Source organism: Spodoptera frugiperda, chromosome 30, assembly GCF_023101765.2.
Source record: "Spodoptera frugiperda isolate SF20-4 chromosome 30, AGI-APGP_CSIRO_Sfru_2.0, whole genome shotgun sequence".
Lineage (NCBI taxonomy): Eukaryota > Metazoa > Arthropoda > Insecta > Lepidoptera > Noctuidae > Spodoptera > Spodoptera frugiperda.
The window spans coordinates 12,982,914-13,247,080 of NC_064241.1; the positions used below are offsets into that span (position 1 = coordinate 12,982,914).

Sequence of the window (264,167 nt, forward strand, 5' to 3'; positions counted from 1 at the left end):
AATCATCGTAATATCAGGAAAACAGTATATGACAACTCATCACACTGCTCTTAATTAACAATTTAACAGCCTTACAGAGAATTTCCCTACGTTGATTTTTTTCTGCAAAATCTTGATATTTATGATATTAATGCCTCGTTGGTCGGTCGTCGGTCGGGTTCGATTCTCAGGTCAAAGTATTGTTGGGCTTTTTTCGGTTTTTCGAAAAATATCTCAGTAGTAGCACGAAGTCTGGAATTGTGCTATATGGCAACAGGCTCACCCACTATCACATGGAACTTAAAACACAAAAGTGGGTGTACATTGTATAGCGGCATTACATGCCGTAATTTGCACCTCTGCCTACCCCTTTTTTTTTTTTTTTTTTTTTCAGGGGGGAAAATCATCCAATGACTTCTCTCGCCAGGGCAAAGCGAGAGGGAGTGTCAGACTCTTACTGACTAAAAACCACCCCGTTCCTACTCCTGCTTGTCGAGCCGGAGCCCCGGTAAACCCGCTAGGTAGTCCGCAGCTCCGGATCTGCCTACCCCTTTGGGGTTAAAAGGCGTGACGTTTTTATTATACATTTTAACAAATTTTATTTATAGTAATACCCATTATACTTGTTGCTTGAACCTCTTCACACCATTATACGAGGAGGTACAAGCAACAAGTCCCTCTAAGGTCAGTAGGGGGTGGGTTCTGTCACATGTTGAACTGTTGGCTGGCGCACTGCCAGGTACAAGGTTCGTAGCCCCGCCTCCAGACACAGGGACTAGCAACAGGTGATTTGTGATATCTTCATAGATCAGATAGTAGACTTAATATAGTTGCTACTAGAGTTGTAGTATGATGTTTGATAGTAAGTGTGAGGTAATATTAGGGAATTCAGTTCAAAAGGCCGTATTTGTATCTATGTTTAACTAAATTACCTTTAGACATTAGGGTGTTCGAACAAATATTTTTAAGTCAATTATTACTATAAAGGCCTCTTTTTTCTCATCATAATATTAAATGAGAATGTTGACACGAATGGGCCGACGCGACCCGAGTGATACAACGGACCACGGCTTCACAGCAAGCCGACGTGTTTCGTTGTGAGAGTGAGGTTCCGGAATCCCAATAACCCCACTTCCTAATCTTCCAAATCCCCGATTCCCCAACAACCTTTAAATTCCTAACACCTTAAAGGCCGGCAACGCACTTGTAACGCCTCTGGTGTTTCGAGTGTCCATGGGCGGCGGTGATTGCTTACCATCAGGTGATCCGTCTGCTCGTTTACGGACTTATACCATAAAAAAGTGGAAACTTGTACTTAATTGGCCTTATTTTTTTATTGTCAAATAACTAAAAGATGTATTAGCTGTAAGTTTTCTTAAAATTAATAAAATAAAATATGAATTAACTAATTTATTATAATTGTTATTGTACATAGATGGAATAAGTCTACATTTTCACTGAAGTTATCAAGAAGCAACTTTCCTGAAAACACGTAACTATTACAGTAAAGTAATTTTTCATAACGACAAGGAAAACCCTGAAAAATATGAAAGATGCATTGTTTGCTGAAAGCGGAAGCTTGTGAAGGTTGTATTAATTAGAACCTTCTCTTTATTTATAGCATAATTATAATTATTACAGGTGTAAATACTTTTATTGGGTATCAAACATCTTGGAATATTGTAACAAGATGTATTTGATTCCATTACTTTCTATTATAATATATTGTCTCGTTAACCGTGGTCGTTAGTGGTCGTAAGTCCGCAAGGGTTTGATTCGGGTCGGAAAAAGCTATACTGGGCTTTTTTTCGGTTTTTCGAAAATATCTCAGTAGTTACTACAGAGTGCATTTTGTGCATTCAAATTATGTTCGAAAAAATCGTTTGAAAATTTTTTTTTCTCGACTTGAATCTTGCAGATACTTTATTTATCTTCCCAAAACTTCGACCTATTTATGCATCCCCAAACAAACTGACAATAATCACCAATAAATATAATTGATCAGAAAACAATAGAACGCTATCAGGAAAGCGCATCCAACAGCGGGGTTTACCGGCCGCAGTACAATCACTGTGTTTCAGCACTTCAGTGGTGTACAGTCCTCGGTTCAGTAATTCGTTCAGTACCGGACTGAACACGAGACAGGACGGTCGCACCGCCACAAATGCCGCCAACCTACCGCTCACGAGTCAAATTAAAAATAATACACTAAGAACTACCCATTCCCACCCAACAAATGGGATAAATTCAATCCGTGATTCTCATGTGGTGATTAAAAAACAATCTGTGGTGTCAATCGGTGATTAATTATTCGATAAAAACGATTTTTAATTTTTTGTGTGATATTAGTTTTTAGGAACTTTTTTTTTATTGTTAACGTTTTCTTTTAGTGTTTTTTTATTATTATTTTTGTTTTGTAATTAAGTGGACAATTTTTATTTGCTATGGAGGAGCACGGAGGTGAGTTTATATAATATTATTTTTTATAATTTTTCCTCGAGAACTAGACAACATTATTTTATTATCTTGACGTATTTTTCCCCAATCGTAATTTTTCCGATATTACCTAAACATATTTTATAACATTTTTAATTTGTCCGTCAAACAATATTTCCCTTCACATTGACCTACGTCTTGTAAAATGGCAGTTCGTCCATGACGTCATAGCTTAGTAAATTGATTAAGGAATCTAGGGGACACTCCCTTAACAAGCAATCTTTTAGTGTAATAGCTTTTGTCTTAATGGCCATAAAGGTCAATATTAAATGCACATCTATTTATATCCACATAAAACTTCCATTTAATCAACTGTTGTTGTGTAAAATATGTTTTATTAATAGAACAGTATGTTAGTTCACATTTAGGCAATATACTCCTAAATTACTGCACAATTAAAAATGAGAAATATTCTAGATTTTTCGCAATAAATTTTAACCTATTTTAGTATTCATAATTATGATACGCAGATGAAACTATGGCCTACCTAATTGTGAGATAAAAAGCAATCAAAATTACCTACTTAGGTACAATTAAATAATTTATTATCTTAGTTTAGTAAAGAGAATTGGATTTTGTCCCCTTTATATTTTCATTGTTGCTTGTTTGTTTATCGGGAGCTGTTTTTTTCCTGGTGGGGTGGGCAGAGTTCCAAGTATTATTAACCTTTGGCACGATACAGTTTGGAGACGATGGGTGCTTGTATTACGTGGCATTTGTTGTCAATAGATGATCATAATGTTTTGTAAAATATTTGTGCGTGTTGCTTGTTACCTAATGCGACAGTCAAGCTTGGGGTATTGGCTTCATTTTGGTGCATTTTTACCTGTATAGTTGTAATTGTGTAGACTTGAATTGTACAGTTTTAACTGAATCAAATGAAGAATAGATAAAACTGTACAGTTAAAAATACGCAGTTAAATCGTAAGATGTTTAGCGTGCATTAGCTTCAAAATATTAATAGTGAATATACAGAGTAGTGTAAAAAGTGTGATTTTCATGTATGAGGTTTTATTCTTAGTAATTGCCCAAAGTCTAGAATTGTAAGTGGTGTATTGCGATAGGCTCACCCCTATTACATGGGACACATAAAATAACGAGTGAAACGTGGGTTTTACATTGTATATAAGCACCCATCTGTTACAGGAGATGTAATTGAGACACATCATTACATAATGTCCTATGTATAATAATTGAAAATACGGATGGATGAATGTGATTAACATAACTGCTTACCTCATAAAAGAAAAACGGTCGATAACATGTATTTTCCTTATCAATATTAATTTATGAATTGATTTGCTTCGGGAAAATGAAAACATTTCAAAACTAATTGTAATGGCTAAACCTGTATTGTGTTCTTATTAGTATAAGGAGAACTCTCGTAATATTTGCTGGAGACTACGCTTGCGTTGTGTGGGTGGCCCAATTACCCCCCTTCCCAAACTCCGATTCCCCAACAACCCTTAAATTCGTAACCCCCAAAAGGCCGGCAACGCACTTGTAACGCCTCTGGTGTTTAAGCATTTGCCGTGTCCATGGGCTACGGCAAATGCTTAACATTGGGTGATCCGTCTGCTCGTTTACCGGCTTATACCATAAAAAAGACTAGTAAGAATTTCCTCATCATCTTCATTAGCATCAGCAGCTCATCACATCACAGTCCACTGTTGGCCTTTGTCCTACTCTACATGAGAGATTTCGTATATTTTCCAAGTTTTAAAGATGGGTAGGAGATACTAGTTTAATTTAAAAGGTTCTCTTTAACTTTAACTCTTTCTCCACTAAAGTAATAGGAATAATGACAGGGTATGAAACTGATATAGGTAAAATTGAAAGAAAAATATATATTTAATGAAGGAAAACCTTCACAAAGGCTAATAAATTAGCAATAAAAAACTATCCGAGACGAGAGAGAATAAACATTGATCATAACAGGGCAAATGAAAACATTTTTAAATGTAAAACCAGTATATGAATTGAAAATGTCCCAACGAATAGTACTCCCTTTGCGATTTTTTTTATGGAATAGGCGGCCAACGAGCTGTCTAGTCATCTGATAATAAGCGATCAGCGCTGCACATGGACACCCGCAACACTAGAGGAGTCACAGGTGCGTTGCCGGCCTTTTAAAAAGGAATACGTTCTTTTCTTGAAGGTCGTATCGGTTCGGAAATACCGCCGACGACAGCTCATTCCACAGTTTTGCTGTGCAAGGCAGAAAGTTTCGTGAGAAGCGCACAGTTGTGGCCTGCCAACCATCTATATGATGGGGATGGAAATACAAAATTAGTTTTAAAATAATTTATAAGTAAATAATATAACGCCAATAACATACTAAAAACTGTCCATCTTTAGCATAGCACATCTTTGGTGAAAAAACAGCCTAATAAGTAAATTGTTTTAGAAAACAAGACAGAGATTTAGGACAAAGATGTAGTTATTTTAATTAGAACTCAGAATCCATCCCAGACATACATACGGACATACAGAACCAAGTATCATATACAAGTATGGCGTACAAAGTGAATTAAACCGGACTGTTTGCGGAATCATCTTTTTCAAATTGTTTGGTGCAATCTGACAGGCAGTTTCCCATGGTGAAATTTATTTTCCAGTCCAGTGCTTAGGTGATCTGCTGCGTGAGCTGTTGTGCTCAAAAAATGATAAATTATTGGCAATTTCTATAAAAAACCTTTGATTTATTTTAACTAGGAATTGAACCGAACCTATTATACGCTTTCAAAAGCATTATCCACAAAGATGGTGATGATAATGGGTATCGGAAACAAAGGTATTTACGATACTATCTACTATATCTCTACTATACAATTCTAAGACGTAACTCTATAATTGATTAAACAAATAAATAAACGTATCTCGCTAAGGGTTCTGTGCCGCGTGCCAACACAAACAAACGGATTGAAGATCGGAACTACATTTATTACGATAGATACAAATATTTATACTCACACAGGATGTGAACTTGCGTACGTGAGATGTGCAATACCTTTTTTGGATCTATTAGGCATTGAGATTACTGCTGGTATTTTCCTGGTTAGTGTTAAAGTAAAGATACTATATAACATAACATCATACCTTGTATTCGTCGAGGGGATAGACAGAGTACACATATAATAGTACTAATAGTAGCCTTTGGCCACTGCTGACCAAAGGCTTTATCTCACACGGATAAGGTTTGAGCATTCATCGCCACGCTTGCTCAATGCGGGTTGGCGATTTCAAACTTATTATTAAAAAATATATGCTCAGGTTTTCTAACTTGTTGTTATATGTATAACTTGGAAAAAGTCACATTAGTACTTGCCGTTGGTAGGATTCGAACCCGCATCCTCATGCATGAGGAGCGGGCGTCTTAAACCTCCGGGCCACCACGACACTTACTTCAGACTTAGTGTCTCATGCGATAGGGAGTATTACCCCACTGAGATTTTCTTTAAATCACACCAATACTTTGTCTGACCAGGAAATCGAACCCGAGGTCTTATGGGCGCACTTAGTTTTTGACTACAGTGATATTTTTCACAAAACAATTATCACATATCATTCCATTGTCTCTGCCTACCCCCATGGGAGACAGACGTGGTTACGTATGTATATAATAATTATCATAACCTATTATTGTACACAAAATATCTGCCTCAAGTTCATCCCCATTAATTCTTAGAAACAGTAATGGAAATAGACTCATGTGTCGCCTTGTTAATAGGAAGTTTATATAAAAATAGCCGGGGCACTGTCATGGCCGCCGCTCTATGGGACCGCACAGCTAATTGATTGTTTTCACGCTGTTCCAAGTATCGAGGGTGATACTGGTGTCTAATTATATCCAGACGGCGTGGCTGTGGAGGAATTGGGAATATTCGTGTTTTATTGCAGTTTAGATGTTGTTTCATTTTTTTTTGAGGGTTGAAAATCATCCAATAACTTCTCTCGCCTTGGGCGAGGCGAGAGGGAGTGTAAGGCTCTTACTGACTAAAAACCACCCCGTTTCTACTCCTGTTCTTCGAGTCGGAGTCCCGATAACCCGCTAGGCAGTCCGCAGCTCCGGGTCGGCATCAGCCCTATTGGGCCCCATCTGTGGTGGTCTGATGGCTCTTTGAAGCACGCGCGGAACGCGACGCGCCGTACGCACGGGTCTGGTTCTGGTCGGGCGGCGAGCTACCCCTACTCGGCCTCCGCTCGACCTGAGTAATACCACGGCCTCACAGAAATCGACGTGAAACAACGCTTGCGTTGTGTGAGTGAGGTTACCGGAGGCCCAATTACCCCTCTCCCAAATCTTCCTAATTCCCGATTCCCTAATAACACTAACTTTTTGAGTACATAAGTACAAAACTGCAATCTAAAAATGAATGAGGAAGTATTTTTTAGTCATGGAATGTACCTACATAAATACAACTTTAAATATTTGGGTTACATCATAATAATGAGCATGCATAGTTCTATTATTGGCGGTGCTATTGATTACGAAGCTCTAATAAATAATAATTATTACTATTTTAGAATGTATTCGAAGCGCTTTGCTTCAAGCTTCCTTGTGCGAACTGCTAGGGAGTGGAATTCTTTGCTGGAGTTTGTGTATTCTAATGGGTATTTTCAAAACCCAAGTGAATAGGTTGCTTATGGACAGACGTGGTCTATCGTACACCGCATTAGGCATCACTTACCATCAGGCGAGATAGCGGCCACACGTCAACCCATTAATATGTAAAAGAAATTAGAGTTTTAACTTTAAAAGTGCCTTTGTGTAAGATTTAAAGGTTTTATTTCAAAGTGGTCTATTATAAAATGCTCCTCAACTCAATTTTACTCTAAATTTGCTTTAAAAAAGAGTAATTTACGCAGTTACAAAAAAAGGGCTAAGTCATTAAATAAAAGTGCAAATTTAGACTCAATACATTTCGTAATAATCTATTTTATCTGTGGTTTAAGTGCTAGGAAGTCATTATAGTAGATAAGATGAGAAGGGAACCATGGGATGACGTCAAATGTTTAGCCCAGTGCAATGACTTTTAATAACATCGATAACAGTTTATATTTTCGAAATATTGTATAACTGGTAAAGTTTTGCGCGAAATTATTACCAAATGTAGTAAAGAAAACGTAAAGAAAACAATTTAATTGAATTAGAACTTAAGTATGAAACGCGATTGTTTAATAATAGGGGATAGTCGGGAAATTATTTCGGTTAGTCGGGGAAGTTTGATACCTACCAACATGTACTTTCTAAGATTATTTAGACACCACTTATAAACGGTGTAGGAAAACCTCGTGAAGCTTATAATTTCTGATTAAAACTTTGAATGCTCAATACACCGGTAATCAATGCTCAAACCTTCTCAGTGTGAGAAGAGGCTTTTGATCAGCTGTAGCCACTTATACGCCTGGGTGTGTGTGTATTATTATTATAAAAGTTACACATTTTATTGATCAACAATACTACCGGCTTAGGACCGATATTCGATTCTACCGCCATCATATAGCACCTGTGTTACAAGTTATTTTTTACAAATAACTATCGTGAGACATACTAAATTAACTAAAAATCACTGTTTACTTACGTATATTAATGGATGTAAGATCAATTATATTACAATTACAAGTCATAAACAAAATTACCACCTCAAACCAGACTCAATGCAATTAATTCGCAAATCAAGTATCACACATAGTATGAGTACATTAACACATTGATAAGGGTTACCGAAACTGACCGAGACAGTACTCCAGTGACCCCATGACTCAATTAGCATAATACCTACTAGTAATGTCGTTAAACTGTCCGTGTATCTATCTGAAAGTGACCCAAACGTTGACTCGTGCAGATATTGGAGGCAACAAATAATTGGTGTTGATGTAACCTTATGTTAATTATTTGTAAATATTGAGTTGATTCACCTGGTAAGCATAATTATGCGGAGAGGTAAAGAGGATTGGTATTGAGGGCTAGGTTTTAGAGTCCGTTCAAATCTATTTTTTTAAACGTTGCCCCATTCTTGGATTCCAGCCTGTGTCGTGGGTACGTTTACAAACACGAGTTTACGTTTACACACACCTAGACCCGAAACAACAATTAGTGGATTACATAAAGAGTTGTTTCGTGCGGGAATTTAATCCTCTACGCGTTGCGCAGGAGCCGGTAACCCGGCCACCGCACCAACCGTAAAGACTATTGATAAGATGTCAATCAGAGTGGTCGCAAATGCAACTGCCGAGAAAAGGCCTGTCCACCGTCATACTTTTTATCCCCGAAGGGGTAGGCAGAGGTAAATATTACGGCACGTAAAGTTTAGTTAATGTCTCCATGTTTATATTTACATTTACCAAAGTAGTAGTTTCCACAACAATAGTAGTGGTGTAACCAGGGAAAGTAGTCACCATATCTTGATCCACGCGCCCGTTATCAGTTAATAACGCGCCCACTCAACGATCCGCGATAGCTGATCACTATGGCAGTGATATCGGAGTCTCTGAGCCTCTACTGCACGGTCCACTGCTCCTGTAGACAACAACTAGGATTGGGATTACTATGTTGTATATATTACTATCATAGTTATGTATGTGCGTCGACTGTGAAACGTTTGTTGCGTCAAAAAGAAATTAAACTTGGGTTTCTTCCACTTACTTAATTATAAGGAGAGCCATGCTTCGGCACGAATGGGCCGGCTCGACAGGAGTGATACCACGACCTCACAGAGAACCGATGTACATAAATGCTTGCGTTGTGTTTCGTTGTGTAAGTTACCGGGGGCCACTTCCCAATCTTCCCAAACCCCGATTCCTCAACAACCCTTAAATTCCTAACCCCAAAGGCCGGCAACGCTCTTTTACCGCCTCTGGTATTTCGGGTGTCCATGGGCGGCGGCGATTGTTTACCACCAGGTGATCCGTCCATAAAAAAAAACTTATCATCAGTCGCATATAGCCCTAAATTTGAGCTTTTTAAAATCAGATACCGTAGTTGATTTTGATATTTATAAAACTCATGTACAATCAAGCAAAATAACAAATGATTGTGCTAACTTCGATACATCGTAATTCGTTAGAAAACATAGGTAGGTACATTTTTTGCAGCAATTTCTATGAATGCGCAATGGAAAGATTTATTAATTAATGTAATTGCTATGTCTTTGATTTCTGTCATTGTTTGAAGATCTCGGAACTATTGTCATGTGATGGATGACGACATTAGTGTAGGACATGGTACAGGTTCACAGATAGGTACTAGGTACTAGGTCTGAGCTAGACTTGTTCGAGTGATTACGCATAGCAAACGGAATGAATGGTTTGTTGTAAATATTAATCAGACTTGTATAACTTATTGAGATTATTATATTTTCTATTAGCCAGCGACTTCGCCCGCGTTCCCGTGGGATAAAAAATGGCCTATGTGATATTCTAGATCATAATCTATTTCTTTTCCAAATTTCATCCCGATCCCTTCAGCCGTTTTGATGTGATTTAGTAACAAACATACATACAAACACACAAATTTACAAACCACAACTTTTTATACATATAGAGTCTTACGATTTCTTGCTCCTTAAATATTCTTATGATTACAAGAATTTTGGTATGCTTCTGACTTATTTGCTATGAACTCGGTGTTAGGTACCTAAGTATAGGCTTCTTAATTTCGACCAGAACTTTGTTTTGTTTAGAAGAACTCGATACAATCAATCGATCTCTAAATTACACAAGAGTCCAATAAGAATTCATTGCACTGCTCCCGTCTGCACATTGACCCGCTGGTATCATTGGGTCCACACAACGAGCCGACATCAATTCATTGAGACATCTAATCATTACCAGATATCGCCAACCATCATCTGTTTATCAATCAATCAAAGATAAAACCGATTCGCGCTCACTCGATCCGCTTCCAACCGCTTCTAACCGACGACAACCGGATCAAACTGGATTTTTCCAGTTTTAGCCAGTTTATGGTCCCATATAGATTACAATTACTCTTGATTGGTGTTGATATGTTTGTCTTTGGATTAATTTAAGATTAAACGGATGCCGCGAAGGACGAATATTTTGATGTCACTTCAAATGTTCCTTAATTAAACAGTTTGTTTTTAATTTATGAGTCGAGAGCTTTATAGGACGATGTGGTACTTGGAAGTGGTACTTTAGTATCTGGATTAAAGATAATATTGATAACATCGTGTGCGTCACTCCTGTAAGCCTTGAAGGTTGAATGCGTTTATTTTTGGATTAATGAAAATTAATGCATTTTGGTGCAGATCGCTTTTTGTTTTAAAATTAAATGATTACTGGAGCATTTATTGAAAATACTTAACCCAATCCCTAACAAAGATCCGGAGCTGCGGATTACCTAGCGGGTTTACCGGGGCTTCAGCTCGAATGGCAGAAGTAGGAACTGGGTGGTTTTTAGTCAGTAAGAGTCTGACACTTGCCTCGCCCAAGGCAGGAGAAGCCATTTAACAAAAACGTTACCCAGGAATAGTTTCAAGTCATTACTAAATATCTCTGGGTACGACAATTAGTATTGTGTTGTTTCCACAATCACAAACATTGAAACACTGCCACATTTCACTGCTAATACTGAAAATTCTGCAAGTAATCGTAAATCACGTTATGTAATTATTTCCTTTCCGTGAGTTTTATAGCGGTTTTATCTCGTGTGCTATCGAACAGCTGTTGTGTTACCAAGTAGGTATCGAATGTGTACTGTAGATGTGAATGGAAATGGGAAATAGAGAATGGAGTAAACAACACCTATTTAATAGGTCTTAAGATGATTGGGAGTAGTATAGGAAGAAAGATAAAAAGGATAATAGTACTATAGTTATGATAACCTACTTTATTAATAAAAGCTCTACAAGTTTCGAGTCACAGAAGGACTCTTAATCATAAGCAGTGTGCGCAGAAGCGGCGACGTTACGCAGCCTACATGTAGGCTGTATCTGTATGTATGTTTGTGCGCGATTATCTCGCGTTTGACTGAACCGATTTTAATGCGGTTTTCAGCATAGTATTTTTCAGACTTACTTTACTTACTAAGGTATAATATCCGACTTAAAACAAAATAGAGATTCGCACTGTGTAACAATTGCAGGCGGCTCTTTTTTTAAAGTCTATTATTTTGAATAGGTGACAGAAACCAACATAAGGGTTGACGATTTCACCAACCCATTATCTTAACAACTACGCAAAACTTTCACAGATATAACTTTTTTTCACGTAGAGTTCGTTGACCCGTGCTATGACGCAGGTAACCTAGACTGTCATTGATAGAGACCGCCGTTTAAAATAGCCCAGTACTGAGTGCTCTACGTCACGTACTAATGTACTAATTATATCCTAAAGGTTACTAGAGTTAGGGTTCTAGATCTTCTAGATTATTCTAGGTTTTAGTATGTAGTTGTGTGAAGATGTAGGTTAAATTTTCACTACTTCATTTACCTACTAACTGCGGACTGCCTAGCGGGTTAACGGGGATACGAAAAGCAAGAGTAGGAACGGGGTGGTTATTTTAGTTAGTAAGTGTAAACACTCTGATTATGGCCCCTTAAAAAAGGTTGAAGTTTCACAACTATGAGCTTTATTGGAAAACGGTTGTTTTTAAATTATGTATTAAGTGATTTTATATAGATTTGTTAAAGAGTTGTCTTAGGATTCGGACTTTAGTGACAACAACTCTTTGACAACACAGTAGAATAGAACATATTTTTTTAGGAATAGAATACTTTTATTCCTAGACAACCTACAACATTATAGCTCTTCTGTGATCAAGGAACATGGAGCTGTTCGCACAGAATTTAATACTTGTGTAACTCTTAGTGAAGATATGCTCTATGTGCTTATGTACTTCTATCTAATATATTATATACTGTCGGCAACTAACAAATTAATCGATCATCAACCTCCAACGTACTATTTTTGGGTTCCATATTTTTTTAGTAATTGGACCTAAAAAGCAATCCAATACAAATAGTTATTACCGCGATATCATCTATTAATCGCCTCGAGTGCTTTCTTCGTGGAGTCGTTGACATTTGACATCTAATTGACAGATAACAGGTGTCAAAATAATAACATTTCGAGTTTACTGTTAATTAATAAGTTAACAAGTAAACAAGTTAGTCATTGTTATAATTGTTGTAACAGTTTCACAATGTTAAACAATAATATTTACGAATTCTGTTGATAATTTTTACTTTAGCAGACATAATAATTAAGCGATTAGGTTCAGACGATATTACTATGTTTTAATTTTTTTATGAAATCTAGAATTACTAGGTTTGGAGTACTTAGGGTTACTGAAATGCTCCAGTGAGTTTCTGCTATGTAAAGCTCTAGTATTTGAAAGGGAGAAAGATTAGATTGATTTGGTATACTTTAAAAGTTTCTTTAATGTTAATTATGGTGGATTTCAGCTTACTTACGTAACTGTTTGATGAGGAACTCGACTAGTTTCAAGCCATGCAGGCATTTATTTAAGGTTATCCTCAACTGACTTTTAGTAAACCTAGATTTGTGTAGGTACAATAATTGATATTACCAGCTAAATTAGTAGATCATTAAAACTCATGAGGAAAAATATAATTTTAAATACACAATGGGAATATTGTAATATTATTATGTTATATTTTTATAATAAACAATATCTGGAAGTCCCAAGTCTCAAGGTTTGATTTTCAGTGTGGGATAACCCACACTATATATGTATAAACATATAGGTTTATAATAATTATTCTTTTAATTTTATTCTATTTTTTCTTTTTTTTTCTTTTTCTATTAATTTATTCTTTTGAATAAATAGAAAAGTATAACTAATGTTTAAATACCATTTGTCTAAAGGGGCTAGTTAGATAGTAACCAAATATAATCCGTAATATAAAAAACATTATTTTTATCAACTTTCCAATAAATATTTTGTTGGACTATGTAAAACTTCACCTATATTTTATTTTAATCGTTTACTCCCACTTTTAAAAGACATAATTCTTAGCTCCCAGTAATAGAGTAGTCTGTGTATTTATATATTACATTTCGGAGTTTATTGACCTTTCTCAAATTGTACGAAACCATACAGTTTACGTGAAAATCTGGGTTATATAGAGCAGGTGATAGGAAGGCCATGCGTAAATATAGATTCATTGTGGATGCATTTTATTTGGATGTAAATAATAAATAATTCAGGTTTATGTATTTGAAGTTTTGAAAATAAATAGTCACCTCTATTTAAGTGTTTTTAAAGTTGCATTTACGGGTTTGAAATTTCAAATGATTTTTGAAGAATACAAAGCTGATGTTGTTAGGTAGGAACAGCTAAATATAATAGTTATAAATGTAATAATTAACTAAAGCTATTTGATAGGTACTGTGTGATATGTATAGATTTTAACAATTACATTTAGTAAATAAAATAGTCGAAGCCTAAAACTTTCTGCATTACAAATTTGTATACAATTTACCAAACTAACAACCTGCCATTTTACAAGACAATGCATCATCGCACTAATATTATAAATGTGAAAATTTGTTTGTTTGTATATTTGTCCGTCAATCACGCTGAAACTACTTAAAGGATTTTGATGAAAATTGGGATACAGGGTATGAGCTGACTTGGATGGGCTAAGGCGCTGGCAGAAGTCATAGTCATTTTATGTATTTCAAGCACCATATAGTTTTATCTATCTGTTATTTTACGTGTAAACGTAATTTAATTGACTCGTTTTTCGTAAAAATTTGTTACTTTTACATCTCTTTCTATAGCATAGACAGTGAACTTGATAATAATGATTTCCCTTATCAGCGTGTAGTGTTGTTTGGTGGAGTGTTGGCAACACGGCTGATGTATTTATATCTTGTTGGCAGAGAGCAAGGAGCGGGTGCAGAGGGCGCCCTTCGAGACCGCGCTGCATCACGCCGGTGAGTGCACCTATGTACTATGTATATATAATGTAGTATGTTAGTATGTAATACGTGTTTAGGTACACGTACTTTAAAAGAAGAGGAAGATAGATTTTTTTTTTACAGGAATTTGGTCATTGTTTGGAACAGAATATATAAGTGTCGTGTTTTCGTGTGTGATTGTAACAACATTCACTATTCAAACTTAACTATAGACTACGTATTTTAAAATTGGACAAAGCACAGAAAAATACTTAATAGGACACAAATATCTATACTAATATTATAAAGCTGAAGAGTTTGTTAGTTTGATTGCACGTGCTAATCACAGGAATGGTTCGAATTGAACATGTATTATAAGAAAGCTCTTACATGAACACTGTTTCATTACTAAAAAAAAAAAGAATAGTAATGTATTATAAAAAAAAATTGACATAAATTTTATGATAACTTTCGTGAAATACTAAGTTAATTATTATTATGTTATGGGGTTATTCACATAACTGTTTAACAAGGAACTCGACTATTTACAAGCCATGCTAGAGGCTTATATCTATGAGCAGCATTCCGCGGCATACGACGCGGCGAATATCGTGCTGCTACTCAGAAATGATGTAAACACTATTCTCAAAAATCTTCAAATTATTTTAACTAGGAACTGCCAACTGTATCAATATCGAATTGAGCTGTATTTAATACATAACTATATTAAATAATACCGTCTTGTGTTTGTTTCCCTGCCGAGGCACCGCCAGTGTCGATTAGCTGGCTAGACGAGGGATTGACGCCATCGACGGTGTACATTAGCGGGTTTTCCCTGTTCACACCGCAGGGGAGCTAGCGTGAAGTTTCGTGCTGCAATTTCTGATTATTATTTTGAAAGTATAATGTACTGTACTTAAATGATAAAATAAATGATAAATGATAAATGATATTTATTTTGCAAATAGGTTATAAAATAACACTTTTACACGTCAATCTCTTAAATAACTAGATGAGGCCGGCATTTCCTATCTGACTACTCTGAGAAGAAATGCCGAAACAAACTCAGAGGTCATAGTCTCTTTTAAAGTCCAGACAAAATCAATTAAAGATTAAAGATGTCGGAGAACCGTGCAAGTTGATTCTGTAGTGGTCTTTTGAGGAAAGAACCACAGCAGTTTGAGCGGACCTGTTCAGATGGCAGCACGCATGTGTCAGTTTACAATCAGCTCAGCTGACGGCTGTTGCTGAATGATCCGACGAACAACACCAACCAAAAGAACATTTGGGTAGGCCACACAAATGCTCAAACTGTCAGAATATAATTTACTAAAAATAAAATGACTAGCAAAAGTCTCACACGGTCCTCAAACTAACAATTTTAAAAGGAAATATAAAAATATAAAAGGAAAAAAAATATATAAAACAATGTCAAATTATGTTAATGTCAAATTGTATAAAAAATGTAACTATATGTTACAAACATGTCAGCAAGACCTGTGTGGACATTATAGCAGTTCATTCCCAAGCCTGACTATCCTCCAAGTAGTCTTTTATTTTATAAAAAGCTTTACTACAAAGTTTTTCTTTAATAATATTTTTAAATTTACCTAGGTTTAAACTTTGAATATGGCTGGGAATTTTATTGTAAAAGCGTATACATTGACATCTAAACGAACCGCTTATTTTCTTAAGTCTAGTAGTAGGAACAACATATTTATTTTTATTTCTAGTGTTGATATTGTGTATATCACTGTACTTTTTAAATAATTTTATGTTTTTATGAGCATACACTATATTTTCATAGATATATTGAGAGGCAACAGTCATTATATTAATTTCTTTAAATAGTTCCCTGAGAGAATGCCTCGGACTAAGATTATAAATTACTAGATATATCGAAAATGTTTGATAACGTGAAGATACTAAACTGCAAGTAAGTGTTGAAGTCGGATCCGTACTCATTGGTTGCGTATCTAGAAAACTAGCTGAAAAGCTAGCTAGCAAAATAATTTGTTATGCGGATTATTGTATGTACCATTAGTATTGAGTAGTATAAAATAACATCACGCCTGGGACCACGAAGGGTTAAGCAGAGGAGTTTAGTATACCTATGTTTCGCCAGTTATGTTTAAGGCCCATGTAATAGAGGGCGAGCCTATTGCCATTTATTTTACTGGGCAAGAATCTACATTTCGTACCGCTACTGATAAATTTCTTTTCTAATAGCAAATAACACTTTGCCCGACTTGCCATTTACCGGGCACAAATCCAGACTCAGTGCCGCTACTGAGAAATTTCTTTTCTAATAGCAAATAACACTTTGCCCGACTTAATATTATACTTAGTAGTTTTGAGTACTAATGTACTATCCACGTTTATAAGTACATATGTAACGGAGGCGGCTAGACGCAACTGACATTGTCATATTTACAAACAATGTCTAATAAAAGAAACAATAATGCGCGTTCGTCTTTTGTTTACGTCTGCTCTATGTCTGCGCGCTGAGCTTAGCCATCGCTTCGATGGAAAACATATTTTGAGTTTATGTGATTGAGGTTTTTTTTTTGTTTGTTCGTTAATTGGTTTTGGATGTGATGCTGATGTTGTTGCAGTTGAAAAGATAAATAATATTTTGTAGTTTTGTTTTTCTAGGTATGTGCACTTTCCTTAACTAAAAACTCAATACATATAGTTGTTTTTGCAATTTTGTCATCTTCCAAAAGTTTTAATGGTAGTATTTGCCTTTATGGTCTAAAGAGCCTGATCTGCGGACTACGTAGCGGGTTATCGGGGCTCCGTTTCGAAAAGCAGGAGTACGAACGGGGTGGTTTTTAGTCATTAAGAAACTGACACTCCTTTTCGCGTTGCCTAAGACGGGAGATGTAATTGGATGATTTTCTTCCCTTAAAAAAAGGTTCGAAAGAGGAAGATATTTCTTACATAACTAAATCCTAATAATTATTTCAGACTACTCAAACCCCGTAAAATTAAATTCAGGTCTTGGCCTATTCAAAAGCGAGATGAACACTATAAAACAGTTTATCAAACTCATTTCCCGTCTAAAACACAATTTTCACATAATAATGAAATTCCCTGAAACTCTCTCATCATAAACTAGGCCAAATAGGTTGCAATAAATAAAAATGTCACTGTTTTCATAAAATATCATATATTTTCTTCAGTACTTTCCTCTAATATAAATTATTTTCAGTACACAATAATGCTTTCAGCGGTTTTCACAATTCTCGTTATATATCGGGAGCTTTAGAGTTCATTGACCCTGCGCCTACGCAACAATGTTGCACGAGACTCCTGCGCATACAAAGAGAACCTTGGGTAAAAGTGATTTGGCATTTTTACCTTACTGGGTAAAGTATTTTTATTGGTGGTTATTTTTAAACAAAGAATTTTCCCTTTTCGCAATTTGTTTTCTGAAACTGAAACTTTTTCAGTAGGTACTTAGGTCATCTACACTTTGTGTTTTTATAAAAAATGGTTAAACTTCAGTATGTACGTAATGTATATTTCGAGTGGTCGGAAAACCAAGACCCGTGCAAGGTTTCATTGTTGAGCAAAGTATTGGAATTTGAATTTATTTAATTCTCTAAAGTAGGTAAAATGATTGAAGTTACGTCCCTTATAATAGCAGTAGACATATTTAACATTTTATCATTACTAGCATAAATAGTGACAAAATTTAATAAGTGGACGCTTGCTTACATCCTTCAGGAAAGTGAAGCTATAATATCATATTAAAAACTTTCAACTGTCCGTCCGTACATTTCACGGAATCTGTTTGTCTGTCCGTGTCTAATTCCGTCGCTGCGTTCGCAATTAACCTTGTTTCGAGTGTCGGCAGTGTCACGGTTTGTGGGTGAGCAGACTTGCAGGTAAACAGTGTGTTAATGGGGATACTTGTATATGTGCGGTGTCGGTGTATGGGTAGTGGAGCTTTTAGGAGATTAGTTGGTAGGATGGGTTAGTTTTTGTTAAGGAATGGTTAGATTATGTTGTGTTGTTGTGTGTTGTGGGCATCGCTTACATATTTCTGTTTAAGTTCAAGTTTTGTAATGTAAGAATCGAACCCACAACTTTGTTGTCCAGTCACTGCACTAATCACGTGATTTAATAAAACAGTAGTCATCGGCGACATCGATCTAATTAATTAATTATGATAAGTTGGTAAATTGTGAATCCGTAGTTGTAATTTTATTGTATCTAACTTTTGTTATTTAACAAATTACCTAGTTTGTTGTTAGAATAGTTTGTAGACGTTATGTGTAATGTTTAGAGCTGTGTTTTTTTTTATAAAACATTGCCCTACACTAGGTTTTGTCCTGTGTCCTGGGTGCGTCTACAAACATATATTTTGTCATACGCATGACACCGTGACACGAAATGATAATTTGTGGATCACACAAAGAAATAAATCAAAACAAAGTTAAAAAACTTCAATTTTGTTGTTCTACATAATATACAAACAGTCTCGTTATTATTTTGAACAGTTATAATCAACAAACTATTTCATTTAGTCAATAATAAAATATAATTTCTGCTTAATGCTAACTTTTATTACTAATCACAGCTGCATAACATAGAAACAGTATAAACGCACACTATAATAAATTCCGGATCAACAGATCGTGTAGTTTTATAATGAATTATATTACACCGTGTTTCCAACATACTGGACACATATAAACATACATCTCGTTAGTTTTATACAACTGTGATTGTTATATAAGGTGTTCTAAAAATATCTGCCACGGTTTTAGTAATACTGTTGTGTTCGAAGATTACCATTGTGAAGAAATTTCGTACCCCGGATCAGTTAATTGAATTTGAGAACAGAAAAAAGTTAAATAAACATTGTTTTTACTCTCTATGAAGTGGTTCCAAATACGAGACACAGACAATGAAAGAGATGGCTGTATGGCTGTATGAAACACATACGTAGATTTATGTATAAAAAAATTACTATTGTAATCTTCAAACATAACTCTACCTCCAATTAAAGCCGTAGCAGATAATTTTAAAATACCGTATATACATATGTGTTATTTCAATAATTCCGTGAAGACCACATTTCAGAAGTGCTGAAATTTTGTTTTCCTGCTAATTGCTAATAATAGTAACTTTTCAAATAACAATAATGCTATGAATACTTTTCTTAGCTAAGAGATATTATGGTTTTTTATGGTATAAGCACTGAAATGAAATTTCTCGCCCAAAATCGTACACTAAAATTTGAAGATTAACAATTTATTCAAATTTTTATTCAATGCGTACCTAACAGCTGGTTTCCCAGTAATGCTTTTGCGGTTACTAAAACGTTATCTATGTTTATTAATCCACAAATGTTATTGTTTTCTGAAGAAATTTTATTTGATGTAAATTGTAACGCTTTTAAAGGTCACGTCTCACGGTACATTGGTTCTGTGTATATACAGAACCATTCAGCAATACAGCTACATTAGGACCTCGACCACAAGAGTCAAGCTCCCAACCACAAAACCAACTACATAGGCTTTAACAAACCTAGTAACGCCCGTTTAATACACCATAAATCAGTAAGTTATATAGCGTTTGAGAGTAAGCAGGTTTCTCCGATCACTGTCAAGACACACTGTTTATATTTCTTTGTTATTCTCATTGTAAATCTTTTTTTACCGTTCTGTTATTGCCGCCATGTTGCCTGATGTAATGTGACGTCATCGTTTAATTGTTGCGAGCGAGCACGTGACATTTTAATTGTATTTTGTTTTAGGTAATTATGTTTAAAATTAGATTTGTTTAATTCGATTGTTGTTTTTTGTGGTGATTTTCCTCAGTATTAGTAGCGTGGTATTGGTTGGTTTATTAGTTTTGTTCTAAAATAGAAATAATTGTTGTCTGAAGACGTTTGAGAGAATGGAAAAGTAGACATAGTGACCATCGTAATCGTAAGAAACATAATAATATAAGAACAGTAAAAATAAGACTATTTAATGGCTTGTTTTTTTTAGTGGGGGGGGGAGGGTTATCTTTGCCTTGCTTCTTCTGTCTTGAGCGAGGCGAGAGGGAGTGTCAGACTCTTACTGACTAAAAACTACCCCGATCCTACTCCTGGTCTTTGAGCCGGAGCCTCGGTAATCCTGCTATGTAGTCCGCAGTTCCCGATCTAACGGACTTGGTGCCATGATACCCGTATATTGCAATTTTTATAATTTTCCTTTTATAAACTCTCTTAGCCAACACGTAATTTATTTTAATTTCTTTTCTAGAACATAATGAATTACTTCTTGTTATTTACTTAGCCTACATATTTATACATACATAAATCAATACCGTCTGCGACATAACGACATATAAGTAAAAGCAATAACTCATACAATATTTTCAAACTACATTAACATGACACATAATTATTATTTAATCCAATATAACTTATTTCAACATACGTAAAACGAATACTATCAAAACGATCACGAAGTATCCGCTAGAGGGCGACACAATAACTTAAGTAACGATTGTAGCAGGCTATGGGGAATTTCCACGGTGTTTGGGAAACCCATGCGTGCCATGGTACCAAGCTATGTGATAGATATGTTAGGGAATTGGAAGGAATTCAAGGGTAGTAGAGGGGTACTTATTATCTGATTAGTGGAGGCAAATGATGTTTGATGAATGTTTTTTGGATGTTTTATGATAACGTAGATAAAAAAGTTTTTTTTTAAATGTTTTGTTACTACTGAAAAAACCTAGCAATATTTTGCCCGACCCGGGAATCGAACCCGAAACCTCATGCCCGGCAGTCGTACTTGCGTCTACTCGATATCGAGGCAATTGCTTAAAAAGCATTGACGAAAAAACGTAATTTCAAGTTTACTCTCAGAGTACCAACAAACACTTCATAACAAAATTAGTAAAAATCTGGGCATAACAACAGAAACTCACTAAATATCACAACTAGTAAACTCATAATTAACGAATATACTATTCGTCATGATAACACTTATAACTATCCACATAACTTAGATCAAGGGGATCCCTACCACAACAACACATCAATCAGGTACCATCCCCAAGGCTCCAACCTTCAATCATCCACCATCATTAGCTGGAGGTGGCCATAACAAGCGTCATTACATTAACCGTAAGCTTTTAGCTAACTAGGGGTGCGCCCGTGACGTCACCAAGGTTATGCCACAAGGCCAGCTATTAGTGGCTTTGATAAATATAGATGGACCATGGTTTCTTTATGGTGCTCGGTACATATTGGCTGGTGGAAGGTCTTGTTGATCTTGCTGTGGGACATTATGTGGTTAGTTCTATTTTTGTGGAGATACATTGGTAGATTGAAGTTTGGGATCGCTTAACTGGTTTAGAATTTTGGATGGGTTTAGACTAAGAAGAAGTAGTAGCTTAGAAAGAGGAGACTCTTTTCTCTTCTTTGTCAATTAGTAAATGTAAAAAAGTGGTTGTTTGTTTATTAAAGACTAGCTTTTGCCCGCGACTTCGTTCGCGTGGAATAGTGACTTCCGGCAAATTTTTGGTTTTAACCACATAGTTCCCGATCTCGCGGGATCTCTTCAAAAATGAGATGTGGAAGATATTCCAGGGAACTCTTCAAAAATCAACATAATGAGCTCTGCGTTTGAATTTAATAGATGTATACTCACTTAGGGCATTGAAAAAATAGTTTAAAAACGGACTTAAACTAACTTAAAACTAAAGAAAGCCACGAATTACGAATTTATAACAATTAAAAAAGAAACTATATTACAACCTATCCTCTATGCTATAATAACCAAGCTTAAACTAAATAATTTAAAAGAAACGACTTAAATCTAATTTAATTAAAAAAAAATTAGACTTACAATTTTATTAAAAAAACTAACTACAGTAACTACTAATAATCGATATCAAACTAAACCTACGTTAAATAGTTTAACCAAAAAACCAGGAAAACCCAACAAATAAACTTATTAATTGACAAATACAACGAAACCAATTTAGAATATACGAAACAGCAGGACCAATTTTTTTTTTTTTTTTTTTTTGAGGGGGAAAATCATCCAATGACTTCTCCCGCCTTGGGTGAGGCGGGAGGGAGTGTCAGACTCTTACTGACTAAAAACCACCCCGTTCCTTCTACTGCTTTGAGCCGGAGCCCCGGTAACCTTTTACGTTGTCCGCAGCTCCGGATCAGGCATCAGCCCAACTGGGCCCCATCTGTAGCAGCAGGACCACTACAGACAAATAATCATACGACTGATAATACACTTTTTCTACGATAGTACCGAAGCGCTCGGCCGATACCCAACCAAATGAATGTAACGAAACCATAGCGCGATCTATTTCGATCCCAACGCCATCTATCGAGGATAAAGACAACTTGGATTATTTATTTATACTCCGTTCGGGCATTTTCTTTGTACTAAAAGTTTAATTATATTGATATTATTTTTTTCATACCTTTTTACTATTTATTTACTTTTTTTCGATGAATTAAAACAATAACATGAACCGAAGTCGTGTAACGATCGACATAGAATTATCTATAATCCGTTAGAGCATTTTCTTTGTACTAAATGTTTTATTATATTGATATTATTTTTTTCATACCTTTTTACTATTTATTTACTTTTTTTCGATAAATTAAAACAATAACATGAACCGAAGTCGTGTAACGATCGACATAGAATTATTTATAAATAATTTATTTCTTATTTTTATTTTTTGATTTTTGAAATAAAAATATATCTATGTCCTTTCTAAGGTTCTAAACTATATCTGTACCAAATTTCAACCAAATCCGTCAAATAGTTGCGGAGATTAATGGTATAAGCATAGAATGTTCGACGTGATTCTTTAATTTGACATAACTTTTTTATTTATGAACCGATTGACATGAAACAAACACTAAATGTAAATTTAAGCATCCCACAATATATTCGTGAAAACCGCATCCAACTCGGATCAGCCGTTTCTGAGATTAGCGCGCACAGACGAACAGACAAACAGACAAACAGACAAACAGACAAACAGACAAACAGACAAAAAAAAAGTTAATTACATTTTTGGGTTCGACATCGACATAACAATAACCCCTGCTATTTTTTTTATTTTTATTTTCAATGTACAGACAGCACTTTTCTACGATTTTATTATATGTATAGATTATTTCAAATAGACACTTTTGGACGTCAAAGCAAAAATTACAATATAAAGAAAACAAAATGTCTGTCTGTCCGTCAGTCCTCTAGTAAAGCTATTAGCTCGTTTCAAAGTGGAGATTCCTATGGAGATGCACACTGCTTACCCCATTCGACAAATAGCAAGCGTATTTTAGCGTAAAATATCCATAAAAGGCAAACAAATACAAATTAATTCACATATCTCTGAAATATGCAAATCTCAAGGCTCCATACATTATCTGTGGTAGACTGAGTTCACAATCCAAGATGGCGGACCGTGAAACGTCAACGAAAATAAGTTTTGCCGCCAAAACAAATCCTGTCAACGCGATCAAAGCAGACGTTGGATTTAACATTTTCTTTTGAAGATGGTTTCAAATAGAATCGTCTGATATTTTTGGTGTTAAACTATGGCTTTGGTCAGATGTTTTTGAATAAACGTTTTGTTATGTGTTACATGTGGAGTTATGTATGAGTTGCGATTAATTTGGTTTTGTTTTCAATATGGCTGCTTGATGAAGATATGATAAGTAGAGTTGTACATTAATAGTAATAGTTACCATAAAATTATTGGAAAATAATCACAAAATGAAGGCGTATCTCTGTTTCAATGACAACATTTTTCCAGGGTCGTCTAAAAACGCTAGTTGAGAATATCAGTAAAATCACGTGATGTTCGTGAAAACTGCGAAACCTGAAAAGAAAAATATGGTAGAAAAGGAGGAGTAGGAAAATATCTGCCATTGAGACTTCTCGAGCTGAAATGATGATGATGAAAACTTATGTTTAAAAACACGTACTTTTACCTTCTCTTTTTGAAGTCGGTTAATATACTAAACCCAGCTGTATGTAACCAACTCTTTTCTGAAAACTGCATCAAAATCTTTTCTTTTTTATTTTAAAAGCGTTGCCCCACGTTAGGATTTTCTCCTAATCGTTTCAGCGAATCGTCAGATAATCGCGCTCAAACATACATACAGGCCAAACAGAGAGCCTCCTTCTTTTTAGGCAGGTAGAAGCAGATGAAAAGTCTCTTGAATTTTAATTATACATGCTCACATATTCGAATAATGATAATCAAGAGTGAGATCACCACACGTTGTTATGAATGAATGAGCAAAGTTTAACGTGTGGGTAGTAATGGAATAATTTCAAAAATTAGGATAATGCGTGACGTAATAGTATGCGAACTTACGTAAAAGTTGGCCTCATTTGTTCTATATAGGTTCATTAGTGCGTGCCGTCCCAGATTCTATTACTTTAATACATATGTTACTCTGCAATACAATCCATTATATGGGTTATTTCATGTTAACTGTCTTAATAGTCAGGGATTTTTGGTTTTAATTCCTTGCTTTGATATTTTCATAAACCAACATGACTTCGGTCGTTTTTAAGTTTCTTGTCAAGTCTTTGGAAGTGTGACTGAAGTCTGAAATTATGCTGAATTTATTCAAAAGGTTTGTTATTTATTACATTAAAATTATAACATAACTAACTGTCGAATCTAGGCGTTTCTTTAAAGGTCCGGATCATTAGATGTACATCTCCAGGTCAGCTCAAAAAGTCACAATTATAAATATTATATTTACACCCATAACAGCCTTCTACAAAAATAGCATCTATCAACTTGTTGAAGCCCATAAAGTGATAGATGTTATAATAGTTACTACAGCATTATGTTTAAGGGCAATTAGACGCTCCCTCCCTGTTTACTGCCGCCCCACTAAAGATAGAGTGTCGCGTGATAGAAAACATTCTAAATAATGATTCGTGGAAAGGTCAGTCCCCTATATTGACATTGAATTACTGTGATACATCGCTTCGGTAATCATAACTTAGATAGATATTTTTTTATAAGTGGTTTGCCTATTTTTTGCTTGATCGTTTCTTACTAGAAGGTTGAGTTCTGAATTTTTTATAGGTACGTAGTACTAAAGGGTACCTGTTGCTACCTGAAATGTTCAACAGATGTTTACTCATGATATCTACTGCCATGTAATACTTAAGTAGATATATAGATAGTGCAGGTGGTTTTTACTATTTCCGGAGTTTGGTACACTGTGACAGTACTACATAATTATAATGACGTAAAAAGCTTTCAAGCTTCCTCGTGTGTCTATGTTTCCTGATGGGTATAACCTGGGTGTCTTCAAGGCCCGAGTGAATAGATTGCTTATGGGCAGACGTGCTCCATCGTAGGCTGCATCATCACTTACCGCCAGGCCAGAAAGCGGCCAAACGTTGACACACCAAATATAAAAAAGATAAAAAAATAAAATAAAATATACCTACCTGATCTTCAAATTGTGTTTCCTGTAAAAATATCTACCTACTAAAATATTGGAACGCAACCTGGATATTTTTATGGAATACGAAGCAAACGAATTCTATTTAAAAGCATATACTGAAAATCACCATCGATCACCTATCAACGAAGTTATTTATAAAACATACACAAAAGCTCCCACTTAAACTTGCAATATTATAATATATAACACTGTTCAGCAATTAGTGGACACTGAACACGCTGATAACGCTGATAAGTTCAGTCTGACTGATAACTGATAGCACTATGATTGTAGACTGACTGAGATAGATCACGTACTACAGGAGCTTTACAATCGTTATTATAAGCTAAATATTAGGTTTCAGGTATTACTTGATGAACATTGCTTTTGTAGGTAGCCGGTTTCAGGGATAAGGATAACTTAACATATCATAATGTCATGTCGGTTTTTCTATAAAAGGCGTAGGTAGATACAGTACCCTTAGTATGAGTTTGCTTTACGTTGAACGGAATCGCTCTGCATGCACTCTGATTGACCGGTGCGAAAGAACCAACCAATCAGAATGCCGAACGCGCCCTTGTTTTGAACTCGTTAACCGTAAAAAAACTCGTACTAAGCCCTTAAATGAATTAATTCATACACATAAATGTGTACAAGGTGGGCTTAATGCCGTAGGCAATCTCTACCAGCCAAACCTTTGGGTGATGCAGAGACAAACCAGTAGTAGCTGCACAGAGCAACCGAATCAAAAAAATATAAATCCAGCAAAATACAATATACTTACAACTTACATAAACATATACCAACTTTTTTAACTTCACTTGACATTTTGAAGTAAAATCTTCGTAAATAGTGAATAATCACCTAAAAGCTACAATAATCAATTGAACAATAACTATACACTGATAGTAGACTAAAAACTAAAATATTCCCGTCCAAACGGAAAGTCCCCAGCGGGTCGGTCGATTTACCGAGCCCGCCTCGATTTACGACAAACGACGGTATACCACTCCATGTTATGTCTGAGGACGCCATTGCTTTACTCATTGTTGTTATGTCACTATTTTATTGAAGAGTTCCTCTTGATATTATAGGTAATGGGTACTGTGGAAGATATTTCAATGTGTGGATAGTTTATAAATAGTAATTTTAAATCGTATAGCAAATAGCTTCACTAGAGGACTGACCCACAGACATACGTTATTATTATTATTATATTTGCTTTGATAAATAATTTTGACTTTGACTTTGTATAAGTGACACTCCCACTGGCTTTGAACATGAGATATCCATTCTTCGTGGCTTGCCCAACTGGAGTGATACTATTGGCCTTACACCGATGTGATGTCACTCTTGTGTTACGCTTTACTATGTTAATACGAGTATGTTGCTAGTAATAGAATCCTTATCCCCTAAATGTCGGCAGCTCACTTGCAACTCTTTTGACATAACACAAACTGTTTTTGTGTGGTGCTGATAACGTACAATTACATTATCCACCTGCTCGTTTGTCTCTCATCCAGTAAAATTATCATAACCTGGGTTCATTCACCATTTCACCTTTATACCTACCCAATCTACGAATCAATTTGTATTATTTTCACAAGAAAAGCAATAAAATAGAAATATTTCAAAAGAAATCTATCTTCTTTTGTTTTGTAAATATTATGGTTCGTTACACCTGTATGCTATACGTGGAGTGCCCGGGCATGGGCACACCCGGGCAAACACTTTAACTACTTGTGTGGGCGACCTTGTGTTGAAAGCATTATTCTACTAGTTGTAAAAGTGATATGTGTTGAACAGGTAAAGTCAAATGTACATGATCTATCACTTTTTCTTTGTCTGATATTGGATTTGTAGTTTACCTATGCTTTATGATTTTGAGTTGCTATGGAGTTAATTCCTAAGCCCCAAAAGGCCAGCAAGGTGTCACGCCTTGGGTGTTTAGGATATTCTTGGGGGCGGCGATTGTTTACCATCAGGTGATTCGTCTGCTCGTTTACCAGCTTATACCATAAAAAATCTGGAATGAAATACTCTGAAAGGGTCTGGAAAAATGCGCATGTGAAAATCGTCTTGAAATTGCTTACGACTGTCAATTAAGTCTGGATATGTAATGACACACTAATGGATTTATGAAAATTCAATTGATCTTATAAGAAGGTAGATATCGCATAGTAGTCTCTCAAACGAAATGACACTGCTAAAAGCTGGATACGGATTAAACATTCCACCTGTTTAAAGAAAAAACAAATAATATGCAGAACAAAATTCCAAAACAAAGTATTTTAACAAACTATTATTAGACAAGAGCGAAAAAATTAAAAACGTTATTGTTTACAGAAATATAAAAATAGTGCGATGACGTAATGAAAACTGAAACTCGTTTTTCAATGGATAATGAGAAATATCATTTCGAAGTGATTTCCTTAACAATTCGCTTGTTTCCTTGAAACGACGTTGACTAATTAGAACGGACTGGTGATTGGCAATTTTAATATTTCTCTACACTGTAGACAGCGTCTGAATTTTTTATTTGAAGTTTGAACTAGAATATATTTTGTTTTAGATGTTTTAAATTTTTTGATGGAATAGTTTTTTTTTGGCACGATTGTTGAATATGAGATTTAGAATCTCTTAGATTGAGGAGCATTTCAAATGACGGTTTCGGCAAAATATTAGATTAAGCACAAGGCTGCCGGGTACTTAAAACTGTGCACTGTATGTTGCAATAGGTTTCCTTACGACCCGGAGCTGCGGTCTGCCTAGCGGGTTACCGGTGCTCCGGTTCGAAAAGCAAGAGTAGGAACGATGTGTTATTTTTTCAGAAAGGGTCAGACTAGTAGAATGCATTTATGTCAGCTTGGAGTTGTCATGCTCACTCAAAGGTCTCATTGGCGGTGGCACGGGCATTGGATCGCTCGATTCCCTGCAACATGGTTGAGTTGGGCGGTGCTGGTATACGTGTCATGTTCGTGAACGGGCGCTGTCAACTGGGACTGGTCAGCTCCGGACTGCATTAATTTTTATTGTCCTCTAGGTTATTTTCTTTTTCTGTCACTTTGACTGTATATTAGTTTTACATTGTTCTCACATAGTTGAAGTAATCAAAACAATGTAACCAAGAATTGTATTGTAAATCTGATTGAAAAAGAGTAACCTATGGAGTTTCTTGCTCGTTCTTCTCTATAGGAATCTACACTTTGGAACGAGCAAATAGCTTCACTAGAGGACTGACCGACAGACAGACGTTATTAATATTATTATATTTGCTTTGACGTTCAAAAGTGCCTTTCTGGTCTATTTGAAATAAATGATTTTGACTTTGACTTTGACTTTGACACTCCCTCTCATCTCGCCCAAGGCGGGAGAAGTCATTGGATGATTTTCCCTCCTCAATAAAAAGTATCTTCAATGGCTACTAACATGATGTGATGATATACCTATAATTATTTAAAGTTATTAAACAAACGTTACAATTGAAAAAAATATAAGAAAAAGGTTTTGTGCCAAGAGTACCAATTAAAACCAAACACATTTTTTTTGATATCTACACAAAGATATACTAACGTCTGTCCATTCGCCCGACGTCTAGGCACAACCTGAATCACTATGTAAAAATAAATGTATTTCTGTTATTTCGTATCCTACGTGTTAGTAGGAACGGAGCTGGTAAACAAATGTCAAATAACATCAGGCGCTGCAAACATAATATTTTGGCAGACGACTTTACAATAAAATTTATTACGAATTATATTAAATTCCATTCTGAGTATGAAAATATCTTGTTGTTTTATAAAGAAATTTTCCTTAAATCTGTAAAATGTTGCGAAGGTTTGATGAAGATTTATGCTTAACGATGTGTTTATACTATTAGTTATAGCTAATTTCATGGTCGGCGCTGATCGCTTACACTAAGGTGACCATATTTATTTCATTTTTCATAAAAAAATATACCATAAAGAAATCGTTTAGAATGAAATTGACTTTTAGAATTATTATACCTAAGAAAAGAAAATAGGGAAAAGCATTAAAAATTATGTCACATTCTGGAGAAAAAAAGCACAGAATGCAAGTGGAATTTAGACAGATTTTTAACGCTATTACAAAAAGATTAAAACCTACCAAAAAAGCTCGTTCAACACTAAATCACTGAAGTCTAATTAGCACATAAAACGTTGTCTACCCCTGACCTAGAAACCGGCATTGATGGAAAACAATAAGATTCCTTGCCAAATATACAGCAGTAAAACGTTAAACTATTTACTTTTTATATCTACAGCGTGTCATAAAATGCAAAGCAATGCGAACATACTTTTTTACGAAAATAATTGTACCGTGCGTCCGTCCCAAGTAGATGGGAGAAGGATAAATAAATAATGAGTTTAATTGGACTATTTTATATGTTTTTAAGTTTGTTCGTTTGAGTTTTAGATAAATATACATTGTATGTAATTTTATTTTGGACGTGATAACAGAATGTGGGGATACTGGATTGTGTGATTTGTTATTAGTTTGTTTGATTATGGGCACAATTCAACCGGCCTGTCTGGAAGTCATTGGGGGAGGTCTATGTTTAGGAGTGGACGTATTGTGGTTGATGATGATGATGTCAATACTAGTGAAACAAATCGATCACACTGTAAACTCAAGATATATTATAGTAATGTTTGTGTTCTATCGACCACAGACCTGAATGAAAACCTGGATTATTATATTAGGGTATCTTATCGCAAATGCGACTGAAAAGCAAAGAGTTTCCAATATGGTAGTTTCTAACTAGTCAAATTGAATACTTTTATCGAAATGACAAAAACGATACTTTTTTATGAATTTCGTAGGAAATCGCTATTTATGTCGCTACGTCATCAAATTTTTGTATTTTTTATTTGATAACTGGCGAAGATTTTGTTTACTTCGGGCATAAAAAGGCATGCCCATCTAGATTCTAGTCTCCCTACACACGTGTGAGACACACTTAAAATTAAAAACGACCTTTACAATAAAAACCTGTAAATATAAACAAGAGAACGCGGACAGCTGGTGACCAGACCCCCCCACCATTGTCATTTGTATACAATCGTAAAGTTTAGTTTACGAGCCTTGATTTTAATGAGCCATCAACTGCTCTCCACTGCTCCGCTATTTACTTCGCGAATTAATTGACTGGACTTTATTACTTCATATCATTAATATTTGGATTATTACAGATCAATATTTAATTATTTGTTCAAGGTTGTCTGTGTGGAAAGGTAGGTAGGTTTACTTGGAAGTGCGTAGTTGTGTATACGATTCTAGGTTTGGTTGATATTAATTTGAAGTTCGATAAATTACTATTCGTGTTATCGTTTACAGTTTAAACTTTTAAACTGTATTTTCTAACCCCTTTTTTTGGAGGAGGAAAGTTATCCAATGACTTCTCCCGCCTTAAGTGGGGCGAGAGGGAGTGTCAGACTCTTACTGACCAATAACCACCCCGTTGCTACTCTTGCTTCGAGTCGGAGCCCCGGTAACTCATTTAAGTTGTCCAAACACCCCGGGTAAAATATTTATTGAACTAAGTGTTCAATAGGCATTATGTATGTTATAATGAAACCATAACGCAGTATATAAATAACTCGTATTACATAGCTCGAATTATGCCACAAAATTAAAAACATCGTATCTAGGTATTGAGTCCAAAGAATAAAGACTTACTTACAAAAAATAGAATATATGACCTAACTATTCAAATTATTTATGATTGTGTGTACAAGATTAAAAGCCGACAGAAAAATCCAGACGCGACACTTATCTCTTGGAAATTATAAATGGGACTCATCTACTGGGTAATCAATTTCATTGCAAAAAAACAAATATATTGTATTAGAATTCCGTATACAAAGTAATAAACAGAAAATAAAAATATAATATAGAAATATACAGATATTAATACATTTTTCAACCTATTTTGAGATAGACATTACATAATAGACATCTATTTTGATTCGATTCAGGAATCGAACCGTAAACAGCACTTAGCAGTGACCAATTAAGTACAGTGTAAAGATAATTTAAAAGTTAACAACAAATAAGAAATACTTATGTATTTATTTTCAACGCCAAATAAAATAAAACTCTCTTTTTTAAAAGATCACCTAAGTTGAGTTCACACAAATGCGATATAATCGCTCACAAACATACATACAGGTCAAACTGAGAACCCCCTTTATTTGAAGTCTCTGAATAACAAAATTCTCAGTACACATAATGATACGGATCCATGTCTCCTAGATAAGAGTTAGCCATTTTTTTAATAAACCATTGAGTCTCATTCTCCATCATAACATTTGTCAAATTGCCAAGTTATTTTATCACACCCGAGACAACCCAGTCGTGGTCAATGTAACGCTCAGCTATTTTTGGACAACTCCCGGATTCAAGAAATATTGAGGTTTAGCTTGTAAATTAAAAAAAAATACGCAGAAGCTAGGTGACTGGTGAAACATAGTGGATTTGAAAAAATGCTAATTGGCTTTTGATATCAATTTTAATTCACGTCACATCAACAGCTTATAAGTGGTCACTTTTTTATGGAATAAGCCGGTTAAGGAGCAGACGGATCACCTGATGGTAAGCAATCGCCACCGCCCATGGACACTTGAAATACCAGAGGCGTTACAAGTGCGTTGCCGGCCTTTTGGGGGTTAGGAATTTAAAGGTTGTTGGGGAATCGGGGATTGAGAAGATTGAGAAGAGGAGTAATTGGGCTTCCGGTAACCTCACTCACACAACGATTTCACGTCGGTTTTCGATGAGGCCTTAATTGGTAATACTCCGACCGAGCCGGCCCATTCGTGCCGAAGCATGGCTTTCCCACACTTAACTCCTGACTAAAGGCCTCTTCTCGCACGGAGAAGGTTTGAGCATTAAAAGATTATCCATGCCATTTAAAGATTATCTTTTTAGTCATAAACTGGCTATTTATTTTTAAGATAATTTTGTAGCATTCTGTTACACAATAAGGAATTTGTATTGTATTGTGAAATTTTAAAATATTACATTTTGCTTTGAAATAAAGTAGTTTTTTGCTAACAATCTTGCATAGTTTATCTTTAAAATCTATAAGATATTTACTTTGTAGTTATTCTTTTGTTTATTTATTTGTCTTTAATTTTTATTTAAACTCCTGCTTTATTTAGTCATGCACGAGTACTTTAAATAGTTTTGGTTTAGTTTATATTTTTCACCAGTTTCAATGTGTCTTGTGTATTTTCATAATAACTGATGACTTAACTAATAAGACCCAGTTTTATATTGTTTAGTTTATAAGTAATTTTGAACATTTGGATTTTCTCCTGTATCGTGGGTGCGTTTAGAAAGGAAGTTATAACAGATATAGGTTTTTTCTTTTTATTTATTTATTTGTTCTTAATTTGTAAAAGTTCCTTCAGAGATGTCCAGTCCTCTCTGGACTGGGCGATTGGCACCCAATTAGAGCCAGCTGTTTTTCTTGTCTCATCTTCGCAGTTAGCTGCTGGTCTGCCACTTTTTCTACAATACACTAACTGCATACTAAAAAGTCACATTTCTAATTAATATACTAATAATAGGAACCAAAATACATTGATCATATGTTTCGTGTTGATGTTTATGTACTAAAATAGCGAGGAAGGGCAAAGTCCAAAGTGCCGAGTCCCTTGTGACATCGGGATGACGATAATAGTACGTGTGACGTCATTACAAGTATTTATTTACCACTTTATTCAACACGTCGGAATGACATTGTGGTTCGGGGACAATGTTCGGAATGCCCAGAGATCTTTGCCACGGTCGAAGGGACGTAAATATACGATTGCCAAGCACGTGGTACTGGGTTTAGTTGTGAGATTTAAAATAATAGTTTGTTGTTTTGCTTTCTAAATTTTCAATAAGAACACACACATGTTATATCAAGAGCCGATAGGTGGCCACTGCTGAATAAAGGCCTGTTCTCGCACGGAAGGTTTGAGCATTAATCACTACGCATAGCGCTTGCTCAATGCGGCTTTGGTTTGAAAAACAGATTGGTACTTGCTGTTGGTAGGTTTTGAACCCGCACTCTCATAAAGAAGAAGTAGGAACGGGGTGGTTTTTAGTGAGTAAGAGTCTGATACTCCCTCTCGCCTCACCCAAAGCGGGAGAAGTCATTGGATGATTTTCCCCCCTCAGTGAAAAAGGCATGTATTATAAATCGACCCATAAGGCAGCACTTCCATCCCCATCATATAGATGGTTGGCAGACCACAACTGTGCGCTTCTCACGAAACTTTCTGCCTCGCACAGCAAAACTGTGGAATGAGCTGTCGTCGGCGGTATTTCCGAACTAATACGACCTTCAAGAAAAGCATACTCCTTTTTAAAAGGCCGGCAACGCACCTGTAACTCCTCTGGTGTTGCGGGTGTCCATGGGCGGCGCTGATCGCTTACCATCAGGTGACTCGTTTGCCACCTATTCCATAAAAAAATACATAGAATAGCGCCCACATAATATGAGAGACTCCAGGAAAAGACAAATGACATTGTGGCTATTTTCTACTCGGTGACCTTGTTAGGAAATCCTATGGGTTACGCATTGTTGTGTGTTGGAAGTGAAAGTATATAACTGTATGTGTGTGTATGGTATGGGTAGTTTATATAGTGTAGACACGTTTAGTTCAAGGCTGTAATTGTTTTCAATGATAACGCACTTCAGCGCTGTGTTTCAGCGAGTGGTAATTACAGCGGTTTAGTTTTCTTTTCCTAGAAACAGTTAAATTATATCTTTATTATCTTTGAGCTATAATATAACGTCAAACCTTTAATACAAGTATACTAACTTTTCACCAGTTATTGATTTCAAGTATGAAATGAAAATGTTTCGAATTTTGCATTCGTCTATCATTTATGTCACACTTACTGCGCGCGTGCTTTTTTAAGCGGTTAAAGGCAGATTTCCACGTCAAAAAAATTAAGATACAATTTTTTTGTTAGTCTCTAAAATAGTCCACATACCATTTTTTAGGCAAATGGGGAATTAATAGACAAGACTAGACAGAATATCTACTTAATTCCTCTCAGCCAGTTAATACTAGGACAGTCAAACCCTGCCATAGAGTACCTTACAATAATCACTAATAAAGACTCCATATTAACAAAATTTTAAGCAATGTTAGAATATATTTCCATTCTCAGAATATTGTAAAATATTACTCCATAAAAGTGCGTAAGTCCTCCCAGCGCTGTGGTTACAACGTCGCTCGCCCTGCCGTCGCCTGCCCGATTAATTGGATTCGATTTCGTCAGGCACAAATCTAATTTGTGGCAATGCTTAGCCGGCTTACTTGGAGCTTAGCGAACCTGTTTATGTAAGAGATTTCCAGCAAATTACCACCTTCATTAGTACTTTGTAATCTGGATTTTAAAATGTTTGCTGAAGGTGCTATGTTAGCTAAATTATTATTGGGCCTATGTATCATGTATTAGAATTATGTAACTTTAGGACCGGGGGTCCAAGTGCACATCTCTTTTACAAATATATTGTAAAGAGGGTTGTTGACACATCAGGTGACCGAAAGTCTGACTACTACCTAGATCAAAGGTTGAGCAGTGCCATTCAACGTGGCAATGCTGCTAGTCTGTTGGGTACCATACCTCGTGACTCTGATAAGGATAATTTTTTTGACGCAAAGAAAATTGAATAGAAATAAAACCAAGGCGTGTGTATCCTGATAGTTTTTTCTGGTATTCAGGAGTGACGGAAAAGAGGCCAACGAACTAAAGTTATAAGGTTATAAGTTCTAATTTCTTATCTAGAGTTCCATATTTATTGATTAATTGATTATTGTTTAACAATAGCAGTGAAGGTAAATAAATTGTAAGAAGTATTATTTGCCCTACCCGTGGAAGAATTCTTAAGAAGTTATTCTTAATAAGTCCTCCATGGGTCAATCAACTTTATGACGTGAAGGGGAAGGGGAAAAACATAACTAGAAAGGCCATGTGTCATTTTTTACATATTAAACAAAATATTGAACATCATTTTCAGATTTGCTAGGAGGAGAGATTAATAAGGAGTTTCGGGTTCGATTAAATTCCGCTGATAACACAAACGGAGAAAAGTGGGTGTACATTGTACATATAACGGCATTACTGCCATGATGTGCACCTCTGCCTACCCGTACGGGGATCAAAGACGTGACGTTGCAACAACAACTAAATACAGTGTTTAAAAGTACCCAAAAATAAGAGAAAATAAAAAAAATATACATAATTGACCTACATCATATACAAATACCGTCACAACACCATAAAAGATAACATCTCTATGTATACACGTAAAGCACATTAGTCGTGAAGATATAACATTGTATCTATTGACACCCATTAGTTGAAGTGATCTCAATATCGATTCAATTCGCAGCTGATGTCTAGAATCGAGTAGAATCGATTTTAAAAGAGATCGTGACAGATATGTATGGGTGCTTTGTCCTTGATTGTTACTGTTGTGCGCTATAAATAAATCGCTGATTGAAGTGCAATCAGATAGGACTTGGGATGGCTTTATGTATAACGATTCATATAATGATATTTATATATGTTTTTGATTAATTAAAAATCACAAAATAGAATAGAATCAGGCGTTACTTTGCGGAAATCCGCAAGTATTTTTTACAATACATGTATAAGCGGAATTAAAATTAAAAAAAGAATGTATTGTTAGTGTAAAAATCACTAAAAACCTACTTCTACTAAGAGTAAGTTGCGTGCGTGACGTCACCTCGTCTGCGCACACTGCTCATGATGAATAGTCTCTCTGTGACTCGAAACTAGTAGAGCTATTCTCAATTAATGTATGTGAGTATTAATTTACATGAGTGAACCGTGATTTTTATTTAATTCAGTATGTCTCACGATAGTTATTATAAAAATATCTTTCTAGTCAGAAATTAGCACTTTAGCTCGTTAGTGCTTTTGAAGCTAGCTAAATTGATACTGATTAGAGACCGAAGCTTGATAGTGACTAAATAATTACCGCAAGATACAAATCATATTTTAGATGAAGTTAGGAACCAGAGAAAGTTCTTCATGGATTTTTTTAAATCTGTTTAAGAAACAATTCAAATTAAAATTGTTCCGAGATAGCGAAAGGCTTTCGAACATTTCGGATTTTTTTGTGAAAACCCTGCAGGTACATATGCTGGTGAAGTCCCAAAGCGTGTATTCCAGTGAAGAAGATGGCATACGAAATTCCATCATTACTCTTTAAATGGTCTTATTAAAACATTGTTCTTTTCAAAAGATCTAAACAAAATCTCCTTCTTCCCCAGGCTACGGGTGTTTCCAATGGCTGCTCCTCATGTCCTGCGGGGCCATATACGCGGTGTGCGCGCTCAGCACCACCACCCTCAGCTTCGTGCTGCCGGCTGCGGAGTACGACTTCCACCTGTCCTCCAGTGACAAGGGCAGACTTACTGCCACGCCGCTTATTGGTGAGTCGTTATGATGAGCTGGTGATTAATGAATCTTGACACAGCATGATGACTGTTTTTCATCAAAAAGATTACCAGAGGTTTTCACAGTTATGTAATGAGCCTCATGCTAACCTTTTTCGGGTTCAATTCGAAAACCACGTCAGTGAAAAAATCTCTACTGAAAGGGAATTGAAATCTTTACTTACTTTTGTTCCATAGATACCTAATATCTAATTATTTGCTTATAACTTTGAATAATACCAATTGATTCTATTACACTATATCTTCTTCACCAATCATCAGAATAATATCACGTGATGATTTCCTCGTGTGTGTCATTCTACCAGCAATTGCTGTTCATCTTCTTCAATCTTCATCAATTCTTCTTCCAGGTATGTGCGTCGGATCCTACTTCTGGGGCAACCTGGCAGACGCGAGGGGTCGCAAGAAGGCCATCATTGGAGCCCTGCTGCTGGACGCGCTGGCTGCCTTCCTGTCCAGCGTGGTGCAGTCATTCCCCGCCTTCCTAGCCTGCAGGTAACTAGATATTGGTTACTTGATTCTCATTATGTGGAGGATTTTCAGTTGTAGACAATTTGTTTGTAGTTTTTATTTTGTTTTTTTTTTAAATCACAGATTTTGTTATCAAAAGGGTGTGTAGTATATGTTTTTTTTTTAAATTGGTTTTTACCAATCTTATATAATGCCTAAAGGAGAGGCCTTTGTTCAGCAGTGGACGTCTCACGGCTGATGATGATGATATAATGCTTATTCTATTTCATTCCAAGCTTATTTATTATCACCGAATTTGTTATGTCTATCATCAGAACCAAATATTATGTTAAACTTTTTTAAAGTTAGGTTTTGCCAATTTATTTATGTGATAGAAGACTTTCAAGGCGCGATCTTCGAAGCTGCAATTTCTGTGTTTTCACTTTACACCTTGTTTGTACCAATCTTGACGTAACTATTCGTTGTAGACTTGTGACTCTTACAGGTTTTTCTCTGGCTTCGGCATCATCGGGGCCACGGGGCTCGTGTTCCCTTACTTCGGGGACTTCCTGTCCCTCAGGCACCGGGACGTCATGCTGTGCAGGCTGGAAGTGTTCTGGACATTCGGCACCATATTGCTGCCAGGTGAGATTTTTATTACATTTGCTTTGATACTTGAATTATTATGAAACTATTTTAATGATTTAGTTATTTCTTATTGAACCTTGGAATAAGTTCCAACTTTGGTTTTGTATTGAATTAATAAAATTAATGTTTTCAACTCAATTTTTTGGCCTATAGTTTTTAAAAGCAAAATTTTGGACTCATTTTCGTAATTATCAATGGGATACTTAGGTCCGAATTTATGGTTAAATATTGAAAAACAATAAAATTATTGAAGTCAAAATTATAGTATAACTTGGAATACAAAGTCCACCAAGTAACAGACCATTAATAGACAAAAATTGATGATATCGCATCACGATACGATCAGGAATTCGAATGTCAGCGCCACGCTTGAGGCCAACCGGAATGATGACTCTGGCACGGCAGCCATGCCAGCAGCTGCCAATTGCGATGGCGATCACCGACATACCAGCATAGTGCTTTAACATATAATTTTATCATAACAAATTGTAGATGATGTGTTAGAAACAAATTAGTATGAATGTAAGTTACAAATATAGACAGCCTGGTTGGCGCAGTGGTTGGGTAACCGGCTGTGTAACGTGTCGCGGGTTCGATTCTCGCGCCGGACAAAAAGTGATAATGATATTTTCTGAGTAATATGATTATTATTGGGAGTTAGGAATATCGGCGGTGTTTTAAACCCGCGCACCTGTGTTTGCGAACACACTTGTGCACTATAATATCTCCTGCGTAGTGGGCTACTTTATTTACACAGACTAGCCACCGTGATCGAAAGTCGCCCTAGCTGGTCTGTCGATAAGGTACTTCATAATTTACTAATTTATCATCGTCTCTCTCATTCCAGGTATCGCATTCCTCATCATCCCGGACTCCAGGTTCAACCTGACAGCTTTAGGAGCAGACTTCCAGTACACCTCATGGAGAGTGTTCGTGGCAGCTTGTGGTATCCCCAGTCTGCTGGTGGTACTGCTCCTCATCCCCTTCCCCGAGAGCCCCAGATACCTGCTGTACGCCAACCGAGCTGAACAGGCCCTGCAGGTGCTGCAGAGGATATTCGTTGTCAACACCAAGCTCAGTGAGAAGGATTTTCCTGTAAGTATAATATTTATATTTTGATTAAAATGTTATGGTGATGATATAATTAACCCGTGGTTTGCCAGGAGCGCGGATCCACGCGAAACACAATGAGACACTATTGTAGTCTTATATACCGGTATACAAAAGGTTAAGGCTTGACTAAAGTTGCTTATTCTTCTGAAAAAAGACAGACAACAAGACGTGGGTTAAGAACTAGAGTAGCGTAAGGGCAAAATGACAACTTCTCAGGAGAGCCGAAAAACAACTCAAATTTACCTACCGTCAACTTGTAGGTCTTTTATGGCAAAATCTATAGTATCTGTATATCTGGTTTTAACTTAAAATAAAGCTTTATTTATTGGCTACAGAATACTGTAAATTTATGGTAAAAAAACGGTTAAATTTAAAAAATATATATATATTTTTCTAAAATTGGTTGACATACGTCATAATAACGGACTGCATTACTTTAATTATTTAGTGCCATAGTAGCGTAACCCACCCTTACGTTTTTTTGGCACGGAGAAAAATTACAAACGCGTACAAAACAAGGACCCATAAGCAGTAACGGCTCCTTACGTTTATTTGGCACGAAACAAATTAGGCTACAAAATCATAATTCGGTGTCCTATCCGCTCGTAAGTCGAGTTACGATCGTTGTGCTCATAATTTTATTGACAAAATAATGTCAAGATTATTGTAAGTAGAAATACTTCCTTTTAGCAATAAACAAACTTTATTTCTTTTTATGCGTTATTATTGTACTAAGCAATCTACACACTACATCGTTCCAGTTTTTCGGCACATACAAATATGGGGATTGAAAAAGCGAATGGTGAAAAAAAAATTTTTTTGAGTTTTTGCCCTTACGCTACTCTAGTTCTTAACCCACGAAGACAGACAGACAAGTTGTAACTTTTTTTGTACAACATAATATTGTTAGTACTGAGGGCATTACAGGCGCCGTACTGAAAAAAAATTACACTATGGGTCAGTATATAAAATAAACCACAACCATAATTTGCCTTTCCAGGTAGAATCAATGATAAGTGCCTATGAAGGTGAAGAGGAGGAGGTGGTATCAGCAGACAATAATGGAAACGAGACCAAAGCTCCTCTAACGTGGGCACAGCGGTGGGACGCCTTCTGGGTGAGGAAGAAGATGTTGGTGACGCCGCCCTACATTGGTCTGCTCATCCTCTGCTGCTTCGTCGATTTTGGTCTTATGTTCAGGTAAAGAGAAAACATTTATTAGTGAAAAAGACATGATCTCTTTCAGTAATTCCTTTTCATTTGTCACACATAAACTTGTCATTGTGGACTATAACAATCATTGGATAGTTAGAGAATGTCTCACGTAAATAATAAGAGACTAAATATTAACTAACACATTATTTACAACTTAAAAATACCAAAAAAAAGGAATAAAAACTAATTTAAAACTAAAATAAAGGCGTTAGGCGTGGTTAGGCGTCGAAGTACTCGTCCGCATCGCTGTCATTGGGGAACGTTCCCAGAAGACTGGCCGCATTGCCACGTTGTATGGCAATGCTTATCTTCTGACCAAAGAAATAGCCAGCCATACAACGTTCCCCAATGACAATAATAAGATATTTATAATTTAAAAATCAATTGAAATAACACCACACAAAAAAAAATGTTAGTAAGAATTGGAAAGAAAACTATAAAGAAGTCAAAAGTGTGTGGCGGCAGTGTGAGGGCGAAATAGTAAAGCAGTTAAATACGTATCCATACTTTTTTCTATTCCAGTTACTACACACTGATGATGTGGTTCCCGGACCTGTTCGAGAGGTTCAGCCAGTTCTCGTCTCTGTACCCTGACGTATCTGCTGGCGTCTGCGAGGTCTCTCTAGCTCTTGCCAATGATACCGCCGAGTTGACTGTGAGTATCAGTTTCTTTCTTCATCTCTTCCTAATTCTTTTTTGTTTACACTAACAATACAGCAATATTTTTAGTTTTAATTCCGCTTATGCTAAAAATCTTACTGTATTGCTAGTGTAGAATGGATTTCCGCAAAGTAACGCCTGATTCTCTTCTCTTTTTTGTTTATCCTAATCATTGTGGTCTTCAAATAGATTTGTAATTGAATTTGAATTGAAATTTAGATTTAATGGTACATCGTTTGCGATCTTATGAAACCTATCTTGTGTTCTCATTTATGTCTTATTACTACAATGTGAAATTGTACTTTTTATGGACTCCTTCTGCCAATGTAATAACGAATAATAATAATTAGTAGTTCGTTTCAAAACGTTGATTTTTCTCCAGAAGAATATATTATTTCCATATTGAAATCATCTCTGAAATGCCTTTCTTCTTCCAGGGCAAGTTGCAGACATTAGATGACAAGGTGTACATACACACCCTGGTGGTAGCTTTAAGCTGTGTGCCCACTGCGCTGTGGGTGGGTCTCACTATTAATATCGTGGGCAAGAAGCTCATGTTGGGTAAGTGTCCTTAGCCCTATACAGTTTGATGAGCAATCATTTGTTCTGCAGTGTTTTACTCGCATTTTGCTATGGATTTATGATAGAAAAAAATTGTTTTGAAATTAATGATTTAATGAAATTACGCACAAGTCCTTATTCGTTAAACGATTCTTACTTTTGACTTTTGTCAAAATTTTAATCACACAATATGAATTATTGGAATAATCAAAGAAGCTTTTAGGTAAAATTATTTGTATTTGCGATTAAGATTTGTAACGAAAAACTTTTAACGAAATTACACCTTCAAAATAATCTTATCTTTCTTCTCCAGTAATGATGTTGATCAGCTCCGGGCTGGCAGCTCTGGGTCTGAACCTGGTGCGATCCTCACTGGAGAACCTGATCCTCTCGTGTGTGTTCGAAGCCATCGTCAGCTGCACAGAAGCTGTGCTGTTCTGTGTCATCTGCGAGATATTCCCTACTAAAGTTGCGTGAGTATACATTTCTGGTCTTAACTTTTCAAAACTGGTTAGTTTACTCGTTCTGAATATTTATTGGTAAAGTATATAAAAAATATTCATGTTTCAATGGTATTTGTCCAAAATGTTCCCGAGGATAAAGTATCTTTAGGCGTTATTGTTATACGCCGAGACTTTCGAAATGTAATTCAGGCCAAATTCTTTGACTTACATTTTAATTAATCCATATACAGGTTTAAAATAGAACTATCGGTCAGCCTGTCCACCCGTGAAGCTATTTGATGGATTTCTGTTGCCATCATGTACTAATATTCTTTTTCCCTCCTATCTTCAATTGTTTTCTCCTTCTCTTCCAGTGCCACAGCCATGGCGGTGACGGTGATGTGTGGTCGGATAGGTGCCATAGTGGGCAACGTGATCTTCGGTGCCCTAGTGGACGAGTACTGCATAGTGCCTATATACATGTTCGGAACGTTGCTTATAAGTGAGTATTAAAATTATAATAATGTTTTTTTGGTGTTAGTGGTCCTTTCATACGCAGGTGACATTTTTTTTCATTCATTTCACGTAATTTGTTAAAATACAGAGCGTGCACAGCACATACGTACTCCTATTAAATACAACATACCCTTTTCTCCGATTTACGCTATTATTCTTATTTTGGAAGGGCTTATATTGCTGTGCACTACTCATAATAATTTGATAATTCGTGTCACTTTTGAGAATTTCAAAAATAAATAATAGGTGAAGAATAACAAATTTTTTTTCGAATCTGATGATTCTATTATATTATGTCTGATTCTTAAAACAACCACCGAACCCGGAACAAGTAGTATTCTAAAAATATTAGATCTGTCCGGAAATCGAACACATCTCATATCACGATTGCCCAGTATCTGTGCCAACAGTGATGTACAATGTATTTTTGTAATTATAATTAATTATGAACGTCGAGTGGTCACTAAATGACTGACTGGGATCCATTCGGACAAAATATTAATAGCATTATCGAAATTCTTTGTACCGTAAAATATCTTTAGATTTAGATTCAACACAATTTGTGTAAAGTTTAAATAACGTTTTGTATTTAATTGCTTTGCAAAACTTCCGGATTTTGGGTTACCGTAAAACGGGGTGAATAGATGTTATCCCAACATTTATTCATCCCTCTTCTGTAGTTATTCACCCCTCTTCTGTATTTATTCGCCCCTATTCTGTATTTATTCACCCCTCGAATTCTATTCACCCCGTTTTACCGTTACCTAATTTTCTGTTTCAGATGCCCCAGCAATGGACATGTTGTAGCCTATATAACGAATATATATAATGATTGTCTGTCTGTATGTTACAGCGAGCGGGTTGCTGTGCATCATCCTACCAAAGAGCACGCGTCCGGAGCGGCCGACCACGTGAGGAGTAGTCATACTGTTATATTTTTATATCTATTAAATAATTATAATCACAAACTCTACTGCTTTTTATTTATACTACACCTTGGAAGTCTTCACAAAATATGAAATATTGATTTTGAAATGTCTAGGGATTTTGGACTATATACCAAATTACTTTTGGGTCAAACACAAAAGGAGAAAAAAATGTTCATACAACTTAAAAACCGTTATTTAAATATCATATCAACATTAAATCGCTTTAATAATTATTTCGTCTGGAAAACTTTTTCTGGTTCATAAAAAAAATCAGCTTAACCGAAATTTATTTCATTTTTCTCGCTTTTGAATCTGAAAAGATCCCCTTCTGTAGACTGTTCGGATGGCAGGTAGTTGAGTTCAAGTGATAATTAAAAATATATACAGATACTTTTGATACTTTTAATTCGTTTTATTACATCAGTCATATTATCAAATATTCATAACATAACGAATAAAAAAATATATAAAACTTAATTTTGAATTAAACGTCATAAAAACGATGTTCACAAATTTTGGGTCTACTTCTGTAGACAAATAAAATGAACCTAAATTTGCTAAAGATGAAGGCATCGTTTTTATTTTATCTCTTGTGTTGGTAGCATTGCATTCTATGTCATTTGCTCGGTTGTAATTTTACGTAAAGTGCGTGTGATAAGAGAAACTCTTTATATTATTCAAATACACAATTTTTCAGTCGAGATCAGTGTGTCTTTCCTGTGACTAGGATACCTGAGTAAGTAACCTTTGCAAATATATAAAAACATAGATAGTAAGTGCATATGTGGGCGCGGTTTGCAAATATTACATTGCTTAAATTCTAACCTCTAATGGAAGGCTGCCATCTTTGATTTATAAAAATGTGTCTCTCCTGTAGACATCTTTACTGTAGACGTAGTGTCTACAGGAGGGAGGTATGTCAACAGAAGTGAATAATCAAGAACTTTGACTACCTATATTCGAAAAAAAAACAATTGTGTTAATCACTTTTAGCTGATTTATAGATAAGAGGTTCATCTTAATTCATATTATACATGTATAATGTCTGGGGTCTGTCTGTGGGTTAATTGCTCAAAATCTGATGATGAATTTTTAAGATCATTTAATAAGGTTTTGAAAATATATATTTTTTGTGTTTGATATTATTTAAGATTTTAACACCGAAGTTAAATAATTTATTATATAAATGCTAATGTATTATTATTATTGCAACGTATCTAAGCAAAGAGTTTAACGTAGATTCCATTATTTGGCACTATAGCGAACGAGGTCACGGCAAAGGTGCACCTGATGGAGTGGGTGGTTGCATAAAAAGAACTTGTGATAACCACGTCGCAAGAGGCCATGATGTGGCAAGTTTGGACGAGATAATGTTATGCTTAGTAAACAATTGTAAGGGGATTGAAGTTTATCGAATCAATGAATCCCTAGTTCCTGAAACTCAACAAATTATTGACAGCAACACTACACGACCTTTTAAAGGAACGTTTGGTATTCATCAGCTAACATGGAGTGTCAAAAACCCAGGAATTATCCACGCGAGACGATTAAGTGGTTTGGGGTTCCCCCGCACCAAGTATGTCCACATTATGAAATGGGTCGAATCCAAATAAACCATATTAGGGATTCAATAATGCCTAGCACATCTAGAACGATAGGCACTCCTGATTCATCCTCGTACAATTTGTCACCTGATTGCCTCGAAAGATCGGGATCATCAGGCTCCTTATCTGAGCGTGATTTTGACTCCAGCCACACCTGACGCTTCGACTGAGCCAAATTCACCAGATCTTTCTATCGAAATATTTAGCCAGATGAATAAACCCCAGAAGAAAAGAATCTATTCAGACGACTCTGAAGCTTCTGAAGATTCACCACAGAGAAAACGGCCGACGAATTTCATGTGGGACGATTCTGATGAGGAAAACATTTTTTAATATTCTGTATACTTAATTATGTTTTCCTATTATCCCTTCTGTGGAAAACACAATCTCTTCTGTAGACATAAAAAAACAAAAAACGTGTTTTTTTCCTAAAATATCCAAGACTGATCTCTAGTGATATTATTGTAAGAATACTAATATGGAACTTTAAATAAATACAACATTTTGTAAAAAATAGTGAAGTTTTATTATAAATATTTTGTAATGTTCACTTTTTGTGTTTGACCCTTTTTCGTTTTTAAAACTATTAAAAGATCTGTACCTAAGTGGAGAATTTTAATGAAAAACTTGAACTTGACGGAACTTAAGTCTGAAGAATCTGAATCTGAACCTAAACTTAAATTTAAGCCTGAAATTGACGTTTATTTGTATGAGTGAAGTTACCAGAGGCCCAATTACTCCCGTCCCTAATCTTTCCTATTCCCGATTCCCCAACAACTCTTAAATATCTACCCCCAAAAGGCCACACTAGCAATAATACTTTTAACGCCTCTGGTGTTTCGGGTGTCTATGAGCGGCGGCGATTGCTTACCATCAGGTGATCTGTAGGCTCGTTCGCCGGCTTATACGATAAAAAAATAACCTTCAACCAGAACTTGACATAGAACATGAACCTTAACTTGAAAATGGGGTGTGTTTTTGGGTAAAAGGCTTATTATAAAAGGCGTGGTTATAATTTCAATTTCCAGTTTACACCGCTCTATACCAGTTTTATTCGTTATCAAAACTAGGCTATAAAAATGTGTCTTCATCAAAAAAATACGGTTTAAGCCTTATCACACAGTATTTAAGAATTAGATTGTAGTAAGTGCTTGTTAATCACTTTCTTTGGACATTTTAATTGTTTTGTATTAATTTATATTGCACGATATTATGAGATAAACGTGACGCGTCTGATTAGGGTTCTAGTCAGTATGTTTACTGGTGAAGTGAATTTTAAATAAAGGTATTTTATACGTAGGTACGATTTTTATTGAGGGGGAAAATTATCCAACGAGTTTTCTCGCCTAGGGTGAGATGAGGTCGAGGGTCAGACTCTTACTGACTAAAAACCACCCCGTTCCTACTCCTGCTCTTCGAACCGGAACCCCAGTAACCCACTAGGCAGTCTACAGCTCCGGATCAAGCATCAGCTTTAATGGGCCCCATCTGTGATGGTCTGATGGCTCTTTCAAAAGGAAGACCATCGTTTGTCAGAGACACATTATTTACTTTTCCTCATTATCTAAACAATAGATAAATATTATGATTAAATTATCACATTAATTAATTTCATATTTATTACTACGGAACCACAATCCACGTTAGAACATTTTCCTGCCTATTAAAAGTATCGGTTTTCATGAAAAAATGCACTGTAAGATAACATATAACCGTGATAAACCCTTGTTTGGTGCACCGCCCTTATCTGTACAGTATTAAACGATTAGAAAATAATATTTTAACAAGCCGACGTCGGCATTTTATTTGTATACTAGCTTTTGCCCGCGACTTCGTTCGCGTGGAATAGTGACTTCCGGCAAATTTTTGGTTATAACCACATAGTTCCCGATCTCGCGGGATCTCTTCAAAAATGAGATGTGGAAGATATTCCAGGGAACTCTTCAAAAATCAACATAATGAGCTCTGCGTTTGATTTTAATAGATGTATACTCACTTAGGGCATTGAAAAAATAGTTTAAAAACGGACTTAAACTAACTTAAAATTAAAGAAAGCTACGAATTACGAATTTATAACAATTAAAAAAGAAATTATATTAGAACCTATCCTTTATGCTATACCAAGCTTAAACTAAATAATTTAAAAGAAACGACTTAAATCTAATCTAATTAATTTATAAATTAGACTTACAATTTTATTAAAAAAAACTAACTACAGTAACTACTAATAATCGATATCAAACTAAACCTACGTTAAAAAGTTAAACCAGAAAACCAGGAAAACCCAACAAATAAACTTATTAATTGACAAATACAACGAAACCAATTTAGAATATACGAAACAGCAGGACCACTACAGACAAATAATCATACGACTGATAATACACATTTTCTACAATAGTACCGAAGCGCTCGGCCGATACCCAACCAAATAATTGTAACAAAACCATAGCGCAATCTATTTCGATCCCAACGCCATCTATCGAGGATAAAGACAACTTGGATTATTTATTTATACTCCGTTCGGGCATTTTCTTTGTACTAAAAGTTTAATTATATTGATATAATTTTTTTCATACCTTTTTACTATTTGTTAACTTTTTTTCGATGAATTAAAACAATAACATGAACCGAAGTCGTGTAACGATCGACATAGAATTATCTATACTCCGTTAGAGCGTTTTCTTTGTACTAAAAGTTGTATATTTTTCATTGCTTTTTACTATTTTGTAAAAACAAATTTCCAATGAATGCGCGATCAACGCCATCTATCTACGGAGTATAGGAACAGCCCGACATTGTTCAATTCCGTACTATAAGTACTATAAGTACGAAATTGAACAATAGATGGCGCTGTATGTATTATTTTTTATTTTATTTTTTTTATTTTATTTTTATTTTATTTTTATTTTATTTTTATTTTTATTTTATTTTTATTTTATTTTTATTTTATTTTTATTTTATTTTTATTTTATTTTTATTTTATTTTTATTTTATTTTTATTTTATTTTTATTTTATTTTATTTTTATTTTATTTTTATTTTATTTTTATTTTATTTTTATTTTATTTTTATTTTATTTTTATTTTATTTTTATTTTATTTTTATTTTATTTTTATTTTATTTTTATTTTATTTTTATTTTATTTTTATTTTATTTTTATTTTATTTTTATTTTATTTTTATTTTATTTTTATTTTATTTTTATTTTATTTTTATTTTATTTTTATTTTATTTTTATTTTATTTTTATTTTATTTTTATTTTATTTTTATTTTATTTTTATTTTTATTTTTATTTTATTTTTATTTTATTTTTATTTTATTTTTATTTATTTTTTATTTATTTTTTATTTTATATTTATTTAATTTTTATTTAATTTTTATTTTATTTTTATTTTATTTTATTTTTATTTTATTTTTATTTTATTTTTATTTTATTTTTATTTTATTTTTTGATTTTTGAAATAAAAATATATCTATGTCCTTTCTAAGGTTCTAAACTATACCTGTACCAAATTTCAACCAAATCCGTCAAATAGTTGCGGAGATTAATGGTATAAGCATAGAATGTTCGACGTGATTCTTTAATTTGACATAACTTTTTTATTTATGAACCGATTGACATGAAACAAACACTAAATGTAAATTTAAGCATCCCACAATATATTCGTGAAAACCGCATCCAACTCGGATCAGCCGTTTCTGAGATTAGCGCGCACAGACGAACAGACAAACAGACAAACAGACAAACAGACAAACAGACAAAAAAAAAGTTAATTACATTTTTGGGTTCGACATCGACATAACAATAACCCCTGCTATTTTTTTTATTTTTATTTTCAATGTACAGACAGCACTTTTCTACGATTTTATTATATGTATATAGATGACAGATTTATTTTGTAGTTCATGGGCAAAGGTTAAAGTCGCTTTTTCACTACTTAATTCTAATAATATTTATTTTATTTATTATTTAGAACCTAGTCCCTATTCCTATTAATAATATTCTGGTTGATAATAATGGCTAGTAATGGAATGTGCACCGTAAAAGTGACGAATGGCGTCAGGACTGAACATGAAGATAGGACTTATAATTATGAAGAAGCTATCAATTTAACAGGTAAATAAGACTAATCAAATACCTTTTTTAAGGAGGGAAAATCATCCAATGGCTTATCTCGCCTTGGGCGAGGTAAGAGGGAGTGTTAGACGCTTTTACTGACTAAAAACCACCTCGTTCCTAATCCTGCTCTTTGGAAATCCTGTTTTTCGAATCGAATGAATAATGAATGAATAAATTATTGTTATTTAAATTAATATGGTCTATGATCTTAATTTGAATTTAGCGAAACACCAAAATTTAAAAAATAGATAATATAAAAATCTAAAATACAGCCAGTATCCAGTAAACAAAACGAGGGCGGTTGGCGAGCGAATAAACCAATCAATCACAGCGCCAAACGCGCTCTCGCTTTCTTTAATTGAAAAAAATGGCCATTGCAGTGTAGGACAGGACTTTAATACACAACCTTAAACACCACAATAATTGGATAGGTAACGGGTGCTACAACTACGGTCTCCTAGCAGTGCTGAGCCTGGCCATCCTCAGCATGGCGGTGGACATCTTCGGCCTGTCAGTCATTGTCACCGGCAGTGCATGTGACTTCCAGCTGCAACAGTGGCAGCAAAGTGTCATACTTTCCATGCCTTTCGTTGGTAAGAATTGTCTTGAAATGAGTTTTGTTGAGAAAGATATTATGACAGAGATATTGATATTCTTATTGTGTCGTTGGTTATATGCGACACAGTATGCGACTGCTGAACAAAAGGGTTTTAACTTCGATCCTTGGGTCAGGATACATGAAATACCTAAATAATTACAAGAAAATAACAACTTATGAGCACTCGACCAACCATAAATTAGTTAAAAATTTTAAAAAGACACTAAGTAAAGTGGCAAAGATTGAAAATGAAATGTTATTTTGATGATTTAATTGATGGTTTGGACATGCAGAAAGGATTGATGAAAGCAGATTTACGAAAGAAATATACAAGGCGGATATGAATAGGGCCGGACCGACCACATTAGCGATATATTAAAAAAGGGCTAAATTAAAGTACCTTTAACCGACGAGCATGCATGAATAGACTGATGACTGTTGATGAAGCGAAAGAGGTATGTAAGAATCGTAGCATTGGCGTTCCAGAGTCTCTGTCTACCCCTATCGGAGACAGGCGTAAGGTTATGTTTGTATGTACCTAGCACTTACGAATCGTAATCTTGGGTTTATTTTGTTCCAACTTTCTAATGATGTAATCAATAAACATGATCTCAGGCTCTGTCCTTACCTCGATACCATGGGGCTACGTCTCCAGTGTGCACGGCAGACACAAGGCGCTACTGGTAGCTCTCTGGGGAAGCTTCCTGTTCTCCTGCATCAGCTCCTTCTCTGTCCACTGGATCATGCTGGCTGTATTCAAGGTCTTTAGTGCTGGCTTGTGAGTATTTTTCAAGTTTTTTGTTAAAAAGTTAACAGTCAACAGACAATCTTATTACTACGTTGAATGAAATACGTTTCTCTTGAAACTTTCTGCTTCGCACAGCAAAACTGTGGAATGAGTTGTCGTTGGTGGTATTTCCGAACCGATACGACCTTCAAACCTTCAAGAAAAGAGCGTATTCTTTTTTTAAGGCCGGCAACGCACCTGTGACACCTCTGGTGTTGCGGGTGTCCATGGGAGGCGCTGATCAGTTACCATCAGGTGATACGATAGCTCGTTTGTCTCTTGTCACATAAAAAAGATGACTGGGCCACAAATGCCACAATGGATTTGCCCTCAACAGTTTTCTGTCAGCAGAGTCTAAGTTCTATTAGACAGCAGTGTCTAAGGCCTATTCTGTAAATGTTTAAGTTTGCAACTGGAACTTCATAAAGAATTTATCTACAATATCTCTTCACACAGCTCCAGTGGTGTCCACTCCAGTGCATATGCGCTGCTGAACGAGTCATGTGGTAGCACCGTGAGAGGAGTCTACATGCTGATCATGACCAGTGCTATGATGCTGTTCGTGCTGTCCTATGTCGGTGAGCATTCCAAGGTATTTTAAACCTTAAGATGTAAGTTTTAAGAGTGTAGCTTAAGGGTGATTTTCCACCAGAGATGTGCTATGTTACATTGCTGTGGATGCATTTGGCTTCCACCAATCATATTCATAAGTACACATAGCTTAGTACTAATGAAAACGGACTCAGCTAGCCTAAGTTTTTTTTTATATGAAAAGATGCATGCTATGGATGTACAAGCTATCGCATACATAGCTTAGTATCAGTGCAAACGGCCACACAGTTTTACAGCTTATCTATGACATCTTCGTAGCATAGCTACATAGCACATGGAAAAGCACCCTAAGGCAGTCACATAAATATTTTTAAGTAACACAATCGCTAAACGCGGACTGATTGCCAAACCGAATCAAGCAGGCGCAGATCGTTTCGTGTACCAAATAAATAATTTAATTTCACTATGTCTATATAACAGAATAACAGATACTTTTTCCCTTCAGTGCCAGCCTACTTCATCCTTCAGCTCAACTTCTCATACGACCTGAATATCCTGGTCTTCACACCATGGAGGTTGCTGTCCCTCACGCTCGCAGTACCTCTCGGCATCAGCGCCTTCTTTCTACATTTCTACTACGAGAGTCCCAAGTTCCTGGTGAATGTGGGTCGTGAAGAACTGGCTCTGGAGTATCTTGCCAAGATCTGGACAAGGAATGGTCAGAAGGGGGATTATCCTGTAAGTTTTACAGATGAGTAGTATCTTTCTTGACTAGTTTCACTTTTTATTTATTAAGGCAAATGACTGTGGTAACATAATTAAAAAGTAAATCAGGGTCATTTAAATAATTGCTCTTATTTTTATGTCCTTAGCGAAAATGTCACGCACATATTAGAACAAGCAAATACAATCCTTTTTCCCTTTTTTGCTCGAAGGGATAGGTAGTGGTGAACTGTCTATAGCCATATACAGACCACAATTCCAAACTCCGTGGTACTACTGAGAAAATTTCGAATAACCAAAAAAAGCCCAGTAATACTTTGTTAATAAATAGCTAAACATGATATTGTACAAAATGTTAGTAAATTAGAAAGTAAAGAGAGTTTTCAATAAAGTGAATTAGTTTGGTAAATTAGTACATAATCGTATACATATCATTCTAGGTACAAAAAGTACGTCTCAACGAAGACAAGTGCTTCAAATACGAAGACGGACACATTTTGAGGTCCATGTGGCTACAGAGTGAGCCGCTGTTCAGGAGACCGCTGCTGTGGAGGACCTTGCAGCTCTTCTACTTGACAACTATCGTTTATAGCGTGTAAGTATATTGAACATACAATACTCTATCATTTGTGATGCGCTTTGCAATAACTCTGCATTGTTCTCACATATATGTGTAAGATACAGAGAATAAAGTCCCTAAGAAAAGATCCGACCAGACGAGGTGATCGTGTCTAGTGGGCTTTCAGCCCAACTGTTGTTCGTTGGGATTTTCTATCCATGTTTATTCGCATGTAAACTTCATATTTGCGATGTAGGATTTATGACATCATCAGTTGATTTGCGCGTCGATAGTCTAAGTGCGACTTTTGTCATGTTTGTGTTGCCACATATGGTGTTGATTACAGTAACAACAGCCTGGTAATTTGGATGCCGTACATCATCGGAGCCTTCACGGATGGCAGTAGCTCCTACAATGGAGACGGGTCCAGGAGTTTGTGCCACATTCTCAAATCTACAGCTTCTGAATATAACGATACCGTGAGTTTTCGAATGTTTAACATAATCTTTGGCTTTGACTTCGAGTCTTTGATCTTGAGACTTCAGCTTTGATTTCGAGACTGGCTTTGACTTCGGGATTTTGACTTTGAGGCTATGAGACTTTGACTTTGCCGAAATTCGTTGAGTGAAGAAATCGGAGTAGTATCTGGTGTTGCGTGGGTGGCGCTGATTGCTTACCATCAGGTCTGCTCGTTTGCCCCCTATTCCATAAAAAAGTATATTAGTAGCTTTTTAATACTTTATGACTATATAAGGCTAAACAATACTGACATTATCATTCATATTTCTGACAGTCTACATGCGACTCATCAATCAAGTTCCACACGCTGGTATCAGCCATCACCCACGGCCTACTCTTCGCCACCATCACCCTGATGATATCCAAGCTGGCCTCCAGAAAGAAGATGCTGATGATCCTGTTCCTCTTCATACCAGCTCTGTCAAGTCTTGGAGCGGTCTACAACCAGAATAACATGGGTAGCCTGGTGCTGTTCCTAGGGATGACCTTCACGAATCTCTGCATGGGTGTACTGTTTTGTTACTATGTGGAGGTATACCCCACTTTTAATAGGTGAGTTGGTAAGAATTAGGATAGATTATCGTCATAAGGTACTTAATATGGTTTAAGTAGAGTAGAGGTTTCTTGGGTCCTCTCATCATCATCACCAGATGGTGATGCGGCCAATCTTTCTTTAAAAGAAATCTTTTAAAGAAAGATTGCCACAGTTTTCGTGTTTGAGAAATCGCAATTTATGAGGATCAGGGCTATTATAGCAATAGTAGCGATTAAGTTTTGTGGGTTTTAAATTTTTGTAATTTTATGTATGCAAAGTTTTGCCATTGAGTTTAAGTTTTGGTACGCAATCACTTCAAAGCCGCTGAAGGAATCGAGATGAAATTTTTTAACATACATATGATCCTTTTTTTCTCCCGGGACTGCGAGCGAAGTCCCTGACAGAACCTAGTTTTAAGTAACTTAACGATGTATTTTTTGTCCAGTGGCATGGCAGCATGTTTAGGTGTGATGGTGGCTCGCATGAGCGGCCTGGCGGGAGTCTACTTCATAGGAACCTTCGTGATGACGCACTGCACCATGACTCTTTACACCTTCGCCGCTTATCTCATGAGTAAGTTATGAAGATGGATCATGTGGTCAACTTCTTCTAATATTTGGTTTTTAGTTTGTAGTTCCATTGCACTGGTAAAAACAGACTTAGCTAAGCTATGTTTTTTATATGGAAAGATGCGTGCTATAGATACATGGTATGGATTGTGTTATGGATGGCCTCTCTTCAATCAATACAACGCAGATTCCATATCAATCTGCGCATCTTCCTCGTACAGTTACATATAAAGGGTGTCCCAACAAGAACGCAAGATTTAAATTTTAAATAAAACGCAGATATTTTTAAAAAAATAGTGAAATCTTTATGATATCCTAAAGTAGAGAGGATGAGGTTATCTATGGAACAATACATCGGGCAGATAGCCGCCACACCTTTGCTGGCGCATACGCGATATTTTAGTGAAATTTTCTATGACCGTTTTGCATAAATGCTGCGGTATTTCATTAATACAGCGTCCAATTTCCTTCTTAATGCTTGAGTCGTCGTCGGCTTATTCGCATAAACCATCGACTTTAAGAAACCCCAAAGAAAAAAATCTAATGGAGATAAATCACATGATCTAGGCGGCCAATTCTGGTCTCCAAAACGTGAAATAACACGACCGGGACATGACTGATGCAGCAATTGAATTGTTTCTCTGGTTGTGTGACATGTGGCGCTATCTTGTTGAAACCACATGCCCTCTAAATTAATTTCTTCAATTCGAGGTACGAAAAGACTGGTTATCATTTTACGATACCGAACAGATTGACTGTTTGCGCTTGACCTGCCTCATTTTCAATCGTGTAGCGCTCCATTTTTACTAACCTCGTACCTTATACTAACAAACAACATGTGTTCAAATATCAAACAATGACCCTTCGAATGCCGCCAAATTTAAATCTTGCGTTCTTGTTGGGACACCCGTTATAACTAGTATCAGTGGAAACGGTCACATAATTTTACAGCTATCTTTAGATATTACATCTTCGTAGCGCAGTCACATAGCACATTTCTAATGGAAAAGCATCCTAAAGACCAAGGAATATAACGTGTTTCTTATTTACTTAATTTTTATTCTTGTTGACCATTGTTCTATGTTCACAGGTGGAGTGCTGGTAGCGACATTATTACCTCCAGATATTGTAAATAAACAAGTCTAATATAATGTTATGTTATAGGAGAATTATTGTTTGTATAAATGTATTACTAGACCTTTAGTTAATAAACATATTTATTTATCAAATGGAGGCATAATTAATTTCTTCATTAATATAACTGTAGCGGTTGTAACAAAATAAATGGGTGTTTTATAGTTTCAAAATGCATGTAAACAGCTATTTGAATGTTTATTAAAAGATAAAAAGGTAAATAGAAGAGTTCAAGAAATTTAGGACGTTGCCTTAAAAAGGCCAAAAACAAAAACCTAAGTGAAGACGACACGATAAGTTTAGTAGAGCCATGCTTCGGCACGAATGAGCCGCCTCGACCGGAGTGATACCACGGCCTTACAATACCAACCTCACTCACACAACGAAACACAACGCAAGCGTTGTTTCACGTCGGTTTCCTGTAAGGCCGTGGTATTACTCCAGTCGAGCCGGCCTATTCGTGCCGGCATAATCCAAAAATAATATGATTCACACAAATCGGGTTAGGTACCATCTCCTACGCAACAGTGTGTCCGGACATGTTAAGCAAAGACTGCAAGTGCAGCTACCACGTAATACGAGTATTTGTCAGCAATAAAATTATCTGCACAATTCATTTCACTATCAGCTAGTATTTACCCAACTACTAAAGCTAGGTAAAGTGTGCGATGCTAAAATAACTTTTATTGACATAGCGAGAGGGATTAGTTCGGGTAACACGCTCGCTACCATTGCATTGTATTTATTTATTTATGTACTCACGTGTTATGTATTGTTTAAGTAGTTGGTTGGAAGGAAAATCCAAAATATTACGCTTAGTCTAGGTCAGTCATAGGTTCTACTACATAATGGGTTGTGGAGGTAGAAAGAGGAAGATGGAGTAAGGAGATAGTGGTAGTTTGTTGAAGTTTAGTGATCTACGGTCAGTTAGTTTCGATGCTGAAGGGGATCTATGTTCGGAAATAAAATATAATTTGACTAACACGGCTGACAGAATTTTTATTTTATACTGTACAATTGATCATTATCTGTTATATTTTTTTCAGATCAGCAGACAGTCATAGGATAATATTCCTTGAATGATAATTGAATACATAAAAAATATTTTCTTTGAATATTGTATCGGTCGTTACAAAAGTATCGCTCTGGTCACCCGCGGCTTTTTTGTTATGTACATTACGTACGTTATGAAATATATCTTACGACATATAATTTAAAATTCAAATTTAAATGACAATAATTGCTGGGTTGGAGCAATACTCGTTAAGTGTATGTGCTCCCAAAAAATTGATAATGTTACAACTAGTTTCTTCAATTGTATAATTTTTAGTTCAATTCGATTGTTGTCATTAGTTTGTTAATTTTCCAGTTTTTTGCAATTTATTTGAGCCCGAAAGAGATACACTTAATCAATTATTTAACTAGGTTCCTTATTATCTTCGCCTAGCAGTTATCGACCTGTCTTACACTAGGTCATGTAAAAACACATTACCCAAGCATTTTAATGTAAATACTGCTATTAACTTAAGTCTCAAGTTTTATTATATGTATTATGGTAAATAAATTGTATATTTTCCATGAATCCGTGTCGACTTTGTTGCGGTTTTATCTTGTCCTAGTATATGTCATTTACTTTCGACAATTTAAGGGTTTAGTAGTTTGTTGCTGTTGCATGACAAAACAATGTTAGGAAAATTATATTTAGGCATTAATTATGATAGCAAACAAAGTGTGGGTGGTGGAGTGACGATATCCGCTGTCTGGCTAGCGGTGCTAGAGATGGAGCACCACCACAACCACATATACCAGCGTGAGACAAAGTTTGTATTGTGTTTCTTCGAGTGAGTGAGGTTACCGGAGGCCCAATTACGGCACCCCAATCTCCCCAATTCCTGAATACCCAACAATTCTCAAATTCCTGACTTCCAAAAGGCCGGCAACGCAATTGTAACACTGGTGTTTCGGGTGTCCGTTAGCGACGACGATTTGTTTCCGAGTCAGTACTTTACTTCAGTTTCAATTATGTCGTACAGTTACTATATATTTATTATACTAGGCCCAAATCCAAATAATATTCTATCGACTCAACCATTGCTTTAGCAACCAAACAAGGAGGTATTTAAACCTTGAAACTGTACAAGATTTCAGTTTCTTTTCCTTAATGAGGTCAGTAGAGAATATTTGTAAATCCTGCCTCATCTTCCCACCGGCACAATGTTGCTGACGACACCTGTTTAACTTCGATTACCATAACATGCATTGTGCTACGGCGAGACTTGTGATCAGGTTTACTGTTAGGTCATTCATCATCTTATAGGTACTAGGTACTAGGAACCTTCTATTTGAATCCTAGCTGCCTGGGAATATATAGGTAGGTTTAGGTACACCTGTGGCTTTCGATGTTTATTTCAGAGTTATTCTGTTTAAAGTTTTAATGAGGCTATAAGAGGAATCCGATAAAGCAATACTCGTGACTAAATTACGGTCTCTAGTTGAATGAGTGAATAGAAAAAAAGTATGTAGGTAAGAGATTTATTTTTTAGTATACTTATATAAGAGGATGATGTCAGTGACCATGCATTGAGTTTTCTGTTCACCCTCGTCTAGCTGTAATTTAAATAGAGTAGTCTTTTTGTAAGGGGAGAAATCATCCAAAGAGTTCTCCCGCCTTGAGTGCGGTGAAAGGGAGTGTCAGACTCTAACTGACTAAAAACTATCCCGTTTCTACTCTTGTTCTTCGAGCCAGAGCCCCGGTAACCCACTAAGTAGTCCGCAGCTTCAGGTCGAGCAACAGCCCTACTGGGCCCCATCTGTGGTGGTCTGATAACTCTTTGGGTCTGGTTCTGGTCGGGTGGCGAGCTACCTTTGCTCGCCGTCCGCAGACCCGCACTTATGGTGGCCGGAGATAGTCGCGTGAAACAAAATAGTCTACGGGGTAGTATACCTGTTTCCCCTCATCTTCCAACGTTAACAAGCGTATCTTAATCCATAGTAAATCTGCAGTAGCAGTTTAGTTAATTTTATGACTTGATGACTAATTAACACCAAAGATAAGGCAATCAAGAAAGATATTCCGTTAGCCAGTAAAAACAAAATTATACAATAAAATTGATAGAAGTTTATGTTACAATTACAATACATAAAGTAATGCCATAGGTACCTGCTACTGTTTACATAGGCTTTAGAACTAGACTGTTTACTTATATACATACGTATTTTATTATGTTATTGTTTGTATTATTTACATTCAGCCAACTAAGGTATAATAAATACAAACAAATGTGTATTGTATTTTTATTTGCGTAACAACGTACCTAAGTGTTTATATATTAAGAGAATTAGCTTCAGCCAGCCCATATACCTATAAGTATATACATAAGACACTTATTATCCCATTTCCGTGGGACAATAAGTGTCTTGTGTTATTCCATTTACATCAGAACTTAAGACAGGATATGATTTACTCAAGTCACCATTCCCTGTGTGATTGAAAAACATATTTTAAATCCACGTGGTATATGCATGTAACTATGACCACACTAGCAACAAAAGCAATATAACACAGCATTTTTAATTGACGTCAGTAAAATAAAGCTGAAAATCGTGCCAAGAACAGCAACTAATAATCTAACGCAATAAAACTGTCTCCAATGACTTTCAGAGAAAGAAAACTAATGCAAATAGACAAAAACATAAACAAACAACATAGCAAACATACATATATATATTACGTTAGTATACTTTCAAGTTCACTGCAGTGACTCATGAATTTCCGAGCGGTCATTGGCACACGACCTACCACAACGATGCACATTGTTGTACAATGTACAATTTGTATACTTTTCCTTTATTTCTGTAAGATAATCGTTTCTAGAACAGTAATGGTTGTTGTATAATTTCTTTCTCTCTCTCTCTCTTAGTATTTCTTTGACCGATAATCATAACATGTAGGTGTTTGATATAATTCTTATGTTGTTGTGTAAACGGTTCATGATCCAGAATAATAAGTTTATGTGGTTTCATGAAACTATAATAAGGTCGCCGATTTATACCCTAATCCCTTTTATCTAATTATTCTATACGATGCACTTTTTAGTTAATATTTTCTTAACAATGTCCCGTTCTATTTAATTGTAATTTTCAGTATTGAAATAAAAATAGATTTGAATTGATAGATGATAAAGATAGATTAAGTGTGGGAGAGCCATGCTTCGGCACGAATGGGCCGACTCGACCGGAGTACACCACGGCCTTACAGAAAACCGACGTGCTTGTGTTTTACAGTGTGAGTGATGTTACCGGAGGCTCAATTACTCCCCTGCCCAATCTTCCTAATCCCCAATTCCCCAACAACCCTTAAATTCCTAACCCCCAAAAGGCCGGCAACTCTCTTATAACGCCTTTGGCGTTTCAATTGTAATTTCAGTTTAATACCGATGAATTAACTGTTGTAAATAATAATAAGAACGAATCTCTTTCAATAAATAATAGTTCTTGAATACCCAAAATTTACTCACAAGTTCATCACGACACTTAACCCTTTGTGCTCTCATGAAACACTACGATGACTCAAGGCGCACCTTCCACACACATATACAAGACAAACAGCTTCATATAACTCGCCAAACAATGAAAATATGAGAAAACTTATATAAAACTAAGCTTTATAATAATTACGCCACAAATAATTATGCCCTAGCAAAGAATCGAACTAAATAAATATACATAATAGTGGCTCTCTACAGCAGTCTATGCCAGAGCGTGGTGCGCGGGAGACGTTTCCAAAAATGTGCTAAAAAAATAATAATTTTCAAACAAAAAAATATTATTTTTCCGTCCTAAATAATTATGTGGTGTATATTATAAACTGTTTTAGTTAAATGTTTTTTGCAACTAAATTTTATTAATATTTTTTTTAAATTGGTTCTGTGATTATTTCGTTTTTTTTTTAAATAGAGTCAGTGATATTCTAGAGGAGAAAATGTTTTGAATTTTTTTCGTGATAACAGGTAAATATTTTTGACATCATTCACTTGATTGAACTTTAAATTACTTATGTGTTTGACATAATTTACTTTATTGATGTGTTCATAATTATGTGGAACAGAATCATAATTTAATGTAGATTTCTAAAGTAAATAACTACAATGATAATATATAGGACTTCGGAAAGAGGTGAAATATTATGGGTACATATATTTCACCTTTCTCCCATAATATTATCATATTATGCGGAAAAAAATTATACACCGTCAATCTATCGTTCGCTTTTATACTAACATCATGAAATGTAGAGGATTTTAAACATCAGACTAAAATAATATACTTTCACAATAATCAGATAGATTATTGATATATCATTTTATGAAAAATTATTATGTATGATATATTATTTTATTCAACTAACTAAATTTTTAACATTATTAATTTATCAACGCGATTAATTAATTTTGTAATTAATGTGACCTGAGTTATTAAGAAATTATATAACTGTCTTTGTTTCAAAATTAACTAGTTAATGCGTTTATAATAGATTTGCGATAGATTTTTAATCTACATATTAGTGTCGTTTCACGTTTTATCCCCTGAAGGGGTCATCGTTGGTGTTATAAGTCCCATGTTATAGAGGGTGAGCCTATTGTCATGTACTGAAAACAATTCCAGACTCCGTTCTACACTACTGAGAAATTTTTCCCTTACCCGACAGTCAACTGTTAACTAGAGAGAGTTAAAATTCATATTCAATATTCAGAAATATCTATCTAACCTGATCCTACCTTTTCTACTGATAAAGATACTAAATGGGCATAGTTTTGCTATCTACAACCAGATATGCATGTCAATTATCAGGAATACAGGAATGCCATTTGAAAGCAAGGTCCGTTCACATCTGAGTCAGGATTCAATAATCAGATAGTCAAAAGCAACCCTTACCTTATCTATATTAGATAAATTAATTATTATGTTATCGGCTCACCCACGTAATTGTTTGACGAGGAACTCGACTAGGTGCAAGCCGATAACATAATAATTAATTTAGTGTGTCTCATGAAAGTTATAATAAACCTCTGTTAGTTATTTATTTTTAAAGAAAGATTATAGATAAATAGGAATCTTAAGTACATAGGCAATAACAATTGCTAATTATAACAAGCAACTATTCCAGAGAAATAGGAATCTATAATATTTACAGTATAACAGACATTATAATATACAATTGTTAATTTCACAAGCCACTATCGTATGACATGCTAAATTGGACTAATTAAAGGAGCCATATATTAAATATTCGCTTCTTCCAGCTTTCCCATGGGATATCAAGTAGCCAATCTATGTGTTAATCTAAATCATAATCTACTTCTTTTCTAAATTTCATCTCAGTTCGACATGAAGGAGTAACAAGCATACTTAAAAAAATCCATTTATAATATTAATAGGAATCATACATAAATGCTGATGGTGAAATGCTATTGTATGGGTAGGTAGATGAAATAAGATACAAAAAAAAAATACATTGTCTCGCGTAGGTCTACGTTCTTATCAAGGCTTAAATGCAGATACATATATGTATCTGAAAACGTTAGGGCATCAAGCCCTTTGGCACAAACAGTAAAATCTAAAAAATATATGTATATTTATTTAAAATTCTCTACATTTACATTTTTAAATACTATACATACAAAATAAATAAAATAATATTTAAAAATATAAAAATAGGAGCCGACCAGTAGCGGGAGCGTGGTCCAAGCCACCGGTGGTTAGGGCTCCAGAGACAGAAACCTCCTCACAATACGTGCCGTTTTGAGGAGTACTGCCTTCTGCATCAGGCCTTTGATCCATCCGCCCAACCCCAGCCTCCTAAGGTGGTTGTCGAGGCTGTTGGGTATTATTCCGTTGGCCGACCAAAAAATAAAATAAAAGAAATATAATAAAAAATATTATTATTATTGGTGCTGATAGGTAACCCACGCACTGATAGGTTAGAAGTCGTCCTCTTCATTTTTTTCATGTCTATAAATATGTGTAGTCCCTTAGTTACTCGTATCTTAGTAGTTAGTAAAAGGGGAGGATGAAATTTCTTCATTTATGTAAGTAGGTCTCCAGTTTATGGAAATGATTATATTATAATGAAGCTCTGGATATAATCGGCCTTGAATAATAATTTACGTATTAATATAGACTCAATGAATATTCATTAATTTAGGTAGTATTTATCTAACGTCTGTATATTATGTCGCCACCGTAAGTTCGGGTCTGCGGACGGCGTGCAAGGGTAGCTCGCCGCCCGACCAGAACCAGACCCGTGCGCGTAGCGTTCCGCGCGTGCTTCAGAGGGCCATCAGACCACCACAGATCGATTCCAGTAGGACTTATGGCTGATCCGAAGCTGCGGACTACCTAGCGGGTATACCAGCCCGAAAAGCAGGAGTGTATTTAGTCAATAAAAGTTTGACATCTAGTCCAGAGTCTTGCAATACACAGATAAAACCTGTAAAATATCGTTAGGAAAATATTTACATACTCTTCTTTTATTTGATTTTATATTTTAAAAATATATGTGTACTTAAATATAAACTCAATTATAATTGTTTCAGGGTACAAAAAAGTTTGAAAATGACTTCAAAATCTAACACAAAGCAGAGTGGACGCGGGGATGTAGTAAGCAATAGCGTTGTCAACATAACAAGCAATGAAGAAAAAGACAGGATATATACTTATGGTGAAGCCATCAACCTCGCGGGTGAGTAGCCAGCTGTATGGTTTCAATTGATTCTGTAGTAGGTATTTAGAAGCCTAGAGTCCTAAACTTTGCCTCGATGATTCAAAAATGATGGGGATTTAAAAAGGTTACATTATTGATAATCTATGAAGAGATTTGTCACAGACAGACAGCATATATAATGAACCCTACATTCATGAATATACAACATTCACATCGACTGCACGGTTGGTGCGGTGGCTGGGCAACTGGCTGCCGTGCATCGGGTAGCGGGTTCGATTCCCGCACGGAGCAACTCTTTGTGTGATCCACAAATTGTTGTTTCGGGTCTGGGTGTCATGTGCATGTGAACTTGTATGTTTGTAAACGCACCCACGACACAGGAGAAAATCCTAATGTGGGGCAACGTTTTTTTAAAAAATAAAAAAAAAATAAAAAATAAAATAAAACAAACTAAAGAGGTTTTATATCCGGGTAAAATAAAGTTTAACAGGGTTTTCAGAGACGTTCCTTTAATCACATAGTTTGGTGCGCAAACTGAATTAATATTGTATGTAGTACCTATATTGTGCGTGTTTCTAAAAACATTAAACCCATTTTCTATTAAACAGAAGAATAACTTTTCACATCGGAACTTGGAACCTTAATCTAACCTAACCCTGTATTTCTCCCTATTTAGGCAATGGGTCCTACAGCCTAGGTCTCCTAGCGACGCTGAGTGTGTGCACACTGGCGATGGGAGTGGACATGTTCGGCTTCTCCGTGGTGGTGAGCGGCTGCACCTGCGACTTCGGGCTGGACATCAGCCAGACCAGTGTGTTGCTCTCCATGCCTTTTGTTGGTGAGTGCTGTGATACTTCGAAACGAACCTACGGCTACCAATGTGACTTTTCAGCGCCGCATTAAGCAAGTGTGGTGATTAATGCTCAAAACTTTTATGTTATTTATATTGTGCAGTATTTTTTTCCGAATTTTTATAAAAGATAAATGTTTATATTACTTTTACTTTTGCTTTAATTTTCGATTTGCATCGTGCCCGGTGCAAAATAAATATTTTTTCTTTCTTTCTTTCAAACCTTCTTCGTGCGAGAACAGGCATTTGGTCAGCAATGCCCGCTTATAGGCTGTTAATGTGTGCAACTGATGATGTGTGAAACTGATTTATTTAGCTTCCCTTGTTTGTTTGGGTCTTTAGTCATTAGAATTTTACCCCCGTTCCTGATGACAGATGGATCTCTTGGTACACACTCTTATTTGATGGTCTTACAATATATTATAATCTTCTTGCTCGTTCTTCTCCATTGGAATCTACACTTTGGAAATAACAAATAGCTTCACTAGAGGACTGACCGACAGACAGACATTTTGTTTTCATTGTATCAAAAGTGCCTACCCGGTCTATTTGAAAAACTGCCTACCCTAAAAATAGACCATTTGAAATGAATAATTTTGGCATAATGGCTAATATTTTCCACAATCTATCTTCATTATGGATATCAAACAAAGGAACTTGGTTGGTAGAATGGAACTCATTAAAACCGTTTAACATAAAGGTATTTTTAACATATTAGGTACTTGTTTTGTTCTGAGATACTCGCTATACTCTAGGATATTCTTTAGTATTATGACTAACGATTATGGTAGTGGAAAAAAACAGTGTCCTGATTGATTATTATGATAATGATGTAAAAAATAACTGCCTCTTTGGACAATTGTTCGCGAATATGCCTGCCATCAAGCCAACATACGCCAACCTTGTCTAAACATAAATCAATTAACAGTGTAGCGTAGCAAATAATTGTTAAAACACATCTGCTGACGTCATTTATTGAAAACTTAACAAACCTGAAAAGAACTAACTATGTATAATAAGAATCGCTTGGTTTTTTTCCGTGACGGATTTACGCATTTTCTAAAACAGGTGTTGAAATGTGGTGTGTGGTTGAAATCAATACAATAAAAATACCTATTGTACGTGACATGAACATTAAATCTTCAAGAGAGTTCCTGGATGTTTCTACAATTTATACTTAATAAGAATGAAATTCAACACTAGCTGCAGCACATCCAGAATTTCAAAGAAAACTATTATTTTCAGGTCCCATAGTAATGGCGTATCCATGGGGCTATATCTCCGACACCCAGGGTCGGAGGAGGAGCCTCCTCATCGCCATGTGGGTCAGCTTCGTGGTGTCCACCATCGGAGCCTTCTCTCCCAACTGGGTGGTGATGGCTGTGCTGAAGTTCATTAGTACTAGTTTGTAAGTAATCAAAATTTATTTTTTTTATTCACTGTAAAACCTAATCATGTACCTGCTTAATATCATTAGTACAGTAATTAGTACTAATGTATAATCTAGAGCATACGATTGTTATGACTATAAAAACGAATGAAAATAATCTCAACGTACTTGGTCGTTGTGCTAATCTTGCTGCAATACTAACTCTAACGTAGGGTAATAATTTCAATATCCCATTTTCTTAGTCCACGAATCCCCAACCATTCTCCTAACCCCCAAAAGGCCGGCAACGCACTTGTAACACCTCTAGTGTTTCAGGTGTCCATAGGCGGCGCCGATTGCTTACCATCAGATTATCCGTTTACTGGTTTACCGGCTTAACCCATAAAAAAATATAAATTTCAGATCGTATTTAGAGAATAACCAGCTTCCACATTATTATTGAATCTCAAATATATCTAGATAGATCTTAGCTTGTAAACACAAGACTGTATGGAAGTAAGTAAACCGCTACCGTCAGATGAGTCAGTGTGTTATGTCTTCGTAAGACAATGCACACATCACAATACTCCATCTACTTTAGTAACTTATTTGAAGAGATCGACTTTCCTGGAATCACGGCTGATGTTTATCAATAGGCTCGTCTTCTCTATTTCTTGCTATATACTATAGCATCAGGAGATGTATATACTATACATCTTTATACATCTTCTGATGTTTTCCGATGTATTATTCAAGACAGTTTGTTTCTCCGAAATCTACTCGACCTCATTAAATTGGTGCTTTTCTGGTTGGAATCTGGAATAAATCCTGGTTCAAAGGAGTTGCAGCATTTGGGAAAGTGGTGTGATAAAAAATTTTACTAATCAGACATGAAGTTGGAAGACACTAGTTACCGTGGGGCTCCGGAGCAGGTCGATTAAGAGGACGTTACAGGTATTGAGGGTGGCCACCGGGTTGGTTTTAGTGAGGTATCCATCCATCCGCACACAGAACACAGGGAAATTACAATGATACTAAAGAGTTCAGGACTAACAGCTACACCATGTCGTTTGTAGATGCAGCTGTGCCCAATCAGCTTCATACACGTTGCTGGGAGAATCCTGCGCGGAGAGAGCGAGAGACGCGTACATGCTGATCATGACCAGTGTTCTGGACTTCAGTCTGGCTGCTTATGTTGGTAAGGACACTTGTTACTATCAAAGTCAAAGGCAAAGCATTTATTTTGATTAATTGACTGCACGATTGGCGCGGTGGCTGGTCAACTGGCTGCCGTGCAACGTGTAGCGGGTTCGATTCCCGCACGGAGCAACTCTTTGTGTGATCCACAAATTGTTGTTTCGGATCTGGGTGTCATGTGCATGTGAAATTGTATGTTTGTAAACGCACCCACGACATCCTAATGTGAGAGAAAATCCTAATGTGGGGCAACGTTTATTAAAAAAAAAAATCCTAAATTAGGCACTTATGAAACCTCAATTGAATTGTCCGTCAGTCTGTCTGTCAGTGAAGCTAGGTGATCGTTCCAAAGTGTAACTTCGAATGGAGAAGAACGAGCAAGAAACTCCATCGTTCTTCCACTCTTTCTTTCAAAGCTTAAAATTGGTTGTTTAACACAAGATCAATAGTTTCTCACGCATCAAGTGACATAATTAGTCCTAGCTAATTTTGCACGTTTTATTATTTATTCCAGTGGTAGCTTACTTCATCCTAAACCTAGACTTCTCCTACGACATGGGTTTGATCACGTTCACTCCCTGGCGTCTCCTGGCACTCGCTCTGGCACTCCCCCTAGGGCTGGGAGCCTTCGGGACTCTGTTCTTCTACGAGAGTCCCAAGTTCCTGGTCAATGTGCAGCGGGAGGACGAGGCAATAGAGAACTTGAGGAAAATGTGGGAGAGGAATAATGGGAGAGGAGATAAGTATCCGGTAAGTTGTCAAGATTATTCTTGTCATGTCAGATAGAGTTATTCTGTTCGATCTTGAATTAAATTCAGTAGCACTTAAATTATTGTGACCAAAATAGCTACAAACTTGATACTTTATAGAAAAAGGCTATTTTCAGTACTGAAAAATTAAACATGTGAATAGCAATAGAACTATTGCTTATCTGAGCTTATGATATTCTAGTAACTATAGAAATATTTAATTTCAACTTAATAATATTTTTGATCGAACCACACACATAATTGTGATGATTCTGATTTTTTAGGTAAAGAAAATAATCCTAAATGAAATAGGCAACGAGCGTCGCAAGGATGTGTCCCTGGTGCAGTCGCTGTGGGAGCAGATAGTGCCACTCTTCAAACCTCCGCTGCTCTGGAAGAGCATCATGCTGTACTTCTTCACTGCTGTCATATTTAGCACGTAAGTTCAATTCTGGTAACACTTCAAATTTATAATTGCAAATGTCTTGGTAGTGGCTACTGATGAGAAGAAAAGTCATCAGAAAGGTTTTAGTTTAGTAATAGTCTGATAGTCCCCTTCACATAGAGGTATTGATAAACCAAACGATAATTGCTCAATACAATTTTCGTTATTCATGACTGATTAATTAATTATATTATAATCTCCGGATTATCAGTATAGTGCGCGCAGAAGTAGTTGGCTGCTCACGTTTTGCTTCTAGAAGGACATTTGATTTTTATTTATTCTTTTCAATAATTAAACAATTATTGTTCACGATATCAAGAGATTGGTCATCATTGACACATATTATATGCGTTGCAAGCAGTAGGCAAACCGCCCCCTCACCACTATCGCCACGCGTAGTTCCGCGCACCATAAATACCTATACTTACTTTATTTCGTTAAATAGTCCCATAATAATTATCCTTCCTGTCTTCCAGTAACAACAGCTACTTCATCTGGTTCCCGTACCTGGCGGAGAAGTTCGCAGCCGGCCTGGACTCCATGGCGCACTCCGAGGAGACCGGCCTCTGCAACCTGATCGTCAGCAACAACAACCTCACTGATGCCGACGTAAGGAATATAGGGACGCTTTATCATCTTGGTAAATGATGGGGGAAAGAGATAGAAAGATATGTTGAGTTGTGATATGAAACATAGTACCAGATTTTGAACATTCATTGGTAATTTAGACAACTATATAAAAATCTCTGAACAAACATTTTGATGCACTTAATCTATTTTTGCTATATGAAACTAACCAACAGTGCCGGCGTTAGGGGGGGGCGACATGGGCCGATGGCCCAGGGCGACAAAGTCTGGGGCCCCCCAGCCAATAAAATGAAAAACCACTACTAACACTTGATATTGCTTCCCTCAAGTGGGCGCCACAATATTTTCGCCCGGGGTATCAGTGGCCCCTACGCCGGCACTGCTAACCAATACAATTTTTCTCTGTCTTTCTGTCTATTGGTTTTGGCTAATCTCAGAAATGGCTCGATCAATGTTGACGGTATTTTTTATTAGCAGGTAGCTGATAAATTAAGGAGTAACTTACTTTTATTTTAGAAAATTGGAATAAATAAAATTAAGTCATAAAATTCATAGTCTACGCTGACGTAGTATATAAAAAAAAAACCATAATTCACGGGAGCGAAGCCGAGGGCATCAGCTAGTCTGTAAATCATTCAATGTTAGATCAATGTCTTCTATTTTTGCAATGACATGCACGCTATGAACTGTACGCTATCAACTGAAATATAAATATATCATGGAAACGTGCTACTAAGCTAAATTAGAAGCTGTAGGTATTTTTGTAAAAATATAACTGCTTTTTGTCATAAACCAATCCAATTGGTGCTGGAAACAATTCCAGGAATTGTACTTTATTTTAACTAAGTAAAATTAAAAACTGCAAAATGGCAACATGTTTTATCATTGCGCCAATTGGAGATCGAATCGATCGATCGAGATAAAACAACACTTTCATTGTAATGACACCTACATAACCTCACGCCTATCTCCCATGGGGGTAGGCAGCAGTGTAATGACACCTCTTTCCTTCTAATTCACAGTTATACTAATTTCTAATTAATTTTCTCCACAGTTCGAATGTAAATCAACAATGGACATCAGCCTAGTGTGGGCCAGTCTAGCACAGGGCGTCACCTTCGTGGTGATCATGCTGGTCATCACGAAGCTAGCCTACAGGAAGAAAGCCCTGATGATCATCGTCATGACGTTCTCGGGGCTGTCAGCCGTCGCTGCTTCTCTTGTCAAGGATAACCTGACCAGTTTTGTCATGTTCTTCGGTCTGCTGACGAATGAGCTGTGCATTGGCATCATTTATACGTATTTTGTGGATATGTATCCCACTTCTTATAGGTTAGTCAAATTATTTTAAGCTTATTAAAATTTCTTCTGTAAATTACACTAGGTGTCTCTCTGTTCATTCCAATTGTCGAACGTAGCCACTATAATTCTGATCTTGATAATAATTTTACTATCACGACAAAAATATGTACCTATGCAGTTAAATTCAGTTGTTCATTTATTCTTTTTTTAACGTTGACACGCATGCAGTTTCTTCTGTATCGTGGGTGCGTTTACAAACACATAAGTTCACATACACATGAAGAAACAAGAATTGTGGATCACACAAAGAGTTGCTCTGTGTGGGAATCGAACCCGCTACGCGATTGCCGGTTGTCCTGCCAACGCGCCAATCGCGCAGTCCAATCAGTATTGTCCGTCGAAAGTGTCTTATTTCGTGATGATTTTATGAATTGTCATAAAACGTTTTTGATTAATGTTTTTGCAACATTAGCAATAAATCACAAAAGAAAAATCATCTACACAAATAAGAAACTCACAAAAATCACCTAAACACAAAACATTGCTCTAAACTTTTTACCTTGGTCAATTCTTTGTCCTACAACATTGCTCTATTATTTCCTACAGGGGCATGGCAGCGTGTATCGGAGTGATGGTGGCTCGGCTGAGTGCTCTCGGCGGGGTCAACGTCCTGGGAGCCTTCATCATGACCCACTGCACCACCATGTTCTACGCCTGTGGGGGTCTTATGTTAGGTGGGTACTTATAAAAACATAAGTAGATAGTTTTGGTTTATCTTCTGTTTTGTGTTTCATCAACAATCTGAGACAGTTTTAGGCTTTGCCATCATCTGTGAGCTTGACAGTAGAATTTAAATTTAACTTTATCAGACGATTTTTGTTGGTAATTAGGAGACCCTAGGAAAAATAGATATTGTAGATTGGACTGCCTTGTTGGTTGAGTGGTGGACAAAGTATTACTGGGCTTTTTTCAGTCCTTCGAAACTTAGTAGTAGCACGGAATCGTGCCTGGTATTTATGGCACCCATGACTTTGAACACAAATGGTAAAAAGTGGGTGTATATTGAACAGTGGCATTACGTGCCGTAATGTGTACCTCTGCCTACCCCTTCGGGGATAAAAGGCGTGACGACAAATGTATTTTTCTCTGCCGCCTCACATTACCTCGGAGTAACATGTTGTATAACATATCAACGTGTTTGTTTCTTTGTTACAGTTGCAGCCGCATTCTCCTGTCTATTACCGCCAGATATACGGAAAAAGTAGTTAAATATTTTATAGTTCTAACAGTATTCTTCTATTTTGTAAGTTTTTGTGTAAATAAAGATGATTCCAAAGATTTATTGCATTTTTATTCCCGACGACGATGAAAAAAAAATCCACGCTCCTTCCTATTTTCTAACAGGCAGTCCTATACTGCAAAAATGTTGCCAATTGTCCACATTTTATTGTGCCTAATTTTTAACCTATCGAACTTCACCTTTTTACTTAAAATATCATTGGATTGGACCGATTTGTTTTGTCACAGTGCACAATCACATTACGGTTACTCACGTAAATTAATGGAGAAAAGCTCTACTAGTTTCGAGTGACAGAGTGACTCTTCATCATGAGCAGTACGTGCAGCAACTGCGCAAGCTGCTCAATGTCCTTCTAATTTAAGAGTTTATCTCACATGTCCCAAATCAATATTATCTGTTATCTACATCTCTCACTCCATTCTAGTTTCGAGACAGAGAATATTATCTTAAAGTGTAGTAAACTAGTAAATTGATAACTAGACAGGTACTTATCTAAATGGACTGAAGATGTCGTCTCACTGTCGCATATCTATTGATCTAACTACTAACACCAATTTGTCTGCTTATCTCCAACAGTATTGTTTCTTTTTATCACGAATATATCACGTTTGAGATTTATTCTTAAAGTAGATCAAGAATTCACGTGAGAGAGCTATATTTCGACATGAATAGGTCGACTCTATCGGAGTGATACCACGGCCTCACAGAAAAGTAACGTCAAACAACGCTTGTGTTACATTTTGTCGTGTGAGTGAGGTTACCAGAGGCCCAATCCTCCTCCACTCTTACCTATCATTCTCCAAAAATATATCTAAATACATTTTTACCAATTTGCCAAAGGAAAACGGGTTTTATTGAATTAACAATAATACAATCAGGATCCCCGATACTCTTTGATCGATATCCACGGTGATACGAGCAAAGACATGGGGTAGAAGGTCGTTGATCTTATTTGTCAAACGCTACAATATGTATGTATTAATATGATTTTCCAAATACCTAGGTAGGTAAAGTACATTTATAAAACTTACATAATTATGTTTCTATTTGCACTTACACTATATTTCATCAATCTTCATTAAACACCGAGGGAAGTCGACACTATCGTTTACATTTCTTCTCCTCTAATTATTTCTCTTAATTTATTTCGTTGCGAGATCCAAGACAGTTATTCATGTCCCTGGGACGCGCCGGACTTCAATATTCCGGTGTTTTCATGGTGGTATCTACAGTAGACTTTGGTTTATAGGAGTTGCAGCTGTTTGTGAGGTTGTGGCGGGCTTGTCCCATAAAAAGAAGGATCAGGTCTATCAGATAGTGGTTTTAAGCAGGTTATTACGACACCCGCGCAAAAAGCAGGGTGTCATGTATGTAACTCTGTCATCCCCACATAGCTAAAAAGACACAAGCAGAACGTAATCTCTCATAAATAATAAAATAAAATGTAAATAAATAGAAACCATTGAAACAGTTTTTGTCAAGAGTGCGATATCGTAACGTTGAGATAAGCCGACCTTCTGCTCAGTTCGCGTTGATCAGTCGATCGTAAGACGCTGAATACGAAACACCTTACTTATACAAAATTAAAAACCTTTAAATAAGACTATTATCATAACTACAATAGTTGTAAAACTGTGTCAAAGTGATTAACTAGACGAACGACAGAAAAATGGTGCCTAATCATTTGAAGAAATAAACAATTGTTAAATTTCCATCCATAGTGTTCTAAGTTCTTGTTTAAGTATAAAATAAACAAATATGGTTACCAGATTATTGTTATAAAAATTATATACTAATTAAAATATTATAGTAAGTAAACAATAACAAACATAAGTTAAGGTAACATTTAAGACAAAGTTTGAAAACATGGCGAAAAATAGTTACGTGTTCAATAAGGACAAAGACGACAGTAACATAGAGATGAGTAGTTCAAAGATAAGTAAACTACAATACAGCTATGAGGAGGCCTTGGAAATTACTGGTAAGTAACTATTTAATCAGTAACTAACTATACTTAATTGATACTAAAGTGGTTAGTTGCAAAAACCTGTCATGAAGTCAACGACAAAGGTTGCAAATCAAAGGTTTGATAATACCTTTGCCTTTTTCGTGCGGATGGCAAATCGTTTATTTATTTTATAACTAGCAAACCCAGCGAACTCCGTTTCACCACCAATAATTTTTCCTGTTATTTTTTCTTGAAATTTTTCTGAATTTGACCCTTACGGAACCCGAGACCTTTCCAACGAATGCAAACCGTGGAAATCGGTTCGTGTGTTCTGGAGTTATAGCGTTAGGAAGAAAAATCCGACTTATATTTATATTGTAGAAGATTAACACGGTTCTATACCAATTATATTTACACACAAAAAAGACGAAATAAAGCAGAACAATACCAGAAGTAAAATAATAATCTTAATATGACTCTTCCCGCCTTAAGTGGGGAGTATCAGACTCTAAACCATCTTACTAAACTGTCCCCATCTCTTTCCTACTCCTGCCTTATGCTGGAGCCTCGGTATACACATAACTATCCTAGCCCGTAACCCCGGAAAACCACAGAATTTATAAAATAAGCCAATATGAATCTAATAAGGCAATGTATGCAGTTAAATATTAAAAGAGAAAAATCATTCATTAATTAAGGAAAAATCATAAGTACAGGAAAAATAAAATCTTGATAATTATCAAGCAGTGAAGTTCTCTCATAATTATTAAAGGTAAATAAATCGTGTAGCGTTGCAAACCTTAAAGAAAAGAACGTATTCCCTTGGAAAATGTCGACAACGCACCTGTGACTACTCTGGTGTTATGGTAGTTCATGGGCGGCGCTGGTCCTTTACCATCAGGTGATTGATCTGCTCGTTTGCCTCCTATTCCATAAAAAGAGCCACAAGAGTACATTTGTATCAGAAGTCCCCAGTGTTCACGTGAGTGTGAGTGAAAATTCAATATTAAAGTAAATTAGCACTTTCTATAGAAATTTTCAAAACAAAATCGAAAGTGCATACGTTTATTGAGAAGTGGATGCTTTCGTTTTGTCTAACCTTATTTCTTATTCAAATATTTTCTTTGTAAGCTAAAAAACTAAATAAATAAGAGAGACTGCTAGGTAATAAATAACCTAGTTGGTTGGCAATTACTGTTGATGACATTTCCTATTATGTCGTAACTGCATAATAGTAGTTAGGTATCTACCTACTACAGGTGAGTTGAATGGTTGAGGTACAAAAATGGACCGATTCATTCATCTATGAGGATTATAATCCATTTATTTATAAGTATTTATAGTCTTTCACATGGTTGCACATATTGCAAATTACATACAGTCCCGGAATGAGAATTTGATAATAAATTATAATTTGTACTTATAATTTAAGTGTGGAAGAGCCATGATTCGGCACGAATGGGCCGGCTCGACCGGAGTGATACCACGGCCTCATAGAAAACCGACGTGAAACAAAGCTTTCGTTGTGTATCGTTGTGTGAGTGATGTTACCGGAGAACCCAATTCCCCCTTCCCAATCTTCCCAATCACCGATTTCCCAACAAGCCCAAACCCCAAAAGGCCGGCAACGCACTTGTAACGCCTCTGGTGTCTTATTAGCATAACCTGCCACAAATATTATTACAAGAAATAGTGTAGGTACGCAAAAACGCATCACACATTTTTATTACATTTTCGTAACATTATTAAGCAGGATATATTTTACAATTTGACATTAATTATGTATAATTGTGCAGACTTCTGAATAATAATACATAATACATACAATACAACGCTGCACGTGTCTCGGAAAACGTGAGTTCAATACTCCAAACTGGTTTTCATTTTGAAATGCTGTTGGCCAAGTATTTTTGCGAAAAAACTTTGAGAATGTCATCTTACTAGGTCGAAAAGAATATTATTATTTTTGAATGAAAAACGTTTCTATAGTCTTTACCGCCTCCTATTTTTAAGTTTAGTAATATTCTTCCTTTAAACCTTTTCCTGAAAAATACTATGCTGAACACCGCATCAAAATCGCGCCACAAACATACACATACATGAAAATAATTGACAATCATTTAAAACTTTTGACATTAAGGTATATTTATGTAGTGTCAATATTTATTAAAAGCAAAAAAAATTATTTAATAATTAGATTCCAACTTCTATAGGTGTGCATCTAAAAGTAAGCATAAATTAACATAATAAAGGTTAACTTAATTACGTATTAAAAGTATGTATATAGGTACTGTTGGTTTCCTAGGTAATCTTGAGAGCAATAACCCCAATTAGTGATACTAATTAACTACGTTGATAAATAATAGGAACAATAGTTACATTATTATTTCATAACAATGAAAATGTTTTGTTAGTTTGAAATCTTATTTATATGTAGATTTTAAAACCTTGCACAAAATATTTGTTATACAGGTTGTAAACGAAACGCTCCCAAAAGCTGCAAACAGTGTCAGTAAAAACTAGAACTAAAGATTTTTTTTTAAATAAGGAATTCAATGTATATTTTATGTAATAATAGTTGTAATCAACTGCTTAAGGCTGATGTTGCATAAATAACACGAAAACAAAAACTATTAAAATTATAAAAAAAAATTGTAGCGTTTTTCGGGAGCGTTCCGTTTACACCTTGTATATTATTTATATTTCACAATTTAAATATTTAGTCAGCAGCAGCAATTATCTTCTTTTTGATATTAGAAAAAAATCATACATAGGTACATACATTCACACGGTATATAACCTCACGCCTGTTTCCCATGGGGGTAGGCAAAGACAATGGAACGCCAATAGCTACTTTACTACTTACTCTTTCGTGATTACAAAAATCGTGGAAATATTTGTCAGATTTATCAGCGTTATTTAAATAAATCATCTAACTCCTTAATGATTAAGAACATTAAGAAAACTTAACACAAGAAAACACATAGATGCATATACATATATATGTCAGTAGGTACACAGGAGTACAATGACCCCTAATGACTTTTGAAAAATGCAACCTTTAGTTTCAATAAAATGATATTTTGAATGAGTCTGTATATCTAAGTATATAGTATATGTATGTATGTAGGTATGTTATAGTGTTAGATACGCAGTGTATCCAGTTTTGTGACGAAAGGTATACAGGTTTGGACCTACTGCATAAGGAAACTTGGAATATAAAATCGAATTGCAAACAGGTTTCGTCAATGGTTACCTGATTATCGTGACATATTAAATAAATAAACATATACACTGTAACATCACATCTCTTATTCTTTTAAACATAAACAAATAAGTCTGACAATTTGTCGGTCATTTATCGATTCTTAATAAAATATCTACATAGTTCTATTTTGTTGGTGTTTGGAGTTCAACTTTTCCTTATTATATATTGGCACAAACCTACCTGCTTCTTTTTTTTGAAGGAGAATATCATCCAATGATTCCTCCCCCCTTGGGCGAGGCGAGAGGGAGTGTCAGTCTGTCACTAACTAAAAACCTCTTACCTCCTCTACTTCTGCTTTTCGAGTCGGAATCCTGGTAAACCCGCTAGTTGTCCGCAGCTCCGGATCAGTCATCGGCTTTACTGCCTTGTCTATGATGGTCTAATGGCTCTTTGAGGGTCCGTACCGTCCGTCCTACGCACAGGTGTGATTCTGGCCGAGCCGGCCGGGTTTGTGGACGGCGAGCAAGGGTAGCCCTTGCTCGCCGTCCACAAACCCGCAGCCTGCTACCACTAGATTGTGATTTGCTCTCAAAGAAAACTAAATTGAATAAATCTATTAATAGGTACTTTGCTCAATTTAGGGTCGACTCGGACCACCCATGCATTTGCCAATCTAAAATTCAGAAGAAACCAAAAGAAGTCAGGGTCTCCCCAAATGACTTCCAGATTTCAATGTTCAACACTGGACATTTAGTTAATACTGAAGTACAATTTATATACAATTGCTACCAACAATAACCAATATTTTCTTTACTCTTCAACACTCAAAATTTTGTTTACTTCTGTCAAGATATCACATGATTGGCTACCACTCAGGATAAGATTGCGGCTGACAGTAAATCTAGATTAAATTGAATCTAGCTCAAGAGATGTGTTTATGCAGCATCCACTTGTAACTTGTGACTGATACTCGTACTGAGATATACATAGATATATAGAGGTCAGACTATCATGTTTAGATAAGGGGAATTTGTATGAAACAATTGATAGTAATATTTTGTATTAGTTTTAAACTAATATTATTATGTATATAATCTGCTAGCAACTCCGGCGCGGTTTCATCCGCTCTGCTCAGCTCCTTGTGATCTTCTGGGTTTCGGGTCTGGTTGTCATGTGTATGTGAACTTGTAGTCGATGTCGTAGGTGTGTTTACTAAACACACCTACGACATAGGGAAAACTCCGAGTGTGGGGCAACGTACCTTAAATAAATGTCCTTTCACCTGCTCTTATGACACCCGCGGAAAGACTAAAGGTGGTTATCAATCAGTCATCGTACTGTTGACATCATACATAACATGGTTCATATCGTAATGCAATCAATACATAACTATGATGTGCTATTGGAATGTTCTTACAATTCTTTTATTTACCTTAATAATTGAACCGATGCGCCACGAGTAAGGAAAAAGGAATAACAAATAGATGTAATGAAAGAATGGCTTAAATCAAGGTCAAAACATAGTGCTTATAAATAGTATCAAGGATTATTTAAGGTTTATTAAGCATGACCTATCGGGTTGATTAGGAGCATCCTTTATTTACTATATATACTTATTACTAAAATATATTATTATATAGCTATACCACTTTGTACCTTATTTCTTGAATTCAACCTACAAACTAATTTTCAACGAAACTCCGTTTCGAACAAATTATTTACATTTACTAAAATTAATTTTAGTATACCTAAAGCGTAACTTAAACCCTCGTACCTATTAGGTGCACTTTGCTCATGTCATCATTATGTTGTTAAACATGTTAGAAACCAGCGAGGAATTTTTGTTATACAACATCGTCTATCTACTCTAAATCCACTTGCATCATTTGTTGCTAGAGGAAAAAGTATTTCTTATCACGTCTCAAGTATTTCTAAAGAACATTTGATGCTCGACACCAGGCATTTGCCCTACAGAGGGACGCTCACGGCTTTAAAAAACTAATTAAATGACGGCAACGTCTCGGTCCTCTTTATTTTCTCAAGTTGCGGATGACCATGTGTAGCACTGATCCAGTGATCCCTTGCGATAATGATAATTTCCACATATTACTATTAAAATATTGGTCAGTTTATTTGCACCCTATACTACAAGAAAATAATGTTAACCACATGAACTTTAACAATCAAACATCACCGTCCTTGTCCTTATCCCAAAATCCATTTGCACATATACTAACCGCCCAATCGTGCCATAATCCTTCATCAAAGCCACAAACTTAAACATCAACATTCATCTCAAATATTTAAACAATTGACTAACGTGCTACCGTAGAATTCACCAAAATTATCATGATTTTTAAACCATTTTCAACCTTATTCCACTGCAATAAAACTGAAAATCGATAGAATAGTTTTGGCTTATGAGCTGGCGTCTGTTCACGTGTCGCACGTGTCATAATATGTGTAATTAGACGGACAAATATGTAGATATAATTAGTCATACAGATTGTATGAAATAAGTGCGAAAATAGAAACCTATACAGTTTTGACAGCTTGTTACATGAGATGAAAGGATGATCATGGACCATTAGCAATTGTTTTTTTAACCAATGGTGTTTCGGTACTAGTTACGCCTTCCGAACTGCGGACTGCCTAGCGGGTTACTGGGGCTCCGGTTCGAAGAGTAGGAGTAGGAACGGGGTGGTTTTTAGTCAGTAAGAGTCTGACACTCCCTCTCGCCTCACCCAAGCCAGGAGAAGATATTAGATGATTTCCCTTCTTAAAAAGCTACTCTTAAACCTATGAAAAAAATAAATAATAAAAAAATATATTTATAAACATTCTCAAAAAACAAGACTCAAACCAATACATCTAATATTTGAATTTCCATAACAAAACTACTCATCAATGAGATGAGTAGTTTAGTTATATGCGAAGCTTCATAACGAAAATAAAATTAAGCTAAATGTACTAAATTATTCTTCATCTATACATATAATAAAATCGTAGAAAAGTGCTGTCTGTACATTGAAAATAAAAATAAAAAAAATAGCAGGGGTTATTGTTATGTCGATGTCGAACCCAAAAATGTAATTAACTTTTTTTTGTCTGTTTGTCTGTTTGTCTGTTTGTCTGTTTGTCTGTTTGTCTGTTTGTCTGTTCGTTTGTGCGCGCTAATCTCAGAAACGGCTGATCCGAGTTGGATGCGGTTTTCACGAATATATTGTGGGATGCTTAAATTTACATTTAGCGTTTGTTTCATGTCAATCCGTTCATAAATAAAAAAGTTATGTCAAATTAAAGAATCACGTCGAACATTCTATGCTTATACCATTAATCTCCGCAACTATTTGACGGATTTGGTTGAAATTTGGTACAGATATAGTTTAGAACCTTAGAAAGGACATAGATATATTTTTATTTCAAAAATCAAAAAATAAAAATAAGAAATAAGTTATTTATAAATAATTCTATGTCGATCGTTACACGACTTCGGTTCATGTTATTGTTTTAATTTATCGAAAAAAAGTAAATAAATAGTAAAAAGGTATGAAAAAAATAATATCAATATAATAAAACATTTAGTACAAAGAAAATGCTCTAACGGAGTATAGATAATTCTATGTCGATCGTTACACGACTTCGGTTCATGTTATTGTTTTAATTCATCGAAAAAAGTAAATAAATAGTAAAAAGTTATGAAAAAAATAATATCAATATAATTAAACTTTTAGTACAAAGAAAATGCCCGAACGGAGTATAAATAAATAATCCAAGTTGTCTTTATCCTCGATAGATGGCGTTGGGATCGAAATAGATCGCGCTATGGTTTCGTTACATTCATTTGGTTGGGTATCGGCCGAGCGCTTCGGTACTATCGTAGAAAAAGTGTATTATCAGTCGTATGATTATTTGTCTGTAGTGGTCCTGCTGTTTCGTATATTCTAAATTGGTGTCGTTGTATTTGTCAATTAATAAGTTTATTTGTTGGGTTTTCCTGGTTTTTTGGTTAAACTATTTAACGTAGGTTTAGTTTGATATCGATTATTAGTAGTTACTGTAGTTAGTTTTTTTAATAAAATTGTAAGTCATATTTTTTTTTAATTAGATTAGATTTAAGTCGTTTCTTTTAAATTATTTAGTTTAAGCTTGGTTATTATAGCATAGAGGATAGGTTGTAATATAGTTTCTTTTTTAATTGTTATAAATTCGTAATTCGTAGCTTTCTTTAGTTTTAAGTTAGTTTAAGTCCGTTTTTAAACTATTTTTTCAATGCCCTAAGTGAGTATACATCTATTAAATTCAAACGTAGAGCTCATTATGTTGATTTTTGAAGAGTTCCCTGGAATATCTTCCACATCTCATTTTTGAAGAGATCCCGCGAGATCGGGAACTATGTGGTTAAAACCAAAAATTTGCCGGAAGTCACTATTCCACGCGAACGAAGTCGCGGGCAAAAGCTAGTATTATAATATATTTGAAACTAGCAATTATGTCGGGGCATTACCTGCACTAGGTACTACCTAAGCGCATATATGTATATGTTATGCCAAATGCAAATCAAACCAGTTTAGGATAAAATATGAATAAAACATTGTATGCCACTCATACGTAGTATGAGAGGTCATACAACATATTACTCTAAAAACTGGAATATTTAAATTGAAACTAGTATTGCAATTAATTATTTTATACGTTGTTACGTATTTGTGGACCTTATATTGTGTTCCTGGAAGTGGTAGAGATATTGACATTTTTATTTATTACCAACAATTATTGTATGCTATTATATTATATTATGCTATTAAATATCAATAATAATATAGTAATAGGCACACTGACAACAGAACAATTTTCAGAGTACGCTTACTAACTACTCTTCCAAATATAAGAATCCCACCCAAAACATAAATGTGAAAGGCTGCCAAGTTCGATAATATTGGAATGCTTCGCCTATAAAAGAAGTGAGATCTAAATAAGTACCAAGTTCCATACACAGACCTCAGTTAAAAATGATATAACAAGTTGGCAAGTTTTCACACACTTTGTTATAAACCTACTAAACGCAATGAGTCAAGTATATAATTTTCTATTAAAACTTGCCAAGTTATATCATTTTTAACAGAAGTCTGTGTATGGAACTTGGTACTTATTTAGATCTCACTTCTTTTATAGGCGAAGCATTCCAATATTATCGAACTTGGCAGCCTTTCACATATATGTTTTGGGTGGGATTTCATTTATTTTTGTAAGGTTTATTTTCTTTTTTTCTTATTTTACTTTACTTTGACTAAATACAAACCTTCGTAACGAATTTTAGGTCGGTACGACCATTGGAAGATATAGATAATTTTTTTGTTTTACTTCTTTAGGGGAATGAATTTACACCTTCATTATTTTTAAAACCGACTCACACTTGGCCATTTTCAGATTTTTTCCTTTACCTTGACCTAAAGACCTACCTCCATGCCAAATTTCAAGTCAATACGACCATTGGAAGTGGTCTAGGTTTTTGATGAGTGAGTGAGTCAGTCAGTCAGTGAGTGTATAGTAAAAATAGCGATTTTCTGAAGTCGATATCTCAAGACCTACAATAGGCACATTTATGAAATTTTATATTTTAGATAAGTAAGTAGATCTCGACAGATACTAGAAATTTCATATGCGTAGATAAAATAGATTTTGAGTTATAGGTGGGTCGAACTTGGCCCGAAATGGTTCGTGTAATATAACCCACGGCCGGTGTGTCGGTTTTTTGCTCGAACTTGGCGGACACACTGCCGTGTGTCTAGATCAGGGCGCATCTCTTGAATACTTTGCAAAGTGTAGCTCTAGCTAATCTCAATAGTTATACAATGTCAAAACTATACAACCCCAATCGTAGCTGAATAGCATTCAGAGTACAGAATATAAAGCCAAACTGCCTACAAATTAGTTCATTCAATATCCACGCAATACGGATGCAATGGGTGCTAGTGTTGCAACTCAAGAGTACGAAATTTCACAATATCAATGTCAAACGATCGCAATTGCATGCAAGAGTAAGTAGCCTCCTGAATGCTTGTTGATGAACGAGCTTATCGTAACGCCTTTTATCCCTGAAGGGATATCCCGTAATGCCGCCATACAATGTACATCCACTTTTCACCATTCGTGTTATTAATCCCGTGCCAAGCACGGCCAACCGAGCCATGCCGAATGTGCCAAGGCTGCCATCTTGCCATAAACACTACAATTTACATTACAAACTATGTAAGAAGCTATTTCGTTTCTTTTTCAAATGTTATTGACTTAGGAACTATTGTCAATTAGCCTTGTGGACGATTTACTATTATTGCTTCCGTAATTGATTATTTTTTTTAGGTTTTTTTTTGCCTAACTAAGGCATATTAGGTAGGTACTAGTTTCTATCGGCTTCACTCGCGTTCCCATGGGATAGAAAGTCCTATCACCTGAGTTAGCTCATACCCTGTCTGTATACCAAATTTTATCACAATCCGTTCAGTAGTTTCAGCGTGATTGACGGACAAACATACAAATATCTTTCAAATGTATAATGTTCATAGTGTAATATCTATCTCCGATCATAATAATTATGTACAGAGAATACCAAATATGCCAATTCTAGCATTATGGTAATATTTTTCCTTAACACATTGTATTTTAAACGACTTCAAAAAATACACAATTAGGAGCAGGTTTTGGATAAAAAAAAAACTTAGGTATCACGCGTCCTCTACTGGTATGTAAATAAAGAAAATACCTATGACATTGTAGGGTGTACATAATAGGTTGTATAGTAATAATTATAAACTATGGATTGAACGATTGCACGGTTGACTGCAAGGCTGATGCTATGTTCACTTATGTATATTTCAATTTCAACTAAAGAACAATAAAATTCTTGGAATACGACCACAATTTTGTCAACATATTTTAACATAATCAACACTACTTAGTACAATCAATATTTTAATACATACATATGCGCTTATACATTTACTTACACTCAGATTTATCTAAATAAGAACGTAATTTTGCTCATTAATATGAGCTTCTAGCATGGCTTGAATCGTTGCGTTTCGGGTGCACCTCAAAGAGCCATCAGACCACCACAGATGGGGCCCAGTAGGGCTGATGCCCCACCCGGAGCCGCGGACTACCTAGCGGGTTTACCGAGGCTTCGGCTTGAAAAGCAGGAGTAGGAATGGGGTGGTTTTTAGTCAGTAAGAATCTGACACTCCCTCTCGCCTCCAAGTTTTTGGATGACGTTCCTCCCTTAAAAAACATGGCTTGAAACTAGTCGAATTCCTCTTCAAATATTTGCGTGAGTAAGCTGATAACATGAATAATTCATTTAGTATGTCTCACGATAGTTATAATACAAGAACGTTTAGGACATAAACTAATGAACTGACTCAAAAACAAAAACTAGAATCAAAATCAATCGCTCTGACTCTACTCTACTATTGTGTCAAAATAAACCATTGACCTGAGAAGGTCGCTTGCTAATTAAGTTATCTTGTAAACAAATAGTAATATTATTATTTTGGCATAAACAAGAACGGTTCGAATACAAAACAATGTCGTCATCTTGTCATACATCAAATCAATATTATATGTTCGTAAAAAAGAAATAAATTACAACTTGAATACCTTTGTGAGATGTTTATGTTGTGTTTTGTTTACGTATTTAGTATTACGTCGCAGAAAATACTCAAATCATGACATTATGAGACAAAAAACTCTATTTTTATTGTGCACAATTCCACTCTTTGTGATTATTTCTGACTAGCTTCTGCAAACAACTTCTCCTGCGTTTCCATGATACAATGAGTATCCTGTGTTTTTCTAGATTATAATCTAGCCCTGTTTAAAATTTCATCACAATCCCTTCAGCCGTTTTGACGTGATTGAATAACAAACATACACACAAAATTTCGCGTTTATAATATTAGTAAGATATTATTTTTTCCATTAAACCGAAAAGTTTCATAAATAAGTTATTATTCCTAAAACCATGATCTCTAATTTCTCTCACCTTTACAGGACATGGGAAGTACAACTACGGTCTGCTCTTCACCTGCTTCATGCTGATCATCGCCATGGGTATCGACATCTTCGGGCTGGGCATCATCGTGACAGCCTCCACCTGTGACCTCAACCTCACCCTCAGCCAGATTGGGATCCTGTCCTCCATGTCTTTTGCTGGTAAGTTTCAGACACCGATTAATATTGGCAACGTAAGAGCGTATTCCTTCTATAACACAGCTGTGACTCCTCTGGTGTTGCGGGTGTCCATGGGCGGGGCTGATTGCTTACCATCAGGGGACCCGTCTGCTCGTTTGCCCCCTATGCCATAAAAAAAAATACGTCCACTATTACCACAGACGACCGAATGCTATGCTGCTTCTACCCAGTAGATCTGAAAGTCATTTATGGAGGCTTATGTTCAGCAGAGAATGTCTTGTGGCTGATACGATGATTATGGTGAAAGTTTTTGTTTTTGAAATGGCACCTACAGATATTGCCTGTGTTATTTCGCCTACGTTAAAATAACAGCAAATTGTTACTGAGATCATTGAAAGATTAATTTTAAAGGAACCTTTAATTAACCGATGCATATGCTAAATCCTTTATCATTACTAGCAAACCCGACGAACTCGGTTTCGCCACCAATGTTATTTTTTTCTAAATTTTTTTGCTATAAACCTCACGTAGCCCGAGACCTTGCCAACCAATGCAAAGACGTGGAAATCGATTCTTGCGTTCTGGAGTTATAGCGTCAGGAAAGAAAACCCGACTTATTTTTATATAATAGACTAGCAAACTCGGCGAACTCCGTTTCGCCACCAATGATTTTCCCTGATTTCCTGCTTTTCTCTTAATTTTTTCCTGAATTTTCTTTTCTATAAACCTCACGGAGCCCGAGACCTTTCCAACGAATGCAAAACCGTGCAAATCGGTTCGTGCATTCTGGAGTTATAGCGTCAGGAAGGAAAACCCGACTTATTTTTATATAATAGATTATTATTCTATATTAATTTCCATATTTCAGTTTTTCTAGTACTATTTTACTTGCCTAAAGAGCATGTACTAATTGAGCGTTCTTCGTGATTCCAGGTATTATAGTGATGTCGTACCCCTGGGGCTACCTGTCGGACACGAGGGGCCGGAGACTGGTGCTGATGTGGGCCATGAGCGGCAGCTTCATCAGCTCGGCCATCAGCAGCCTGTCTCCATCCTGGCAGGTGCTCGCTGCTTTGCGGTTTATTAGTTCAGCACTGTGAGTATGATTTGTGGGTTTAGTGATGATAGCGCCTTGTTTTTTTGTCATAGCAACAATTCAACTTTTAGCTAGTTGTAGTAGTATGATCAAAGTTGTTTTTTTTAATTCTGTTTATTATTTCTCCATGGACTCTTGGTCTGTGCCCTTGTCATACATTTTTTTAGGCTAATCAATTTTATAGTACCTATGTTATGATAATATGGTTAGATTAGATGCATATTATTATCAGAAAACTTTTTTTTATATTTCTCCAATGATTCATTCACTATGGCAGACTTTCAATAATTAAATTAGTTATGTTCTAACACTGAAAAAGTGTTGACATAGATACATTCTGAAGTTATTGTGAGTTCTATTGTTAGATAAACTTATTCATAATTTTGGATGACTTCTTTGACACCAGGTCAAGTGCAGCAGAGTCGGCTACTTACGCCCTGATTGGAGAGTGCTGCGGCGTGAAGGTCCGAGCCAAGTACATGCTGCTCATCACCAGCGCACTGATGATCACACCTACTCTGTATTATAGTAAGTAATCGAATTGAAAGCAGATTAAACAAAATTATAATTAAAGGGAAAATTACTCGGTTTATAACGCTTCATCGGTCAAGTCAAATAATACAATTTAAATTTAAAATTATTGTATTTCGATAAATAAATCTAAAAGATGATCTGAGGATCAATAGATATATTTGCACACTATTTCCAACAATTTCTGAACGAACAAGAAGGTTGTTCGTTCAGAAATTGTTGATAATTGAAAAAACTGACTTAGCTTCAACTCCACTAAAATAACATTTTACCTCAAAGTAAAACTTAATACCCCATCCACTGTATTTAAGACTGAATAGTAGTAATTTTTACTAGTAGTATTATTACCGTATTTCATTTCCCTTTTAAAAAAATGACGTATTTTCCCTAAGAAAAATATCTCATTTTATAAACTCTTTCTTCCAGTAACCGCCTACCTCATAATGAAGCTGGACTTCACATACCACCTCCTCGGCATCGTGTACCGACCCTGGCGCCTCCTGACCCTCATCATGGCACTCCCGCTGGGCCTCAGCGCCCTCCTCCTGTGGTACTTCAGCGAGAGTCCCAAGTTCCTCGCCAATGTGGGGAGGAATGAGGATGCTGTGAAGGTGCTGAAGAGGATCTACGTGGCTAATGGACATGATGGGGATGCGTTTCCTGTGAGTTTATTTTTAAACTTGATCCTCATAATTTCACATACACATCACACTCAGGCCTAGTACTCAGAGGTCAGAAGTTGTATGGAGTAGTTCATTTAGGTTTGGTGCCTGATTGTATGGAATAGCAATTAGTCGCATATAAGCTACTTATGAAGTTAGAATGATTCCATACATATTTTTTCCTAATTATTATATTAGTGTTTACACGAGTTTCTGTATTCCGTGGTTCCATGATTAATGTGTAAAGTCACTTTTATTATTTGAAGAGGTAGACAGGGATACACATTAAAATGTAACATGCCCTTCTCACCACTAAGGTAGAAGTTATGTTTATGAGGTCCTTGTAACAAGTAGGTCAATAATAGCTTTGTGATACTTACAAAAAAGTTTTATTGCACTAGTTCTATTATTTATTTTCAGGTGAAACAAATCTACTTAGAAGACGGCAACAAAGAGGAAGTAGGAGTGTTCTCCCTCCACTCCCTCTGGACTCAGATAGCGCCTCTCTTCAAGCCACCACTGCTGTGGAAGACTGCCTTGTTGTACTACCTCACCTTCGTCACTTATATCGCGTAAGTCTATTTATTAATCTAGCAGTAAAAAAAAAGGTAATTTAAAAAACTAAAAAAGCCGACTGCGTTTCTTTATAATAAAAAAATTCAAAAAACCCTAAAACAAGAAAGTCATCGTAAAATTGAAGCAGTCGGGACCCATTCTGCAAAGCCAGCCGCATGTGTCCTCATTAAGTCTTCATATTTAGAATGGGACCCGATTTGTTTTTTTAGATTCATGGCCTGTTTTACCACCTTCATACACTACCCGATAAACTTACAGATAGTTTATTTATTCAAATTGCGTTTTATATTCTTTATCTGGTGCATAGTTAAAGAAAAAGAATAACCAATAAAAAAACAATATTCTTTATCTGGTAATTATTCTTTTAAAACAAATACAGTCAGTTAAGTTATATCGCCATATTATCTTTCTTCCTACAGTAACAACAGCTTCGCCATCATCCTGCCGACGATCTTCAACATCTTCTTCACATCGTACGCCACCAGCGCTGCTGATGCCTCCTTCTGTGACCTGTTCCATCTCAGCAACACCACCAGCACCGATGTGGAATTGGTCTGTTATGATTCCTTTGTTTGTCTTTTTTAATTTTTTTAAATACCGGTTTAAGGAACAGTGTGTTGAGTTCCCTATGAAAAGGAAGCTCCTCTGACCAGGCTAGTAAATCGTGCCTGGCGGGCTTTCTGCCCAACTGTTGATCATTAGGATTTTCTGTCCATGTTTATTCGCATGTACCTAAACATCACATGTCCAATGTAGGATTTATGACTCCATCTGTTGATTTTGTTCGTCGATTGTCTTAAAAAAGGTTTAAACGGAGAAGTAGGCCCTCTGAAAATGTTGGAGGAATCAAACAGTCAGTTGGTTAATCTAGATCTCTTACTTACATGCATTTATTGTAATATTCAGTGAGAGAGTGATACTTCCCCTATCAAGTAGCATCTCATATTCCCTTGTTCTCACAGTGACCTTCTTCCAGGAGCCGACCAGCTGCAAGAACAGCATCGAGGACAACACCATCTGGGCCGGCTGTGCCCACGGCATGTCCTTCTTCGTGCTCAATGCCCTCATCTCACAGTGTGCTGGGAAGAGAAAGGTAACACACGGCCTACGGTATTAAGCCCACCCACGTACACATTCATGTACATAAAAATAAATAAATAAATAACACACCAACACATAACAATCTTCCCAACACCGATTCCCAACGATCCTTAATTTACTAACCGCCAAAAGGCCGGTAACGCACTTGTAACGCCTCTGGTGTTTCGGGTGACTATCGGCGGCGGCGATTGCTTACCATCAGGTGATCCGTCTGCTCGTTTACCGGCTTATTACATAAAAAATTGGGTAGTAGAGTAGGAGTGGAATGTCGTGATGCCACGTATAAAAACCGATTAAATGGCATAAATCGAGACGTGACACGACTGTCGTCATCAATGTATCGTCGAACGTATTATTTTAATTTCGTGAGAAAAGATAACATACGTGTCTAACGTTTTACAATAATCTTCCAAATGGAGATTACAAAAAATAAGGATAGTATCCAAAGCAATTAATTAAAGACCCATATAATTCTAGTTGCCTCGTTGGTCTATTCCCGGGCCGGGCAAAGTATTACTAGGCTTTTTTCGATTTTTCTGGAGTTTGGAATTGTGTGGACACAGGTGAGCCTATTGCCATATACTGGAGTATATGGCAATAGACTCACCCCATACATACTATAACACAAATGGTAAAAAGTGGGTCTACATTGTATAGCGGCATTACGTATCGTAATGAGCACTGCTGCCTACCCCTTCGGGGATAAAAGGCGTGACGTTACTATATAATTCAACTGATTAATAAAATTCGTTTCGAACACGATTCCCTAATTTAAGTGTTATGATTGGAATTGTGTCAGGAGCAACTGGTTTTGGTACTCTCTATATTTTTTTACGCGGAACTAATAAAGCCGGAATGTGAGTGTCACTTATTAACCTTTTAAAAATTAAAGGTGTGTCACTAATCTATGTTACGGTCAAGGATTAATATCTTCTCAATGATAGATATATGAACGTATTTGATTAATTACCAATTCGTGACGAAGAAACATAACAGCCATGCTGATTGAATCACGACATTGGGTCTATGGAAAAAATATTTACGTAGAAAAACCCAACCGCCAAATTTTATTGCTACATCACGTCAAGAGCCATCAGACCACCACAGATGGAGCCCAGTAGGGCTGCTGCCGATCCGGAGCTGCGGACTGCCTTGCGGGTTACTGTGGTTTCCGCTCGAAGAGCAGAATTATGAACGGGGTGGTTTTTAGTTAGTAAGAGTCTGACACTCCCTCTTGCCTCGCTCAAAGCGCAAAAACACATAACGCCTTTTATACTATTTTAAAAGAGAATACAGTACATACTAAGGCTAGTATGAGTTTGCTTTACGTTTAAAGTGATCGAAATGAGAACACGTTTATTCGGCGCTTCGATTGGTTGGTTTACTGAAACTGGCCAATCAGAGTACCGAACGCGTTCTTAAAGCAAACTCATACTAAGGGTACAGAAGTCTACATTATTAGATGTAACATTGATAAGTACTTCGATACTGATTACAAAATAACAACGAAACCTAGCCCAAGGAATAATTTATTAAACTAGTTTACTATTCCAACCTTTAAACTTTACACCAACATTGTTATGATGTAATCGAACCCAAACTACGACCGGTTGGGCACTAGCTCTACTGACCCTATATTAGTAAGTCACCTTGAAACAAGTTTTGCAAATGCTTTGGACTTAAGTAATGGCCATCAAATTATTATGACTTCTATAAAAAAGTAGGCGTTATGCCACACTCCAAACTTGGAAAGGTCTAGGGTTCAAAGATTTTTAGGACGTGGTTAAAGTCAGCAACGTATTTCTAATTCTTCTGGAATATCAAGTTGCCTGGATGACATAACTGCTCGTTTGTCTGGGACAAAAATACATATTTTTATTTCATCGCTGAAAGGGTAGGCATAGGTGCACATTATGGCACGTACCTAATGCCATTATACAAAGTACACCCACTTTTCACAATATGTGTTAGAAGTCCCATGTAATAGGGGTTGAGCCTATATATCCATAGGTATACCTGGTACTACTCCTAAAACAATTTCAATAAACCCAGTAATACTCTGCTCGAGCCAGGAATTGAACCAGACACCCCTTACCACACTTGCAACCACTCGACTAACGTAGCAGTCAATAATATCATAAAAAAATAATTGAATAAGCAAAACTAGCATCATCGTACAAAATACTTAAACTTGGAATTTTAATAATTATTCTCAACATTTAAAAGATACATCTCCTATAAAATACGATAAAGGACAAACATATTGATGACACATGATGATACTCAATCAATTCTCCCAACAGCCGATGACCATCGTGATCCTGCTGATAGCAGCGGCAGCAGGCGTGGGCATCAACAACACGGGCGAGGCCATCTCGGGGCTGGTCCTCTTCTACATCTTCCTCACCACCGCCATGGTCTTCGGGATCATCTCCTCGTACTTCGTGGATTTGTACCCTACTTCGTACAGGTGAGATATTTTTTCTAAAAATGGTTGGTCTTTAAGCCACTAACCCGGTGGTAAGCGACGATTTGGCCTACCATGGAAAACGCCTATCTATAAGTCATCTATTCACTTGGGCCTTGAAGATAATCAGGTTATACTCTTCAAGAAACTTGTGTAGATTATAAAGAGCTGGGAGTTAGAAAGTCGGAAAGTATTATTGAGTATATTTGGTTTTCACAATACTACGCAGTTACCAGTTTTTTTTTTGCTTGTCGCATAGTTTGCCCTCTGCACAAAAGTATGGAAAACTGCGTCGACTATGCGATCGAATCTTGAGAATATAAAACTCTACAGTTAAAACTGAGAGATGTAAATTAAGGTGTGTAGGCTGTATGGACCTAAGATTTAACTGTCCACCAAGATAGTAACTGAACTAAGCTCTTGGTCTGCAACTGGCTTTAGGGTTTTTACCACTAACTTGATTGATTAGTCCCACTGCGTACACGATGGAGCGTCGCGATAGGTTGGTTCAAAGTCCAAACGAAAGAAATATCCCGATGCCAATCTTCTACGCCTACAAATTACCTGTCATAAAAATTAATGGAATAAAGCCTTTGCCAATTCGTAGTAGTATAATAGAATATTTTAAGAAACAATCACATACTAAATCATTTGAATCAACTGCCACCTTTTTTATTTCTATGACTTGAATCGTATTATTACGTTCTTAAAAAATAATAATTTATGTCTAAAAATCTGGTATACACAATAACTACAAAACAATGCGTTAATTAAAATTAAATATCATTTTCATATTTTTTACGACCCACATAAACTACGTCTAGCCACTGCCGCTGGGGTATTTCATAAAATCTGACACGTCAATGTCATTTGACGTGTCAGTGTAAAAACTCGCACGTCATACTGACACTTATTATTTTTTTGAACATAAATGGGTGCTATTAGTGTAATTAATAAAAAACTAATTGAGAACTTGATACAATTATAAATATAAGATAAAATCTTAAATCTATCCTCTTAAGTTTTAATCTGTATCTAATCTCTTGATTAGAAGTGTATGAGAGCCATGCTTCGGCACGAATGGACCGGCTCGACTGGAGTGATACCACGGCCTCGCAGAAAAGCCACGTGAAACAACGCTTGCCGGCAACGCACTTGTAACGCCTCTGGTGTTTCGGGTGTCCATGGGCGGCGGCGATTCTTTACCATCAAGTGTTGGTTGTTTCACGCCTTTTTATGTGAGGCCATGATTCCGGTCGAGCCGGCCCATTCGTGCCGAAACATGGTTTTCCCACACTTAAATTATAAAACGTAAACAAATTATAAAATTAAAATTGTAAACAAATAATTAATTTTTAATTAAATTAATTTTAATTTATTTTTTATTAATTAATTATTAGTAATTAATTACAATAGCTACACGTAAATATACAAAAAAATACTAACTAGTTTGGTAAACAAACACACAAGTATTATATACTTACCTGCTTCTTTTATTTTATTTATTTAACTAGAATCGTTAACCTTTAAACGATCGACCTTTACATCATTACATAACATAATATTATAATGCCTATTATGTAATGTTATCTACATTAGGTACTTTTTGTCCCTTGAACTTGTTTTAAAACATGACAGCTGAGAATTAATCAAAAATTCTTGAATTAATCGAAGAGACTCCGTGTTAAGCGACGATACGGAGTTACTCTAAATATATCAACAGCCTATAAGTGGCCACTGCTGACCAAAGGCCTCTTCTTGCACGAAGAAGGTTTGAGTATTAATCACCACACTTGCACAATGCGGGTTGGCTACTGTAAATAAGTACATATTAGTTATGAATCATTTAATTGCATTATAAAATACATTTAACTCTTTAGTAGGTTTTTATTTGTGTTAATTAATCTATTGGTTCGGTCATATTTGTTTCGTAAAACAAACCTTAGGCTATTTCAGCGCTGCGGACTACCTAGCGGGTTACCGGAGCTCCGGCTCGAAGAGCAGGAGTAGGAACGGAGTGGTTTTTAGTCAGTAAGAGTCTGACACTCTTTCACCTCACTCAAGGTTGGAGAAGTAATTCTGTAATCCCACTTTCATATTACTTAAATGACCAAAGAATTCAAGTTCATAAGTATCGCTTATTTCTGGCAATTAAAAACATCGCATGTTTAAACCAGGATTCGAATTCGTGTCCGCCTGTATCGGTTGAGTTCTTTGAACCCTATTTACGTCACGTACAATAAGAAAGAAATATTTTGCACGAAACAATGAAATTACTTAAAGACTTAAGTACAGTAATACCTGTTACATCGGAATGCGGAAAAATGCACTGTATTTATGTCCTTGTAAAGTTCACTTTCTTTTGCATTTGTCCGAAATACAGCTTTCTTAGTATGTAGGACTTCCCCGGATTAAAACCAATGTCATCTACTTTCATTTCTAAAATTAAGTCTCATTCTAGCTAGATTATTATTTTTAACAGTTGACTTGATTTAATTACTTAGTTATTTTTACACTAGGATTTCCTCCTATGTCGTGGGTACGTTTATAAACATATTTTTCACACACACATGTTATAATAATTGTTCCGTGCGGGAATCGACAGCGCGACACGTTGCACGGTAGCCAGTTGCCCAGCCACCAGTCGATAATATGAACTTGAGGGACCCATGGATTATATCAAATAGTATAACGTCAAAAACGAGATGTATGACCTATTCACTCGTGTTCCCTGATAAGACGAATTAAATGATAAAGATAATCATGTTAAAGTTGCATACTTCTATAATACAATACGGTCGATGACCCATCAAGTTTAATGACGCATACGATACGTGTAAGTTTTTCTCCCTGCCCTTCGAGTTTTAGCCCTTAGGGTTTAAAAGGGGAGATGACTATTTATTATTTTAATGTCACATTGACACGTATTTTCTTATGGAAACAAATACTTTCGAAGATATATCAATTTGAAATATCGCTTGACGTCCTTCTAGATACATTTTATACGTAGAAGTTGCTCCCACTCCTAAACTTTGATTCGTTTTATTTAAGTATCTAAACCAATCAGGTACCCGAAACTGCGATTGCTAACTGCGAAGAACATAGTATATTCTAATCCTAAACTAAACAACTCGACGTACGAGGAAATTCCAATAATTTTATCTATTAAAAAACAAAAGGTTATTAGAACCAGCTGTTCTAGGTACGATACAAAATATCTGTAATTTAGTATGACGTCATTAGCTAAGCGTGCCAGACTATAGTTAAGTTTTTGTCCAGCCAATTTGTACCACTTAATCAAAACATAGGTATATAAGATACTAGCCGATGCTCGCGGCTTTGCCTGCATGGATTTCATACTTTCTAACTAATATAAGTAGCCTAAGTTAGTCCTTAGTACATCAGCTGATCATGACATGATACTTAGTACTCATCATGACTCCTCTGATGTTGCGGGTGTCCACGGGCGAGACAGATCGCTTACCACCCGGTCACCCGTCTGCTCGTTTACCCTCTATCCCATAAAAAAGCTACTACTAGCCAATAAAAGTCCAGAATCGGTCCAGCCATTTCAGAGATTAGCCAGTACAAACAGACAAATATTAAAAAAATATATTATTTTAATATAACGAATACTATAGTATGCATGTAGTAAAAAGCGGTTATTTCAATGTTACAAACAGACATTCCAATATTATGTATCCTGAGTAGTCTAGTCTAGACTACCTAGATGATATATTAAACTAATAATTTTAATTGACTTTTTATTTAAGTATTGGAAGCAAAAAGGTGTAAGATTGAAGTGCTATTAGCACTCAAGAAGTTACTAGAACATTTTTAGGTTTTTGTTAATCCTAATTTTGAACCTTGTTCAAGTTCAACTGGTAATTATTATTAGTTTTGTTTGAACTGCCTTTATTATGTAATTGTATGAGATATAATTATATACATAATTATACATACTTATGTTGTCATTCTATAGGGTAAGCTACTAATGAAATATTATCACACGATTCACAAACAAATCTAAACTTAACACCTTGAACGCCGTGGCGGTCACCGGTGACCGACGTTAGCGGAGGATTTGCCTTCAACAGTTTTCTATTGGCAGTCAAAGACTAAATTAATAAAATTAGTGAAATAACCGCTTTTTACTGCATGCATATGAAAACACCACATCACATTTGTATGCATCACAAATCTCTGAAATAGCCGGATCGATATTAACGGGACTTTTATTGTCCGGTAGCTGATGTAATAAAGAATAACTTAGGTTATTTTTATTTTAGAAAAAAAAAATAAAGAACCTAAATTCTGTCACATGTAAAATCTACGCGGGCGAGGTCGCGAGCAACAGCTAGTAATACATATTTTATGTATAATTAATACAAATGATTCTTGTTTAGTAATGATCACATAAATCTTTGAATTTATCTTAATTTTTATATTCTTACTTCCGTATATTTTGGTATTTTGAACTTAAAAAAACAGCTTTTTTTAATGTCTTCAAAAGTTTTTTTTTTTTTGTTATATACTGATGATAGTTTTTTTTTGCTACGAGTATATGACATTAATAAAGAACACGGCTACTTAGTGAAATTAATTTTGAAAGTAAGGTCAATGTATTTCTAGAAATATTGATTGTTTTTGTAATAATGTGTATTAACATACGAATATGGTAGGTAGAGTCAATGTACATAACAATGTATTTATTTTAGTACATAATAATAAACTAACGCGATGGCTAAATAAAAAATACATCTATATATTATAATTTCCATGTTACAATGTTAATTTCCGTACCCCTCCAAAACGGCTTTACCGACTCGTACCAAATTTTGCGTATTCAGTAGGTCTGAGAATCGGCTATTATATATTTTCTAAACCCCTAAGTGATAAAGGTTGTTCACCCTTAAAACCATTTTTATTTTTTGACGAAATTTTTGTTTTTATGTTTTTATAATGTGTGTAAAAATACATTTATGCAAAACAACGTTTGCCGGTAGCTAGTCAATATTATATTTCTCCCGATCCAAAATTAAATTAAATTAGACTGGTATTTAATTGACATTCATTAGATAAGAATAAAATATTGAGCAATAATCAGATCAAGTCCAAAATTACTGCTATCACTTTCACACAACTGGTGAATTAATGACGTGAAAAAGAGACAAAACATCAAAATAATTTCAGACGGGTGATTGACCCTCTATGTTACGAAACAAGTTGATTGCCGTGACCTCTAGCGGAATTAATAATCAATGGCAAAACTGCATCAATAATGAAATGATTACCTAATAACTTTAACAAATGCATTCAATACAAGGCTATTAATAGCAATTCAGTCAACTTTCGTTCATTCAAACCTTTGATAATTCGAAGTTATCACGCGGTCCCAAAAAAATCTCTATATTATATTTCGAACTAAATCAATACAATTTTGTGGATTCGGTAAATCGAACGGAAGAATCATTGCTACGCAACCAAATGACTCAAAATCTCGATAATCCAATGTTATAGAGAGAAAGGGACAGAAAGATCTCAGAATTTGGAGAGGTCAGCTAAATTTTGAGGCAAGTTCTAATATTGAAATATTTGATAGTTCGAAATGTGTTAAGAGATTTGATGGATTTTCGAATTAACGAGATCTCATAAAAGTAGGTTAAAGTAGAAGTAATACCTAAATAAATATATTGTGGTATAATTATGTATGTATGTGAATGTCAAATGAATCAATTTTGATTTTGATAAAAAACTATTCTCGCTATTGAGGAAGGAAAATCAAATTTTGTTAGTTAATATGAAAAAGTCAAAAGGTGAAGGTGCTAGGTATGCAAGTTTTACCGTATGTCATTTGAAAGAAGGAAAAATAAATAATTACGTACAATGTTCAATAACAAATCATTTCAAAATATTCCTAATTGTAGACATAATTATCTCAATTGACGTTACTAAACTAGTTTTTGTTAAGCAACCCACCACATTATTTCGTGTGATGACGACGAACCAATGACAGTGCCAAACGCTCTCATTTCGAAGGAACTTGTACTAAGGCCCCGGATATTTACCAACTCTTTCGATGTCGCAAAAACTGACTAGAAGATTGCGCGCACATTTAACTGAGACGGGGCAACAGTGCTCTCTGATAAACCTGAACCTTCTCAATTGAAACAAACAATGTAACGAAGAATTGTATTGTGAACCTGCATCAAAAATAATAACCAAACCAATCAAGTTTCTTGCTCGTTCTATCTACCTATCTATATATCTATACTTTGGAACGAGTAAATAGCTTCACTAGAGGACTGACCGATAGACTGACACGTAAAAATTGTTTTGTTTGACGTTCAAAAGAGCCTTCCCAGTCTTTGACCTTGAACTGCAATCTCCAGCCCACCTGTTAAGTATGGAGATTGTGGCTAACCCCTAATATCTGTGTGAAAGTGTATGACAAGGACACGGACTAAGAGTCCGTGGAGAACCAATAATAATTAAAAAACACCCCTTGTATATACAAAACCTTATTTCTTCACTAGTACTGCGCTCTGATTGGTTAGGTCCTTCGCGCTGGCCAATCAGAGCGCCGTGCGCTCCATCGTTTCGTTTTCATTCAACGTAAAGCAAACTCTTACTAAGGGTACAGATATATTAACCGTAAAGTTGATTAAATAATTTGTTGTCGATTGTAATTAACCAATTTCTATTTCAGAGGCATGATAGCCTGCCTGGGCATGATGGTTGCCCGGCTGAGCGCGTTCACGGGCACGAACATACTGAGCGGCGCCATGACCGACCACTGCTCAGTGGCACTGTATTCCGGGGCTGGTATTGTACTGAGTAAGTATTCCTACATAGATTCTATTGTTGCATGACATTAGGTAATGTTTAATTACCTGTGGCAATTACATAGGTACAAAAATATTTTCTAGGGCCAGTTTTCTACATAATAAGCAACGTCACGCCTTTTATCCTCGAAGGGCAGAGGTGCATATTACGGCACGTAATGCCACTGTAAAATGTAGACCCAGCACCCAGGGGGTTAGCCTATTGCCATATATTGGACACAATTCCAGACTTCGTGCTACTAGTGAGAATTTTTCAAAAAGCCAAAAATATACTAGTAATACTTTACCCGTCACGGGAATCCAACCCGAGACCACTTGCCCGGCAGTCGCAATTGCGAACAGTCGACCAACGAGGCAGCGTCTTCTCGATAACATTTAAAATGATGTATTCGGTATTTCCTAACAACAGTACCTCTATCACAAAAAAATGCAACATGCAGACCTAAGCAAGACACAATATATGTACTTAGTATTTTTTATCATGTCTAAGGGTAGCGGCAGTCGAAACATCAAAAGTAAACTAAACTGAGCAAAATATTGCAAAGTTTAAAACAATTTGTTTAATTGTTTCAGGTGGTGCTGTAGCAGCCTTGTTCTTGCCTTCAGATCGTTCCATACGTTCATGATTGAACGCCTTACTTTCTTAATAAACATTAGAAATAAGTGCTTAGTAAATAAATGTTATGATTACCAATTAAAAATGTATTGATTTATTAACCACTGTCATCAAGATGTTTTTGTTCAGCAGTCTAACAGCTATCCCCTAGCAAAGCCAGCCGCCAAGTGTGTAGATTATGGTTATATAAGAGACCTTTGTTCAACAGTGGACATCTTCTGGCTAATGATGCTGATGGCTGTTTTGTACGTTAGTAGAATTTCGAAAATTTTAATTACTGCGTGAAATATTTGACTTCTTTAGAGGAACCACGTAATCTGACATTTAGCGTAAATAATCGACATATTGATAAAGTTCAATGCTCCTGCCTACGCCTTGTGTAGGGTCAGTACAAAAAGGAATCTCCATAAATATGACCGTTAATGACACTTTATGACTTTACGAACTCGCTCTTGACCCCGATTTCCCGAAACTGATTAATTTATGATGATGAAGGATTTCCAAAAATTCCACTGCGAAGTCCACAGCCTTACTTATGACGACTGTTTACGTATTTATGACTGTTTTTGATTTCGAGTCTAGCTTGAAAACATGACTCGCGGTTTAAAGATGTGAATTAATATACTTAGTGACCAATATACAAAGTGTACAATGGTGGTCACATACGCCTGATCACCAATAAGTTAATGTTTGCTAGCACGTGTTGCGATAGCTCCGCCCCAAGACCTTGAATTGATGAATGAAGTGAGGTGGATGGCGGTGCCGGCGCCAATGTAGAAATCGAAACAATATCAAACGCATCACTACCGGATTATGCGAGTTGCGACACTAAGCTGCGACGTTATTGCTTTTCTATTAAATAAAACATTTTTGCGACATAGCTTAATATTTTTGCTGGGTGCAAGCAATAACATTTTAAAATGATCAGGCGGAACTGCCTTCCATTGTACATCCCTCCTTTGAGTTAGAAAAGGCCTTTGTCTAGCATTGGCACAGTTCTTTATAGGCTGATGATTATGATGATAAAGGCATTGCTAAGGCTCAGCAAGCAAGCACAAGCATGTAAAGAGGGAGTTAGGGTTGGTTTGCCGGAGCTTGTAAATGTTTGTACAGGATCCGGTATATTGTAGGTTTTTGGATACAGATCAAAGAAAAGGGATCAATATTTGGATATACTGAAGCATTCACAAGCGTGTAAACGAATTCCAAAATGCCAAGCGAGATTTGTGGACGTTTGTGGTTTGTGGATGCTTGTCGAGTCTTGTCAACCATGGAAATGTACCTGTATAACCACAAAACTTTACTACTTTTGTTTTTTGCTAAAACGATACGACGCTCAGACGGCAGACCAGTTAACTAATCACAGGAATTCTCCCACAGGGAAAGCCCCGGTTACATGCGAATTTTGACCTAAACCGGTTATTGAATCCTGGAACTGTCGATCGAAATACCATTGTGGTCAGTTTATTACTGATTCATGGAAGCAAATCTTTATTAGTTAAGTTTAGAATATTAGTAGATATATACATTTATGTTACTTTAGCAACAAATTACTTGTACAGTTGGGGTAGTAGTGGTTGGGCAATTAGCTGTACACAACAACACACAACTCGAACAGGATTAAATTCGCATTTGTTAAAATTCCGAATTTCAGTGGTATATTTGTCTGTTTATAAAGGCAACCAGGACACTGGGTAACATTCCAGAAGCCCTTTTACAAAAAATAAATAAAAAATGACAGGAATGAGATCAAAAGTACCTAACATGATTTATTTTACTACAACTACTAACATTATAATAATGTGCACTTTCATCCTATAAGATGTTAACTTATGCTTAATTTATTTAAAGGTGTACAATAAAGGTTATTTATTTATAATAAAATAAGATAATAAACTTGAACCTGTCTCTCTTGCTCAAGTGACAACAAGTGCGACAGTCGAACACCGGGTCTTCACTTACACTCCCGGTCGCATGATACCTAATTATAGTTTTTGATATCGAATTATTACTGGTACAAGATATAAATCATGTCAATCACATTCAAGGGCACACTTCGATTCTCTTTCCTTTGTTTTTGTTGTATATTTCCACAATGTAACTGATAAAGTACGAGTTAAAATTAAATGTTCAATTGTTGTCTTACTTGAGATAGTAATGCAACACTAACCACAAAAATATTCAAAAACATAATCACTCAGGAATTATATAACATTTACGTGAGTAAGCCTATCATAATACATAATTAATTTAGTATGTCTCACAAAAGTTACAATAAAATCACTCAGAAATTCCCGTCCGCTTCTCAAACACGAGAATTCGGATTCGAAACCAACCATCGGCAAGTAGCATACACTTTCTAAGATTATTTAGACACCATTGACAAACGGTCAAGGTAGACATCGTGAGGAAACCTGGGTTAATTCCTAATTCTAAGTTTGAAATCGTCAATTCACATTCATCAAGTGTGGTGATTAAATCTCAAACGTTGTCTGTGCGAGAAGAGATCTTTCATCAGTAGCAGTCATGGCTATAGATGTGATGTGAAATAACCTCAAAAGTTTGTCCTTGGTTCTTCATCATCATATCAGCATACGTCCACTGCTGAACATAGGCCTCACCCAATGACTTCCAGATAGGTCGATTGGAAGCGACCTTGCATCCAGTTGCTTCCTGCGACCTTAATCAGGGTCTTTATCATTGAACAGTGCAAGAGGGACCGAGCTATGTAGGTTGTATAGCTCTGTCCCTCTTGCACTGCTCAATGATCGACCATTCTGACACAATTGTAATAGCAGACTAAGGCCCCAGGTCGTCTGTCCACCTTGCAGGAGTGCACCAACGCTGTGCTTGCCAGTACGCGGTCTCCACTCAAGAACCTTTCTGCCCCAGCACCCATCGGTTCTTCGCACTATGTGCCCTGCCCATTGCCACTTCAGCTTGGCTATGTAATTGGATGTCTACTTAAATTAATGATCCGCACATCAGATCATAGTTCAAAAGGTTCACGTTCAGGGAGACCCGGAAGAGCGCTCTCATGCACTCGAGTCTGTGTCAATTGTGAGTAATCAAAGCCGGCTCTTACGACATCTGCGAACTACAAATTGTGGTGGTAAAATTTTCTGTTGTTTATAAAGTTCTAGCTTCTGCCAGCGGCTTCGCCCGCGTTTCCGTGGGATAAAAAGTATCACACCAAGCAAGTCAGCTGAGCTGAAAGCATACCCTGTTTGTACCAAATTTTCATCATCAAAATCCGTTCAGAAGTTTAGCGTGATTGATGAACAAAGCAAAAAAACTTTCACATTTTAACTGCCGTACTCTTAACTTAACCCGACTGGGTTAAGTAACCAATAAAGGAGTAATGCTAGGGACTCCTAGCATTTGTTTTAGATACAATATCGTTACTAAAGAATAGTAGAAGTAATCATTATTAATGTCTCTGAATGCGGCAGATAATATTATAGTGTGATATGAACCTTTGATACCTGAAGTAATAAATTAACTGAGACCGGGCAGCAGCGCTCTCTGATAAACCTGAACCTTCACATTATTGAACCAACGAAACAATGTAACCAAGAATTGTTATCATTCATTCATAAAACTTAGTGTGATATCGTGAAGAGATTATCCTTTTGTTTTCTCGTATAATTATAGGTAATACAACAGATTATTACAAAATAGCAGTAAACTAACAATGTAGGTACCTATATAAACAGCGTGTAATAAATGTTCTCTTCCTCGAAGTAATCTTCATTCATCTGCACAGAACCAGAGCAAAATCATTAATTAGATCACTAACGTAATTTTAGTATGTAAGTTTTTTATGTTATACAGTTTTACTGAGCTTCTATTGTATGGTCATCAAAATTAAGAGTTATCCATAACCAAATGTCAGGCGGGCTACCAGTTTGTTTCACATTAAACGAGATCGAAACGTGTTCGGCGTTCTGATTGGTTGTTTTATTCGTGCCGGCCAATCAGAACGCCGAACGCGCTCTCATTTCGTTTTCATTCAACATAAAGAAAACTCGTACTAAGGGCATAGATTAATTAGACTTACGAAGGAAGATGGTAAAATGCCAATTGATAGATGCGACCGATGTAAACAAACGCGGCAAGTTAAATAAAATCGTTTAAAAATCACTCAACCTTCAACAATTTCTCTCAAATCATTTCTGCTTCCATCTCCGTTACCAGCATCCTGGTTCTTGTTAACCACAAGAAGATTTGTTAGTAAGGCATGGAACTTTTAAATTGAAAATAAAATACTTTTTAATGAAGGTATTTCCAAACTAATATGGGTTTAATCCCATGAGACATGAGATCAAAACAATAACAACAGGTATTTCCAAACACTGCGCTGAGTAAAATTCCGTTTTTACTGCTAGTTACTAAGAATTTCGGAATTGGAGAAGCTAATTATATGCAACCGCAGTTGAGTCAAATTTAAAAATATTTTTATAATAACTATTTTGAGTCATATCTACTAAATTAACTATAAATAACTATTTACTCATGTGAATACATATACTGAGAAAAGCTCCACTAGTTTTGATTCTGTGCGCGGATGGCAGCGCGACGTCTGTCGCCGCGCCGTGTCAGCATACGCTGCTCTCGAGTAAGAATCCCCCTGATGACACGAAACTAGTAGAGCTTTTCGCAGTATATTTACGTGAGTAAACCATTATTTTTTGTTCATATATCAATAATAATTTGTTAGTTAAACATTTCGTGTTTCATGATTGATGTTAATTTATAAATCTATATGTATATAAGTATAAATTACTTATACACATTACTTATACAGCGATCATTCGAATGTCATACAATCCTTTTCATAGGAGTCGAGTTCATCCCGCCATCTCCTGGGCCTGCCGCGACCTCTACATTAGATACTCTACGACAATTAGGAATCAAACAGGAACAACTAGTTTTAAAAAATCTATATATACAAAAATTTTTGAAAACTGGTAGTCGTCTACTTAATTTTTGTTTGTTATGCAATCCATTTGCATTTTGTTTCGAGTCTAGACGTTTTTTTTTTAATTTATAAACATTATTATTAATACAGGAAAACGTGACTCAAGGTTCTGATAATCAACTTACTAGAACCGAGACACACGTGAATACCAAATATTATTGTTTTTAAAAAAGTAAAATCGTTTGTACGTTTTATCGATTACGAGGTCACGAGCCCGACTACCACTAAGAATCGCACATGTGACCGGACAGCTACACTCTCTGTCAAACTGGATTCTTTATCAGTTAGAGTTATTAAAGCTCTCCAGTCTTTTGTTCTTTTTTATAACGGGTGAAACCTTCAAAAGACCGCACGGTTTAGACTGCACGGTTGGTGCGGTGGCTGGGCAACTGGCTGCCGCGCAACGGGTAGCGGGTTCGATTCCCGCACGGAGCAACTCTTTGTGTGATCCACAAATTGTTGTTTCGGGTCTGGATGTCATGTGTATGTGAACTTGAATGTTTGTAAACGCACCCACGACACAGTAGTAAATCCTAATGTGGGGCAACGTTATTTTTTAAAAAAAGAAAAAAAGGCGCCCACATCTCTGGAGAGAAATACTACGGAGTATGGGATTTTTACCTCACTAATACCAACCCGGTAGCCATCCTCCTAAGAATCCCACACTCCTTAATATTTCACCGGGTCCTCTAATAGGTCTCTCACGGAGCATCCACAGTGCAACGCCTGCTACAGCACATACCTAGGAAGACGCAAGTATACCTTTAGGTTTCCAATCCATGTGCAATGCATGGATATTGTGGTAAACCTCTCCTTCGTAGACGAGGGAGGAGGTTCACAGTCTAACAGTGGACCATCTCTGGCTGTGAGTGTTGTTGGAACACGGAACAAAATTTGGGGTTTTGAATTTATTCTCGATTCCCGCACGGAGCAACTCTTTGTGTGATCCACAAATTTTTGTCACGTGTATGTGAACTTGTATGTTTGTAAACGCACCAAAAAATTTAATATTATTAAGTTATCTTTTTTAATTGTATCCACAAAATATACAATAAAATATATAGTTTATCTGGACAGCAACATGATAACTACACTACAATACATAGTGCAAGTCACAACAATAGGTACACTAACTTAAATCTGTGTAAACCAGAATGTAAACAAACTTTTTATTGAATTTACAGACATTATAGACCACACAATGTACAAGATAATATGTAGGTTTTTTTAACGTCACGCCTTTAATCCCCGAAGGGGTAGGCAGAGGTGCACTTTATGGCACATAATGCCAATGTACACCCACATTTCACAAGTTTATGTTATAAGTCCCATGAAATAGTGATAAGCCTATTGCCATATACCGGCCACATTTCCAGACTCCGTGCTACGTATAATACGTAGGTATAAAAGTAACATCACGCTTGCTATTTTCGTGGAGGATAACAGAAGTATAGGTACACTGTAGGCAGCCTGTAGACGGTTCAGTTTTGTAATTTCTCTACTTATTGCAATAAGAAGACAGTTATAAAATATTAGTAACTAATATAAGTAACTTTAATAGTGTATAGTTCTTTTGGCATGTTTTTGTATCTTCTACTGCTATTCGTGAAAACCTATAATTGACTTTTTGTCAAATTATACCACATTATTTAATGGAATTGTACAGCTGTTGGTTTTCCATGTGTTTAAATAAATAAATAACTAAAATACTGGGGGAAAATCCGAAAATCCAAGTTAATATTGTGAAACTGACTAGATCTATGAATAGAACTAGATACTATCTTTATCTAACGGATATCTATTAAGTCCAACCTGAAGATCAAACCAGATATCTTGTAATCGGCATTTGTTAATACTATTCCTGAACTAACAATATAATGTATTATGTGTTTAAAGATAATATTAGGTTTTACTATTCTCTAAACCAAATGAACAGATAAAAACATATTTTACAGTAGAAGCCTCAGTTTTCAGAGAGCTATAAGTATAGGCTACTTTACATCCCAATTTAACTCCAGGAATAAAACATACTAGAGAGAAATGATCAAAATTCTACAAAATTAAAATCATATATTGCCTTTATTTTAGTTTTAAGTTAGTTTTTATTCCTTACTTTTTTGGTATTTTTAAGTTGTAAATAATGTGTTAGTTTAGATTAATAATTGTTACTGTTTTGTTATATTAAACGAAAATCATATAATATTATACGTTATTAAAAAGATAATATTTAATATGAATTTTTGATAAGCCATTTTAAATTATAAGTATATAACAACAACAATTAATTAATTACTCTCTATACATATTAAAACAAAAACCAACCTTTATCTTAACTTAAACAGAGACAGTTAACGAGTCATTTTATTAAACTTAACCAAGAGTTACGGGGTAAGCAGTGGTGTACGGTTCTAAACAAGTTTTTTTAAAGATATACCGGCTATTATATACGAATGTAACGAGTCGAATCGGATCAGTTCTTTCGTGGTCGTGTGCATGGTCAACGTTGCGATGAAGTGGATTATTTCTCAATAACTGTGTCTGTTTGTGTGTGCCAGTTGATTTATATGGACCGCGAGGTAGGTCCTTGCTATGCTAGCTGATTTGGTTTTTAAAATTTGTTTTTTTTTTTATATAAGTAGTGAATTTTTGTTTGTTGTTGATGTGTTTTTAATTTTGTGTTTGTTTACGAGTATGTTGTGTTGATAATATTATGCGTGTTATTTTTTTTTTTTAATTTGCATTTGAGTTTGTTAAATTTTATAACTTTGCGTATAATATCTGCACGCATACGAACGAGAGCGTCAAATTTTATCATTTTTCCTGTAGTTCTGAGTATATTTTTGTGAGTGAAATATTTAGTAAATTTTCAAAAATAATGCAGTACAACACCCTTGTACAGCTGGCGGTATTGTTTACTTAATGTAAGTAAATTATTAAACGTTAAAAATATCATGCTTATAGCGTTCATTTCAAAGTACCTAAACCGACAATCTTCGTACCGCATTTTTTTTAAACTAAACTTAAAATAAACTATCCCTGAACTTTTACAAATAATTCAAGATCAAAATTAACGAAATCGATCCAGCCATTTTCGAGTTTTAGCAATACTAACGAACAGCAATTGATTTTTATAAATAAATACATTAAGATAATCCTAATTAATAATACATATGAAAAAACTATAATATTCGTTTAAAATTTGAATGTTTAATGTGTATAAATTATTGATATTGTAGTAAGCAACGTGATATGTCTAGGACACATTGTTAGAACACGTTTCTATACTACCGTACGGGTTTAGACTGGATTAGATTATCTTCCGCAAGTTATTTATTTAACTATTAATTTAATTATCTAAATGTCAGTAACCAGATTAATAATCCCTCTTATCTATACTAATGTATAAAGCTGAAGAGTTTGTTTGTTTGTTTGAACGTGCTAATTTCTAGAAGTATACTGGTCCGATTTGAGTAATTTTTGTGTTGGATAGTGCATTTGAGAAAGGTTATAAGCTACGATCAATAGGAGCCGAGCAGAAGTAACCAATACTAATTTGATTTGATCATAGTAGCGATCATCTATTCGCATAGATATGTATAACTTATTCGAATAAGTCTAAATAGTACGTAGTAGTAGTAACTATAAATATTGACATGACATGGCATGGCATGACATTTAGTATATATTTCTCTTTAAAAAATAAACTTCCCAATAGTCCAGCAGTTTTGGAGCCTATTTAATACAAACAAGCAGACCATTAAATCTTTCCTCTATATGATAATACTTACATATTATCATTAAATAAGATCCCACCATCGACAGGTATTGTTAATAAAATACACAAATATAGTTAAAATTAGACAGTACCTACATCCGTTTGTATCGCCCTCCTACACAATATAATGATAGTTAGCAGTGTTGAACAAAAAACCAAATATTTAGTTCGCGAGATGCTAACTCATACTAATGTAATATCTACAGGTGCTGTGCTAAAATGTGTTTAAATTACGTGTTTTAAGGTGCGCACAAACTGATGTGTTTCTTTAACCCTTAGAACTTAAATAACTTAAATATAGGCTAAAAAGAGCTGCGGACTGCCTAACGGGTTACCGAGGCTCCGGCTCAAAAAGCAGAAGTAGGAACGGGGTGGGTTTTTAGTCAGTAAGAGTCTGATACTCTCTCTCGCCTCACCCAAGGTGGGGGAACCATCAAATGTTTTTCTCTCCTTCAAAAAACAGTGTGACACTTCCTTTCGCCTTGCACAAGGTGGGTGAAACATTGGATGATTTCTGCCCTATAAAAAAATTGCTACAAAAATCTCAAGAAAAAATCTATTGATCTAATAATCTAAACCTGCTTTTTTAAAGTCTGTTAAAAAGGTGATCTTGTTTTAATAAAAATCAAACTGGTATAAATTCGAAAAATGTTTGTATTGGACCGCTTGAGGTCATAAATGTTGAAAAGAACGAAATTAATATGATGTGTGTTTCTGTTATTGTATTATAATATTGTGAAACATACTAAATTAATTACATATTAGAATGTTTCATGACTAATTCACGTAGCTGTTTGGCAAAAAACTCGACTAATTTCAAGTCGCATCGGGGTACATAATAAATTATGAATTAATTGTATAGTAGTACAATGCTTATTTCTTTAAATGTGAATACACACATACTGCTAAATTAATTCACCTGCTTGGAGCCGGAGCCCCGGTAACCTGTTACGTTATCCGCAGCTCCGGATGACTTAAGCCCAAAGGCACAAAAGAGACTGCACAACTGGGAGAAGCCCAGTCGCCAAGCATCACGGAAATTTGACTTAAAACTAAGTGGGTATACACTATCTAATGGGTCTATTTTGTTTATGGAACACGTATCCGTGACCGACGTATCACTTGATGGTAAGCAATCGCCGCCGCCCATGGACACTAGAAACACCAGAGGCGTTACAAGTGCGTTGCCGGCCTTTTGGGGGTTAGGAATTTAAGGGTTGTTGGAGAATCGGGGATTGGGAAGATTGGGAAGGGGGGAATTTGGCCTCCGGTAACCTCACTCACACAACGAAACACAATGCAAGTTGTTTCACGTCGGCTTTCTGTGAGGCCGTGGTATCACTCCGGCTCTTCCACATTCAAACAAACACTGTTTACAAACATTCTACACACACACCCGGAACAATTTCTGCATCATACAAAAAATGGTTCCGTACGGAAACCGATCCCGCACCAATCGCCCAACCGACCGTGTAGCCAGTGTAACGCAGTAAAATTACATAATGAAGCAGTTTTTACAGATAATTTATTATTAGCAGTCATTCATTAAACACAGTCATTAAGGATTCCCACTTAATGCACTGTGCAAACAACTATTATAAAGTGTGATACTAGGTTCGACGACAGTGTAATCTAGTACTTAGGTTACTTAGGTAGGTACTAATTAAAGCATTGTTTTTTTTTCCTTTAGATAAAAAGACAATACCTCCTACAATAGCTATATTCAGAAATACTGCAAATAATTTATTTTGTATCGGTAGTGAATGAATCATATGCAGTTGTCATTGGTAATATTTGATTTGACTTTTCATGTACAGTTAGTACTACTATTTAGTATGCAGTTAAGAAAATAAAGATTGACTTAGTACAGATACAAAAATATATAGTTTTTAACCAAGTCATATCTCCAGTAACCATTGGTTGGTTCAGTAACAATCTTTATATTCTTACCTGTCGGAGGCCTAAATACCCCCCTATAATCGGGGATTGGGACCCTTCCCAATCCCCGATTTCCCAACAATCCTGAAATTCCTAACCCCTATAAGGCCGGACTCAAACTGTAACGCCTTTTGTGTCGGGTGTGCATGGGCGGTGGCAATTGCTTACCATCAGGCTATCCGTCGGCCTGTTTACCGGCTTATACTATAAAAAAATAACCAGCTGTGTTAACTCTACATAAAAGTTTAAATAAATAAGTAAGTGTCCAAAGCAAAACAATTAGTTATACGGTTTAATTTTCATTCACAAGTTTATTAAACACTAGTCAGCACGTACCTTTATGTTATTCTGAAGTGCGTGTTTGGTCGCGTTGAAATGCTTCTATGAAATTAATTCAGCTAAAAAGAAAACCAAATGTTTCATGAAAAGTTGAATAAACAGATAATTATACAGTTTCATTGGTTGAGTGGCCACGAGTATGATTGCTGAACATGATCGTGCAGCCTCGACGTCTCAGATTCAATTCCCGATTTTAATATTGAATTCAGATGGAATATTTGGTGTTACATTGTTCTCACATAATTGAACCAACGAAACAATGTTACCAAGAATTCTATTGTAAACCTAATTGAAAAATAGTAACCTATTGAGTTTCTTGCTCGTTATTTTTCATAGGAATCTACACTTTGGAACGAGCAAATAGAGCAACTAGAGGACTGACCGACAGACAGACATTTTGTATTTTTTTATATTGTAATATTTGCTTTGACGTTCAAAAGTGCCTTCCCGGTGTATTTGAAATAAATAATTTTGACTTTGACTTTGATGAATGGTGATCAGTCAAAAACACCAAAATTATACATATCGACGGTTAAAAGGAAATAGGGTATATGCGACATTTTGTTCAAAAATGATTTTATTATGCTACCTTACGTAAAATTTTCCGGTCTTTCGAATGCGCTCACTCTCATGGCTCTACGATGAAATTTTTGGCATTTATACCCTAGCAAAAACAAACATTTTCCTAGTATTCTTTCGACGACCGACGAGTTTAAACGACTTTCCTGAACATTTCATTTTTTGTCACTTATACCCTATTTCCTTTTAACCGTCGATATGTAATCTTCCTTACACCGTGGTATGGTAATTTATCGTTTTTGAAGTTTTAATAACTGTACGTACAGGAATACATTTTGAAAAATGTCTTGTAACGGTACAAGTAAGTGCATTGTCATTACGCATGCATATCAATGCACGCTCTCCAGTACAGATAAGATACATGACTTTATGGATCCTTTCGAAAATTTCCAAAATTTTTACCGTTAATGGACTTATTGATATTTTCTTCATTTCTTCAAGTACCTTCAATTAGGACCAAAGAAACGGAGCCACTAGCATTTCTTTTTTTCCTTTTAAAGAATTCTCTACAACTCAAAATAAATCCTTTTACAAAATACTCATTATAAAAGTAATGAAATTGAGTTTCATCCTACATACGTTATTTTGTATCGAAAAATATTTATCAATGAATGAAAAAGGAAAAACGCCAGTGGTTCCGTTTCTTTGCTCTCAAGTATACATTTTAATTGTATGGACGTTTTTTACTTTGAAGCTTTTTTTCTTTTCACCAGTGGATTCTACATTCCACTTAGGTATAAATTTTAGATGTAGGTAATAGATTTTAGATTTACTGAAATCGTATTAAGTTCAAACCCAAAATATTTTCAATTTATAAGAGAATTTGTAATGCGACCCACATGGAAACTTGTTACTTACTTTCACCGCTCATTCCATTAAAAAAAAACCCCAAATCCTAAAATTAGGCTGATCATTTAATAATAACTCTTCTGGGTATCCATAGATGGCGCCAGTTGCTTACCACCAGGTAATCTGTCCACGTATTTTCCATCTTACTTATACCACAAAAAGTGTCTATTTGTGAGTCTTGTTCTTGTACTTTAGCAGTATTTAAAAATACGATTTCAGCGTTGAACATTAATTAAAAGATAATTTGTATTTAAAATAAAGTAATTTTTAAAAATTTGTTATCAAACTAGTTTACGATTTAAACGTTAAAAATAATTTAGATATTGTATTCAAACAGAAATTAAAATAAATCTCATAAATTTATATTGATCTGGTTTATAAGTCTTAGTAACTAAATAATTGAGAGGTCCAAAACATTAGTCGAGTCCTTGGCATTTTGCAAAACTCGCTAATGTATTAATAATAACAATACTACTCTAGATAATAACGTATCTACATAATACATAATGCATACAAAGTATCCTTGTTTATATTTTTTACACTAAGCTATGTAGTACGTCTGCAACACTCGAAAACCATTCTCGAGTTTCTTTTTTAACCTTTAACTTTGACCTAAACTTTTAGACCAATGAAAAACTAATATACTTCAGTTCTGAATTCCTATTGGTTATTTTTTAATTTGAGTCAAAGTTACCCCCTACTGCCCCCTAGTGTCAAAGAATCCCGATCTTACCGATATTTGATCATAATTTGTTTAACCATTGATCATATTTTAAAATTTGTTATCTATATTTCTGCTCTGATACAATATATTTAAGGTATGAAATAAAATAAAATACCAATTACATTCTAACATAATTCTGTATCTATTTAGGATTTAGTATATTTGAAATTCTTATTCTTATATTCTTATATTTGAAATCCTGATCACTCGTAACAAAACTGACAAAACTTAGATTTATTAGTTTATCATATTTTAAACTTGTTAGTTAAAAACTGCAGACGGCCATGGGATCTTGATCGTTTAACATAAAACCTTAATAAATTATAATTATACATATCATTGCACTTGGCTCAAGTTCATCATAATAATATAATAATCGAATGTTTTATGACACGACACGGCCGATAGTATTAGGCATGTATTGTACATACAAAACGTTTAAGTTTAATCTTTCATTAATTTTACATAACTAGGAAATCCTTTTTATAACTTAGACATTAAAGCCACCACCACCTACCACAGCAATCGATCGATCGTCAATCGATGGTAAAATGGATGAATCGATATCGAACGAGCTGCTTGAGTTTCCCGCTACCACCCGCTGCGGTTAACGTCGATCAGTACCTTCGACCGGCAACCAAACGATTGGTTAGTCGACCGGTACCCGTCGATCAATTAAAGATACCACACCAATCGATCGACATCGGTGGATGTTGGTCGATTGCTGTGGTAACACCCTTATACTTTTTGCATGAATACACATAGTTATATTATAATAGTTGAATGTTGAGGATAAACAAATCAAAATAATTTGACAGAAAAACTGTAATTAATAAATGTATCTTGAGCGGTTTTTTTTTGACTGGGGAAAATCATCCAATGACTTCTCCCGCCTTGGGCGAGGCTTACTGATTAAAAACCACCCCGTTCCTTCTCCTGCTTTTCGAGCCGGAGCCCCGGTAAACCCGCTAGGTAGTCCGCTGAGGGTGTCTTCAACTCCTGAGTGAATAGGGCAGGCTCCATTATCAGCCAATCATCTCGCTAACCACCAAGTGACAATTGGCCTACCGACGGAAAAAACCTAATACTTTTGATTAAAGCATATAAACAAAAGAAATATTTAAGTACATAGGTACTATAAATCATTTTTATAACAATACAAATCATACTCTTAATCACCATTAAATAAAAAATAAATGACTGAACCTCTACATAATTATACAAGTAAGTACCTACCAAATATAAGTTATAACATATAATCACATACGAACTAATTAGTTAGCGGTGTTTCCTTGACCGAATGACGTCAAACTCGAAATCAAAATTATTTGAAAGCGGCTTAACACTTTTACACCGCTTTTTACAGCCTTCAAAGTATGTTAGCCTTTAGTAAAGCAGAGTAAGGCTTTCATATGATGGGAAAATCTAGGAACTATTACCTCAACAAAATCATCCCGGTGGTGACAGGGATTTGATCCTGTGTCAAGGTGTGGTTTCGTTAAAAGACTTTGCATACTAAAATTGAACTTAGTACTTGACTTTGACTATTATCTGATCCAACTCACACTACAGTCAAGTAAACTTGAGTTTGATAATCTTAACTTTATAATCTTCATATCTTATTAAACATTGCCCCACACTAGGACTTTCTCCTATAAAGTGGGTGCATTCACAAACGTACAAGTTTACATACACATGACACCCAGATCCGAAACAACTATTTGTGGATCACACAAAGAGTTGCTATGTGCGGGAATCGAACCCACTACACGTTCCGCGGCAACATAAACTTTTAGTCTTACAATGATCGACATTACATTATTGATTGTGTATACACATAACTTTACATTATATCAGCATATATAACAAAACATAAAGGAAATCCCCACAAAGGTAATATTCCTTTCTTTTTATGCTAACGGAACCTTCCAAGTTCGAGTCTCGTGTCAATTTTTTATTCGTTTATTGAACGTTAATGTACCGTGTACTAATCAGTTATGTTTGTGGTCGATACAAAATGTTCCGATACGAAGAAAAGGTAATAACTCAACAAATGAACAGTTGAAAAGTATTATAAATACGTACGAGAACATAATTAATGTGTTTCGAGTGTTCTTGTTTACAGAAATACTGTTTAAGACCAAAATAATTATAAACTACTAACAACTAAAAATCACGGTTTACTCACGTAAATTAATAGAGAAAAGCTCTACTAGTTTCGAGTCACAGAGGGACTTTTCAACATGAGCAGCGTGCGCAGACGCGGCGACGTCGCGCTGACTAGAGTAGGCAGATCCGGTTCCTTGTATAGGCGAAACTAGAGCTGCGGATGACCTAATTACCTACCTAGAGTTGGAATGAGGTGATTTTTAGTCGGTAGGAGTCTCCCTGTCGCCTCACCCAAGGTGAGAGAAGTCATTAGATGATATTTTCCTTCAAAAAAGCTTCATGCTTAGCAGTCGCACTTGCAACTACCGAACCAAGGCCACATTAGTTAGTAGTGACAATCTTTCAGTATTTCTCCCGCTATAAGTATGTAATAAATATTGAAACATTATGATACGAACATAAATTCGTCAATACAATTCTCGGTATATTTTTACCGTCATGATTTGTAAATTTTACGATGAAATTATAACGAAACTCCTTTACGAGTAGCCAGAAATAGTAGCTTTATGTTTTAAATTAAAGAACTGATGCAATTTGATGCAACACTAATGGGCAGAGTTCTCACAAAGCACCTGAATATCTAATAAACTAATTATGACAGCAAATCGGTCAAGAATTTCCCAGTAGACGAATCGTGGCATAAATTATAGCTATAAAAAGATAATAACATGTATAAAAAAACTAGTTATGTCCAATTCGTTATTGTTATAAACGTTTTTTTTTAAATTTTTTTCTGGTTTGAAGATGATCACTAAATCATATAGATGGTGCGGCCAATTGGGCCGGTCACGTGATCCCCTCACCACACGTGACTAGAAACGTGTTTGGGTATAATAGTTGCCCCACTCCCATTGCGCCTAATGTCGTAATATTTTGGCGAATGCAACGTTTCTGTCAGTGTTATTGATTTTTTTTTAATCTCATAAGTGAAGCTTTTGTTTTGTTTTTTGTCAAACTAGCTTTTGCCAGTGGTTTTGTCCGTGGTGTCGTGGGATAAAAAGTACATAGGACATGTGTTATTTTAGATCATAATCTATTTCCATTCCAAATTTCATCTCAATCCCCTCAGCTATTAAGACGTGATTGAGTAACAAACCTACACGCAAACACATAAATTCACAAACATTCGCATTTATAATATTAGTAAGATTTGAATTATTAGACCTAAAATTTTTAGGTTTTAACAATCCTATTAAATATGGGGAATTAAAGCTTAGATGTCATATTTTATTATTGCATTTACAACCGTGTTAACAAGTCATTAATATTCACAAAGGCTTTAGAGCGAGCTTCTGGTTTTTAAAAGATGATTATACTATACCTACTTATTGGAACCAATCAATCAATCAAATATATAATATTTATAAATAATCTCACGTATCAAATACCAAGCAAAACCGCAAGCGCCGCTAGTCAATACAATACCTAAAGAAATATGCCAAATGATTTTTTACAACAATTAACTCCACAATGTTAATGAATAACAATTATCACTTGACCAGTTCAAAGTGTACCGAAACTAGTTTATTAACCAAAGATTATTTTTTTAGGATAAATCATTATTTCGAATCGATTTCACAGCAATGTGTAACGGTAGATAAATGTTTATGTTTTTAATTCTCATACATTTGAATATTGGACTTTGAACAAGTATGGAAATGGCTTAAGTAAGTTAAGTTACACGTGACGCGGGGCCCAGTGCCTCTAAAAGGCCAGCAACGCACTTATGTAATGCCTCTAGTATTACCGTGTTACCATCAATGCAAGCCGAAGCGAACGCCGACGCAACTCCACCTGATTTGCAACAAAAGCTAATGCAACACGAACTTAAGCAAAACTACGCGTCCATTGGTGTTTCTTTTTTAAATGTCATAATAATAATTTGAATAGTGAATCCGTGACTCATTTTGTTATTGATAAAAATTGCTATACGGGTCGCATCGTATTGTATTTCGATTAATTGTTTTAACTGATGGACAAAGTAAGAACTTTTCTATCTCTCTATACAATTATATTAAATTGCGTTTTATATTTAAAAAAAAAAAACAATGCTGGTCGAAACGTTTAAAGGAACGTGCCAAAGTAAATATGCCTAGAATTTTTTGAGAAAACAGGTTGTTTTTCTAATTTATTGATACTTGAATATCAATTATAATAAAAAAGACATATATTTTGTTTCAAAATATTTAAGATATTCGTATTAGATAAATACTAAAAAACCAGCTTATTTGTTATGGCATATGAGTAAACAGTACCCTTAGTATGAGTTTGCTTTACGTTAAACGAAAACAAAACGAGAGTGCGTTCGGTGCTCTAATTGGCCGTCTCGAATAAACCAACCAATCACAGCGCCGAACGCGCTCTCGTTTCGATTACTTTAAACGTAACGTAAACTCGTACTAAGGGTACAGGTCACCTCATTGTACGACCTATCATTATCATCAACAGCTTATTAATGGCCACTGTTGACCAAAGCCTCTTCTCACATGGAGAAGGTTTGATTGATCATTAATCACCACGCTTGCTCAATGCGGGTTGGCAATTTCAAACTTAGGTATATTACAATATAATTTTATTATAAACCCAGGTTTCTCTCTTGTTTTTCTTCACGATGTTTTTCTTCGCCGTTTGTCAGTGATGTCTAAATAATCTTAGAAAGTACATATAACTCTGAAAAAGTCACATTGGTACTTGCCGTTGGTAGGTTTCGAACCCGCACCCTCATGCATAAGAAGCGGGTGTCTTAAACCTCCGGGCCACTACGACAATCCATTCATCGACGTACGTTCGTCGACGTACGTTCGTCGACGTACGTTCGCCGACGTACGTTCTTTGCTTGGAGGTTATTAGCTTCTGATGTATAACAAAGTATTAAAGATAATATTTAATGATTACAAATTTATTATAATATCTCATATTACGTCAACAGATGAACTTGTGATAATAAGGTGTCTAAGTAATACGAATGTAGGTTAGTAAGAATTATGTAATAAAATACTTTGTATTAAATAAACATGAGTAGTTATTTACAGTAAATAATATCAATCGAATCAATCGTTTCAAGAACACTGGTTCTCTAATACTTTCATTATTGACAAAAGTGAAATCAGTTATTTCAATTATATGAGTAAATGCAATCAAAATCAAAAAAAAAAATAAGCAAAATATTTGAAGAAAAGGTTGTCAGACCCCTAGTGAAGCTGGTAGCTCGTTCCAAAGTGTAAATTCCTATATAGAAGAACGAGCGAGAAGAAATGGAATAGTGTTAAATAGTGTTGTTTTTTTTAATTCACCTGTGGTAAGGATGATACATCCATCAGTACTTTTGACCTCACAAACCCATTAACTTTGCAACAATATTATAACATAGCATTGATTGCCATATCGGCAGTGCCATAAATGTCAATTAGAAATTCAATCGGTGTCAAGGTTTGAATCTATGATGAAGTAAAGTTAAAAACACATGTGCTTTTCGAAAGATCCATTGCAAACTTTATATAATCTCATGAGCTGATGTTTTAATGCCATTATTGTCTTTCGTTACCGTGTTTTCATCACTATTCAAAGTAAGATAAAAGAAGTCATTATCAAAATCCCGTGGCAGTTCATTATGGACTATAGAGCCTTCTCTATCTAAAGATTTTGTCATTATCTACAATAGAGAAATAAAAATAGTGATGGAAGTTAATGTAATCACATATTCATAACGAATCCATATTTCGCGGATCGAAATCAAAACAGCGTCCTATTAAATTACCTATATGGATAAGGCCAAAAATTGGTAGGCGTATGTTTATAGGCTTTACAAAAGCTTTTGACATTTTATTATACTCAAATCTTTGACTAAAACTAGATGACCGCGCGCTCGAGGGCATGATCGATCTGTTATTGCGGAATCAATCGCTGTCCATTAAACAGGTATACCAGTTTAAACTACTACTACGTGACGCGGCTCATGCATTTTAGGAATACCCCAAGGTAACATTATCGGACCAACCTTTTTCAAAGTCAAAGTCAACATCTTTTTGATCCAATCTTATTTTATAGATATTTAAATTGAAAATAGGTTCAAGGTTCCTTTTAGAGTTTAAAGTAAACTATAATATATACATAAAATTGTAATACGAAAGCGGTAGGCCAAAACTTTCATACTTGAACTTGAGAGATCGACTGCGTGCCCTGACTGAAGGTCTCCTTTATTATATTTACATGATCTGGACCAGTAAAATGTTCAATTAAATGGAGACAGGCCTTTAGAGGTCGTCCACGAGATGCCACTATGAAATAAACATTGCAATTTTAAACTTTACAATATCCTTGTCCGTAATCAAAAATAAAATATAAAAATTCTCGAACGTTTCGAAAGTCCTTAAAATAAAGAAATATATGCACATTAAGCACCTTCACCCATTTATTCTGATCGCTATATTAATTATATATAAAGGCTGGCTTTGTTTTACTATTACACAACCTCGATGTAGATAAAGCAAGTTTCTTGTAAATTTTAATGATAGTTATTTACTAACCAACGTTCATCGACCGTCAGAAATCTCGTGTTAAATTATATCTGAACATTTTAACCTTTCGTTAGATAACGCTTTAAATATAATTTACTAATGCACTTCAAATTTTGGCACATTCATGAAACATCGTGCCGTATTTGAGACTGCTGAAGTAACAAAATTGTTTGTAGATTATTCTAATGCATAAATTATTATAGATAAAAAAAAATCTAATATAATACAGTCTTTCGGCTTTTGATGTTAACGGTAAGAAAAGCGTTATGAAACCTTTTCAAAATCAATAAATACACGAAGAAAATTATATTTAAAAATATTACCTACATAATGATGATATAGTATTGTTTGTTTCAGATTCCATGGTGTGTGTCGAAGAAAGTATAATTAGTTCAATAAGAAGGTAGCAGTAGGGTTCACTGTGAACCGCTTCAAAATGACGAAGTCACTTAAAATGGGATACATTACTAAAGGAAGTTCAGAACAGAAGAATGCAAAACGTAAGTTGTATAATATTTTTAGGTAGACTGTATTTTTAACTATATTTATTTTTAACTGTGTCAAAAATGTATCGTTTTGACTTTTCAATGCGTTATACAGTATTAAAAATTGCATGAAATAGTAATTTATGTATTTTCCTATGTCATATATAAAGCCAAGAATACACTAGAAGACAAATTTTCTACGACATATCAAGCGAAGTCGGCGGATTTCACGTGACATATATGTATAGTGACAACGCGCAACTTATATTCATAGCGACATTGATGTTGCCTGACATGTCAACCAAAGTCCCAACTTAACGTCGCTGGCGACACGTACCTATCACAGGACAATAATTGTCCCTTAGTGTGTCCTAGGCTTAATAGAGCAGTAGTAGAATCCCTTCATATTTTGGACATATAGTTAATGTCCAAAATATGAAGGGATTCTACTTTTTTTACTTTATGAAGGGTTTTTGTATTATATCATTCAAATGTGTTATTGTTACTGCAGTTCAGATGTTCCTGTGTTTGGTGCTCGGAATGACCTGCCTCTCCGTGGCACTCTGCACTATGCTCGTGGACCCAGTCCGCATCATTTCTATTTATGTGAGTACTAATTGTAATATCTCAACATTTTGACCTGTGAAGCAAATACAAAGAGAATATGTCATAACTGGATTTCCCTTTAACATAATGCGTGACACTTAATGGGGGCGCGAATACGTGAAGCAAATACAAAGATGATATGTCATTACTGAATTTCCCTTTAACATAATGCGTGACATCTTATAGGGAGCGCGGTACGTTACAAACTACACCCCTCATTATTTTTCATCTAACTGTTGTATATTACAAAAATGTTGCCAATTGTCCACATTTTAATGTGTCACTTTCTGAGCGCTTGTAACCTATCTACACCTTTTTACTTATAATATCATTGGGCAGGGCTTTTTGTGTCTTTTGTGTCACAATACACAATCACATCCTCTTTGTACTTGCTGCATGCAACAATCCCACTCATCCGGCAGGTGTCGCACGCAAACAACAAATGGACTAAATAATTGGTATTAAATTTAAATAAAACATTGACTTGCTTCTGATAAACTCTACTCTACATTTTTTAATTCTATTAATACTTGATCGGTGTTGACAGCACTTACATTAAGGCATGGGCACTGACGTCATAAGCTTGGCTACGGGACTTCAAATCCGGTCAAGTGCGAGTTAGAATTGCATGTAGAACATTCTGTAGCATTAAGAAGAAAAAAAATACAAATAATACAAAACAACAATAGCTACTATTGTTGTTACATTTATCTATTTTCTGATTGCTTCTTCCTTTTTTTTCTATTTAATGGACGAAATCATTTTTTGCAAGGGTAGATGATTATTTTTTATTTTAATATCCGTCTTGTAGATTGTTTTAAGACATTAGACACCGGTTTTTTTATTTTCTACAATATATTGTTTTGAAATATCGCGTCACGTGACTTCTGGGTACGTTTAATACGAAATGACGTAATTACGTGTATGTAGTTCCACTCCTACTTTGATAATTTTTATCTCCGTTTTCTTATACGACAAAATAAAACAATACGCGTGTGTGTAATATCTTTTATTACCTACCAGACGGACTAAATAGATTTTTAATTTTCATACCCCGTCATCATCCCTATTTTATTAAGTTATTTTATCCAGTTTATAAGGAATCCACTTTATAATAATTATGTAGCACGATTCCCAGTACCCATTGACGTCATAAAAATGAAAAAAAAATGTATAGATAGATAGCTAAGGTCATTGTGCATCGCTGGATCTAAGAAAAAATATTACGTATGTACTTAATACTTAGTTCTCTAGATGGGAGAGTAGGATACACAAACGGACATACTACATGATGCAAACTTGTTTATATTATTGGCGTTATAGTGATAGTGAAAACAAGTAAACTGTCTAGCATAAGGTCGCGAGTCGATTCACGGGTCAGGCCAAGTCATATTGATGTCGTTTGATGTTGATGACGCCTTCCAGCCGATGATGATGTTTTTTTTTTTATGAAAGACGCCGGCAATCGTGCACACGTATTACCTGATGGTAAGCAATCGCCGCCGCCCATGGACACTTGAAACACCAGAGGCGTTACAAGTGCGTTGCCAGCTTTTTGGGAGTTAGGAATTTAAGGGTTGTTGTTCGAGAATCGGGGATTGGGAAGATTGGTAAAGGGGGAATTGGGACTCCGATAACCTCACTCACACAACGAAACACAACGCAAGCGTTGTTTCACGTCGGTTTTCTGTAAGACTGTGGTATCACTCCGGTCGAGCCGGCCCATTCGTGCCGAAGCATGGCTCTCCCACACTGGTGATTATGATGATGATGATCATCATGGTGGTGGTAGTGGTGATAATGATGATGATGATGACTATCTGACCAGTACCCCTGTTCCTCAGTACGCTCGCGTGGGCCCCGGCACCCTCCTGGACGTGGCGCTGAAGAAGGAGACCGACAGCATCCACCTCTCTGCTTACCTCTTCAACATCACCAACGCTGACCGGTTCGCCAGCGGAGAGGATGACAAGCTGAACATGGAGGAAGTTGGGCCTTTTACTTATCAGTAAGTCATTCTATAATATTTATAAAATACTAAGTACATACGTCCTATGAAAGAGACTTACCGCCGTACTCAAAGTCATTTAGATGGTTACCTAAAGTCATCAGTAATTGTTTTCGGAACAAAATCGTTACTAAGCAATAGCTTTAAGGTAATCATTAAACGTCTCGATAGAGTAATTTCTTGGAAATTTACAAAGCTACAATTAAATGAAATAAATCTTGTTACTCTTTGACATCGACCTCCAACAAGCTTCGATCATAAACTTTATAATTATATAATTATCGAATCATCAAGGAAGATGTAACAACATGATAAAGCGTTGTGAAACTTCTATCTAATTTATCTATCTACTAGTGGTACCTAATAAACTCTTCAGGAAATGCTTACAATACAATGTATTTAATTGTACTTAATTACATCTTCATGTCATAACAATAGATAGTATTATAGCATAGATCAAAATTATGCACTTTTAATCCATGATCTACTATTTTTCCTCGTTTTCTAATACAAGAAATGTAGGTAACATTAATTGCTCATTACTCATTACCGATCATCAATTACTAATGACTGATTACATTTCTTGTTATTTATCTCGTTTTATCTATCATCATTAATAATGTAATAATGAGGATAAGTGAGGATTTGTAAACAATACAATGTTTACTATGCGTAGTACTCTTCGCAAGGTAACTCAAACTTGTTTAGGAAATAATTTTAAGTTTTATTTGAAACTGTTTTTAGTTAAAAACAAATTGAAGTCAAAACAACACATCAAGCCAATGAATTGGCGAGTCTCTATGTCTCACTTATCCTAAACTACTTCATTATAAAAAAGATAAGTTTGCAAAGTACCTAATAATTGGTTATGAGAAATAAACATCCTGAAGCGTATTTATGGATATCTAGTTGTTAGTGTAGCATGGATTGCACAAAGTAACGCCTGATTGTATTCTATGTAAAAATCTTGTTGTACGATTAATCTACATATAACGAGTAAACAATTTTCCTTATACAACGTGTAACAAAAAAACCGGCCAAGTGCGAGTCGGACTCGCCCATGAAGGGTTCCGTAGCAGCAAGTAGATGACATAATATAAGTTGTAAAATAACTTGGTTTTACATAGTGTTTGTATGAACGACAAAGTTATATTTGCGGTTTTTGAAAATGTTTTATTTCTTAAAAACTAAAAATGATATCTCGTTCAAACCAATTTTCGTTGTTAGTTTCTATTGAAATCTACAGCATATATTTTTTTTAGTTTTCTCACTCTCTTATTTTAAAAGTTAGAGGGGGGACACTCATTTTTCCACTTTGGAAGCGTCTAACTTTCAAACGATTGATTTTGACGAAAAGTGGTTTTAGGAACCTTAATGTCTTTTTTGAAGACCTATCTAAAGACACCCATCACGGATATGTTAGCTGAAAAAAAAATGTTTTTTGAATCAGTTCCATGTATGGAGTGCCCCCCTTTAATTTTTAAATTTATTCATTTTTATTGAATATTCGAATAGCGGTTATCTAAATACACCATCCTACAAAGTTTCAACTATGTAGGCCCAACGGTTTCGGAAATAAACGGCTGTGACATACGGACGGACGGACGGACGGACGGACGGACGGACAGACAGACATGACGAATCTATAAGGGTTCCGTTTTTTGCCATTTGGCTACGGAACCCTAAAAAGGGGGTATACATATAAATTGCACGGTTTCTAGACAACATAACAAACGATACGGAAAGGGTTTTTTAACCTCATATTTTCATGGTACAAAGTTATGAATTTTTCCAATCGCGCCGCCGCGTGACTTAAAATTAGGTAGATAGGTACTAGGCGATCAGATTGACAGAAGAAATGTTTCGTAATATTAATGAGTGACCCCTGTGTGTGACACGTTTGTATGATTTGAAATCAAGAACCATGCGATACCAAATATTTAGTATCTACATTTTTTTTAAACGTATGTTAAGCTGAAACTTCGTGTAGAGATTCTATTCAACCTGTATTCTTCAGTGCTTCTTGATGTATATGGGTATTTTGTTACACGTTGTATAATAATAATAATAAAATGTTTATTACATAATGACATAGTCACATCAACGCATTTGACATTGAATCCCGCACTTTGACTCTGAATCTATAACATATTTAAATAATTGGTTTGTAAGTTGTTATTAAGTATTTATATACATTGTATTTACGATACACATTGATAGCTTCGTTCTAATCAATTAACTGCCGCACACAGAGTCATTTAATTATTACTTAAACTGTTTCTTAGTAACGATGTTGTTCCACAAACAATAGGGTAAATGACTATTTTTAATTTTAACAACACACGTGTTTTTATTTTCATACGGAAACAAATACTTTCGAAGATATTTTGATTTGATATATCGTGTGAAGTCACTTCTAGGTACGTTTTATACATACAAATGACGTAGTTAGCTCCCATTCCTAAACTGATTTCTTTATATAATATTTTTTCATTACCTAACTGACGGATTAAATAGATTTTTAATTTTCTTACCCCGTCATCCCTATTGCTAAGGACTGGGTTAAGTAACCATTAAATGACTCTGAAGAACGTACGGCGCTCTGAATAATGACTTTGACATTGCAGTTAAAGTTATAACCCACTCATGTAACCTTCTAGATCTGGTTCATCAAACAAATCAGGATACATAAACCCATAATCGTAAACTAATAATTAATTACACTAAATTACATTAACTATTAAACATAATTGTTTGTAATAAGTCGTTAATTGATTTAGGTTGCATCTAGGCTACCTAGTCAGTCTAGTTTTCTAATTGCATATCTGCCGTTACACGCCATGTTTTTATAGTAACAGTAACAGCATTTTTTGTCGTACGGTATGTCTTGAATTCATTTCTCGTGACACAACTTGTGTAAAACACGTCTATTGCATTTGCGATTGATTTCAAAAGTTAATCTGCAAATGCAAAGTGCTTCTAGTTTATATACGAGTATAATTACAATAGTTCCTGCCATGGTAGACTGCCTCGTTGGTCGAGTGGTCGCAAGTGGGACTGCCGGACAAAGGGTTACTGGGCTTATTTCGGTATTCCTAATTCTAATTTATCAGTAGTAGCACGGAGTCTGGAATTGTGCCCAATATATGAAAATAGGCTCATATTAAATGGGACTTTATAACACAAATGGTGAAAAGTGAGCGTGCATTGTATAGCGGTATTACGTGCTGTAATGTGCTGCCTACCCCTTCGGGGATACCCTATGTGTTATTCCAGACTATGGTCTGGAATTTGGAACAGGGGTAGATCATAAGGTTGATCATAATCAACCCCTGTTCCAAATTTAATACTGTTCCAAGTTTTGACGTGAATGAGTAACAAATATACAGACAAACTCTCGCAATTTAAATATAAGTAAGATATAAATCTTGTCATGTCATAATAAAATGAGAGTAATAATTCACACTCTACAGTTCTGCTCATTTATATGATAAAATATAATTTATTACATTTTCTACTTTATTACAAAACTTTAAAGTTACAATTCGATGTAAGAAAGTCATAGTAATGTTGATCTGCTACCGTTCGTATCTCATTAATGCAAGGTACGCTCTCCAAGTGACCGCATTGGGTTCAAGTCCAGTCCACAAATCATTGAAGATTGTGTAACTATTACTTTACATTTATATGTAGTAGTGGTCGTTTGGTGATTGAAACCGTATTTTATTTAATACTTTTACCACCTTACTTAGATTTATTTAATGGATACTTAACACAGACCAGACTGCATTGATTTTGTTGTCCTCAAGGTTATTTTCTTTTTCTATCACTTTGACAGAATATTAGTTTTACATTGTTCTCACATAGTTGAAGCAATCGAAACAATGTCCCCAAGAATTGTATTGTGAATCTGATTGGAAAAGGGTAACCTATGGAATTTCTTGCTCGTCCTTCTCCATAGGAATCTACACTTTGGAACGAGCAAATAGCTTCACTAGACGACTGACCGACAGACAGACGTTATTAATATTATTATATTTGCTTTGACATTCAAAAGTGCCTTCCTGGTCTATTTGAAATAAATATTTTTTACTTTGACAGTCCTTAGTGATTGTTTTCGACACAAAATTGTTACTTCTTTAGTAACAATTTAGGTTAAGTAGTTATTACATGTCTCTGAGTGCGGCAGTTATCTCATTGATATTATTATGTTAACATCGACAACACTTAGGCCAGATTTATTTACTGGGAATAGGACCTTTTACAATCATACTTGCACTTCTGATAATTTAAATCAATAAAAAGACAACATATCTACATTATACGTTGAGATTGTTTACTGCCTGTCCATACGATGTGTAATACGAAGTCATTCTTTTGATACCTAAACAGACTTGTAAATATCGACTATCCACCACGTATATCTATAAAATATTAAATCCTGAACCTACTAAACATTGTGTTACCGTTTCTTTCCAGAGAGAACCGCACGAATGATGACATGGAGATAGACTTGGATGCTGGAGTGGTGCGGTACACTCCTCGGCACAGGGTCACCTTCCTGCCCGAGGAGTCTGTTGGGAGACCAGAGGACATGGTACTCACCATGCCCAATATTGCTATGCTGGTGAGTTTAAGTAGCATAATATTTATTGGCAAAGCGAAAATAGCAAATTGCAAAAGCAGATGTGTAACTCAGGAAAAAATGGTGTTACGTAATTATGGTCAATGTATGATCATAGAAATCGTAGACATAGGATTTTGCCAAGTGGTTTATCAAGATGCGATATGCGCCTAATTTATTATATCATGCAAGCGTTGAGTGTTGCACTCGTGCACTGCGGTAAGTGCTTTTCAGCAGGCGAATCATATGCTTGTTTACTATAACTGATCAATAATAAGTAAATAAATTATAATAATTTTCAGTAAACTACGTTTAAAAAAACCGACTTCAACCTTCTCTTTTTGAAGTCGGTTAATATACTAAAACCTGCTCCTTAGTAAAATAAACACTTTTCTGAAAACCGCATCAAAATCGGCTCGGCTAATCGTGTGAACATAAATATCACAAAATTTAAGCCTTTAAATGCCATCAAAAAACTGTTGAAGGCAAATCCTCCACTAATATAGGTCACCGATGACCTACGTGGCAGTAAACGTGTTACACAAACATACATACAAGTTAAACAGAAAACCTCTTTCTTTTTTTTTGAGGTCGGTTAAAAACATTTTGTAATTTATTTTTTTTTTGCTTTTTGTAGATTAACGTTTTCTATAAAATCAAGAAAATATGTAAGCCAAATAAGTATCACTCTACCTACAGTATATATCTACACGTGCTAAGCAACAATTATAAAAGTACATTCCAGAGCAAGTGATAAATAACTAAATAAATGGCAGAACAATCAATTTACCTAACAATTATACCATCAATGTGGAATCTCAACATAATTGTACATTTACATACAACTAAATAATTCTACAAATACCTACGAGTATGTGTGACCGGACTCTGGTATTGACATAAAATATATATTTTGAACTATGATACATATGGCAGTTTGAACCATACTGTATGTTTATATGTTAATTTATAGTTTAAAAAGTAAATACCTGAGATACAATACATTGATAGTATTATCTTTGCTACGTAGCGTAGTAGTTACGTAACTGCTACGCTGGCTACGGCGTAGCACTTGTCTAGTTTGCTACGAAAAATTACTATAACTACGGGCCTAGACAATGAATGGCATGAACGTTAAAGTTGAAGAGAATTTAATAGAAAATTGAGTAGGGTAAACTACCCAATTATCAGCACTTTAAGAGTTAGTCCTAATTTAAGTCAATTTATTATTGTGAAAAAAGGCTTTCACCCGTTAAGGTAAATTTTATAGTTATAATATTTAATAAGGAAGACAATAATAAAAGAAAAACATGATTGACCTCTATCCAAGATTATTTAGACAAGTAAGAATAAAAAATGGGTCTGTCACCATTTACTGGCACCATCTCCACCAATTACTAGCATAGAGCAACCCAATTATCAGCACCTCACTATCACTGTTAGGAATTGCATTTAAAAAAATTTGTTACATTATTAAAACCTGTTTTAATTTATTTTTTACTAAGTTAGTATTTAGGTAACAAAATAATTACTTATAATATAATAATAATTTTATCTGTATAAGTCGAGCAAAAAAAAGCGTCTCGGCCGTACCATCCTTTTCTCAAAGCCATTTAGGCCAATTTCGACCGCCTGTAACTTCATTGTGGATAAAACAAAAAGCCTGAATTTTCAAATACTAAGCAGGCATTATACAAACATGGTATATTTGAATTTTCATTAAATTTTAAACATTACTTTAAGAATTATAACATGTTAAAGTTTCGAAATTTTGTCACTGACAGATCATCAAAAGTATAAAGCACTTTTAACAGACATAGAAGCTTAAAATTTTTGCATAAAATTAGTATTTAGTACCTAAATCAGGGGAAAAATCAAATACTTTGTAAATTCAGTCCAGTTTTTTAGATACATCAACTGCATCAATAACTTTGTAATCCTATAAAAATGTATGGGGTTACAAAATTATTGATACAGTTACAATTTCATGACACCAATAACTTTGTAAACCCATATAAATGTATGAGATTACAAAGTTATTGATGCAGTTACATTTTATTGTTTAATGAAATAATTTAATCTACAAAAAGAAGTGAGATACCATCAAAAACATTCTGTAAAAAAATCCAAGTCGCGCACCTCATCAGTTTATTATGTACCGTAAAAAAATGTGAGATCCATATGTAATACCAAGTCGGTTATTTTATTTAGTCCCTACTTAAGAGACCTTCTGTCTTAAGTTATAATGTAAATTGTTATCATATCAATATTACATTAATTTTACGTTTTAAATAAAATAGATTGACTTGGCCATCGCATGAAAACACAAGTATACCTACTTTTGTTGACATTTCTCGTATTAAATTGTTTAGTCTATTTCATGACAATGAATTACGATGGTCTATTGCACGATTACCTACGTACGATGGCCAAGTAAATCTCTTTTTTTAACACCTTTCCGTTCAGATGGTTTTTCAGTAATCAAAATGTCCTGTAATCTGACTGGTGTTAGTAAATATTGTTGATTATTATCAAGACATACCAATTGCGCACTACTAAAATAATCTCTAAAGTTGTCGTAGCTTGCATACCATCTACAAACTCTCTGCTAATAATACTGGTAATAAAACAAAAAATAAAAAGAGAAAAAATAAATAGAAAGAAATAAGAAGAGATGATGATATTCTAGGGAAACCAATTTATCAGCATGCTTCTGATCCAATTATCAGCACCATGCTAACATTTGGATTTTGATGGTATAAACTAGTTTTACAAAGCAAAATCAATTCTTTGCATAAAATAAACATAATTTACATAAAAAAATATGAAATTAGTATTTATGTACTTTTTTCCATTTATCATCACCAGTGCTGATAATTTAGAATTTACAAAATATTCGATCCATTTATCAGCACTACCTATTTTACCAATTAATCACCAAAACCTCAAATTCTACTCTTCAGATTATCATCAAAAATTATCTCAAATATCAGAGAAATCATTAGTTTCAATATTAAATTTGTAAAAGATACGATATATCATAAAATGTAAACACGTGACCTTAACGGCGATCACAAGAAACTGGCAAAAACAGAAGAAACTGCAAGACACAAATGTTTGTTTACATAATTTCCATCAATTTGAGGTCTCAAAGTATGATTTTCCCAATAGCAGGATTCCAAAAACATACATTTATTTATTTATAAGTGTGGAAACCCAAATTAGTAAGTGAAAACCTTAGAATTGGTCGATTTATTCAGAGTGCTGATAATTTGGTGCAGTGCTAGCAATTGGGTAGTTGCCCCTATATTGGTATGAGATTGTAGTTTTACAATTTATATTATATGCCATAAAATACAAAATAAGCTTTTCAACAGTTATTACAATCATTTATAAAATTATTATTGACGCTAAGGCGACCTAAAGACACATACTATGCTGTAATTTAAGTATACTACCATAGACTGTACGGTTGGTCCAGCGACGACCAGCTGCCGCAACGTGTAGCGGGTTCGATTCTCGGACGGAGCAATTTCTTGTGTGATCCACAAATTATTGTTTCGGCACTTGTATTATTTTAAACGTACCTACGGCACAGGAGAAAATCCTAGTATGGGGCAATGTTTTTTTATAAATATAAAAAAAATACTAACTATCAACATTCTTTCTTCCAGAGCATGGCATCAGGAGTATCCTCCTACGGGTATTTCGCGAAGATGGCGTTCAACGTGCTCACTGCTCGGCTGGGAAGCAAACCCACAGTCAGCATAACAGCGCACGACTACCTGTGGGGCTACAACGAGCCACTCATCAGTCTTGGGAACAGCATCCTGCCTGGATGGATCAATTTTGATACCTTGGGAGTTCTGGATAGAGTAAGTTACATTTTGTGTTATATGATTTTCAAAAAAACAAATGACATACCATACCACTACCTCTTTCTATAGCAGGATTGAGTACCTATTGTTGTTTCTGCTCAAGTTACGATAGTAGGTGCATGCATAATATCTAAATAGCGACCTAGAAATTTTAATTTGAAGTAGACTAACATAGTGACCTTTAAATTTGTATTTAAGATCTAAATGTATTGACTACCTATGTTACACAAATAATAAATGATTTATGCATATTATGCATATGCATGATTTTATTTTTCGTTTAGAACCGACTTCAAAAAAAGAAGGAGGATTAAATTGTACGTATGTATTTACGTTTGTCCACGATTGTCTCGTTATTTGAAGTTGTTGAACCGATTTTAATGGTTAGTCCTATAGTACAATGACTCCAATTTCTCATTATAAACTATCTTCTTTTTCATGATAGTCCCTCTCACAACCCATCTACCTTCTAACTAATTGTCTAATGACTTCAATATTACAACTTACAGCTGTACGATGAGAAGGCGCCTCTCAGGGTGGAGGTGAGCGCTCACAACGACGACAAGTTCATGATCAAGTCCGTCAACGGTGTCAGCGGGCTGCCGAACTGGGGATATCCGGAAACTAGGTAAACTATCTCCATCCAAACTTTAAAAACTCTTTTATTTAAGTTTGGAAACCACCTTCTATTTTCTTTAGAAAACTTAAATCAAACTCCTTAAAAAACAATATGCTGGAAACCGCGTCAAAACGGTGGGTTCAGCCAAACGCCAAACGCAAATTGCTGAGCTAGTAAAACAGTGTAAGCACAGCAATGAAAAAAGAACTACTTAGTACACTGATCCTTTTTCCAATTTGTTACCCCAGAATCAGGCTTTGTCTCCTTAATTAGGCCAGGATCTGCGACACACAGCACTATTATTTACTCACTCTCTTTTTAACTAATCTTCTAATCTTTTCCTTCTTTCCAAGGTCATCATGCAACAGTTTCAACAACAGCTACGAAGGCATCATATACCCGCCAGACATGTCTGCCGAGAGACCTCTGAAGATCTACCGCAACGTCCTCTGCCGGTTCATGGAGCTGGAGTACGTGGAGGAGAAGGTCACGGAGTATGGAGCCACCGGCATGAGCTTCCAGATCACCAACAACAGTTACAGCAAGATCCCTGATAATGAGTGCCTCTGTGCCAAGGGGATCTGTCATGAAGGGATCTCGGATCTCTCACCTTGTTTTTATGGTGAGTTTTGAGTTGCGTTGTTGAGAAAGATTGCTATATTTTTTTTTTTTTGGAAATGATTGTGTTGTTAAGTGTGTGAGTAATTTCTTGACCTGTGATCTTTTTAAGTATTTGAAGTTCTCTTGAAATAATTTATTGGTTAGAGACAAATAAAAATTCAAATGTTTAATTATTAATTGTTTTTATTTTTCAGGTCTACCAGTTGTTCTGTCAAACGCTCACTTCATGGATTCGAACCCCCTGCTGTACGACCGCATCGAGGGTATGAAACCTGATAAGGAGCAGCATGGCAGCGAGTTTATGATAGATCCTGTAAGTACCTATGCGACTTTTCAATAATACTCTACTCTAATTTTAAGTGTGGAAGAGCCATACTTCGGTATGAATGGACCGGCTTAACCGGAGTGATATAGTTTCGTTGTGTGAGCGATGTTACCGGAAGCCCAATACCCCTCCCTAATCATCTCATTTCCCGATTCCCCAACAACCCTTATATTCCTACAACCCCAAAAGGGGGTAACCACGAGCGGAGACAATTGCTTACCATAAAAAATCTCAGTAGTAGTAGGTACGACATTTACGAAAACATCAGCAAGAAATTAATCTTCTACATATTGTCCTCCTAACACTTTTTCTATATCTTCCAGATAATTGGTCTCGTGATGGCGACGAAGTTCTCGGTGCAGGTGAACGTGATGCTGCGTGACGTCAGCTTCAACTCCAAGCTCGCCAAGTACTCCGACATGTTCGTGCCCATCGTCAACATCAAAATTGTAAGTATTTACTCATTCACTTGATAACACTTTAAAAGTGTCCCCCTTCCCCCTCGGAAATCTGACAGCTAGTCCATGTTAAAAGTGCTCCTACTAAATAATCGATTTTGTTGCAAAAGCTTGTTAAAGTTGTGGAAACATTGTGTTGGTGGCCTGCTTGAGTGACGGGTGATTTGTGGAAGTGTTGGTGGCGTCGTCTGCACAGTGATTAATACAAAAAATCGCCCAAAACAAAGTGATCTAAGGATTGCATTTTAACAAGATATTTTCATCCACCCTCAACTACCCTAACGTTTTTCGAAAACGCCTGAAATAAAAGTGTGAGCAAAATAAAGCTACACATATTGCCATTAATTTTGACCTGGCGTTTAAGACATACATTGCTGCAACTTTTGCCCAAACATTTTTGAAAGGAAATCCCAGTGTGAACACGTAGTGTGTAAATACAGCCGCACGCTCACGACTACGACTCTACAACGGCATAATCTTTGCACGTCTCGTGTTTTGGTACGAATTTGCTCTGACTTATACTGAACCTAATATGACCTCACTAAACAAATCATTATCGGATACGGAAATTAGCGGTGCGGGAATCGACAGAACACCACCAAGCTATATATTTCAGCGTGCTAAAAGAAGCAGGGAACACATGGAGGTTTCTCTTGCTGAGCAACTAGACGAATTTAAAGAGGAAATGAAAAAAATGATTTCAACCTTCACTGAAAAACAGGGAAGAGATACACAAATAATTAACACAAAGCTACAGGAGATTCAACAATCAAACATAAACATAGAATGTTCGATTACATTTCTTACTGCACAAAATGAGGAGCTGCGAGTTAAAATTGCCCAGCTTGAAACTCAGGCAAGAGATGATAATAAATATATCACTATCCTAGAAAATAAGATCGAAGACCTGCAAACGGGAAGCCGAAAGAGTAATTTGGTGATAAAAAACGTACCTAGGAAAAAGAGTGAGACTAAAGAAGATCTTATGGAGATGACCATGTGTCTTTTCCATAACCTGGAATGCACTATCAACAAGTATGATATAAAGGACATTTACAGAGTACGCGGAAAGACAGCTGACAAACAAAACACGCCTATTGTCGTAGAAACAGGCTCCACAATCCTGAAGACCGAGATTCTGAAAATGGCAAAGTCATTTAATCTAAAACACAAAAACAAACTATCCTGTAAACACATGGGCTTCAAAACTCAGGAAGACACACCAGTTTTTATAGCAGAACATCTGACTGCTAAAGGCTCCCGTCTCCACTTTTTGGCACGTGAACTAACCAAGTCTGGAAAACACAAGTTTTGCTGGACAGCCTACGGCAAAGTTTATACTAAGAAGGACGAAAATTCGCCAACTATAGTTATAAGAAGCGAGGAACAGGTACACAAACTTTTACTGGAACAATGACTACGTTTTTGTTGTCCTATACTTTATTCTCGTTCTATTATTAAATTATTAGTTATTGTCATAAATACACATATTCACTCAACACACAACCTCATCAATTACTTATATACAAATACACAAAACCAATGCACATATCTACGTTACCCATCGATTTACTCAAACACCAGAACTCACACAAAGAAGACATATTTCTCACTCATAACTCATAATATAATCTTTACCATAGTGAATAGCACTCTACCCTCTAAGCAGATTGATATAAACCCTTCCTTGCTATATACATTCATCCTAAATTTACTCTTTTTTAATGGATAATATTGTACATACTTTATCTGACCTAGACAACGTTGAAATTGCCCGCTCTATCGCCTGCGATTACTCAGAACTCCACAATCACATTTTAATAAATAAAAATGATCTTACTATCATATCCCAAAATATAAGAAGTATATATCATAATTTTGACGATTTCATTATCAATGTGTCTACACTTAATCTCGAAATAGACATAATTATCTTGACGGAATGCAGATTAAGCCCAAATAAACCTATTCCGCAAATAAACAATTACCACTCTTACATGACAACTCGGCAACTTAACCAGAACGACGGGGTGGTGGTATATGTAAAGTGCTCTATAAAGCACAAAATAGAGGAAATACAGCTCGATCAAGCTTCCTGCCTACGGCTGGAAGCTCTGGGTAGTGAAGTGTACTGTATATACCGATCCCCTTCTAACCATAATATTGATAGGTTCGTTGAGTCCCTTAGCACACATCTCAACATGAAGTCGTCGCAGAAAAATACTATTGTAGCGGGAGATATAAATATCAATATCAAACCTAGAGAAACTGAATCCACCCAGGATCTTAAGAATAGAGTTAGTTACCTTAATATGCTGGCTGGTTTTGGTATACTCCCTGGACATACTCTAGCTACCAGAGGACAAAACTGCCTTGACCACTTCATGTTAAATATAAACAAAAAGAGGTTATCTGCCTCTATTGCTATCCTACACTTTACTATCACTGACCACTACACCACATTCCTATCTCTAACAAAATTAAAAAATAATTATACACCAAACAAAACCACCACTATACTAAACTACGAACAAGCTCTAAAAGATCTGCAGGAGAAGAAACTATCTGAACTATTATTCTGTGATGACCCGGACTCATTAATTACCAGCTTTATAGACACCTTAACTTCAACCATAAAAGACAACACTATTATTACAAAAATCCCGAATAGTAAACGGATTATCAAGCCATGGATCACCATGGGTATCCTACGCTGTATTAAAAACAGAAATAATCTACAAAAACAGAGCCGCAATGACCCCTACAATGATATACTAAAAATTACTTACATTAGATATAGGAACTACTGCAATAATTTAATAAAAAAAATAAAAAGAAAATATGAGCGGGACTTACTTGCAAATTCAGTTAATAATAATAAAATGCTCTGGAAAAATATAAAAAACATCACTTACTCCAACAAAATAAAAAGTCAAAATTTAGAACTGTTAAACATAAAACCTACCTCTCAGGACTCGATAAATTACATCAATGATTATTTCGCTAACGTGGGTAAAAAACTAGCCCAACAAATTCAACCAAGCTTAAATAATGTCCATATCCCTGTCCACCCAGATTCATCTCCTCCTAACACTTTCGTATTACTGGACACGGATGTGACTGAAGTGAACGGTATATTGATGAATTTAAAATCCGATAGCGCCCCGGGATGGGACAACATCTCTACAAAATTTTTAAAGTTTGTCAGGAAGGAAGTCGTTCCTGTAATAACTCACCTTGCCAATATCTGTCTCCAACAAGGCGTCTTCCCGTCGCCCCTAAAGCAGTCTATTATTACCCCAGTGCATAAAGGGGGGGGCAGGGACGATGTCAATAATTATAGACCTATCTCGGTCTTACCAGCTATATCAAAAATTCTCGAAAAGATTATAAACTCTAGACTCACTAAATTCCTCAACAAATTCAATTTACTATCTCCTTCACAATTTGGCTTCAGACAGGCTGTAAGTACCGAAGATGCTGTAACTGCTTTAACATCTCACATAACTGAGCAACTGGATATGGGAAACAAATGCTTGGCCATTTTCTTAGATCTCAAAAAAGCATTTGACACCGTCTCTGTCCCTATCCTTGTAAACAAATTGCAAAAGGTTGGAATAAGAGGTACAGCGCTCAGCTTACTCATAGATTACCTGTCCAACAGAAAGCAAAAAGTAAAAATAGGACAGCACCTAAGCGACGAAGCAGAGGTATCATACGGCGTGCCACAGGGTAGTGTTCTAGGACCTACCCTCTTTTTAATATATATTAATGACTTGTGCAATATTAAGTTAATAAACTCCAGAGTATTGGCGTACGCCGATGATACTGCTGTGGTATTTGCTGGTAATACTTGGCATGATGTTAGGCTGAGCGCAGAGGCAGGGATTGCCCACATAGCAGAATGGCTGAAAAATAACTTACTAACTTTGAATACCACCAAGACGAACTTTATATGTTTCAGTGTTAGTAACCGGACACAACCCAACAATGACCTCAACCTTAGAGTACACACATGTGGAGATACAAACAGCATATCCTGTAACTGTCCATTCTTAAACAGAGTCCCTAAGACGAAATATTTAGGCGTGATGGTTGACCAGTTTCTATCGTGGTACCCTCACCTTGAACATGTAAACGGTAGGGTTAGAAAACTTACTTGGATGTTCAAAACACTGAGACATGTAGCCTCAACTAAAATGTTGAGAAGTGATAAGCGGCCTAGGAACCTCCTTAACGAGATTTATATTGCTTTAGCGCAATCCGTTCTTCTGTATTGTATCCCCATTTGGGGAGGGGCAGCAAAGACCAGATTTATGGACGTGGAACGTGCTCAACGAGCACTGATAAAAGTGATGTACTTTAAAAATAAAAGATACTCTACTAAAAACCTATATGAATTCAGTGGTTTACTCTCAGTGAGAAAACTGTATATAACCCAATTGGTCCTAAAAACACATAAAACGCTCCCATATAAGGTGAGCACAACACAGAAAAGGAGAAATGATAAAATAGCAGCAGTTACCCAATGTAAAACCAAATTTGCGAGCAGACAATTTTGTTACCTCTCAGCTAGACTATACAATAGGATTAATAAAAACATAAACGTACACAATAAAAACTACTACAACTGTAAAAAAACTTTAACAAACTACATCAAGTCACTTACTTATGATGATACGGAAGCTCTTCTGGTATATCATGAGTAATAATATAATACACACCACACACCGCACCACCCTACACCACACCACACCACACCACACCACACCACACCACACCACACCACACCACACCACACCACACCTTACCACACCACACACCACACCATACCACACCACACACCGCACCACATTACATCGCAACTACCCACACTATATCTTACACACACGCCACAAAACACAAATCTAACCAAACTAAACACCATGCGTCTCACTACTTGATACTTACCCAAGATGTTAGTATGTAGATAAATTAAATATGTATCTAAATGTCATTTTACATGTTAGTATATTTATATATAAGATGTGGAAGAGCGGAGTCGCCTACTACAGGCATTGTTTGCCTAAAAGGAAGCTCCAAACTCAATCTTTGTATATGTAGCATTTTGTAATAATAAATAAATATTTCATTTCAATATTTCAACTAAGGGCAAAGCAATAGGCGTACAGTGGTTTCAAGTTACGAGTGGTCAACGTCACTCTAAAGTAGACTCTAATAGTTCTCTGTTGAGAACTTAAAATTAACTTTTCTCATGATATCGAGCTCAAACAAAATCAGAAAACTTAACAAGATGGCATTCTCAAAATATACTGTGTGTGATTTGCTACCACTATTCATGTAGGTTTTACACTACATATTATACTGTAGATTATGTAAGGAACACTGTTATCTTTAGTGCTTTAAATAAAATGTACTTATATATTTTCCAGGTTCAACCCAAATTAGCAGACGATCAAATCACAACGCTTCGATTGATGCACGTCTACGGGCCATACATACTGCTAAGTGTCCAGGTAGTCTTGGTACTATCTGGACTCCTCCTTCTAGCACATTCTGCAAGACTTCTCTACGGGAATTGGATATCTTCTAGAAGAAAATGCATGGGATTCACTTGTGAAAAAATTAACGTAAAAGAAACTTTAAGCACTGAGCCGCTTATGAATAGATAACACTTTAGGACAGCGCCATCTGTTAGAAGTTGCTAGAACCAATATGACAAATTATTGTAGAACATTTGTAACGAAATAAATCACGCTCTTGAATATACATTGTAGGTGTATATTGTCAAGTTATGAGCATGGGTTTATTTCGTAAATGGAAATAAATAGACGCTTAGCCAGCCGCCATTATTGTACAACTACATGAGCTAACGTGTAGTAAAATCATGCCTTTAATGTAAGACTGTAAATAGCTATGTATAGGAAAAAAAATAAGTAAAGGTTTTATGGAAAAGTGGCGTCGGTGAGGTTCATTCTCATCTTCCCCTACATGTTTTGTCAAATGGGGAAAAGGGAATTTTCTTTGCATCTTCCTCCGAACAGAATTTGTAATCGGAAATATTTTTAATATTTTTGTATGCCAATGCTTCATCCAAATGTCGTGTTTGTTTCATTTAACCCACATTCTAAGTATTGTGTTTCCCGCTCTCTCGTACCCACGTGCAAGACGGGACACCTGGGTGATTTTTAGTCAGTAAGACTCTGACAGTCCCTTTCGTCCTCCTCCCTAGGCGAGAGGGCTCCATGAGGATATCCCACATAGGGGTCAAAAAAAAATTCTGAGTATTCTCCATATATATATGGGAGAAACATGTGAGGGAAGATGGGAATGAACCATCGGTGATAGGTCATTTTGTAAATATCTTTATTTAAGTGGGTATAAATGGACTGGTTGAATCTTTTAAATTGGGTGTGTGGACAGTGAAAGAGTGTCATAAGAACAGTGATCAATAGTGATAAAATTGCTAACTAATTAATTAATTAACTTAGATCATAAGTTACTACTAGTTATAAGTGTAAATATTAAATTATTGAAATATTTTTACGCATTTGTTTTATTTCAAACACTACATGCTATCATTCAAAACTAAAGCCTCATTCCGCTCGACACCTGCCTAACCCTTCAGAGATAAAATGAGTGAAGATAAAAAAGTAACTAAAATAATATCTGGACTAGACTGCACGGTTGGCGCGGTGGCTGGGCAACTGGCTGCCGTGCAACGGGTAGCGGGTTCGATTCCCGCACGGAACAACTCTTTGTGTGATCCACAAATTGTTGTTTCGGGTCTGGGTGTCATGTGCATGTGAAATTGTATGTTTGTAAACGCACCCACGACACAGGAGAAAATCCTAATGTGGGGCAACGTTTTTTTAAAAAAAAAAAAAAAAAGTAAGTAGTGCAAAGAAAGATTGAAGGTCAGTGCGGTCAAGTTTGATCAGCTAAATCAAAATTGCACTTAATGATCCTCTCCAAGCAAGTTAAATTTATTAAAACTAATTCATCAGTCATCCATCTTCTCATAAAATCTTAAACATTCACGACATACATCCTTCCATCTCGCTGCGAACAAATCACACTCTGGTGCGGACGTCAAGAAATAAAAAAATATAAATAAATCTGCATTTTCAGAAACGTAGATAATTAATGATTTGTAAGTGTATGTACGTACTGTGTAGATGTGAGAAATTACATTATTTCAGGATTAATTATTACTCGGATTTTCGGTTTCAAAAATTCTAAATTAATTATTATGTTACGTACTTACTCGCGTAACTGTTTGACGAGGAACTCTAATAGTTTTAAGCCATGCTAGAGGTTCATATTGACACATGATCCACATGAGTAACGTTAATTTAGTATGTCTCACGAAAGTTAAAATTCTATCAATGCAAGTGTAAAGTGATAGCTTAGCGCACTTATAGCACCAACGCGAACGTCGACTCATCCGCTGGATTCGATGCCTCGATGCCCGTTTGTTTTTTTTTCGTATGGGTACTCAAAACCGCGTAATGTAAGGGCAGGTAAAAAAACATCTTTGCGTTTTGAGTTCGATGACAAGTTAATTAGGAGGTAACTGCGTGACACTGTTTGTCAAAGGATAACGATTTGTATTCAACAATAAACATGAATATAATGATGCAACCATTGACGTACATATAAAACTAATCGTCATTCTTGCGATACCAGGGATGTATTTAGGGCTGTATCTGCCGTATCAATTATATAGGGCCCCCGAGCCACGGGGGCCCTGAACCTGCATACGCAAAAAATTTAACCTTCCCAATATTTAATTTCTTTTCTAAAATTATAATACTCCAAGTTACAATTCCTTCTTTTTCACGTAAAATATTCATTTAAAAGTTGGCAGCAACTTTAGGATATTTTTATATGGGGCCCCCAATTATGGGCTCACTGTTGCCACAGTAAGTTACCATTTTGAGGCTTGAGAGGTAAAGCGGTACAATGAATTGAATGATTTTCCTCCCTCAGAAAAAAACTGGGCCCAAAACACATTTTTATAAATACGGGGCCCCGCCAAGGCACGGTACGCCACTGTAAGATACTAAACATTTTTTAAATTTTGAATTTTGTTTTTTTAATCGTATATTAATTATCAATGGGAATATGCTAATGAGTTCTCTTGTAAAGCACTAGAAACAAAACAAACAATTGAACTGTTCTGCAATGACGTTATACTGATATCTTCAAAACTGACGATTTTGGGATAATTATGTTTTATCACATTATTACAATTTTATGCTAAAATTTTTATTCTTCTAAAAATTTAAATCTAGTTAAATCTAGAATCTAGATGATTCATCAGGTGCTAGCAATCTTAATTATATTCTTGTACCTATTTTTGTCACTAAATTCAAACACAAAAACTACCTATTAAATTAATTTGGAAGTAATTTTGGAAACAGATAAGGATTTATAGTTTTGTCTCATTAGTACTGGATAATCTACGAGGTAATTACTTCGTCTTATACATTACATAATAGGTATATGAATATGCATCGAAATAAAAAAAAAGAAACGTGTAGTTCAACTCTTTATAATAAAAATTAAGTACTCACAATAAAAAAAGGGTTTTTAAATGTTGCCCCACACTAGGATATTCTCCTGTGTCGTGAATGCAAACATACAAGTTCACATGCACATGACAATTAATCCCGGAAAAACAATTTGTGGATCACTCAAAGAGTTGCTTCGTGCGGGAAATGGAACCCGCTACAGGTTGCACGGCAGCCAGTTGTCCAGCCATGGAGTCAAACTTGCAGTTAAAGCTATGCCTGCAGTACAAAAAAAAATACAATAATGCGCATCGACTTGAAAACACTCTCCGTTTTATTTTCATCACTTGAAAAAAAAACAAATCCCTTTTGATTACTGTAACAAAGCAGCATAAAAAGATAAATTAAATATCTTTAAAAATCGGATTGATTAAACACTTATGCCCATTATTAAATTATTATTTAAGGTCTTTGCTTGCATGAGTTTGCAGTAAAATATATCATCAGGTAACCATTTCTTAAGTCATCTACTTTTTTTCCCTTTCATCAAAATCAGTTTCACTGGTTAGTTGTACTTACTTACTTATGTTAAAATGAATCATATTTCTCTTATTGAGTTATGATGAAATTGTGAATGTATTCCAATTACTTGATTTTCACCCTTTTTCCTTCTTGTGGGATTATGAACGCCATTCTTCAGTGTGAATTAGTTTGCTCAACCGTGGTGATATACAAGCCTCAAAGAAAACAAACACAGATGGCGCTTGTCACTAGTCTTACTATCAATAGTCAATTTAGGTTGTTTCTCTATTAAAAAAATAATAACATAAAGCTTTGAGCAAAGTGTGACTAGTGTGAGAGAGCAATGCTTCGGTACGAATGGGCCAGCTCGATCGGAGTGATACCGACGTGAAACAACGCTTGCGTTGTGCGAAGGCGGTTACCGGAAGTCCAATTACCCTCTCCCCAATTTTCCCAATTCCCCAGAGATTTGTAACGCCTCTGGTGTTTCCGATGTCCATAGACGCCGGCAATTGCTTACTATCGGGTGATCCGTCTGGTCGTTTACGGCGTGTTCCACAAAAAAAGCAACAAACGCATTGCAGACTCTATTGAAAGGAGTAGTTCGACAAGTTCTTCGTAAGAGGCTTATGATAGCCAATGCACATGCTACAACTATCGGGATGATCCATAATGGTTTCTACCTGCCTGCCATTTAACAAAGCATTTAATATTTGTGTTAAATAAAAATAAAAACTTAACGCGGACACAATCTAGTTACCGCAATGTGTCGTACCCTTAGTACGAGTTTACTTTACGTTTAAAGTAATCAAAGCGAGAGCACATTCGGCGCTTTTATTGGCCGGCCCGAATAATCAGAGCGCCGAACGCGCTCTCGTTTAAAGCAAACTCATACTAAAGGGTTCAGGACAGGGTCAATGTTACCGTCAAATAATTTTAGTCTTAGCATTATATTGATCTTTATCTGATGAAGCCATTATGATGTTGCTACCTCAGCCTCACACTTTTGTAGATACCAGCTAACCCGGCGAAACGTATTTTTAAAAATTTGGCTATACCAAATTTTTTTCGCAAGAAAATTGAAGCAGGAAGTCCAGGGGAATAAACCTCAAGCAAAGCTGGAACCATTGGCCTGCGGGCTACCTAGTAGGCTTACCGGGCTCCGGCTCGACAAACAGGAGTAGGAACGTGGTGGTTTTTGTCAATAAGAGTCTGACAGACTTGTTTTCCCTCCTCAAAAGCAAAGCTGGGACAGGTCTCTGGTAATTAATATTTTACATTCAACAACAGCAACCAATGTGTCATTAAGTAATTTAATGACTTCTTTACAGTAATGGAGCATACAGAGCTTGTCACAACATATATAAGTCTGTATATAAACGGGGTTGTTGATATATTTCCTTAGTGTACGCTCGAAGTTCAGTCAAACTACCGGCTTTTGTGAAACCTTGTGGCGATATTTAATTATTTTTTTTATTATTTGTTTTCCTAAAGTGTTGTCAGCCAGTGTGCTTTTGTTTGTTGCTTGAGACTGTGAAAGACGTTCTCTAAAAAAATAGTTCTTGTTAATAGTATCGACTGGATTTTTTAATGGATTGTTAATCAGGAGTTAACTGAGGTAGGTATTTATTATAACCGTTTATTAAATTAACAAATAGTTACTAGAGATTTTTTATGAAAAATAGTTAAACTAATTTCTTTTTTGACTTGATAGATTTGCTATTTTGTATGAATTAGTTTTTTGAAAATGCAACAAAACCAGTTTACAGTAATGTGGTAATTAGCTAGTCAGCAATTTTTTTCTATTTTGCGTGAGGCAATACGCATTGAGCAAGCAATTAATGATCAATACTTCTCCAGAGATAGTGAAAAGGCTTTGCTCAACAGTAGCCACTTACAAACTGTTATTTTATACCTACTCATCATCATCACCAGCGAGTAGTAATGCCACTACTGAAATGAGATTTCCTCTGAAGAAAATCTTAGAACAAACTTTGATAGGTATATAGATATAGGTAAGTGCGGGTCTGCGGACGACGAGCAACCCTTGCTCGACCAGAACCAGACCCGCGCCTCCACCTTAAAGAACCATCAGACCATCACAGATGATGGTCTGATGGTTCTTTAAGGCCTGATCCGGAGCTGCGAAATAACCTACTTGCATGAGTTATAAGAAGTTAACTTTTCTTTACAGAAAAATGGGTCAGCAGTGAGATAATTTATATTTCCTCTACATTCCTTAATACATAAACCATGGTGCTGAAAAGAACAGACGCCCTCAACAAGAGGATCGCTAGTACAAGTAGGTATACTAATAATATAAGTATGATACATAGAATTTGTGAAAGCTTGTAATTGGCCACCATCAAGTAATTTTTTTAATTATCTTAAGTTGTTAGCTGCAAGCATTCCAAAAGTGTAAAATAAACGAATAAAATAAATAAGGTGTTCTAAATATATGTGCCACGGCTTTTCACAAATGCGTCGCTTCTTCAATGAAAACGCTTGATAACAATTGCTTTTATTCAGGAAGCGACAGAGACAGAGAATAAGATAGCTCTTTCATAACAAACGCATACGTAGATTTTTTCTATGAAAAGAATTTGCTCATAATCAATCAGTTATATTTACTATTGTAATCTTTAAACACAACATTATCTCCCTTTAAAGCTGTAGCAGATATATTTAGAACACCTTATATGTCTTTAATCTTTGAGTAAATATAAAAATATCTCTGAACTGAGGTAAAATAAAGTATGTATTGTATTGTATACCTATGTATTATACAATGTGATAGGCGTGGGACTTCTAACCCGTTAAGGCTGAGTACTACATCTAATTTTATCGACAAAAAAATAATGTGGGTGGTTGAACCCCTAATTCAAAATAGTGATTTTTTGGTAAAAATAATTTACAAATGATTTTTTTTTCTCACCAAAACATTATCAAACATATGAAAAAAGTAATGAATTAGTTAGCCAAGGTTATTAGTTACCGTTTGTCGATTTTTATTTGTTTCTACGACGCATACAACCTTTGATATCAAAAAAAAGTAAAAGAAAATATTAAAATAGCCATAACTTTTAGGGGGAGGGGATTCGACCCCTTCGACCCCCGACTTTTGTCGATAAAATTAGATGTAGTACTCAGCCTTAACGGGTTAGAAGTCTCACCCCTATCACATTGTATAATTATCACGAAAAATAAAACAAATAGGTAGATCTTAGGTAGTTAGATCCAGTTACTCAAAATTCAACATCATTATATTTATCTATTTTTTGATCTCAACATTTAATTCAAGCACCTATGTATTCTATTAAAAGACTCAACATTTTTAAATTTAAATTGTTGTTTTAAGTAATTAACATTCATCATATTATATAACATCTTAATGCGTGCATTTTATTTTGTTGTTTATACAAAAAAGAAATATAATCACATCCAAGAACGCGGAACAAAAAATTATAATTACTAATTAGTTGTCTAATAAAATACATACCATTTTGTTTCAGATCGGATCCTCGTTACAATAACCACTGGCGTCATATTCCTGTTGTTCCCTATAGTTCTAACAATAGAAGACCCCATACCTTCAGTAGTTAATTATGTGAGTATTGCCCATATTTCAAAGTTATTTGTGTTGGTAAAATTAGGACCTTCCATTCCAGAAACGTTCCCATATTATCAGGTACAGTATCATCATGCCATAACAAACTCTTTTTTCTGTCATATCATTTCCTCCCGCAAAAGTGACACGCATTAAGGGACGTCATGAATTTTACATCCCAAAGTCAAACTTATCGTGATATATTATCCTAAAATGTTGATATCTCTCCGTTCTCCGTAAATCCTAAAACGAATTCCAATAGGTATAATATTCCATTCCATTTCAGTTACTTCGAGTAGCCAACGGCAGCATAGTATACGATCTGGTGCAGCATGAGATGCCAGCAGCACGGCTCTCCCTGTACCTGTTCAACTTCACCAACGCCGACAGGTTCCTCGCAGGAGAAGACGATAAACTGAAGGTCGAAGAGGTTGGACCTTTCGTGTATCAGTAAGTCATATTTTAGTTAAGGTGAAATTGTCTCTGAAGTTCTGACAAAGTATCTAGTGTCTGTAATGACGTTGGAATTGACTGCAATATCAGAAGCTCTAAAATACGTGAAAGATAAAAGGTACAATAAAGTAGTGATTCTCACCGACAGCAAAAGTGCCTTACAACACATAGCTCGATGCGCCTCTGGCTTCAGAGGTGTACCGAAAGCTTTTACTATTTTAACTCAAATCGATGAGTTTCGTCACGATAGTATAGATCTGATATTGCAGTGGATTCCATCACACATCGGCATACTAGGAAATGAGAAAGTAGACTTATTCGCAAAACAAGCAGCTTTAACAGGAACGACATATAGTATTAAAAGTCATTATTCGGAATTATTAAGTAAATATAAACCTATTTGTAATATTATGTGGAAAGAATATTTTGATCGAAAATCGCAGGAAAAAGGTATTTGGTACAGGACTATACAGTGTGAACCTCCTCATATTCCCTGGTTTGCTGATGTTAAAATAAACCGTAAAAATATTGTATTAGCTCATAGGTTAAGGACAGGGCACATGCCACTCAATAAGTTTGGCTTTTTAATGAAAAAAGTGAGCAGTCCAAACTGTGAACACTGTGGGACTATAGAAGATGTGCATCACTTGTTGATGGAATGTGCCCGCTATCGAAGAGAAAGAAACATCTTGTTGACTGAACTGAAAATCAATAGGTCAGATTTGGGATCATTACTTTGCATATTATCCAATCCACATAGTGAAGGTGCTCGTAAGATTTATAAGTTTATAAGCCGTTGTCTCAGTCAATAAGGTGTCTGCTACTCGGAAGGTTTCTGTAGACTGTAAGCATACTAGAATGTAAAGTGTAAAGTAGTTTAGGTTAAATAATTGGTATACTGTAGTTTAATTTGTTTTTCATGTTCATAACATTATGTACGAGCTACAATGGGACTGACATGGTTACTGTAATAACCAAAAGTCCCTAAATAAATAAAGATAAAAAAAAAAAAAGTTTCTAGTGTCAAAGCTTGTATTGGTCATAGAAAATGTACAATATAAAAATAAGTCGGGTTTTCCTTCCTAACGCTATAACTCCAGAACGCACGAACGGATTTCCACGGTTTTGCATTCGTTGAAAAAATCGGCTCCGTGAGGTTTACCTATAGCATCATCAATAATTGGTAGCGAAACAGAGTTCGCCGGGTTTGTTAGTTATAGTGTAGTAAGTTCCATCGACTCGTTCCTTGGTTCACCGCGGAGGATTAGGTTCAACAGTGGCTGATGATAATGATGATGATGAAGTTCCTTAGAAGGTAAAGAAGAGGACTTTCGCAGTTCATAGTGGAATAGTGAAATAATGGAAAATCTACCGTAAAACTTACCGTAAAAAATATTCCAATACTAATTTTATTAATGATGCTGTTTCAAAAAATCGCATAACTATGGAATAAACTGATTTATCGTCCTTTAAGTAGTGTTTAAAATAATGACTCTGAATACGGCAGTTAGTTCAATTTCTTTATATATTTGTAGGGAATATCGTTGGTACGTGGATGTGGTGCTGAGTGAGGATGGCAAGGAGTTGGGGATGACTCCGAGAGTGAGGACGGAGTTTGTACCCGAGGCTTCCGTAGCCAACCCCAAGGATATCATGCTCACGGTGCCTAATCTACCATTTCTTGTAAGTTTATTTTAAACAAAGCCGTGATTTTGTTCTAAACATTATCCCATTTTACTAGATACATAGACTCTAGAATGCAGTGCAGTAGTATAAATCATCTTCAATGGTCTTTATACGCAATCTACCTAACATCCATCTTTCCAATTAATTTTAGTCATCAAAATCTAGAGAGAACAACGTCATACCTTTTATCCCCGAAGGGGTAGGCAGAAGTGCATATTACATTACATTTGTGTTATAAGTCCCCAGTCCCCATTGATTACAATTCCAGACTGCGTGCTACTACTGAGGAATTTTCGAAAAACCGAAAAAAGCCCAGTAATACTTTGCCCGAGACCGTTTGTCCGGCAGTCGCACTTGCGACCATTCGACCAACAAGGCAGTCAAAATCTAGATTGTTTAAATCTTCCAGAGTGGAGCATCAATTCTGTCCAACTATCCGAGTTTGATCCGCACCGCCTTCAACATGGTGGTGGGGCAGTTGGGAGAGAAAGCCTTCATGCAGCTGGATGGTGAGAAGTACCTGCACGGCTTCGAAAGTCGGGTGATGCAGATTTGCAATAGTTTCGCACCTGGAATCGTGTATTTTGATGATTTTGGACTGATGAAAAGGGTAAGGAATTTTATACTTAGTATTGAAAGAAAAGCGAGTAAGAGTAATAGGACTGTGAAACATTTTAGAATGAATAAAAATTTCTAAGTTTTGATTATCCTAATCTACCAAAAAATTACTGGTAAAAGAAAAATAGAAAACTCGTCGAAAAAAATCTAGTTACTCTGTACTTCACTACTTAAAACATGTACAAATTAATAATAAAAAAAATGCTTTCAGCTGTACGACAATGAGTCAGATTACAGAATAGTAGTGGGAGCCACCAATGAGGATAGATTCAAGATCAAATCTGTCAAGAAGTTCCGAAACATTGAGATGGGGACCATCAAAGATGTTGAAGTAAGGTATATAACAGAACAGTTTCATTAAAATTCCAATCTTATTCCGGTGAGGTAATGTTTCTTATTTCGATTCACATCAACAGCCTATAAGTGGCCACTGCTGACCAAACTACTTCTTGAGAAGGTTTGAGCATTAATCACCACACTTGCTCAATGCGGGTTGGCGATTTCAAACTTTTAAATAAAAAAATATAAGCCCAGGTTTCCTCATGATGTTTTCTTTCGCTGTTAGTCAGTGGTGTCTAAAGATGCTTAGATTGTTTGATATATATGTAGAATTCATTAAAATCCAATTTCACCGGTTATTGCAAAAGTCTAAAGCACAATATTATATACTAAATAAATATGGTAAATATCCCATCTCAAGTTCTAATGATAATAATATTATACACTGTCTCTATGCTAGAATTTTTGTCTCCTGCTAAGAAGACTGTTCCACAAACCATTTTCCACCACCACACTCTTAATCAACATCTAACACACCATCCATTCTTGCAGTGAGCAAATATTTGAAAAGGACACATACGAGGGTGCGATATACCCACCCTTCCTAACCCCAGACGTGCCCATCAACTGGTACCGGCTGGGCATCTGCAAGACCTTCAACCTTCGATACTTGGGGACCAGGGACATGCATTATGGGGGCGAGGCCTCTGTGTATACCATCAGCAATGAAACGTTCAGCGCCAGCGTCAACCCCATCAGCAAGAAACCTTATCCTCCAGGAGTTTTGGATATTTCTGATTGTTATTTTGGTATGTTATGTGTTTATTATATTTCTTTTTGTTATAACCTGAAGTATGGAGAGTCATAGATAGCAGATAGGTATTCTGAGTGCCAGAAATTTACGGTGATAAGGTGATATCCCATTGTGCTGTACATAGTTTTAAAATCCCTGCTACATACACTAATAATTAGATCTGGGGGCAAGGGAGTGCCCCCGCCAAGTCGAGCAAAAAAAGCGGCAAGGCCGTACCAACCTTTTCTCGAAGCCATTCAGGCCAATAAGATTACTTATTCTAAAGCAGCAAGCTAGCAAATAGTGTTGTCTTTTTCCGCCACCCTTAGTTAGAAAAAGACAATCCCCAAGATTACTATTGTGATAATCATCAATGTAATTAGTGACAATTTCAATGAAGTGTTAGGTTTAAGATGAAAAACTGAATATAATCAAGAGTGCATCTAGAATAGTAACAATTCCTTTGATACAATCTTTTATTTTGTTTACAAAATCGATCTGATTTCTTGATTGACATTATAAACATTTCGAAAAACTGGTATAGACCGGTTATACATTCATGTTCGATAGTACTCGTATACACCAACTTACGATATTGTTACTGGTGATTCTACTCAGAATAATATGAATGCAGGTTTGTACCACAATTTTAATGTACAGTAACAATATACAAGTAAACCCGGGCGACCTTGTCTTGTGGTATTGACATTGAAATCGGAATTTAATTCTTAAAGAATTTAAAACCGGAGCTGCGGACTACTTAGCAGGTTTACCGGGGCTCCGGCTCGAAAAGTAGGAGTAGGAACGGGCTTCTCCCGCCTTGGGCAAAGCGATAGTGTCAGACTCTTACTGACTAAAAACTACCTCGTTCCTACTTGATCTTAGAACCGAAGCCCCGGTAATCCCTAGGTAGACCGCTCCAGTTTCAAACGACCTATCTGGGAGGCCTATGTTTAGCAGTAAACTTCTTGTGATTGACATGATGATGATAAAATTATATACTAAAACTCTTTCCTCTTTCCACAGGTCTACCATTCGTGATATCAAAATCCCATTTCTTGGACAGTGATCCCAAGCTGTACGAGCGGATCGAGGGGATCCGACCAAGCAGGGATCTAGATGACACTCAGATTATCATCGATAGAGTGAGTTACAGCTTCATATCTTTAATAGAAGTTGTTTTGTTATGATATAAACCGGTAAACGAGCAGAAACCCGAAACACCAGAGACGTTACAAGTGCGTTGCCGGCCTTTTGGGGGTTAGGAATTTAAGGATTGTTGGGGAATCTGATATTGGGAAGATTGGGAAAGGGAGTAATTGGGCCTCCGGTTACTTCACTCACACGACTAAATATAACGCATGCATTGTTTCACGTTGGTTTTCTGTGCGGCCCTGGTATCACACCGGTCGAGCCGGTATGTCTCTCCCACACTTAGCATAGTAGTAAGCCAGCCGTTTAATTTACAAAAAGTAGCTAAGATTTACCTTTGTGAGATATATATCTTGTGTATAAGCTAGAAATTTACATTATTATAGTAAAATCTCATGAACTCAAGAGTCAAGAGCAAAGGCTAGTACAGCTAGTTAACAGCTTAATAGGTACCTTGAGTGAACAAACTTAAAATAGAGAGGCAAGGACCCTGAGCCTTTGCGAAAAACAAACAAAAATCAAGATATTAATTATATTGTTATGAATAGGCCCTGAGAAACACCAGCAGGCACAAGATAAAACAACAATAAGCTATGAGGAATACATTTCAAGAATATAAATACTTTTATAGTACCAGTACTATCAATACCTATACCAATAGCAGGTTTATCTATACCCCGTACCTATACTTAAAAGATTTACAAGCTCCGATTTTTATTGAGGAAGTTTATTGTACCACCTTCTCTTATACAAACTAACTTGATTGACTGCACTGTACGATTGGTGCGGTGGATAGGTAACCAGCTTCTGCGCAACGTGTAGCAGGTGCGATATCCGCACAGAACAATTCTATATGTGATCCACTATTGTTGTTTCGGGTCTGGGTGTCATGGGCATGTGAACTTGTATGTTCGTAACCCACGAGACAGGCGAAAACCCTAGTGTGGGGCAATGCTTTTTTTAAAATGAAACCTTGGCATGTCAATAATAAAGAATACAATAAAACCAATCCAAAATTAAATCTAAAATCTTAACCATATTAATCCATATACCAACTTATTTTAAATCTGATCTGGTCTCCAGAAAGTGGGCGTAATGTACAACACGAAGATGTCCATCCAGCTGACGATGATGCTGGATGACCTCAGCTTCAACTGGCAGACCAAGATGCTGTCCAACGCTGTGGTGCCTGTCGTCTCTGTCATAGTGGTAAGTCACCAGACAACCTCAACCTAGCGGGTTTACCGGGGCTCCGGCTCGCGTGCGTATGGCGCGTCGCAATGAGATTTCCTCTAAAGAAAACCTTTGTACAAACTTAAATAGTATCGTAGGTAAGTGCGGGTCTGTGGTTGACGAGCAACCCTTGCTCGACCAGGGCCAGACCCGAGCATGCGAGATTCGCGTTCCGCGCGCGCCTCATAGCCCAGTAGGGCTGACGCCTAATCCGGAGCTGCGGACTAAGTAGCGGGTTTATCGGGGCTCCGGCTCGAAAAGCAGGAGTAGGAGCGGGGTGGTTTTTAGTCAGTAAGAGTCTAACACTCCCTTGCTCAGGCGAGAGAAGTCATTGGATGATTTTACCGTTTTAAAAAAAAGTCACCAGACACGACTACTATCTAAACATTACAAAGACAGACATTGTGTCTGTTAATAGCCATAAAACATGATTTTATAATCCTTTCAATGCTAAAACCTCAACCTATAACACTCACGTATAAGTGAAAGAACTGAACAAGTTTCAAAAAAATAAAGCATGCCTACATGCTCTTAATATGACAGGGAAAAACCACAATAAAATGGACATTCACTGATATTAAACGATTATGATTAAAAATAAAAGTTTTATATAGAGACAAGTTTCAGTTTTTTATTTATTTGCTCGAAAACTGGTAAGTGAGCTTATGACAGAAGTATAGACAGATTCAAGATTTGGTCAGGTTAACGGTACTGAATCCTGAATCAGTTTAAATCTCGGGGATTTTTGAGTTGACAAAATGTCTTTCCGTCTAACAATTCCATTGCATCATCATCGTCATCAGCCGAGAGACGCCCTCTGCTGAACAAAGGCCTTCTAATGTCAAAGTCAAATTTAAAATTATTTATTTCAAATATACCATGTAAGCACTTTTGAAAAACATGGTCAGTCCTCTAGTAAAGCTATTTGCTCGTTCTATGTTATGGCTCATAATTATTGTTATGGTTCCAAAATAACCCGGAAATTGATCCCAGAACCTTGCACTCTTTATTGCATGAACTGCATACGGTAGTGCATTGACTGCAACTGTTGCCTTGGAAAATGTATTGCTCATTAAGCCTTACGCGGCTTAATTAATTACCTACAAGTATTCATCTCAATCCCCACTAATTAGGCATACTAGGCTACTGCCTACTTCAAAAGGAATGAAGTTTACGACCCGCCTGATAGTACGCGGACGCTACAGCGTAAGTGCACTTGCAAGACCAGAAATATTACGAGTGAACTGTCTCATTGTGTTGTCGCTTCTAAGAAAAGAGTTTCCCAAAAAATTGACAATCAAGCGTTGGGTTGGGAACATAAATTATACATAATTATAATAAAACTGTAGAAATGGTAATTATAAATTAACAAAAAAATACGGTTTCGAGTCACAGAGGGACTTCATCATGAGCAGCGCGCACAGACGCGGCAATATGGTCGCTGTTAATATGTCTCATTATAGTATACAAAAAAAATTAAAAAAATTTATCAAAAACTAATTTTTTGTCCGTCTGAAATTTGTGTGTATGTAACTCAATCACGTCCAAACAGTTAAAAGGGCTGACATGAAGGGAATACAGGTGAAGCCGCTGGTAGAAGCTAGTAATTTAATAAATCAGTTTAAACTTGTTGGTTAAAATTCTCATGAGATGTTACAGATATAATAACATAATTAACAGTGAACCACGTCACTAGTCACTAGTACGGTTGACGTCTAACGAGGTCGTTACAAGTCATGGGATTAAAGAATTACTTTAATTGTTTAGATTTATATCATAAATCTCTAGGTAGCTACCAATTACATGCTTATATATCAGTTATGTAAACAATACAATGCTATACTGTGCCTTAAGGCTACAGTCATTCTGTCTCCTGCATTAATTCACCGAGGGAAGTAGAAACTATCGTTTTATTTTTCTTCTCCTTTAACAATATCTTCTGATTTATTTCGTTGCGGGATCCAGGACAGTTATTCATGTCCCTGAGACGCGCCCGACTTTAGTGTTTTCATGGTTGTATCTACTGTGGATCCTGGTTACAGGAATTGCAGCGGTTTAGGAGGTTGTGGCGGGTTTATCCCAAAAAAAAAATACAATTGTATATACGAGTAACACCTGCACATACAGAGCATTTTATTTTAACAACTAATAGCTTTCGCGCGATTTCGCCCGTTGTGCTCGCTGCCTATTGATCGCAGCATGATGTTTTATAGTCTATTACGTTCCCCGATAAATTGACTATCCAACACAACATATTTTTTTCAAAATGTAGCAACTAGTTCCTCAGATTAGCACATTCAATTAAACAAACTCTTCATCTTTATACGTATAATAGTATAACTTATTGCAGTTTTTAATAATTAAAATAACTTAAGTAGGTATATAACTTAGCTATTTAAAAAGAATATTTTCAGTAATTGGACACTTAAGCTTTTGATTACATAATATGAATTATCGTTGTCTAAGTTATAATTTAACGAGTTTTTTTTTTATGTAACTTTGTTACATGTGGTATCGTCTTTGTTTAACTACTTTTTTGTGTTTTTTTTTTTACTAGAGAGCGGAGAATTTTTACGTTATTATAATGATTTTATTATTATTATTCATATACTTACTTCTTTGTATCTCCGTCAAGCCGAGAATCTGTAAATAGCATTTAGGAACTACTCTGTAAGTTCAAAATATTCAGTTAAAGTATTGAGTCTGAAATTGTACCTGCTGTCCACTATCGGCTTTTCACCAAATATGTCACGAATCGAATTCAATGTTAAAGAGGTTAAGGCTATTGTCATACATCCAGCGAACTTATGGAAGTTCGCTGGGTCTTCAAGAAGGTCTGTTCGAAGACACACAATATGGATTGTGTGTCTTCGAAAAATCTAGTAACTACATAATTCGACTTCGTTGAGTCAGAATTTCGTACTGAAACTCGATTTGGCATTGAATCTCACAGTCTCACTTAAAAATAAGTTTTTTATTTGTCTTGTTCACAGGACCAGCCTAAACTAACAGAATGGACGCTAAGCAAGTTGGTGATGATCTACCAGCTGGCTCCTTACATCGTGATGACCCTCCAAGCAGTATCAGCCTTGCTAGGCTTACTCCTGGTCGCCTACGCAGCACGCCTGCAATACCTGAACTGGATGTCTAAAACTAGGACTATAGTATTCGAAACAGTTGACAAAAATGTACTAAAAGCTGAACTTCCACTTATACCAAAATAAACAACATGTTTGAAAGGTTTTTACCCGACTGCGCCAGAAGGAGGGTTATGTTTTTCGAGAGTATGTATGTATGTATGTATGTATGTATGTATGTATGTATGTATGTATAATTGTTTGGCACGCTCTACAGCCTAAACGGCTTGATGGATTTTGCGTTGAGAGGTGTCGTTAGATTCGTATTTACTGTGAGAGTGACATTGGATATATCAAAATGTTTAAAAAACAAAATGGCGGTTTTTTGGCGCCAAATTCGAATATTGCTCACTCTCTAGCCTACACGACTCGATGGATTTTGGCTTGAGAGGTGTCGTTAAATTCGTATTCACTGTGAGAATGACACTGGATATATCAAGATAGTAAAAAAATCAAAATGGCGGATTTTTGGCGCCAAATTCGAATATTGCGCATTCTCTAGACTGAACCACTCGATGGATTTCAGCTTGATAGGGGTCGTTTGATTCGTATTTACTGTGAGAGTGACACTAGATATATCAAAATATAATAAATAATAAAACTAAAAGAAAATAAAATAAAAAAAGTAATTTAAAAAACTAAAAAACCCGACTGCGTTTCTTTATAACAAGAAAATGAAAAAGCCTAAAACAAGAATACAAGAAAAATTTAAGCAGTCGGGACCCATTCTAAATATTATGAATTATGGTTTTCTAGAATGGGTCCCGACTGCTTAAATTTTTCTTGTATTCTTGTTTTAGGCTTTTTCATTTTCTTGTTATAAAGAAACGCAGTCGGGTTTTTTAGTTTTTTAAATTACTTTTTTTCTTATTTAATGTTAAGGAACATTGCACACATAAACGGCATGGACACGACACGACGTTATATGCTTTGGAAATAGTCCCAAAATGCTGTAAGCGCGTTGCCAGCAAGCGGACCGCGAGCTTACACCTTTTTTGAATTGACTTTATGAAATAGATCATACGACATAAGATTTAAGGTTCAAATTTAAAGGACAGGTTTATTGCTGGGATGCAGTGCCGTTATAGTGTGTGTGTGATATGTCCTTAAGAATGCTACAAAAAATTGAAGTGACTGACCTGTGTAAGGTAAATGACATTAATTGTAGGTTCTTGATTGAAATGTTTTCGAAAAACGAACACAAATGACGTCATACTTTTTTCGGTTTCTTTCATTCAATATTAAATTTGTGTTTATATGTAGTAAAGATTTTTTTTGGTACAAATTCCGTAGTTATCTTAGAATTGGTTATTACTATTTTAGACTGAATTTGACTATTGGAATGTATAAAAAAATACAATTCTCAAGTACATACAAATATTGTTCATCATACATATAATTATTATAATTTATAATTCTGTGATAATAATTCAATTACTTAAAACATTATTTCATGGAGTACAGAGATAATATTCTTCAGTCTTCTCATATGAAAATAAAACTTATTAAGGCATTTTCATTGAATACATCAAATAAAATTAATCGAATTTGGTGCAGTCGTTCAGAAGTTATGCGCGTACATATATTTTGGCGATTCATTTTTATTTATTTAGATTATTTATGTTGTAACTTACATTAAGTTTGTATTGCTTAAGTATATTTTTATAACTTACAAGTAAGGTGTGGTATTTATGATGTAAATACTAGATTTAAGAATATAAACCACTTGAAAATCCTTGCATCTTTTATTTATGGTCCTTTTTTAATTAGAAAATTAATTTACATGTGTGCCGGCAACGCACTTGTAACGCCTTTGGTGTCCATGAGCAGCGGCGATAGCTTAACATCAGGTGATCCGTCTGCTCGTTTACCGGTTAATATTTATTTATTTAACTCTTTATGCACAAGAATATGTATAGGTGGGCTTAATGCCGTATAGGCATTTTCTACAAACCTTATTCCATAAAAAATAATAAAAAAAGCGTAATACCTACTTTTGCCCTTCATTTTATTAGTGGTATGTGTAGTAACATGCCTGGCTGCAACTTTAGGACTTAGGTAACACATGCAGCATGATCTGTTTTCAATTTAATTAATCATAGGTATTTACAATCAATCGTTAATTTGTACGATTTATTGCCGTCCTCCGTGAAAACAATAGCGCAAATTGAATAATGAATCGAACAAATCAAGTTTTTCAAAGACTTATTAAAAAAATGGCGAGCATATCTTCTATCTATACTTATAATAAATCTGTAGAGAGGTCAATTCTGTACATGAAATATATTTCCAAAATAACTATCAGCGGGTGATTAGTGATCGATACTGACGCCAAAAATGCAATCAGAAAAATTTTTGTCTGTCTGTCTGTCTGTCTGTCTGTCTGTCTGTCTGTCTGTCTGTATGTTCTTTATAGAAATAAAAACCACTCGACAGATTTCAATGAAACTTGGTACAATTGTTCTTCATACTCCTGGGCAGGTTATAGTATACTTTTCATCACGCTACAATCAATAGGAGCAGAGCAGTGAAAGGAAATGTTGGGAAAACAGGAGAACTTACTCCATTTTTTAAGCTTCCGTCGCGTGTGCAGCCTTAATGGTTAAAGCTACACAGAAATAATGTATGACGGAAATGTTCTCCTTAAAATTGTTTAAAAAATATTCCACTACAGCAAATGTGTATCTCTTATGGTTAACTCACAATAACACGTATAACTCCCGATAGCTTAGCAGTTCGGAGCTTTCTGATTATATTTGTCTACTCTTACGTTTATAACACTCTCATTCATTCATTCATTCATTCATTCATATTATAATAAATCTGTAGAAGGGTCAATTCTGTACATTGAAAATATAGAAAAAATAAATAGTAGGGGGTGTTACTGGATCGATACCAAACCCAAATATGTGATTTTTTTTGTCTGTCTGTCTATATGTTCAGGCATCACGCATTTATTTTTCAGTTTTATTCTACAGAACGCGAGCTCAACAGCAGTAGCTCAAAAGAGGGATCTCCTTAATTATTATGGGCCTCGCCGTATTTGGGTCCAATAGATATTTATAAGATGTCATTGTCAGAGTTACTCAAAATGGAGAAATAAAACTTTCACGCGAAGACCGACATCCGCGCGGACGGAGTCGCGGGCGGAAGCTAGTTTTAAAATAATGTTTATTACCTTACTGATGAAATATTTCAAACATAAAAACTAAACAATGTTACCGCCATGTTGTTATGTTATCTTACAATCTAGATTAATTATAATTTACTATGACGGGTAGGTACTTAATCCGTCAAATGATTGTTATCAGCCCTCCACCAGTTTAATTTGAATTTAATTGTTTGAAGTACAACTTACGTAGGTAAATTTAATTCGCAACTAAGATAGTTGTTACTTTGTCTTTCAAATCTTATACGTATTATATAAAGCTGAAGAGTTTGTTTGTTTGTTTGAAGGCGCTAATCTCATTTTGTGTTGGATAGTCTATTTATCGAGGAACGTTATAGGTTATAAAACATCACACTACAATCAAAAGGAGCCAAGCGGAGTGGATGAAACCAAATTAAAGCCTATGTTATTACAATAATTCATTATTTTACTGAATAACTTGATATATAAAATTACAAATGGTACAAAAAATTAAAATTACTAGATAGACAATACCTTAAGAAGTTACTAAGCACTAAACATCTCTTCTTCCAGATTGTAGAACAAAAATAGTGTAAATCTTCAGCTAGAAAATTAATTTATCACTTTCTTCTCCTCCTCATATATTAATCTTCAAAAACCCATCATAATACTCGGAACCAACATCCATATACCTCGATTCGGAGTCTGTTTCCGAACTGGATGAACTGTCTCCATCACTGTAGGCCAACTCCAGGGAACCATCACAATCCTTCCCCTTATTCTCTTTCTTCCATTTCCTTTCATCTCGCTCTATCATCTCTTTTATCTTGTACAATGGAGGATGGTCATGTCTCACTGGCTCGAAGAATGTCCTCGCTGGCACTATGATGGGCATTCGTGGGTACATGGGAATTGCTATTGGCATCATTGGAGGTGGTATCTGCGGCAGAGGCATCACTGGCGTCTGGCATCCCGCGTCAGGAAGCTTTGGTGTTGGTGCAGTTGGTGGCTTTAGAGTTGTGACGGCTTTCTCAGTTTGTGCAGGTTCACTAGTACTATTATTATTTGCTGTTGGTTCTCCAGTCTTTAAAATGTTGACTTTTGGTGTGACAGGCGCATTGTACTGAATACCTGGTTTTATGCTTGTAGGCTTCATAAACATAGCATCAAGTTCATTGGCCTTGGCGTACAAGGGCGTCTTAGTTCCATGATCAGTAGTTTCTAACATACCAAACTCTTGAGGATGTTTCTCTCGCAGCTTCGTAATTATCGATTTCAGGTCGGTCGGCATACTCGATGGTAAGGATTTGAGAAAACCTTCAAAACTTAATCCCATTACTTTTGATGTAATTGTTAGTTGGACAATAGTTCCGACAATCACTAATGTGTATGACATTTTTTCTGAAAAAAAAAAAAATTGATGAATCTTTAGATAACCTCGATTCCCTTAAATTCCTAACCCCCAAAAGGCCGGCAACGCACTTGTAACGCCACTGGTGTTTCAAGTGTCAATGTGCGGCGGCGTTTGCTTACCATCAGGTGACCCTTCTGATCGTTTACCGGCTTATTCAATAAAAAAACTAAACTTTCACTTACATACGATTACTGTTCTATCTATATAGAACTATTAAGAAACAGTAGGTAAAATACATTCAATTTTCAAGTAAACAAAAAATAAAGTTACCTTAGATTAGTGACCATTAGCATCAAGCCCTAGTAATCCTAAACACCGACTGCCGGGCCAACTACACTAAACTTGGAAAATAAGAAGAGTTACATAAACAGTAATTGTTCATTCATGAGAGGAAATAATGGGGGTATTGTTGCGTCAAACACTCGTAACGTGAAATTACGACGGTTTCTTTTCATGAAGCTCTATTTTTCAGGCGATCAATCTGTGTAATATTATTAAATATAAAAAACAACGTCACACCTTTTACCCTCTCAGGGATGCTCGCGTCCGGCATTGGTTCAAAGCATGGTGCGGAGCGAGGGGGACTGGGATGCCGTCTCCTCCTTCTGTGAAGCTGTCATGCTAGCTAAGGAGGAGGCGGGGCGCGTGAGGGAACGAACCTCCTCACGCCCCAGCCGTCGCGAGAGACACTCCGGGCGTCGGAGATCGCGCGACGATCTCCGGCCACCGTAAGTGCGGGTCTGCTCAAACAGCCATCAGACCACCATGGATGGGGCCTAGTAGGGCTGATGCCTGATCCTACTACCAGAAACTACTTAGCGGTTTTACCGGGACTCCGGCTCGATAAGCAGGAGTAAGAACGGGGTGGTTTTTAGTCAGTAAAAGTCTGACACTCCCTCTCGGAGCCTCGGAAAACCCGCTAGGTAGTCCGGAACTCCGGAGAGCTTGTCACACTTGGCAAGCAGATTACCTTTAAATAGGTAGTCAATTATCCATTTTTCACACAAACCATTCTGAAGATTCTATTGATTATCGTTCATGATTAGTTATGATATTTTATAATAGTAAATGAAAATGATCCGATTAGAAAAAGACTGCATGGCTGTCATAATGTGTCGTGGGAATCCACTGGTCAAGTAAACAGCGGCCATATTTGTCCTCGTGGAAGCAAGGCTCTCCCACACTATTCAACAACCTTATATTTCCATTATTTTTTGCAAATGTAGATATATGACGTTTCAACAGATTTTGGAAATTTAATTCAAATCTCACATGACCAGTTTCTTCTCACATAATTACAAAAAAAAAATACTTATGAACAAGTTGTGTATTCTCTGAGTTCTGTTTTGTTTTTTTTTTAATCAAAACAAAAATATAATTAAAGTTCTAAAAAAAATTTCAACTAAAAATTTTCCATTACATTGCCTACATTATTTATAACAACAATAGGCAGGTGCTACCTACCATATAAATATAATTAAAGTCCAATCCCACAATAGGCCCAATTTTTATTTTTATTTCTTTGCTTCATTTTACGATAAGTATCTTTATAAAATAGCTTTGTTTGTATATTAATACGGACTCCAATTTAATTCTTAAGTTTTCACATAATTAATCAATAGGCAATTCTAGCTTTTCTACCCAAGAATATGGATCCCTATCTTGACTTGAAACTAGTCAAGTTTCTCGTCGCGAGAACGTGAGTTAGCCGTTTTACACAATAATTAATAATTTAGTGTGTCTTATGAAAGTTATAACACGATATGTTCAGGTTTCTCAGAGAACATACTCGTAGTGAATATGACTCTTATCTGTCAATTATCTTTAAATATCTTTTTGATATTTCTTGACCTACGAATGATAGTCCTGCTAAATGTAAACCGTGAGTGAGTGAGTTTGTAAGTGAGATGGTTTTGTCTTTTCCCTATCTAACAATTTTTTTAAGTTTTCTCTCAAAATTTGCAATTTGATAATTGAATTAATGAGTGACGTGAGTGACCAAGCAAAAATGAGCCAAACTATAGCTATGACTGAACTAAAAACTATCGCTTACTTAACAAAAACATAATAAACAGCAACAAGTATTTTATAGATTTTTAATTATCATTTTAATACAAAATATAAATTATTATGATATAAAAACAATAAACATTACGAACTACTTGGTTATTTGGAATGAGACGGACAGGTTGCTTATCTTCTTGTTCTCCGGTGGTCTGAACACCAGCTCCTTCTTGCCGTCTCCCAGCGAGTGCTGCATGCTGCCGTCCTGCAGCATCAGCTGCTGCCGTCGGTGGTTACTCCTCATGTAGGGCTGGGACTGCGACCGCACCACTACTCGCGGCCTGTTGTCCGAGTCATCTCCAGCTATCAACTGCACATGTTGATATGAATCGTCACTGAGCAGTGCAGTCGCTTCATCGTTGCTCAGCCGCCGTTTCATCTTGATCTCCCCGTCTCTTGACATGTACGTCAGTACGGGCTTGACAAGTCTTTCATTATTTGGGATACCACCAAAACTTCTTCTATAAATATCATATTTGGACTTCCTTCGATTCTTACCCCTATCTTTTTTGCGTCTCCTTCTACGACGACTCTGATCACTTTCGCAAGATTCCGAGTCTTCAGTCGACGAAGACGCACTAACGGTTTGAGAGCAGTCGGGAGAATCTTGACGTGGAGTTTCAAACTGGGGCGGGAATGGGACGATGACTACTGGTGGTGGAGCAGGCATGGGTATGGGCATCGGGAACGCAGGGCCCGGTAGAGGAAGAGGAGCTATTGGCGGTTGAGGTCTTGGGTTTTCCTGGCCGTTCTTACATCTGCACTGGAGGTGGCAAGGCGAGCAGTACGCGAAGAATGACGGTGTACATGGATTACACGAGCACGGTGGACAAGGCGGACAATTCTTGTTGCCATTCTCAGGTTTTCTGTCTTTTGGCGCGCAATTTGGTGGCATAAATCCTGGAATTGCTATCTGTACAAAATGTGGTACCGGCACTGGTATCGCGATGGGTATTCCATCCGGCTGGTTACCTTCACCTCTGCTGGAAGCAGTAGTAGTCGTGGTAGTGGTAGTGGTAGTCTCGGGGTATGGTATCGGTATACCCACAGGTACCGGCACGGCCACAGACATGGGCGGCGGTGGCGGCGGCCCGGGCATCATCATCGGCCCGTACCCGAACGGCATCGGCATCGGCATCATCGGCATTTGCGAGTGTACCGCACCCAAGAAGATAACAATTACTACTTTCCATTTTTGTAACGCATCCTGTAAAAAATATTTCATTAAATATAATTATCACACACTTCTGCTGAATTTTATTAAACATTACTTTTTTATTATAAAACTTATTTTTAACTAATCTCTTCTCACTCCAGTGTGACACACCCAGTGACTACCTATACTCAAACAAACAAATAGCAATCAGTGTTCTATGACATTCCTTTTATGATACCTATAGACAAAACAGTAATGTATTAAAAGTATGAAACGATTATAAAATAATTACAAAATATGAACTTACTGAAATCATAACTGCACCGAATCAAAATAGTGTGGTTCCAATGGCGTTCATGACAGCTGTGTACTTTTATACTTTTAGCAAATTTGTTTCATAATCATGGTGCATTGTGGTGCGAACAAATGCAAGTGCATGGCTGGCGTATGGCGTAACGAGTTTATGGCCACTCTTTATGGTGTTGAGTAATCGGAACACATAAACTTTGGCAAATAATTCCACTTTTAGATTCTATGGAATTTTTGCTAACGTTTGATGACTTATCATCTTACCAATAAATTGTGGAACGGAGTTTTTACGTCTCAGTTATACTTCGTTGTTTATCCTAAACTTGAAGTTAAGATGGTGGTATTGATGAGTTTATCAATGCTTCTTGTTAAATCAGTTTTTTCTTGAAAATATCCAAAATTGTAGACTCCATTTATCGTTGGTAAAATGTTCAAATAAATATGTTTCTATTGAAAATATAAATTTAACACTCTCCTCACAGTGTAAAAGTCGAGTTACATATGTAAACAGAATTTCTTGTTTTATTGCTTTTACCATATATATCACGTGGACAGAAGTAATAACTGGATTTTATTGACTTATAATTTGATATTTTATTGTTATTTATAACAAAGTTGTGATCGATATAATATTGAAATTGTTTTCGTCATGTGGTAGGTATTTATGTATGTTTAGTAAACAAGAGAAGATATTTTACAGATCACCTTTCTTACTACTTTCGATACTAAGTAGATACGGTACTGAAAATGATTTATAAAAATTACAGTACGGAGTTTACGGAAAGAGGGAACAAGCTTTTAAAAAAAAAAGGTTGGAACATACTAGGATATTCTTCTGTTTCATGAATGCGTTTACAAACATACAAGTTCACATACACACGACACCCAGACCCGAAACAACAATTTGTAGATCACACAAAGAGTTGTTCCGTGTGGGAATCGAACCCGCTAAACGTTACACGACAGCCGGTTGCCCAACCACCGCGCCAAACGAGCAGTCATTTTAATACCATTTTAATGTATTCGTTCATAACATTCATTTCAATTGTGTGTTTATCACACTATGATTTAAGCCTTAACAAACGAGTGGTCTAAACAGCGAGGTGTAACAGGTTTGATTTCCAAGTCGAGTAAAGTATTATAGGAGTTTTCAGCCTGAAAACTTACTATTACTGCAGTACTGGAAGTCAGAATCTCGAACTGCGCTAGCAATCCCTTTCTATGACTTGTTAAGTTCGATATTACTTATTTGCAAACTGTTAGTTATTTACAGTTACACATAGGCTACCTTTTTTATCCTAGATCGTGATGTACCCGAGGATATACAGACGGAACATTTATTTAATACTTAGCTACACAGATTACTATCAAACAAGACCTTCGTCAGTGACTCTTGTACCACTGCGAGTACGAAGCCCCTTGTAACGTAAGACTCATAACATAACTGGTGTGGACTGTAACATTAAAGTGATTGTTAACATTGAAGTATACTTCTACTCAATTCTAGGGTTCATAAGTTCAGACCATCACAGATGGGACCCAGTAGGGCTGATGCCTGATCCGGAGCTGCGGACTACCTAGCGGGTTACCAGGACTCCGACTCGAAAAGCAGGAGTAGGAGCGAGGTGGTTTTAGTCAGTAAGAGTATGACACTCCCTCTCTAAGTATACTTCTGCTGAGTTCTAGGTTGCATATGTTTAAGTTTGTGTGAAAGAGATATCCTTCGGCACCAAAGAGCAGCAGGGCACAGACCGTAGTGTATCACACAGAAACCCAGCGTGAAACAACGTCGACATTGTGTTTCGCCATTTGAGTGAGGTTACCGAAGATCTAATTCCTCCCTTCTCCTCTCCCCAATCTCCAAATCCGAATTTCTCAAATAATTAACCCCAAAAGACCAGCAACGTAATTGTTATTCCTTTGGTGTTGTGGGTGGGCGACGCCGATTGCATATAATCAGATTATTCGCCTGTATAGGGTACGAGTTCAAAACCTACCAACGGCAAGTACCAATGCAATCGACTGCACGGTTGGCGCGGTGGCTGGGCAACTGGCTGCCGTGCAACGTGTAGCGGGTTCGATTCCCGCACGGAACAGCTCTTTGTGTGATCCACAAATTGTTGTTCCGGGTCTGGGTGTCATGTGTATGTGAACTTGTATGTTTGTAAACGCACCCACGACACAGGAGAAAATCCTAATGTGGGGCAACGTTTAAAAAAAAAAAAAAAAAACCTTTTTCTAAGTCATATGTACTTTCTAAGATTATTTAGACAACACTGACTAACGGTGAAGGAAAACATCGTGAGGAAACCTGAGCTTATAATTTCTAATTATAAATTTTCACCAACCCGCATTGGGCAAGCGTGGTGATTCTCGCATGGAGCGGGTTTGAACCCGCTCCATGCGAGAAAAGGCCTTTGGTCAGCAGTGGTCACTCTTAGGCTGTTGATGTTGATGTGATCTACATAATATGTAAGAGCTTCTACAGACTTAGGTATTCTCTATACTGACAGGTGAGATAAAGATAGCAGTTTATAGGTTCAGGGTCAGAGAGCGACATTTACTTCCCAGTTTTACTTATATCAATAACAATGAAATACATACAGTGCGACTATTCTTTTTTTTATTTGTACAATTATAATATAAAAGTATAAATTATTTATGTACACATTTTTTAAATATACAAAACTTATATCGTCTAGTTCATTAAAACATTCACTTTCTTGGGCCGATGTTTCTTTACTTTAACTATCTGTGTATTGGCTGCTCCTGTCTCTCCCGACTCTCTACTTCTCTCTTCCTTCTTCATCATATTTTCTGCGTTCCTGCGTAACTCTTTTACTTGCATCTGAGGTTGTTTAGCGACATTTTTAAATTTCTCAATTCGCTCCCTCTCTTCTTGTTTCCTCTCAATCTGTTTTCTCTCATTCTGTTTCCTTCCATCCCTCTCCTTCTCATCGTGTCTCTCTTCTATCAAACTGACTTCATCTTTTGGTTTCAACCAGTCATTAGCTTCATTTTTAGATATTTGTTTTTCAAATATCACATATCCGTCTTTTGTAACGTATTGTAGAATGGGAGTCAGTAGGTTCTTCTTGCTTCTAGACTCCTTCCTCCTCATCCTGTGCCGACGGTCTGCTCTTCTTGGCATATGCCTCCGTGCAGACCTGCGTCCCTTCCAGAATCCATGCTCGCTGGAACTCTCTGATGATTTTCCGTCAGATGAAGTAGAATCATCAGTAGCACTGTCATCTTCTGTGTCAGAATCATGCTTCTTCTTCTTATGTTTGTGTTTATTTTTGTGATCGTGATGTGGAGGTGGACGAGGCTTTTTATATGAGTGGTCTGGAGAGTAGAAGGGCATTACAATAACTGGCAGTTTGTGTGGAGCTCCTCCAACTATCGGCATCGGCATTGGCATCGGCATGGGCATTGGCATTCCTGGCATTGGACCAGGCATGGGCGCGCCAGGCGGGCCCATATGCCCAGGCATGGGCGCACCAGGTGGGCCCATAGGTCCTGGCATGGGCACGCCTGGAAAAGGTGGTATTGGAATTGGAATCGGAGGAGGATGCTTATCTGGAGGTAGACTACGAAAGAACGAATCGGGTATGGGAGGTAAGGTCGGAAATTGTGGCAGATCTGGAAAAGCGCCGGGGTTTGCGTGTCTTGGCATCCTGCAATGCATTGGGAGGCTCTGAGGGAAATATTGGGGATTGATGGGGCATGGCGGCAGACTAGGACTGTTCTCGGCGAATGTAGAAGACAAACTAACAAGCAGTAACCAGCGGTGAAGTGTTTGCTTCATGTTTACCTGTAACAAGGAATAAGAATTGTAAATAATGTCACTAAATTGATTTAAATAGTTTGATAAAGTAGTGGTATGACTTACCTACGCCCATCGATTGTAACCGCCGCGTTGAGTACAAAACCAGGGACACCAATGGAGCCCTAGAGGCTGAACTGCGCTATTTGTAAACGTCCAATGAACAGGTGTTTAGAGCAAAAACAATGGAACTGAGAACATACTTCAGGACAAACGTTATGCTTGCGTAATGACCTCACAATAGCTTACGGCTACACATTGCCTTTCACAGCTCTTTTATCAAAAACATGGTTATACAATTGGAATTTTCCTCTTTTACTTTTCAGGGAAGTGTGCACCTACCCATGATATTAAAAACAAACTGTACTAGTAGGTATAGAATAGATAACCAAACTTGTGAACTCGCTGCTTTATGAACTTATGAAAAGATAGACCATCCTAAAACCAAATGTGTAGTATCTTCTACTATGTATAAATGAGAAAGATCCGAGATTACTAACCAGAAGATAATACTTTCAAAAAAACAATAAAATTAGGAGGGTCTCTGAGTACTTATTATCAAAAGTGTAAAATGAAACACGTACCACGTATTTATGTAATGTACTAATGGTGTACATAAGTGAACACCGTAGCATTGTGCGGTAACATCACGCCAGCACTATTTATTGCCGAAATTTCCGATATTTCTTACAATCGACCACCAAACCTGTAGCCTGTCACTGCTCCGGAATAATGGAGAACGGTCTCAAACACTAAACAAAAGTGTTTTTAAACAAGGAAATGGTAACTAAGCATACTGTGTTCGCTATAAATAATTCAATTATGTTAAACTTGTTTAAAACGATGACATTTTGCAAATAATCACTTCCTTACCTAGGAGTTTATTCTGATGCATAACAGGAAAAAAATCTTTTATTTTAGGAAATCTGTTCATCACACAGTTGTACCTATAATTGTTGGTGTTTTCCAGATGTCTCTCCACATAGTAACGCAATGGGTCATCGTCCTGCTGATAGGGTCCACCGCCTCTCAAGTCATGCCACAAGCGCCCTTCCCCTACCCGTACCAACAAGGACAACCACCGATGCAGATGTTAACTGCCCCCAACGGTCACCCACCGATGCAGGGTGCACACCCTGGCCCCATGCCGATGCCTAACGGTGGACCCATGCAGATGCCCCTCATGATGCCTCACATGCCTCGTCTACCTGGCATGCCATCCGCCCCTATGCCATTCCCCATGCAATTCCCTATCCACGGGGGCAGACTGCCCATGGTAGTATCACCACATCACTCAAAGAAGGCTGACAGACCTCGAAGGAAGAGCCACAAGAACAAACGCAAGCGCATCAGCATGGACTCCTCATCCAGTGAAGGCTCGTGCTCACAAAGTGCGGAGTTTCGCTCCAGGAACAAATTGAGGACCTCGAAGAAGAAGAAGCATCAGGTGCTGACTCCTGTGGTCTCGTATGTCACGAAGGATGGCTACGTGGTCTACCAGAAGAAGATTAAGAAGGACAAGGCGAAAGACTGGCTGGAGATGACGAAGGGAGAACATGACAGTGAAGAGGACAAGATTAGGTTCAAACCTCGCGACCACGACCACGACCACTGATATCGACACTTTTTATATGTTTCTATGATGATAATGATCTCCTTATGTATAGTTTTATATCGCTGCTAAATAAAACAGATTAAAGCATTTTGCAACTACTTATTTTATGTTTTTATTTTCACTTATTTAATACTCTACTTTGCCTCAAAGGTCGATAAACAGTACCTTTTTATAAGCACTAGTAACGCCACCTCTTGTCACTAAATAAAACTATAGGTACAATCTGAAATGAATACTAATTTTATACTAGGCGTACTAAAAATAAACAAATACGTAAATAATTAAGTTCATTAAGTTTGTTTTATTTCCTTTAAATTATAATTTGTCAGTATTATTGCTAAACGGTAAAGAGATTATGTGACATTGAAAAAAATACACTAAATCAGGTTGTTAGAGTCATCTATCGTCTAGGCCTCAATAACAGTAAGTACTAAAAAAGATTCAAATAAAATACTTATTCTATTAGAAAATATCCTGTAGGGAATCCCTAGCTACATGTAACTCTTTTTTTTTATCGAAAATTATTAGTAGTAAAGTAACAAATATAATTTCAAAAGAAATATTAAACATATTTTAGATAAAGTTTACTTGGCAATGGGCATCCTCTATGCATCCTATTAAAATTATGAAGTTCAGGTTGGGCCATGCGTTAGACCTTTAGAGGAATCAATACCACCGGAGCTGCGGACTACGTAGCGGGTCTACCGGGGCTCGAAAAGCAGAAGTAGGTATGGGGTGGTTTTTAGTCATTAAGAGTCAGACATTCCCTCTAGCCTCACCCCAGGCGGGAGGAGTCATTGGATGACTTTCCTCCCTAAAAAAATAGGCAATATCAAAGATTAGAGGATTCATTGAGTAGATATTGTGTAAGGTTTGTAAAATACAAGCTCGGTTTATTCGAGCCTTAGCGGTCGCAGAAACTGCTCACAATGAAGAGATGACAATTTGTTTTGTACCTACAGTATCGTATTAAGTAGACAGTCATCACAATCTACAATATAAAAAAATTTTTGCTAGCTTCTACCAGTGGCTTCACCCGTGTTCCATCCCATGGGATAAAAAATAGTATGTATGTGTTATTCCAGACCATTACTTATCTACCCCTGTCGAATTCCATCCCAATCCCTCCGCCTTATCTTTGCCTTACATTTTTTGGAGTAACTGCCATCTGTCACACAACACTCAGCCTATGGATGATACCAGTTTCTTTGTTAAGCCCTTCATTCATTTTGTTTGGGAGTATATTTTAGCCGTAGTACCTAATGGTAATGTATTAAGATTCTCGATTCTCATAACTCTCATAATGAGTTGAATGGTCGTGTCTAACACTGACGTATTTCTCATTTCTAAGTTATTAACGACAATTAAAAAATAATCCTTCGGATATTTCATTTCACAAAATTAACCACACTAATGTTATAAATGCGAAAGTTTGTTTGTTTGAGTATTTGTCGGTCAATCACGTTGAAACTACTGAAAGAATTTTCAAATTTAAGTAATGTAATGTAATTTAAGTAATGTAATGTTGTACATACAGTAGGGTGTCCCAAAAAAATAAAAGTCGTTATTTTTGAACGCATACCCTCTAATTATTTTAGAATAGTGTCAACATACACGTAAATAAAGTTTCATATACCTAGAAGCACAGCAACCCGTGCCGACTTGCCTTGATACATGTCAGTACTAGCATTTTTTGACGCGTCGGAGTTATCGTATCGCAGTGCTTGTTATTACTTGTTTTATTTATTGGTAAACATATTGTTTTCGTTTAGTCAAGATGTCAGGGGTATTAACCCCTTGAGTAGCAGTTCTAAAAAGTGCATATTCTCATAGGTGATGTAAAACATCAAATTACCGGTTCGAAATTGCCGTCCAATGGCCAAGTATTGGCAGTTTTGTTTTACAACATTTGCGAAGACAATATAATCAATGAAAGTGCAAACCTAATTATTCGTGAGTGCATTATTTATTGGAAAAAAGCCCGTATATTAACTAAATCACTAAATCATTACCCAACTGTGTTAAGAAGCTACTAACCTTACACCAAGTTTGGAGAGATCTACACAAAAAATGCGAACAAAACGCAAGACTTATTTAAACGGCGTCGTCAAGTTTATTTCTAATTTTGTCAATTTATTTGACATTGCATATCAGATTCGATGCTTAATAAAGATAAATGAAGATAGGATCTTCTTGCAGCGACAAAAAGAGTCTGGCAGGCCTGGTCAATTAGTTGGAGTGGACAAAAACCGGAGCCTCGGTAAACTCGCTAGGTATGCCGCAGCTCCGGATCAGGTATCAGCCCTACTGGGTCCCATCTGTGGTGGTCTGATGGCTCTTTGTGCTGCACGGGTCTGGTTCTGGTCGGGCGGCGAGCAACCTTTTGCTCGCCGTCCGTAGACCCACACTTACGGTGGCCAGAGATCGTTGCGCGATTCCTGACGCCCGGAGTGCCTCTCGCGACGGTTGGGTTTTGAGGAGGTTCGTTTCCTTACGCGTCCCGCTTCTTCCTTAGCTAGCATGACTGCTTTGCAGAAGGAGGAGATCGCATCCCAGTTTCCCTCGCTCCGCACCATGGATTGAACCAATGTCGGACGCGAGAGGTCGCAGTCGCCGAGCACATCCCTGAGGACACGGCGGTGCTCAGCCATTACAGGGCATACGGCCACCTGGACACCAATATGTTCCAACGTGTCCTTCAGGCGGTCACTATTGAGGCACTTGGACTCAACATTGACGATTATTCCATATGTAACTCCTCCAAAAGCAAGGTCTTGTTCGATCATTTTAAAATTGATGACAGTTTCCTACACTAGGTCCTATTCATGGTCAAAGAATGCTATTTTTCTACAAGTAAAGGCACAAATGTTAATACTGAAGCCGTTAATGATACAGCCAATGAGTGAGCAGTGAAATTAATGCAAGATTTCCACGAAAAAAATCACACTTGAAGAGGAACAAAAACAGTTGTTACTACATTGCGCACAGGAACACTGACTGAAATATCCTGACTATGGAAAAATGCCATTAAAGAGGAAATTTTATATATAATATTATTTTAATAATAAATAAATATTTAAAATAATAAAAAATATTAATTTATGACATTGAAGCTAACTTTAAGTGATTTTCTTTATAATCTCCATACAAATTTTTTCGTGAAACTTTGACATCAAGTCGGCACGGGTTCCCGTTATCCGATACCAATGATATTTTTTATTTTAGTTGTTATGGTCAAATAGAAAAAATATAGAGGGTATGCGTACTTAAAATCGAAATTTTTTTTTTCGCCCTTGTTGGCTGGGACACCCTAACATACAGGGTATGATAATACTTTTTATTTTACGGGATCTCGGTCGTAGCCGCTGGCAGAAGCTGGTTACTATTATAATTAGGTAAGTCCAAAATACCAAATCGACCGAATAGTGAGTACTTACTAGGTAAAGATTACATGTAAATATACGCCCAATAACAATAATTTTCTGTACGGGATAAGTTGAAAACGAACAGACGGATCAGCCATGATAAGCGATCAAAACCCTTAGTATGGGTTTGCTTTACGTTTAAAGTAACCGAAACGAGGTGCCTTCGGCGCTCTGATTGGGTGGCGCGTAGAAACCAACCAATCAGAGCCCCGATCGCGCTTTCGTACTAAGGGTACCTACAAAGCTTATAGACGTTTGAAACACAATACAGGATACAAGTGCGTTGCCAGCCTTTTTAAGGAAAGGAAGGGGGGGAGTACAACGGAACAACGGCTCTATTTACTAAAGCTACCAGGTGTTATGTTACATTACAAGGTAGGTATATTGTACTTGACGTAACATTTCCGCCGAATAGTGTTCTACAGCAAACAATGAAAGCGTTTTATATAAAGAGACATGTTACAGCTAGAAATGTGTTCAAACACGGACCACAAGCTGCCTGCAGTGGACATACTAAGGACACGTGAGTTTGTTTATATTTTCACTTTGTATGAGAAGATAAAGCAAAATGATGAAAAACTGTAATCTACCTCTTTGCAAAGTTTCATCTAAGTCAATTCTGCATTAACTAAAAATCAGGGCTTAAATTAATGGAGAAAAACTCGACCGTACTAGTTTCGAGTCACAGAGTGACTCTTCATCATGAGCGGCGTGCGCAGACACGGCGACATTGCGCGCTACTGTAAACTGTGTTTTTTATTTAATTTAATAAGTATGTTTCACCATAGTTACTATAAAAATCGATTCTGTAGTTTATGTATGGTAGGGTAACAAACATTAGGTAAACGTACGCATATAAGTAACTAAACGCACCTATCAAAAATAACGCATAATCCTATTATTTTTGCAGGAGCAAGAAGACAACAATGGCAAATATAAAGGTAAAGTGCAAGTGTGTCGTCAGTTAAATGACAAATAAATTATATCTCTCTTCTATGCGTCTTACATTTAAATAAAATACAACAATAAATTTGCCACAACCATTTATGTGTCCCTTTATAAATTATGATTACGGTGCCAGTATTTGTAATTAATTAAGTACATAAAAAATATTTTTTATATAAGACTTATTTTATCCAAATAATTCCAAATTATCAATTTTAACAAATGCAATTACACAGATACGCAAATAATTGCTAACACTTTTATTGCAGGCGCTTCTAAAACTACTCATCATCTGTCCTATAATCGTGATGACGAGTCTCAGGCTATATAAGAACTGTGAGAGATGTGATATTCCTGCAGAAGTCATCAAGACACAGCCGAAGCCTTACTGGCCGTGGTTGCCAGGGTACAAGAGTGACCAGAAAGGGTACGTGTGGCCGCTGTACTTCACAGGATGACGAGAATGTGGTTCAGGATTTGTTGATGACTATATTGGAATGGATTTTAAGTTATTATTGGCCTGCATATTAAGAAAAAATACGCAGCTCTTTATTTCACCAATGATTGTTTTGTATCATTTTTTATTTATATTTGTGCTGATATTTTGTATTATTAATTTGTAAGTAGTTTGTTTTCTAATAAATAACTTTTGTATCAAATACATTTTTACTTTTTAAACAATTAGGTACTACTCATTTCCATTCAATTATTCACATCCAACACGACGTACCACGTACATAGGTACCTAAAATAACAAGTAGATACGTACTTATAAACTCGTAAAATTACATAATGAAACAGCTGCACTTTATGTGCAGCATTTAAAAGCATGTGCAACTGTTCATTTTACTACAATGGTCAATTACATAACGACGACCGGAGTAATGTCACGGCCTAACAGAAACCTGGCGTGAAGTGTGTTTCGCCGTGTGACTGAGTTTACCAGAGGTCCTATTCTTTCCGTGCCCAATCGCCCCGACTATCAAATTTCCAATCTTTAAATTCTTAACCCCCAAAAGGCCAGCAATGCACTTGTAACTCTTTTGGTGTTTTGGGTGTCGACGACGCATAATGCTTACCATTATACCATACCATTAGGTGATCCGCCGTAACTGCAAGTTTTCCGGCCTAGGGCAAAAAAATGTACTGCTGCTTGCAATGCTTTCTGAACACTACCTACATAAAATAAATAAATCATTAAAATGATCACACGATTCAAAACTTGTGTTTAAAATAATAATACGTTTTATTAATTATCTGTAACGATAAACAGCAGTCATTGAATTTTGACAACATACTTCAACGGACTGTTGAAATTTGACATTAGCGTTCTGTCAGTCGCGTGATAAGACGAGGTGAAGACGTGAGTGCGCGGTCCGTTCCGGGATTTTTTATTGTTATACCGGTTATTTTTCAACAAAATTGATGTCCAAACATGATATTTACTTTAAACTACTTATCTAGGCAGTGTTGTGCAAATTCTGTGGGTGATTAACGGGTGTTTAGTGGAAGGTGTAGTGACTATGTGTCGATGAAATAGGAATCTTGTTTTGGTGTTTTATTAAAGTTCCAATAATTTTACGAAAATGGAATCTACAACGGATAAGGATTGGAAGAAGAACCTGGGTTTCCCGATAAACTACAATTCTGCGAGCTCAGACGATGAATTGTGAGTGTTAATTCAATTATCAAGTTGTATAGATATGCGCCGTATTTCTCCCGCCGCGCCGCTAGTATCATAACTTCGTGTTATCAAAATATAAATCACAAATCTTTTAATGAACTTCCTAGTCCGCTTATCATTTCAAGATCTACTCAATAAATACTAGAGTCCCTGTGTTATCATTATCATTGAATAAGTTCTAATTAGTTGCTAAGTGTATGAAACATGAATATTAATGTATAGAGTAGGCACGGCGTATCAGTTACAATTGACTGTATGAGTGCTTCTTTTATCTATGAATCTATATGTAATGTATAACTAGAAACTGATTATTCAACAACTGGTAATAAGAATGAATTACATAGCATAAGTACAATGATAGGACTACACAAAGTCCGGTTGGAATGTAGCCTTAGAATATTTGGCCCCTAATATACTCATTGACCCAAACAATAGCTCAATCCTGCCAAGCCTGTAGCCTGTATACAAATTGACTACATTATAAAACACTTGTCCCTATAACTACTAATGACTGCATAATGATTCACTACCAATAAAGGGCAAGCCAAGGATTGCTTACCATAGCAAAGTGAATTATAATATCTTTTGTTTTCCTTTTGTTTCTTTTAAAGTTCTTGGATTACTTAGTGGTCATATTTCTATAGAATAAAAACTTGAATTAACATTTTTTTTGCTGATTATACTACTGATATGCTAATTCGATCCTTGATACTGATGTGATATGGTACAAAGTTGATAGATATTACGTTGATAGTTTTGATTGTGTTCAATATTTAAAGTAGAATCTAAAGATAAAACAGTTTTTAATCAGCACATGTGTATGATAAGCTCTTAAAGTAATATTACCTATATAGGTAGGTAGATAGATAATCAGACTAGTTACTTTAGGCAATGGATAATCAATTAATCAATAATAACTAATTCTTGTGGCAACTTATTCATATTTTGGGATTCCCACTGGGAACTTGTAACAACCTGGAGCTATGGACTACCCAACAAGTTACTGCAACTCTGGCTCAAAAAGCATGAGTAGGAAAGGGGAGGGTTTTAGTCAGTAAGAGTCTGACACTCCCTCTTGTCTCACCATAGGTGGGAGAAGCCATTGAATAAATATAACTCACTTAAAAAAATCCACTTGTAAAGTTAGTTAATATTAGTTCTCTGTAACATAAAATATAGTGTTCCTCATTCTATTTATGATATTTATTGTCATCGATCATCTAGATATGCTCATTACATTTTTGTTATAGAAATTTGAAAATAAATAATAGGCAATAACATAAATTGCGTGCACATTCATTGTTTTTGTGAAAAAGGAGTTTTAACATAATGTCTAGATAAGGTTTAAATGTGGCTTTTCCGTTTTTATTGTTCTTATTTTCTTATCAACACAAATAAGTTACAAATTGAAATAATACCAATATTATAAACAAATTGTTAGTTAAAAATATTATGTTATTTCTATTTCCCTATTTTTGTCCGCCACATAAATTCAAACCAATACATACATAATTAAAATACATAATAAATTTACTATGGATAAATCAAATCCAAAATCAAAATTAATGAGGTAAGTAATTTAGGATGGACTTAATAGTTAACAAGGTAATTTTTTAATTAATGAACCAAAGACAATGATCTCATTTAAACCAACATTGAACTTGACAACAGATTAAAAACCCATAATGGCAACTAGAAATGAGGCAACACTTGTAATTTATTACCTGATTGCTTTCAAATGGAGCCACTTAACATTGCACACCCATTTCATGAACATTGAAGCCAGCTAAAGCGCAGATTAAGTTATCAGTCGGTCCAATCATCGTTATCATATTATGTTTTAGTGTGGTGTGTGATTCATATGTAACCCGTTACGTTATATTAAATGAGAAAACAAACAAATGCATCTAGACGTGTACCGTGTATTAAAATCTGAGTAACTAGTTATTATTTATTATTGTTGTATTTACGTTGACGGATTGTGGTTTAAAATGTTGTAAGTATTATTGTTTTATTATTTTCTTGTTGGCTGTTTTATTTTTGCATATTCATTGTTTTTGTTTTTCGTTTAATTTGTTATTTTGTAATGTAAGTGTTTGTATTGTTCATTTATAATTTTTGCTTAAATAAGTATGTAACACATTTAAATATCCAGTCTCTACAAAATGACTGATATTATAATAGATTGATTGTAGAACTCCATTATCTTTTCTTTGCACAAACATGCTCTGTGTATTATTAATTTTTTTTGTAATCATGATGTAATGTAATGCAGATTGATGAGATTGATGAGATTGATGAGATGTAATGCAGATGTAATGCAGAATTTTATAATAATTATGCACAATCATTACTTCCCAATCAAAATGCATGCTCATGTATAGATAATTTTCTAAATATAGAATTAAATATCTTGTTGTACTCATATTATTACAATATCAATTTTACTCTGCAGACTAATTTTTATTAAAAATGATAAGAATATCCTTTAACGAATGTGCCATTAATTCCACTAGTTACTTATATTATTAACATACTTCACAGTTTGCATTAGAATATCTAGGTACTTATATAAAACATAATATTGTGTTAAAACAGAATTTGTAAGAGAGTTATTTAATCAATCCTCAAATCCTAAAATGAAGTAAATACTTCATGAAATTAAAAATGATACCTATTTATTCTTTTGGATAATATTTATTTATGTTATGTTCCATAATACATCCTTGTTCTATCAGAAAATCTTGATAAGGTTTTTCCGGGATGAGGAATATTTAGTCATTACAACAATATGGAATATTTTATTGTAACTAATATGGACCTATTAGTTATATACCAAACTAATTACTAAAATTATGAATTTGGAAAATATTTGTCCAAGTAACTTCTAATAATCAGGCAGCCTTGAGCTTTATTTATTTTATAAATGTATACAAATATTATAATCCACAAAATTAGATAAACTTAATGTGCTTTCCATGCTTTGTATTTCCCGTGTCACTATCACTATCAGTAGTAATCACAATATGACTGAGTAGTGAAAGCCTCACTATGCTCGGTAAAGCCTTATTTATTAGACATCATAAATTACTTAGCTTGTTTGCAGTCAATTTGTTGGAACTTGTGACTGATGCAATCATAGTTCGTTATTTGAGAAGGAATCGTTTTGCAATATTAATAACAGGGATTAAATAATTGAAGCCTTCTTGCCAATGGTGGATTATTCGAGCATGGGTCGCTAGTTATAACATAGACCGAGAGCCCCTAGCTGTGCCCTAGCTATAGATAGAATAAAAGACTAATTATAGCTAGAATATATTCTATTAAGATCGAGACAATAGTTAATAGACCGAGAGATTTTAATAGACCAAGTCGGTATATTATAATTATATAACTACAGGTTGTATCTGGTTTCAACTGAATACAGATGTGAGAATAATTAATCCTAAACTTTTAAAGTTTCATAAATAATACTCCAACTAAGATGAGCTCTTTTGTGCGAGGCTGTAGCATTTTATTCGGTGGCCCTAGTAAAAAATACTATTCTTTTTTGTTACTTAGTTGTTAACTATCTTAAGAAAATCACGAAACAATTTAGTTACAAGATAAACATTGCACTACAAACTCGGTGTTAAAAAAACAACCGTAGCTAATTGAAAAACGAGCCTTGAGTCTTAGGTTTCCAATAATGAACAGTTTCGAAGCCGGGGAAGACCCACAGGCCGCAGACTACAGTTAGTAAGACTTCCGTCGACGCACGCGCCATTTTAATTTACTGTGACCACTGACGGACTGACGGACAACCTTTGTGTTGAACTCGAGACGCGGTTACGACAGACGACAGACATTCGGATTTTTATATTGACGTTATTATTACTACAAATATTGAAGTAACTACATATTTATTTTGCGATCCAAGGTTATCAAAGACGGTTAGATAGTTATACCTAGATTATAATACCTAGGTAGTTAGTGAGTAGATGATACTTGGTTAGTGATACTGGCCGTACTCAAAGTCATACAATATTTTATTTTATGGTAGAAGCGCCGGTAAACGATCAGAGGGACTACCTGATGGTAAGTGATCGCCTCCGCCCATAGACATCCGAAACACCAGAGGCGTTACAAGTGCGTCGCCGGCCTTTTGGGAGTTCGGAATTTAAGAATTGTTTGGGAAGGCGCGTAATTGGGTCTCCGTTTCACGATGGTTTTCTGTGAGGTCCTGGTATCATTCCGCTCGAAGCGGCCCTTTCATGCCGAAGCATGGCCACACTTAAATTGTTACTTAACTCAATCCTTAGCAATTGTTTTCGGAACAAAAACTTTAGTTAGCTACTAAGGAATAGTTTGAGTAACCATCAATGATAAAATGACTCTGAGTAAGGCAGTTATTATAGTTACTTTCAAATTGAGGTTCGAATAGGATTAGAGGATAAAATTCAATAGATACTTAGATAGATTTAATATTAAGAGGTAGGGTAGAATTAGAATAGAGGTCGAAACTACATAACCACTTTGGTCACTTGATTATACCTATTCATTGATAGTAGAGACATACTACTAATTAAATGTATACAGGATAGAGTTAGTCAAAAAATATCTAGTTATCTATTCTATCTAATTATAGTTATTGTAAAACATTACGAAATTACCTAACAGGTTATATCGTTTTTCATATTTTGACCTTATCTTGAAAGATATATCCGGTGGCGCCCACAAATAGCCCGTAGTTATGTATAATTTAGTACCTATGTTTGTCTAGATGTAAATAAGGACAGCCAGACAGACGCCCACTTGTTTGTGACTATAACACTGACATTGAACGCCCTACCGATTGTTTTCAAACTTTTTTTATTGTATCTATTTTACGTCCATTGGTGGTTATTTAAATACCCAGTAGTTACCTGAATAACAATTCTATTGTATTTGTAATAAGATTGTAATCTCTTCTACGAATCTTGTGTTTAGTTTAGGGAATAGGTGCACTCATATTATTTGGCTTTTATTGTTTATTTATACAGAGTGTCCTTGAAGTCATTTGTGCCATTGTGCCAGTGTGCCATATTTTGGCCACACTGGCATAGCCAAAATGCACAGCAAACGTGCAAAAAGCAGTAGATAAGGAACGTTTTTAAATTTTAACATAGGTAACTAGTTAATAATATATGTAAAAGTTAATCTGTAAAGTGGTCGCCACCGCCACCGTGTCAATTTGCTTACCTTACCGCTCTAAAGTCAACACATTGATCGATTACTTATCGTAATGACGATTATTATTATCGATACAACGCGAATTAGAAAATACAATCAATCAATTTCATTAACTTTCTGAGAATTTCAACGCTATTTGCATATCCAACGTGTTGCATATTTATACCTACGTACTTATACTTTCCTATTTGTTTATTGTACCTACCTAGTTGGTCTGAGTTCATTTTTTTCTAAGCGCCTATTCAGATTCCATCGTGTCATCTTCAGCTCTTTCCATAAAAAAGGACAACGGATTTTTCAATATTGAGCGGGCTAGACTCGTGACTCGTCTGTAGCAAGGCTTTTTGTTTCTGTATAACTACAGATAAAGGGGGAAAATGTCAATGGAAACACGAAACATTTTCCTTATTTGTTCATTTGACTAGTTATTAAAGGAATTGTTCAAAACTTTTCATTCAGGGAAAACCTTGGAAGAAAACTTTGTAACCAATCCATTCATCTATTTTTTAAACGTTGCCCCACGCTAGGATTTTCTCCTGTGTCGTGGGTGCGTTTACAAACATACAAGTTCACATGCACATGACACCCAGACCCGAAACCACAATTTGTGGATCTAAGTGTGGGAGAGCCATGCTTCGGCACGAATGGGCCGGCTCGACCGGAGTGATACCACGGCCTCACAGAAAACCGACGTGAAACAACGCTAGCGTTGTGTTTCGTTGTGTGAGTGAGGTTACCGGAGGCCCAATTCCTTCCCAATCTTCCCAATCCCCATTCCCCAACAACCCTTAAATTCCTAACCCCCAAAATGCCGGCAACGCACTTGTAACGCCTCTAATGTTTCAAGTGTCCATGGACGGCGGCGATTGCTTACCATCAAGTAATACGTATGTTCCATAAAAAAAAAACACAAAGAATTGCCCTGTGCGGCAATCGAACCCGCTACAAGTTGCGCGGCAGTCAATTGCCCAGCCATAGCGTCAATCGTACTGTCTAACCTTTCTACGACCGTATTTTGCTTGTCTACAACGGTTGACACAAGCCATGGTTTTTATTACAATTTGGCTTAGTTTCTATGCACGTTTCACATCTACGCAGATCGGATTCTAACAGAATTGTGACTATTTTGATGCGAAGGTCGTTTATAATGAGCATTGGACAAAAAACTATTGTGTGCACGTTGGCTAGTAATACTGTAATAGCGGTTTTAACCATGCCGGTACTTTAGATAAAGATGGGGATTTTTCTGTGATTGAACATTACCTATTTATGTACTTATGTATTTATGTAGGTACGGAGTTACGAACTTAGGTAACTAAGTTTCCATGTGTATTTATTACTAACTGGAAAATTAAGAGAAAACATCATCAGCCCGTGGCAGTCCCCTGCTGGATTATGGGCCTCCTCTACACGAGAGGGTTTATTATAATTTCCCCATTTGGCGTTTCCCTGTACGTTAAAAGGTTCATGTTTGTGAGTTCACTGCTGGGTTCTGGGGCCTTAGTACGAGTTTGCTTTTTAGTTTGCTCCTCATAGCAACAATATGTTAACCTATTTATAATTTAAGGTTAAAAATATACACGCAATGTTAGGTGGGGGTAGGGGGATAGAACCTCACCGCATGTTTATCACCAGGGGAGTAATAACAAATACTTCACGCGACCCCAAAGAGTAGGAAGGGTGTCAAAACTTATTTCACTCTGCCGTCAGCACGGCTTAGAACATTGTTAATTTAAAAAATAATAATTTCTAGTTATAACTAGTTAGCTAGTGCTAGTGTTGACCTCATTATTACCTAATACCTATCATTATCCTTGCTGTATGACTTTTATGGCCATTTCGTTTAGTTAATTACGCACTTTCCAAATTAACTATTTGAATGATGGACTTGTCATCTGATAAGATCGGTGCTCTACTTTCCACGGTGCTGCCCTTTATCCAGCTATTGCTACTAATTCCATTCATCAAGACTTTAGGTTAGGTAACTATTTAATTAATATGTTAACCGCCACGCTTTTTTTTGATATGGGAATATCATTCCTTGGCTTCTCCCGCCTTGGGCGAGACGAGAAGGAGTATCAGACTCTTACTGACTAAAAACCACCCCGTTCCTACTCCTGCTTTTCGAGCCGAAGCCTCGGTAAACCCGCTAGGTAATGTGCAGCTCCGAACTGCCACGTTTAGCGAAGGATTTAGTTACTTTCAACAGTTTTCTTTCGCCAGTAACTCATGCTTTAAATGTAGTTCCGGGTCTGGGTGGATGCATGTGAAATTATTATGTGTTTGTGAACGTATCACGACAGACCACGACATAGGTGAAAGTCTAGTATTGTTTTCCTAAAATCTCAAGACCTCAAATGGTCAGTTAGAAGTAATCACTAGTTAGTAAGCAAAACTACTCACCAATGATGCTCAGTTGACTGCACGGTTGGTGCGGCGGCTGGGCAACCGGCTGCCGTGGTACGTGTAGCAGATTCACACGGAGCATTTCTCTGTGTGATCCATAAATTGCTGTTTAGGGGTCTGGGTGTCATGTGTAATTGAATGTTGAATGAATGTTTAAAAACGCACCCACGACACAGGAGAAAATCCAAGTGTGAATCAAAGTTTTTTTTTAACATAGTTAAGTCAGACAATATTAAAGATACCTGCATACATATTTAGTTATCAGTACATTATCCTCGTGTGTTCGCAATCTAGTCTACAATGTAAACAAAACGCTGCATCCGTCTGTGTTCCACGTAGCACCTGCCTACGCGCCGGTATTTGAGTTACGCACGCGCCGGTCGACGTCGATACGTGAAACAACCGACTAGAAAGTTTCGCACATGTTTTGTGTTCTTGGAATTACCCGGTGTACACCTTTAGACAGACAGACAGACAGACGTCTGATTGGATGTAAAGGTAACTTAAGTATGGTTAGTCAAATCTTTTATTACTACAACTACCTACTTACTATAGGGTAGATGACTAATTTTTATTTGAATGTTCGTCTTGTAGATTATTTAAAAATATTAGTCATGATTTTTTTTTCTGGTAGGTAAATTTTTCTACCTAGAAATGACGAATTTTCTACCACTCCTAAACTTGATTCGTTTTATCTGAGTATTGTTTGTTACCCGACAGCGCCAGAAGGAGGGTTATTAAATATCTTATAATATGAAAAAAAAATAATTTTCTTAAAATCGAAGCTGCCTCAAGTTTTCCTCATGGTACCTGACACTGTTGTTGAACGAAGTTGATATTCTGGTTTATTTCACTTGAAAACATAAATAAATAAATACTGCTAAAGGTGACCGAAAAGGTCATAGTTATTAACTACTAAGAATAAATTGACAAAAATATCCTGAGATCTTCGCTGATGATACATTGTTATTTATCGCGTTCTTAAAGTAGGTAACTAGGTGATGTTTGAACACAATTGGATTGGAAATCGAATCCTTTGCCTCCTCCGGACCTTCATGAAGGTGGGAAAAGATCAGAATTATTTGTTTCTAAATAACTACTCCTTCATAATAGGTAGGTAGGTAGGTACATGTCATGAATGATAAACAGAATCATTAGATTCTCGGTACGTACATTAAACAAATGGATAATGCCAGAAAAAAATCCACACAAGAATCATAGTTAGAGAACTGTTATCATAAAACTACGATACACCTAACTAACGTTTACAGCATTCTAATTAACTAGTAATTAAGCAATAAACGCACACAAACAATGTTATCACTCTGTCTGCTATCACGGTGTGATACTGGCGTGATAACTGATAAACAGCTGCAAGGTCACGTCTGAGGTTTTGACCTTAGCTTGGGTGAGGATTGAGGGAGTTGCTTGCAGTATTATTTACTAAGTATAGTCATTCAATGACCCCTGTGCATCTGAGAACGTGTGTGGTATCACTAATTTAGAAGCTATACCCAAAAAAAACCGCTGTCGGTACTTGCATGCATAGAGCTCAACATTAAAGAATAGTCAGCTCAGTAGATACCTAATTGGACAAAAAATAAGCACTTAAAGTAACTATAGTTAAAGACATTAACTTTGTAGTATTACGGTATTTTTAGTCGATCATAAGCGATCTTTCCAGTTGCCCTCAACTGAATAACTACTCCCTCTCACATCACGCTCTAGGCGAGAGAAGTCATTGGATGATATTCCCCCTCAAAAAAAATAAAAAACTACTAGTAACTATTCAGTATTACCAACAGCATTACAAACTAACTAGGTATTTTTACAATGAACCTCGCTTACCATCAGGTGATCCGTACTTTGCCCCTAAACCATATTTTTTCCTTTATTTCAGTGACATCAAAGATGTGGTGTTCAGGAATCCCCGTCACTCCTCGAAGTACCTCCTGGCGGACAGCGGGGATGGCTCCGAAGCCGACCTGCTCGGCACCACGCCTCCTCGCTCCAGGATCAGGGATAAAGAGAGGGGAAGGAAGTAAGTTCAACTTTGTTATCAAGTACCGGAGTTAATACGGTCACATTGCACCAAATCATTTGAAGATGATCTTTTTGCGGCGTTGGGCATTTCTTGTCGAGATAAACAGACACTTTCTAAGAAATACTTTGTTTACCTGAAGTCTGAGTGTTAAAAATTATTTGTCTAAAGGGGGGGGGGGGGCTAAGGGGCAACGACTCTATTGTAAAGTCGTCATTATCTATGGATAGCTTTCTATGACACTTAATTTTCATTCATACCTTTATAATCGAGCAGACCCAAAAAGGCTAACTATTTTATAGCTAACTATTTAAATGTGCGCATTTTATCATCGTATCGTCTGATATTATGGAAGGATGCGGTCATTGACACTAACCACCTTGAGCATGTAACCAGTTTTCTGTTTATGTAGTAAAAATAGTTCTTAACCACTTCTTAACTATAGGTAGTACCTATAAGAACTTGCGCTTCGCCCATGACGGCGGTGTCGACCTGGATTCCAATCCTGTTTCCCTTTTGAGGTCAGAATTGAAGTAGCCCTTGCTATGCACTTTTCGAAATTGAGTTCGAGATTCGTTCCTTATTCATTAAGTACTTGTAAATTGGTTGTGTTAATTAATTATTACGAGCAATTCTACCTACCCCTAAAGAATACAAGAATACGGGGCGAAAGACATGATAGAATTTTAATTTTTTTTTTAAGCTTTCGTACTGAAAAAAAAATTATGTACGTATATGAAATTACAATACTTTAGGTAATTAGTGATCGCTAAAAGTCCTCGCTAACTACGAGGGGGTTTTTGCGCAACCCAGGAATAAGGTCATCGACCGGGGCTGTCCTTTTTAGATGATTACATTATTGTCGGTAGATGCCATGGTAGTTAGTTATCATTCCCGTATAAACATATAATATAGTGATTAGTTTGGTACGCTTCAATTAATTTTATTAATTTGACGGGGACTTCTGACGGGTGTGCCCCGTCCTAGTTGCTATGGTCTTTCTGGGTGACATACATAATTATGTTTAACAGATGTTCGACTAGACAAATAACTGTTGATAGTTGAAAATGGATTAATGTAACTATTAAAGAAGGACACTTTTTGAAGTAGGTTGACCCCACTAGCTTCTAGGCAATAGGCTGTACCAGACAGGACACGTAGTATTTTAAAATTAAACGAGCAGACGGATCACCTGATGGTAAGCAATCGCCGCCGCCTATGGATACCCGAAATACTAGAGGCGTTATAAGTGTGTTGCCGGCCTTTTGGGGGTTAGGAATTTAAGGGTTATTGGGGAATAGGAAAGATTGGGAAGGAGGTTAATTGGGCCAGTAATAACTGTAAATAAATCAATAGCTAGGTAAATAGTTTTTATAAAACTTATGTACAAAACTTCACTTGAAATACCTATCAGTTTATAGAATCAATATTGTGACGCATTTCTATTATTTATTTACTTAATCGAATTTGTATCTAACGTAGATTAAATGATAATTTTGTGTGTACGTATACAGAAACGCACGTAACTACATTAAGATTAGGTATTTTAAAGATATAAAAAGGACTTATCATCTGTCTGAAAATTTAACGGTCATTGATTGTCTTAATGATTGTAAGAATGTTTGATGTTGGTTGGAAGTCGTTGGGTCATCGAAAGGTACATACCCCCCAAATATTTATCTTGTATGCCCGCTAAACTGCTAAATGTAACGGTTTAAATAAAACCTAATAACTACTTAAGTACCTAATTAATGGCGGGACTCCCCTAACGTAAACGCAACGCTTTTTGTGACGTTTGTCAGATCCTTTACACGGTTATTAACTTTTGACTGACTGGCCAAAAAACAATCACAATAACTCTTGTATCTACAGATTGTTTTTTATTTATTACAAAGAAAATACGGTTAGATACCGCAACGCAACGTCACGCCTTTTATCCCCGAAGCGGTAAGCAGAGGTGCACATTACGGCACGTAATGCCGCTATACAATGTACACCCACTTTTCACCATTTGTTTATAAGTCCCATGTAATAGGAGTTGAGCCTATTGCCATATACTGGGCACAATTCCAGACTCCGTGCTACTAATTACTGAGAAATTTTCGGATATCCAGTCCAGTAATTTAAAGGTTATATACCTTACGTACCTATTTAAAATCACCTTTATGTGAGAACATGGAAGCAATCTGTTGTGTTTGTATAATTATACGTATCTTTATACATAATATTGTAGGTACGGCAGTCGCAGAGATAAGTTCCGCCAACACGACGGTAATTTATTATTAACTAGCTACAATGAATTTAAGATACGATAGCGTTATCAACATTACACTACGTATGCCAACTTACTTGGTTACACTGATACTATACTCTGTGTGGTTACCGACTTCACTTGCCTTGGTGTTGAGAAAATGATCATTTTAATTTACGTTTTGTTCTAAATTTATGAACATCGGCATCGTTGCTGCATGTCATGATTATGGGACCTGTCTGAGGCTTGAAACTAGTTGAGTAAGCAATAAATTACTGATCTAAATCCAACATTTCTAGATAAATTCTAAACATCGATCATGGTTCCATAGTCCCTAACAAAGTGTTGATAATATTTATGTTTTTTTGAAATCATGCTCGAGAAACCACTCCGTCGTAACTAGTTACATATATTCAACGCAAAGGAGTCTAGAAGAAGTCGCTTAATCGTCAATACGTTTCTTCTCACTAACTTTATTAATCCTATCTCTTCATGAATAACCGCCATACTCAGAGTAATTTACTGATTACTTAACTCAGTCTTTAGCAATTATTATCGGAATAAAATCGTTACTAAGGAAAAGTTTAAGTAATCAGTTAAATTATTCCTTCAGTTATTACAACGATGAATCTATAACATCAAAAGTATGTTTGAAACTTTCACATGACATGACATCAAGGATATGTACGTGTGTTCTATTATTGTAATTTAACAAATTAAATATGCATGCTCAATACGAACCGGCTGACGATGACGTCATCACTTTCCAAACGTTTCCTTTGACACTATTTTGGGATTATTGTTAGAGTAGAATCAATTTTGATCGTAGATACGTATTTGTTTTGTAGTCTTTAGTTTATTAGTAGTCTTCAACCAGCCTGCTAAGGGTGCTTTTCCACCAGAGATGTGCTATATTAGCTATGCTGCGAAGATGCTGTGAGCACGCATCCATAACACGCATCTTTCCATATTAAAACCATATCTTAGTAGACTGTACAGTTAAAACTGCACCGTTAAATCATAAGGTGTGTAGTGTACATAAAACCTTAATTTCTTGTGTATAAGAGGCTCATAAGCTGTTGACAGTCACAGGGCTGTTGGACTAGGTAATAGATTAGACTAGTTAACAGATGAGGAATATTCGATGCCCTTTCAATATTAAGCTATTAAACAAATCTGGATGAAGAATCGTCTGTATACTGGAGTATTAGTTAAGTTATCCCTGAATATTGTCTTTTAGATTGATATAAATTACAGAATTCATAGTAAACTTTTAAATTAAGACACATCTAATAAAACCAACGACTTCCACATCCCACTCCACACCTCGTTTAGTAGTTATCATGAAAACACGTCAAGAACTTATTTCCAGATAATTTTCACCTAAACAATACATAATATCTACGGCATCTTGAAATGTATTGACATACACATAATTAATTAACATGTATGTTTGTATAACCACTTTACATAGCCACCGGTCCGGCTAGTGACGTCATTAGCGGTCGCGGGACGGGGTCAAGTATTGTGCCCGATATTTTTACATAACCTCAGTATTTCGTCTACTGTTTGAGATAAAAGTGACTTGTGTTGTGTTATTAGTTGCTTGTTTTGTGATTAATTTTGGAATATTTTTGGCTTTGCTTCATGACTGGAGGTATGGTAGTAGTTGTTTACTTACATTTCTAACTTTGCTATGTTATTTCTTGTTTTCTTGGCTATTAAAGCCGGCTTGTAACCTCGTTTGGTGTTGGTCGATATAATTGGTTTCTTGATTACCCTTTGCGCCCACGTTTTGGTCTTCCTTTTCCTATTTTCTAAGTATAGACATAGGTTCTATAGTTAAGTTTAACATACACACCTTCAAGTAAAGATAAGTTATTGCGTATTAATTGTAGGTCGCGTGCTCCGTTTCTAAGAGTCACATCACCTCCTAAATAATATCATGCAGTCATGCGAAATAGCAAGACGCTTTTTCTACGAAATATTTGATTAATTACTCATCGATCTCTGTAGTATTAGTTTAATGACCTCGTTCTGCCTATTTTTTTATTGAATCTAATCGATTTGTCATCAAACTTTTCTCCGATTATATTTTTTTATCTTTGGGGAATTTTTTAGCTATTATAATTTTTGATAGCAATGGAATTGTTTCTTGGACTGTGAAATGTCTATGTTTAGTCATATTTTTATCAGTGAAGATCATTCGTAACTTTCCATTCGAGGTCGACAGACGAGAATCAGCTGATATGTAAACTGTGGTTGCTTACGTTAATGGCCATTTGCGGTTCAATTCTCAACTCTATATCGTTCGGAATACGGAGTTTTCCTTATGGATATTTTACATTATGTCGAATTTCCATGGAAATGTTTAGGTTCCGATTATTTTCGGATTAAAAGTCATGCTTGGTGTCGATATCCTACGAATTTAAATTAAGTTTACGAGATATTTTATCTGCTCCGCTCGTAAAAAAACAACATTTTTGTTCTCTGAAATGTATTGCGCATCTAGATTTCCCCAACTGCTGATAATTTTGAAATATTTATTGGGACTTGCCTATATCTGAACTCGGAATGAGGCTATGAGATAGAGGCAGACATATTTTCCATGCTTCCATTTTTATTTCTTTAAATGAAGCATTTGTTTGTGGAACTAGTGAATTTGCGTTGATAACGATTGTAAAAATACGTGCAGTGACGTCGCTGATAAGATAGCTAACAAAAATATTTGTAAAGAAAACGTTTCTGATGCTGTGCCCAGATATTTTATTCAAGGTCACCTGCGTATTGCGGATAGACAGGTGTACCAAGATCAGACATGCAAGTCATAGCCAGATCTAATGTAATCTGTGCCTATAAAACTTTGTGTAGGCACACATATCAAGTAAGATTATCAAGCTGAACCAGGATAAACTGACCTTTAAATATGCGGAAAGATCATACAAAGGAAGACCATAGTAAACTGTTTTGTGTAAGTTGATTTGTAGCAGATTATCTTAAAAAATACCAGACACGTTTTGTTTTGAATCGAAAAATCTTCAAGGTCATCTCAATATGAATGTGGTTGTGGGCAGATTTGTTTAACAGCTACCTGAAAGCATTTATGGTGTAGAATGCACATAGGTTATATTATGTAGTTATTATGAACAATTTTGTGTAATCGTGTTTCAAAGTACATCTGTATAAAGTATAGGTAATAGTTAGTACGTCAGAGGCGTTGCGTGGCTTGGCGGGGCCCCGTATAAAAGTTGTTTTGGGGCCCTTTTTAGTGTTTTTGATGGGAGGAAAATTATCCAATGGCTTTTCCCGACCCTAGGGCTTACCCTAGGGTCGGGAAAAGCAAAGCTCTCGTCTTAACGAGAGAGAGTATCAGACTCTTACTGCCTAATAGGTACCTGCCAAAACTTCAAAAAGAGAAGATTTATCGCTGCTATAGCAGCTAGCCCATGTTTAAGAGCTCCCTTAGCCCTGGGGCCCCGTATAATTGATACGGCGCTAGCTACGCAAGTGTGCCTGTAGTACGTCTATATATTAGATCACATAGCAAAACACACGCTTGTCTGTACAGCTAGAAAAGTATCTGGGGGCACGGTAGTGCCCCGCCAAGACGAGCCAAGCGAAGCGCAAGCGCAAGGGCACTACCTACCTTTTCTCGAAGCGCTTCGTCGTATTTTTTAACCTTCATAACTTGAGTTTGGGTTATACCAGATAAACAAAATTTTCAGGATATAATGTTAGTGGTAGACTTAATAAACCTCTAAAGTTTCAATTGCATAGCTCTTATACTTTAGATTTTATTGATATCTAAAATACCCCGATTTCGTCACTCACTCACTCACTGATGATCAACAAAATTCTTAAGGTACTTCCTGAAGTCCTAGAAAACTGAAATTTGGTATGTAAGCTAGTATTAGTACCCAAACAACAAAAAAATTCTAAAACTTGGAACTTTTACCCCCCAACCCCTTAAACTAGGGGGTGAAAGTTTGTTCGAGACTTCCGCAACTTTTGACGCTAGAGGTCTGAATGCGGCCGCGGAGGGGTAAAAATCTGAAATAGGGAAACTTAATTCCCTATTTCCTGCTTGAGATCTGAAAATTATACACAAGTACATAGAACACAAACTTTTCATCAAATCAAAACATTATCCTACCCATAAGTACTTAGATATGAATAATATTACTACACTTCACTTCGGTAAGTGTTTATTAATCAACCTATACTTTTGAACATAAGCATCGTAAGTATAGTATGCCGCCGCCTGCCCCCTCGTCCCCGCGCAGTAGCTAAAAATAATAATCGGCCCGTCAGCGAGCGCGACACTCGAACGCGGGCAGACGCGCGAGGGCAGACGTCGTCGACGGTTGTCTCGTTGAATGAAAAGTTTTCGGAATATTTCGGTGATTTAAAAGTTTGCTATCGCGGAGAAAAAAACCATTTGCCTAATATTTAATTGTTAGTAGTTTAGTAGGTAAAGGTTTAGATACTAGTGTTTTAATTTTCATTGATAAAAAGTATTAGGATTACGTTTGCAATTTTCTTATAAATTTAGTAGTTTAGTAGGTGAATTTGTCGCTCATTTTATCTTTCTATCATAAGCAACCTACAAAAAGAAATGAAATCCCACAAAAACATTTCATGTTAAATGTTGCCAAGACGAGACCATATAGCTCGCACTGTCAAAAAGTAATCAGATCCCGTGTAGAGCCAAGTTTCTAACCCTATACTTTTGAATTGGCGAGTTGGCCGCATGGAAAGAGTTTAGAAGATTGAATAGATTTTTAAGCTCAAGCCCATATGACGAATAGCAAAAAGTCCGTGCGGCCGACTCGCCAGTTCAAAAGTATAGGGTTAGAAACTTGGCTCTACACGGGATCTGATTACTTTTTGACAGTGCGAGCTATATGGTCTCGTCTTGGCAACATTTAACATGAAATGTTTTTGTGGTAAAGTTGTCTGTGTGGCCTAGTTTATCATTTATTTACCTTATTCACTGTTTGTGGGAAAATATCTGCTCTTGTGAATTTTACCGTGTTTAAAAAAAAATAAAGTGTGTAGGTAAGTACAGACGGTTAGCAGTTCTTGAGCTATTGAGTGGGTTAGCCAACTCTACCTAGTTTTTAATACATGTGCTCAAAACTGTCTTTTACACAGAACACCACTTAAATGGCAGCTCACGAAATGTAAATATAAATCTATGTATATTATCGTTAACACGGACATTCTGATAACGTGATAGCTTGCAGGATATGAGTCATAGTGTTTTCGGACGGCTCCGATCGACCGCGGACCCGGCACATATGTATATGTAGGCCACTGATACTGGTATCTGGTGAATTATTCATTAGATTGCCATCTTGATTAGCTCAGGTGTTTCAAATGTTAATGGCTATTTTTTTCTTTAATGATTGCCCTTTTTAGTCGACTGGTTTCAGTGGTGCATCCGTGTATTGAGCATTTTCTTCTTGTTCTTAAAAACATAGTTCGTATCTCCGTGGCATTCCAATTTGAGGTTCGCAATAAAATGCTGTTGATTTGTTGCCAAATTCTAAATGAATCGTTTAAGATTTCGGAAACAATCTTGGGCTAATAAGACATGAGGAAAATACTAATACATTCTGTTTTCTCAGAGGCGACTCCTGCAGTCTACTTCTTTGGGAAATTATATAATATTCGTGTCATCTTCTTATTCTTTCTTGTAATTTGATATCGTCATCCTCATGTTTTGCTTCGGGTTTATCCGTGAGATTATTTTAATCTAATTTACATACTAATAATGTATGCTGTCGTACATTGACTTTACGCATGTTTACAAAAACAATGTTTTGTTTAATTTGGCGAAGAGACTTCTAATATCTTGTTTCGATTTTTTACTGTTCCTACGAAGTGATTAGAAAGTGGCCTGCTTATAACCTAAGATACACAATAGATTTTCTCCTGTATCGTGGGTGCATTTACAAACATACAAGTTTACATACACATGACATCCAGACCCGAAACAACAATTTGTGGATCATACAAAGAGTAGTGCGGAAATCGAACCTGATACACGTTGCGCCCCAGCCGGCCACACAGCCATCGCGCCAACCAATTATTTTTGACGAGCCGCCAATAGGCAATATAAGTTTTAAATAAAAACATTAATGACAAGCAGATTGCTTATTTTAACAGTATCTTGCCCGGTCATCTATCGGATCAGGTAACCGATAATACAGATACATAATATGCTATAGTTATGTATCACTGTGTAAATATTTCACCATTATTATATAATTTGCGAACATATTGCGTTATTATGTATTGTGTAGTCCGATTGGGACAGCCACGTCAGTGTAACGTGGGTAGAGAAAGACAGTACACCTATGTTTATTTAGGTACATTGTTTAAGTTACTGGATACGTGTATTTAGATAGCTTTTTTTATTCTATTTCGAGATAAACATCATCAACGATATCTCCTTTTATCTTTAACGAGATATATTTCTTCATTTCATGGGCCAATGTCTTTTAATGTGATAAATATAAACGAGATACACTGATCGTAAGATTATATGCATAGAGTTTTATTAGAATTCGTTTAGCAGTTTCTGGCAAAACAAAACAGGATCTAAAAATGTGACAAGCGAAAAGTGGGCGTACTTTGGTACCCTTTCGGAAATAATTCTTATTTTGAAATTGTTTATAAAGTTTTGTAATAATCTAATGATAATAATAAATCGACTTACTCATGTAATTGTTTGACGAGAAACACAACTAGTTTCAAGCCATTCTAGAGGCTCATATTCAGAATTCAGATTGAGTAAGCCGACAAACATAATAATTAATTTGTACGTCTGACCAAAGGTATAAAATATAATACGTAATAAAGAAGTGCCATAAATGTATAGATTTATGTAATGTACCTACTGTATAATTTGCATAAAGTCTGTCTGTCTGAATGTAATGGGTAGTTAATACGCAGTTAATCATCGACCAAAGTGCAATCATTGTGCTCGCTGATAAACATAGCTTGTTCTTATCACTCATCTATAAATAAAATGTATATAATAGTTATTCTATGTGAACATTGCACTTAGGTAATGATCTTTTAAGAAATGGGATGAAATATCTTTAGTGTAGAGCATTTATCATCATACCTTGTTTTACCGCCAGTGTAATAAGTTTTCTAAGAGTTTTCTACACATTTGAATGATACCGGGTACTGGGCAGCAACCAGCAACACTCTGATAAACTTGAACTCACCTTTTTTTGAAAAAAAAAGGGAAGCTTTGTGTGTGATTTTTACCTCACTAAATCCGTAAATCGACCCATTAAATGTAAAAAAAAAGTAAACTACTCTCAACATCTGTAAGTTATGCACACAAGCGCCTTAAAGGAACCCTGAATCTGCCAAGCGCGGAGATTATGGCATATCCTCCTATCTATTTAAAGAAGGATTATATTGAATCCAGGAGAGATCTGTCATGCCGATGTGGTTTTTATACTTTTGAAACAAATCGTTCAACATAACATCTCATTATGCATTACATTTCAATGTCATTGGCGAAGCGGTTCGCAGCGGTTTAAGTGATAACAAATAATTATGTATAATATTGTTATGTATGTTGATTATATCGACGTAAATATCTGCAAAACTGGACAATAATGTAATGCCAAATACGAGTAGTTATCTCTTTTTTCACATGTAACTAACTATTTTAAATGATTATAATGGTTTATGTTGATTTTAACCATTTACACTCCTAAACGCTAGTGATTTCTTCTCAATCATGAGTTAGCAACGTGTGCAAGAATAATAACCTAGTCATTTTGTTTACTCACACTTAAGTTACTTAAGTACCTACATTATGTATTTCTATGTACATGTATAGGCGAGAAATATTTCAATATTCTTGCTTCAATTTGCTTGCTTGATAGATGGGAGCAAATTCCGGTCTGATGAAATTCTTACACAATTACGCAGTATAGCTTCTTGACATAGTATGAAAATGAAATACATAATTTTCGCCAGTTATTTATAGTTTAGTCTCTTGTAATAAATGGCACAATTCCAGAGTTATTAATCTCTCATTCGTGCTTTGAGAATTCGAAATTGCATAGCATTTATTACTGCACGGTTGTCGCGGTGGCTGGGCAACTGGCTGCCGTGCATCGTGTAGCGGATTCGATTCCCGCACGAAGCAACTCTTTGTATGATCCACAATAATTTAAATTGTACTATGCTGGGCCCGTATTGAACTGAAGTCCTTGAGTTCAGAAGTCAATAATAGATATGTTACCTACTATGTTAGTGTGATATAACTATTAGTTACAAGTAAATGGTAAATAAACATGCTATGGCTACATGGTAATGCCGGTTAAATATGTCAGTCATACAAACGTTTATTGGTCGAAATTTCCAATAAAGGGTCATATTTTGCTTGTTTGGACCGAGAAAACTCTGAAACAACTAACACAATTTTTGAAACAATTTATTACACATTGGCATTTTAACCTGTATTCTTATTCCTACAGGATAATAGGAGTATACCTCATACTTGAAATAAACCTAAATTCCACAGGCCTCCTGCATTAAACGAAGGAATGTCAATATCGTTAGTAAATTAATGCGTAGCACGTTTATATTTACGAGTATATTCAATAGGCTATTAAATTGTCGTTAATAACAGTTTTGTCTATCACTTACATTAAAAAACAAAGACCGCCTATATGTGCGCAATGAACTCGAAAACGACTGAATTGATTCCTTTGCGGTTTGCGCTACTTAATAGATGAAGTGATTTGTGAAAAAGGTATTCATACCTAATTTATTACATGAATTTGGGTTATTTAAAAGTTCCTGAATTGGAATTGTAAAAGGTGCCTGATTCATTCATTTTCACTCAGTGATATAGAGCTATTCAATGGAATTTAAATTGACGACTGAGAATAAAGACATTGTGGCCTTTTAACCTTTTTAACTATCCGTCTTAGTGGTCTTTACATGACTAAACATGAGGACTTGGACTCAAGCCGTTGTTCGAGCAATTTAGTAGCAGTTCTCAGGGCGCTTAATCTTGAAACCAATCCTAATGTCATTGCAATTTTAATCCAATAAAATCATACAACATATTCACATAGTTAAAACTGTATAACCCCAACCGTAGTTGTAAAAATAGCAATCAGAGTACGGAATATAAATCCAAACTCAATACCATTTAGTTCATTCAATATCCACGCAATACGGATGCAATAGGCGCTAGTGTTGCAACTCAAGAGTACGAAATTTCACAATATCAGTGTCAATTGATTGTAATTGGATTCAAGACTCAGGGGGATCTTCCATCAGTCATGTGTTATGCTACGTTGTTGTGGAGGTACACATAGCTCAGCACTGGTGGAAACGCAGTTATGTTTTTTATTTGGAAAGATGCGTGCTATAGCTGCGTGCTATGGATATGTGCTATGGATGGCTTCCTTACTATCGATACATTGCATACTCGAGCTGCGTATCTTAGCTACATAATTGAGTATCAGTGGAAACGGTCACATAGTTTCATAGCTTAGTAGCATAGCTACATAGTACATATCTAGTGAAAGAGCACCCACAGTATCTGAATAAATCATTGGGCAAATCTAATAAGGAACACAATACATGGACGTCATACGAGTACATAGCTCACATATCCATACTCCCACCAGACTAATTAGTTACATTACGATAAAACGCTTGTTATAGATAATAGACGATGTTAGTCACCGCGCCATATCTGAAGCCGGACCGCTTGCAAGCGATCTGATCAAAGCGCTATTGTTTGTATACTAGTGCGAAGTTCCAAAGAACTCGCGATGCGTCTTAATAACCTCTTAAGGAAAAAAATATTGGGCCTTGAACTGTACCGGCTATTCTACCGGTTCGTTCTAAGACTATTGCTAAAGGTAGTTAATAAAAAAGGTAATTTAAAAACTAAAAAACCCGACTGCGTTTCTTTATAATATTAAAATGAAAAAACCCTAAAACAAGAAAGTCATCGTAAAATTTAAGCAGTCGGGACCCATTCTAAATATGAAGACTTTGTGAGGGCACATACAGCTTGCTTTCTAGAATGGGTCCCGACTGCTTAAATTTTACGATGACTTTCTTGTTTTAGGGTTTTTTCATTTTAATATTATAAAGAAACGCAGTCGGGTTTTTTAGTTTTTTAAATTACCTTTTTTTATTTTATTTTTTTTAGTTTTATTATTTTTGTATTTTGATATATCTAGTGTCACTCTCACAGTAAATACGAATCAAACGACTCCTATCAAGCGGAAATCCATCGAGTCGTTCAGGCTAGAGAGTGAGAAATATTCGAATTTGGCGCCAAAAATCCGCCATTTTGTTTTTTTTATTATTTTGATATATCCAGTGTCACTCTCACAGTAAATACGAATCTAACGACACCTCTCAAGTCAAAATCCATCAAGCCGTTTAGGCTAGAGAGTGAGAAAAAATCGAATTTGGCGCCAAAAATCCGCCATTTTGTTTTTTTTACTATTTTGATATATCCAGTGTCACTCTCACAGTAAATACGAATCTAACGACACCTCACAAGGCAAAATCCATGAAGCCGTTTAGGCTGCAGAGCGTGCCAAACAATTATACATACATACATACATACATACATACATACATACATACACTCGAAAAACATAACCCTCCTTCTGGCGCAGTCGGGTAATAATGATGACAACACAAAAACGTATCACGGTGGTACTGCGTGGTAACTAAAGTGCTTCTAATTGGAGGTTTTTTACAGGTTGCATGCTGGGAAAGGGCACAGGGCACTTGTCTAGGTCCAATTAAATCTATATGCATATCTAAAATTCTAGATCACACTATATAAATGTCAGTTTGTTTGTTTGGATGTTTGCCCTTGAATTTCGCTAAAACTACGATAGGGTGGGTATAAGTTGACTTGGGTAGGGGATACTTTTTATCCCACGTGAACGCGGGTGAAGCCGCTGGCAGAAGCTGATGATGTAATTATTGCCTTTAAAATTGTCGCTACTGAATAGTTTTTTTTTGTTGATATGAGATTTACATCTTGACCGAATAAAATAGTCAATGTAAAATTATCAGTCATTATTACATTTTTGCTCATAAAAAAGCGTTTATCATCATCATCAACCCATTTCCGTCCACTGCTGCACTTAAGGCCTCTCTAACGACACTGTATTGTGTAAAATATTACTTTTGACTCAGTCACACCCCCACATGAAAATCGTGACCGCCATAAATATATTTACACTGTTCCAAATGTCAATGGATGACATGCAATATTTCGCTTTACGAAATCGAGACTGCTCTACATCATGGTACCTATGTGTGACGGTGTCGAGCAGCCTTCGTTACGTCATTAACGATGACGTAGGCTGTTTTATTACCTTATCTACATATAATATAACTAGTCATTTTGTAGTGTTTAGTGTGCTAGTGGCCATTGATAGGAGATACACATCTCACGTTTTTGATAGTAGACTTAAAATTTTTGAAATTGTTTGTTGGAACATGCTGGATTATGAGTTAAGGTGATTTAAGTATAAGGATTATTGCCTTAATTAGAATTAATAGTATCCTAATATCCTGAATGATGAACTTTAAAATATGACTTGTGTTAAGATTTTTGTTGAATTAAAACTGTTTCAAAATTTGTTCTTGTATTAAAGTGTCTCTTTGATACTGTTTGAGTTTATTGAATTTGTGTGTGTGTGTGTGAATTGAAATGAGACTAATTAGTTGTTGTTGTTTGTTCCAGAAACCACCTGGATGCCACTCCTGGGTTCCAGCGCCTGCTCCGCGAGAAGAAAGACGTCGTGGACTATCCAACCTATGACCAGACTTCTCCCAGTAAGTGTTACAGTTAAACGTCAAGAAAAATAAATTGGATGGTTATTTATTACTCAAATGAATCTTACTAATGATTTTGTTCCGAAAACAATTACTAAGGACTGGCTTAAGTAACCATTAAATGACTCTGAGTACGGCGGTCAAACTTCTTGTTTTTAATTTTTTAACGCGAACTTTCTATTAAGAAATAAATAATATTGGGTAACGCAAATGCACCGAATACCGTCCGGTGATCGGCGCGGCGAACAAAATCCTCCAAAAGATAAACAAAATATTCAAGATCGTATAGTAAAAAATGCTTTTCCGAAAGTATATTAACTATGAATGAGAAATATGTTCATTATTTTGCCCTTTAACGACTATTTTGTACCTATATTTCGATTTAAACTCTTACGCTTGGAAAAATACTAAAGTCCCCGTATACCAACCGACTGCCGACAGATGTCCGTGATACCGACTCCTCAGGAACCTAATTCCGACCGACCCAAACGCACATTGTAAAATCAACTCTATATCTTAGCAGTAGAGTAGAAATTCGTAAAACAACAATCTTTCTAAAACTATTCACGCATTGTTTTTGGATTCGATACTGAAATTACGATTATGAATTTTAAAATTTAACAAAACATTACGTTTTTTAATACTCGGAGATGTAAGCAGAGAACATACAATGTGACGCCTACTTTTCAACCTACCGTGTAGGTAGTTACTTATTTTTTAATTAAGTTTCCTAGTACTTCAGCATAAGATTTACCAACACCATGTCGATCTTAATTTATTATGCCTAATAAAGAAATTGTTCGTATTGGTTAAATGCGAATGGTCTTTAAGTACCTATAGGTAGATACCTATTGTTAAGATACGTAATTAGGTAAATTCGTGACTAAACTTTTGTATGTATCTACCTATACATTACATACTATGTATCGTACATATGGTAGGTACTTATTTTATTTACTTTACTACTTGTAGGTTGTAGGTACAATAAACCTCCGTAGTTATTTTCGGAACATTATGTGTCGTAGGTATTACGTACAAGTACTATACCTATTACTAACGTTTTTGTCGTTCATCCCGATGACTTACCGATGATGTGCTTATCATGTAATTTAAAAAAAACACCAAAACCTATATTCCCTTAGTTAGTCGGAACAAGGGACAGGGAAACAAATCGTATCCAGACTACGACCAAACCTGTATTTGTATAATAAAACGTCTTAACTGAAATTTATACCATTTTTTTAGTTACTTTCTACTCTACTATTACTTATTAAGTTGTAACAATATCGTATTCATGAAATTCTTCGAAATAAACATAAAATATAAAGGTTTACTTCTAGCAAGTCTTTGTGAAGGAATCGTAAATATATCGGAAATATGTCAATTTGAAACGTAAATTACAAAGAATCCATTATAGTTAGCATAGGTCGGATACCGGTCTAATATCTAAGGATAGCTTTAAGAATAAGAAACTAATCACAAAACACTCCTAAAACAACCCACGTTACAGAAAATTAGTGTCATTCATAAACCTTAAAATTCCGTTTACCGACCAATTTGGTCGGTATTCGGTACGTCGTCATTTTGTAGGGCTCCTTATTCCGTCCAACATTAATTTATCGATAAATCTATAAAAACATGGAATTTCTGTATGCATATTGAAATTATAAGGACTCAATGAACCAATAAATCACATAAAGTAAATACATTCTTAGTTTACCCGAGTGATCATCGTCAAAATCGAGATCTTTTATTTCACTGATTTATGTTTTTTTCGCATGAAAATTTACGCAAACTGCACCTTTTTTATATTTCGCAGGACAGTCGGAATGTGCGTTAACCCCACAAACCCAAGTTTTGACTGAAGGTGAATGATGAATTATTGTATTGAATAAGGCGTATTTCAAGACTTTCGCGCGATAAATACACAAATTAGCGTAAATAAACTAAAATGGTCGGATAGAGGAGGCCGGTCGGTAACCGGTACCTTTGCGTTACTTATTCTTGTTAGAGAATAATGTTGCGTACACAGTGCTTACACATTGCTCTAGAGTTATCAAGTACTAGCAAACCCGGCGAACTCCGTTTCGCCACCAATGATTTTCCCTGTTTTCCTGTTGTTATCAGATTTTTCTTTGCTATAAACCTTACGGAACCCGAGACCTTTCCAACGAATGCAAACCCGTGGAAATCGGTTCGTGCGTTCTGGAGTTATAGCGTCAGGAAGGAAACCCCACACTTATTTTTATACTATAAATAAATAGTGCAGTGTGCCTTGTTTTAATATATTACACGAATGTTACATATCTCCATTATCACCCGAGGCTAGATCTCTGTTTCGTTTGACCATTTATTTTTTAAGTTTAAGGGCAAGCTTAATATGATTTAGCTGCTTTCTATGTACTATATTTTGTATCATATAATGGGGCTGTCATGTTCCTATTAGGTAAAAAAGCCCTAATAAAAATTTAAAATAAAAAAAAGAATGTTACATGTTGTATTTCAATATTCCAGTGCCAGACCGGCCGAAGAAGCGCAGCAGCCTGAAGCTGCTGAGGTCGCGCGCGCGGGACAGCAAGCAGGACATGAGCCAGGACATCAGGGCAGACTCGCTGCCCTCGCCCAACCCCATGACCGCCGTGCCCACGCTAGTAAGTCTATTTATAATACAAACTAGCTGATCCGGCAAACTTCGTACAGCCTCAAACATATTTTTCTCACCTTTTAAACCTGCCCTAGACTTCCACAAACAACTCCAGACCAAAATTAGCTTAATCGGTCCAGCCGTTCCCGAGTTTTAGCGAGACTAACGAACAGCAATTGATTTTTATATATATAGACTAGCAAACCAGGCGAACTTCGTCTCGCCACAAAAGATTTTCCTTTTTTTCCTGCTTATCTCTCGACTTTTTCCCGAATTTTCTTTGCTATAAACCTCACAGAGCCCGAGACCTTTCCAACGAATGCAAAACCGTGGAAATCGGTTCGTGCGTTCTGGAGTTATAGCGTCAGGAAGGAAAAGCCGACTTATTTTTATATTATAAAGATAGATAGATAGATAGATAGCTGTTCCTAAACTTTGTTTCACCTACTGTGGTATGTGTAAAAAGTATGGTCTTATAGTATTTTTTTTAATCATTATTCTGTTATTGAAGACAGAGATGAGTTAAACAAAACAAACAACCTTAAAAATCTGTCTCGAAAGTCTGTCTTTTCTTTTTTGAGTTATACAAATATTGAACTCCCACGATTTAGGACTTAATTATGTATCGTCTAACTCTCTCATGACTTCGCAGACCTCTACAGGAACACCCTTAAAGTGGCCCTGGGTTGTTGATGATAAAATAATTAAGACAAAGTCTACAATTGTGCTTGACACTAGGTCCTCACAAACACAGGCATAGTAGAGTAACTGGCGAAGAATTAACGTTATCGATTCCCCATTCCTTCTTGGAATAGCAAGTTGTAGTTCTTGTATTGTATCTTCCACAAACGAAGTCCACCTCCTTGTACTCGTACTCCAGCATGAAGGATGTAGTTGCACTCGCAGGTGGAGTCATGCAGCCGCTTCATGTCGCTGACGTCCCGGCCGAAGCACCGCGAGGTGGCCGGCCCGGAGCCCTCGCTGTCGGCCGACACAGAGGACCGCTGGCGGTGTGACGGCGACGAGGACCTCCCTCCCTCCCGCGTCAGCTTCCACAAGACCTTCAGCCTCCTCATCAACATGGGCAACATCGAGAAGGGCTGTAAGAGAGCCGTGAGTAATGTATGTTCTATGGCACCAGTAGTGTAGAATTGGCCTACTGTCCACATTAATGTAAATCTTCGTGATTCTAACTTTTTTCCTGAAGATACTAATCCTGGAGGTACTTATGCTACTTCTCTATTTCTGGAGTTAGAAGCTGCTGTTAGTAAGTAGTATGCAAATTGAAGTTTTTATTCCAATATGCATTGAACTCTTAACTTTTTAATGAAATTGCAGACACAATAAATTATCTGTTTTCTTTCTCATTTCTTCTTCCTGCCTGTATTCCAAATTATTTGGAGTTATATTATGTCCTCTTTTTCGATTCTCACTTATCAGAAAATCAAGTCCAAAATCTCCAGATTCCTTGACCAACATATTCTTGATTGTATCGGTAATCCAAGGATTAGCGATTTAAATATCAATAATCAGATCATCGACCTCTGCTTAATTGAGACTTAAGATTTCAGTAACAAACAACAGGAATACTTCTATTGCTCAATATTTTTTTATAGCAATATCCACAAAAAATAAACATCTGACTCATAATATCAGTTGTCAAGTCAAATCAAATAATCTAAGACTTTACATAATATGGCGCAACTTGCAAAAAGGTCGTAATATCAGTACTCTTGCAGATAAGCCGCGAGGAACAGGTCTGGCAGAATGAGCTGAAGGACCTGATCTGGCTGGAGCTGCAGGCGAAGATATCTGGCCGGACCCTGGCGCAGCAGGACGCGTATCTGTGCGCGCAGAGGAACGTCGTGCCCAAGATTATTAATAATATCCTTGAATATAGGTTTGTTATCACATTTTATGATAATACTATAAAAGTATGCTGGAGCTGAAAGTGGATGACTGATTTGAGATCAAATAAAGAGGTACGTGTAAATGTTATGATCTGCAAAGCTGGAGCTGAGGACTGCCTTGCGGGTAACGGGGGCTCCGGTTCGAAAAGCAGGAGTAGGAACGGGATGGTTTGTAGTCAGTAAGAGTGGAACACTCCCTCTCGCCTCGCCCAGGGCGGGAGAAGTCATTGCATGTTTTCCCTCTTCACACATCAAGCTGTTCTAGCAAGAATGTCTATTGGTAACTGCCCTGTATGACAAAAACTATTTCCTACTAAGTTTTATCTGGTTGAAAGATTAAGAGTAAGGAATATTCTTAAACGATGATAATATCTTCCTAGTTTCTAGGTTACTAGTTTTCTTAGGTGGTGGTACCTAGAACTTACTAATGATTTATTGCTGTATCGTTTTCCAGGTTTATAAACAAGAACCCGTGCCGGGCGAACAGCAAGCGCACGCTCGACACCATCAAGTCACAAGAGGATCTCACTGCCGAGGAGAACTATGACGAGCCCAGCGAAGGTAACTTATTGTCGATGCTTTAAATATTCGAATTAGTAATAAATCTGCTTCATATAGAACGTGAAGTAAAGACCTTTTTTTATGAAATCGGGAAGATGGATCATGGCCAAAACTCCTTTAGGGTTGTGGATGTGAGTGTTATTGCGGACTGCCTAGCGGGTTACTCCGGCTCGAAAAGCAGGAGTACGAACGGGTGATTTTTAGTTAGTAAGAGTCTGACATGACTTCTCGCCTCGCCCAAGGCGGGAGATGGCATTGGATGATTCCCCTCTAAAAAGGCTTGTGGGTGTTTACTACCACATGAAGAAAACATGTTCAAGTTCAGCTCGCAACTCGCGAATCAGCTTGTGAGGAAACAAACAACCCCTTAAAGATAGATCTTGCTTTTATTCTCTTTTACCTTGTACAGTTTTGCTCTATAATATAATGTATATTTCTTATACATTCTCAGAGGAGGCCCAGTTCGGCTGCCTGTCGTTCTCGTGCGAGCTGTGCGCGGGCGCAATAGGCCGCGCCATGCGGGAGGTGGCGGGCCTGCTGGACTCCTTCTACGGCGCCGTCTCGCTCTACCCCTCCTCCAGGAACATGACCACCGAGCACCCGTTGGTCGCTACTCCGCTGTTCCAGAATAGGGTTAAGGTAAGTTTTGAGCACTTTTCTGATTATTTAGTATGTTTGGCTGGTGGTTATGATTGTTTTGTGTGATGTTGACTTCAATTATTCATGATGTTCATGTTATTTTGTTAAGACGGTTTAAAACCAATTAATATTAACACATACAAAATAAAAAAATATAAAATTAAAAGCATAATAAAGCACCACAATAAAATAGGTAAAAAAAAACACACTCAGTACATACTATGTGTTTTGACTTGTATGTAGTTATGAAAAACGATTTAGCCATTGGCTTTATGTGTGTTATTTATTTTAATATTTCGTTATAACTTTCGTGAGACATACTAAATTAATTATTATGTTATCGGCTTACTCACGTAACGTTTTGACGAGGAACTCGACTAGTTTCAAGCCATGCTAGAGGCTCATATTCATGAGCAGCATTACGCAACACACGACGCGGCGATTGTAGCAGTGCGACAATCGCCGCGTCGTGTACTACTAGTCGAGTTCCTCGTCAAAACGTTACGTGAGTAAGCCGATAACATAATAATTAATTTAATATTTCATCCTATCATTTATGCATTTTGCAAATCCTTAAGAAAACTTCAGTAAAGACATTTCTACATAAATATCTTTCAATCGTGGTTTTACAAAAGTGAACTTTATATCCTTGTGAACAAGTATTATATTCCTTCCGCAGGCGATGTGCCTGTGGTACAACACGGCGCTGCACATGCGTCTGAAGCTGGTGGCCATGCGGCGCATGCTGCGCTCCATCCGCCTCAAGAGCCAGCGCAGGCAGGCGCAGCAACGGACCTCCGTCGACTCCAGCATCAGCAGGTACCATCGTACATACATTTAGACATTATTTTTTAAACATCATCACCTTTAGCACCTTCCTATCGGCTTCTTCCCATGATTCCATCGTTATAAGCCTATTTTAAGTTTCCTGCTAGACATAGGCTACTTTAATAGCATGCCAATGAAACCCGATCTTCGGATCTTCATTAAAAAACAATTATATGGATTGTAGTACTACCTTTACCTTTCTAATGACGGCACGGTTGGCTAGGCAACTGGCTACAGCGCAACGTGTAGCGGGTTCGGTTCACGCTCGGAGCAACACTTTGTGATCCACAAATTGTTGTTCGGGTTCTAGGTGTCATATGCATATGAAATTGTATGTTCGTAAACACACCCTTAATACAGGAGGAAATCCTAGTGTGGGATAAAGTTTTTATGAAAAAAAAAACAAAGTTTATCACAAGAGAAATGAGTAGGTCTTTCTTTGCCTTTTACCATTACATCGTCCATTCTTATAGAGTAACCTTTTATCCCTCAGACAATCGTCGGAGAGCCGTCCGTGCCAGGTCCGGTTCAACGTGAGCACTCCGTCCGACTCCAGCAGCAGCGACAGCGCGCAGTCGCAGGAGGGCACTGCGCAGGCGCAGCCCGACCCCGCCACCAATGGGGACGGCGACAAACCGGTGGACGAAGTTGATAGTGCTGATGATTGTAGTGAGTTGATTTTGAAAATTATGATTGACTAGCTTCTGCCAACGGTTTAACTAGTCCGTGGTCACGAAATTTTATGGGAAGTGAGCAGACGGATCACCTGATGGTAAGCAATCGCCGCCGCCTATGGACACTTGAAACACCAGAGGCGTTACAAGTTCGTTGTCGGCCTTTTGGGGATTAGGAATTTAATGGTTGTTGGGGAATTGGGAAAATTGGGAATTGTAATTGGACCTCCGGTAACCTCACTCACACAATGACATAACTCAACCGTTGTTTCACGTTGGTTTTCTGTGAGGCCGTGGTATCACTCTGATCAAATCGTCCCATTTGTGCAGAAGTATAGTTCTCCCACGTTTGTTAACATAGGTAAAGCAAAATTCTACAACAAAACATAATATTACTGCATGCTGTGCTTTTCTTTAAGTGATGAGGCGCTTAGATGTAAGTAATTAATGTACAAATAATAATGTAATAGCGTACTTATTGTTGAAAAGCCTAAAATAAATAAAATAAATAAAAATAAAATAAAATAAATAAATAAATAAATAAATATCCACAGAAATAGAACTACCAGACTGCAACGGACTGGGCACCCCGGACTTAGCAGCCCCCAACCGCTGGGGGGACCCCCACGCGTCCAACGAGAGCGGATACATGTCCAGCGAGGGACCCCCCGTCGCTAACGACGCGTTCGAGATTGGGGGGCTAGCTGAATTGACGCACATGCGGCTGCTTGACAAGTGCAAGGTGTCGCTTTACAGGTAAACTATTATATTTTGTACTAAAATTTGTTAAAATTACGTTTTACGCAGGAATAATTAATAATACTAGAGAAAAGCTCTAACGAAAAAAATTGAGAAAAGCTCTACCGGTTTCAAGTCACAACAGGACTTCATTCGTAAGAAACTTGCGCGCCACAACGGCCTAGCCAAATACCTGAAACCTCACAAAATCCAATAATTTTCAGAATATGTATTGAGGAGGTTCCCTTAATATGATTGTTGCTTTACGTCTAAAGTAATCGAAACGAGAGCGCGTTCGGCACTGTGATTGGTTGGTTTATTCAAGTAAAGCTAATTTATACTAAGGGTACCGGATTGGGAAAAGTATTATATCATATTTAATAATAAACCCATAATTAACCACTTTTCAAAAAGAAAAACTGATTTGACCTGACCCTATAGATTAAATAGTGTCAATAGTATGAAATATTCAGTTCACCTATTGACCGTATACCTCCTGGTTTTGCCAGAGACTACCACCAGGAGATCCTGAAGACGCAGGGCGTGCGGCGCTGCATGATGTTCATCTACAAGATGCGGCTCAACCTGCTCGACAAGGTCTACCTCACGCTCGAGAAACCGGACGTTAGTATATATTGTTACACTATTTCTACTAAACTGATGCACCGATTTTGATAATTTACTTACATCGTTCATTCACTCGACTGCCTCGTTGGTCAAGTCAAGTGTGACTGCCGGACAAGGAGTCTCGGGTTCGATTCCCGGGTCGGGCAAAGTATTATAGTGTTAAGCTTTTAACCGATTTTAAAAAAAATCAGTGGTTGCTACCACTGAATTTGTCGGAGTCACGGAGTATGCCCAGTATATGGCAATAGGCTCACCCCTATTACATGGTGAAAAGTGGGTGTACATTGTATAGTGGCATTACGTGCCGTAATGTGCACCTCTACCTACCCCTTCGGGGATAAAAAGACGTGACGTTGTGTGTGTTGTGCGTTCATTCACTTACATTTGTTTTAAGAAATGTCATTGTTGTAATTAGATTTTTGAAAGAAAGACACTTTACTATCTAATTTTTCCCTCATGAAAAGATTGTAAATAATCTATGCAGATTATGGAGGTTTTATAGTTGTACTTAGAAAATAATTGCAATCTTTTACAGATGGCACAGTCGGAGAGTTACATCGAGGATGAGGCGGAGGAAGTATTCGAGGAGCCAGGTACCGAGCGACCTGACTCCGCACATGATGAGGATGAGATGAAGACTTATGAACTAAGGAGGTCAGTAATTAGAATACTACTTAGAATAGAAGCTAATTAATTTAGCAGGAAAATATATTCATAAGTATTTTTTAAGGATTAGAACGCTGAAACATATTAAATTAATTATATTTTACCGTTTGTCTATCGTAGCTATTTGAAAAAAGTAACTGAATTAGATTTAATCTGTGCTAAGGCCTTTTAAACTTTGTGAGGCTGACTGACTGTAGAAGTTCCCGCACTCTAGTCTTTATCTATGTAGTAAGACAGTAGGCGCCGGAGGTGGCGTTAATGCAGAATATACGAACATTCATGCGAGTACTACTACATAATCCCCCTCCCCAGGTACGGGTGTTGGTCGGAGGAGTGCATGTCGATGCGGCTGCCGTCGTACCGCGCGCACTTCCTGCTCCTGTCGTGCATGTGCATGGAGGCCGTGCACGACTACCTCGCCTTCCGACTCGAGGCGCGACCCGACCACCCCTCCTGTCTCACCGTCAAACAGGTAACGTGCTACATTACTTAACTATTATGGCATTATTCAATTTGATTTTTACAGTTTATTAGATTAAAATCATGACAGAATAACATACACATTTTTGTATATGGTTTTATGACCAGTTTTAATTTGAACTTATCAATTGAGTTCCTTAAACCTAATTTTGTCAGGTTTGTATAACGTTTATCTTAATGTTTTACCGACAAATAGGTTATCCAAAAATGAACATTATTTCTTATGACCATTAATCATCTTAAATAATTATAGGGTGAAGGAATAAATAAAAATAATAAATTGTAAATAGCAGTAAAATTATTCCATTTTACAGCACACTTATGACATTTTGTTTAAATTCCAACATAAGAAACCTATGTGTTATTATTAAGTATCGTTATAAATAGATAACTTGTGTTTCCAGTTGATCCACGAGATCCGCGAGGGGCTGGACATAGCGTCGGAGATGCGCGCGGACTTCGCGCTGCACGTGCAGGCGGCGCTGGGCGGGCGGCCGCCGGGGCCCGCCGCAGACGACCTGCTACTGCTCACGCATACCTTCGACACCACCGTCGAGACGCTGCTCAAGGTACACTGCCCATATTGTTAATACTTCCCACACACCTTTTGGATCGAATTAAATATCCATCTGTGGAATAGCACAACCATTTCGCATAGAAGTAAGTGAAGGACAACCGTATTACCCGGTTTTAGTCAATAGGTAAGAACCAGACAAATAATCCTGCTTACCCGACCAACGTAGAAACGGGGTGGTTTTTAGTCAGTTGGTAAGAACCAGACAAATAATCCTACTTCTCTCAACTAGTAAGTCTTAAAGGTTTAATTAAAATAAGATTAGTCCTGGTGGAACGCGTAACTGCATCCTTTGAACTTTCTGTGACCTAAATGCGATACTATAGTACACTCTTTCAAAAGAGATGCATTAGTTTATAAGTAGAGATTTATTAAATAGTAAATATTAATGATGATTAATAATGACGATAAATAATGATGATTTTTGTCTTTGTTCCAGCAATACCTATCGTACCTGAGCACGGTATCAGTGACGGAGCACATGCCCCGGTCCCGGCTGCAGGCGGAGTGGGCCTTCACCGCGCAGCTCGCCAAGCGGATCAAGTGCGCCGCCGTACTCGCGCCCGAGGCATTCTCGTACGTATACTACACTACACTACAATCTGAATCACTTGAACTATTTGTACGGTTGGAACTATTTGAACGGTTGGAACTATTTGAACGGCTTGAACTATTTGAACAGCTTGAACTGCCTGAACGACTTGAACTACCTGAACGACTTTAACTATATTTTTTATTGAATTACACACTCCATGTGTGCTCATGATGTTTAACGAAATATTATGTATTTCAGAGAAATCACATGCAATCAGCTGGGCAGACTACTGAAACAATTTAAAGAGGAATCCATAAATAGTATCAAGGAAAAGGAAAAGGACATCACTGATCTCGACAAGTAAGTACATTATATTGTAGGTACAACTTAATATACCCTGAATTATAAAACAGTAGAGATACTTATGCCTTTAATTAAACTACACGTACACCTTGTACTCATCCACAGAAGCATAAATATTTCAAGGAAAACAGTAAATTAAAAAAAGACTAATAATTAATTAAATCAACTACATATACATTCTGTATGGACAGCTGCATCTACCATGATTATAGAAGAGCTGTAAGCGTCAACTCACACCGAGACGCAACGAGATGCGACGCGAAATATACGTTATTTACTCCACAAAACGATACATATTTAACTGTGAGAACTGAGATGCGTTGCGCTACGCAGCGCTACATCAAAGCCGCGTCACGTCTCGGTGTGAGTTGGCCCTAAGGATGTAGGTTGTCTGTGGACATGCGGCGTGGCTATTGCATTGCCGTGTTTGCAAAGAGTGTTCAAATTGACTCAAAGAGAAAACTGCACCGTTTGGCTTACCTACTGGGCCTATTTCGCTCATTCCCCGACCGCTGACCGTTGATACTGTCCAGCAGCCGGCACGCGATCTACGAGGTGTGCCGCAGCGCGCAGCGCATGTACGCGTCGTCCCGCGACGCCACGCTGCAGGCCGCGCAGTGGGCGCGCGCGCTCGCCGCACGACTGGCGCGCGCGCCGCCGCCCGCATACATCCTGCAGCGGGGACATATCTTTGTGAGTATATGTACTTTAGTCTATGTTCTACACTTATATGGGAATGAGGAGTGTTTTGTACAATTGTAGAGACGTTAAAGCCAATCCGAAACATAATATTTAACATACGAAACGTATTACCAAAAAATGTGTAACTTCTTAAAATCACTTCAGGTGTTTCTTTATGTTTAGTCTGCAGTCCGTGCTATGATTTTTCCTTGAAAACAATTTTGTAACGTTATCTGCAAAACCTTTTAGCTTAAATGCACTTCAATTTACAGTCCTCCTATTTAAATCAGCTGCGGAATAAAACCACTAATATTTAACTTCAATATCAGCCAGTATCAGCCACAAATATGTACTTTGGAACACATTTTTACTTCCGAAATCCCCTCCAGCAAAACGTCTTAGTTAAAAAAATATCTCATCTCTCCACAGAACTCAATAATGGCTATCCGTGACTTCATAACGAGCCACATCGAGTTTGTCCTGGACAAGTCCCGCCTGGCTGCCAGCGAGGAACTACCGCGCGACCTCACCGAGACCGTCGTCGTGCGCGTGCGCGAGCTACTGCTGCAGATGTACAAGCTCGGCTTCGAGGTCATTATTACTACACATGTCATACATAAAACATACTCAAACAAATCATGTTTATACGGCTTACGATAAGTTTTGAGGACGCCCGAATAATTTCAAGCTACACCGGGACCTATATTTATGAACTCGAAATTAGTCGGGCAACCCGAGTAAGCCGAATAAACTTTTTTCAATTTAATATATACATTGTAGTGTTTAGGCGTACATATTTAGTACCTACTTCTAATTCATGCATATTTAATTACTATTTCATACTAATATGCTTTCTAATATTTTTCTCTTGATCACGTAATGCTAAGTGCCTGAAGCACGCTTTATTTACATAGTGATTAATAACTATTAACCGTCATGATATAACTGATAGCTTTACAGCAAGCAGTAACATACCTACCTACACATTTACAGTATAATTATGTAACCAAACTTGATCTATAATGTGTTGTTTAAATTCTTTTTCTCTATAAATGTACGTACTTTCTATCCTCCCTTCTCGTTTTGTCCAAATTCTTTCACTTGTACGTTACAATACACAACATGTCGGTGTCTATCCGTCCAATACACGTCAACACTCGCACCGCACCCCCGCACAGCGTGCACTAACCCGTCCCCCCCCCGCACAGTCCGTACGCACGAGCGCATGACGTCCGCTTGTCCACAGCTGCACAAAGAGCTGTACAAGCTGGTGCAGGGGGCGCGGCCCGAGGACGCGGCGGTGCGGCGCCTGCGGCCCGTGTCGCTGCAGCCCGTGCGCAGCCCCGCCGTGGAGCGCCGCCGCCGCCCCGAGACCGTCATCGTGCATGAGTCCATTAACCCCCTGGTACGCGGGTCTGCGTCGCCGTCTCGGATCCGTTGCCTTGACTTCCTTCAGCTGCGTTGTCGAATTATTGGTTTTGAGTTTGAGTTCGACTTATGGCTGCGTTATAGTTGATTTTTAAATTGATAAAAGATTAATTTGAAATTAATTAAATATAATGTCTAGTACTGAGTATGTTTAACGCCCGAATACTCAAATGCTACTCAATTTTAAGTTGTACTTAAATATCGTGCTATCGCTGTCATTTTATACATTGATAGCGACAGAAATACATTTGAGAGCGTCTTAAAATTGAGTAGCGTTTAAGTATTCAGGCATAAGTTGCGTAAATGGTAAATGAATAATTTGTAATAGTAGTTGTTCAAAATCAACTATAATGTTGCCATTCGTCCAGATTTAACATTCGAGTGGTAAAAGTAACTCCGCACGCGACTGACAACCGTGTGATGTAGGCCATAGTAGTCATTTTAGTTTGGTGCTAACCCTGTGTTGGAAATAGCTGGACAAGTCGCAGATATGAGGACTCCATTAATCCATAGTTTGTGTTGTGGCTTCGGTTGACATTGTGGCTAATTTTGGGATTGAATTCGACGAGAGATTTTGGTTTTTGAAGTTTGGCATCGTGTTTGTTTTGTCGCTTTGTGTGGTTTTGCATTTTAACAGGAGACGTTACAGTCTAGTTGTCCATTGAATGAAGAACTTACTCATTTTATTCATGTGATTCTTGAATCTTTGGGATTTTTGCTTTTTATGTTGCACGGGTATTATTCCGATAGTCTACAAAGTGATTTAGGAAATGTGGTGTTGTGTAATAATAATAATAGTCGAACTATTCATCTAATTAGTAAAAATTGTGGCTCCAATGATGTTGGTAAAAGCACCCACGACACAGGAGTACTTAAAAACAACAGCAAATAGAGTTATTCTAAAATCAATCTTATTTTGTACACCATAGTTCCTTAATCACTCGTGTAGATACAACAAGTACCCCCAATCATCCCCCCTTTACTTGAACCACAGATGCACAAGGAGCTGCACCGGCTAGTGTCGGAGGTCCCCCGCCCGGTGGCGCCGGTCCCCCGCCGGCCCGCGCCCCCGCCCCCCACGCGCCGCCTGCGGTTCATGCGCTCCGACAGCATTGTGGATGAGTACGAGAACAGCGTGTTCGATGAGAGGCTCTTCGATAATATACATAACTTTGGAGAGAACCAGGTTAGTGGAGTTTGGTTGTGTGGTTGATTCGTACATGTTTGTAATGTGTAGTTTAATACGCAAATGGCATATAATTTATAAGTCGAAAGAAAGATGAGTATGCACATGAAAATATTTTATGACATATTTTTTTAATGAACTAGCCTATTCTGATTCTGATTGTACCCAAGTGTTGGACTTACTGTATAGATAGACAGATCCATTGGAATTAAAATATTTGTCTTATGAACGCATCGTGTGTCACTGTAGTTGTATTTTTCTGGTAGTGTTTTATATTGATCTTACGTTTCAAAATGTGTGTTGCACATAAAAGAATATTTCAACAATTTACACTTGTGCTTTTTTAGATGTTTTGAGTGTAGTTATATAATAACACTGGCGTTGTGTGGTGTACAGAGCCAGGGCAGTATCGAGGCGCTGCTGGGCGGCGGTGTGGGCCCGGCGGCGGCGAGCGAGCCGCAGGCGGCGGGCCCCACGTGCGAGGAGCGCGCCTGGGCCGCGCGGGTGGCGCGCGCCATCATACACTTCGCGCGCTGCTGGATGATGTTCGTCGTCGAGCGCTGCGACAGGGGCCGCGGCCTCCGGCCCAGGTCCGTACCTTAGTATACTGTGGTTTGACTGCGATATGTGATGTTCTGTTAGGGTTCTTCTGTAAGGCGAAAGGAAACACGGAACCCTTAAAGAATCACTTTGTTTGATACTTTTGATACTGTACTAAATGTTGCTCAAAGATGTTGAATCTCAGCGTGGAGTTTTTGTTTAGCAACGTTTTGTGTTAGTAAAAGAATGATTTTCCTTGAACATTTTGTCAATAACATGTGGTAGAGATTTATGTTGCGAGGACTTAACATATATTTATCGTCTATTGTTTCATTACAGATGGGCGAGCCAAGGTTTAGAGTTCCTAATGCTGGCTTGTGATCCACGCAATACGAAGCATCTCAGTGAAGAAGAATTTGAGGTATGTAATATTCGACAATATTTACACCAACAACGTTACATGCCAAATGTCCATTACTGGACTATAAGCCGTATTTACATGAAGTAAAATGCCATAATCATAATTATGCTTTATATTAAAATGTATTTAGTAATATAAACGTTATGTCTCCAGGAGCTAAAGTCCCTGATGGACGGCTGTATCTCGCACGTGATTGGCTCCCGGCCCGCCCCCCACCCGCCCACACACTCGCCCCGCCCACGGCCAAGACTAGCGGTAAGTTCTTTACTTACTAGTACTAGTAGTACTGTTAACATCATTATACATATCATAGTATTATAACATTGAGTTTCTTTAGTTCCCTTAAATAAAATATTCAAATGATTTTTATAGCATTTTTACCACATCTTCACTTCAAAGTAGTCAATTTTTTACGAATTATTTAACTATGTTTTACCGAAGAGGCAATCTATTCACTGGTGGAAAACATCGGAATCTGTACAGTATCTTTATTTTTGCTATTGCATGCTTGCAGAGTCCATTCCCGAATAACAATACGAGCAATAATACAAGTAGGGAGGCGCCTACACCTCCCACCCCACCCCCCATGGAGCCAGACTTGCACAGCTATCCAGAGGCAGAGTCCAAATGTAAGTGTAATAATTTTCTTCTTACATTCAGTCTGATTCTTATACTCATGCTCTGTTTTATACTCATTCTCACTCTCCTTCTCATGCTCATTCTCATTCTCATACTCATTCTCATTCTCATTCTCATACTCATACTCATACTCATTTTCATTCTCCTACTCATTCTCATACTCATTTCTCATACTCATCCTCTTACTCATTCTCGTACTCATTCTCATACTCATTCTCATTCTCACACTCGTACTCGTACTCATTCTCATACTCATTCTCATTCTCATTATCATTTTCATTCTCTTACTTATTCTCATACTCTTTCACCTACTCATTCTCATATTCATTCTTATTCTCGTTCTCATATTCATTCTCATTCTCGTACTCATTCTCATTCTCATACTCATACTCATTCTCATACTCATACTTATTCTTGTACATAGTTATAAATATTTACCAACTACTATACATCGCAGCCCACCGGCGCCGCGTACTAGCGGCCATCGAGCGCGTGGACACGGAGCGCGACTTGCGCCTGCGCAGCAACAAGAGCGTGGGCCACGTACTGGGCGCCGCGCTCACCAGCTACGAACCCAAGCTGCGCCAGCTCACCTTCAAGTGGCAGCGGGGACTGAAGATTGGGGCCGGCACCTTCGGGAAGGTAAGTTATTCATGTAGGATACGATAGAGAAATTAAGTAATGCTTTTGAAATTGTGAAAAGGTTCTGTAAAAGGTGACTGTCATGAGACATACTAATTTAAATGTATGGTTTACTCGTTTAAAATTTTCGATGAAGCTCAACTATTTTCGAATCACACCGGGGCTCATATTGATTAATAATGTGGTGCAGTTTACTGCACAATTGGTTTATGATTTTGATTTTCATCCAGTAGCTTACTGATCGATTTGAAAGTCATAATGAGGTTCGTCAAGTCTTTGACTGCCAATAGAAAACTATTGAACGTCGGTCACTGGTGACCCCCGTGGCGTTCAAAGTGTTAAAGACACGGTAGTGAACGTTTTTCGACTAATATGACAATGAAAACGAGTAGTTGAGATATGAGTGTGCGTCCAGGTGTACACGGTGGTGAACACAGAGAGCGGGCAGCTGCTGGCCATGAAGGAGCTGTCGGTGGGCGCGGGCGACCGGCGCGCGCTGCAGCGGGCCGCCAACGAGCTGCGCGTGCTCGAGGGCGTGCTGCATCCGCATCTCGTGCGCTACTACGGCTGCGAGCTGCACCGGGTACGTACTCAACTGCTTTTTATTCTTACTTAAGTCATACTAAGTATTGCGGTGTCCTGAGAGAGGCAATCGGCAATGTTGACCACGAGTGTTAGATCTGGTTATGGTGTGGGGTAAGGAGAACTAGGAAAGCGTCTCCTCGCTTCTATGCTACCTAAGGAGGAAGCGTAGCTCGTGAGGAATTATGCTTCTCACACTCCAGCCATCGCAGCACTGGGCCTCGGGGATTATGAGACGATCTCCGGCCTCTGTAAACACGAGTCTGCGGGCGGCGAACAACGGCAGCTCGGCGCCCGACCAGACTTAGACCCGTGCGGTCATACTTAAAGAACCATTAAACCACTACTGATAGATTTTTCAATTTCTGTCTAATCCCCCCTCCGTGTCCAGGAGGAGATGCTACTGTTCATGGAGCTGTGCGTGGAGGGGTCGCTGGAGGCGCTGGTGGCGACGTCGGGCGCGCTGGCCGAGCACACCGTGCGCCGGTACACCAAGCAGCTACTGTCCGCCGTCCGGGAACTGCACGCCAGGAACATCGCGCACAGGGACATCAAGAGTACGTACACCACCACCATATCTACCTGAGTGACTGAGTGAGTGAGTGAGTGTGTGACTGACTGCTGATTGAATGAATGAGTGACTGTTTAAGTGAGTTAATGAGTAATTGATGGAGTGAGTGATTGAATGACTGAATGACTGAGTGAGTGAGTAAATGAGTGTGTTACTGAGTGAATGAATGAGTAAAAACGCCCACTAACATCATACTTCTTCTAAGATATTGTTCTCAATTCTCCAGGTGGAAACATTTTCCTAACGAACGAGGGCCACTGCCTGAAGCTGGGAGACTTCGGCTGCGCCGTGAAGATACGGGCCAACACCACCGCGCCCGGGGAACTACAGGGCTTCGTCGGCACACAGGGTATGTTGCATATATCAGTAAATTGAGATCAAGCATTGGGGTTATTAAATTGTCTCCGTGTCAACCGACTGTGTTAAAGTTTTGATTTAAAATTGGTTTACTTTTCTTATGCATTTCTATAGCGTCCTTTTGCACAACACCCTGTCTATAAACAATTACAGTATTCCATCATAGTAATAAATGTTATATCACCATTATCAACAGTACATGTCACTCCACTGCTAAACTAAACCTCCTAAAAGATTTTGCAATAATGTCGACACTTCACAAGAGGGTTAAAAACTAAGGTATTTATTTAAATATATTTGTGTTGCAGCGTACATGGCCCCCGAGGTGTTCATGAAGTCGTCGGGCCACGGCCGCGCCGCCGACATCTGGTCGCTCGGCTGCGTCGTCACTGAGATGGCGTCCGGGAAGGTGAGGGCATTCTATTCAATTTATACATAATACATACGACTTAGTAATTATTTTTTTCGTATATAAATGCTTGCTTCACACGAGCTTGGATTTGATTTTAAATTAACCCTATAGTTAGGCCACTACAAACGTGCAAACTGTCACAAGTCATGTTTATCAGATTCTCGCTCACACTTATAAATACGAGTCGTGCAGCATTGTCACATTCCTTTGCCGAGTCAGTTCGCACGTTTGTAATGACCAAACTATAGACCTATTGTTATTGCTAAGCATGTTTATGGTAATCTATAACAACATCGTGAATAGTGTATTTGTTAAATCTATTATTTTACTATTTCTAAATAAATAAATCCAGTAACATGTTTATTGAAATCCAGTAACATGTTTATTGTTCTCTCCCCCGCAGCGTCCATTCTCGCAGTACGACAGCAACTACCAGATAATGTTCCTGGTGGGGTCGGGCGGGCGGCCCGAGATCCCCGACTCGCTGTCGGACGAGGGCCACGACTTCTGCCTCTCCTGCCTCACGCACGACCCCGACCTCAGGCCCCGGGCTGAGACTCTTACGCTGCATCATTTCCTTATGGTGAGTTCAAATTCATTATGGATTGATTGATTTTCTACCGTACACAGAGATATTTAATGATTCCGCATACTATTTCTTAGTAAAGATTTTGTTCCGAAAACAACTACTAAGGACTGTGTAGAAGTCATTGGGGGAGGTCTTTGTTCAGCAGTGGACGTCTGGTGTACGATACGATGATGACCATTTTCTCTGTCACGGTGATTGTGGAAATACAAAAGACTTCGTTCAGTGGTAGACATTTTCTGTATTCTTGTGATTGTTATTATATTGATCCCCGGATTAAGCTAAGTTTTAACTTCCTTTTTGCGAATCGAATGTAAAATAAAATTTTAGTATTACAAGCTTGGAAATCTAATAAGTGCAGTGAGATGGTTCTAACTACCGAAACTTAATAATTTTGTTTATCTTTTCAGGTAAAATCCGATGAAAATGAATGCAACTGTGAACCTGGGTTCCTTATGTCATAAAGTGACGCGTTAGGATACGCGGCTTATGTAAATTATATGCAAATACTAGGAAAAGGACTAGTCTAAGAGGTGTAATACTGAATTGTAGCTAATCTAGACATTTGGAGTCTAACTAGACTTCCAGGCCAGTAAAGAGATCTGTGAAAAGGTCTATAATGTTAAAATAGTGATATGTGTGTTTTGTATAAAGCACTTACTAAGGATAATCAATATATTTACACGGATAAATTAGTCAATGGAGATTTTATGTGTAAATTGTGTTTAAAACATTCTGTGTATGTCAATAAAGTCGGCAATGCACTTGTGGCTCCTCAGGAGACTTACTTTTGAATCCAATTCCGATGGATCCACATTGATATTGTATAATTTCGTACTCTGGAGCAACAATAGCGCCCATTGCATCCGTATTGCGTGGTTATTGAATGAACTAAATGTTATTGAGTTTGGCTTAACTTTATATTCCGTACTCTGAAAGCAATTTTAACAGCTACGATTGGGGTTGTATAGTTTTGACATTTAATAATTATTGAGATTTTATTGGATTGACATTGCATTGACATTGAGATTGGTTTCAAGAGTAAGCGCCCTGGTGTTGCAGGAGTCCATGAAAAGCATTGATTGCTTACCATCGGGTGATCCGTCTGTTCATTTGCCACGTATGCTAACACCCGTATTCACAAACGATACTTTCCTCAGTGAAGTAGCAACGCTCTGCGAAGTAAGGCATTTCTCACTGCGTAACATCTGGCAAGCCTTTCAATTCATAAACGATACTTAAGCGACCCTTGTCTAAGCAAACCCGTAGCGTTGAATAGAGCTCTGTGATTGGTTCTCGTATGTTGCGTATTTCACGTCGCTGCTTGACGTTCATATCAGTTGTCATACAACAACGTCAAAATATAAATAGTTACCGGTATCCAAGAACAATTTTGAGTTGTCATACAACAACGTCAAAACATAAACAGTTACCGGTAACCAAGAACAATTTTGAGTTGTCATACAACAACGTCAAAATATAAATAGTTACCGGTATCCAAGAACAATTTTGTTAATATTTGTGTTGGTTTTATATTCACAAATATGGATACAATAACAAAATCGGGATCCCTAAACACAACTGTCTGTCTGTCCGAATAATACTTATATTTCTCTAACAAGAAATAAACCTTGTGTCATCTATTGCCATTGACAATGGCTATGCGTTGCTTAAAACAGCTGGCAGGCTACTTTAGCTGTGAGTTCATTTTGAAGGACGCATAGTACCAGCTGTCACTCAAGTATTGTTTATGAATTAGATTTAGGGGCCCTGTGCGCTCGCGCGCACTAAGAGACCGCATAGTATCATTTGTGAATACGGGTGTAAAAGGATAATGGTGTAAAAATACGTGGAACCGTTTTTAGACACAGTAGTAAGTCGAGCAAAGTAATATTGGGTGTTTCATTGGAAATTCTCATTTATATATTCAGTGTTCGTGTGTGTTATATTGTTATAGCCACGTTCTATATGAGTGTACTATTAAAATTTTACCTATTTGTGGAAACTCAGCAACATTGTTCTGGATACCATCACCCTTTGACTTGAGGTTATGGTGTATGGTGATAAATTCGTGTCTATTTATTGTATACGAATGTATATTGCACATTCTACAACTTTTTTGGAACTTCTATGAGTATTCAATTTGTTGTCAATATAAAATACATATTTAGTAATAAACTGAAGAGTTTGTTAGTTTGTTTGTTTGGACGCCCTAATATCCAGAACTACTGGTTCAAATTGAGTAATCCTTTTTGTCTTGGATAATATATTTATCGAGGAAGGTTGTAAGCTATAAAAGATCACGCTACAATCAATAGGAGCCGAGCAGCGGGCGAAACCGCGGGAGTATCTAATAATTATGAGCTTTTGTTGATAACTTGCGATCTGTGATGACGAGTCACTTAAACTATTTATTTAATTTAAATCGTGCATTTTTACATGTAACTAGATAAATTCTTAAAGGAGATGTATTTTTATTAATGTATAGGAAATTGTACTTTATTGTTACTGTAATAGTGTCGATAATTCTAATTGAACATTTGGAATATGATTCCTTTGGGTAATATTATAAGATGAGTTGGTAAGTTGTATAATTTCTTTGTCGGTTGAAAATGCCACGCTATTAAATGAGCCATAAAATATAAAATTGTGTGCCATTAGAATATACGGAAAAAATACCAAAAAAATAATGTGTTTCTGGCATTTATGTGAGTTTGTTATGTATTAAAGAATACTGGAAAAGGCCTAAGATGAAGTTGAAGATGAAGTTGAGGGCATTTTTATAAGAAATCTGCATTATTTAGTAATTGCATAGTCTAGGAGAATAGTTGTTCAACATTTTATGATCGCAAATGACGCGAAATAAAAGCGTTTTGCTCTTAGTCTATACGATATCGTACGGGCTAAATAGGTCTTTGTCTTTTAATGGACTTAAATGTTTTTAATCAAATGTATAATAATTTGAATTATGAATTTTTAAATGATTCGATTCCTGAGTCGAGCAAAGATTAATGAGTATTTTAATGTTGAGAATCTTACTAAGCTGTGCTATTTTGTCTCAATACTGTTAAAATTGATATGGTTACTTAAACGTATATCTCTGTCTACCCTTTCATGGTAAACAGGCGTGATGTTATAATCATTATCTAAAGCATTTCAAGTTTTATGAACAAACTAAATTTTGTACCGTGAAAGAAATGAAATATTTATAAGTAACCTCGAACAAATTTTTATCTTGTAAATACGAATGGAAAATATATTTTAATACTTATTACAATGGAATAGAGTTTTATTTTAATGAATTGTAAATGTGTGATAAGTACAAGTATCGTTTGTAAGTGCACTTGAAAAGTGGTAGCTGATGTGGTGACGTCACGTGTAGATAGGTGCAATGATAAGATTATGCAAAGAAATTGAATCCTGGTTGAATAAAATGTAATTGAGCATATTTACTTGCCCTTTATTATTACGATTTTATATTTTACCTGTATAACTTAGACTGCCGTAATGTGCATCTCTGCCTACTCTGTCGGGGATAAAAAGGCGTGTCGTTGGTTGTGTGTGTGTAACTTAAAATTGTATTTACTGTATATTATTTTTCGCTCGCATTTTGTTATTTTAGGTCTGGGTGTCATGTGTATGTGAACTTGTATGTTTGTAAACGCATTCACAATACGGACAAAAAATCCTAGTTTGGGGAATTGTTTTTTAAATATAAATAAAACAACAATAAAACGGGAAATCCAATTTATTCAGAGCAATTTTGAATTGACACGGATACACATAAGATTTAATTTTCAATTTTATTCCATTACTATAATATTATATTTTTGTTACCACAATGAAATCTAATTTAAAGAATCAGTAAACAGCAAGTTACTGTCGTACTCAGAGACATTTAATTACTTTAACTATTCCCTAGTAACGATTTTGTTTGTATAGAAAACAATTGCTAAGGACTGGGTTAAGTAACCATTAAATGTCGCTGAGTACGGCGAAAATATTCATTAAATCTGCAGTAATGTTAATCGCTGCCAATTGCAAAAACCATTGTTTAAATAATTATTTTCACTTCCATTATTATTTCTTTCTTTGCTAATTCTTGTTTTGCTAACAATTTTCCACTATAGTATAATATAAATACGAACAGGTAACTGTGACATTCTAATAATACATTCAACATTGAATATCTAAGTATATATATATCATATATAATTCGTATATATATACTATATAAAAGCTTGATATGTTTACATTACGAATAAGTCGCGGGGGAACATTTAGATTTTACAACAGATTAAAGACAATCTTCTATATATAATTTTATAAACACCCATTTTATATCTCTTTTCCAAGTTATACACAACAGTGATTATACGAGCTAGGAACACCAATACCTATGCAACTTCTCAATTCAACCCACTGTGCAGGTGCTACACGCGTGTTAAATTCTTTCAAATACTATATACGGTATAAAAGTGGCTACCAATCACACGATTATACAACAACAATTATGGTTACCATAGCAACGTATTGTAAACACGTTTTCATAGTCAAATAATAGTTGCTGTACTCAGAAACATTTAATACTTACTTAAATTATTCTTTAGTAACGATTTTGTTCTCAAATCAATTGCTAAGGACTGGGTTAAGTAACCATTAAATGTCTCTGAGTAGGGTGGTAAGTATAGTAATTTAATCATTCTCTTCAGTTGTTAAAATATCAGATTTTTAAAAGTATTTTATTGGTATCCATTTTTATACCATAACTTCTAATACAAAACTGCCTACCCTCTAGTCCTTTTACCTTGCAGCTACATTCCTTGCACTACACGAACCCACATCTAAATACATATAGATAACTACGTACAGACGTACTAAAATCCCACCAATTCAGTATATTTTGTGGTACGGTATGGTATATAATTGTACCTCATCATTTTATAGTGCTCCCATATAGTTTAATTTACTTATGTACAGTTCAGAACATTCATTTTGTCATAATCATACAAATCAAATTATAATTGTGAAAGTTTGTTCGTCTGTCAATCACTCTAAAACTACTGAACAGACTTGATTAAATTTGGTATACAGATAATATGAGCTGACTCGGATGATAGGATACTTTTTATTCCACGGGAACGTAGAGAAAGCCGCTGGCAGAAGTTCTGCCCTAAAATTGCTAAGTCAGAAATAGACAATTTCATTTTATCTGTTGATATGTTGCCAAATTCCACTATAAAATATAGTGTCAGGACTCAGTTAGTCATTCGTTTTATATAGCCTTTAATTTTCATAATTTTGTAACAAAAACAATAATATATAATATTAGTACCGATAAAATGGGAGCACCTACAATCATTCATTAAGTTATAAAGTATATGTATAATATATTGAGTACATAATAAGTAATACTTCATTACAATAGGGTATAAGCTTGGCGTGTCTCTATGCTAGAGGTAACATCGATATAAGACAACAATACGAGTATCTATAGATTGTATAAGTTCTTATAAGTACTGTAAGTATACGCTGCTGGTGCGACATTTATATACCTACGTATCTATGTTTATACACAAACTTTATTATTTATATGTAACTATAATTAAATTTCTTTTTATTCATTATACACACCATCATCCAACCAGCACAAATCTAACATCCATTTAATTAATGACTATTAAAAATAACAAAATAAAATAATTATACCCAATTTATAATAAACAAAATCAATTCGTTGATAATATTTTTTGTCCGCAACAAAGTGTATATATATAATATAAGCACAACAAATAATATAATCTTCTATTGATTATAATAATAATCCCTACTCTAAGTAATTAAATTCTCCATCTCACAATTTATTCACACGCATCTTTAATTTGTGCTAAGCGGCACGCTTGTTAGCGATTTATTCTTATAAATACTGATATTTTAATGTATTTATAATATTATTATATATAACTTTTATATAAATAAAGAAAATACGTCAAAATAATTGGAAAATTAATACTTTATACATTAAAATTGTGACACAAACTCACCAATAGGTGCACAAGTTAACAAAATAAGATAAATATATTTTGAAATTCACAAATAACTTTTCATTTCGTAAATCAATAGGTAAATATTCCAAATACTTCTAATATACAAACCATTTTAAGTACAATTTTAGATAAAATACTGACAAATTGACGTTTAGTAAATCTTTTTTTCAATAATAGTAATATAATTGATATGTTAAATAGATTTATGACTAGGATACTTACACCTAAACACTTTGATATGTTTTTGATATTCTTGGCCATGTCGGACATGACAGTCGACTCTGACGATATGTATACGTTCAATCTTACAATTATACAATAGTCTAATACTACAGCTAAACAAATTATACGGTAAATGTTGAACATTTATATAACATCAATTTTTTTTTGCCGAAATAATGTCACCAAATTAAAGGTTCTTAAAGAAATAGCTGAATTAAATTTTACATTGTTTTCACCAGAATTTTGTTAATGTATTTAAAATAATAAATAAATAAATAGCTAAATTTTTATTTATATTACAAATCTAAATATTATGTTATCACCACAGCATTGACATTTAGTATCTTATATTTAAATAAATTAATAATAATTGTCCCCAAGTAGCGACATAACAACACAGAGATATGTTATTTATATTTAAAATATTAGCTTTAATCAATAACATTGAAAGTCATTTTACGATTGACTTTAAAAGCGTTTTCAATTCATTAATCAAAACAGATTTTCATTTGTGAATATTATTTTAGAAATAATATAAGATCACAAAATCATTTAGAATTTTAAATTATATTTTAAACTCTTGTAACCGACAATCGGTATAATATATTTTATTGTTGGCATACCAACTCAATTTTTGTCCAAATATAATTATTTAAATTTGATCGAATCTCATTTTATTTTAAGCATTGCTTTTAATTAGTAGCCGAGCTACTTAACAAATATTTAATTGTTTGAGAACAATATTTTAATAAACAACAACAGTAATAAATAAATTACGACATCGAATGCTTATGTTATATAACTACATAATTTCATTTTTAAATAACTGTGCTTTGTAATATTAATCTAAGATACTACACAATAATTAATGTTTTTTTTTAAATATCTACAATATTATTTGGCTACAAAATACTTTTTGAATAACACCGATAGGGATTTAAAAACTTGTTAAGGATAACACTCAGATAAAGTGTATTTTGTTATACGATTTTGAAGAAACATTACCTATATGTATTTCATGCCAAATTGTTTGACCATTTTTAAAGATTTATGGAATTGTAGTTACAATCTTTTACTTCATGTATAATATAGGTAAAGATATACCTATTACAATATCATTTATGATATTTTTAGAAATGCCGTTAAATATTTATTATATTATAATCATTTTAATGATAGTTTTAATTTATACATATAGGATGTTTATCATACATAATATATATAGGTCTCATCGTCTTTTTGACAAATCGTTGAGTCGTAATGTTTATAATAGATAATTAATAATTGTCGTTTCGTTTCATTTTATAATTAACAAGTTATAGAATATATATAATAGTTATAAGAAGGTAAAGGCAATAACAAGACATTTGCTAACACTTTCCATGCAAGAACTCACTGCGAATGATTTTAATTTCGTAGCTACGTCGTAGTAATCTCGTAGTCCTTTGCTACGGCTACGTTATTCTCGTAGAATGAGATAGAAATATTGATATACTTATTTTCATTGTTTCTCTTAGTTATCTACCACAAACGTGGTATCATTTAGCATATAAGTATACAATATTATTTATTGTTTTTGTATCTTCGGTGTCTTTAAAGTAGTCAAATATTATGTAATCATTAAAACAATCGTAGTAAGTTCTTACATCCATCAGCCAAATAGTTTATAATCTACAAGTTAAAATATAATAGAGATAGATCACCAACAAATGTATAAATATAAAGTGTAAAAGCTCTAAAGTTTCAACTTATACTTCTATGTAAATTCATTGGCTATATGTTGATATGTGAGATGACAGGACAGTTTATATATCTATATATATCCATATATCTACGTTGGCTCTAGCACAAGCTTCGTGCAAACCTACGAAGTACACATTACACGCTATTACTTTAAACATTAATTTGACTCACATTCATAATTTACAATATTCTTTGGAAATAACATTACACAAGTATTTTTATAACTAACACCTAACTTCTGGCAATAATTTTTCTTTCTTAAAACTTTTCCTAGATAATTGAACGGTTTCCTTTTTGTATTTTTTTTTACACATTCTCCAAGATACTAAGTTTATAGAGTATATTTTTTATATAATATTGACTAGGGTAGCATTTATTATATAACTTTATATAATATAAGTAATAACGATAAATAAACTAAGTAGATTTGTGAATAAACTCCTAAAAATGCATAAGACTTCAGAACGGCAATATAATTTGATAAAACTATAGCAGTTATCACTAAAACTATGTTTCTATAATAATAATACGAATCCCTAATACAGAGTGGAAGAAATAACTATAAACCAGAATTGTAATGATTCAATAATGATCCCAAATGCATTTAAATTGTAATTTTATCATAATAGATTTATATAACAACGATTTCTGTGCACTTTTACAGTAATAATTACCGCAATCAGCAAATATATAACTTTGATTATATATATAATGTGTGTTATATAAATTAAACAATTATTATAACCGTAAAGTTTAAACGTCAAAACTTTAGAATCATTAATTGAAGCATATTGTGCGCAATAATACTTATTCAATAAACATAATTCAACAAATTAATAATCACAGTGTTTTTTTTTCTTAGAGATATATATATAATAACATTTTATAAATATAATAGGTGTATAACTTATAAGATTATAATAACATTTTATCTTAATTACCATTGATAATAAAAAATCTTCAAGATTCTTAACCATAACATCCTAAAAGTCCTCTCATGATATGTTTTAGTTTTTTTAATTGAACATTATAATTATAATAAATGTTATATTAATATAATATTTGAATAATAACAACATATTTTATAGATTGTAAATAATTGCAATAAATCAACAAGAGATATAATAAATATTTTAAAAGATTTTTAAAATCAGTTCGTGTTAGCTTAAGTTTTAGCAAAGTATAATTTTATATTGATTTTAAATCGTGCTTTATAACTTTATATAATTATGTATATATTTTATCTCGACTTATATATTATACAGGGTGACTTTGAATTCGACGTATTCCTCTCGGGAGGTGATAATACAACTAATTTCCTACAAAATTAGCCCTGAGGTCCTTGGGCGGAAAGTGGCTAGTTTCTGAGATATTCAACATTTTCGGTTTTTGTAAAAAAATCCCGAATTGATTACAAAAACATCAATAAATAAAAAAAATACTGGTTGGATTTTAGAAGTTTTGGTTTTAATCGGTTGCCAATACATCAGTTATCATTTATAAATACTAATAATGGCAGAAATATCATTAGTTTTAAAATAGCAAGTAATTTCTTATCAAATTTTGTTTTGTGTCACTAATTTGGTCGATAGAAAATTGGATTTATTTCAAAAAAAATATATGACACTAAGCGTACAAACTATTAGAAAAACTTCCTTGGTTTATTAGCTACACAGAAACGTAAAATTATTTACAAAATTCTCAAAAACAAATGAATTAATTGATGATAAGTAGAGTGTAAAGATAAAAGGGAATTTTAAAAACATATTTATTTGCAAAATTTTGTTCAAAGGGACCTCTCCTGTGACGAATACATGCCCGAACAAGCTTCCTTATTTCTATGACGGTCACTCTTGGACTGAATATGCGTCTTATTTCGTCACTATCTTCAAATGTGTTTCGGAGAAGAATTTCGATGCACGACCAATTCCCTCTGCATAAACAAGTGACTTCATGTAAAAATCAACCAGCGTTAGGTTCTGGTCATTGTGCATGCCATGTAGTTGGACCGCCCTACTAATCCAATGCCTGAGAATCAATGTATCCGACCATTGCCGCACAGTAGTTCGATAGTGCGCTGGATAAACTATCACAATATCCATTATTAGCCCCAAAAAAGTCAACGAAATCCGAAAAAGCAAAACCATCGGGTTCGCGCATACGGTTTTAATTCAAATGTTTGCATGGGTATCATAAATAATTATTTGATTGGACCCTACTTTTCATCCAACAATTTAAATGGTGAGAATTATGAAGATTTTTTTAAGGAATGAGCTAGGGTCATTGTTTTAAATTTGAATTTAGAAACAAGATGAATTAACTTATTCTACTTATTGAATTAATTTATTAATTTGATTGACGAATTTAATCCACACGACGATTGTCAAGTGCATTATCGAACTACTGTGCGGCAATGGTCGGATACATTGATTCTCAGGCATTGGATTAGTAGGGCGGTCCAACTACATGGCATGCACAATGACCAGAACCTAACGCCGGTTGATTTTTACATGAAGTCCCTTGTTTATGCAGAGGGAATTGGCCGTGCATCGAAATTCTTCTCCGAAACATATTTGAACATAGTGACGAAATAAGACGCATATTCAGCCCAAGAGCGTGTTCGGGTATGTATTCGTCGTAGGGGAGATCAGTTGGAACAAAATTTTGCAAATAAAGATGTTTTTGAAATTGCCCTTTTCTCTTTACACTCTACTTATCATCAATTAATTCATTTGTTTTTGAGAATTTTGTGAATAATTTTACGTTTCTGTGTAGCTAATAAACCAAGGAAGTTTTTCTAATAGTTTGTACGCTTAGTGTCATATATTTTTTTTGAAATAAATCCAATTTTCTATCGACCAAATTAGTGACACAAAACAAAATTTGATAAGAAATTACTTGCTATTTTAAAACTAATGATATTTCTGCCATTATTAGTATTTATAAATGATAACTGATGTATTGGCAACCGATTAAAACCAAAACTTCTAAAATCCAACCAGTATTTTTTTATTTATTGATGTTTTTGTAATCAATTCGGGATTTTTTTACAAAAACCGAAAATGTTGAATATCTCAGAAACTAGCCACTTTCCGCCCAAGGACCTCAGGGCTAATTTTGTAGGAAATTAGTTGTATTATCACCTCCCGAGAGGAATACGTCGAATTCAAAGTCACCCTGTATAAAATAGCCAGTAACGCGTGGGAGGGGTTTACAACACTTAGTATTTAAACACCGAAACTACTCGTATATGTTAACATTTGGACTATACAGATATCTTTCCTTTCTAGCGCTAAGATGCTCTTCCTATTACCTCAAGCCTAACCGTGGTATACCATCATACATTACGAACAAACCTGTGCTGGTGCCAATTTCCTACTACTCTTTCTTAATTCTCCACTTTTCGAGCTTGGAACATGAGCTTCATGGAGTCGAGAGCCTCCTCTAGAGATTGCCTGAAGGCTTCCGTGTTGGTGACGCTGGAGGAGGTGAACGAGGATATGCAGAAGATGATGGAGTCCTTCTTGGGGTTGTAGCTGCAGCCGTACCCGTCGGGGCAGACTGCTCCGTAGCCCATGAATGTACCGTCTGTTGTGGTCGCCACCTGCGATGGAGATAAATTTACATTGTCTAATATACTTATTTTTAGAATGGAATAGTACTTTGTTGTTTGTTTCTTGTACTCTTTGCTGGCTTATTTATTTTTGTCTGTTTTTATTACCATCGCATTTAACATGGTATCTAGCACATCTATAGATGTGATGACATTTTATGGTACATGCCTCTTTTGCGTAAGATATATAATGGAAAAGCTTTCTAAGATTCTAAACATACTGTGCAGCTCATATAATAATATAGTATAACTCATGATTTTATACTATTCCATCAATTCTTCTTATGTTACCTGGCTAGTGCTAAGCTTGAACTCAATCATCTGCTTGTAGGTGGTGTCGCAGAAGACGGGCGGCAGCTCGCCCAGCGACTCCCGCGCCGCCTCCCGCAGGCCCAGCAGGTGGTTGTCGATGCCCTTGCCCAGGATGTTGGCTTCCATGATGGACGTCTGCTTGCGAGCCGCCTCTTCAAACAATTCCAGCTTCTTTTGTTCCTGGTCACAGAAGTAAATACACTTTAACATGGTTTGTGATTTATTACTTTTAGGTTGAAATATCTAATGCAAATGGTGATAGGATATAAGAAATTTGGAATAATTTTGAATTGTTTCATGGTTTACTTTATAAATTCACATTTACTTAGATAAAGTTATTATTTTATTGAATTTTGCCTAAGGAGCAACAACAGTGTATAGAGTTTTTAAAGGAATAAAATATGAGTTTATAGTTAAGGAGTCAGGACTAATATTTATAGCTCTATGTCTAGGACATTAGTCTACTCAGTACTCACCCCATACAAGTTAAAAGACACCTTCTTCTGGCCCTCATCACTGCCGTCGTTGAGGGGCGGAGTCTCCGCGGTGCACATGGCGGCGGCCCACGCCAGCGCGGCGCCGTGCGCCGACCTGATGTTGTCCACGCGACCGTTGCGGAACCGGCGCAGGGAGGCTGACTCGTACGTGGTGACTAGGTAGCCGTACATCCTGGGTGAGGGTTAATAGGTTTTCAAAAAAGACATTGGGCAGAGGCGCAATTTAGCGGGGTTACCGTTTTTGTTTAATGCCGCTAAATTTAGCAAGAGCCCAGTTTGTCCTATGACTGTAGCTGTAAAAGAATGGAATGACCAGTGTTGTGACACTAACTAATTCCCTATTGGACGAAAAGATGAGAGGTTCACACTAGCTCCATCTGGTGAGCAAAAAACGGTAGCCCCCATTGTAATACCCAGTTTTTTCTGAAGTTTTCTGTAATAGGGGGTAAGCCCCTAGTTAACATGGTGCCAGCATAGGGACTATTCCAGATTCCATTATTGGAACTTAGGTATAGAAAAGCTTCTAAACAATACTTTGTTTCACCTGGGAATCGAACTTGAGTCCTCACGCAATTGCAAGCACAAGATCCACGAGGTAGTATCTAATACATCTTAAATTAATTAAGTGTTTACTTTGTATAAAATGGTACTTTTCATCATCAAATTCAGTTTCATTCAAAAGTAACGTACTTGTAGTAAGCGTACTGCAGCGCGAGCTGGATGTAGACGTCGGGGCTGGTGCGGCACGACTTCATGAACTCGCGCCCGTAGCCGCGGTACGTGTACACGCGGTGGTCCAGGTCCGAGATGGCACTGTTAAGGAGACAAAGCTTTTATTACTAAGTAATAGGGTTGGGTTTTGCATACAGGTGTTAGTTCCAAGGGCTCTTGACTATCACTGGAGAAATAGGGAAAACTGATTAACTCGGTCGTGTCTGACTGTCCATGATAAGTCTAAAACGGCTGATTGAATTTTTATACGACATTTTCCAATAAATACAGTGATTTTCAAGAAAGTGTTAAGTATGATTATAATTCTTGGTAGTTAGGGAACCATGGGCGAAATCTCCTTAAGTATTTTTGATCCTCCACAAAGAAACCAACCAAGTTTATCTTCAGTAAATTCTCAACAAACTCTTTACCGATCAAGATCTCTAGCAGCTGTCTCGATGGTCCTCTGCACATCAGGTGGTACGTTCCACTTCATGGCCTGAGGAGCTGGCAGGAGTGCTGGTGGAGGAGCAGGCCTGTCTGCCACCTCTGCCCTGGCCAGCGCCCGCTCTGCCAGGCGCACTACTGCCACGCCCTCTGCCGCGCTGTGCTCGTAACACATGCCTATTGTGCCGTCTGATGAGATTATTAGCTGAGAACAAAGAAGATTATTAATGGGATTAATGTTTGAATCTTTCTAGTACTTTTCTGAATAGTATCTAATGGTCTTAAAATGTACGTAATAAAACGCCAATTATTAGCGAATTTCAAATAATGACCTCTCCTGAATAATTTCTCATTTACCCCATGGTAGCAGTATGTCTTTAAACGTCAACAATAATAGTTTCCTCAGTAGGAAACCTTCAAACCTTCAAGAAAGAGCACACTCCTTTTTAAAAAAAGGTCGTAGCGCACCTGTGTGTGACTCCTCTGGTGTTGCGGGTGTCCATGGGCGGCGCTGATTGCTTACCATCAGGTGACTCGTTTGCCTCCTATTCCATAAAAAAAGGTACCCACCTGCACAGTTTTGTCGAACCACCGGTTGGCGGAGTGGTGCTTGGTGCCGGCTCCGTGCATGGCGCGCAGCATGGCGTTGGTGTCTGCGTCAGTGTCTGCCCTGTCTCCTCCACCCTCGTCCAGGCACAGGATGCACAACGCGCGGGAGATCAGCTCCAAGTTCATGCGGTTCATCTCGTCTGGGGATTAAAAGATAGGTATATTTTTTTTGTATATTTTAACGTAACTCCATAATGTGTGTTTTCTACTGTGTTGCAGGTATAGGTACCTATTTACGTTCACATACACAACCGACCCAGAACAACAATTCCTTGATCAAAGATCAACAATTTCTCGATAACAGAAAGGATTCTATGAAGCACGCGTGTGCTTGCTTGGTTGTGGGCGTGTGTATATTTGTTTTTGTTTTCAAAAAGTAAACACGAAACTCCGAAGGGTACAGAATGATAAGCAAACATCTAAATATGTACATAGAACATATTTCTATAAGGACCATGCATTATAATACAAAATTTACATTTTATACCAGTACTTTAAGCACAAGTTTGCTTTATGTTGAAAGAAAACGAAACGAGAGCACCTTCGGTGTTCTGATTGGCCGGCGTGAATGAATCAACCAACCAGAGGGCCGAACGCACTCTGGTTTTGTTTTTTTTTTCAACGTAAAGAAAACTCGTACTAGGGGTACAGAGCAGTATACAGATCTATAACTAGATGTTACTCAATCAGTTTCGTTGGTTTACCTCTTATAAGCTGTTCCCTGGCCTTCGCCCACTGATCTCTGTTCATAGACGTGAGGAGTCCCACTCTCGGGGCTGGTGGTGCCCCAGCGGCGTCTACCATGGCGTGCAGCAGCTGAGCTTGGATCTCACCAGGAGTCAGTCTCCCACGGTCTGCTGCTTTTACGGGGATGGGGTAGAACTGGTGACAAAATAGAAACGTTGAGATATAATTATTTATAAGTACAAAGCTTACTTTAGGAATAACGTATGGTCACGAAGAGTGTTATAAAAAATATTTTCAGAATTCTTGTAGTGTGTATGACTCCTCGCCCTATAAGTAGAGTAAATTAGTTGTATAAGACACTCAATTAAAATTATTCATAAGAACAACACGGGCCCTCATTTGCTCCCTAAGTCTCATTTCATTTTATCACTCTTTCCGCACTTCCATTGAAGCCAATAGGTTCTTAATTCAACTTACTTTAAATTTTTACTGAATATCATCATTTGATGGACGACTTCATCAATAAAGCATAGCTATTAAAGTTAGTATAGTTTATAGATTTATCTTCTTGAATAAAACCTTAGTATCATTTTTTAATACAAAACAATTGGGTTTTGTGTTCGTAATCGATTTGTCTAAATGGTGCACGTTCCTAAGTTCGATAAAAGCGTTATCGAGACAAACAATAGAGGCACACAATGCTGTAGGTAACAGCGTCAGTGCCGGCTGGTGAACAATACGCACAGCTGGCCGGAAACAACGTTTTTATTTTCTTTATATTAACTAGTAGAAGATAATGGATGTTATCTATTCCGAAATTGGCAAATGACTTGCTTATTTGGATGTGTCTTTTCGATTCCCTTGCGAAAATCATTAGTACGTTTCATCCTGCAAATAAAATCTCTTTATCTTTATCTTTACGTTAAAATAGGTATTGTTTTGAGATCAAAACACGAATCTATTGTAATTATAATGAGCTACCAAAATAAACATCGATTATATTAATCCTTGACAGTCCATTGTCGAACTATGGACGTCAATACCATAAAGGTACGCATCCACAGGCCCGCATCGTACGCATCGCTCGCATTACACGTATCGCACGCAACGGATTTTAGTTTGTCTTGTATAGAAACTCATACAACTGCGTCCACTGATTTGCATCGTACGGACCGCATCATCGGCAACACCTACATGCGATGCGTACTGATGACGTCATACGAAATGCGTACGATGCATGCGATGCGTACGATGCGGGCCTGTGGACGCTTACCATAAATGGAACCCAGAGGGACCAAAACAAAAGCAATTTCAAAAACAATCCTTAAAACAAACAATTCAAATAATATATTAACCCAATTAGCAAACCGAACTTAAAATCTACAATAAATATGAAGTTCAACAGAAGTAAATTAAAGTTTCCTAAGACAGAATAAGTTATTCATACTCGGAGACAAGTCGTAACTAAGTTACGTGCTTAAGTGATAAAGTGCACCGCGGCGCTTCCAAGTTATAACTTAGTTACATCTCTGCTGACGACATAATGGAGTTTTGCTCGTTACTACAGATTACCGACCGAACTAGTCTCGTTATATCTGTACTGTATAAAGATATTCTTAATATTATGAATATTTATTTTTGCGTAGTTTACAAAGTAATTATTTACAGCTCTGTAAATAATTGCAGATAAACTTGATTCCTTACTAGCGTAACAAGTTTACCATTAACATAATGAAATGGAAGAGTAGTTAATTAATTTAAAACTGAATCCTAAGTAGTTAATTAATTTAAAACTGAGCCTTGTAGTAATTATGGTATTCACACATAGAACTCATTCAGAGTTATATTATTTCCTTTCGAGAATTTTTGTTTGGCCTTTCGATTATCAGTTCTACAGATCGACCCAATGTCACTGTGACTTTAACAGTAATCACCATCCATGTAAAAGAAAGAGGAATTAATGACTTACATAGTTCCTGCAGGCCACCACGACGAGTTCCTCCGATTCCTCGGAGCCCTGCCTGACGGGCGGCAGCTCCAGCCTGTCCTTGCCCACCTCCGGGATGCGGCACACCCCCAGCAGTCGGTAGAACTGCTCCATGCACAGCGGCTGACCTTTCTCGCGGCTGGTGGCTCGCTCCAGAGGAAGTTCACCTCTACGATAGGACGTAATTTGTAGGATTAAGTGTCTCTATTAAATGATACCTAATACTGTTAACAAAACTTTTCAGGTTGTCAAAAAAAACTAATCTTTGGATTGCTTGCTAAAATAACCAATAGTTAATAGCGAGAATCAAACCCCTAAAGTAACACACTTTGTGCAGCAGCCAGTTACACAGCCACTGCGCCAACAGTGCAGTCTTATTAATCGTTTTACTAATAAACATATGATCGCTTTATAGTTATTTAACATCATACCGTTCTGTTCCACCTACCTTGGTACCGAAAAATCGGGAAGCATCTATCTATTCTTCTTCTTTTTTAAACGTTGTCCCACACTAGGATTTTCTCCTGTATCGTGGGTGCGTTCACAAACATTCAATTTAACATTCACATGACACCCAGACCCGAAACAACAAGTTGTGGATCACACAAAGGGCAGGAATCGAACCCGCTACACGTTGCACGGCAGGCAGCCCAACCACCTCGCCAATCGTGCAGTGAAATTGATCAAATTGCGTGAATGAACATGTTGGTGAGGCTCTCCTCATCAGTTGACGTTACCTGTCCAGCATCTCCTTATAGTCCAGAAGGTCGTCGATGAACAGCGCCCCCAGGTCTGCCACCTCCTCCATCTTGGCGAAGTGACGCCGAGGGAACACCATGCCGGGGTTGGAGTTGATGGGCAGCGGCAGGCGCACCTTCAGGTACATGTCGTCGAGCCACCAGTCCGTCACCTACGGGACAATATACCCTATGTAGAAAGGCTTAAGGGTGATTACACACAGGATCCTCATATTCTGCTAAGTTGTAGTGCCAGTATAGTGGTCACTTTTTCTATTTGGCAATTCTTTTCTTGCCTAATGTAATTAGGAAAACATAAAAATGAAACTAGTTCTAGAAAGTTAAATATACTTTATTAACTACATATCACAAAGTACAATAAGGCAACACTTCAACTAGCAATATTTATTGGTAACTTAATCTTATTTATACTATCCATATTGGTTGTATGGTACAGTGGGACTTAAGAAGAATATAGTTCTCCTGCGCCGTGGTGTCCTGGCTGCCTCCGTGGTGGCCTCCTCGTCGCTTGCTCTCTTCCGGTGGTAGAAGGCAGCGGGGCTGTAGTTGTCGTTGGAATCTGAATCTTCAACCACGCGGAGTACTTTTGGCCGTCTCGTTATTCTCTTATACTCATCAGGAAGCATGAAACTCTTTATTGATTCGACTCGGCTTTTCACGAAACTTGGCCTCATTGTTGGTCGTCGTACGGACGCCATCTTCTTACTCACTTTCTGCTGAGCTTTATGTGGTACGGGCACCTTCTTGTACCACTTCACGTTGTTAGTGAGAGGCTCCACTACGTAATCTTTCGGCTCCATGTATACCGGCTGGCGTCTGTGTCCGAATCTCCTCGACGCTTTGTCTATGTTACTGAATTTAGGTCGAAGCACGGAGAAATCAGGACCGGATCGTTGAGGCTTATATACCAATGGTGGAGGTTTCGCCGTAACAAAGCGATGTTGCGAGAAGAAGTCTTGCGTGTTCATCGTCATCACGGCCATCCTTCGGTTGCCCATTTTCACCCGCTGGGATGGCACTCGCTGCATTGGCGTTTTCAAACTTTTCACTGGCAACATTTTTACAGGATACGGATTCTTTTTCTCGAATGGATCTAAAAGTGATCTAGATGTTGATTTCAACTTTTTTATATTCTGTGTAATAAGGTTTAAACGTGCATTTGTATTGATTTCTAAGGACGAATGCGCCTTTCCTGATATCGGCAGGGACTTCTTCACATTATTTATGCTGACAAACGGCACATTGACTGCTGCTCCAGATTTCCTTGTCTCTAAGATGGGCACTGATATAACGTTTGTTTCTATCATCGGATGAGTTATTACGTTCTCTCGGTTTCTTGCTAACTTGTTATTTATTGCCTTGCGAGCATTTTCATATAGTGGATGATTTATCTGTGTAGGCAGATGTTTGTGTTTACTAGTAGCTTTTGTTGGGGCATTTATTTTGCTCGCAGGTGCTTGCATGTTGAAACCCAGGTCTTGACTAGGGTTTTTACTGTAAATGTAAGTGAACAAATGCTTGTCATCAAATAAGGGAGAGTTTTTGTTGTTATCAGTCAGAGTGGGTACATTCTGGGTATTGTTGATGACGACAGGTGCATGCTCATTGCTCATTACACGCGACTTCCAGCTATTGTCAATCGTCTTCGGAATCTTCATTGAATCCGGGCTGCGGTATTTGTCGAGTAATAATTCAGAATTTAGGTTTTTATCAACGGACTGCGGTTTTCTGGTATTGTCAATGGTTGGATTCAGTGGTGGCTGATTATTGTGGCCATCCGTCATTGATGGTGTCTTCTGTAGATTAGAAGTCATTGAAGGTAGTTTGTTGTTGCTGTTTATAAACATTTGACTGTTTATGACATGCATTTTATCTCCAATGTCTTTAGCTATAGGCAGTGAAGTTTTCTTGACGTTAGTCATCCAACCACCATTATCCGCAGTTAGAGGTAAATTGCTGTTCTGATACATGTTGGGTGGATTTCTATTATTTTCGCTCACTAATTGGGGATTCATATTTGTGTTCATCATTGACAGCGGATTTCTATTACTGTTGGAGACCAAGCTGGGGCTCCAGTTATTTTCAATGCTTGTGGGGGAGCCTCCTGCGTACTTTGGCTGTAATGGTGAATTAAAGTTGTTATTCACCACGGGAACATAGTACCTCTCATTGTCACTGATGGCCGCTGAATTATCAATATTGGCAGACATGAATGGTTGCTCATTTACATCTGAGAAATACTTGTGATCTGATGAAATTATCGGTGAAGTCAATCTATTGAGACCATTTTGTTGCAAGTTTTTATTTATTTGCAAATTAGATGGAGGAGCCATATTGTTTTCGTTAAACGTAGGTTGTAAGTTTCCACTATTTTGTGGTGTCTTCGGCATCCCTACCAACATACTATTTGTGTATGTGAGTCTTGGGACGGAATTCCTATCCATTTTTATACCAGGCGAATTTCCGTAAAAGTTTTGAGGCTGTGGATTTTGAATCGTCTGCATGGGTCCCGTATTTCTGTTAGGACTGTTCGCGTAAGGTAAATTCTGATTTATTGGAGCTAGATTTGTAGCTAAGTTGATTGCTTGAGGCGGACTTCCTTGGACACTCAATGGTAATGAATGCCCGTGGATTTCCATTGGAAGGGGATTCCCGTTGATCTCAATCATAGGAGGCGAAGCACCATTTGTACCTATTTGAGGTGAATTTATATTAATTTCAAGAATGGGATGATGATTATTTTCCATTTCTGAAGAATGTGGTATTTTAATGATTTCTATTGGTTGACGTAGGTTTTTATTAATTTCTTCAGCTTTTTGGTTCTGATGGTAACTGTTGGTAAGGTCTATTTGTTCACTTTCTGTACAGTTTGCTGCTTTCAAGATTTTCATAAATTCCGCTTTAGAACTGAACTTGTCACTGATATTTCTTAATATTGCACAGGAATTGTTTAATGGGGGTTGCTGTGGCCGGTTATTTGCTGGATTACTCGGGTTGAGTACTGGTGTCTTGTCCATTGTTATTCCATCTTGATATTTCAGAAGTTCTAAATCTTCTTTAGTGGTTGGTTGGTATGTGTTGTACTTGATACTCTTTGTAGTAGGAGTTGATGTGGTTACTGACACCTGTGGTCGATGCACGTTTGTGCTGTATATTTCTATACGGGTTTCCTTTACCCCTTGATCTGGTTTAGTATGTACACTTGGGCCTAGCTGGTCGTTGTTATTTTGATATCCATTTCCTACAGTTTCATTAGGATTTGTTTGTTCTGATCTAAACCTTATTTCATTAAATGGTACGGGATAATGTTGCCCGCCATTTTGATTTGTGTAATTTACATTGATATTGTATGGTTGATTTAGTGAAATATTTTCATTATCATGAGCCTTGAAGTTGTAATATGATGTGTTAATATTAGTTGTTCCGAAAGGATGCAACTTATTGTTATTGCTTTTGATCTGGAACCTTTTCTGTGATTTGGTTTCTGTATAAGGTTGTGTATGTTTTAGATTAGCATTATCTATATCTTCGATCACGTTGCTCGTCATGTTACTGCTAGAGTCGGTTTTACTATTCTCGATTAACTTATTACCATCCATAGAAGGAACGTCCTTTACTAAGGAGTATTCATTTTCATTACTGCTGTTTAAAACTGTTTGTCTCGCGTCTTGATCTAATATGTAAATGTTTGGAAGTCTTGCAGGTTGCTCAGATGTGACTCTGTAATTATACTGATGGCCGTATAGAAGGAGACTTTGTGTTGTGGGAACATAAACTACTGGTTCTGGTTGAGAGGTAACTTCATGATCATTGTTATTAGGTACATATAAATGGTTATCTGCCTCATCTTCATGTAGGGCAGTTATATTTTCTTTTAGCATTGATATTGTTGACTGTTGAGCATCATCATCAACTCTTGTACTTGTATCAGCATTTATTATTGAAGGCTGGTCTTGATCTAAGTTTATATTAAGTTCAGTGGTGGTCACATCACTTGGTTGCTTGGTAAGGCCGACAGTGTTATGTAAGTATTTGTCATATAAGATTTCAGTGGTAGGGTGATCTGTCTGGGTTTTATCGAAAGCTTCTTTGTTGCTATTAATCAAATCTTTATCGATTTGTGTAGTTGTTGTGCTTGTTAGTTGCTCCAAACTATTTTCGTCTTTTACTATAAATGTTGTGTAAGAATATGGTGTTGTAAATGCTTCATGATCGGTATTCACTTCGATTTCTTCTTTCAATTCTTTAGTACTATCAGTGCCACTTAAAACATTATTGTCTTGGGTCGTAGTTTCAGTTGATGTTACTTCTGATGAAGAATCTGTGTTGGTTTTGATGTCCATATTGTTTGATAGTAACGTACTTTCCTCGGTCTTCGTAGTATTTTCCTCAATTAAGTAATCTTCTGTGTCAGTATTTCCTTTTCTTCTATTCTGTCCACTCTCTATGCCTAAACCTTTTCTTGAGTTAAGTGAATTATCTTTATTGTCTTCAGCATTGAGCGTATTGTTAGTAGTTGTACTTATGTCTTCTTGTATCGTCATTACTTTTTCCGTGTTATACATAGTATTGGCAATGTCTGTTGTATTGATAACGTTAGGATCATTGAAATCGCTGCTGAGTGTCGTAATATTTTCATTAATTGAAATATTATCTTTTTTATAATTAATGTCATCGACATCTTTTTCAAGTGTAGTATTTCTAAAATCTTGTTGCTGTGCAATATCAGCGTGTACAGTTGTAGGTATATTGATATCCGTGGTTGGAGTAGTACTTAAAATTTCACTCGCTGCTTGAGATGTTAATATTGCATTTTTCACTTCCATATCTCGATCAGATTCGTCAGCAGCTTTTTTAATTAAATTATTGTAATCTATATCTTTTATTTCAGAAGCGACATTGTGATCTGTTGGATTTTCTACGTCACTAGGTTCATTGTCCGATGTTTTCATATTTTTATCTGACTGTAGTAAAACAGGTTCCTTTGTTGCATCTTTTTGATGAACATTGTCGTGTAAGTCAATTTCAGCGTGTAGTTTAAAATGACGGAAAGGCATTTTTTGGAAGTCTTCGGTTTTATTTGCAACCTCTGTATCTGAAGCGTATTTAGAGGATTCATTGTGAGTATTATTATTTACTTGGTCAGTTTTTATTAAATTGTTGACGTCATGGTACGCTGTAGTTGAATGATTGTTATTGACACCATTCAGTTTGTATATTAAATCATCAACTTTGTCGATATCTATGGATAACATTCTAGTCGTAGTCTCGGTTGAATTTTTACTATGATCATCATCTGGTATCGTTATACTTGTGAAACTAGTTGGCGTTGTGTCATCTAATTCAAATGTTGACTTATTGTCTTGAGATTCGTTCAATGGATATGCAGTAGTTTGAGTTTCACTGTCATTATTTTTGTCTACTCTCAGTATTTCCTCGTATTTGGTGGTTGTGGGTATTATTGTAATATCTTCTGTATTAATTGATGCAATACTCGTTTCTAAAACATTTTCAGTAGCTGCCGAAAGTTCATATTTTTCTTCATCTTTAGTTGTACTTTGATTTGTAGAATTTAAATTGGATGTATTCAATTTAGACGTATCATTGCTTCCCGAAGAATTGTCGAATTTCCGCCGTGTACCAGATAGAAAGTATGATCCGGTTTTGTTCAACATTTCCATTTGTTGTTTATATTCTTTGAGTACAAGGTTTTCTTTACTTTTGCGTGTAGCATTTTGAAATGGATTTGTTATATTGCCAGCTACGTTATATAAATTCAAAGATGTAATATTGGTAGGTTCATTATTAACATACAAAGATGTGACATTTACTACACTTTGAGTTTTAGTAACATTCCCAGGCTGGAGGGTAGTTTTATTGCTAGTGGCGACAGTCCCATTACTTATTGTACTATTGAATTTATCTTTGACACCATGTATCTTTTTATCTAAACCTTTCGAAAACTTTTTCTGGAGTATTTGTTTTGTCAACTTTCGCAGTTGTTTCTTGGTCAGTTTCTTACCCTTGAGAAGTTTTTTGAGCGCTGCCCTCACCTTACTTCGTTTTGATTTCATATTTTTCTTCTTTTTTAATTGTGATGCAATAGAGATGGTATCATTTGTAGTGCGGAATTCCATAGTTGCATTAGTATTTAAGTTCGTTATGTCCCCATTCCCGTGTAAGGTAATATTGTTAGTGTTTGTCATATTCAATCTTAAACGGTTTTGTATTTCAATTTCCCCCATTGGATGCAATTTCATCTCATCATAAATTTTACTTAAAACGTCGGCTGCCGTTATATTCTCATCTTTGTTGAAAGCCATGCTTTCTTTAATTTTCTTCAAGTGTTTCATGTACATACTTTTAATGTTTTTGATTGCAAGTGTCTGAGTTAGTGCACCAGGCATTTTACTTTTATGCTTAACATTAGTAAAGTTGGAAGACAGTGTAGTAGATGTATTATTCGCAGTAGTATTTTTATATGCTGTGGTAATGTTGACTCCTGGAGTATTGTTGGTAATATTTTCTTCTGGTTGTTGTGTATTTTGTGTAATACTTGTATTTGTATTGTTCACATTTTCAGTGTGGTTAGTGTTAACTGTCGGTAGCGGATTCCATGTTATCTTATTAAGAATGGTAGATATATGAGCAAGGTCGGCTTGTTGGTCGTAATTGGATTTCCTATTCCAGCGCATATTGGTCCTGACAATGTCTTTTAATTGGTTGTTCAAAGATGTCTTAGACTGGTTTTTATTCTTACCCAATGTGATTTCAGATTTGTAAATGGTTTCAGATCTTATTGGCGGGATAGTAATTTTGCTTGAATTATTCTTAGTGAATAATTGTTGGTATTGTCGTGAGCTGCTGATATTATGTGCAGTTTCCTTCTTGCCGAGTACTGTGAATTTTATTCCGTCTTCGTTTGCTTCTACTCCGACACGAATGTTCAATTCGAATGCTACTGGATTTTTAAATACGTTTTTACCTTTTGTTGATGATTTTAAACGTTTAGAGGTTTCATTTGTAGTAACATCTTTTGGCGTAGTTGGTAACATTTCATGTTTTGGTAAAGTTGTCTCGTATTCAGTGCTTTCGGTACCATTTGAGCTGAGTGGTTTGGTGATAGGAGTAGTTGCTGTAATATCGTAAGATATTGTTTCATTACTAGTACTGGCACCTATTTCACTTTGAGTCATTGTTGATAATGTATTGTTGTCGGTTGTCATACTTTCGTCTGGTTCAAATTGCATGGTTGCTGATTCCGTAGCTCCTATTATAGGCTCTTTATCATTCTCTAATGTTTTACTATCAATATCACTTAGTCCAGAAGTTGTAGTTAGATTTTTCATATCTAAATCCTTTATTTCTGTCACTTCAGTTGTAAGTCGTACATCAGATGTATCCTCTGACTGACTTGTTTCAGATGATGGTGTTGTAGTTAATTCAGGGGTAACTGTTCCCATACTAGTATTTTCAAGGGTATTCTCCGAAGATTCTTCCAACAATGGTGGTAATAAGAATGTACCTGAGTCTGTATCTACCGTTTTTCCTGAAATTGTACTTTTTATAGATAAAGATATTTCTGACTTTTCTTCATCAGAAGATATAGTCGTATTTATTTCAGCATTCAAAGACTCCGGTTCAGTTGTTAAAGTAGTTTCTTCTTTAGTACCGTAGACTGGTGTTTGAGAGACTAAATCGTCCTCTATAGTAATATTGTTAAATGCGTCCGTTGCTATAACACTGGTTATTCTAGCTTCTTCTGCGGTATCTAAGGTACTATTATCTAATGCTAGATCACCCGTACTATCTTCTATGTCCAAACTATTTGTTGTTGTTAAACCATTACTCGTAATTTCATTAACATTAGTTTCATCTTCTTTCTTTATTATCGGACTATAAGTTTCAAAATCATCTTGTGCTTCAGATTCTAATATATTTGTTGTTTCAGATTTAAAGGCCGTCAGCATTCCATCGGTTTCAACTATATTCAGTGTGTTTTCTGTAGTAACAAAACCCATTTCTTCGAATGTAAAATTATCTTCAGTCCATAAAGGCAATGTGGGTGTTGTTGTTGTAAAAGACTGATCTGAAAGGTTTGCAGTACTAAGTTGATTATCGCTCCATAGCAATTTTGGCGTTAGATCAGTGGAAATAAGGAAATTGTCAGTAGAATTATTATCAGAACTGGCTAGATCAACTTCTTTTGTGTCAGTTTCTTGAGTGGTACTTAATTCATCTTCTGAAATTCTATTGTGGTCTAATTTTTCGGTTATATCAGATGTACTTATATTTCCATTTGTTGTATTATTTAGATGAGTAAATTCTGTTTCTTCTCCTGATGACACCTTGGTTGTTACTTCAAGGAGGTTATTGACTGTCGAAGATTCTTTCGAAAGTAAGTTTTCCTCAAAAATATCACCTCTAGGAAAGGTTTCTTTTGTCACAGCTTCTGCTTCTGTTATGTTAATATCTAACGTTTCATTAAGTTTTAAAATACTTTTAGATGTAATGTTTTCTTTAGATGTGATAAGTGAGTTGCCAGAGACGCTATCTTCTGTTTCTAGCTCAGATAGTAAGTTATTTTCACTAGTTGTGGCCCTAAAGTCACCGAACAATAAAGTTTTAGTAGATTTTTGTAAATTGATTGTGGTTGAATTTTCCTCAGTTGTAATATCGATAAAATCTGGACTGGATTGAACTTCGGCAACATTTTCTGTATTGATAGTATCTTGAATGCTATCAGTTTCTGTAGTTACATTTTGTATGGGAGATATAGTACTTGTTTCTACTTTTTCAGTTAAGTCCGTTGCTATATGAGCATCATGTAGTATTTCAGTATCAGGTTCAGTATTTACACCTGTGGACACTGTCTCCTTTACTTCACTGCTATGAAGCTCATAATTATCTTCATGTTTCAAAGTTGGCAAAGAAGGTTCAGTATTTTCTTTTTGCGCTATTGATATAGTACTGGGAACTTGTGCTTCAATATTTAAACTTGTATCTTCACCAACATCAGATAACGTATAGTTGTTAATATTGTTTGTGGTTATGTCGATGTCAGCATCCGGTAATAAGGTCACATCTGTGTAATTTACAACAGACTCTTCAGTCGTTATAGTGGTTTCTGAATAATTTGTTGTTGCATTTTGGTTATCAATGTCCGTTACGTTGCTCTCAGTGAATGTATTTATCTGATCTCTATCTGTTTGGTCCTCGGCAGTAAAATTGTCAGTTGTGTTTGAACTGATAACATTTTCAGAAACATGTTCATTTAAGTCTTCGGTTTTTGGGAATGATGTTACTCCAATGCTATCTTTTGTTTTATTTATTTCTAATGTTGCTGGGACAGCATCAGTAATAATTGGGTCAAATACAATCTTGTTGAGGTCAATGACAATATTTTCTGTATCAAAGTTGATAGTTCCATTGTTTGTTGTTAAATTATCAATTGTACCGAGTTTCATAGAGGATGGCTCTGATCTATCCGTGACGTCATCAAAAGAAGTGGTATTCATTGTTGTGTCTCTATCTATTTTGTCATCTATTGACACTGTTTTCTTTGATTTTTCATCAAAAGTCGTATTCAAATCAATTTTAATATTTTTGTCATCTATTGACACTGTTTTCTTTGATTTTTCATCAAAAGTCGTATTCAAATCAATTTTAATATTTTTGTCAACAATCGACATTGTTGTAATCTCTTGCGATAAGGTATCTGTAGTTTCCTTTAATGGCGTTGCTTCATGATTGAATTCCGTTGTAGAATATTCATTGTTTGTACTCTTTGTTTTTTCAGTAGGTTCCGATATCAGACTGATAGATGCATTCGGGGTTGTACTTATTATCTCTTCCTCACTATTTAAAATATTTTGAATAGTATCTATTGTTGATGATGGAGCACTTTGAATTTTAGTCTCATTTTTTAAATCATCTCCTATATTTTCAAAGACTGGTGTCAATGTGATACTTTCTGATAAATCAATATTAGTATTTATATTGGCTTTAAGGTTCTCAGTAACTTCTGCGTCTGAATCCGAGTTTTCAATGCTTTTGTTAGCGTGGATCGCTTGAGGGTTGGAGGTTGAAGTATACGTTACTGATTGTGTTTCATTTGGCGTCACTAAGGGCGTATTTATGTCTTCAGTAAAACTGTCTGTGTCTGTATCATGTGTATAATTTTTTCTCTCTAACATGAAATCTTTGTCAAATATGTCATCATTTTGTACAAGTGAATCAGGTGTATAATATATACCAGTGTTTAAAGGTAACGCAAAATCCATAATTTCATCATCACTTGCTGTTATGAAATTAAATACGTCTTCTTGGTTTGTGTTCTCAGTATTTTCAGCAATAAAAGATTGTGTAATATTTATATCAGTTCTGGATGGTGCCGTAGAACTTTCAACATTACTGTCAAGTTCAGTTGTCATTGTAGTATAAGATGTGTTAACAACTACTGTTTTGTCAACACCATCATCCATAGATGACTCTATAACAGTTATGTTACTTGGTGGCCGTACGGTAAAATGTATAGTTTCATCATCCCCAGTAACTTCAGATGTTATTGTAAATGTTTCTGTTATATTTTCTTTAATATCAGTAACAGCCAATTCTGTTTTACTTTGGTCAGTTGTGAGTTGTGTCGAAGAACCCATAGTTTTATCATCGTCTTGTTCATGTGTCATTGTATTCTCTGTAATATTAGAAACAGGAAATTTAGAAGTAGTCTGGTCTAGTGTCAGTGGTGATGAAGGAGCCATCGTTTTATCATCACATTCAAATTCAGTTGTTTTATCTATAACATCAGCTGTAGAAGGTTCTGTACTATTTATGTCCGCTGAAGTGTTTATAAAATCTTCGATTTTGTCATCAATGCCAAGTTCAGGTGTCATTGTTTTGTTAATCATATTTGCTGTTGTTGTATTTTCTATAAAGTAAACAGAAGATTTCGCATCGATTAAATCAGTTGCGGATATGGATTCAATGTTATATTCACTGGCAGGTTCCGGTGTTATTGTAGATGTGTTAGCAAGTGTCGTGTTTTCATTTACATCAACATCAAAGAAGTTTATTTTATCTTCAACAGTTAAGGGCTTTTCATAACCTATAGTTTCATCATCACTACTACGTTCGGGTGTAATGGTATCAATATTTTCAATTGTGGCGTTTTCTATTACAGCACCATCATAGTTTATTCTATTTAAATCTGGTGGTGAAACACTCATAGTTTCATAGTCAGTAATAGCTGTTACTTCCTGGTCAAATATATCTTCATTAATGTCATTAATTGTAGATTCTGTAGTCATGTTTGTTGACTGTGATAATTCACCATAGCTCATAGCTTCATCATTAATAGAAATTGTGTTATTAAATATAATTTCCTTTGTAATATCTATGTTAGAAGCATCTGTAGTCTGGTCGTTTATCTTCGAAGACATAATGCCAATTGTTTCATTGTAATCTGTAATTGTGGCTATTGTATTATTTATTAGGTTTGTATATTTTGTCTGCTCTCCGACATCCACAACAATAGGTTGTTTATTGTTATCAATTGCTTCAGAGACGTCTAATGTAGAATTGTTGTTTACGTTTATGGACATTGTTGTTTCTTTTAAATTCAAAGCAATTGTAGTTTCTTCTGTTTCTAAAAACATCGGAGCAGTAATTTTGGGAAAAACTTCGCTGTTACTGGTTCGATTTGGTTTAAAATAAGTTGTCAGTTTCACAGCATTGCTTTCATGAGAAAGCTTTTCATCATTTGTTGATGCAGTATGATTATATTTTTCGTCTTGAACTTCCCTTTTTGTACTATTATACTCATGTGAACCACTTGACTGTAGTAAATCTAAATTTTCAAACTCGGTATTGATTGATGGTTCTGTGTACGCCTTATCGATGTTAGTTTGATTAGCTTCAACAGTTTGCAGGTAATGTTGTGTCGTTTGTTTAGAAACAAAATCATTAAGCAATACAATGGCTTTTGTAACTTCCGCCAACTGTGTAGTGTCGTTAGAATTCAATACTAATTTGTTAATATCGTTTTCTTTTTTACTTGTATGGTCTTCCTTAACAGTGTTATCTTCTGTTGTCGATTCTAAATTAGGCGTATTTTTATTGTCTTCTACACTTGAATCTACAGGAATGTCCAAATCTTTCGTATCATTTAGTTTATTCTCATAAAGCTTCACCAACTTTTTAATTCTGGTGATCGTATTTCTATAATGTCGCAATAAGTTTGTCTTATTATGTTTTTCGTTTGTCATATTTGATGGTATGGGAGCGTCATGCGTACACTGTGGGGTTGAAGTACCATTGTAACAGCACATGTTTAAGTAGTCACTGTGGTTTTGGCTCGTATTTACTTCTATGTACATTTTTATTGTTTCTCGTTTACGCATGTATTTGTAAACCTTGGTAAGATTGTTTCGTTCACTTTCAGTTAAAAATATATAAAGTGATTGCAAGTTACAATCCGATACAATGTCAGGCTTATGGTTGTCGTCATTTTTATGTCTTTGATCGTGTTTTTTATCTATTATATCTATTCCTATTGGTGAATCTGTGTACAGGGTTTTGTTTAAGTCCTCTTCGGTAATACTGTGTCTTCTAAAAGGGGTCTCTTGTCCATCAGGGTGCAGGGTAAGTATTACGATGAGATTATGTCGTAATGCAGCCTTCGTGTTAGGCGCAACCTTGCCAAGGAGGTTGTATTTTTTTATCCTGTATTTGTGAAGGTGTCTGGTTTGTATGAGTGCTTTTAATAAAATATTTTCCAATCTTGATGGTAATGGATTGTCCTCAACCAGAACCTTGTCGGTTTCCGCCGTTGTAAGGTGGGTTTTATTATTCTCATCTTTGCCACAACTCGTATGATTTAAAAACGAACTTTCTTCTTCAGCGATGTATTTTTGAGAACGGTTTGTGAGTTCTTGTCTTAAATTAATGCACGTATTATTGTAGATATTTCTATAGAGATCGAGTACTTTACCGTCGGTGATGTGTGACTCGTTGGGTTCTACGGAACTATTGTTCATTAAATAATTTTCTTCCTTCACTTTCAAAGTTTCCCGCATGCAGACGCACAGGCTCCGCAGCAGCTTCAGTGTCACTTCGAGTAAATGTTCGTTGCTGGTCGCCGCGTCCACCAGCTGGAGGATCTTCATCAGTAGCGGACTGTCACTGGTCGCGAGCGAGTTCTTGAGTTGCACCAATCCGTAAGTTTGCAGCACTTGGTATAATAGGCACAGAAGAATTAAAGATTTGATTTTCATTTTAGGTCGGGAGTTGTAAAGGCGTCATGTTGGAGGAGCGGAGTGCTGCCGAGTGTTTAGAACAATAATGTTGACGTAACCATGTTTTGCCTCGCGAAGGAAAACGTTAACGGCTGCGATAAGCGAGCTGCCTAATGTTTTCTTTTATTTTATGTCGCTCTAAATGCCATTGCCATTGCAATATTGAATATCTTGCTACCAATATGAATATTATAAAAACAAACGTTTATCCCTTCTTATGTACCTACATTAAACCTTATTTACGATTTCGTAATGTCTATATCTATTTCTAGAAAAAAACCGTAGTCTACTTATATTTTTTTTTTAGTAACGGCTTATACATTTAGGTTTAATAAATCTCAATTTTCTTACCCAGTTGTCCATCTCCTTCTGCCTATCCGTGAGAGTCTCCTGCAGCCTTGGCCCCAGCTCCTCCATGAACCCGCGCACCAGCCCCCGCGAGTGCTCCAGCGCCTGCTGGCTCACCACCACCGAAGCAAACTCCAGGTACGACTCCATCGTCGTCTCCAGCTCTGGAACTGGCAGCTTGGGCAGCTGGACATTCTGAAATATTTTCAACTGTGTGTACTTTTTCATAGAGGTTAAATTCCTTTGCACTTTCCTGGCTATAATATTTTTATTAGGACTTGTATAATGCCGTAATAATTTATGAGTATCGCGTCTAGTGATTGTAAGCGCGATGATCGAGCAAGGTCTCGGCTTCAACTCTTAGTATTTTGGTAATAACACAGAGGCTGCAATTGAGCTGAGTATATAGCAATAGGCTCACCCCTTATTTCATAAAACAGAGCAGCTGGCTCAAAGAGCCTGACATTTAATAGTACACATATATGAATGAATTTCTTTTCTAAATCCTTTCCTAAATAAACAAGCAGTTACCTGGTAGTCCTCGTCGTCGGACCCGTACACCTGGGTGCTGAGCCACCGCTTCGGCAGCGACAGCAGAGACTCGCCCCATGCTGCAACAAACACACATATTACTTTAGTAACGAGAGCAGAACCAGAACGTAGTTAAATAAATAAAAAAATAAAATTCTTTATTACCACCTCAATGTTATATATATTTCTAGTTTACACAGCGTCTACCACACTAGGCTCAGCCTGTATCGCGGCTGTCAATAATACAGCGTTTACCTTAGGACTATTCTAATAGTAATTATCATAAGAAAACATAAAATAAAAACAATATAACAATTTGAAATAAAAAGAGGTAAGTAGGTGAGTGCCTCATTGGTCGAGTGGTCGCAAGTGCGACTGCTGGATAAGGAGTCTTGGGTTCGATTCCCGGGTCGGGCAAAGTATTGCTGGGCTCTTTTCGGTTTTTCGAAAATTTCTCAGTGGTAGCACGGAGTCTGGATTGTGCCCAGTATATGGCAATAGGCTCACCCCCTATTAAATGGGACTTATAACACAAATGGTGAAAAGTGAAATTACATGCCGTAATGTGCACCTCTGCCTAACCCTTCGGGGATAAAAGGCGTGACGTTGCGAAGTAGGTGAGTGTGTGTGTGTGTGTGTATGTAAGTTTTGTTCCTTCACATCCGGTATTGCTGGTCACTATTCTTTTATTTCAAGGCCACGCTTATCATGTTTCCGTGCAGAGATTATTCACATTGTTAGATGAACGTGTAGACTGAAATTCAGCCTTTAAGCACAGTCAAAACATTTTTTTAAAGAGTTACGATGGAGTTTCTTTCTCGTTCTTCTCCATTTGAAGCTACACTTTCGAACGAGCACCTAGCTTCACTGACAGACAGACTGACGGACAATTCAATTTGACGTTTCAAAAGTGCCTAATTTAGGATGCAAGAAAAATGCCCGTGGAAAGGTATCATGGTAAAAAATATCATGTATTTTATTGAACTTAAAACCTAACCTGATAATAATCATCAGTTTGTTACAATCTGTACAATGCATCTTGCGTGCAATATGCATCAAGATTAAGTCTGGCAACAAGACATATTGTTTTTATATCGTCACGCCTTCTTTCCCCGAAAGGGTAGACAGACCTCTGTCTGTGCACCTGCACATTATGGCACGTAATGCCCTGTACAATGTTCACCCACTTTTAACAATTTATGCTACAAGTCCCATGCAATAGGTGGTGAGCCTATTGCCATATCGCGGGCACAATTCCAAACTCTGTGCTACGACTAAGAAATTTTCGAAAAGCAGAAAAAAGCCCAGCAAAATTTCACCCGACCCGGGAATTGAACCCGAGACCCCTTGTTCGGCAGTCGTGCATTACGTGAGCATTACGTGCCGTGTAGTGTGCCTACCCTTTTATCCCTGAAAAGACGTGGCGTTGCACGTAATAATCAATCAATTATAATGAAATTAATAATAGGTACTATATCTTACATGTTCAATAATCATTAATATCTCTAATCATCTGGTTACACTAACCACAAGTAATTGTCCTAAGATCAGAGCCCACAAGCAGTATAACAACGTTGTGTTATCTGCTTAAGCACAAGTAATGCGATTATTGCCTCGTGCGCAGCTGTGCACTGGGAGGAGGTAATTCTATTTAATGGGGTCAAAGCACCGCGTCACTAGTAATATGCACTGTTTCAAATACTTGCAATGACGTCACTGTAAAGGTCTCGTGTTGCTTTGGTAAAGTAGATTAAGGTGTAGGGACATAACACCCACTAATGTTAGATACCTGTGCATCTACGTTTCTTAATGTATTTTAGTACATCCGTCCGTCTAGACTCTGTGCTTTTATTCAGAGTTTTGTTATTTAAAGTGATTTTTTTATGGAATAGGGGACAGACGGGATCGATCAGCCCCGTATCTGAACACCTGCATCACCAGAGAAACCGCAGCTCCATTGCCGGCGTTTTAAAAAGGAATACGCGCTTTTCATGAAGATTTGAATCATCATATTCTTAGCAATATTATTCTTCTGTGTATAGGAACTATCTACAATTTCAAATAGATTTGCCTATTAAAAGTACAATTTTGGTCTAGTTAGAATAATCAGAATATCATTTATTTTAACACTTCATCGGGTGATAAAGTATAATACGTGAAGAAATTAAACTTTGTATCGTGAAAAAGCACTAAAACGTTTTCAAACATTCTATACGTACTCCATTACCCAATAAATAAACGAAGCAATACTTGCAGCGAAGTGCTCGTATACCGTGCACCTCCACCCCCTCTAGGGGCAGCTTGGCGATATTAAGAGTTAGAGGCAATATCCGCCGAGGGACAGACGTAGTGCCTCACAACAAGGAGGGACGTGATCCTCCGGCACTCTGAGGAAGAGGTCCCAAGGTTCGTGAGTTACGACTTAAGTAGTTTTAGTTGGGAAATAATGGGTTGCTTTATACGAGGATGTTTGGTGGAGTTTGTGAGATGGGTTTTTAAATATATTCGGTGGGTTTTAGTAATTCAGTTAGCATTAGTGTTTTCTCTAATAACTACTCGAGTACAACATCTCGTCTCTGTGTGACAAAATTATTTCGATATCATAACTTTACATTAGGGAATGTTTACATTACATTTGGAAATGTAAAGTTAAATAAAAAATTATGAAATTATCTGATCAGCCGACCTTTAGCAACGACTTTATATACAAGACAAGCAAATAAAACATACTTTTCACATTGTACCGTTTGCTTAATTTGATAAACATACTCCTACAAGGTAAGTAACAATACACGTCAATTAATAAGGGCCACTAATGTGTCAAGAGTGATTAATTAGACAACTCTGCCGACCCTCTCTACGTTACACGGACAAACTAATCACCCAATCTGTTAGCTGCCATCTTTCAATTTGCCGGTCACTTTTACTGACTCCATTTGTCTTATAATCGCCAAAAAGATTAAATCAAATATAATTCTGATTAGTACATAATATAAGTTTCGCGAGAATGGCTTGCAACTAGTCGAAATCCTCGTCAAATAATAACGTGAGTAATTCAATAAACATAATAATTAATTCTGATTTATTACTTAAATGTGGTTAACAGTTCTAAAGACGGAGAGTTAAGTAAAAGGTATCAGGTTGGATTGTCAGATTAAGCAAAAATAAGTTATGACGCTCGATATACTATTTTTTTTAATACACACAATGGATTCACAATACAGGCAGTTAATATGTGAAAAGTTAATATTTTTATTTTATTGATAAGTGCTGTACATAATATATCACTTGGATGAATAAAGAAAAGCCGTTACATAGTTGTTATGTTTCTTCTATGTCGCTAAGGAAAGAAATCCACACAACGACGGAATTACTGAAATGAATCACCAATCAAAGCTCCACGTAAACAAATGACTTTAACTTTTTCTCCAATTAATTTACATACAGTAGTGACTGGTGACTGAGTGACGTCAATAAATTACTGTCTCTGTCAGTTGTGACGTCACGGAGACGGATCACTTCGTTAGGAGTCAGAGAGCGGTAAATTACACCGCTGGGCCACTGGGGAGCCATTTCCACAGTCTGATTAAGAACTGGAAGATATTGCTAGATATTTGTTTCCTTTCCAAGCCTTTATCTACTTCTATATTGAGCGATATCGTGTGTGAACTTTGTTTGACATTTAAGACCGGAGCACCGCCCCACAAAAGCGTTGAACTATAGTTTTACCTTAGTATATTTTTATATGTCCCGTATGTCATAGGGAAAAGTAGATGTTTTTTTACAACTAGAAAAGAGAGTTGATATTTTGTAAAAGCTTAAGTTTTCTAACAGCAAATAAATATCTAAAAACATACCGTGTGACATTTTTTAAAGGGACAAGCCCGCCACAACCTCCCATACCGCTGCAACTCCTGTAAGCCAGGATCTACAGTAGATACAAACATGAAAACACCGGAACACTGAAGTCCGGCGCGTCCCAGGGAAATGAATGACTGTCTTGGATCCCGCAACGAAACAAATCAGAAGATGTTATTAGAGGAGAAGAAAAGAAAACGATAGTTTCCACTTCCCTCGGTGAATTTAATGCAGGAGACAGGATGACTTAAGCCTTAAGGCACAAAAGACACTGCACAACTGGGAGAAGCCCAGTCGCCAAGCACCACGGAAATTTTACTTAAAACTAAAATACTAAATGGGTCCTATGTGTGAGCTGTTATACTTGCTTCCAATAATAGGTATGGCAAAAACGCCTAAACGCACGGAAATTTGCTCGAGACTCCACAAGGTCCGTGTAATAAACTACACCTGATGAAACAATTAAATTATCCAACATAGCGTTACGCTCAGATTGCCAGAGACCACACTCCCAGAGTATGTGATGGGCGGATTGCTCATGTTGCAACTCCGCTGTCGAACATTGGCACCATGGTGAATCAACGAGTTTAAATGAGAACAATTTGCTTTTAAAGTTGCCATGGCCAGTAAGAAATTGGGCAACACAGTGATCCACCTCCAACCATGTCAATACCGTGTGACATAAAACTAATGGCTTTTCTTCTAATAGACACGTATAGTATCTGAGTACGTATATGTAGAGTAATTTGCACCATCAATAAGGTCCGGCTACATTTACTGTGTGGTAAATTGGCTTCCCGTCATTTGTATCCGGGACCACGGGACGATCCCGGGACGACCCAAACAGGAACTTGTAAAAAATATAGCTCGTGTAGTTTATTGTACGGCTGTTTGCTACTTGCATCATAAATTGTAAGGGGAGTAATACACGGAGGTTTATTCACTACAGGAATAGAAAGTACATGTGCTACCCGTATTTTAGTAGTTGTTTTATTTCGGCTTTTAATTCGGCAAGCTTCAGAAGCGTTGGTGTTAGGATAAGTTTGCTTTCAGTTTCAGTCTAGTCAATAGTCACATGAATGCCAAACCCGATGAGAAGTAAGTGTAGGAGAACCATGTTTTTGTACGAATGGGCCGGCTTAACCGGACTGATACCTCACAGAAAACCGACGTGACACAACGCTTGCGTTGTTTCGTCGTGTGAGTGAGGTTACCGCAGGTCCAATTACTCCCTTTCCCAATTCCCGATTACCCAATAACCCTTAAATTCCTAACCCCCAAAGGCAGGCAACGCACTTGTAACGTCTCTGGTGTTTTGGGTGTCCATGGTCTGCTCGCTTACCAACTTATACCATAAAAATGAGGCTTTAGGTTAGCAGTGAGCCTGTATAGGCCGTTGATGTGATGTGATGTGATATGATGTGATGAGTATAAGACCATAAGTCGTACATACATGTCGATGCGTGGTTAACGAAATGTCTCATCTCACCGCCTTCTTTAAACTTATCACGTTATATTTCACTGGAGTTTACAAAAATACTGATACGAATGCCGCCGACATTTGGCTGGGAGTGACCCATATAGCGGCCGGACATGTATCGATCGCACAGCAAGGAGGTCGGTGCATACACGGGATACTATTCAAATACTCGGAATAACATGTCGCTATACTGCGTGGCTAAGGAATTAATTACGTTTAAATATGAAGTGATGTATCACCATCTTATTTTAATGCATGTAGAGAAATTCATCATCGTCATCAGACTTTAAAAGTGAGTCTGCTGAGCAATGGTCGCTTCCCGCGGAGGTTTTGAGCATTAATCATCACGTTTGCTCAAGGACTATGTAATGATTAATTTATTATGTTATCGGCTTACTCACGTACTGTTTTGACGAGGAACTCGACTAGTTTCAAGCCATGCTAGAGGCTCATATTCATGAGCAGCATTCCGCGACACACGACGCCGCGATTGTCGCGCTGCTACTGTACTAGTAGCAGCGCGACAATCGCCAATCGCAAATTTAGTATGTCTCACGAAAGTTACAATAAAATAATATGTAATGATTGTCGTTTTTTTTTTAATAAGGATTTACTTTATTTTGTTTAGTGGAAGGAGGGTAGGGAGGCCTTTGCCCTGCAGTGGGACAATCATGGCTGAAATATAAAATCTAAATGTAGGATTTTTCCAACTCTAGAATTTGCGCCACTTATAAACCCCTCACACAGCATAAAAACTTTGTAAATTCAAGAAATATCTCGTATGAGTGTTGAATCAAGGACACCACCTCGACTAACAATCATCCCAACGAAGTTTATGAATGTTGTAATCTATTTTCTATTATTAGTTAAAAAGTAATTTAAGAATCGATATTCGTATGTTATTATAGAAAAGAAACTGTGTATAATAAGTATACCATCACCCCTCACTACGAGAAGGGTGCAGTTATTTCATTATCATTCCCACCGTCTCCGCCAGGTGGCGCTTCTCACGGGGATGGCGTTCATTATAAATTCTGTTATGATACGCAATTACGTAGTGACAACATTTGCTGATGTTTTAAACTTCCATCCTGATTGAGTTTTGTGATTACAGTTTTTGTTTCAGAAGGAGTGAAGGTGGGCTGTGATTGGAAAGAGTAATTTTATTGTTTCTTTAATAAATCCTTGCTCCACACAAGTATTGTCTCCTGTGTCGTGGGTGCGTTTACAAACAAGTTCACATGCACATCACACCCAGACCCGAAACAACATATTGTGGATCACACAAACAGTTGTCCGTGCAGAAATCGAACCCACTTCACACTGTGCGGCAACCGGTTGCCCAGTCACCGCGCCAACCGTGCAGTCATTGTTCCCTGCTAATTCTTCTAGCAACTTGGTTGGTTCCTGATAGTCCACTGCTGGACTATGACTATGCTTTTTCCTCATAAGAGGGTTTGCCATAATCTACACGCTTAGCAGGAGGTGGAACGTCACAGTTTCCAGATTAACCGGAACCACTGCTGCCTATACAATGTGAAATGACATATCGATATCGGTGCACGATACCCGCGTGAAGAGTAGGGGTGGTGAGTTATATTTTGCGGTTACCACACAAAAAAGGGAACCTATTCAAAATGATCAGTATGTAAGTTTGTTCTGTTTGTATATTTTTAGTCCTCCCTAAGTAATTAACTCGCTGTGAGTGCCACAGGCTACAGGCTACAGGGTACAGGTGTAGCTTCCCACGGGGCTCGTCTTGTAACGCCGGCGTGTGAACAACTTTGGAAAAATCAATAGCTTCTCCTATTGTGTTGAAGACCCGTGTTTGTGTTGTGATTGTGTACTTATAATAGGAAGAAAAATAAAATATTATAACTTTTTACTTGACTTTGAAATAACCTTTGATTGTCATAATTTTTGAGCTAGTATACCTAGTCATGAGTATGAGCATATATGAACATAGTATGAGCACTCGACTAGTTTCAAGCTATGGTAGAGAGCATAGCTTGAAACTAGTCGAGTTCTACGAGAACTATAGATAGTAATTTAGTGTGTATTTGAACAAATGTTAGTTTTAGTCATTAAGAGTATGACACTCCCTTTTGCCTTGACCGTCATTGGACGACTGACCCCCTCCACCCCTCAAAAAGAAAAAAAATCTGTGTGTGTCTTATCATTAAAAACCTCAAGGTACATTATTTTAAGTGCCACTTAAAATAAAAATAAAAAACGTAATATCGAGTTAGCTCACGTCCCGTGTAAAGCCCTCTAGCCTGACATTAGTGCTGACGATAAAAAATACCTTGTAAAAGGACACCTAAGTGAATTACCGGCGAGAGTACTGCCCACCCCCGTGCGAAGTGGTTTAATATAATAAAAAATGTCCAGCGGGCTAGGGGTGTCGCGCGAAACTTAATTATGTATCTCATGTGATGTGTGTCTGGAATTTTACAACCCTAGTGTGTTTAGGAGGATACGAGTTGTAGTTTCATGTAAGCTAGATAAAGATGTAGCTAAATTGTTATTTTTTATACAGGAATATTGTATGAATGTTAAAATAGTATATTTAGTCTGTCAAGGCACTAAACTTAAGGATCGCTCTACATACAAACTTTTTCTCTCTATGTTCATTATGGACATATTATTTACTAAAAATATGAAGATTTTTTCTGCAACATGTTTTTACACCATTTAAATCCAATAATAAATATTTAGTATTCATAAAAAAAAACAAAATGAAGCTTGCGAACTAAGTAAGCAAACCGCGAAAAGTTGTCTCATAGCTCTCTAGATGGCGTTGTACAATCCGCTTGGATCCTGAATCGCGCTATGGTTTCGTTACCGACGAAACATGAGTACCCGAGCGAGCGCGCGTACAACCGACAGACGAACTTAGGTATAGATCATTCTATATCTTTTAGTTTCTAATTTTTTGAATAAAGTCGTTATCTTCAAAGATAACAACTTTTATACAGTGACATAAATTATAATAAAAAAACTACAAATAAAGGTTAAATATTATGCGGTTTCGTCAGTGCAGCCACTAGATGGCGCTGAGACTTCAAAAAATAAAATTTTCGTAAGTCTTGCGCCTCGCATCTGAAGCGTCTTTAGCGTTTATTTCTAGTTTTGAATTCAAATATGTAATGTTATTTTAGGCTCTTTGGAACATTTGATAGGAGTAGAGTAGGCCGTTAATTAGTTTGTCAGTGAAGTTTGATGATCGAGATAAATTCTAAGAAATTGTTTGATACATAGCTACTTTTTCGCTTTTACCAACTTGCAAATGACATCCAACAAAAGAACAGTAAAAGTAAGGGGTTACTTTAGGTGCTCTTTCACGCTAAGTGAGTTGCGGACTACCTAGCGGGTTTACCGGGGCTCCGGCTCGAAAAGCAGGAGTAGGAACGTAGTGGGTTTTAGTCAGTAAGAGTCTGACAGTCCCCCTCACCTCATTCAAGGCGGGAGAAGTAATTTGATGATATTCCTCCCTTTAAAAAAATATCACGCTACGTAACTATGAGTTTAGAGTTGGATTTCTAGATCAAGTAATAAGATATTAGTGGGATATATTAGTCGTAGAAATTCTCAGTAATAAATATCATATCATAGGACTTTAAAATTATACCCAGTACGTAATACAACAACAGGCTCACATAGCTACTTAATACACACATAAACAAGCCACTAATTGTTGATCTTTACCCCAAACAAAAAACAAAAAACAAAGGTACGTTGTAGGTTGTGTAGGCGCGCCCCGCTCCCGCTGTCCGCTCGCTCCATGGCCCGCGGCGGAGGGGCGTTGCCATGGTAACGCAGGTGTTATCGATCGCAGGTGTGCGCTGCACGGAACACTATTGTTGCTGATACTCATGTACGGATTTGCGATGAGTGTGATTTTAATTTTGGTGTAATGAATACCTCGGTGTAAATGACTAGGCGTTTGATGATGGCAGTGGAATATATCACCATCTCTACTCTTTGCGTGGGTGTCGTAAGGCTTAAGTATGCAATGTGACGTCTTTTATCCTCGAAGGAGTAGGCAGAGGTGTACATTATGGCATGTAATGCCACTATACAATTTATACCCACGTTTAACTATTTGTTTTTATCATTTATTTATCGAGTACAATTCCAAACTCCGTGCTTGTAATGACAAAGTTTTCGAGAACCCGAAATTTAAAGAGAAAGTAATACTTAGTCCGACCCAGGAATCAAACCCGAGACCCTTTGGCTGACAGTCGCACTTGCGACCACTCGACCAACGAGGCAGTGATTAATTATCTACTTCATTCCATTATAGGTAGCTCATATTACTTGCATAAAAGTATCCACACATTGTATATATCTTCTTTCTAATTTCCAAGTAAGATCGTCCCGATACTGTAAGAGGGTTGGAGCACTCTTGGAGCGGAGGTCCTCTGGGACCGAGCTCCGTGTCCTCCTGCCTGGTGCTGCCATCCGTCTTCAGTAATTGTATCAGACACCTCTCCAGCTCAGGGGAGCAGGTTCTTTTCGTGATGTTTGTTTTGTCATGTGGAAGTATTCAGAGAAAAAACGTTTAATTGATTCGCTACAATTCGTAAAAAAAATATTATTATAGATTAAGAACTAGTGTGTGTTCTTCAATATTGGCAGTCGGACATAACCTCACGCCTATCTCCCATGGGGATAGGCAGAGACAACGGAACGCTAATTGCTACGAATCTTACACACCTCTTTCGGTTGATCAACAGTCATCAGTCTTGACTTGCTCGCCGGTTAAAGCTACTTGTAATTTGGCAGACATTATCTTTTCTTGTATCGTAGGTAAATAAACAAAATAACTATTATTTTATAACAGTTTGCTTTACGTGGACATTCATTACTGACAAATGTACAACGAATTCATGACATAACACAAAAACCAATTACGCTACCATGTTTTTGCATGCTCTACATTTTTTGTCCCATTTTTGAACATTTTATAAAAACTCTCTGTTGAAAATAAAACAAAGGCTCGTCTCTATCATATTTCCACAAACTCTGCATAGTTTCGACCGCCGGCACCTAACGATGTTCCACTAACGAGCTCTACGTAGAGCGAACTCTACCACATAGTAGAGTTTGTGTTCAAATTTGTTAGCAGCTCACAGTTTATTTTTGAAAACTTACTTTTAGTTCTCTACTGACGATTATGTAGAGTTATTTTTTTAGTTAGTGTACTCTGGGAGCTATTCTTGATTCAGAGTTATTATTAGCATTAAAAAAATGTCATCATACAGTTGAAGTATAATAGATTTTTTTGTGGGAGAGCGTGCACGAGTGAATCGTCTCAACTGGAGTGATACCACGGCCTTACAAAAAACCGACGTGAAACAACGCTTGCTATGTGTTCCTCCGTATAAATGAAACGGATCAATTTTCAGTTACCTTCTTTATTTTACTAATATCATGAACGAGAAAGTTTGTTTATGAGTTTGTGTGTATATTTGTTACTCAATCACGTCAAACAAACTGAAATGATCGGGATGATATTCAGTACAGAAATAGATTAGGGTATGTAATAACACAAGGGGTTTCTGTCGAAGCCGCAGGCAAAACCTAATGTTTAATAAACAATTACCCACATATTACGACAATCCCTTTAATTAGCAAAGCGTACTTATACAATAATCTAGTAATACACATGTAACACAATTAATAAAATACACCTTTTATATATAAACCTTTTGTCTTAGCAACAGAGCCTCATTACGAACAATTAACCAGTAGCCAGACCTTTTGTGTACATTAATACACTCCTTACATAATGTAATGAGAGGGCCCGACCCACTGGGACACGGGGTTTCATAAAAATCTCAGCGCTAAGCTCTAATATCTAGAATATTCTGTTACTAGGCTGTTTGAGGCCGTTTGGAGGCTGTTTACTGTGTTATTAGTTCTTTGTTGTAAAAGCCGAGCTTATTAGTAAACTAATTTCTACTTGCGCTTTTACCTAGGGATTTCAGACTACAATCTACTTATCTCTGTGTACATATTTATGCAGATCAGTTCAGTAATTTCTGTGTTAAAGAGTAATAAACATACATACAGAGTAAAGAATTGATTGATACAAGACGTAATTAATACAATGTGATAGGGGCGAGACTTCTAACCCGTTAAGGCTGAATACTACATCTAATTTTAACGACAAAAGTCCTGGGTCGAAGGGGTCGAATCCCCTCCCCTAAAAATTATGGCCATTTTAATATTTTTTTTACTTTTTTTGATATCAAAGGTTGTATGCGTCGTAGAAACAAAAAAAAGACGACAAACGGTAGCTAATAACCTTGGCTAACTAATTCATTACTTTTTTCATATGTTTGATAATGTTTTGGTGAGAAAAAAAATAATTTGTGAATTATTCTAACCGAAAAAATCACTATTTTCCTATATTTTCAATTAGGGGTTCAACCCCCATATTATTTTTTTTGATGATAAAATTAGATGTAGTACTCAGCCTTAACGGGTTAGAAGTCCCACGCCTATCACATTGTATATACAAATTATGTTTTTTAAAAACAGTTTGTAATGTGTAGTATCAAAAAAGAGCTCGACGGTCGTAAGGAAGGGGATAAAATTTTAATTAATTGTGACCCAAACAAACAAATGAGTAAGCTAACTAAAACACGAGTAAAAAGTACGATATAGGCACTAACATGATATGTTTGGGAACCTTAAGTTAGTAAAAATATTACGTTATTATAATAAGCGAACTAGAACAGGAACAGAAGAAGATAGTGTGACCACATAGTCACATTTTATATATATACAATGTAGCACATATTAAAATAACAAGAACACCCCCCTTTATTCATAGCTACAACAACCTAGTTCCACTCGCTAAGTAAACACTAACGCGTTATTTTACGCTAGAAAACCTCTCGAGTTATACTCGTAGTAACTACAACTTTTCAATTAAACTTTAAACTAGAACTTTAACTTACAAAGTAAGATAACCCTGTGGAACCTTTTACAAGGCTCTCAGTACTGAAACTGTACTGAAACTGCTGAAACACGTTAGATATTACTTTGTATTATGTATAAGTACACTTAAAGCCTCGCTGAAAGGCTGAAGGATCTTGTTGCGAAGTTTTACTGTTATTGTTGTGTTCTAGGTGTTGTCTGGAAGTTTTGTTACGGTACGATATTACCTGAATTTTATGTCGTTAAAATTTTGTCTCACAAAATACCTATGTTACCTCAATTGTGTTGTCTTTTATGTTGTATGTGAATAGATAAATAGAAAATGATAAAATAAAAATATCTTTTTTTTATCAACAATATAAAAACTCTTAATTTTTCTTTAGTTCAGAATATTAATGAATGGTAATGAACATCTCAAAATTATGTTTAGAATGGTATTGCATTATATTTTACTTTAGCTGATAAAAATCATCATGAATAATCCGTGACATTCATAGCTGGTTTTCGGACCTCGTCTGTATAAAAAGGGTAGTATTAAACACTCTGATATGCATATATGTATATATCAGAGGGTTCAAGCTAATCTCTATACTTGGCAAGCGAGATTGCGTTTAGTAATTCTATTTCTAAATACTAAAATGCCTTACATAGTAACCCCACATCGCTCTTACACAACAAAACCCCATTAAAACGTATCAAAATATTTTTCATGCTCAATTTATCACTTTGGAAGTGGCTCTAGTAATATTTTCGTGACGTGACCGAAGTAGCTCGGTCACGCGACCTGCTACGCCGCTACGAAGTCGGCGTAGCGCTGCTACGAACGCTGTGAAGGCTACGAAAGAATGGGCGCTAATGAACGCTAATGGCGCTTTGAAAGTTTAAATATATTTATTTAGGAAAAGGTAAATTGGATTAATTTGTTATGTAAAGAATATGATGAAGCCCAAGGTCCTAAACGAATGAATTATTTAGCGTTTTATATTTCATATCGAAAGGTGGGAAGAGAACGAGTATAACTATACTACACACACACACAACGTCACGCCTTTTATCCCCGAAGAGGTAGGCAGAGGTGCACATTACGGCACGTAATGTCGCTATACAATGTACACCCACTTTTCACCATTTTGTGTTAAAGTCCCATGTAATAGGGGGTGAGCCTATTGCCATATCCTGGACACAATTCCAGACTCCGTGCTACCACTGAGAAATTTTTCGAAAATCCGAAAAAAGCCCAGTAATACTTTGCCCGACCCGGGAATCGAACCCGAGACCCCTTGTTCGGCAGTCGCACTTGCGACCACTCGACCAACGAGGCAGTCTATAACTATACTACTATAATATTATAACCTTAAATGTTTCAATTCTGCTATTAGTTCATGTTCAGACTGAATAGAACTTTTTATTTTAGGTGGTCCTGTTTAGCACAGTATCAGGCAACGAACAAAATGATCTCTGACAGGCCGTAACAAATTGTAATGTAAAATAAGTAACACATATAAAATATCAAAATACATTGTTATAAACTTTCGCATAATTATAATATTTATTGTGACGTGAGTTTAACGTGTCTGGCAATTATTATGCAGAATATACTCATCTGTGCTGCTCGTATAATTGTCATTATGTATATTTAATGAGCATTCTTCGAAAGGATACGACTAACATCATTAATATGAATTAAGTGCACTTATTACTACATATCACAATTCCAGATTAATAAAATTTGTATATAGGTACTTGGAATGCTCTGATAAAATATCTCTAAAACCAAACACGCGACTACCAACCTTTAATAACCATTCCTACATTATTATTTAAACAACGACACACAAACATCCAAACACAAATAATTATGTATAATTATGTCAATTTCATTATCCTCCCATAGTACGCACGTATGTTAGCACCGAGCCTCGAACCCGCGCCCCCACTCCACAAAGCTCACAATACGTGAACTTGAGAATTTAATAGCTGGCTGGCTAGGGTTGCTGCTTGTTAAATTTTCACGGCTGTGTTGCCTGCCACCCCTGGCGTAATTACCAACTTTTTTCGAATAATATGTTAACGGTGAACGATTTGTTGAATTTGTTTTCTTGTTGTGTTTGGGAATTGTTATTGCGTTCTATAAGTATTTATTTTTGTTGGTTTTAATATGACGTTAGGAGTTGATTACTTATATGTATCGCTATTTAGGACGGGTAGGAATTTATCTTATTATATTCATTGCAACTACTTATCATTCTTATTCGATTACAATCACTTTTGAGTACTTATGTTCCCGAGTACTTATACGAGCCCCGAAGAGGCAGGCAGAGGTGCACATTATGGCATGTAATGCCGCTGTATAATTTAAATCCACATTTCACCATATTTATTTTATTGAACAAAAAAAATGGCGAATTCTGTTAATCTAACTTGTATTTCTTCTTCAAGAAAGGAAACATCACCAAAAGAAGCCTTTATTCTATTCTATAAATTACTACCAAATACACCAGATATCTACCTTTTCCTAAATCCCAGAATCACCAAAAATTACCTTAATACCAATTTCCCTGTTCATTAACCAAATCGACAACACTATCTACATAATAAATAATACAACGCCGACGGCTCCACTAGCTCGCCCCCCGGCGCCGCCCGCACTAACAAGCTCGCCCGCCGGAGTACCATCGATACTCCTCCGGTTGTTCCTCCGTACTCACTAATTACAAATTGTTTTTATTGCTTCCTTTAACTTGTGTAAGAGGGCGCTTGTTACGGAACAAACATACAACCGTGTTTTGTTTTTATGTAGGTACCTATATTTATTATTATTCTTGTTCTATTATGTAATGGGTGATGTTTATGTTTATTTATTTATTAGCTCTGCTCGGCTTCTGGTGATGTAGCATGATGTTATATAGCCTGTAATCTACCTCGATACAGCGAATTTCCAACACAAAAATATTTATTTAAATCGGACCAGTAGCGCGTTCAAACATACAAACAAATTCTTCAGCTTCATATTCGCATTACTACGCTATGTTATTGGTATAGTTAGTTCCTTTATTGGAATTTATCTCGTTAGTTGGTTTAAAATCAATAGTTGATACTAGAGGTAATATATTATAACTTGTGTTTAGTCATAAACTAAATAAAAGCAAAAGGATTGCATAGCACTCTCAATTAGTAATACAATTTGAAAGCAAATCACAGAACATTTACTCTATCCGGAACCTCATCAATATAGTTTCCATTACCGGAGTGCACTCCGAGTGTGATTGCGATACATCTTCCTGAGTAATGAGTATCAAGATAACATTACCTCGTTTGTATGCCCTCCGCACTCCACAACACTGGCCCTCGGCCCTCTGCCCTCCACAATTATACAGAACACGTACCTCCGACTAATTTGACTAATTACTCCAGATAACAACTTCACCGCACCCTGTATCACCCTTATTTTAACCCACAATCCAATCTGAACCCTACTTCTCTTACATTAAGCTTCAAAACTGCGCCAAAAAATCTTTCACCGAATTCCAAATACCGTTGACTGTAAAATGAACTTTAATTTCGGGGGATTAAAATCGGTAATCAAATGGAATAC

The 264,167-nt window shown here is 36.4% G+C and overlaps 11 protein-coding genes and 1 long non-coding RNA gene across 21 annotated transcripts; 9 read left to right on the top strand and 3 right to left on the bottom strand.

The window, feature by feature from the left end:
* Positions 1-2,041: 2,041 nt before the first annotated feature.
* LOC118269703 (synaptic vesicle glycoprotein 2C) lies at positions 2,042-43,930 on the top strand. The gene is made up of 12 exons (XM_035584961.2): positions 2,042-2,439; positions 14,350-14,403; positions 37,171-37,332; positions 37,707-37,851; positions 38,312-38,451; positions 39,302-39,549; positions 40,568-40,767; positions 41,305-41,437; positions 41,880-42,003; positions 42,317-42,476; positions 42,821-42,948; positions 43,816-43,930. The coding sequence occupies exons 1-12, from the start codon at positions 2,424-2,426 to the stop codon at positions 43,875-43,877; spliced, it is 1,572 nt and encodes a 523-aa protein (XP_035440854.1). The 5' UTR covers positions 2,042-2,423; the 3' UTR covers positions 43,878-43,930.
* A 5,460-nt stretch (positions 43,931-49,390) lies between these two features.
* Positions 49,391-55,605, top strand: LOC118270068 (uncharacterized). The gene is made up of 10 exons (XM_050707165.1): positions 49,391-49,614; positions 50,049-50,210; positions 50,831-50,993; positions 51,459-51,580; positions 52,060-52,292; positions 52,718-52,872; positions 53,183-53,315; positions 53,630-53,907; positions 54,336-54,463; positions 55,550-55,605. The coding sequence occupies exons 1-10, from the start codon at positions 49,515-49,517 to the stop codon at positions 55,603-55,605; spliced, it is 1,530 nt and encodes a 509-aa protein (XP_050563122.1). The 5' UTR covers positions 49,391-49,514.
* Positions 55,606-59,798: 4,193 nt separating this feature from the next.
* LOC118270037 (uncharacterized) lies at positions 59,799-71,154 on the top strand. 2 transcript variants are annotated; one of them, XM_050706735.1, is made up of 11 exons: positions 59,799-59,878; positions 63,189-63,334; positions 63,993-64,154; positions 65,412-65,574; positions 66,612-66,733; positions 67,247-67,482; positions 67,766-67,920; positions 68,403-68,535; positions 69,569-69,846; positions 70,423-70,550; positions 71,032-71,154. In XM_050706735.1, exons 1-11 carry the CDS (start codon positions 59,814-59,816, stop codon positions 71,079-71,081), a joined length of 1,638 nt encoding a protein of 545 aa, XP_050562692.1. In that variant the 5' UTR covers positions 59,799-59,813; the 3' UTR covers positions 71,082-71,154. The 2 variants fall into 2 exon arrangements, with proteins under 2 accessions (XP_050562692.1, XP_035441372.2); XM_035585479.2 differs by lacking the exon at positions 59,799-59,878 and adding an exon at positions 60,288-60,602.
* Positions 71,155-72,638: 1,484 nt separating this feature from the next.
* LOC118269977 (synaptic vesicle glycoprotein 2A) lies at positions 72,639-98,441 on the top strand. The gene is made up of 11 exons (XM_050706737.1): positions 72,639-73,097; positions 84,322-84,483; positions 85,396-85,558; positions 85,965-86,086; positions 86,516-86,751; positions 87,172-87,323; positions 87,747-87,879; positions 88,304-88,420; positions 90,732-90,898; positions 97,605-97,732; positions 98,314-98,441. The coding sequence occupies exons 1-11, from the start codon at positions 72,983-72,985 to the stop codon at positions 98,364-98,366; spliced, it is 1,548 nt and encodes a 515-aa protein (XP_050562694.1). The 5' UTR covers positions 72,639-72,982; the 3' UTR covers positions 98,367-98,441.
* Positions 98,442-105,754: 7,313 nt separating this feature from the next.
* Positions 105,755-137,980, top strand: LOC118270036 (scavenger receptor class B member 1). The gene is made up of 11 exons (XM_035585475.2): positions 105,755-105,913; positions 118,585-118,727; positions 119,224-119,318; positions 121,163-121,326; positions 125,806-125,953; positions 129,625-129,825; positions 130,338-130,456; positions 130,801-131,069; positions 131,263-131,381; positions 131,717-131,842; positions 137,284-137,980. Exons 2-11 carry the CDS (start codon positions 118,664-118,666, stop codon positions 137,521-137,523), a joined length of 1,545 nt encoding a protein of 514 aa, XP_035441368.1. The 5' UTR covers positions 105,755-105,913; positions 118,585-118,663; the 3' UTR covers positions 137,524-137,980.
* A 4,294-nt stretch (positions 137,981-142,274) lies between these two features.
* LOC118269815 (scavenger receptor class B member 1-like) lies at positions 142,275-154,084 on the top strand. 2 transcript variants are annotated; one of them, XM_050706738.1, is made up of 11 exons: positions 142,275-142,507; positions 143,084-143,191; positions 144,402-144,496; positions 144,783-144,946; positions 146,485-146,632; positions 147,045-147,245; positions 147,465-147,589; positions 148,085-148,341; positions 149,352-149,470; positions 150,561-150,686; positions 153,704-154,084. In XM_050706738.1, exons 2-11 carry the CDS (start codon positions 143,143-143,145, stop codon positions 153,932-153,934), a joined length of 1,515 nt encoding a protein of 504 aa, XP_050562695.1. In that variant the 5' UTR covers positions 142,275-142,507; positions 143,084-143,142; the 3' UTR covers positions 153,935-154,084. The 2 variants fall into 2 exon arrangements, with proteins under 2 accessions (XP_050562695.1, XP_050562696.1); XM_050706739.1 differs by lacking the exon at positions 143,084-143,191 and having other exon boundaries at positions 153,704-154,083.
* A 3,480-nt stretch (positions 154,085-157,564) lies between these two features.
* Positions 157,565-158,776, bottom strand: LOC118269914 (uncharacterized). The gene is made up of 2 exons (XM_035585294.2): positions 158,662-158,776; positions 157,565-158,378 (listed from the first exon to the last, which is right to left on the bottom strand). Exon 2 carries the CDS (start codon positions 158,371-158,373, stop codon positions 157,615-157,617), a length of 759 nt encoding a protein of 252 aa, XP_035441187.2. The 5' UTR covers positions 158,374-158,378; positions 158,662-158,776; the 3' UTR covers positions 157,565-157,614.
* Positions 158,777-160,518: 1,742 nt separating this feature from the next.
* LOC118269762 (uncharacterized) lies at positions 160,519-162,446 on the bottom strand. The gene is made up of 2 exons (XM_035585055.2): positions 161,919-162,446; positions 160,519-161,662 (listed from the first exon to the last, which is right to left on the bottom strand). The coding sequence occupies exons 1-2, from the start codon at positions 161,925-161,927 to the stop codon at positions 160,550-160,552; spliced, it is 1,122 nt and encodes a 373-aa protein (XP_035440948.2). The 5' UTR covers positions 161,928-162,446; the 3' UTR covers positions 160,519-160,549.
* Positions 162,447-164,534: 2,088 nt separating this feature from the next.
* Positions 164,535-165,980, bottom strand: LOC118269878 (SR-related and CTD-associated factor 4-like). Its single transcript, XM_035585231.2, has 2 exons — positions 165,813-165,980; positions 164,535-165,734 (listed from the first exon to the last, which is right to left on the bottom strand). The coding sequence occupies exon 2, from the start codon at positions 165,726-165,728 to the stop codon at positions 164,619-164,621; it is 1,110 nt and encodes a 369-aa protein (XP_035441124.2). The 5' UTR covers positions 165,729-165,734; positions 165,813-165,980; the 3' UTR covers positions 164,535-164,618.
* A 407-nt stretch (positions 165,981-166,387) lies between these two features.
* On the top strand, positions 166,388-167,464 carry LOC118269880 (uncharacterized). Its single transcript, XM_050706742.1, has 2 exons — positions 166,388-166,529; positions 166,717-167,464. Exons 1-2 carry the CDS (start codon positions 166,527-166,529, stop codon positions 167,359-167,361), a joined length of 648 nt encoding a protein of 215 aa, XP_050562699.1. The 5' UTR covers positions 166,388-166,526; the 3' UTR covers positions 167,362-167,464.
* A 4,220-nt stretch (positions 167,465-171,684) lies between these two features.
* LOC126912792 (uncharacterized) lies at positions 171,685-172,392 on the top strand. Its single transcript, XR_007707440.1, has 2 exons — positions 171,685-171,727; positions 172,001-172,392. It is a non-coding gene; the product is annotated as an uncharacterized LOC126912792 (long non-coding RNA).
* A 659-nt stretch (positions 172,393-173,051) lies between these two features.
* LOC118269671 (mitogen-activated protein kinase kinase kinase 4) lies at positions 173,052-217,332 on the top strand. Of its 8 annotated transcripts, none has more exons than XM_035584894.2 (32): positions 173,052-173,400; positions 182,933-183,073; positions 197,101-197,192; positions 199,707-199,843; positions 200,743-200,958; positions 201,576-201,736; positions 202,201-202,307; positions 202,759-202,946; positions 203,626-203,765; positions 204,268-204,443; positions 205,003-205,204; positions 205,696-205,810; positions 206,349-206,467; positions 206,792-206,951; positions 207,364-207,528; positions 207,973-208,109; positions 208,327-208,428; positions 208,965-209,124; positions 209,542-209,703; positions 210,359-210,517; positions 211,535-211,726; positions 212,123-212,316; positions 212,606-212,687; positions 212,841-212,942; positions 213,202-213,316; positions 213,784-213,968; positions 214,384-214,551; positions 214,942-215,107; positions 215,348-215,470; positions 215,787-215,887; positions 216,294-216,473; positions 216,887-217,332. In XM_035584894.2, the coding sequence occupies exons 1-32, from the start codon at positions 173,318-173,320 to the stop codon at positions 216,938-216,940; spliced, it is 4,584 nt and encodes a 1,527-aa protein (XP_035440787.2). In that variant the 5' UTR covers positions 173,052-173,317; the 3' UTR covers positions 216,941-217,332. The 8 variants fall into 8 exon arrangements, with proteins under 8 accessions (XP_035440787.2, XP_035440784.2, XP_035440785.2 ...); XM_035584891.2 differs by having other exon boundaries at positions 173,053-173,400; positions 200,731-200,958; positions 216,887-217,331; XM_035584892.2 differs by having other exon boundaries at positions 173,053-173,400; positions 200,731-200,958; positions 208,968-209,124; positions 216,887-217,330.
* The last annotated feature ends 46,835 nt before the right edge of the window (positions 217,333-264,167 follow it).

Bases quoted from the DNA above. Each gene is read 5' to 3' on its own strand.
- LOC118269703 (XM_035584961.2), top strand. The intron at 42,004-42,316 runs GTAAGTGTCCTT...TTTCTTCTCCAG, and splicing joins GGGCAAGAAGCTCATGTTGG to TAATGATGTTGATCAGCTCC. The intron at 42,477-42,820 runs GTGAGTATACAT...CTTCTCTTCCAG, and splicing joins ATATTCCCTACTAAAGTTGC to TGCCACAGCCATGGCGGTGA.
- LOC118270068 (XM_050707165.1), top strand. From the start codon at position 49,515: ATGGCTAGTAATGGAATGTGCACCGTAAAAGTGACGAATGGCGTCAGG. The intron at 53,316-53,629 runs GTGAGTTTTCGA...TATTTCTGACAG, and splicing joins CTTCTGAATATAACGATACC to TCTACATGCGACTCATCAAT. The intron at 54,464-55,549 runs GTAAGTTATGAA...CTATGTTCACAG, and splicing joins CTTCGCCGCTTATCTCATGA to GTGGAGTGCTGGTAGCGACA.
- LOC118270037 (XM_050706735.1), top strand. From the start codon at position 59,814: ATGGGCCGACTCGACCGGAGTACACCACGGCCTTACAGAAAACCGACG. The intron at 67,483-67,765 runs GTAAGTTGTCAA...CTGATTTTTTAG, and splicing joins GGAGAGGAGATAAGTATCCG to GTAAAGAAAATAATCCTAAA. The intron at 69,847-70,422 runs GTTAGTCAAATT...TATTTCCTACAG, and splicing joins ATGTATCCCACTTCTTATAG to GGGCATGGCAGCGTGTATCG.
- LOC118269977 (XM_050706737.1), top strand. From the start codon at position 72,983: ATGGCGAAAAATAGTTACGTGTTCAATAAGGACAAAGACGACAGTAAC. The intron at 86,752-87,171 runs GTGAGTTTATTT...ATTTATTTTCAG, and splicing joins ATGATGGGGATGCGTTTCCT to GTGAAACAAATCTACTTAGA. The intron at 88,421-90,731 runs GTAACACACGGC...TTCTCCCAACAG, and splicing joins AGTGTGCTGGGAAGAGAAAG to CCGATGACCATCGTGATCCT.
- LOC118270036 (XM_035585475.2), top strand. From the start codon at position 118,664: ATGACGAAGTCACTTAAAATGGGATACATTACTAAAGGAAGTTCAGAA. The intron at 129,826-130,337 runs GTAAGTTACATT...TACAACTTACAG, and splicing joins CCTTGGGAGTTCTGGATAGA to CTGTACGATGAGAAGGCGCC. The intron at 131,382-131,716 runs GTAAGTACCTAT...TATATCTTCCAG, and splicing joins GCGAGTTTATGATAGATCCT to ATAATTGGTCTCGTGATGGC.
- LOC118269815 (XM_050706738.1), top strand. From the start codon at position 143,143: ATGGTGCTGAAAAGAACAGACGCCCTCAACAAGAGGATCGCTAGTACA. The intron at 146,633-147,044 runs GTAAGTTTATTT...TAAATCTTCCAG, and splicing joins TGCCTAATCTACCATTTCTT to AGTGGAGCATCAATTCTGTC. The intron at 147,590-148,084 runs GTATATAACAGA...CCATTCTTGCAG, and splicing joins ATCAAAGATGTTGAAGTAAG to TGAGCAAATATTTGAAAAGG.
- LOC118269914 (XM_035585294.2), bottom strand. From the start codon at position 158,373: ATGTCATACACATTAGTGATTGTCGGAACTATTGTCCAACTAACAATT.
- LOC118269878 (XM_035585231.2), bottom strand. From the start codon at position 165,728: ATGAAGCAAACACTTCACCGCTGGTTACTGCTTGTTAGTTTGTCTTCT.
- LOC118269671 (XM_035584891.2), top strand. From the start codon at position 173,318: ATGGAATCTACAACGGATAAGGATTGGAAGAAGAACCTGGGTTTCCCG. The intron at 200,959-201,575 runs GTATGTTCTATG...GTACTCTTGCAG, and splicing joins GTAAGAGAGCCGTGAGTAAT to ATAAGCCGCGAGGAACAGGT. The intron at 208,429-208,964 runs GTAAGTACATTA...GATACTGTCCAG, and splicing joins GACATCACTGATCTCGACAA to CAGCCGGCACGCGATCTACG.